Consider the following 262,279-nt stretch of genomic DNA (forward strand, 5'->3'; position numbering starts at 1 on the left):
TCCAGTTTTTTCCGTCGCTTGTTTCCAGTCGGTATGACAAGGGGCCGGTTATTTGCGTGATTGTTGCTGGTACCCAGAGTGGTTCCCCTGAAAGGTTTTTCGCGTATACTGTGTCCCCTATGTTGAATTTTCTGTTTTTGCTGAAAGAGCCCAGGGGTTTGTCAGGGTTGTATGTGGGATGCATTCTATCTAGCGTTGACCATAGTTTTCTGCCCATCATTAGTCTGCCGGGCTTCTATTTGTGGTTGCGCTAGGTGTAATATGTTGAATGAGGAGCATTTTATTGATTTTGTCTTGTATGTTGGTTGCTTCTATTTTCTGGATGGCTTTTTTTGTGTATTGGACCATGCGTTCCGCCCGCCCGTTCGCCGCCAGGTTTGCTGGCGTGGTTAACGCATGGCGTATGCCCTGGCCTGCCAGAAATTGTTCAAATGCTAGTGCGATGAACTGGGGCCCGTTGTCCGACACTAGTATATCTGGCAGGCCGTGTGTGGCAAAGAGTTTGCCCAGTTTCTTTATTACCGCCTCCGTTGTGGTTGACTTCATGGTGCTTACTTCCAGCCAGTTGGAGTAAGCATCTACTGTGATAAGGTACATGTGCCCCTTGGTTGGTCCCGTGAAGTCTATGTGGATCCGAGACCACGGTCCTCTTGGTGTTTCCCACTCATGGATTGGGGCGGCGGGAGGACTGGGTCTGGATTCTTGGCATTGTCTGCATTTGGCTACCCAGGTTTCGATCTGTTTATCCATGCCTGGCCACCATGCGTAGCTTCTGGCCAGGCTTTTCATCTTAACCATCCCTGGGTGCCCCTCATGCAGCATCCCCAATACCCTTTCTTGTAATGTTTCCGGGATTACCACTCTGTCCTCCCAAAGTATAAAGCCCTTCTCGGTAAAGAGTTCAGTTTGTCTGTTTCTGAAGGGTCTGAATAGTTCGTCCCTGTCCCCTTCCGGCCATCCTTTTCCAACCCAGCTTAGGACTCGCGCCAGCCGCTTGTCTTTATTTGTTTCTCTGGCAATGTCTGGCGCGGTCACTAGTGGGTTGGATATTGTCTCTATTTGAAGTACCTTTGTCGTGGGTGCCGGATCGTCTTCCAGGTCGGGCAGGGGTGAGCGGCTCAGGGCGTCTGCATGGGCGATGTCCTTTCCGGGTCGGTGAACCAGCTGGTAATTGTATGCTGCTAGGAATTCAGACCACCTTGTCATTCTTGGTGATAGAATGTTCAGTGTGGCCTTATTTCCTGCCAGGATCCCTAGCAGCGGCTTGTGATCCGTGATGATTGTAAAAGTCCTACCGTAGAGGTATTCGTGAAATTTCTTGACGCCAGCGACGACTGCTAGGGCCTCTTTGTCGAGCTGGCTTTAGTTCTGCTTCGGCTTTGAAAGTGTTCTTGATGAGAAGGCGATGGGTGCTTCCCTCCCGTCCGGTAGCTGGTGGCTGAGGATGGCGCCGATCCCAAATGGCGATGTGTTGCATGTTACCGTTAATGGCAGGGTCTCGCTGTACTGGATTAGTACCGCGTCAGATGTTAGCAGGTTCTTTGTGTTGTTGAAGGCGCTCTCCTCCCGTGCTCCCCAGGTCCAGGTGGCTGTTTTGTCTAACAGCCTATGCAACGGTTCCGCCACGGTCGCCTTTTGAGGTAGGAAGACATTGTAAAAGTTTAACAGTCCCAAGAAAGCCTGTAGTTCCGTTTTGTTTTTGGGTCGTGGTGCTTCCCTTATGGCTCTCAGTTTCTTTTCTGTGGGGTGGATCCCTTGTTTGTCTAGGAGGTACCCTAGAAATTCGACCCTCTCAGCCCGTAGCTGGCACTTCCCTTTCTTGACTTTGAGTCCTGCATCTCTGAATTTCTTCAGTACCTCCCTCAACCTGGCTTCTAGTTGTTTTTCATTTTTCGCGGCCACCAAGACGTCATCAAAATAGGGCACCACCCCCTCTATGCCCTGGAGGAGTCTTTCCATGAGGCTTTGGAAGACCCCGGGTGCCACGCTGACTCCAAATTGGAGCCGGTTGCAACGGAAGGCTCCCCGGTGTGTTACGATGGTCTGGGCTTCGGCGGTTGTGGTGTCGACCGGCAGTTGCTGGTAGTCTTGTGCCAGGTCGAGCTTTGCGAAAATCCGGCCTCCCCCCAGTGAGTGCAGAAGGTGCTGTACTACTGGGACGAGGTATGCGCTTTGTTGGAGCGCGTGGTTTAGGGTGGCCTTATAGTCCCCACAGATTCTCACGGACCCATCTGGCTTGATGGGGGTGACTATAGGGGTCTCCCACTGGGCGTGATCGATTGGTTCCAGTACCCCTTGCGCGATGAGCTTATCTAGCTGCTCATCGATCTTGGGCTTGAGTGCAAATGGCATTCGTCTGGGCTTAAGGCGGATTGGTGCGATGCTCGGGTCTATATTGAAGGAGATAGGGGACCCCCGGTACTAGGCTGTCGTCGAAAACTTTCCAGAAGTCCTCCACGAGCGCCGCTTCCCAGTCCGCCTCTTCGATGCGGTGAATGCCGGTTACTTCGATGCCTAGGGGTGTGAACCACTGAAGTCCCAACAGGCTCGGCCGATCCCGGTTGATGATCATCAGGGGTAGCACTTTGGTGTGGTCCTTGAAGGTGATTTTGAAATGGCCTCTGCTGACTACAGGGATGCGGTTTCCCTGGTAGTCTTTGAGAGTCAGTGTTTGGTCTTCTAATTCGTGGCGGCGGATGGAGGGTGTCAGGCGCTTCATGGTGCGCCATGAGACCATGGAGAGGAAGGACCCGGAGTCCACCTCCATGTCGCATGGCTGGTCTTCTATCCCCACCGTTACGTATACCTTTCTGGTGTCGCTTGTGGAGGAATGGCCGATAACGACGGTCTGGTGTGTTTCCTCCCTTTGTCTTGCCTCATTTAGCCGCCTGCTCCGACCCTCTTGGCTCCAGCGGCTCTCCGTCTGGCGATCTCGGTGCCTGGTGGGGGCTGCCATCTCGTCGCTGTGGGCTGTAGTGTCTTTTATTTCGGCACACCTTGGCGATGTGCCCCCGTTTCTCGCACTGCCGGCAGATGGCATCGAGGAAACGGCAGTCCGAACGGGGGTGATCGCCTCCGCAGCCGGTGCACTGGAACCTCGACTTACGACCTCAGGGTTCCTGACGCCCTTGTGCTGCGCAGGCGGTGGATCTCTTCTTCCTCATCCTCTGTTTCCGAGAATGAGTCGCCGTCGCCGTGGTGTGTGGTTGTGTCTCGATGGTCAGTCTCGGGTCGCTTCTCTGGGTTCGGAGCCATCTCGCCGGTCGCTGGTCGTGGCATGATGCTCGATTGTCGCATCCGAGCCACTGATTTCCTGGCTGCTTCAGCCGCGGTTGCCTCGGTGAGGGCATCGGCGAGGGAGATGTCGCCCTTTGCCATGATGCGGCTCTGGAGAACGGGGTCTCGGAGTCCCAGGATGACGCGGTCTCGCAGGGCCTCGTCTAGGTCGGTGAACTTGCACAGGCCGCCCAAGTCTCATAGCGCCACCATGAAATCGCCAAGCCCCTCGCCCTCGCGTTGATCCCGCCTGTAGAAGTCGTGCCGCCAGATGAGGATGGGCACGACGGGGGCATAGTGGTTTCGCAGCAAGGGCTCGAGATCGCCCCATTTCATGGTTTTGACGTCCTCTGGCTTGGCCAATGCCTTGGCCATCTTAAACACTGCGGGCCCGCAGTGCGTGAGAAACACGGCTCGTTTCTTGTGGCCGTTGGCATCCTTGAGGTTGCTACTCTCGAGGAACATCTGGAACCTATCGGTATAGGATTCCCAGTCCTCGGTAGCAGGGTTGAAGGGTGCGGGTGGTGAGTTGGTGCCGGCCATGCTGCCTGTTGCTGCGCGCCGTCTCGCCACGTGCTGGATGGTCTCCTTGTCTCATGATCCCACCCTCGTCGCCAGTGTTAGATCTGAGGTAGATCGGTTCAAATGAGACGCGAGACCATTCTAGTGAGTTCAGCTCTTTTATTTAGAATAAGAACAGTCTGAAGAATCCAAGCCGCGGCAGCCCTTCATATAGGCTGGCTTGCGGCTCGGCGGCCAATGGCAGTGCTTTGAATCTCCCGTGATCGGCGCGGCCAATTGCGGTAGATTCTTAGCGCTCCAATCACGGCTGGTGCTTCGACCAATCAGGTCGCTGTCCGTCCGGACCAATCAGTTGTGAGGGTTTGGAGTATGCTAATATAGTACAGTTTTTGGAAGTAGTTTACCACTGCCTGCTTTCTTGAGCTGACAGTGAGTGACTTGCCCAAGGACACACAGCTAGCTTCATACTTAAGATGGGACTACAACTCACAGCCTCTCAGTTTCTAGCTTGGTACCTTAACTATACACTAAACTGGCTTCTAACTTATTATGTGACTTAATAAAATAATCTTTAAAAGGCACAACTCAGATGTAGCTGATTTTCTATCCTCTTCCAGAATCAAATACTTTAATGTATTTTTTTTTTCATACTGGTCACTCAACTTTTATATTCAATCCACACTCCTCTTGAACTCATCTCTTCTTCTCCAAACACACAAAAAACTTAAGTACCCCATTTCCAGTGTAATCACATTACATTTACATTTGTCTCCAGATAATTTCACCAGGAGGATGTGTCATGCATGTCTTTATGAGCTCATCATGATCTAACTTAGGTGAATCATCTAATATGATTCATCTGTAGGTGAGATGTCTACATTGAAATCAGTGTTTGTCAATTTCAGCAGCTTTAAGATGTATGGACTTCAACTCCCAGAATTCCTGGACTTCAACTCCCAGAATTCCTGAGACAGCCATGTTGAAGTCGACATTTCTTAGAGTTGCTGAGGTTAAGAACACTTATTTAAATAGGACAGTTGCTCAGGGATGGGACAAATCATGCAAACCTTCTCTTATGATACCCTCTTTGTATGAACAGCACATAAAGGGAGCATTTAAACTGGAATGTTGCCCACCCATTGTTATTTGGCATGCTCCTCCTCAAAAAAATCCCCTATTGGCATTGTTACACATTTCTGAGAAGCTATTTGGAATCAGAACAAAAAAAAACAAAAAACCCTGATTACAATATATCCTTTAGCATAGGGATGATTCATCCTTGAAATCCAACCAGATAAAGGGAAAAATACTGAAACTCTTTGGAAAAATTATATCAAGATGTTGACATACTAATGTCTTCCACATAAAATATAGATTCCAGGCTTCAAGGGCTTTTACTTTCACTACTTCTCAACACAGAAAGAGCCATTGCCAGAACCCAACAGAATGAATGATGATGGAAGTCATCTGCAAGCCTCTGCTAAGAGCTGTTAGGGAAATTACAGCAGAGGTCCTTTGAGATTCACCCCGGGAATTAATTATTGGAAAGGGTTGACTATTTGACAACATTTAATACAGACTGAAATCATACACTGTATAAAGATTCCCTCTTTCTCTTAAATATACCTTCTACCCATTTTCTTGAATGAGTCAGTGTGTGGAGATTGAAAAACAAATGTATAATAATTTCCCATTTATTCTCTCCGGACTTATCCCTCCCTCACCCATTTCCAGGAAATCATCTTTTTTTCTCCACTTTTTTGACTAATGTTTCTATAAACCCAGCAAATGGTGTCTTGGCACTAAATTGAATAACTAAAGTGTTCAAAGCTCTGTGGTCTCATCTGAACCACAAATACCCAAATTAAATTCTTTCTTGAAATCTGGGGTTTTTAATAGACATGTGGGCCTTGGAAAATCATTCGGGAAAGCTTCTGAGACCAAACCATCCCTCAGGTAATGCAGAACAAGTAGTTTGCTAGTGACATTGATGGAATTAATATAAATGAAAGTTATGCATCACTGAGATTTCCGTAATGCCAAAAATGCCCCTCTTGGGAATGATTATGATTGAAGAATACTGACAGAAAATGCAATGTCATGGTTTTGTTCTCAGAAACAAAGCCATGTTAAATACAACTACACTAAAACTCATACAGAAGCCTTAGGAATAAATGATTCCCCAAAGATCTGAGCTTTTTAACATTGAGCAAATCTCTTTATGCATGTTACATTCAACTATATTTATCTATTTGTAATGGTCAAAATGTAAATATTCATTTTTGCATAACATTTAATCAAAGGTCATAGTGAGCTACTCTGATTATACTGTATGCATGTGTGTGTGTTTCCATGTTTGAATCAGCAAGTAGATTGCCAAATTTGAAATTATGCAGTCCAAGTATTAACTAAGTTCTAATAACTGTAGGAAATATGAATAAAGCTCCATCCATTCACCCTATCATCCTCTCAAATCTCCCCTGATATTCCCTAATTTGTAACTTCATGGTTCTCTTTATGTACCTTTCTGGTTTGACAAATATTTAACAATTGTTTGATCTTGCTTGCACAATAAGATCACAGACCATGGATCTGAATCACCTCATCATGTCATAATATGCTTCCTGCTGTCGTTTATTTATTCATTTTATATTTCATCCATTTCACAATCCAACGGCTCTGGACAGCTTGTAAGATGTAATATATTAAAACTTATTTAATAAATAAATAAGTAAATAAATAAATAAATGCATTAATATTGCATTTTAGAAGACATTTCATACCCAGTAAGTCATAACTGATTTTTCTAACTTTGATATTTTTCATGCGGTCATTCAAGGAGAAATTGAACCTTACCATAGGCAAAAAGGAGCATCTCAAGGTGTAGATAACTGAAAGTGCCCCTCCCACTGGTTATGGCATGTGACTGTCAGGATTTCAGCAGTTACTCCAATTAAATCATGAATGTCAACTCATAAAACATTTTGTATACACATTTTATAGTTGACAGTGACATCTGAGTAAACTATTGCTGATTATTGGAGAGCACAAACCATCACAACAAATAAAAGCAGCCAAATGTCAGCCCAGTCTCTGACAACCTTCAATGTTGTAGGTAAGTAGGCAAGCAACTTTTGCACATGTTCATGTTAAAGTGTGATCCACCCATCCTTGAGCTATGAAAAAAAGGATGCCAATGTAATACTTGCTGCCCTGAACAATGCAGTCCTTTTGACTCAGCAATCCACAGGTTAGAGGAGGCTATCAAAGCTGGGAAGAAGCAGAAATCAACCTTTTAATGCCTGTCATCGGGTCCATAAAACAGCCGATAGGTAGAGGGAAGGATGTTGCACAAGCCAGAAGCAAAGATTCCCACTTCACCACCTTACCTCTGCCAGTGATGGACAGTTGTTGTTCTTCTGTCTCTCCCACTATGATTCTCAGCTGTTTTTCAAGCTACTTTGAAAACAGTTTCCCCAATAAAGCTGAATTAAAACCATTTAGACAAGCTTAGTAGTAATCCAAAAAGTCATTTAGGAAGCCATCTCCTAAAGACTTCCAGCCATTGCTAGGATTCAAAAATAAGCCTTACATACATAGTAGAAACAATATTCAAATCTTCTTCTATCTTTGTATCCTATATCTTCCTATCCTATATAAAAAGCTACAGGGGCCCTTCTGGCCCGTTTCCATCTCTCCTTTGTTTTTGCAAAGGTCAGGTTTGCTCTTATCTTGTTTTTTTTTTACTGACTGCAAGAATTAACTCTCACAAATACCTTTAGAAACAACTATAATACCTTGGCAAACAGCAAACAAGTATGGGGGAGTACAGCTGCTACATACCATGGGCAAACTATTCTCACTTCAGTTCATACCTGCTTGTGTGAGCTGTTTTTCAAGCTATTTTGAAACATGGGTTTGGCTCTCTTCTGAGAAACCCCTGCTTAAAAGCAGTGGTGCGATTCAACCAGTGTAACAACTGGTTCGATGAGTGTGCACTTTGTGCGTGCAGGCGCACAGCATTTAGAAAAGACAATTTTTTGCTATAATACTTACCTTCTGCTACATTCCCAATGAGTAAAACAGCTGATGCGCAGCAAACTGCTCTGCTGCGTGAATCAGCTGTGCTCAAAAACAAGGAAATAAAGCATAGGAAAAGGGCCAAACTACTGGTTCGCCCAAACCATTCAGAACCAGTAGAATCCCACCCCTGCTTAAAAGTAGACCAAGGAATAGCTGAAAAGCACTGGGGTGGGCATATTGTGAAACTGTTTCTCTCCTACTTTAATTCGCTATCTCTCTTTCCCACTTATCAGCTGCTTGGGCTGTTAGTTCCCCAGAGAAAAATTGTATCATGCCCTCCTTCTATCCCTATTCACTGGTATCCCTATCCCTTCTATCCCTATTCACAGGCAGGCTGGTATAAGATGCTGGGTTGGCTTCTCACTTATCCTGCCCTGCTTCTGAACTAGAGGATGTCTGGGAAACACCGCAATCTACAGTGTGTTCAGAAACCCTTGACTTTTGTCAATTTTGTTATCCTGCAGCCTGATAGGTTATTGAACTTCATTTTTCAGTTATTGAAATTCATTTTTTCCCATTAATCTACCCTTAGCACCCCATAATGGCAAAGTGAAAAACAGAAGTTTAGAAATGTCTATAAATGTATTAAAAAGAAAAAAAAACCTGAAATATCACATTGGCATAAGACCCTTTGCAACAATGCTTGAAATTTAGCTCAGGTGTCTCCCATTTCTCTTGATCCTTGCTTACATGCTTTTACACCTTGATTGGCATTGACCTGTGGTAGATTAAATTGACTGGACATGATTTGGAAAGACACACACATCTCTCTATAGAAGGCCTCACAGCTGACATACTGGCACACTGTAGCAGAGCAAAAGCCATGAGGTCAAAGGAACTACTGCCTGCGGAGCTCAGAGATAGGATTATTGCAAGGCACAGATCTGGGAAGACTACAATAAAATTTCTGCTGCATTGAAGGTTCCTAAGAGCACAGTGACTTCCATAATTCTCAAAACAGAAGAAGTTTGGCACAATCAGGGCTCTTCCAAGAGATAATCACCTGGTCACACTGAGCAATCAGGGGAGAAGGGTCTTAGTAAAAGAGGTGGCCAAGAACCCAATGGTCACTCTGACTGAGCTCCAGAGATCCTGTCTGGAGATAGGACAGAGTTCCAGAAGGACAGCCATCACTGCAGCCCTCCATCAATCTGGGTTTTATGGCAAAGTGACTAGATGGAAGCCTTTCTTCAGTGCAAAACACATGAAAGCCCACTTGAAGTGTGGCGTTCACAATAGACTACGCCGAAGTCTTCACTCCAGTCCGTGTTTCCAGCGGGAACATGGACCGTTCCTATTGGCTGATGCCATTTGACAGCCGGCTATAAAAGGGAGCTGTCAAACAGCATCAGCTGTTGTCCGCCAGCTGGCTGCCTTGTTAGCGCGGCAGCCGCGGCAACCCTTTATTGTTTCAATAAAGTAACAGCTGAAGTTCGCTCTGAGTTTGCCTCAGGTTATTCCGCCGCTCTAAAACATGAAGTTTGTAAAAAATCATCTGAAGGACTCTCGGACTGTGAACAACAAGATTCTCTGGTCTGAGGAAACCAAGATTGACCTGTTTGGCCTCAATTCTAAATGTTTTGTCTGGAGAAATCCAGGCACCCCTCATCACCAATATCATCCGAACAGCAAAGCATTGTACTGAGGGTGTTTTTCAGCAGCAGGGACTGGGAGACTGGTCAGGGTTGAGGGAAAACTGAATAAAGCAAAGTTCAGGTATATCCTCAATGAAAACCTGTTCCACAGTGCTCAGGACCTCAGACTGGGCTGAAGATTCATTTTCCAACATGATAATGATACAGCCAAGACAACACAGGAGTTGCTTAGGGACAACTCTGTGAATGTCCTAGAGTGGCCCATTTAGGGCCTTGACTTAAATCCTATTGAACATCTCTGGAGGAATCTGAAAATGGCTGGCCACCAATGGTCACCATCCAACCTGACTGAGCTTGAAAGGGTTTGCAAGGCAGAAACCCCCCCAATCCAGGTGTGCAAAGCTTATTGTGTCATACCCCAAAGACTCGAGGCTGTAATTGCTGCCAAAGGTGCTTCAGCAAGGTACTAAGTGAAGGGTCTGAACACTTATGCCAGCGTGATAGTTCTTTTTTTTTCTTTTTAATAAATTTACAGGCATCTCTAAAATTCTGTTTTCACTTTGTCATTATGGGGTACTGAGCATAGATTAATGCAAAACAATGAATTGGGTCTGACTACTTTCTGAATGCACTTTACCTGCCAGGCCTTCAAACTGTGGCCATCCTGCTATTCTCACCAGGAAAGCAGGAGAGGCTCTTTCTTATTGTTTGGTAGACCGGTAAATTTGATTTCCTTCTCAATCTGCTTCTCCTGAAATCAGAGATTTGATAGAGAGTTGGGAAACTACATGATACCAACCTCTATATGCATCGTCTACCCTCCATAAAAGATTCTAGATCTTCCCCATGGCAAACAGTTGCAGTTAAATTGAGGAGCCGAAACTGCCTCAGATGCAGCTGGCAATAGACAAAGGCAATGTCAGAACATTGAAACATGGTTAATGGGACAGCTTTGTGTGGCAGTTAGAGAGCTTAAGGATGAGCCCAAAGGGAAAGCAGAAAGGGAGAGCTTTTAAATGGCTGGTTTTTACATGGTCAAGAAAAGGCATAGGAAAGTCAGAGAGTCACACAGGTAGCTTTGTTGATGTGCCTGAATGGTACAGAAGTTTTAAGAAAGGATCTGTGTTCTCCAAGAAGCAACAATAGCTCTTAGTTCTGAAAAGTAACAATTATATTAATCAAAGTGGCAAAGATTATGTTTACCATGTACATAGTGCTTGCATTCTGTCTCTAGAATTGGCAATGAGTCTCATCTAATTCTCATTAACATAGTATATACTTTAAAAGACTGTGTTCTATTCCCACACCTCCTTTTTTTTTTTAAAAAAATAATCACATTCCACTATTTTTTTTATCACAAAATCAGCTCAGTAGGTCATACCCAGTAGGTTCTGTCTATTCTGTTTCTATTTGATTTGTGTGAAGTCATATCAGCTTCTCTCTAACAACAATACAATTCCCAATACATGTCATTTTTCATGTCCTACTGATCTTAATTAGTTACTGTACAATTCCCACAATTGAAAATGGACAGGAGTGAAGCCCAGAATAGTGATGTTTTCAAATAATGTTCAACAAAATTGTAAAATTAGCTGAAAAGGTGAAGATTCAGCCATTTAACATTTGCAATATCACCTAATTTTGATGTTCTTTCTCAAATTCTGCAGTATCTCATGCAAAAATACAGAAATTGCACAGAATTTATTTAAGGAAAGATTTGGGAATCTTGACGCCTGACTGTGGACTCACTGGAATTATTTTCTTCTTCTCTGGATTAAGAATCCCTCTATACATTTCATGTATACAATCCATGCATTTTTGAGAATTTTAGTCACATGTGAAAAATATACTGTTTTGACCCCAGATTTAGTGTTTGAAGAAGGGATTAATTTAGTGTACTGATTTCTCAAGATTGTCCTGTCAGTAATGGTAGATCTCTGCCATATTGGCGTTCAGTCACCTGTACTGGGAATGATGGATCCATCCTCTGATGCTATTGAGGCCTTCATGATTAAATATGCATATAGAGAAGGAAAAAACAGTCCTTTGAGAAAGAAGTACACAATTCCAAAGAGTGCTTGTACTTTATAAATTGCAAATAATGCACATTATATTATGTTAGCTCAAGACTTTTCAAACTTTACGGTATCATAACCCTCTACCTGATAAATACATTTATACCTCTCCCCATTAATTAAACCAATGCTTTCATCAAAGTTAGGATTGGGCAAGAAATACGTAGCATTTCCTAAAAAAGATATTTTTCATAATATTTTTCTAAACGTAAACTTACATTATCAACACTACTAGTAAAGTAGTAGTAAATAATAAATAGTAGATGAATAAAATTCACGAACATGATCAATTATAGCAGTGCTATAACTATAAAAATGAAGACAAATGGCTTGACCCACAAGTTCAGCTATCCCTAAGCTTGGTTTGAACTTTGGTCTCTGCTTTATTCTCAGAAATCTGCTCTGGCAATATTGACACACATGAAAAACCATAGAGTTTCGGTAATTTCAATCACACTTCCATGATGGCCATTTTGCCTTTTTTTTTTTTTTAATCACCAGCAATCCTCCCATGGACACTACTGAGTAGGCTTGCCCCATGTTAAACAGAGGTGAGTGTCATCATTTCTCTTACTTTGCCTGCATGACTTTTGTTTAAGTTGATTTCCCTGGTGGCGACAACTCCTCAGTTTGAGAACTCTTCTATCAACTGATGAAAAGAAGTAGCTGATCAATAGTATAAAAGTAAAATGAGTTCCAAGCCAGGCCAGGACTATATATCTTTCCATATCCTCACTGCAAAGACAGAAATGCCATAACACTGGGAAAGATTCATGTTTGAAAAAGCTGAAGAGCTATAGCTAATGAGAGGAGATGAATTAATGGCTTGGTTCAGTATAAGGAAAATTTCTAGCTTTCTGCTCTGAAAGATGGAATGTGCTTCTTAATAAATCACTTTAATTTTTCAAATTCCTCAAGTAGATGACGTTGCCCCTCCATCCCTACAATATTCGGCGCATATTTAAAACTGTATTGTGATTTGATGTTGGAATGGGACATTGTGTAACAAAGTGCAGATGAAAGAATGGATAAGAATATTGCGTGACATGCACCGCATGTGTAGTTATGTAGTTACCTTTTCCTCTGCTATGTGTGCAGATCACAATCAAATCCTATATTAAATCTTTGCCATCTAGGTTAGAGGTCTTGCAAAGGGACCTGCCTCCATTTCTGTTGTCCTTCCACAAATATTTTTTTTTATGTAGGAAAGCACTTAAGCTGATTCGTTGAAGTCAATTTAGGCTGACTTAATGACGTTTCTTTCTTTCTAGAGATCCATTTTTAATGTATAATGTTTTGATTATAATTTTGTTTTGTTTGTATGTTGGTAATAAACGTTAACCACCTTGAATGGCCATCACAGTATTTTGTAGTCTTTGATTAGAGTTAGTGTAATTAAGATAACCTTTTCATACTAAATTCAGATTAGTAAAGCGAAAGTCCTATGCTATGCTTGAATAAACTACTGTATATTATATTATATTATATTATATTATATTATATTATATTATATTATATTATATTATATTATATTATATTAATTATATTATATTATATTATATTATATTATATTATATTATATTATATTATATTATATTATATTATATTATATTATATTATATTATATTATATTATATTATATTATATTATATTATTATATTATATTATAATTATATTATAATTATATTATATTATATTATATTATTATATTATATTATATTATTATATTATATTATATTATATTATATTATATTATATTATATTATATTATATTATATTATATTATATTATTATATTATATTATATTATATTATATTATATTATATTATATTATATTATATTATATTATATTATATTATATTATATTATATTATATTATATTATATTATATTATATTATATTATATTATATTATATTATTATTGTTAGGATGCTTCTTAATAAATCACTTTAATTTTTCAAATTCCTCAAGTAGATGACGTTGCCCCTCCATCCCTACAATATTCGGCGCATATTTAAAACTGTATTGTGATTTGATGTTGGAATGGGACATTGTGTAACAAAGTGCAGATGAAAGAATGGATAAGAATATTGCGTGACATGCACCGCATGTGTAGTTATGTAGTTACCTTTTCCTCTGCTATGTGTGCAGATCACAATCAAATCCTATATTAAATCTTTGCCATCTAGGTTAGAGGTCTTGCAAAGGGACCTGCCTCCATTTCTGTTGTCCTTCCACAAATATTTTTTTTATGTAGGAAAGCACTTAAGCTGATTCGTTGAAGTCAATTTAGGCTGACTTAATGACGTTTCTTTCTTTCTAGAGATCCATTTTTAATGTATAATGTTTTGATTATAATTTTGTTTTGTTTGTATGTTGGTAATAAACGTTAACCACCTTGAATGGCCATCACAGTATTTTGTAGTCTTTGATTAGAGTTAGTGTAATTAAGATAACCTTTTCATACTAAATTCAGATTAGTAAAGCGAAAGTCCTATGCTATGCTTGAATAAACTACTGTATATTATTATATTATATTATATTATATTATATTATATTATATTATATTATATTATATTATATATATATTATATTATATTATATTGTATTGTATTGTATTGTATTGTATTGTATTGTATTGTATTGTATTATATTATATTATATTATATTATATTATATTATATTATATTATATTATATTATATTATATTATATTATATTAATTATATTATATTATATTATTGTTAGGGATAACATTGGTTACCTAACTTAGTTTGGATAAAAATAATATATATAAACTATGTTAGTGAGTTTAAGTGTATGTATCACTTTAAACTGTAAACCAAGTTTTTGGGTGCGGTTGTAAAATCACCATAAGAGGGAGCAAGAAAGCTCACTGTTTACCTCGGCTTTTACTGGAATGCTGACAATGAAGGATTGATGGTGATAAACTGCGTGTTTGCTGAAAGAAAAAAAGGGGGTTGATTTTCTTCATATCTCTGACTGCAAAAGAGATATATCACTGGACTGATTGATTGTAAGTTTACTGACCTCTTTTTCAACACTGGACTTTGCAAACTGATTAACCCCCGGACTGACTGAACTTAGTGTATGACATATGGACTATTTGACTATGCTATAACTCTTGCTGGAATAAAAACTATTTAACTTGCACAGTGTATCTGTCTTACTGATTGTAAGCTACTACAACGTTATTATCTCACATATCTGCCTGCCTGCTAGACTGCCGTTGCACGTTCTGCTAGGGTGTATATCCCTAACAATTATATTATATTATATTATATTATATTATATTATATTATATTATATTATATTATATTATATTATATTATATTATATTATATTATATTATTATATTATATTATATTATATTATATTATATTATATTATATTATATTATATTATATTATATTATATTATATTATATTATATTATTATATTATATTATTATATTATTATATTATATTATATTATATTATATTATATTATATTATATTATATTATATTATATTATATTATATTATATTATATTAGTATATTATATTATATTATATTATATTATATTATACTATATTATATTATATTATATTATTATATTATATTATATTATATTATATTATATTATATTATATTATATTATATTATATTTATTATATTATATTAGTATTACATTACATTACATTACATTACATTACATTGCATTGCATTGCATTACATTACATTACATTACGGCCTAATAAAATTACATGGCTCAGCAACATGATAAAGCATGTGTGCTGGGTTCACATGACATGCTGGATCACAAATTAGCTAACCATATTGTAACTTAGCTTAGTGGTTGTGTGTACCTTGCTATCATTTACTACCATCACTATCAATCAAAAAGATATTTCTCCAAACTGGAGGCTTCCAAATAACTTGCCCATCTCCTCCAATTCCCAGCCCATTTACGACCACATACCACAATTAATCTTCATTTGCCTTATGTCAGGGACCACCAAACTCATAATTTTAAATCCCGTGGACCACTAATATGAATTTTGACTGACGGTGGCTTGCTGACGTTGGTGAGAAAGTCAGTCCCATATTCCAGAGCTGCAGTAGTCACAGGACTGGCCCTTTGGTCGTCCCAGAGCAGTTGCTCCTCCATCCATGTGCACTGGCCTGCCATGGACTGGAGGAGCTGCTCCGGGATGACCAAAGGGCCAGTCCTGTGACTACTGCAGCTCTGGAATATGGGACCAACTTACGCACCAATGTCAGCAAGCCACCCGGGATAGATTTTCCTTCCTCGCCATTGGTCTTACCTTCCAGGTCCAGCTCGCATGGCTCTACTCAAGGTAAGGTTTGCGCTCAGCCAAAGGATGGGGGCCAGTGGGTGGGTGGCCCATGTGGGTGGTGCAGCCTTGTGTTCCTGCTCAACCTCGATTCATTGATTTGGGGGGAGTGCTTTGGGGGGGGGACATTTCTCTGCAGCCCACCGAAATTTTCTTGCAAACCACCAGTGGTCCCCGGCTCATCAGGTAGTGACCACTATTCTAGTCCACCCCCCTGCTCAGGCAGGAAGCCCTACACCAGTGATGGCTAACCTTGCATGGCAAAAGTGCATGCATGTGTGTGCATGCGTGTGCATGTATGCCTGCACCCATAACGCAATGCATGCACAACCTCCCCCACGCCCCTGCGCATGCATGCACAACCGCCCCTGTCGGTGCCTCTGCGTATGCATGCGCAAGCCCCCCACATTCACCATGCACCTCTGTGCATGCGTGTGCAACCCCCTGCGCACGCTTCATGCCTCTGCATATGTGTGCCAGATATCCAACAATCAGCTGGCTGGTGGGAGGCACGCGTGCATGCACAGTGCACCTGATCTGGGGTGACGGCTCACGTGCCAGCAGAAATGCGTGCCACTTCCGGCACGCATGCCATAGGTTTGCCATCACGGCCTTGTACCATTTCAGTGTTGGAGCATTCATATCTTCCGGAAGCAAGATGATCCACTGATTAATTGTTCTAACTGTCAGAAAATGTCTTCTTAGTTCTAGGTTGCTTCTCTCCTAGATCTGAGTAGCAGTGAATCTGACAGCAAAGATCAATAACTGCCATTATTTTCCTCAGACTGACATTTCTATACAGGAAGTTCCAACATTCACCTGAGAGTGGATAACACTAATTATGGCAAAAGTCTAATCCAGAGCAATCATTTACTCCCGACAAAACTGGGAAAAGTACACCAAGGCGTCCTTTCCAATAGAATTTCTAAATCTCTGGACAATCTCATTTTCTAATAGCAGTAGTGCTCTTCTGGGCTTGGAAGCTATTCACTTGTTTTAAAGCCACAGTCTAGAGAGGAGGTCCCATGGCTGTGGGAATGGACTGAAACCCATGCTGATGTTGCACAGTTTGGTTTGAAGTATCCCTTAACTTCACCTTCTTTCTTTGATGAGTACTGATAATGAGACTTACCTGAAGAAGCTATGATATCTTTGTCTTGCAGAGATGTAAAGATGTTTTCCATGGCACTGATCAACATCAGTCTGGTAGAACTTAGATACCCCTTCATATTTCCTTCAAGATGAAGAATACTTAAAAGTGAGCAATAGTCATGTAACTTTGCCATGGGCTGTGGTGGCACTATGGTTAGAATGCAGTATTGCGGGCCAACTCATTATTTACTGCCAAAAGTTCGAATTTGACTGACTCAAGTTTGACTCGGCCTTCTATCCTTCCAAGGTCGGTAAAGTGAAGACCCAGATTCTTGGGGGCAATATGCTGACTCTGTAAACTACTTAAAGGGGCCTGTAAAGCACTTTGAAGTGGTACATAAGTCTAAGTGTTATTGCTATTGTTATAAGAGTAACTTTATATCTTACAAAAGACAAGCGTAGTGAAGGGATAGATTGGAAGCATAATACCCAATGTGTATAACTATCTCTCTCTCCATCTAGTTGAGTGAGAAAATCATGATTGCATATTCACAAAAGGAACAACAAAGCAAGGTGTGTGTCAAACCAGCTGCAAAATGTGCCTCTGAATTTAGCCTTCATTCTGCGCACTAGAGCGCTGTGTCCTAATATTATAAATACCAAGGCTGACAGGGCTTTATTAATAGTGTGAGAGGTGTTTATTGCTCAGCAACAGTTAGTAGCTCAGAGGTTATTGATAATACATGCCAAGGTCTGAAGACTTTGTTGTTATGTATGTTACTTCACTCACTCTATTACTTCGTTCATTTGTGAAGAGAAGTCAGCTTTCTCTTTTCTTTGGACTAAAGTGTGAAAAAAGGTGCCAGTCAGTGTTGCAAATCTATACAAGAAAGATCACCAGGTAGGTTCATAAACAAGGTGACTCTCTTCATGGTGAATTTTGGAATGCTTTATTTTTTAAAAAAACAATAATAAAGATGTTAGGATGGTTGCAACTAACTTTATAGGGCTGCATTGTATAACACACCGAACCATAAATTAGACAACCATGTTTTATTTGGGTTGTGCAAACTCAGCCAGGGTACCTAGGTAGTTTACAGCTGCTTGATGTAAGCTCATAAAATTAGATTAATTGAATAACCATTAGACATAATTTACAGTATAGAGAAGGATCAGAAGGGGGGGGGCATTTGACCTGTCCTCTTATGGGTACAAGTGCCAGTAGTTGCTAGTCCATAAAGGATACAGACTGTGAGCCATATTATCTCCTGCAGTAGGCAGTAAACAGGAAGCAAAATTGGGTGGAGTCAATATTAAAGTGGGTTGTCCACAGTCACCTCATACTCTTTCACACAAATCCTTACCCAGCCCATTCTATCCATTTCCTCATTTCTTCATTTCTCTCTCCTACTTTACCTTTGCTTTTTTTATGCCTCCTTTATTTAACCCACTGTTTTCTCCAGGCTATTATGAAAATTTTTAACAAGTCTCTACTGAGTGACGAAGAACCACCTTCGCAAATCCTTTGCCAGAAGAGTTTGAAGTTCCACAGACCTGGAATTGTACTTTCTTCATTAAGTACAGTAGCATTCATTGCACATGCTTCTTCAACGCACACCTCCCATTCAAGACACCCACTGTGTCTCAGTGAGGCACCATTCCTAAGTGGTGTTCTATAGGAAGCAACAGCAAAATCCTATAGGCAAGAGCTGTTAAAGTCAGGGCCCATGGGCCATATGTGTCACGCACTGACTATGCTCACACCCAGGTTAGCAAAAGGGGGAAAAGTTGTGATATGTCACATGACAACACCGTGACGACATGAGTTTGACACCCCTGCTATAGGCTCTAACTTGCCTTTCCTTTTGGACTGCCATGTTTTGGGCCAATGAGCAGCTATTACCAGACATGTATATCTTACTGAAGCACATGTCTATCATGTGCACACTGTCAACTAAAAAGATACTCCTTTAGTCTTTTTAGCTGTTAGAAAAAGGGAGCGGGGGAAAACAAGGCATTCCTTAAATGCCTAGATAATCACCCTGGTAGCCCAAAGTTGTCAGAGCATAAGAAGGTTATTGGAGAGCATGATGGATGACTCTTGGAGATGGATTGGAGAAATCACATCCAGGGGGTGGGGGGAAGACCAGGGTCGGGGGAAATGTATGATGTAATTTAGTATCGGCTGCATCCAGCTTACACCAACATGGCCACTCCTAATAAATCAATTTACTTTTCTCTGAGATGCAGCTAGAGACTTTTGATTTGAATGAGGGTGGATTTGTTGGAGTCCCGACACACACAAAGGGAAGAGGCACACAGACTGACAGTGTTCCTCTCCGGCAATAATGGGAGTTAGGAGATTTCTACATGGTAATTTCGTAATCTTTCTGTTTTGGCAGCTTACCCAGAAATCTAACTTTCATGGAAGCTAGGAAGAATACAGGTAACCCTCGACTTACAACAGTTCATTTAGTGGCTGTTCAAAGTTACAGCGGTACCGAAAAAAGTTACTTATGACCATTTTTCACAGTTACAACTGTTGCAGCATCCCCATGGTCACATGATCAAAATCCAGACAACTGACTCATATTTATGACAGTTTCAGTGTCCTGGGGTCATGTGTTCCCCTTTTGTGACCTTATGACAAGCGAAGTCAATGAGGAAGCAAGATTCACTTAACAATCAGGTTGCTAACTTATCAGCTGCAGCGATTCGCTTAACAAATGTGACAAGAAAGATCCTAAAATGGGGCAAAACTCACTTAACAAATGTCTCACTTAGCAACAGAAATTTTGGGGCTAAATTACCTCAACTTGCAAGAACAATTGTGAATTCAACCGAAGCAGTAAACATCTAAGTATCAGAAGTATGTTACTATTAATTTCTTTGTACCCATTATTAAATTTTAACCAAAATGTAGTCAAAAGTCAGTCAATGATTACAGTATACAGTATTTGTATTTCCTAAAAATACTGACAACCTGGAGCATATTTATTTCTTGCTGGACAATTGACTGGAGGCTGCTTATATATTCTTCTCTTATCTCCTTAACTGAAACAGGCAAAAATTTGACTGTTTCAAAAAAAATATTTATTTTTTAAAAAAATAAAAGCCAACAGTGGTGAGATTGGCTTCTATTGCAAATGTATAGCCCAAAATGTCCACACACCCTTCAAAGGAATCCCACTTACTTTCTTTCTCTACTGGCATTCAAAACTATAGTCCTTGTAGGGGCAAGAATTTATTTCTATTTAATTATCACATTTGTAAAGCCGCCCATGAAAATGACTCTGGGTGGCATACAGAATTTAGGGTAAGATGAAAAAAATTGCTTTATCCATCCAGCAATGAGTGTTTTCTTTGGGGCTGACTGTGGTCAGAGCTGGAAGGAATTCTAAGTGCATCTTAGTCATCTTTTCTGGAACCAAAAGGGTGGGGAATTCGTTTCAGTTACACCACAATCAGTAAATAAATTTCCCTTTCTGGAAGTGATAGCCTTTCATCACGTTTTCTGCTTTTGCTTCAGAGGAAGTTCTGCTTGCTCCACAGTGCCAGGTAGTATATCTTGCTCTGCAATCTGTTTTCTGGCATTGAAATGCCTTGCATCCATCCTGTCCTCACAGTGCAATTTGCTTAAAATGCTAAATCCCAAGTTATACATGCTCTAGTTTTGGTTCACAGGCAATTGCAAAAATAAAATAAAATTTAAAAATCATCGGCATCCCCAACAGAAGAAATTTAAAATGATGTCTCTGTGCTTAATTTTTTTCCCTTTCCTCTATCTTTTTGTCCAGTGTGTTGTCATTATCTGCAGTACTCCATTTTTGGGAAAAAAATTTAAAAAAAGGGGAGTTATTTAAGTGGTTTGTGGGGGGGGGGGGGGTTGAGAAAAAGGGAGTATTTTTGGGAAGGAAGGGGAAAAAAAAAAATTTAAAAAAAGAAAAAAAAAAAAAAAAAAAAGGTTTTTTTTAAGTTGAGAAGGAAAGAAAAGGGAGGGAAGGAGGGAAAAGAGAAAAAGGGGGGGGGAAAAAAAAAAGGGAGGGAAAATAAATAGGAAGGGGAAAAGCAGGGGGGGAGGGAAGGGGGGTTGGGGGGGGGGAGAAAGGAGTCATTTATAGGGGTAAAAAAAAACAAAAAAATTTTTATTTTTAGAGTTATGAGGTAAAATAAAAAAGGAGTTTAAGGGAAAAAACCAACCAAAAAAAACGAGTTAGCCATTGCTTTGCCCTGGCGAGTTGGTAGTCCAACATTCCAGTGTAAGAGTTGCAGATTACAGGATTTTTTTTCCACTTGTTTGTCAAAGGATAGGCATACGTACAGATTATGGTCTGAAATTTTCAACTAGGTTACTTACAGTAACTATAGGATGAGCAGAGGTGTCTCTGTTAAATTGCACAACAAATAATTATTAGGAAGGCTGCATCAGTGACTTGACCCCACAGCAAAAAGACTGTAGAACTTGAAAACTTCTGCATTCTTCCATGTTATAACTGATAATGTCCCAGTTTAGTTTTTAAAAAGGCAACAGAAAGGTTTTAATGTTATAAAAAAGCCAAGAATCCAAAGAGTTTTGCTTTACCTACTGCACTACCTTCTAAGACTAGTGCTTTTTGAACTTGGTAATTTTAAGATGTGTGGACTTTTAAGTTCCAAGATTTCCCAGCCAGCATTCTGGGAATTGAAGTCGCATTCTTAAACAAGCAGGCCTAAATGTTTTTGATTTGAGTGCAAAACAGGGAAAGACAAGAGCAGCCAAGAAGGGTTGCTTGGTTCCTGTTCTACTATAGGTCATCTATCAGGATAACCAAAGCATTTAAGGTATGAAAGGCTTAAAAAAATCTAATTGGAAACGATCACATCCAAGAGATACTGATTTTACCCAACTATCCCCCACTCAAGCACTTTGCCCAAGAAAATAATATTAGCAACCAGCCATAGTTGTTGCAATTTTCTGAGCCTAGGGAGGAGTTTTACAGGAATAGTCTTACAACCCCCTCCTTCAAGATGTCTAGGGACACCTCCCCTCTCTCTTATTTCTTGTAAAGAGGCTATTTGTCATCTTCTGAACCTAGTTATACTACCCTTAACTGTTCTTTGCTTGGTAGGCTATGTTGTTTGAGATATTTATGCATATGAATCACTGAGTACATCCACAGATTGAAGCACTCGCCATAGTGAATATGAATGTTTTCATTTGTAAAATGCTTAGTGACTGACTTCTACCAGATTTATACTGGATCTGTCTGTACATCACCTACTGGATCAAGTTGGAGATGTTTCGACTACATTGTCACCCAAGCTGGAAAATAATGTTGGGAAGAAAATGGGATGTGTGTACTGGAAATAGAAAGGGGGATATAAGACTGTGCCTAAACTAGATGAAGGAGTTTCACCCAGACTGGAACTATTCCAAAGTTGCAGAGGGAACTTTGGACTAGGAGTTCTGCAGGAATACTCCAACTCCAAGTAACATGGATAATGGAGCAAGATTTGCACTGTTTGCAGAATACACTAGCACAATGTTTGTCCTCCTATTTGAAGACAACCCAAAGCATACCTATTAGAACTGCAAGCTTGTATCCTTACTGCCCAAGTGCAGTCTGTCAAACTCTTGGATGCGTCATGGCTGGCCACGCCCATGCCCGGTTTAGCTAAGGAGAAAAAAGTCCTGATACATCACGTTACACTGCCATGACAATGTGAGTTTGACACCCCTGGTATAGTGGTGAAGGCATCAAGTCTTTCCTTAGGCACAAAGCCAGCTGGAGGGCCTTGGGACAATCGTTTTCTCTCAGCCCTAGGAAGGTGTCATTATTTGTAAGCCACTCAGAGTCATCTTATAGGGAAGAATGGGCAGCATAAAAAAATCAATCAATCAATAAAAATAAATGGCAAACCATTTATGATAGGTTACCTCACATGCAGACTTTGACAGGAACTTTCCCAATCTTATCAACTTTGTTAAACTTGAACGAAGGGGAGGGCAATAAAAGCCAACCATCAAATACACCATCAAGGACTGAAGCTGACAATGCAGAAGACAAAGACAAAAGCATGAGAATGGAAAGCAGCTTAGAGATTTGCAAGAAAGAACAATAGCAAAAACAAGCAGGGAGAAATTGAAATCTTAACAGTAGAAGGCAAATATAACCAGGAGTGGGCTGCTACCGGTTCGCACCAGTTCAGGCGAACCAGATGTTAATTTTACATCTGGTTCACCAAACTGGAAGTTGCAATGACTGGCTGGCTCCACCAACCCTGCTCCGTCCCTCCCAGGAGTCTCCATGTGGCCAGGTAAATGCAGGGTCCACACAGAGGCTTGGGGAAGGTGAAAAACGGGCCTCCTGGAGGCTCTGGAAGGCCAGAAATGGACCTGTTTCTGGCCTCCAGAGGAGCCTGAGGAGACCATTTTTGCCCTCCTGGAGGCTTGAGGAAAGCCTCTGGAGACTGGGGAGGGCAAAAAATGGGCCTCCTGGAAGTTCCAGAAGGCCAGAAACGGTCTCCACAGAGCCTCCGGAGCCCAGGGAGGCCATTTTTGCCCTCTTGGAGGCTCGAAAAAAGCCTCTGGAGCCTGAGGAGGGTGGAAACGGCCACCCACCTTGGTACAGGAGGGTAACTAGACCACACCCACATGACCACACCCACCCAGCAACCAGGCAGACAACTGGTTGCTAAATTGTTTGAAGCTCACCCCTGAATATAATGTTACAGGCATAAATGAAAGTTTATTACACATGAGTAGAACACAGTCCTAGAGTCTGTAACTTATTTAATAGGAGTAGGTTCAACATAAGGAAGGTTAGGACATACATTCATGAACTGAACATGGAAGTTCTGTTGAAATATAAGAACAAAAATAAAAACTGTCATCACCGTAAAAGTTATAGTAGGCTGTCTGGAAAGGTAGAAAATATAGAAATATAGAAAATATAGATAGAAAAATACATCTACATGAGATTACCAAGCTCTTAAAGGTATATGCAAATAATGACAATGACAGATTTCATCTATTCTAACACTATCTGGACTATCTAACTGCAGTCAGAGGTCTAACAAATTCCTATCCTAAGTTTATGACACTTTGTTTGTCAGAAGGTAGAAGAAATAACAATGGCACCTGCTATCTTGTATTTAATTCTTACCAATATGGTGGAATGTGTTGAAGAAGTAAACCTGGGGAAAAAAGTTACCATGTCATACTTGAGTTCATAATATCAACACAAAGAGAAATAAAGAAGAGTCAGACTTGTATTTTGGAATTTGGAAGATTGGGTTTGGATGAATTTGGATGGAAGTTACCAGATCCAATGGCTTGAAATCATATTTAGAATGATATAAAGAGAATAGAATAAGGTGAAAAAGTAGGACTGAGTCTAAATTTCAGGAAAACAAAGATAACAATAGCTGCAGAAGGACATGAGGTGTTCACAATCAACAAGGAAGAAATTGAATTAGTTCAAGAATTTATCTTCCTTGGACCAAAAATTGTTCATGGTGGTAGTTCTATACCTGAAATCAAATGCAGAATAATCTAGGGCCACAGTGCAATGGTTAATATAAATAAGATCTGGAAAATGCTCTGGATATACTATACTTAAATTTCGGTAAGGCATTTGACAAAATAGACCACAATCTACTTCTTGGACAAACTTGAACAATAGGCCCTATCCAACAAAATGATTTTGAGCTTTGGAGAAAAGCAAAGTTTTACATTTAGGCAGGAAAAATCAATGGTATAAGTACAGATTAGGCAAGACCTGGCTCAAAAACAATAACTGTGAGAGGGACCTTGGAGTCCTAGTGGATGATCACTTGAATATGAGCCAGCAGTCTGCAACAGCAGCCAAAAATGCTAATACAATCCTGGGTTGTATAAACAGAAGCATAGAATCAAGATCACATGAAATATTAGTGCCACTTTATAAAACCCTAGCTGGAATACTACAACCAATTTTGGTCACCATACTACTACTGTAGTAGTAGTAGTACTACTTTGGAAAAAGTTCAAAGAGCAACTAAGATGATCAAAGGCCCAGAGACTAAACCATAAGAAGAACGGCTACGAGTTTTGAATTTGTCTAGTTTAAAGAAAAGAAGAATTTGGGGTGACATGGTAGCAGTATTCCAGCATTTGAGGAATTGCCACAAAGAAGAGGGGATCAAATTATTCTCCAAAGCACTAGAGGGCAGGACAAGAAACTAATCAAAGAGAGAATTAATCAGGAATTAAGGAGAAACTTCCTAACAGTGAAGACAATTCACCAGTGGAACAGCTTGCTTTCAGAAATCATGGGTGCCCCATCACTGGAGGTTTTTAGGAAGAGACTAGGCAGTCACTTGTCTGAAATGGTATAGGGTCTCCTGCTTGAGCGAGGGGCTGGATTAGAAGACCTCTAAGGTCTTTCCCATTCTATTCTATTCTAAAAACAGAGATGTTGATATAAATACAAAAAGCAGGCTAGTTAGAGCAATAATCAGGGGTGGGATTCTACCAGTTCGCATCTATTCTCTAGAACCGGTTGCTAACATTCTAAGCAGTTTGGAGAACCGGTTGTTAGAAGCAATTACTGGCCTAATCCTGTAAGGAAGGCAGGAAGGAAACATTCTGGTGTTGCTTACAGAAACTGCCTCTCTGTTAACCCTTATTACATTTTTGGCAGGACTAGATTTCCTGTCTCTGGAACTTCTCTGGAGTTTTTTTCCCCTCCTTTGCTGGTACTTTGCTTGTGTGGAGTGATCATTCAAAGTTACAATGGCACTGAAAAAAGTGACTTATGACCATTTTTCACACTTACAACTATTGCAGCATCCCCACAGTCACAAGAGGCCAGGTGAGGAGATGTGTGCCTCAATGTGAGTGATATTGAGTTGGCCACGCCCAGCCAATAACATGACCAAGCCACGCCCACCAACTAAGCCACACCCACAGCACCAGTTGTTAAAAAATGTGAATCCCACCCTGGCAATAATCTTCCCTATAACAATGTACTGGTGTGAGTTAGGCACTAAGAAGGGCTGAGAAGGATTGATGCCTTTGAACTATGGGTTGGTGTAAATTATTGTGTATACCATGGACAACTAAAGCAACCAACAGAGAATCATATAAAATGAGAAACATCACTGGTCAGAATCACAAGACTCCATCTGATTTACTTTGGCCATGTCATGCATGCAAATTCATTGGAGAATCAGTGATGCTAAGAATGATTAGTGGATCAAGAAGAAAGGACAAGCAAAGAACTCACTGGCTTGATACTATACAGATGAACATCCAACAATTGAAACTGCTTAACAGGGTAGTATGGGTATATATATGAGATCTGGGTGTTTCAGTAGATAATTCTGAACATAAATCAACAATGTGATGACTGTCTTTTCATCTGCTATCTCTTAGAGTTTGTAATGTTGTTCTTCTTCCATCAATGTTACTAGAAGTCTGATTGCAACTGTGATGCTCACTTTCATCAACCATTTGTATCACAAGAAAACTTAGATTAATTTTTTTTGATTAACTGTATGATCAAATTGATGTCAACTCTTAGCAATCACAAAGATTTTCTCCCAATGGATTTGTTCTCAGCCTCATCCTTCAAGTCTTCCAATGGTTGCACCCATTGTCCTTGTAACTGAGTCCACTTATCTTCTGTTGACCTCTGAGTCTCTTTCTTGCCCTGTTTCCCAACAGTATTCAAATAACATCCAAATTATGAGTCTGACTGTGCTTCAAGTAATAACTCTGGCTCAATTTCTTTGATTGTTCGTTTGTTCTTTTTCTTGACAGTATTTACAGGAGTCTATTTCAATTTCAAAATTCAAAGCATCAATATTGTTTCTATTCTGCTTCTTCAAAGTCCAACTTTCACTTCCATAAACCATCAAAGGGAAAACCCTAGTGGCTCTCATCATTTCTGTTTCTGCTAGAAAAAGCTATTTCAAACTCTGATCATTAAATCTAACGTTTCAGAGTAACATGACAATTCGACAGGCACAGCAGCTTACCTGATTTGTGTCAGTGTTCACTTTAGTCATTGCAGGACTGATATTTCCAATACTTAGTCAGCCTCACCAATACTGAGAGATGCCAAGAACCATAATTCTGTAATACGGGGATGGCCATATTCCACCCCTAACTTTTTTTAACTCCATTTTTTTACCGGCTGCATTGTAGGTTCAGAGCTTTCAGGTGAATACAGTCCCTCCACTGGGTTCATTTCTAATTTTTAATTTGTTGAGGCAAAACAGCTGAATGGGAGAGTATGATTTGTGACTTGCTAAGTTACCCTTGGAAAAACAAATAATTTTCCCCACATGATCAAGAAGACATCTTGTGGTCAGATTCTAAGCATAAGTAACAAACATGTGCATCACTTGCCAGAAGACATCTGTCTGTCTGCCTGCCTGCCTATCTATCTCTATCTATCATCTATCTATTAAATTTTATACCACCCATCTTGCTATCCAAAGTGATGCTGGGAAGGTCTCAATATACAACCCTAAGACCAAGGGACTTCAAACTTGGCAAGTTTAAGACTTGTGGACTTCAACTCCCAGTATTCCTGCGCTAACATGACTGGACAAATACCAACACGGAGGTGAAGGAGGGGCACAAATGTTTTCATCTCCTTGAAAAGCCATAGAAAAAGGTTCTTGGCCATCATCCAGCTAAAGAAATCCTATCTAGCAAAATTATTTTGTCTATGACATGAAGCAATTGTCTTATGACAGGACATGCACTTTTAGCTTACACTGATGTCTGTTTTCCCCTGTGACTCAGCTTCCTTCCTGTCTGGAAAGAATTCTATTCCTTTTGTGAAGAATACTTTCTATCTGCAGCTTTGGTGTGTGGAAGGTCCAACATTGTACCAATGAATCTACTCCTGCCCTGAGAGAAGACTTTTGATTCCCTTGACATGCCAGCACCCCGCCCCTTCCTCCCAGCCAACTCTGTTTTACAGGCACCTCAAACCTCAAGTACGGATTAGAAGCACAAACACAGGTCTGGTACAGGGAGATGCATTTCCACAGGGTTAAACCAAAGACACCGTTTCATGAAAGTCATCCATTAATTTAGTTGTAGGGCTTTCTTTTGAGTGCCCAGTGGAGAAACTCTGTTGAAGCTGATACTGCTCACACAAATGAATGTACATGCTGCATAGAAGGCATGGTGTTATAGCAAGTTACAGCTATAACTGTTATAGCAAGTTACAGCAACAGTGCATTCTCTATAATATGATAAGAGAAGTTGGCTTTTTTTTTTTTTTTGAAAAGGGTTGCAGAGAACAACCTGTTTTCATCTTGCATTAAAAACATCCTCCTTTCTGGGAATATATTTGGATGGTTCCTGAGTATGTTTGGGGCCTTTTTTCCACCCTTACAGCCAATTAGCAAAACCAAAACCTCAAACAGAAAAATAATATGCAAAGCGGAGAAGGGAGAAGAAAAAGAAAAGAAAAGAAAGCAAGTGTGCATTAAATTCTTTATTACAAAAAAAAAGGAAAAAACAAAACAACCATAGATGGTTTTTTTTTAAAAGATATTTTTTGTCTAAAAATAAATATTTCTTATGGAATTTTGAGATTAACCAGTGTGGCTAGTGATTTTTTTTAGCCACAGTACACCAATAATAACAGTAGCACCAATAAATAAAATGATAGTAAAATTTTCTATAATCTGGGGCAGAAGAAAAGTTTACATATATAAAAAATGTAGTGTCTAATTAATTACACATATACATAAACATATATATATATATACACACATACACATGTACAGCCATATATATATATATATATATATATATATGCATATATATATATATAGATGTAGATGCATAAACTTTGCTTAAAAGGAATGTGTAGGGATGAGTGTTAAGATATTAATTAAATAACTGATCATGCTATTCACTTTCTCAACAATTGGGGAAGATTGGTTGAACAGAAGAGTTAAAACAGTACAAAAAAAAGGTACAACTTATAAATAGTAAAATTAAATATTAAACAAAGAATATTGAAAAATACCTAGTTTAAATTATTATTACGTTTTAATTTCTAAATTTAAAGGGACATTAAACAAGTATATAGAACATCACCGCACACAGCATGAACATATACATTTCAGTTGTACATGTGTGCACATGTGCACACATCCCCACGCAGACACAGACGCATACAAACTGAATGCATACCATATTTCTATCAGCTAGAGGGGGATTTTATAGTGGTTAATACACACTTGTCAAAGGCTGACTTAAGGCCAGTTTTTCTTGCTTTTCTGTAAACAAGCAAGCATTTGGCAGGATTCTGACAGAGACCAAGTATAGTACCAAAAAAAAAAAAAAACGAAAAAAAAAACAGTCAGACTGAGAAGCAGGCACACAGACCAGTCCAATGAAGGCAATGAGACATAACTTTCCAGGTACACAGAACTGTGCTCTACATTTGCAGACTCAGCTATGCAATCAGTTTCCAACAATGGATTGATAAATGTTCTGACAATGCCAAACAGATGGCCGGATCCAAGCACCATTTCATGTCCTAGAGAAAGATCTTAGGGAAAGAAAACAGGTAAGGAGAAGGGCAAGGAGGATCTCATACTACTTCGTGGTAGGGAAAGGAGTTGCTTGGATTCTGTCCCCCACGAACATATACAGACAGTCATCCTCTTCAGAGTTGATTCACTAACTTCACAGAAATCAGAAACGTATAGAAGCATCACATACACACCATACAGCAATAGCTTTCCCCATGACAGCAATACTGATCTGGACTTAAAATAGCTGGATGGCATGCTGCCTGGAGATAGTCCAACAAAGTTCCACGCAGTAAGAAAAATGGGAATTCTGTCCTTGCAGATTCAGTGGTGTCCAGCAGCCTCAATTCTCCTAACGTATTTGATCTGGGACTGCAGAACATTTAACAGAGAATGGTACCCAGTGGTGTCAACCAGTATCATTTTGCATTTCCCAGCAAAGCAAGCTGAAGCCATGCCTTCTATGCACGTCAAATTGCTTCAGACATTCATAGAGTGTAAAAAGTAGAATTAAAAATCTGCCTTATCATCTTCTGTCCAAATACCTATTAAATGCCTGGTGATTTGGGAGATACTTTGGTGTTTCAAGTGTTTATATGCAAGGCACTGAAAATTGTAGCTTGATTCCCCAAGAACAATTACTGATTGCTAAAACTGAATTTCAACGAATCAGATTGGCTGGTCCAAGTTCCATATTCTAAGGCAGTGTTTCTCAATCCTGACAACTTTAAAGAGGTATGAGTTCAACTGTAAGAACCCCCATGGCTGAGGAATTCTGGGAGTTAAAAGTCCACATATTTTAAAGTTGCCAATCTGAGTAACATTGTTCAAAGGACATCTTCAAACCAGAATTAAATGGAATCTTGCCAATTGCCTGGTACTAGAGCTTTGTTTACTGTCTCTGAAAGTTACATATATACTGGCTTGGTTACAAACAATTATCAAAAAAACCTCTGTTGTTTTGGACCTATATGCAAAAAAGAAAACCATCACTCCTCCCCCTTTCATCAGATTTACACTGGCTTAGATTTTGGTGATGAACCAAAATCCACACCTGTTAGAATGCTATTAACTCTGGGACTTAGATCAGACTCTGTGCGCACTTGAACTTAAATCTTTTTGCATAGAAGCACTTAAGGCTATTCAATTAAGTTCCAAAACTGTTATAGGAATAATACAACAATCAACCATTCAAGAAACTAACAGAAAAAGCTTGAGATAGCCTTCCCCAATCTGCTACCTTCCGGAACTAACCAACAGCAATTCCCACTTTCCTCCGCCTATTTGCCTTGCTGATTCAGAATATTGGCTCTGAACTCTTAACAGCTATGGAAGAGCTTGGATTGAGGGAGGCTAACCAAAAGCTTACATGGCTGGTCTGTATAGGTCAATGGGGAAACTGGATAAAACAATCACATTTTGTAATGACTACAGTGGGCACTTGAAAAGTAAAAGTAAATATCAAGGTGAATTGCCTAATTTGGAAATAGGTACAGCTTTAAGAATAGAGGGAAGCATGGTGGTTTTGTCTTCCTTCTTAAATCTGCTCTATAGCAGTGTTGTTTAATATTATTTCAGCTCATGCAGTGAATAACTGAACAGCACATTTAGAACCACCCCAAAATCATATGGCTCCTTTCATCCTCCATATTCTCTGTAACTTAACTGTAGAATATTCTTAATTAGGGAAGTCAAGGTTGTTTTAGAATGCCACACAAGGTCCCTCTTTAATTCAAAAGTTCTTCTGCCAACACTGGGCGCAGAGTAACTCTGGAATTCAATGTACAGTCCCACTGACTTTTCATGCAAGTCATATCTGGGTGGCTGGGCCTAATTATCAGATATTATTGATAATGGGGAGACTCTATGCTAATTTTTTTGTGGTGGTAATAAGATCTACAAGTCCAGCAAAGAACAATATGTCTTAATATATTCATAGGTCAAGACTGAGAGTAACAAATTTACAATGCTAAAGTATAAGCTCTCACCAGCTTTACCCTCGAAGGGCCAAAATGTAACAAGCCAATTTAAAACTTATTAGGCACAAAAAAAAAAACCTATACAGTTGTATGTATGTACCCCCTCACTCACACACACTCACACATCCTGTCTATTGCGCATATATACTTAAATTAATATCCCTTTCCAGAAAAGTTCCAGAAGTATCTTCAGTGGCAGCTCTGTGCATGATGGTTGACAGTGCTGGTTCAACTGCCCGGCTCTCTGTTAGTTCCCCTTCTTTCCTCCATCTCCTTCTGCCGATATGACATCCATTATTTAAGTAGCCAACAGGGATGGCAGGATTCCAGGGATGCCTCCTTGAGCTGTCCAAACGTCAGCCATTTCCCATCATTAAGGCCAAAACACATTATCTGTGGCAAAATGTTCCTGCAGCAAGTCAATACAAAAATATACACCAACAACCCAGTGAAGCTAACAGATAGTAAGCCAGACTCAGAAGAGATTTTTCGAGAAAGAAGGGGAAGGGAATTTGATTGAATGATCAGTTCCAGCATTTAAAAGTTATTTCCTTGACCTTTTGACCCACACAGTATTCCAAGGTGCCATTTTGGGAATCCCCTGCCATCTCTTCTCGTACAAATGTTTCACCACACGGGAGTGGGGCAGGAGAGTGGGGACAGGAAGTGAGACCAGCAGGCTTTAGAGGGTCAGGAAGAGTATGAAGAATATATTGAGCAGTATTGACTGGAGTCCAGTCGTAGTTTCTTTCTATGTCCCAAATAGCCCACTTGTGTCCACAGCAGTTGAGTATATCCAGTGAAGACACCAATAATGTTAGCAATGTTTTAGAAATTCAGTATATATATATACATACATATACATATACATATACTTCATGTGTTTTGGGAGTCCCAAGCATATACCACTCCACTCTCCCTGGCTCTATATCTTAGCAGCATGAGAAGGAAAGTTTTTTTTTTTTTGTAAAACTAGTTCAAAACCAATAGGTGAATCCTGCGCAGATCCTCAGGGAATGTTCCTTCCAGAGTCCATCGTTCATACTCAAAAGTGCTGTGCGCTGCTGATCCTTCATTTTTAGTGTTCATTTGGATTAGTGTTTGTTTTCTGTTTCTGACCAGGTGAGATGTCAGGCTCCAGAATCAAGGCTGCGCCCGCACTCCCTTTCTTCTCTGCTGCTCACCGCCTTGGTTTGTCACATCTGTGAAGGAGAAGAGAGAAGGGATGAGAGGTTATGTCACGATATGCAGGATTCCCCAGCATTAACACGGCATTAACAGGCGAGAAGGAGCCTCCTGGGTTAAAAGATTAGCAGAAGTGTTTTGCCACAGAATAAATCAAAATCCTATACAGGGACCAACAGGAAAGGACTTGCTCTTAAAGAAAAAGAAAAAGGCACTGCATTTCCTCTAGTTTTCTCCCCGCAGATATGAGTACTGTAAAGAATACTACTTCATCTCCAAAGTTGATTTTTACATCCTGGCATGCCTCTCACTCATACCTCCACAGAAACAATCTACCCTGTTTTGCCACACTAACCTCCTCTGCTATGTTTTGAAAGAGGTGCAGCCAAAGCAAGCCGGGGTGCCCTGCGCAAGCAAAAAGGGGAGAAAAGAAAGAGCTTAATGCCGCTGCTTGCAGAGGCGGAGATTAGTGCCTAAACACAGCAGCAACCATCGCAGCTGTGCAGAAGCCAGGAAATGAAGAATCAGCTGTGCCCTTTGAGGTCCAAATTTCCTCCCTGCAGTGAAGAGTTCATTTGAAGCAGCCGAGCAGCTGCCAAAGCCAAAACAATCCAATCTATCCTTTGGCACTACTCAAGGACAACCTGTATGCTGGCCTTGGTCCTAACACAGGGACAATTTTTTAATTAGCCATTTTCCCCCCCTTTCTTCCTCTGGGAATAGCATGGCACTCACTTCGAGGATTATTTCAAACTTCTCGTGGGTTAATTTGAGGGGGAACTATAAAGGTCAAGGTCAGACAACTGTCTGGTTTCTCTCCAGGGGCTACTTCTGAACGGTGAACTGTAACTCAAGAAGACCTGGCTCTCTTCTTGCTGCGGCACTAGGCATCCACACTCAGATTACAGACCTTCACATCTTTTCCCTACACACTCAGCCATGTCTCAAGTCGAGAGAGAGAGACAGAGAGACAGAGAGAGAGACAGAGAGGTGGGCGTGCAGGATTTGGTGGGGCCAGCCCCCTTTTCTCACTGTTCTGAGCTTCTTTACTCTTCCAGCAGAGCAGTGCCACCGCTGGCTATCACTGAAAAGCATCCTCCGGGCAGCAAAAGTTTTAAAGCCACGTCTGAGCAATGCAGGCCCGTCCCCCTTTCCATCGTCCCCTCCTCCTGGATCCCATTCCCACCCCACCAGCCCTTGTGTTATCAAGGCCAGGTTGGGCCAGCGTCTCGGGGCAGAGAGCAGAAAGGGGGCAGAGAGCAGGTTGCACATCTCCCCAAGCAACCGAGGCACACCCAGCACCAATAACAAGCCGGAAGAAGCTCCAGCAAGAGTGAGGCATCGGAGAATCAGCCCTGGCCACTTCTCCATCCCCCGCCATCACCCTTACCTTCTCAAGCCAGGCAAGGAGTGACTGGGAGGAGAGGGCAAGGGTTGGCACCAGCCAGTGGTGGGATCACCCAACAGGGAGCCACAGGCAGAGAGCCCAAAGAGCCGAATGCGGCTCTGGAGCCATGGGTTGCAGACACCCATTCTAGAGTAAAAGAGAAGTGCAGGAAAGAATGCATGTCTGGATTTATGACTCAGTCCCAGGTAGATTTAGAGCTTAAAAAGATGGATTGGGACAAGATCTTTGCTTTTGAGGCCCCCCCGCCAAAAAAAAAAAAAAGAGAACTGGCAATCTCATTAAACAGCCTGTTGCATTAAACAAGGACTTGCATAAAAGTCTTTGAGGACTTCTCCTGAGTGCTAGCAATGTGGAAGGAGCCACCTCGTTCCCTAAGAGATGTATTCTAGATTATTTATCATCACCCTCAGAGGTGGTATTCAGCAAGTTCTGACCGGTCCTGGCAGACCGGTAGGGAAAATTTTGAAAGGTTCAGAGAACCAGTAGGGAACATTTTGACTGGCCCCACCCACCCACCCACCCCTGCTCTTACTTCTCACCTCTCCTATATCTGGCTGTTTATTAGCTCAGCTGATTCGCATGGCAGAGTGGATTTCCGCACCTCAGCTGAGCTAAAAAAACAGCGTAGCTCACCAGGGAAGGGCCATCTCTGAGCCTTGCGCGCACACGATTCACACGTTTGGCGTGCGCATGTGATAGGCGCGCCTGCACAGCTCACCAGCTTTGGTCCAGATGGCGGAGTTTGAGCACTGCGCATGCAAGCTCGGAAGCAAACTCCGAACTGGTAGGAAATGTTTTTGAAACACATCACTGATCACCCTAGAGGCAGACAATACAGTTCAACTCTGCCAGAACAAGGGAAGTTTTAAACTTTAGGCAGATTACACCAAAAGCCAGCAAAAGCTCACTCCTTTATCTCTCTCTAGAGGTGTGAATGAATACGTCTGAGAGAGCTGTATGTGGGGTTTATTTTCTGTTTTTCATTCTTCAGGACACAAACCTGCAAGTGCGCTCGTTTAACTCAAGCTGCTTCGACTTGCAACGTGAGTCTGTGAATTTGCAGGAACATTTACAGGTCAAGGGATCTTGTTTGTACAAGTGCTTTCTCCTTTCTGAGCAAGGTTCACAGTGACTGCAAAAAGGCAAAAGGAAAGAGGTCTAAGCTACAGTGCTTTAGCGGGAAGAAATTTACACATGCAACACCCTACACATTGAAGCAACCCTTGCCCCCACCCCTTGCCCACCACTCCCAACACTGCATGCCTAGAGCACTGCTGGGAGGAGAGGTGGACACTCCCAAAGGCATTCCAACACTTACTTGCAGTAGCTTTTTAAAAGGCAGAAATGGGCTCTCTGCAATGGCCTAATCCACAAATCCTGCATGAGTCCAGTTTGCAGTGGAAACCGAGAGCCTCCTTATTGTTAACTGAGGTCTCTGAGCCAATAGCAACAAAATATTACTACTACTCAAGGGCAACTCTTTCTACAGAGAAACCCGTCTTTTTTAAAAAAAAAGAGAGAGAGAGAAAACAGACTTTGGAACCCAACTGCTCCCATTCAAGTTGTGTCTTTTTCCATACAGATTGAATCAAAACAGCAGCTCTTGAAATCCCTCGCCCGCAACACCCCGCCACCTAAGAATGACTGCAAATGCAGGATTTGGTGAATTGAGATGTAGAAAAGGCACAGAAAGAGAAAGGGCACCCAATTCCAGCAGAGAGAAAGAGAGAGCACTCCCCAAATTTTCCCAGAATCCTTTAGCTGCCTCTGGTAATGGTTAGTAGTTGCCATCAGCCTCCATACACAAACACACACACACACACAGGCAAACATGCATGAAAGACAAGTATGAAGCTCTTGCTGTCACACCAACAGGTTTGTAAGTGACCGCCAAGAGGAAATTTAAGGAAGTGGGTTGGGGGAAATCATGTAAGAGCATTTTAGGGGGAAAGCAAGAGTGAAAATATGAGAAATTTGCCTATCCATTTAGGTCACTGTGTCTTTCAAAGACCAGAATAATCCCAAGCAAGAAAAAAACAAACGGATCACAGCTTCTATGTGCTCCCCAATGTTCCCAAACTTATAGTGCCACCACAAGAACAAGTGATTTGGAGATGTGAGTGAAAATTGTTTGCTCCTTTGATTGTTTAATTAGATGTAATGCAAGCAGGAGTTTTGATTTTAGGGGTGAATAGAAAGAAATGGGTAAAGGGCAGAGTCTAAAAGCACATGATGCAAAAACGTACAAATTCTGTGGTTTATACCGGGCTCTCTTGCGCTTTCTTTTTTGACCCTTCCCCTTTCCTCGCTTTGATTTTCTGGAAGAAAAACAAAACAAGCAAGAGAGAGAGGGGGGGGAGAGAAGGAGGGAGGGAGGGAGGGAGGGAGGGAGGGAAAGTGCACAGAGGGAAGGAAAGAGGAAAAAGAGGGAGAAGCTACCATAGGCATTTAACTAAAGTATAAGCACCTATACTGTGGAAGTCCTTGGAGTTGAGGCATTTCTGTTTTCGTGCTGTGAGTTGTTGTGGTTTTTAAGATGCGTGGCCATATAAATCTTTTAAATAAATGTGTTTCTACACTTCACACAACTCTATCGATAAAGTTGAAACCTGAAAAGACTCTCAACTTCGCTCCAGTTACAGATAGGCATATCTCATGTCTCACTTCCTATATGACCCAACCTACAACTCTGGCTCCTTCCCCAAGAAATTGAAATGCCTTATTTTGGCTCCAATATGGGCCCCAAAAGTCACTTCACTGGTCCCCAGATAGAATGGGCTCTCCAGCCTCAGTAAGGAAGAAAGAAGGTGAGCAGCACTTAACAATGTGCAAACAGGCTCCGTTTGCACCGGCTTGTTTTATGGTTTTCATTTTGACATGTACAAGCTTTACCCTCAGCAAATTATTTCTTAGTATTCCCACTGGAACCATCAGAAGGCATCATTAGGCTGTTCACCTACAGGCAGGTAACAGTGAAAGATGGGGAGGTAATTCTGCATTCTATGAAAAAAGGAGGTAAACTATTAATATGCAGTTCAACCTCAATTGCTCTGGTCTTACTTGGAACATAAGGTAATTATGGCCTGTCTGAACCCATCACTATAGGAGTTATCACTAATAAGTGATCTCTATGAGCTATTACATACAGGCAAATGAACTCTGTTCTCTCCTGCTCTGAAGCCCTTGCTGGTACTAGAGATTTAAAAGAAAACCTCTACACTGTTAGGTAAGGCAATGAGGCTAATCTAACTATCATTCCTTGGAAGGTGACACAATATATTTTTTAACAGAGAATTTGAGCCCCCTTCCCTGCTGCAATTGCTAGAGAAAGTAATGTACAGGTTTGGTTTTATTAAAAATGGTGATCCTAAGAAACCAACTCTACTGCACAGTATACCAGTTCATCTGATTTAATATTGTCTACACTATACGCCAGAGTCTCTGGTAGGTTTTCAAGTGATTTTCTCAGCTCTGCCTGGGAAATCCTTGGGGCCTTCTGTGAAGCAAATTCCTACCCACACATGTTAAGGTCTTCCTATGTACTTTTGATCATATTTTGAGCAGCAATCCCAGCCAAGGAGAAAATCAGGTGAAACTTAGTAGGTTCCTACTGCTCCAGCAGTAAACTCTGGGAGAAATGCATGTGGAAAAAATGCAATAATCTTGGGACAATACCTAATGCAAAAAGTACTCCTTTTCTTCCTAGAAACAGTTTATTTAAACTTTGGAAGAAGGAGATGCTGCAATAAAGGAGGAAGTCCCTGAGGTTAATGGACAGGATGTGTCCTGGATCTTGTTAAAGTCTCTTGGTTGGCATCAGTTTTTCTCTCCTAACCACAAGCATAGTAACCACAAGAACACACTAGCAGGGCAGAGAAAGCATGTTTACTTCAGTAAACTTTCACAAAGTTGTACATCCATTAATGCCACACTCATCCAAAGGCACACCATGAAAAAAAAGACATCAAGCATAAGAGGAATTTCAGCTTAACCCAAACTAGAGGGAACCCGATACTGATCTGGAGATTTGCAAAGCAAAGCAAGCCACCTGAAGGAGTGGAAAACTATAGTCCCAGAGGGAAGACTATGGCCACAGTGCTCACTCAGTCACAACACTCTTACATCTCTGAGTCACTCTGCCATTCAGCTGAATAACATGTGCACCAGAAGAGTAAGCCAAGCTAGCAGTATTTCCCTGGGTAATCCACTGATGGCTCCACAATGTGAATTCATGAGAATTCCATTAAGCTAGGACATGTATGAGAACAGCACAACTAACTAAAAATATCCTCCCCAAGCCCCATTCTCTTTCTCTCTCTCTTTCTCCCCCAGCTTCCAAGCCAAATTGCAGACCATGAACCATCTTAATATCCCCTCACAGTGCACGCATGCGTTTATTTGTTAGCTAGAAATTGAAAAAGTATATCCACAGTTGATTCGGCTGGATAATGTATAGAAAAGTCTATTTTAACATTCAATAATACTATACAAATCTCAAGGTAGATGTCAGTGTCACATTACAAGATCAGCTACTTCCATTCCCATAACAAAACTCATCTACAGTCACCACAATGCAGTATTTCCAGATGCTTTGAACTACTATCTCATTGGTCCCAGACTGCAACACCAATAGCCTGGGATAAATATTCCAAAAGCACTATAGAAGGCACCATGCTGGGGAGTGCTGGCGAAAAAATGAATATAACTCTCTTTATTCCACCTTTCATGATTGATATGCCAAGTTAATTCACATCAGAACACTACCCAACCTTTGATTGGGCGTACGTAGCTTTTGGTTCATGAAAGGGCAACCCTTGTTCTAAGTGAGACAGCATAGCCTGCATGCACAGCCTTAATGTTAGACATTTATGAAAGTTGCTGTAAACATCAGCAAGTTTTTTATCAAAGCAGCAAAGAGAGAGGAGAGCAATGGTCTCCAAATAAATGTGTAAGGAAAGTTTCAGCGAGAATCCTTTTGAAAAGGGATAAAAGCTTTCGAGTTAATTCCATGCTGTTCCTGACATATTTTTTTACAAGTAAACAGTTTCAAAATGGCTTCAAGGCATAAGGGAACCACAGCTGTCAAAGCTACATGTGTGACTGTAGCTAAGAGGAATGGATTCAAGGTATAATTCTTTAGATTATTTCTTTTTTTAAAAAAAATCAGCAACAACCAGTTCTTATTTGTAGTGATCTGGGAAAGAAAGGAGGGAGATCACCAACACCAATTTAGGAGAGGGATATAATCTAGGTCACTTACTTTTCTTGTTTAATTCTTATTGGTTTCTTTTGTCTATAATTGAAGAAAAGAAGAGCAGGATTAGAAGAGAATTAGCAATAAATGCAAAGATCCCATCCTTGGATCACCCCCACTTTCAGCAGCAAACATAATAAAGGATGCTCTTTCCAGCACTGCCCATCTCAGTCTTCCAAATGTACCAATTCCATTATCCATGTCAACTAGCAATGTTATCTGGGGATAATGGCAGCACAAGCTTAAAATGCCATAGGACCATCAGGTTGGTGAAGGTTGGCCTTAATTATGCTAGCCAGGGGCAGAAAAAGAAGCACATTTCTTTCTGACCAAATTAAAACTTTGTTCAGATGTTATGCCCAAATATATGCATTAAAAAGTCATGCCTTTTGTCCTTGCCCTTAATATCCCCAGCTCTATTTCCCTTTGCCCAACACTGACTAACAGCAAAATCTGAAGGGAGATTTTTGTAAATGTTGACATGAAAATGAATATAACTTGCATTGACATCAGAGCTCTGCCTTATACGGATCTATTTATTATTAGATTTATATCCCACTGTTATTTTGTACAACTCAAGGCAAAATATACAATATTTCTGCCTTCTGTTTTTTCTACAATAAACCCGTACAGTGAGTTGGGCTAAAGAGGTGACTGCTCAAAGTCACTGAACTCACTTTCACACCTAAGGAGGATTAGAACTTGTGGTTCTCTGGGATTCTAGTCCAGCACTTTAGCCACTACACCAAAGTGGCTGTCTTGACTGTAATTATGTTTTCATGATCATATAAACTTGTATAACAAAGATTGGGGGTTAAGGGTTCAGAGCACATAGGAACATGGGCACAACCACCTGTTTACTCAGTTGGAGTATAATAGCAATACAATGTTTCTCAACCAGTTGCTGGTTCTCAATTGCACCTACCCAAAGAATGTACCAAGCGGCCAGTGAAATTTCCATGACAGAGATTGAGAGCATGTAAGCACACAGATACAAATACAATTTTGTGACCTAGATGCAGCCCCTTAAGGAATGCTTCTCCTGCTGAAGCAATGTTGATGCAACTGGAGTTTCTTAAGATGACAAGATAAAGCCCTCCTGTTACTGGACAGTGGACTTACATCATCTGTCAATCAAGATGGATGAAATCACCAAGTCAGTTGGCTAGCAAGGAAAAACTCTTCCCAATACAAAGCAAGACCTACACCACAAGATTTTGGATGGTAGATGGATACAGGTGGGCAGCTGGGTACAATTGGTACACAATAGCATAATTCTTCTCCAAACTCAATCAGAAAAACTCTCTGTCCTTACCTGCATTGACATTTACTGTGCTGCTGGAAGCTCATCAGTTGTATATGCTGGCTCTGTAAGTGTCTGAGTTTCATGATCTAGAAGGAAAAAATGTGGGCAGAAAGGAAAAAGAAAAAAGATGAACAGTGAGTCACATTTACAAATGGGTAATGTTCAACAGCCATCTCACAAAACAAGCAAGCAAAATAATGCTTAAACCAAGGGGGCAAAATGAGGCTACATTAGCTAGCTTCCTTAAGCCACCATCCTATCCCCTTTTTACCCCTCTAAGCCAGTATTTCTTAAACTTGGCAACTTTAGGATATGTGGATTTCAACTACCAAAATTCCCCAGCCATGCTGGGAGTTTAAATCCATACATCTTTAAAGTGTGAGAAACACTGCTCTAAACTCATGGGACGCAGTTTTGAGAAGGAATGTATAGGAACATACTCAAAAGCAATAAGCAATGCTAAATTCCTGATATGAATGGCCATGCCAAAAAAGTACAATTTAGTCTTCATTTAGCAATCACAATTGGGTTTAGCAAATCAGTCATTAGATTAAACCATGACTATATTTATGATCTTACTTCAGTTTTCCTTTGCTTTACAAACCTGCAAGCTGGATTGATTATAAAGTCACCTTTTCATCCCTATAATACCCGAAAACAATCACTAAATGAGGCAGTCACTCAACAAGGACTACTTCATAAATGGGCTCATATCCACAAAGTTAAAAGTTAAAAGAATTTTTTGCCCTGCTCTCCAAAACAGATTGCCTTACCCAAGTGGTCTTGGCTACCTCACACAGATCCTTTGATATACAGATTCTAAAATCTGGATGTTATTCAAAGAGAATTAAGCAAGGCATATAAAGAATAACAGATCTAGGGCAAGTAACATGGCTATTTCATTCATTAGGCTAAGTACCAAAATCTTCTAAAGCGTTTGGAAAGTGTAGCAAACACAGGAACCTGACACCTGAAATGTAGGTTGTTATTACACGGGTATGTGATCTATATGTCTCTCTGTGCGTTCCTATGTGTGTAGTAGTACAGTCAAATACCAGCCTCTGAATTTTCAGGGGGAATTATACTCAGGTTCAAAAGAATGTGTACAAAGCACACCACCTAACTTTACTAGTCTTCCCTTTGGAGAACATATGAGAGCATCACAGCAGTCGCAGCCATATTTATAGTTCTTGAAATAACAAAGAACACCAGGGCAATTTCTTTTCCGTTGTTTTGTTGGAGGGGGTGTTTTTGTTTTTAAGTGTTGGCTGCACTTTTTGTAATCTCAGAAGCACTTCTGACCTACTCATATTGCCCAGGGACAACCTGACCTAGTCAGATTGCTCTGGTCACATTAAAAATAGGTAAAAGCTAGGTTTGTCTAGCCTATTGAAAAGAAGGATGGGGGAAGGACATGATAACTGTATTTCGTATTCAAGGGGGTGTCACAAACAAGAGGGGATTGATTTATTCTCTAAGGGCAGGAAGTAATGGGTGTAAGCCTGTTAAAGAGAGATGCAACCTAGAAATAAGGAGAAATTTCCTGACAGTTAGAACAATTAATCAGTGGAATACCTTGCCTCCTGGTGCTGTGGATGCTCTATCACTGGAAGTTTTCAAAACTAGACTGGACAACTATTTGGTTGAGATGATATAAGGCTCTTGCCCTCAAGCTCAACTAGAGTTAGACTAGAAGACCTCTGATGTCCCTTCCAGTCCTATAAGTCTATGATTCATCTTTCTCTATTCTTTCCATATCCAACAGATACAAGTGGTTATATTAGGAACTGGGTATGGTCCCAGACCACCAGTTGATCCTTCCCAAAACTATAGAAACTATCCATAGGGGAATTTATTAAAGAAAACAAGAACAACTGCAGGTCAAAAGACTCGTCCTCATTGCTAAGTCACCTTGACTGTTAAACCATAGTCTCACCTCCATGCTGACATTGTACACCTCTGTGGGCACACATTCTAGCGCTTCGTCATTACAGAATCCTCCACATTTCATCAGGAGCACACAGGATGGTTTGAACATGTATTCCACCTCATCAGGATACTCCTGGTAAATATCTACCATGGTCTCAATGGGCCTGCAGGCACTCCGCTCAAAGACCGTCATAAATGGGATAACTAGGAAACAAAGGGGAGGGAGAAAGGAAAAGTAGGGATTAGTTACACTTATTCTGTGAAGTCCAACATTAACATTACAATATAGTGTAGACAGACTTAAGGCACAAGAATCACTGCCCCTTCTACTGGATTCTTACCTAACAGTCTTAACAAAATACAGTCTCTCAGTAAATGCATTAGCCTACTTAAAATGTACTTAAGGCCTAAGAAGGCAGACTATAGAGATTGTGGATGAGCAAGATATGATGAATCACTGACAAGTTTAGCATCTGTGTTGTCTGAATTTTAACCAGCTAGAAACAGAATGCATTTGCAAGATGGAAATAAAAGTGATTCATAAGTCTCATGGCATGGTGGCAGCTTGTTAGAGAAGCTTTACCTTGAAATGAATCGAAAGGGAACCTGGTCATTTCAGAAACCCAGAGGTTCCAACCCAGTGTCCCTTCACATATAAAATAACTATTTGATGTTAGCCTAAAAGCTTCTCTCAAAAGCACAGTTGTTGAGCAGGACCAGATTCAATTTCCTCAGATAATTTTCTGCAGTGGGAATATCACATTTTCCAGGACTCATCACACAGTGCCATGTAGTTGGAAAATATGCTTCTTCCTTTAACTTCTAGTCCTATGCTACTGGCAAGACTACATGGAAAGTAGCTGGAGAAGTAGAAACTCATTCTTAACTCTAGTGCATCACTCACGTAGTTTTCAGCACAAAAATCAAGGGACTTAATGGGAGGGAAGGTCCCCTCCCTTCCGTAAACCCATGCCATAACATTTGCTGACCCCTTCCAAAATGTTTTAATTTTAGTTTTACTCCACAGAAATGCCCCTCATTTATGTTTCTAAACAACAAGGAGCAAACTATCACCTCATTCCCTCCAAAAGCGTTGCCACCATTCTGTGCTGTGCACTCTGGTTGTCTGGCCAAACGTTTTCATAATTTCGTATTTACCCAAAGGGCCTCATCATTTGCTTCAATTGCTGTAGAATTTGATATGCAGTAATTCTGGACTGGATTGAGGCTACAATCGAATTGAAACTGAAGTTCAAAAGAACTTCAGTGTGCCCAATATTTAATCCGGATCTGCCCCCATTATGATAGTTACCATTAAGTTTTAATGTTTGAAAAGTTTTTAGATTACCTTCTTCAATGAAGCAGGGGAGGTTCTACCTGGGAAATTATGTATTTTATCCCAGCTCAGTCATCAACATTTAGCTCAGCCTTCATCAGTTACCAGCCAGCATGGCTAATGGCTAGAAATTCTAGCTGTCATATCCAAAGCATCTGGACAGCCTACAGTTAGGGTTGAGAAAGTCTGATCCAAATATACAGGAAAAGGCGCATGAAATTGGAATTCATGCCACTCCAATTTTTTTTTAATGCAACATAGGGAGAAAAAAAGAATGCAAGGTCTCCAGCCCTAACAAATTTATACATACACACAAAACACACAATTCTACCATGAGCAGGCTAAAGCTAATGGTTCATTGCAAAACAGAGGAGAGGAGATACGAGATGCATGGCTCAATGCAAGAGTACAAAAATCTATCTTCCCAACAGAATATGAGATCTTTTAAGCAAAACATGGGCTCGTGCCTGTTCCTCCAACAGGCACATTAGAAGCAGCTAATGGAGTCCTTGCAGAAGCAGGAGATACTGTTTGACCTAAGTGCTTTTTTTTCCCCCCCACCTTCCAAGGCCTGCAGTGTCTGCGTTGATAACCCAGTGTGATAACAAGCACAAATTGCTTGCATCATGGAAAAAACAGAAACCGTTAAGCGTTTTGAACAGTGCTGAACCTGTGACAAACCAGCAGAAAGGTTGCTCCACTGAAGCGCAGGCACGTGCTGGGGGTAGGGAGAGGAGGAGAGAGAGAGAGAATCAAGAGTGCTGCAGTTGTGAGCTCAGGGCTCTTGATAATTGCAGAAAGTTAATTCTTGGTCATGTGGGGCTGAGAGGGCCACCATCTGAGAAGGAGCCTGCCTGGGGTTTCTACTGGCTGCACAGCCTAAGTGCCTGTTTAAACAGTTGGCTCAGAGAGAAAAAGCGTGTAGTGACGGGCGGTCTCCAGCTCAAAAGCAGCACTTCCTTCCACAGCCCAAGCCCAAAATCTAGTATCAGCCTCTCAGGTATCCTGCGATTAGTGTGGGCCAATTCTTCCTTCTTCCCCTTCAGGTCGACCTTAACCTTAAAATGCAGCTATCTATAAACCAGAGAATTAAACAATTTAGTGTCTGGAAAACTTGTCGGCACATAGCCAGACATGTAACGCCTTGCTGATTATTCACTCCTTTCTAAGCATTAAGAGCGCAAGAAACTTTGTTATAATAACACTGAGTTGAAAACATTATTAGCTACCTCCTCATGCATCTGCATTCAGAAGAAAGCTAATGGACAGAGACAAGGACTCGAGCGTCTCAAACAACTTGCCCCTTGTGCCGTGAAACAAATTCAACAAGTTTTTCCATGTACAGGTACTTACGACCACATTCCTCTTGTTAAGTAAGACATTTGTTAAGTAAATTTTGCCCTGTTTTACAACCTTTCTTGCCTCAGTTGTTAAGTGAATCATTGCTTGTTAAGTGGTTGTTAAGTGAAACTGGCTTCCCCATTGACTTTGCTTGTCAGGTCACAACCAGTGGCCTTGGGACACAGCAACGGCCATAAATATGAACCAGTTGCCAAGCATCTGAATTTTGATCAGGGGGATGGTGCAAAGATTGTAAGTGTGAAAAACAGTCATAAGTCACCTTTTTCAGTGCCGCTGTAACTTTGAATAGTCACTAAATGAACTGTTGTTAAGTCAAAGATTTCCTGTAATGGAATCCCATGCCCCACATACACTGCAGGGGAGGTATCCCAAATAGGAGTAAGTATGAAAGTCATAGGGTACCTACTGTCTTTGCCCGAGCAGCTAATTCACCCTTTAAGTTCATCACAAATATTTATTAAATTTATATGCTGCCTATCTTACCATCAGGTGACTCTAAAATCTCTCTAAAAGTAACAAAATGGCTGTCCTAAATGATTTTTTTTAAAAAAAAAAAAATAGTAGTATATAACCTGTGGATCATCCAAAGAGATGCATCCTATGCCCACATATAGCTGGCAGACATATAGCACCTTCTAGAGTTTTTATTTTTGCTTTATCCCTTTCAAATGTATAAATATGGGAAACGGAGAAGGACAGTGGGGGAATTATCAATTTCCAAAAACTGATTATTATCAAAATGATATGAAAAGTGAATAAAGGTACTTTCTCATTTCTGAATTCTTTGCTTACTTCCTATATAGTTTCACGAATTACATGAAATTTAGGTTAGTAGCTCAGTGATATCAAATCTAGAATGCCCCCTAGAATATACCTAGAATACTAAACTCCACTGCTGGCCCACTCCATTAAGATAGTAATTCTAGAAAAAAGCATTATTCTTCTATGAGCGGCAGTGGCACAGTGGTTGGAGTGCAGTACGTGCGGGCTACTTCTGCTGACTGCCAGCTGACTGCAATTTGGCAGTTCTAATCTCAACAGGCTCAAGGTTGACTCAGCCTTCCATCCTTCAGGGATGGGTAAAATGAGGACCCAGATTGTTGGGGGGCAATATGCTGACTCTGTAAACCGCTTAGAGAGGGCTGTAAAACACCATAAAGTCTGTTGCTATTGCTTTTTCATATGGAAGTAACATTCCTAAATTAACCTGCCAATCTGTTAGCAAAAGACCCCTACAAAAGCAGATTCAATGCAGCCACATCAGCAAAAAAAGGTAAGAAATTGTTTTGTTGTTTTCCACCCTTTCATATGAATGATATTCAAACAAGAAAAATGGTGCAAAATAATAGAGATGTGAGTACTCTAGCTACTCTAACTTTTAATATACAAATGCAAGGGAAATTAAGAGATATTTGTCAGTTCTATTTAAGAGAGACTAGTCACTGATACACAAGCAGAAAGAGGCAATTACTTGGCTGCTGGCCTTCTCATTTCCAGTTTAACATATAATAATGTGAAGTCTTAAATAGTCCAAATTGATCATTTGAATCTTTAAAGCTTCACAATGAGTTCCCCCAATAAGCTGCTCTATGGCCCTGTAGAAACCCCAGATCTTTATTATCTAGTTGTGCAAAGTTACTGCAGCAACTGTTTTGCAGTGGCTTGCTAATCACATCTCTTGATATTCGATTATGTCAATCAGATCAGGACTTAGTTAAGAAAGCCTGGTTTTATCTGGCTACCGATTGACTAGGTGACATAACGTCTAACCTTTAAGCAGAAGGAAAAATGTAATGACTATAACCTGCAAAACCCTTGCTGGCCTTTTCTGAAATACAGCATTCTGCAGAGTTCCTATCAGTCTCCGAGCTCAAAGAAATCCAAATAACTCCTTTGTGACAGAGTAGCACCACAAAATACAAGCCAGTGCTTGAATGTCACTCATGCATTTGTAGCTCGAGACAAAGAGCCCAAGCAGCTTTAAATATCAACCTGCCATGCAGTTGTTTTCTCACATACACAGAAAAAGGAACAACCATGTATTCATTTTCAGGGTAAAAAAAAAAAAAAAGTTAAAACCAGAACAGCCATTAGATTACAATATAAGGGTGTGCTCTTACAAAGTTACGCTCCCTTAAGAGTCTGACAACACTCTTCCGAGTTCACCAGGCCAAAAACTTGATTGCAATTGAAACTAACCTTGGTAAGAGAAAAGGCTGCCCCCTGCTGCTGTCTAACTCTAAGAACAGCAGCAAGTGCCACTCCCTGAATGCCCCCAAACTAAAGGGATTCCACAGCAGACTTTCTTTCTACACTGTGGAAAGCCAGTTGTTTGCTACAAATCTCCAAGTTAGGTGAACATCTACTGCCTAAAACTTCAAAGGCTGTGAGGATTGATACTAAGTTTAAACCAGTGCTCCCTGCACTGTGAACCTCTTACCAGTAGTTTAGAAATTGCCATTATTCTCTGAATCCCTCTCAGTTTCTTTACTTGTAGTATGTCTGATTTCTACATCTTCTCCTTTCCTTCCTTCCTGCCACATATTTTGAAAAGTACAAAGGTTTGAAGGTTACTGAATATTGTCACAAATTATGTTTTTGCTGGGGAATTTATGAGAATTCTCTTGCAAGACCCAAATCTAAAAAGCAAACGACTAAAAGACAAATTGCATTTAGACCCACACTGCCAAAATCAGAGTATTCTGGCTCCAGATATAACAGAACTTTTTATAACAACCTGATAGCTTCCCAACTACAACTTCCATAATCCCCATCCAGTGTGAGCAAACATTTCCACAGATGCAGATCCAGGAGCCAGGCTGGAGATGACTGGTCTAAAATTTTAGAAGCACAATGGAGCTTCCGTTCTATTTCATTTTTGACGTATTCAAATACAATGTCCAACAAGAGACCAAATGCAGTTGGTTATAATGGCCTATTTGCAAAAATGCTCCCAGACTCAGCCTTAAGGTGCAGGTGATTCTTCTAAACACACCAACAGCGAATGCTGTGCATAATGATGCAGAAGAAATTACTATTCCTTAGAGTAGGGCATATTCCCATGTAGGCATGTAGCACTGTGGTCTTTAAAAAGATGGATCAAACTTCTCATTTGTTTCTGGAAAATTATCCGTTCAGTTGGACAATGCCGTGTTCCTTGCAAACTTAATTACTGATAGTTGGATAACTTTATTTTTTGTCTGACCAAAACAACATAGGTCAAAGGTCTGTCAGCAAAAAGATGAGAGACAGGAAATTTTCAAGGTGATTTCCCTTTAAAATCATGGTAAATTCCTCCAACTATTATTCCCAGAATTGCTGAGATGCCTGATCTTAGTTTTAAGTAAGCCTTAAAACAGACTAAAATGCCAACATTCCAGTCCAATATATTCTCCCTGACAACCTTCTTTTGCTGGATATTCTCCATGTAGGTTGAACTCCTGCCATTCACAGTCTGTGTGATCTGCAGCTGTACTCTAACACATCTGGGTTGATAAGATTGTTCTTTGAAGTTTAATAAAAACATGGTGTTATCTCATTTCTCCTTTAAAGCAAAATACTGTTGCGCATAACTGCAGCTGCTTGATTAAAAACAAAATCCTGGGAAATCTTGAAACCCAAGATGTCAAACCTGGCAACTAAGAATCCCCCATTGTCTTCATTTAAACGTTTTCAGTGTAGTCATGCTGGAAATCTTTATCCTACTTCACTCCAGTTACTGATGTTACTTCCATTGTTTTTGTCCACAGAATTACAGTCTAACACCACCTTCATCCCACACCCTCACATATATTCATTTTTCAAATGTTAGCAATGTGAATATTCCCTGCCCAACAGCCCAGCTAATGGACTGGTGCCAGTTCTCCTCCTCCTCAAACCATCAACAAATTCAGCTTCTTGAAGGTACCCTTATTATATACTCATCAAAGAAGAGGAAGGGAGAGGGAGGGAGGGAGCGAAGGAGGGAGGGGGCGCTTACCTTCTTCTGGTTGCTTCTCTCCATCCTCTTGGGCAGGAGCAGCCTGCAACACCTGCAAAACCAACAGAGAACTAATCAGAACACAAATCCGGTGCCCTCACCCTACAAACCCTGAAGCCCTTTTTCAAACCAAACTTTGCTGGTTTTCAGTAATAAAGATCAGAATCTGTTGCACTTTGCAGAATACAAAAGAAAACCAAAAATGGCACATGCCAATTATGTTCTAACGCCCATTTCTCTGCAGAAAATCCAGAAAGGAAATGCATCTGAATTGTGAACCAAAACATTTGTTGGAAACATGGAATACTTTTTGTATTAATGGATACTTTTTGCTTCTGTTTCTGTAGTGGTGGCCTACAAAATGTACTGTACATGGCCAGATTCCATGTCCATCTGCTTTTAAAAGTGTTGCATACCATGCCAGCATTCCCACTTTGATTCCATACACCTAGAAAGTGCCAAGTTGGCAAATTGTGGCTTACCTGTTGTCTAAAAGGTTAAATAGTCCTTGACTTTTGAAATTGCCTTTTAGCTGGCTTACTACATTTAAGTCGCTTTTATGATTCAGTGCTAATGAAACTATATTATAGGGGAAGATACTATAGAAAGATATCACATAACTTTCAGGGCCTGAAAGGGAGCTAAGAAATATACAGACATTGGGTAAATACAAGAAAATACATTAGCAAAACACTGAGTTGTCATTTTCTAAGTATGTAAGAAAAGTAGATTTAAGCTATTATCATACTCTAGACAAGGAAGATCCCCTGAGGTACAAATGTGAGAAAGCAAGATCTCTATTCAGTAAGAACCAATTCAGCTATATGTTTGCTTTCGGTATGTGGGACAAAAAGAATTCAAAAAGTTTTCTCAGACAGCACTCTCGTTTTTCTAGGCTTTAAGGCATTTATTATCATAATCAAGATCAAAATCTACAATGCAAACCTGAACAGGGGAGGTGACTGGCAAAAGAGAAAACAATATTGGTGACCTTCTAAAAATGGCATGACAAGGAATCTGAATGTCAGTGTTTCAGATCTCTGGGGTACCTAGCCAAGGTCATTAGCCCAGTTTTAGCAGAGAGGAAGAACCTAGGGCCCTCCTGATTCGCAAATTATGGAGTCAGAATCAGCCAGTGAATTTCAAGAGCAATCCAACTGGTTCACTAGGCTGTCAGCAAAAGGTAACAGAGGCTAAGAATGCAATGCTGCGCTCTAATTGTGGCACTTACACAGGTTATCCTTCTAAACTGATACCCCCTACACCTGACTTGGGACTACAATTCCAAGAACTCCCAGCCCATGTGGCCAATGACTAGGAACTCTAGGAGCTGCGGAGGATTGATCTATGCGATGGCCCAACAGATAGAATCACTTGGATCTGCAAAGAAGGGTGCCAGGCAGCACACACAGGTGACAATGTTCGTTTTTAAGCTGAACAAGATTTTTCTATCTCTGGGTGAAGGTCAGAGCAACTTTTACAAACAAGGTGGGGGAAGTCGAAGCTTAAACACCAAGGCCTTCATGGGCCAGCAAGCTGCCACAATCAGTTCTAAGCACAGCCTCCGTTGCTTCTCAAGACGCTTCAGACGGGCAGCTCTCTGGTGAGGTGGCAAGTTGCCACAGCTCCTTGTCAGGCAGGTGTCCGCCCATTTCTCTAGCATCGCGTTGAGCACGTACTCTTTTTGAGCCAGCAGGCTGTGGCAGGCTGTCCTGGGATTCCTCCTCCATCTGCAGGATGGTACTGTGGCAAACACGCTGCCCACAAGTGCCCTGACTGAGCAGCCAAGCATGCAGCCCTGCCATAACTTGGTCAGGGCTCTGGGGAAGGAGACACCCCTGGCTTTCATTCTTCAAAGGCCTGCTTGGGTCCTGCAGCATCAGCTAGAAACTGTTCTTCCCTTCTGGCCTAAAGTTGTCCCTTGCTGCTGCTTCACCTTCTCCAAAACAGCTTTCTCCTTCTCTCTCTCAAAGCAGAGAAAGTGGGGGGGGGGGTGAAGATCATTTAGGAAAGAGACCTGAAAAATCGCTAGAAGGGATTCCAGATAGCAAATAGGGACTTGGTATGGTCTGTGTCCATCTGCTTTTTTTCCCCCCCTCTTTCGAACTTCCTATCAAGGCTAGACTACTATTTCCTGATTAGCAGAAACTGGAAGCAGCATATTCACCAGTCAGACAAGGAAAAGGAACCCCATTAACCATCATGTACAATCTATTCACACCATTGCTCGTGCCATTTGCCTTTGAATCTAGGAGCTATTTATACAGCAGAGTCACCTTGAATGCATTTGAGAAATCTGAAGGTTCTTCTCTGCTCCTATGCTGATGAATTACATTCTCTCTGGCCAATGCTGACAGGCTCCGTTGACCCAAGTTTCAGGGCTTTAGATGAAGGCTGTAAATGTTCTCCGTTCCCATCAAAGGAAGGACAAACTTTTTTTTTTCTCAAGGGACAAGTGCCCTTTTGAAGGTCACATTGCCTGTACCCTTCTCTCTTCCCTGGCCGGAGGTTTTACTCATTGTTTCCCCATTAAGTACTTAATTGTCTTGTGTTAGATTTTTCAACACAGACAATAGGGGAAATATCTCCTTTAAGGCTTGAGCAACAGCACGTTGACAGGCAGCTGGCAATTCTACTCTTATACCTTACTCATTCCTGTATGAAGCAAGGAAAAGGTTAACTCAATAAATTGCTTCTACACACACTCACACACACACACACACACACACACACTTCCTATTCTTTCACATCAAAACCATTCTTTCTCTGGCTTTCTCCTTCTCCTAATCTCACAGCCTCATTAAAAGAGCTTTGTAACTATTTTGGACTGGAGCAAACAATCCAGCCACTTTGGGAGGGCCCCTGGGACTAGAGTTAAAAAACCATGCCATCTTAGGTGGGGGGGGGGAGCCCTCCTCTGGTATTTTCTGCCTAAAATGCTGCAGAGTTCCCCTCCTCCTCCCCCTGCTAGGCACTCAAAGGAGAAAGAAAGTGCAGTGGCCCAATAAGGGAGGCATTTCTGACATGGCACAAAGAAGAGGGAAAATGAGTTCAGGAAATGACTAGGATACATACACCAAAGAGGGCTCCAACACCCACTTTGTATTGGGAAGAGATATTAACTTGGAGAGTTTTCCACCTTTGGCTACACAGTTAAAAGGAGGAAGTCCCACTGCCTTCCCTTAGAAACAGCAGCTGGGTGGCAAGTAGGAGCCCCAATGTGGCCTGAGCAAAAGGCTGATGGCTGTGAGATCATTAGCAGTCCAGTCACACGCTCTTGTTTCCACCCTTACTGCTTGATCTTTGCTCAGACCAGAAAGATGTCTTGAGAAGGAGCCCCAGGACTTGCTCACTGCAACAAACTTAGCATCACCACCAATTACATCAGATAATAATAAAAGGGCCCTAAGTATTATCAATATAGCGGAACGAAAGGCAGGCAGATTTTGGTTTGGACTTCAGCCTTTTCATCCATGGGTCTTCTCACCATTAACCCATGCTTCACTCCAAGGGTAACACTTTCAAAAGTGATTAATCACTGGGAGGGGCTGCACCATTATTACACCCAACAGTTGAGCTGTAAGAGGAAACCAATGCCCTGCATTTCCTTCACCTGACTTATGCGCTCACAACTTACTAAGCTATACAACTAAGCTATACTGTGGTTTGTTTGGCTTTGGCTGATTGCTTTTTTGAATCCAACCATTACTGTGTGTCAACCATGGATTAAAACTTCACATAGTATATAAAACAAGTTAACTATGGCTTTATTCAACAAGTCAAAGCTAGATATTTTATTTATTTATCAAATTTATATAGCCCATTTCACCAAAAGCAACTCTCGGCAACGAACAGCCATCCAATTAAGCAGTAAACTAAATAAAACAATCAGTTCCTAATAGCATTACATAATAATTAATAAAAGAGCATTAAAGCTATGAAATCAGTTTATATTATATATTAATAAAGATTAATAGTTCCTAATAACTTATATTAATGCCATTTCACTTTCAGCAAAGGATTACACTTGTCTTCCACGCTCTCTTAAAGTGCCATACTGCATAGAATAACTTAATTCTCTTCTCACCAATAGTTTTTACCTTCCACGTTTCCAATATATGTTAAGCTGTTTCTGGGGTCAAAAAATGTAAATGCATTTATTGTCTGCTCCCCAGAGATTCCTACTTCATATACTGCATCTGATTTGGATTGGTAATATATAAGACTATGGCACCTAACAATTTACCTGAATGATTTGTGGGGTCCTAAGAGTTGAGGACCATCAATTGGAGGAGGGGAAGTCGTCTATATTTCCCATCATTCTACATATTCTCCCTCTGTGTACCTTTTTAATATATATTCTATTTATTACTTGTCTTCACAGTCGTTCATGCATAAATCAGTTTTCTCAATCTAGTGGCATCCAGACAAGCTGGATGAATTTATCACTGGGCAGATCGTTTAGGACAGGGGTGCCCAAACTTGGCAACTTTAAGACTTGTGGACTTCAACTCCCAGAATTCTCCAGCCAGCTATGCTATGCTGGCTGGAGAATTCTGGGAGTCGAAGTCCACAAGTCTAAAAGTTGCTAAGTTTGGAGACCCCTGGTTTAGGATGACAGAATCTGTAAAACCAGGCTTGGCAAAACTGTATAACCCAAGGATCATTTTAAAAAAAGCAAGCATGGCCATCTCAGACTAACCTATTCACAGGTTTCCCCTCAAAGAACATCTGTCCTGAACAGATGAATGTGCTGCTGTCACTTGCATGAAAGCTGGACTTGAACAGCTTGTGACATCGAACTAGACTGATCTGAAACGGCAGATATCTTACATCTGTGGCTGAAAAAAGGAAGTTATAACTATTTCTACACTCTTGTTTAACACGACACCACCAGGTGACTTATTGGCTAGAGATGACAGGCCTTTTGGTCCAAGATTTCTGAAAAGTGGCAAAGGACAGCATGGCTGCATTTGAAGTGGGGTTTTTTAAGACTTCACTTCTCTCCCCTAAAAACCACCAATAACCTGCATCCCCTTTCTTTCAAGCAGGAGCTAAACCCAAGCAAACGTTACCAACCCTCCAGCTTATTTAATTCCTTTAAGGAGCAAGTCAAAAGCTCCTGCTAGTGGGGTCTTTGGGTAATGGCCTTTATAATAAGGAAACGAATAAAGATGAGAGGGGTTTAGAAGCGGGGGAAACGGTATAGAGAAAGAACTCTTATTTATGGAAACTCAGCAGGGTCGTTCCGTCTGAAAATCAATCTGGAAGAGCCACAGAATTCATTTGGCGGTCTTTGATCTCTGTTTGCTTTTGCAAGGCAGGAATTTTGAACTCCGGTCAGTAAACCTGCCTAACTAACTAAAGCAAACAAGCCAAAAACACCGCTTTTGCAATGTCAGGAGAAGAGGGGGGGGGAAGGAGGGAGGGAGGCAGAGAGAGCAGCGTGCGCGCAGCTGGCTGCCACCGCCGCTGCTACAAGAAGTCAGCCTATATGCTCCGATCAATGACGATGCAGAGACGTGCCTCCTCCGTGGGGCGTCCTTCAAAAAAAAAAAAAATACTCAGGTTTCCAAACTACCCAAGCAGGAAGAGAAAGGAAACCTGCTCGGAATGGGCTAAGCTAAGGCAACGTGCAAGAAGGAAGGCAGACCTGCCGGGGTGGGCAACAGCTTCTGATCTACTTCTCCCTTTTTCCAGCAGGCCCCACGCGGGCGGTTGCAGTCACAGCTTAAAACGCCATAACGTTTTGCTCGCTCGCCTTCGGCTCAAAAAAAAAAAAAAAAAAAGTGGGGTGGGGGTCTGTGGCCGGTCTTTTGTCGGCAGTCCCGAAGAGCGCCGACTCCGAGCCGAGATAACCGCGTTGCCCCCTCACAAGGTCAACCAAGCACACGCGGGCTGAGCGCGGGACAACCCGGCTGGGGGTGGCGGGGGGGTCTGTCTGGCGCCTCGCGGAACCCGCTCTCCTCCGACGCGTGTGGGCTCCCTTTGGGCCCCGCGATCCCCTCGCGCTCGTCACGCACGTTCAGCGTAACATGCGGCGAACAGGCCACGAGAAGGAGGAAGAAGAGGAGGAGGAGGAGGAAGGCTTCCCCGCCGCCCCAGATCCGCCCGCCCGCCCCCTTTTTTTTTTCTTTTTCTTTTTTTACCTTGGCGTTGTGGAAATAAAGCAGCGCCGCCAACCCGCAATGGATCCAAGTGAGCAGAAAGTTCATGGTTCCAGGAGCGAGGGGTGGATCGGCTCGGTCGGGTTGTCTTTAAGTCCTTCTTCTTTGCTCGGCGGTCGCTCTGATCAAGCTGAGGAGTTGAGCTGGGGGAGGGGGGGAGAATTTAGACTCTGGTTTCACCAGTCCATAAGCTCGCCTCTCCCGAGGCCCCAGAGACGCAGTTTGCCCTCGGTTTGCTTGCGCGCTCGCTCAAGGTCTTCGGCTCAGCAAAGGTTCCGATCCGCCGGTTCCGCTTCTCCAGAACAATCCCCCCCCGGGCAGCACGGCGAATAGTAGCCGATTTCCCCTCTCCCCTCTCTTCCACGCACACTCCAGCCCTCGGTGGCAAGGCACCACCACGCGCGAGCGCGCTCGCTCTCACCACCAAGACAAGCACCGGCGGGGGGGAGAAAAGACAAAAAAGAAAGCAAGCAAGCAAGCGAGACGAAGAAGAAAAGTTTTCCAAAACTTTCAGTGCATTTTTTTTTCCCCTTTCCAAGGTCTCGGATCTTACAGCTGCTGTGACTCGCTGCTTCCCAGCTGAAGTTGGGTGGCTTTGGGTTTGTTTGAACAGCAAGCTGTTTAGAAAGAACTCCTCATTCAGCCCGGTTCGATTCGGGCCGCTTCTTCTTGCCTTTATAAAAAAAAACGGGGAAAATTCTTCCAAAAAAAAAAAAAACCCACTTTTTTTCCCCCACCAAAGAGGGCAAAAATCCAAGTTCTTTTAAGCGAAGAAATTTCTCAGCAGATCGAGGGAAGGGGAATAAATAAAGGGCGAATAAAAGAATGAATCGCAGATCCTTAGAGCGTAAGGAAGTCGGAAGGAAGAGAAGGAAGAACTCTGGATCTCGTTTCCCTGCCCGATCTCGCTTCCTTTTTTTATATATATATATATATATATATACCGAGAGCGTCTTCACTTTTATGTCAATGAACGCCTCCGATCTCGCTCCTCTCGCTCGCTCTGCCTCTCTCTCCCGAATGTTAGGCGGAGTATTAGCAGAAGCGCAGCCTGCTCCGGGTAGCGCTGTCTCTCGTTCTCTTAACTATATAGCACTCTCAGCTTTTCAGGGTACGTAGTCCCTCCTCCGCCTCCTCCCGCCCTCTCGTCACTCCTCCTACCTTAGTACCTCAATTAAAACATCTCTTGTATTCCACCACCCCATCCCCCCGCCCCCCCACGCCACACACAAAAGGTTTCGTGGGTTTATAATAATGAGAATAAGACCGGAATGTATTTTCTTCTCTGCTCTCTTTCTCTGGAGAAAGAATGGGCAGAAAATTGAGAAAACAAGGATCTTTGGGCCGTGTGTTCTTTTTGAACCGCCTTTAGCCTGATCCATAATTTCAATGCAGAAATCTGTAAAATAATAATAATTAATCGGATCAATCATAGATGGCTTCCTGACAGGACTAAAAGTCGCGCATTTTTTTCCCCTTCCCATTGAGGATACTTGGTCTAGAAAAACAAGCAATGGAGAAGGAAAGGGATTGGAAGTTAATTACTTTTGGATCCCTGGTTTTTTTCCTGAAAACTCTTTAAGTGGTATGAATGGCCGCCCTCCCCTAATTTTCATCCCCATAAAATATCCCCTATCCTATAGAAGAATCCTTAAGAGAATGGTGTGCATAAGCGCACCATCGTGCCTACCGTCCCTGTGCTATTGTTTCTCTTATTCTTTTATTTTTCTTATATGTACCCATTTCATGTATTCACAACTATGTATACACTTATACTTATTATCTTGTAAACAATTGGCAAATCAAATAAATAAATATATAGATATGTAGATATGTAAAATAGATAAAGACAGATATTAATAACAAGCATAAGTAAGGACAATAATCATTGGTGTATATGAATAGATGATAGAAAACATAAGACAATGTTGTATGTCGATGCTAAAATGCTGTTGAAAATGTAAATACGATTTGTACTGGTGGAAAAACAATAAAAATCATTTGGGAACAAAATAGCCCCTATCCTCAGACGGCTGAAATGAGATGATTGAGAGTGACTAGCACAAACTTACCCTGAGGTCAAATGCAAACTTGAACTTGGTTATCCCAGTCCAAGTCTAACATTTTGACAACTAGACCACACTGTCTGAATTCTGATGGGCCTCCTTCATATTTCTTTTTTTTTCTTTCTGATTTTACAACTGCAGGGGAGGGAAGTCACTCTGTCGAGCCCCCTCCCTCAATTTTGGCATCAGAAAAGACATAAAGGGCTCTAGGGAGCTGGGTGTGACTATGTGGTTGCACCACCTCAAGGAGCAGCTTTAGTCTGAGAAGGACACAAAACTCTTATTCTACTTATATGTTTGGGCCAAATATGACAGTCGCCATTCCCTTTCCTACCCCCATCCCCTCTTACTAGATTCTCCAAAGCCACCTTTGGTTTTGAAAAGCCATGAAGAATTTTTCACTCCTGGGGAAAACGATTTTATTCTATTTGCCAAAACAGTTATTTTTAAATAAATAAAAAATTCCCGGAAATAAATAACTTTCACATGTTCCAGCTTCAGCCAAAGAAAACTAGTACTTGAGGAAAATGGGGAAGGTTTGTTAAGGGGGCAGGGGGGCAAGATTGCTGGTGTATGTGAGGAAAATATCATTAGAAAGCAGTCTGCACTTAGGCTTTTGGAAGGAAAAAGGACAGAGCTCTCGCTATGGTTGTAGCACAGCCTGGCGGTAGCTATCTGAAATTTGAGGAAAATACCCTGTTCTTTCTCAGCAGGTAGGAGAAAGTGGAGGGAAGGGAACTCCACTATTTTTTTTTTCTCCATTGCTGCAGTCAAAAAGAATTTCCATGTAGCAAAAAGTGAAATTCATATGAAGCTGGCAATAGAAATGCCCACCTATGTCAATGCCGTTTCACAAGCCCCAGCATCTTGTAGAGTCACCCAATCATTCTCCCGCAAGAGTAGGAACAGGGTTATACTGCTAGTTGCTTGTAGTGAGTGAGGCTACAAAGTTACTGGGAATTGTTATAGGGGAAATGCACTGAGAGAAGCATTCCTGGTCTATATTAAGTTTGGAAAATAACAAATTAATTGATGACCTACAGTTACTATAATGCTCCATGTATATCATTTCCCCCCCTTCCTTGACATTAAGAATGTATAAATTGCTGGCAGTCTGGAAGGGAAGTCAAGCGTCTGCATCCAAGGTCTTTGGAAGCTATATGTGACTTCCAGTTAGGCATCTTAGCTAGGTATTTTATAGCCTTATTGGCTCCCCTGTGGATTTACCTGGTCATCTCCTGGCTCACTACCTTGGTAGTGTTTGTGATGCATGAAGAAAGGGAGGCTCTTCACCACCACAACTCTACTAAGGCCTGGTATAACAGCTGCAAAACAACAATGGTCACATGCCAAGTGGGAAGCTTGCATCATTCCTTGCATCTATGTCTATCTCTCCCTTAGCTCAGCTGGACTTGACTTATTCTCCAATGTAGTTTAGCATCTCAAGTAGGGAGGATTCCTGGTTCTGATGCAAGAGCGTTTGCCTTGTGTTTGAGACAAATATGGTGTAGTGCTAGGTGTCAAACAAGAGGTCGTGACTTGTTATGAGGACAATTAATAGGCACATTCTTTTGTTATGTAAATGGAAGCTAAAGGCAGCCTGAACTGCCTCAGGCACGGAGTGAAGAGAAATACTTTAAATGCAGGACATGTGCTATGGCACCTGTAACCTCTTTATTAAAAAATTAAAATAGCAGAGATTTCACAAAATAGCCCAGTCTTATAAGATCTCTTTTGTCGTATAAACTCTTGTGTCCTTTTAATTGTTTTTAAAGTGTTGTTGATATTATTCATTTCCTTTTTTGTTTAATCCTTTCAACAACAACAACAAAAACCAGTCGCCTATCCGTGACCTGAAAAAAGGACACTGGCACTTTCTACAACTATGAATCCCATTCTGTTGATTCTTCTGATGTTGCTGTTTACATTTCAGATAAACTTACAGTTGACATCAGCAGAAACTTCCCTTCAAATATAAAGCGCAACTTCAGAAGAAATGTCCACCTGAATTGCAGCAGAAAGTGGACAAATTTAATTTCTTCCTGCCACCCCCACTGTCAGCCCTGCTGTTAACACAGCCCTTCCATACTCTGGCTTCCAGATGTGCCGGCTTTCAGCTTCTATATTTCTAGCAAACCTTTTCCCTGCTACTGGCTTTGAAGTGCCGTCTTGAGATGAAACAAAACTATACCAGTATCACATTTGCTATAATCGCTGCTGGTCTGTATCCTGTCCCTACTGGCTTTAAGTAGTTTCTTGAGTTCCTTCCAAGGCAACCAACCTAGTAGATTTTGTACATTTTAAAGACGGCTTGCACAGTTTCAGAATAAAGAGTAAGGAGGGGATTCAACTTTTAACACCCGTACATCCAAGGATGACTTAAGCCAGTATCAATAATAAGTTTGAGGTGAGATGAAGGTAATGTTGTGGAGCTACAGCAGAAAGAAGGTTGTTGCCAGGGCATGTTGCTACGCTTAAGTACAAGCGATGAAAGGTCTTTGGTAACATTTCGTTTAACTTCCATGCATGTTGTAAACAGTGGCTGTTCTTTTTCAACATTGCTTTGCCAACACTCCCTCTGGTGTGATAGAAGTAGAAATACACTCAGCAATTGCTGCATTTACAGGCGGCACCAGTGAGAGGCTTTAGATGTAATCCTATGGAAAATTAGGAATGAAGCCCACTGAATTTGATGAGTTTGACTTCTGAATAAATATGCATAGGACTGAAGTCACAACACAAACATTAGAGGTGAAATTTACACGTCCTGTTGCCTGTCTTTGCACATCATCTTATGCATTGCTAAGATTACTATTCTGCCTAATATTTGTTTAGTAGCCATCCTGTTCAGGCATTCTAGAAATTAGCCAAGCTCATTTTTAAATGGAAGGTACACTCATGCTTTTAGCATTCGGTATGTAGGACAGAAATGAAATATTATTTAAATATTATATTTGGCCATAGCTTTTGGTTTGCTGCTTCTTACAGCAGAGGATGACAGGTACTTTCAGTTCCTTGAGGGCAGGGCTGAGGGGAGGATTAATCAGCATCAGTGCTTTGTGGAGGTCCTGAAATAGAAGGTACAAATCAGGGTGTCTGGGAAGGAGCTTGTGAAGTGACAAATGTAACATAAATGTTACATTTCCTCACCCAAGCACCCTCTCCATATTCTGGACTACAAGTCCCATCATCTCTATCCAAGCCTGGACCAGAAAATATGCTATGCCAGGCAAGGCAGCCTTGCTTTTCCCCAAATATACTTAAAATATTCCTACAGATTAACAGAATTGGAAGGAACCTTGTAGGTCATCTAGTCCAACCCCACACAGGAGACCCTACACCATTTCTGACAAATGTCAGTCCAGTATCTTCTTGAAAACCTCCAGTGATGAAGCTCCCACAGCTTCCAAGGGAAAGCTGTTCCTTTGGTTGATCGTTCTCACTGTCCTTATTTCTAGGTTGAATCTCTCCTTCATCAGTTTCCATCCTCTTCAATTTTCGACCACAGGTGTTGTTTTTTTTAATGGCTGAAAAAAAACATAGTGGGATTTTTTTTTCCAGCCATCAACTCATAAAAGCCCAGCTTCATCTTCTTTAAAATTCAGGAAGCACAAGGTAAAATAAGTTTTAAGGACGAATAAATCTTAGATAACTAAAAGGATTTAAAACTGAGAGTCTTTTGTTACTCCGTATAAATTGCAGCCCTTCCTCCTCCCAGTACTGACAGCTAATGAGCCAATAGTTGATAAGGTATGCATTAAATCTGAACTCCTAATCCTAAACTTAATCAGACAGATTTAGAATTGTCTATAGTGGGGGGGAATTCCTCTAAATCTCTCTGAAATAACTGGATATTCCTGGGCAAGTGACTCAGAGAGTCACACATATTTAAAAATGATTCCATTTCCCTTTATTTCTGTATTTAACTCTTATAAACAGAGTCACAGGAACCTCTCCAGACCATGTCTAGTAGCTCCAATAAAGTTCAAACCAGGAATTGAATTAGCTATTACCTTAAACCAGAAGTTCCCTTTTTCTGGACCGTCCTTTCGTATACAAAATCACGGGGCTATAAAGAGACCATGTGAAAGATACTGTATTTTATATTTTTACTGGGTTTTCTTTTTCAGGCCATCAGACCTGAGCTGCAAGAATCCAAACAAGGCCAGGGTTAGATTGTGCTATGTCCTTTTGACCTCAAAATTTTTGTAGCCCAAATCTATTAAATCTAGCAGTGTGAGGGCCTACAGGAATAGAAGTAGCAGCTGCAGTACTCAAACCTTCCTGGGAATAGCATCACTTGTGATATGCTTGAACCACCTCTCTCTGGTGGCATCTGCTGAACCCACTATCCCAGGCTCGAGTATGAAGCTCCACGAGGCTTCCATAACCTGATTCAAACCCTTCCTTTCTATCTCTTAACTAATAGCAGCATACAAAAGGGACAGCACACACACATTCCAGACACCTATAGGGAGTTTGCTAACACCACCACGCCTGGATTCTCTCTTACTGGTTGCCGAAAAACCCAAACATTTCTTGAAAAGCATAGTCTCTCTGCCTAAAGGATTGGACTGGGGGAAGGCTGGTCTGGTGAATTGTTATTTAGTGATTAGTTTTACAGTAGCTACTCTAATTGTGGGCCTATTAACAAAATGAGAAACGCAGCAAATTATTCACAAGAAAAATAGGTTAGTTCCTTTAAAAACTTTAATGCCTTCCCAATATCTTCCATCTTAAACCTCTTTTGCCTTCCCTTCCTCTCTCTCCCTTAGATCTCCTTAATCATGGGGAACCTGGAAATGCAAATCAACACAAGTATACCTTACCAGGGTTGTCAAAGTCGCAGTTCGTGGACCGGATGCGTCCCGCACAGGCCACACCCATCCCAGCTCTGTGAAAGGGAAAATGTCATGAAACATCACATGACAGCAAGATGACACACAAGTTTGACACCTGTGCTTAAAGCGTTTCATTAAAATCAAAAACTGTACTTTCCATTAAGTGACTGCTATTGCAATCCATTGGTTCCCTATTTTTAAAACAACGAAGCAGTTATTTCACACCTGATGGGTTTTTACTTGAATGAATGTAAGTAACCAATAGTCAGATTTACCTGAGATCTCATTCTGTCCTCTTATGTGGGGCCAGAATTCTGCTGTCCTCCTGTTCTGGACCTTCTTTATTTGGCTCCTACCTAGTATTCATGCAAAATACCAAAGGTGCTGATCCACTGTGCCTTGCATTTGGGCAAACCCAATTATTTGAAAGACCCAATGGTGGCTATAAAACCAGGTTCTCTCCCCCATACAGGAAGGGCCACATTGTAGCTGAGAAACTTTTCCCACTTGGCTCTGGTCCTGGGAATTCCTAAATTACACTTCAACCCAGTTTTCCAAAGGTTTAAATAAGCATTTTTAAAATCTTATTTTTCTTTCACAATATAACAAATGTGTGTGTGTGTGTGTGTGTGTGTCAGATTCCGCATTACATTTTCTCAATCACCTTATAAATCATCTATACATTACATATTACACACTACATCGCTAATATCAATTAATATATAATATTCTTATTATAAATTCCCAATTCCATATTTATTTCATTAAGTTCCATGTCTAATGTAGCAATAATCCTTTAATAGAAAGGAGAAGAAAGAGAAACTAAGAAAGAAAGAAAAAACCATATCAGTTACATAGTTATCTATTTTAAGTACTTATATATCACAACATATTACCTTGTGGAATCTCCTTCCCTATCCATTTTTTTCACCCATTATCTCTCGCTCTTTTAACAATGTAATTTCTTTTCATCCTTGTTTGCTTCCCGTTTCTCTTTATTTTCTGCTCCTTTCTCTTAATTCCCTTTTTCCCCATTCTTATTCCCCTCCATTTCTCATTCCAATTATTATGTTTTTCTCCCTCCCTCTTTCGATTTTTCTTTTATACTTCCCTTTTCTGCTTTTTCCCTCTCCTTTTTTTCATTTTCTGAACTATTCTCCCTTTTATTATCACATCAGACCACAAAATTTTAATTTTAATACCTTTTCCCCCCGTTTAAATAATTGTTCTTCCCTTTGTTCTTCAAAGCTGGCTTCTTCTTTGTTAAACTCCTCCCCCTCTGGTTTATTTTGTTGTTCTACAAGCTGAGTCACCATTTCTAATTTCTGTAACACATTTCAAGTTTGATTTTCATCATTTCCCTTATGTCTTGCAAGTCCAATCTTATTTCAATAAATGATTCCTCCATTGTATCTTCTCCTTTTTTCCTTTTCTTTCCTCTTCCTTAATAGATGTATTCCTCTTCCTTAACAGATATATTCAATCCCAGAGTCCAGTATATTATTTCAGCCAGTGTCTTTTAAGTTTATTTTCAACAATCAATGTCCTTAAGTCTTTGTTCTAGGTCTTCTAGTTGGCCCTTTCCCAACTGTTTCCCACAGTCATCAGGTGGCTCTTTGACAATATTTTCAAATATCTTCCCCTTTGTAATATTCTAATATCACTTTCCAGGGTTTTTAATTCAGTTTCTTTTATTCTTTTTTAAGTTCCAAAGTCCAATTTCTTAGAAAGACCAATCACTTTTAAAAAAAAAAGTCACGGAAATTTTTTCTGTACCATCAGGTGGCGCTCTTGAGTCTTTTACACCAGGGATCCCCAACCTTTTCGACGCCACGGCCCGGTTCCGGCATCAGCTGGGCGCCGCGGCCCGGTACCAGCGTCAACTGGGCGCCGCCGCCATCTTTTATGACGAAGCGCTTCCGGTGGCGTCACGAATCGCGTCAAAAAGATGGCGGCGCCAGCGCTCGGTGAGTTTTTCGGGTAGAAATGGCTTTCTACCCGGAAAAGCTCACCGAGCGCTGCCGCCATCTTTTATGACAAAAAGCGCTTCCGGTGAGCTTTCTACCCGGAAAAGCTCACTGAAGCGCTTTTTACCAAAAAGATGGCGGCGCCCAGCAACCAGCGGCCCGGTAAGGCTTGTTCCGCGGCCCGGTACCGGTCCGCGGCCCGGCAGTTGGGGACCCCTGTTTTACACAATCCACTCCTTCCTTAACTTTAGCTTTCTTTGTTAAATATAGTACTTTTATTAAGTTCGCTAATTTCAATCATTAGCTATGATTTCTTTTCTTTTCAACACACTCAATTTTAGCATTTAATTATGCCCTTTAAGTGCCAATAATCCAATAGTTGTCCCATTTAATTTCTAAACCTTCGTTGTGTTCAAATATTTTCCTTTAATTTTTCTCCTCCAAGTTAATCCAATACAATAATTCAAAGCCAATTTTATAAAATCCAATTTCGTTCTCACTTTCTCTGGTCGCTTTATTTTTTAATACCGGGGTACCTCAAAATCCATATATTTTGCTTGGTTCACACTCTGCTTGCTACTTCTCCGCTCCAGCACAGTCTTAGTTGTTTGGGCTGTTCTTCGTCTTCGTGGTGGCAATTTTAGGACCACTGCTACAGCTTGCCTTTGGAAAGGGTTTTTCCTGTCAGAGAGGGGAGTTGCAGCTCCCCTCAACCCTCCAGGTAATTCCCCCTTTCTTCACCACCCCTCCAGGGTGGTTCTGGTCCTGATTGGGACCCTCCAGCAAGATAGCTCAAATCGAAATTGCGCACGATCGCGGATTGCACTCCGACTCCAATGACAAGCAATCCGGAAGTCCAAGTCCACAAGCCTTAAAGTCACCAAGTTTGGAGACCCTTGGCTTAAGAGATTCTTAGTTGTTCCAAAATTTAAACAGTGGTTTTACGCCTTCAGCAACATTATCAAAAAAAAAAAAAAAAGCTGATGCACTTTTGCCAGCTCTTCTATTGGCAGTGCCATCCATAGATCTGGGGACAGCTGACACCTCTAGTCTAGACCACTTCAGACTATTGCAGGATTCTGAGCTCTGTGGTCTACCACCACATTTTCCCCCCGCCCGGAGTTTGACAAGCGGCAGATTTGTAGACTGGTGGAACTTCATGGTCAAGCAGGAGAGCCATCTCTATAAAAATTCAGACTTTGAGAGAATCAGCACTCCACATTTTACTGTGCAGCTCCTGCGGCCATTGTTTTGACTGTAGCTTTAGCAGATTTTAAAATGGTAAAAGCACTATCAAAACAAGCTCATTGAGCAGTCAATCAGCATCTTGGGGAAGTTGTGGGGGAGCCTCCTTTACTGTGAGTCTCTACTAGCTGCTGATCAGCTGTTGGGTGAACTTGTTTTGCATCTCAAACAGTTGATTGGCAGCTTGGGAGCTCTGTGGTAGTGCAGACAATGGCATTAAAACCACTTTTTCAATTAGCTACTGCTTAGAGTTTAATTGGAAGAAATGTCAGCAACACCAATTCATAGCTGCTTTATTGCTGTATAATATATTTAGAACATATGTGCTAATCATTTTGAATGGACATTTGGAGAGAGGGAGATGGGGGACGGATCATAAATAAATTTACATTTGGAATTAAATTTATGAGACCGGTTAGTGGAAAGATGCCAGGCTACTGCATCTTTTTTAGGGCAACAGTCTGATTCAGTCCACTTGGAAAAATGAATTACATTTCCATACTGCGGCCATACTGCCAGGTGTTTGTCTCCCACGTTCATTTATTAGTTAATACACTGCCTGCCCAATCTCTCTAATAGCCACTCTTGGTTGACTAACATTTGCTGCCTTTCAGAAAGGCACAACCTTCACAGACCATAATTTTTCTGTCTCTTCAACAGTTTGGCCACACTATTTAATCATACAATGCTTCCACCATATTATATGACTATATCAATGAACTGGAGTATACTGAACTTTGGAGTATATTTCTCGGAAAAGTATACAGACTTCAGAGGATACCGGCCGCCCGGACGTGGTTGGGACTGCAGAAAAAACAATTATTACCAACCTGCCTTCAATCAAGGACCTGTATACTGCACGAATCAAAAAGAGGGCTGTGAAAATATTTACAGACCCCTCACATCCCAGACATAAACTGTTTCAACTCCTTCCCTCAAAACAACGCTATAGAGCACTGTACACCAGAACAACTAGACACAAGGACAATTTTTTTCCTGAAATCCATCACTCTGCTAAACAAATCATTCCCTCAACACTGTTCAACTATGTACAAAGTCTGCACTACTATTACTGTTAATCTTCTCATCACTCCTTATCACCCCTCCTCTCCCACTTGTGACTGCATGACTGTAACTTTGTCGCTCATATCCTTACAATTTATATTGACTGTTTCCTAGTATGATTTGATTGCTTATTGTACCCTATGACTATCATTAAGTGTGATTCTTGACTCTTGACAAATGTATCTTTTCTTTTATGTATACTGAGAGCATTTACACCAAGACAAATTACTTGTGTGTCCAATCACACTTGGCCAATAAAGAATTCTATTCTATTCTGTTCTGTTCTGTTCTGTTCTATTTAGTCAATTTTGGATAAAAAAGTCCAATAATTTCATGCTTGTAATATAGACATCCTATACTGTAATTAATATTAAGAAAATACTTTTTTTCTTTTTTAACACCCTAAGTTATTTGAATGTCAATAATCTTCAGTTAATTTGTATAAACAATACAAGGTACAAAGATTTATAACAACATAATGAAAAGGGAGGAAAGGAATTAGAGAGCTATGTACAGGGCAGTGGTGGGATTCAAATTTTTTTACTACCAGTTCTGTGGGTGTGGCTTGGTGGGCGTGGCAAGGGAAGTATAGTGTAAAATCTCCAGTCAGAGGTGGTAATTGCCGGTTCTCCAAACTACTCAAAATTTCCACTACCAGTTCCCCAGAACTGGTCAGAGCTTGCTGAATACCACCTCTGGTACAGGGTTGTTGCTTAAAACAACTAGTATGGATGCTAATTTTTTCCCCAAAAAATCCTGTGCCTGGGAATTTAGACAGTAAAAGTTCTAAGCAAAAGGGGATTTTATAGAAAGGGTCAATTGCTTCTCTTGTCTTGTTTTGGGTAGTGTTTATTGCTATTCTCTTAAAAATGGGATACTTATCATTAGTAAAATCCCAGAAAAGGTTTTACTAATTGCACAGGTATAGGAGATCAGGGAGAAAGAAGAAATCTCAGTTTTGGATGGTTTTAGAATATTCAATGAAAAATCGTAGCTATAACAGGTTCAAGCACATCTGGGATTAATAACATAGGTTTTCATATTAGAAGGAATTGATCATTTAGTAGTAAGATTAGAACTTGTTTACTGTCAGTTGTGAACTTCCGAAGTATAATTCCCTGTAATTTATTTTATTAGTCTATATCCAGCTGATTATTCTAGAGACTAATTTAGCATTTTCTTAGCATCACCAGGACAGTGAAAATGAAAAATAAAGGCGGGTGCTATTTCATACTAAAGACACTTCCTTCCAAATTTCTAGTTGACTCTCCCAAGAGAGGTCAAATAGCATGGGAGATCAGCTAGAGTCTATAACAGTTTGTGACAAGTAATATACAACTGACTTTCCAACAAAGCTTCTTTCACTTTTTTCAACAGTGATGAAAAGGCAAGTTTTCAACTAATCCTCACTTTTACAACTTTCACATTACAAGTCTATAAAGGAAAGGACTGTCTGAAGATGAAGGCCTGGGCTCCATAAAGTAAGAGTTAAATATAACTTTTAAAAGGATTTTATAGCTTGTGAATGAAGCAAAAGGAGGTCTTTTTCCTAGGGTTTTTTGTTGTTGTTGTTGTTGCATGTGGAGGATCTACGCTTTTTAAAAAATCAACCAAGTGTTGATCCATTGGTTTTGACAGGAATAAACCAATCAGCTTGTCACCCCATGCCTGATGTTGTGGGCTGGGAGAGAGAGTGACAGGCCTAAAGTCATCCAGCCAGCTTTCATTCCTAAAGTGGGACTAGAACTAAGGGGGTTTCAAACCTAGAACCTTATCCACTAAATCAAATTGGGTCACATGTCTTCTATGTGTCTGATAAACAGAACTTTAAAATGGGAGCATATTTTCTTCCTTCAGATCTTAATTTATAAATACAGTTACTAACTCATTTAGGTTTCTGAATGGATTAAATTAGATTTTATGGTCATTAGAGGGCTGGGGGATTTGCAGATGATACTAAGCTGGCAGGAACAGCTAACACCCAAGAAGATAGGCTCAAGTTCCAGATGGATCTTGACAGACTAGCACACTGGGCCATGTCTAATAAAATGAAATTCAATGTAGAGAAAAGTAAAGTCCTACACTTAAGCAAGAAAAACCAAAAGTACACATATAGACTCGGTGAAACCAGGCTCAATAGCAGTAACTGTGAGAGGGATCTTGGAGTCTTAGTCGACAACCAGCTAAATATGAGCCAGCAGTGTGCAGCAGCAGCCAAAAAAGCTAATGCAATCCTAAATTGTATTAACAGAGGGATACAGTCAAGATCAAGGGAAGTACTAATACCACTCTATAAAGCCTTAGTAAGACCACACCTAGAGTACTACATCCAGTTTTGGTCGCCACATTATAAAAAGGCTGTTGAGACTCTAGAAAAAGTACAGAGAAGAGCAACCAGGATGTTAGGGGACTGGAGGCGAAAACATACAACGAACTGTTGCAGGAACTGGGCTTGGCTAGTCTAGTAAAGAGAAGAACCAGGGGAGACCTGATAGCGGTCTTCCAATATTTGAGGGGCTGCCACAGGGAGGAAGGGGTCAAACTATTTTCTAAACCCTTGTAGACCAGACAAGGAATAATGGATGGAAACTGAACAAGGAGAGATTTAACCTGGAAATAACGAGAAACTTTCTGACAGAACAATCAACCAATGGAACAGCTTGCCCTCGGAAGTTGTGGCAGCGCCATCACTTGAGACTTTCAAGAAGAGATTGGACTGCCATTTGTCAGAAATGGTGTAGGGTCTCCTGCTTGGGCAGGGGGTTGGACTAGATGACCTACAAGTTCACTTCCAACTCTGATTATCTGTTATCTGTCCCACCAGGAGAAGCTGTAACTCTTAAATTTATAGCTACTTTCATCAGGCTACTACCATTTCTCCACTAAGTTTGTTTCCCTTCAATCACCCTTCTCAATTGTAGTATCTTTCTCTTTTCCTCAAATAATTATTTTTGTTTTCAGTATTAACATTCTTGCTCACCAGTGACCCCCAATCCATCTGCTCCTTATTGTGGTGAGAATTTATAAATTGGTGGTGGTGTGTCCTCCAAGCTTGTTTAATTGCTGAATGTTTTATCACCAGGCAACATCAGGTAACATCGTCAGTAGAACTTCAGTTGAAGGGTCCTGTTTCGGTTCTCTCCTGCTTTTATAGATCTTTCGTGGTCAGTTGGTCACCTCACATGGTCATACCATGAGAGTCATGTGGTGAGATCACCCTAGTTGGTCACATGACTGAATTTATAAGACCTGATTTCTCCCCTGCCAAAAATGGGCCTGTGGATTTCTAGCATCCACCCACCAAATAAACATGAAGTGCTTCCAGCTCATTAAGCTCCAGCTTTCTGAATGGTGGCTAAGGGAAAGATCCTTGATCACCTCACTAGGATTTGCTGGTCACATCTACCTGACCCATTAGAACGGGGAGGCAGTAAATGTTGCGGGTCCCATCCTTGAGGGAAACCTGATGAGACCCAGAAGAAGGGCCTTCTCCGTGGTGGCTCCCTCTCTGGAATATCATTTCCCCAGAGATTAGAATGGCCCCCTCTCTAATACTCTTCCAAAAGGTACTGGAGATCTGGTTTTGCCAGCAGGCCTAGGAAACCCAGAGTGGGATGGAGCCCATCAAATGGCTCGTGTGATCTGCTGTCATTGGGGAGGGAGGTGGTTTTTTTATTTTCATTTTTTCCAGATTTTGTTCTATTGTACTTTATTTATTTGATTCTTTTTGTTAGTTTTTATTGTTTTTTATTTTTATTTTTTGTTTTAAATATGGTTTTACATTGTGTGAGCCACCTCAAGTCGCTATGGACGAATAGGCAGCAATATAAATACAATAAAATAAATAAATAAATTTATTAATCCAGCAGAAAAAGTTGGATTTAAAAGAAGGACAATCAGAGGGAAGAAACAAACAAGCCAAAATCATTTGAATGAACACACAAATTAAGCCATGGCTTTAAATAGCATGTAAGGGAAAGCCACATTGTCTTTAGAAATTTTACAAATGACATATAGGACGGAGGATGAAAATGAATATACTAGATCCATCCAAACTTTCTCCCTTTCCATCCTTTGTACTCAGGTACAAACAGGTTCAGGTAAGAATCCTGGATTTGGATGTTGTTAATGGGAGATTGCCCCTACATCTTTACACTACACAAACTGCCATCTTGCTGATGTTGGAAAGGGGATGGAATAATACTGCCCTAGTAATTCTGTTCTCTCATATATTGTGATAAATAATGAAGCTAATTTTTGCAAAAGCTACTGTGGATACAAAGAGACTGCAATGTATGGCAGATGCAATTTTTCCTTTGGCTCATATCTACTATTCGTTCAGGTAGCTTCCTTTAGTACTGCCTTGTTTAGCAGCCATCCATAGTTAAGACAATTATGAAAAAATAACTTGTTATATAATTATTATTATTATTATAGTTAGTTACACAGTCAGCTAGATGTTTAGACAGTTACTAGTATTACGATAACTATTACTACTAAATTTTTATCCTGCCTTTTTTTTATCTACAACCCAAGATAGAAAAGCTACAACTTCTTCTTCCTCTTCCTCTTTCCTTCACAACAAGAACTGCGTGAAATGGGATGGGCTCAGCGATGGGATTCAAAAAAAATTTACTACCAGTTCTGTGGGCGTGGCTTGGCTTGGTGGGCGTGGCAGGGGAAGGGTACTGTAAAATCTCCATTCCCTCCCCACCCCACTAGCTTGCTTTCCAGCTCCGTTGTCCTGTGCAAGGCAACAAAGGAAGACCCAGCTGATCAGATGGGACTTGGGAGGCAGAGAATAGATGGGGGCGGGGCCAGTCAGAGGTGGGATTTGCCGGTTCTTTGAACTACTCAAAATTTCCGCGACTAGTTCTCCAAAACTGGTCAGAACCTGCTGAATACCACTTCTAGGTGGGCTAAGAGAGAGAGTGACTGGCCCAAAGTCACTCAGACAGCTTTACCATCAGCTATTTCTACATTTTTAAAATACCCTCAATCACAAATCAAGAACATCACACTAAAAAGTATATATAAATAATAAATATAAACAATAGAAATATAATGCATTGCAGGCACCACTGAATTTAACTAAGGATCACTGGAACAAGCCAATTTTGACTGATTTTTGGAATGACTATGGAGTAGGAACTGTCTATATCTTCAGGGACCACCCTTGAAAAGGTTTAGGATTATTTATGTCCTATTTTATGATAAGGTCAGAAAAAGTTTCATATTATATTTTTATTCCAGAAATGACAGAATATAACAATATTTCAAAATAGTGCGTTCGTAATAGCTAGACATATCCACAACATTTAAATAGCCACAGAAATACTAATAGCTTAACCAAACTATTCCATATTAATAATATTTCCTGTAATTAAATAATCTACCTAATGCCTAAATAGGTATTGAAATAATGCAGAAATAATTACAGTATCCCACATTAAATGTAATCTCTGCAGGAAGTTACAAAACCCCCACTAGAACATTCTTTAGGCTTCTTAAATAGCAATAACTGCTCGCAGTTGGAGCAAACAATGTTCCACCATTCCAAGGAGCCAGAAGTGAAGCAAATAGAAAGTTGGGGTTTTATTTTATGTAAGCACATACACAGTCTCAACCCTACCACAACCCAACCTGAATGGTAGCATGGAAAGAAATCTTTGTAGCTGATTTCATAAGATTGTTTGATTTGTTTGGCTATTGACAATGTCATCATGTGAATTTGAATATTGTGGTTGTTGACTATAGTTTGTAACAAAGGCAAGCAATCTATTTGTGGCCAGGCAAGGTGTGCCTTTTACAGATTAACCTTTTTATCATCATTATCAGAGTGTATGAAACATGGTAGTGGACAATGGAGGAGACTGGGACAGAAATTTTATATCTTTTTTTTCTGATTTTTTGGAAATCTACATTTAAAAATAAAAGTCTTTCATGGAAGTGCTAAATCACTCAGACCTGGTTTTTGACTTACAATGCTTGAACTCCATTATTATGCTTTAAAATCATATCAGGGGTTCCGACATCATGGCAAGAACACAATATTATTTGATTAAATCTGTCAGATCTGAACTGCTAGACGGTGGAAGACACTAAAGTGTAATTAATCCAGAAGTTAAAGAGTGTTCAGGTCTTGCTTCTGCCATTTAGTGGTCTTCTGGAGTCTTGCAGGCAAGATCTGGGTAGATCTTACTTGACATGCTGTGTAAACCTTTCCACCGTGGTTTACAAGCCATGGTTTGTGTCAATAAAATCATAACATTTAAATCCATAACATTTAATACAATCACAAGGAACAAGATCTGTTTTAAGTATATTAAATTTGTATCTCAGAGCTCTGCTTCCATACTGTTTAATATTAATAAATCTATTTCCTGAGATACTCTAGAACAGGGGTGTCAAACTCACATCATCATTCATGCATCATTCATGCATCACATGACATATTGGGAGTTCTTTCCCCTTCACTAAACTGGGCATAGGTGTGGCCAATGCATGACGTATCTGGCCTGTGGGCCAGCAGTTTGACAGCCCTGCTCTCAAAGGTTTTACTATAAAATAACCACTTATTCATTAGTTGTAGTTAGAAACTTCACCACTGACAAGTGAATGAGCCTTTGAGACTAAGTCCCATTTAAACTTAGTATGGTGCAAATGAAGGGGACAGTTCATGCTAGGTTGTTTATTAGCTTAATGCTATTTTCTTTTAGTTGGTTGTTCCACTGCTAGAGATGAGCAGTAGTATGAGGTTAGAGTCAACTATAACTTTTGCTAATTAAGAAGAACCCAACTCAATACCAGCTAGAATACATACTGGCTAGGACACCAACAACTGAATATTTGAGAATCCTATTTAGGTTTCAGATATTGGATATTGTTTGTATATATCTGTAATTCATAGGAACTCTGTTCCAGGATAAAGCTGTGGATTACAAAACCATAAATAATGAAAACCTGAATCTATGGGTATGGGGATTTTAAGGCTAGAGCCTGTCATCATCCTCTTCCTCTCACAATCATGTCTATCTTTTTCTTCCCATTAAAGATTATCTACACAATATGCCTGTATTTTTGGCTCATTCTCCTTGCTCGTTTACCATGAATACCTCTAGATCAGTCCATGTACAAGCCTCCATGTGGCTTCCTTATAGCAGCTGGCTTTCTATAGCCAGAGCTATTAGACCCACTGGGTCTAATTAAGGCTCACTGGTGCCCTAAGCACTGACAAATCTTGGTGCTCCCCTCCTTTATACATACTGTACAAACAAAGCCATATTCTCAACTTTGTTGTGCCCCCTTTGGGCCTTGTGCCCTAAGCACGTGCTTAGTCTGCTTAATAGTTACCGTATTTCTCATATAATAAGGCCGGGTCTTATTTTTTTTAAGCCCCCAAAAAATGGCTAGGCCGTCTTTTTGGGGGTGACTTAATTCCCCCCCCCCTTGGATCTTTGGGCGGGTGGGCGGCGACAGCTTGGATGTTGACCTCGACATTGGTGGGACACTTCATATCAGGGTCAACGCAGGCAGCACCATATCCAGGTGTGCCACAAAAGTACTTCCTAACGGCAAGCCCCCACCACCACCATTCCCCCCCATTTCGCATGTTTTAATATAGGTCTTAATTTGGGGAGAGGGGCTTAATTTCATTTCATGCCTATAAAACATGCCAGGACTTCCTATTGGGGGAGGCCGTACTGTTGGAGAAACAGGGTAATATACCACTGATTGCTGCAAACATACAGTTTGTGGCCATCTCTGATCACTGGGAGTCGTCTTTGGGCAGCATTAGCATCCAATTGCATGATAGTGAGATCCCTCCACTGAGATCAAGGAAGAGCCATGCAAGTGGAGAACCCAGTGTGATCCATGTGGTTTAAATGAGGTGACTTTCTCCATCACCAGCTGAGGAACACTCTGAAAAGAAAGGTTAGCTGCCGTGAGAAAGTCAGATAAAGCCTCTTGACCAGGCTAGCCCAGTGAGATTGGCTGTGAATGAATTAGAAACAACAGCAAATTTAAGTACATTATATAGACAGACGAGGTCTTAGAAAGCCTGTCCACTTTTCAATTTATGAATCCTGCATGCTATCTCTCAGCTTCACATGAAGTTGAAGCTATGCTAAATGTATTTGACATCACTTGTTGAACACAGTTTAAATAATGTAGTATGTGTATCTTGGAAAAGAAAAACTGCATTCATAAAGAACAATTGCTGGTTGTCTGTTCTATCCTTCTGGCCCCCTGCCCATCTTTTTCTGGACTTTTATATAATTATTCCAAGCAATTGCTCATAGGCATAAAAGTAGCCTTAAAGCTTAAGTCTTGTCTTTATAGCTCTGTTTCCTCAGTCTTCCCTGCCATATAAAAAATAAGAAAGTAAATAGTCATTATAAAAACTAATCTTATCTGATTATTGTCCTGCACTTCAAAAAAAAGTCTCCACACACCACTGAGCATAACTGTATTCTCTTGTGTTTGCATTCTCTGTGCTTCAGGCTTTCATTCCCCAGAGGATCCAAGCATATCACACTAAATGCTAGATGAGATGGAAGACAAGATCAGCAGGATAGAAGTAAATTCTCTACTCAGGACAGCCAATCTGTGAAATCTACTCAAATTCCAGAAGATAAGGATCATTAATAATTTTCTCCTCAGAGTGGTTGGCCCTGGCCTCTTCAGCAACCCTTTGTTCCCAGGAAGATAGTTGCTGCAAGTTGTCAATTAAAATAAAATGTTTGTCATCCTCTAGAAGGGGGAGACCAGTCCTGTCCAAACCACACTATTTGAAGGAAAAACAGAAAATAAAAAAGCAATCCCTTGATACAATTAGTTTACTTTACTTTATTGTCATTGCACCTCGTACAATGAAATTAAATGCCATCTTCCGTGTACATTATAACTATAAAAACAAAACACAAACACACATCCTTCACATTCTATACAATTGAATTGAAAACCCGATATTGCATTAATATTGCACTATACAGTAGAATTCAATATAGCTACTGCTATGGGATAAAAACTGTTTTTCAGCCTATTTGTCCTTGTTTTTATTATCCTGTACCATCTGCCAGATGGTAATGATTCAAAAAAAGGGTGCCCAGGATGAGATGGATCTTTGAGAATGTTTTGAACTTTCTTAAGGCAGCGGGAGCTATAAAGTTCTTCCAAAGAGGGGAGAGGGCAACCAATGATCCTCTGGGCAATGATGTTAACCCTCTGGAGCGCAATTGGCAAACCATATACAGGTACAGTAAGTCAAAATGTTCTCTCTGGTGCAGCGGTAGAAGGTCACCAGCAGTTTTTCATTCAGTTGTTGCTTCCTGAGAAGTCTCAGGTAGTATAATCTCTGCTGGGCTCTTTTGACCTGTACTGCAATGTAAGTCCCCCAGGTCAGGTCCTCTTTTATGATAACACCCAGAAGCTTAAAACTGGCCACTTGCTCCACACGGTCTCCATTGATAAGCAAGGCTGGATGTCTGACCTATTCCTGACCTATTCCTTCTATAGTCCGCTATAGAAAAAGCACCTCCATGAAAGCACCTCCAATTCAGATAAATATGGGGGCGGGGGTCATTCATCTCATGAAAATGTCAATGCTACCCAAGGTCTGAAATTTCTGTTACAAGTGACATAGTTCTCACTACCTTCACTGGCCTTGCCCAACACAACTATAAAGACACTGAAGTTATGAAGACAGTTGCCCATGTCTCTAGTAGATACTTTGTAGTAGCTTTACGTAGCATGACAAAATAGTATGTCCTTCTTAAACTTCCGGTTTGTTGGCTTCGCGAGTGGCAGGGATTCGCGATACTGCGCGATCCCTGCTGCACTAGCCGTTTTTGGTGCTCCGATTCGGACGGGTTTGGAGCTAAGGCTGCCCTGCAGGGGTGGCTGAAGATAGGGGGGATCCGGAGAGGGGTTTGGGGGTGTTGCAGACCCCCTCCCCGGCCAGCAGAACCCCCTTTTCCCAAGACGGTGCAGCGGCGGTCCGTAATGGCCGCCACAAAGAAGCCGGCAGCTGGGCAAGAATGCAGGGAGGAAGAGGAGAAAGCCTTTGAAAGTGAAAGTTTTTCTTGGTTGACCCAGGACTCTAAGACATATTTAACATAATTCCTGGAAATTATGGCTTTTTGAATGATACTTTCCAGAAGAGAAAACAAGCGGCAATTTTGAGGTGCTGAAAGGAAAGTTTACTCTCCTTCCCTACGGAATCAACAAGTGGATACTGAGAAACCTGTCTTTTTCAGGTAAAATAGTATGTCCTTCTTCTTGTCTGAATTTCTTACTGACAATTCTCACTGAGGGTAAGTTTCTAATGAGGCTGAACCTTCCTTCATCCTGGGCTTTTTCCTAATCCATGTGTTCAGGCACACAAGAGACCCTACAGCAGGGAGAAGAAATTAACATTTTCCCCAAATATATGTGACAATGACCCATGGTATTCAGCATGGATTTAGATATCAGATAGGAGGAGTTGGCTACTTGAAAATCCAAAAGATTTATTCAGGCAGGAACAACTGAGGAAAGGAATAGAGAAGCAACTCACAATTTCTCTGGATTTCTACCAGCATCAATTCATGAGAATCCCCAGGCTAGTATACTGGTTGAACTTATTTCTTTTGTATACATCGCACAGCTAGCGCTACTGTGGGCCAGGTTTTAACTTTCCACTGCAAAAAGGATCCTTTATAGCTATTAAATAATCCTGGGGTCTGTGAACATATTCTGTTTTCTAGGCTTAAAAAAAAAAACTAAGAAAGCATCTGGATATACTCCAAAAGCTGTAACAACACCTCTGTACATGTTACATTATGTATATATGGGGGGGAGGGAGGAAATTTCATAAAAGTGTATAAAATGTTGCATGATGAGATGAAAAACTATCCCTCTAGAAAACAAACCATCTGCTAGTCCAATTGTGAGAGATTTGGGACAAATATTTATTCAGTGGCACCTAGTAAAATTGCAAGGGTTACATCATAAAATAAACTCTTATTACATATACAGTTGCACCCATGTTCTTCTATCACAATGTCACCATTGCTCTCTTCTACTGTGGAGAAAACTCTGATCTATATCTATCTGTCTCTATCTATCTGTCTCTATCTATCTATCTATTTATTCAATGGTCCCTTGTACTATCTATCTGGTACTAAGTCCTCCATCCTCTCAGTTGGATCTTATGGGCAGTTTTTCTTGTCCTAAAGCACAGAAGGCAAGAGTGAGAAAGCACATTATTTTAAACATTGATTTTTGCGTTCCCCTATTGGATAGGAGTCATGGAGGTATTTGTGCAGTGGTGCAAGGGCAATTCTATGGCTTGGAGGGCAAAAATGATGGAGAATTGGAAGTGTCCAAATTAAAAGGAAAAGAGAGAAATGCATAGAAAAGAAGACATCAGTGGTTGTTTAGGGCAAGGACTCTGGTGTTAGGAGTCATCTGCATCTCATTACAATTGTAGAGAAGCATAAATGGAATGGTAATACCATGCTTGTATCTGTATCTGCAGATTTTCCAAAGGAGCTTAATTAGCCACTGTTGGATAAAGATATGGAACTAGATAGATCATTGTTTTGGTCCATCAACATTTTTATTATGTTATTTTGTCAAGTTTTCAATGTTTCCAATCTCAGTATAGATTTTCAGATTTGTCCCTTTTAGTAATGGTTGAGCAAGGAAGGATGAAAATACTGTTGTTTTAGTAGTATGAGCTACACAGTCTTCAATTAACCCCTAAGCTGTTTCTGATAGACGTGACTGTGAACTTTGTGTCGTTTTGTCCCCTTTACAACTCTGAATATGTTAAGCACCTTCAATATTGTGAAATCGAATTTGGGTCAGTCACCAGGATCAGAAATTTATTCAACTGGGCTGTACTGTGAGTTGTGCTTATGTGGTGCCTTCCTACTGGCTGATTGGTGTGTTGATGCCTGGTGATTGGCTGTCATTTCCTTGTTCTGTCAAGCCCTCGGCTCCTAAGTATTTAATAAGCTGGTGATCTTCAGCACTTCTGTTAACTGACAAGCCTGGGCCCATTTCCCTGGCTATAATCATTTCCCTGGCTATAAACAGAATAGTCCTAAGCAGTGGTGGGATTCAAAAAAATTTACTACCGGTTCTGTGGGCATGGCTTGGTAGGCATGGCATGGCTTGCTGGGCATTGCATGGTGGGTGTGGCAGGGGAAGGATACTGCAAAATCCCCTTCCCTCAACACCCCACTAACCTACTTTCAAGCTCTGTTCTCCTGTGCAGGGCAACAAAAGAAGACCCAGCCAATCAGGTGGGACTCAGGAGGCAGAGTATAGATGGGGCAAGACTAGTCAGAGGTGGTGCTACTCAAAATTTCCACTACCAGTTCTCCAGAACTGGTCAGAACTTGCTGAATACCACCTCTGGTCCAATAAAAATAAAAAAAATAAAAGTTTCCTGAGGATGGGTTCCAGCATGAGTCCGAAAACTCAGAAGAGTAAATCTCTGGTCCTGGTGACCGACCCAAATTTGATCTCGCATCATTATCCTGGGACACATGTATTCACCTTCATTCATGACCTTCAATATTTTCTAGACAAAAACACCAGTTTAGAATTGCTCTTCATTGTCTACTTCTGAAGATGTAAGATTAGAAAGATAAATCAGACAAATAGATTTGCAGGAAAGCAAGACTGGGGTATTTTTTTTTTGTTCTGTTTTAATTTTAAAAGAGTTATTTGCTTCAGAAAGAAATCAGGAACAGGCAATTTGCCTGTGGGGGGAAAAGCCTCCTCCACAAATATGATCTTGCTATATTTCATTCACCCATGTTTTCCATCATTCACAGTGTACAAAATGCAATCAGAAGCCTGTTGCATTTTCATTAGGAACATATTACAGTTTTTCATTATTTTTCAGGGCATAAAAGTGTACCTAATATGGTGCTGGGCAGAGAATTCAGTTCCCAAGTCAGCCCCAAAAAATTTACTAGCTATATAGATGTCTATGTGTGATAAATTGCCAGGACAAAAGGGAATGGTCCATTTTAGTTTCCAGTAATAGTTATAGCTTTATTGTCGTGTTTTTATTTTTCCTCTTTCATATGGCCAGAAAACTTAGATTATGCAAAATCAGAATATATTATGAATAAATTATGCATATTTGCTTCAACTCAATAATGTATATGAGTAAAGAAATTCAGATTCCTTTGAACCACAGAATTCAAATTATGTAGATGAAGAGGTTTGTTGTTGTAGTTTAGGTCTGAACACATGAAGTTCAGGAAATCTAAACTATATTCATATAGGCTTCCCCCATCACCGCCACATTTCTATATCAAAGCAACTGCAAAACCTGAAATAAAGCTGTAGAGGAAGAAACAGAAAAAGAGGGGGAAAGGGGGAGGGAAATCCATGGTATCTCATTTTATTCTTATCACATTACCTGTCTCACTCCTGGTTAAGCATCCTATTTGAAAATAGCAAGAACATCTGGCCAGTCACGTTAGAGAAATATTTTATCTATCCCAGAGCATTTGGATACTGTTGTACAAGAGATCCTGCAAGCAACTAGGACATTTGAGGAGTTTTTACTTTCTTTTGTGCAGAAGTAACAATATATTTCTCATTATACAATTTGACAGAGCGCTCATTCTCTGTAAAGAGTATCATTGTTATATTATCAATTATATTGATAATTTGATCAATATATCAATATATCAATTATATTGATAGTTTATTATATTGATAAGTTGATTAATACAACCTATACAGCCACTATTCTGGATAGCACAGAGGATTAAAAACCAAAAAACCTAGAGACCAATTGGTCTACTGGTTAAGGCACCAGGCTAGAAAATAGGAGATGGTGAGTTTTAGTCCCACCTTAGGCATGAAAGCCGGCAGTCATTCTCTCTCAGAAGTGACCAGCAGAAGCATAGATAGTGAGGGTATTGTTAAGCCCCATGTAGCTGCTAACCCAACAAGAATGAGAACCATATGGAATTCACAAAGGTATATCTAAATTTGAAACTTGTAAAAGTGATTTCCCAGATGGACTTATAGCAAGCCAGTTAAGGCAGCATCTCCTTGAAACACTTACTTCCTGTAGCCTCACATCTGGGTTAGTCTACTCACACCCACTGATCCTATTTGCTTGCTTCTCATATTCTCTCATCAGTGAGCACCCTAGGCCTATTGCTGGAAATCATGGTCTCTCTAGTCAACCTGAGCATGGAGGTCACCTGTCTCTTCCTGAGAAAGACGATGGATTTTACACCACATTCAAATGAAATGGACCAAAACAGGTAACACCCTTGCTCTGTTCACACATTCTGCATATTTTGCGGATCTTATTCATGAAATAAAGGGGCGGGGAAAGGATGTATTTGGATGACTCACTGGTGAATATTAAGATGCCAAGATAAAGCCATGAACAGTTAATCCCCTTCCATTGATTAAAATGGGAAGGACAAAAAAAAAAAAAACCTGTTCCTTACCTCCCTGCCTAGAATTAGATGAGACAAATGGATTTGCCAACATTGCCTCAGCCTCCTCTGGCTGTAAATGAACTGTATGAATGCTCTGTATATGTTTAAAATACAGCTAAACAAGGGAATGTGCAAATTACAGCTTTCCTAGCAGTTCAAATGGCTCTGGCTCATTTATTTATGAGAAGGATCCTACTTTCCCGGAGACACTACATTGTAGAAGGAGAATATACAAATAGTTGTGTGCATGTATACTAACCATACAGGAAGGTCCTGACCAGACTGAGCTAGCGTGTCTCAGCTGGATCATAACTGTAGATAAGAGTATGAATTTTATGTGAGATTCAAAGAATGAAACCCTACTTGTAAAACCATGCTGGCAAGCCTTTTAGATGTCTAAGAGAAACTAAGTAGGAAGATATTTACTAAGCGGCTGTAGCCCCAAATAGCCAATCCTTGCACAAAACTTTCACTCCAGGGTGTCTCAATCTTAAATCGAGTTCATCTGTGGCTCAGAACAACTAGAATGGTTTTAAAAGTAGAACTTAAGCCAAAGAGCCACTGCTGATGGATTTAGCAAGAGTTCAAAGATATTAACTTCTATATAAAAATACAACAGAAGGTATGAATATTAAAATCTAATCAAGAAATTAATTAAAATATGTTTCTGTGCATAGATTGTAATTTCCAAATTTTCCAAATGTGGTATGACCACAAAATCGAGGAAGTTATTGAAAATAAGGATATTAACATTTATGGGATTTTTAATACAAAGAGATTGAAAAGAAAAAAAGGAATGCCTATAGGTATGGCAAAATCCGAAAATAGCAGCAATGGGGAAAAAGAATTTCCTCAGAAAAAGAAATATGTAAAATGTACAGCTAAAGTAAAAAATAATGCATTATGGAAAAGATCTTGCAAAGATATCCCCCATAGTTGTTGTCAAATTAGGTGAAATAGCAACAGATTAAACACATTTTTGCAAGATTTAATTATTTTGGCTATATCAGCTGAAGTTTATGAAGAAAAACACTTCATTGGGCACATGTTGTATCTTACGACATTACTTGGATCATTCCTAGGATTCTGGTGAAAACATGAATTTCTAACTAACACAATTCAAGATGTGATCTTTTTGTTTGTTCTTTCCACTGGGTTAGACCCATGACGTCATATAAAGCAGAGGTCTCCAAACTTGGCAACTTTAAGACTTGTGGACTTCAACTCTCAGAATTCTCCAGCCAGCTATTGCTGGAGAATTCTGGGAGTTGAAGTCCACAAGTCTTAAAGTTGCCAAGTTTGGGGACCCCTGATATAAAGGGTAACAAGTTGTTGCATAGAGGAAGGGCCTAGCCTGGCTTGATACCAGGACACCGAAGGACATCTGCATGTTTTCATATTTCTTTTGTCTTCCATTGAAACCAAATTGTGCTTTCAAATGAACAACACATTTAACTTGAAAGAAAATCATAAGAAGTTTGTTTTAGGGTGTGCCTTTTCATCCATACTGTGTATCTGTTTTGTGTATGAGTCTCTTTTTGTTTAAGAAATATAAGTTGCTTAATTTTATGATGTTCTAACATTTTATTCAAAGGATTAGATTACATGCACAAATCTCATTTAATTGCAGTGTTATCTCTGCGATCAACATTTAGGAAGATGTCCTGAACTAGTGAAGTTGGCTGTTCTTGACTGATATTCTATTCCTATAATGCATAATTTGAGAATCAAGAAATATCTGACACCTGAAATTTAAGCACATCTGAGAATATATCTTCTTTCTACGCAAAAACAATTGTAAGTGAAAGATAAATGTTGCTCAATAAAGCCATGAATCTGAAAAATGGGAAGAATCCCATTATGATGTTAACTTCACTGAGGAAGCAGACTATGTTTCAGAATAAAATTTAAAAAAATTGTCTCCTCTCTTAAAAACTACTAATAAGGCTTCACTTTTATTTTTGTTTGGTTTCTCCTCTGCAAGTTTTGAAATAAATTTTAATTAAGTCTTTTAAATAACTTTTGAAAATGCAGAGAATGCTAGGATTGTAAAAGCATTTACTTCTTGCTGCTTTCTGAAGTTGTAATCCATTGCATTCTCCCACCCAAAAGTAGGTGTACATACATGCACGCATACATATGAATCCATAAAAAAATCCTGAGAAACCCCTCATTCAAGAAACTCTCTCTCAATACCTGTCTTATTTGTATAACTTTCCCTAATATGTATATTTTGTGTGCCTTTTGTGTACAATTTTATTTATTTATTTATTTTATTTATTTGATTTGTCAATCGCTTACAAGATAATAGGTATAAGTATATACATAGTTATGAATACATAAAATGAGTACATATAAGAAAAATAAAAGAAACAATAGGACAGGGACGGTAGGCACGTTGGTGCGCTTATGCACACCCCCTACAGACCTGTTAGGAAAGGGGTGAGGTCAATAGTAGACAGTCTAAGATTAAAGTTTTTGGGGTTTGGGAAGAAACCACAGAGTCAGGTAGAGTATTCCGGACATTGACCACTCTGTTGCTGAAGTTGTATTTCCTACAATCAAGTTTGGTGCGGTTAACCTTGAGTTTGTATCTATTGTGTGCTCTTGTGTTGTTGAAGCTGAAGTATCCATTGACAGGTAAGCCACTGCAATGTATGATTTTATATACCATTTATATAGATCAGACCGAAGATGGCGTAATTCAAGGTTTTCTAGGTCTAGAATTTCAAGTCTGGTGGCATAAGGTATTCTACAACGAGTAGAGGAGTGGAGAACTCTTCTTGTGAAATATTTCTGGACTTTCTCAACTGTGCTAATATCAGATACATAATGTGGGTTCCAAACTGATGAGCTGTATTCGAGTATTGGTCTAGCAAATGTTTTGTATGCTCTAGTTAGTAGTGTGATATTACCAGAGAAAAAGCTATGTAAGATTAGGTTAACAACTCTTAATGCCTTTTGGCTATGTAGTTACAGTGGGCTCTAGCACTTAGATCATTAGAGATGAGTATTCCAAGGTCCTTTACAGAGCTTGGATCATCAACAAGGTCTTGACTATTCAGCTTGTATTTTATTTTCTGATTTTTTTTTGCCAATATGTAAGACAGAGCATTTATTTGTTGAGATTTGAAGTTGCCATTTGTTTGACCATTCTGATACATAGTCAAGAGCTTTTTGAAGGGTAGTAGTATTGTCTGTGGTATTGAACAGCTTTACATCATCAGCGAAGAGAACGCAGTTGCTCTTAATATGATCACAGAGGTCATTTATGTAGAGTATGAAGAGAGTTGGTCCTAGAACACTGCCTTGGGGGACACCACTATTGACAGGTACAGAATTTGATAGGACACTCCCAATTTTGACCATTTGTTGTCTGTTTGACAGGAATGCTTCTATCCAGTTATGCAGTTGTCCAGAGATACCATAAGATTTTAGTTTTAGGAGTAGTTTGTCGTGTACCACTGAATCAAAGGCTTTACAGAAGTCTATGTAGATTGCATCTATTTCTTTGCCCTGATCGAATTGTGTAGTCCATATGTTTTTGCAGTGTAAGAGTTGCAGATTACAGGATAGTTTTTTTCCTAAACCAAATTGTTTATTGGAGAGTAGTTGTTTGTCTCAAAGTGGAGGATAATGGATTGGTTAATAATTGCTTCCATGACTTTACAGGTGACGCAGCATAAGGAGATTGGACTGGGGTCTCCCTTTTTGAAGATGGAGATGACCGTGGCTTGTGACCATAGGTTAGGCAAGGAGCTGGACCTGAAAGAGTTTTCAAAGATTATGCTTAGAGGTTCTGCTATGGCAATGGATAGCTTTTTAAAGAAGTAGTCACATATTCCATCCGATAGTTTGAATTTAATTTACGGAATACAAACTAAAGAACCCTTTTCCAACAGTGACCGCAATATGATTGACTTTTGTCTCAACATACGGCCACACAAAAATCATCACAATGACGTAATCCCCAATTATAACTTCAAAAAAGGCAACTATGATTTTATAGACAACGATCTCTCATCCCTTGATTGGCAATCTCTATTCACTGGATGCAATACTGTTGAAGACCATTACAACATATTTTTACTTGAAGTCAAAAGAATCATCAAACTATATGTACCAACAACAACTCCCCCCAAAAAAAAAAAACAGATTACCCATAACAATAAGGAAACTTCAATCCAAAAAGAGATCACTCTGGCGGAAAAACAAATCTGGTCACGTTGCCAATTTCAAAAGCCGATACAAAAATTTATGCCACCAGATAAAGACTGAATGCACCAATTATCACATTAAACAAGAAGAAAACCTTCTACGCACCAATTCCACCCGCGCTTTTTACAATTTTGTAAACAACAAACTAAAAGACTCAAGATCCATCCCACCCCTGATAGGACCTAATGGTAAAGACTGCAACGATGACACCATTAAAGCCAACATCTTTAACGCATTCTTTGGCTCAGTATTTGTAAACAGCAATGGATCATGCCCAGTATTTCCTAGCCGAGCCACAGAAAACTACAATGATCTAATACATGTCGATTTTACAGAAGATTGTTGAAAAAGCACTACGCAATCTAAAACCATCTTTATCTATTGTTTTAATTTATGCATTAGCTATTTTTGTATGATTTTTCTTTGCTCACAAGGCTTTAGCAAAGAAACTACTTCGAGCATGTTAAAGAATGGTCCAAATGAATGATATAGTTACTGGTGTGAGGAGCGAAGCTGTGTCATGGATCACCCTTTGTTTGAAAAGAAACAGAGTTATTTAGTATTTCTATCTTCACTCATATGCATCCAAGAAAGTGCGTGCACAAATATACACGCAAAGAAACAAAAAAGGGTGTTCTGTTCTTTCAAATATTATTCCTGTTTGTGTAATTGTAGTGCAAAATCATTCCAAATTTTACAATGAAACAAAAGTCTGGCCCATTTTATTTCGTCATCATACAATCCTGGAGGAACACACCCTCCAAGAAGCTCTCCCTTGATACCAATGTTCCTGCTATGTTTTTATGAGTAATATTCCCTCCGCTCCTCCCCTTCCTCCTCCATGTATGATGTAAATACCAATTGTTCCTGTCAATCATTAAAAGGTACTTTGGTGTAGAGGTGAAGGCACCAGACTAGAAACCGGGAGAACGGGAGTTCTAGTCCCACCTCAGATACAAAGCCAGTTGGGTGACCTTGAGCCAGTCACTCTCTCTTGGCCCTAGGAAGAAAGCAATGGTAAACCACTTCCAAAAACCCTCACCAAAAAGCTACAGGGTTTAATCCAGGCCATAGATGTCAAACTCGATCGCGTCATGTGATATATCATGACGTATTGCGACTTTTTTGCCTTTGCGTAGCTGGGGTGGGCATGGCCTGTGCGTGACACACTCAAGGGCCAGTAGTTTGACAAGCCTGGTCCAGGCAGTCACTCGGAGTCATCACTGAGAGTCATCATTGACTTGGAGGCACACACACAACTCAACATATGTAAAATTTTGTACATACACTTATGCAAAAGTAACATACCAACCTGCTTAAAGAGGGAATTCTTTATTTTGTGTATATTACCTGCACTAATATATGACTGTAAAACTTGCACATTAATGCAGAAGCATGGAGCAGTTGATACTTAATATAGCATGATGGGAATAGAAAAGAAATGTATGGATCTGCCAAGAAACAGAACTATAGAATATGGCATAGTGAAGTGAGTATCTACACAGAAAAGGCAATGGGCAGACACAATAAATGAATGAATACTGGAAAAAAAACATATTTGATCAGATACCTATCAATCTTTCAAAAAAACCAGAAAATGCCCAAATAAATGTTGGGTAGAGGATATACTCAATTCAAAGGTGTGAACTGAAAAATGATTAGTGGTGTGTCAATTAGCTGAAGAGGTCTTCATCCTTAGGTACATGGAGTTCGGCTGAGACTGATTGATTAATTATGTGTGTCTGTGTTTTGTACACATGACAACATTTAAAAGAACTTTTAAAACTTGGTTCTTCTCCCAGGACCTGGATTAGACTTAGTGATGGATTCTGTGAATTTTATTATTTTTTAGAATTACAGGTAGTCCCCAACTTACAACAATTCATTTAGTGACTGTTCAAAGTTATGATGGCACTGGAAAAAGTGACTTATGACCGTTGTTCACAGTTACGACCTATGCAGCATGTGATCAAAATTCAGACGCTTGGCAATTGGTTCATATTTATGACCATTTCTGTGTCCTAAGGTCATGTGATCGACTTTTATAACCTTCTGACATGAAAAATCAATGGGGAAACCAGATTCACTTTATAACCAAATTACTAACATATCAACCGCAGGGATTCGCTTAACAACTGTGGCAAGAAAAGTCATAAAATGGGGCAAAATTCACTTAACAAATGTCTCACTTAACAACAGACAATTTGGGCTCCATTGTGGTCGTAAGTCAAGAGCTACCTGTAAAGTATTCATTTTTTTTCTGGATGCCTGTGGTTCTATTTATAACCCTTTGAGTAATGATTTCATTATTGTACATTGGACAGAGTTGGTTTGGAATTGGACGTCCTTATGTTGATAAAGTATGCTAGATTAGATCCACAATAAAATCTGTGTCTGTAGAAAAGAGAATGCTCTGCTTTAAGTAGTTAAAATAGCTCAAGATAATGTTCAGTTTCATCCTCTGTGAACTGGGAATGAAATGAAGCAACATCAGGAGGACATGATATTTAAAAATGGTTACCGAGTCCCAAGGAAAGTTTGAGCCACAGTTAGGGGACCATGAGGATGATCCCTGAGCTTTTGGTCAAATTAAGTCCTAAATTACCATTACGTCAAAAAAATGAATGGATATTAAACTCCCAGCTGACCAATGAGTCAGTACTGTTCCCAAGCTGTACAATTGGATGGCTCAGACAGACTACAAATTGTTACATTTGTTGTTTACAAAACTTGGCAAACTCTACCCTGGAAGGTTAAATTAAACTGCATGCTTAGTGCAAGCTAAGACTTGCCATAGGTCAACGTATTAAAAAAAATCAAATGAGCAAAAAACACATACTTTTCTACAAAAATTGGGATTTGGGTGAGAGATGAATAATCACCATATCTCATTTTCCTGTTTCAAAAAAAAAAAGATGCAAAAGATTGTTTCGTTTTGAAGGGTAAATGAAGATAACATGGGCTGTAGTAAATTGAAGATTTTGAACATTTGTTTTGAACATTTGTTTCCCAGTTTGTCTTGCTCTTCTGATTTGGCAAGATTGTGGGAAATAATAAGTTTTGCCTTCCTGGAGAATAGCACAGCAGCTTAGAGAGGGCAGATCTGATGCTCTGCCTGTCTCCCTTGGTTAGATTACCTCACTGACCACTTTTATCACTGCTGCATTCATCTTGGTGTCTGCTTCTTCAAAAGAATCTAGAGTTCACTGTCTATTCTAGGAAAGGTGGGGGAAGAGGAAGGGGATAGAGGTGGAGCAGGGGGTCAGACAGAATGATGGTTTCCATGGTTTCAGCCTTCACTCTTTCTTGGTGATCCTTTCTGCAGCTAATTCATCCAGCCTAGATCCCATTCATTGACATTCACTTTTCCTAAGAAGACAAAAGCCCACCTTATGACACGTTAAATCTTTCACTAGTCGAGGTCAATGGAGTTCAACCTACTTATACCAGAAGTAATTTTGGCCAGAGCGGGCATATCTCTCACCAGATTCAGTTTTCAGTGTATATGTTATTTGATTTTGGTTTTCTTGTCTCTTCATGCATTATACTGACTTGGCTTGGCACAAATGGCCTAACAGAGTGGTCAATGTCTGGAATACACTACCTGATTCTGTGGTTTCTTCCCCAAACACCAAAAACTTTAACCTTAGACTGTCTACTGTTGACTTCACTTGATTCCTAAGAGGTCTGTAAGGGGAGTGCATAAGCGCACCAATGTGCCTATCATCCGGGGGCGGGATTCAAATTTTTTAACAACCGGTTTTGTGGGCGTGGCTTAGGTGGTGGGCATGGCTTGGTGGGCATGTGACTGGGTGGGCGTGGCCAACTCAATATCACTCACATCGAGGCACGCATCTCTTCGCCTGGCCTCTCATGACTGTGGGGATGCTGCAACAGTCGTAAGTGTGAAAAATGGTCATGTCACTTTTTTCAGTGCCATTGTAACTTTGAATGGTCACTCCACACAAGCAAAGTACCAGCAAAGGAGGGGGAAAAAACTCCAGAGAAGTTCCTGAGACAGGAAGTCTAGTCCTGCCAAGAATGTAATAAGGGTTAACGGAGAGGCAGTTTCTGTAAGCAACACCAGAATGTTTCCTTCCTGCCTTCCTTACAGGATTAGGCCAGTAATTTCTTCTCACAACCGGTTCTCCGAACTGCTTAGAATGTTAACAACCGGTTCTAGTGAATAGGTGAGAACTGGTACAATCCCACCCCTGCTACCATCCCTGTCCTAAGGTTCCCTTTTATTCATATCCATTTCATGTATTCATAATCATGTTTATACTTATATCTGTTATCTAATACATGCTTGACAAAATAAATGAATAAAATAAAAATAAATAAATTAAAGAGAAATCAATCCACTTCTTCCTTCTATTTGACATATTTTTTGTCTCACACATTCCTCTTACCTCATGCCTCTTCAGCCAGAGCTGGACTAGGGCCAGCTCTTTCACTGAGCTGAGTAAACCCACCACATCAGGAAAGCAAGTTGCTAAAAGTTATGAAGGGGAGACCAATCCCAATAAGGCTTCCTTTCCTATTGTTTTGTATTAGAAAATAGTGGATGAAGAACTACCATAAATAGTCAACTTACTGGAGTTTAAAATTGATCATGCCCATTCCCTTTTCTAATGCAGTCCTACATATCACTGGAAAGCCAGGTGTGGCCTTTCACCTGAAAAAAAATCACACATTTCCCTAAAATAATGCCAATCTATTGACTTCTGTACATCAAAAACAGGTAGTCCTTGACTTAGGACCACAATTGAGCCCAACCTTTTTGTTGCTAAGTGAGATATTTGTTAAGTGAATTTTGCCCCATTTTACAACCTTTCTTGCCACAGTTGTTAAGTGAATCACTGTAGTTGTTAAGTTAGTGACATAGCTGTTAAGTGAATCTGGCTTCTCTCCTGACCTGGCTTATCAGAACATCGCAAAAGGTGATCACATGATCCCTGGACATTGCATCCATCATAAATATGCATCCATCATAAATATGTTGCCAAGTGTCTGAATTTTGATCACCTGTTCTGACCCAAGACTTGTTCAAATTAAACAAACACAAACTGTGTGTAAAAGCAAACCTTCTTTAATGTGGAGCTGGGAATTCTTTTCATTCCCAGCCAAGAGTCATTTAAACCTAATTGTCTGAGATAAAAGCAAGCCTTTCAAGGTTGTGAAAGGCTGCAAAGAACAGAATCTAATTACTGATAAATATCCACCGACAGAAGTTTCAAAAACAAACCGGAGTTAGCAGAGGCTTCAACAAGGACTCAGAGTCTAAAGAACTTCTTTGCTTCCTGCAAAGAGCACATCCCTGAGGGCTGGTTTTTATCCCTTATGGGAAGGGCCATCACCTTCCAGCCTTACTCCTGAGTTGTCCTTGCCGCTTCAGCTGCTCTCCTTCGAGCAGCCCTGGGCACATTTTGAACTGGGCACAGGCTCCCCGGGATCCTCTGCTTCACTGCTGCCAGACTCCAAAAGCTCCGAAAGCAGCACCCCACTCTCCGATAGTCCAGGCCCCATCCCTGCATCGGATGCAGGCCCCTCATCCAAGTGCTCAACAACCTCCCTGACTGGTACCCTTTCGTCCTTGCTGTCAGAGACTTCTGCCGTCCGCACCTGCTGCTGGTGAACCACAACATCACCTGACCAGGGAGACAATCTTGTCACTTTTTTCAGCATCTTGTAACTTTGAATGGTCACTGAACAAACTGCTGTAAGTCAAGCACTACCTATAGAACATCCATTTTCTCTTTTTGCTTTAAACAACCACATATTGGGACAATGCTACTTCAATCTATTTGAGGCAATTGATTTATCTTTCTATCTGTTTCCTAGACCAGACATCTTCTGCAAACTATTTCCTACATTTACATCCTTCCTATTTTGTAAGAAAACTGCATCTGCTGTATCATCAGTTAGTATGAGTATCCCCTAAAAGAACAGGTGTCAAACTTGCCACATCGTGTTGCCGTCACGTGATGTTTTATGATTTTCCCATTCGTGGAGCTGCCCTAAAAGAACAGGTGTCATCAAAAATACTGACTTCTAATCTAGGAAATTCCAAGGTAACATTTAGCGCTCAATATTATGATCTGGTAAATTTAGGATCAAACTCTTTCAAGAGTCCTTCACTATAATCTAAATATATATAATATGTCTTATTTTGAACTGAAGTCCCCAAAATTGAATGAACTTTGATATTTATCTGTTTTGATTTAGTCCCACTGGATATGATGCTGTGTTATTCCAGCTCTTCAACTGCTTTGCTTTCCCTCTGTAAAAACCTAAAAAGATCTCTATTTGGGAAAAAAAAAATTCTAGGCCAGCACTGATCACACTGTGACTGACTAAAAGATGAACACTGGAATCCAACAAGCAAGACATGAAAATTACCTTCTAATCGTGTTGGTGCCCTTTCCTGCAGCTTTTCCACTACTCAATGTCTTTTTTTTTAAGATTCAATAATCAGAATTTATGCATTTGTTCTATTTATTTAAAAGGTTTATATGCTGCTCTAGGCAAATCCAACTCTGAATGGTTTACCCAGCATATTTATACTCCTGAAGTTAAGTAGTCTAAAGTCTAAAACACAAATAATGATTTAATACAAAGTACAGCATCAAAAATGTGTATGGTGCTATTAAACTCCATATTGCAGGCAGAAGCACTCCAGAATGTTCTCACTTTCATGCCTTATTAGAAAGCCAGGTTTCATAAACAATATTCCTGATGTTAATATACCACTACATTGTAAGTACTTTATAAAATGCTTATTGAAGGGTATTTTTATTTTATTTCCCTTAAACAGTAATTCCTAACATTGATTTCCCTTTCTCAGAGAAGCTACAGTGAAATTTTCATGAAGCCATCTAATACGAATCCAATATTGTTTATATAAAATTGCAGAAGCAGAGATGTCTTTAAATGTACATCATGCTCTATTTGCTGATCTCAATCTTGACAATTGCTCCATTTGGAAAGATGTGTTGATGATATAACCTAGTTTGGGTAATGAAACGTCTGTAAGAAAACAACTAAACCTAGAGAACACTAGGATCTTCATTTCAACTCTGAGTTACAAATATTCTCCTCTATTGCAAAGATTCTTTTGGAGTATTCTGCAATCTGTTTCTCATTTTACCAAACTAAATAGTTTGATGCCATCAAGTTGTCTTGCCTTGCTCCCTCATTGTCCAACCCTAAGTCCAAGTTCAAGCCTTGGACTTAGCCTAGTAATTTTTGGTGTGTCTCACTTTGTTCTTCGCTTTACTGACATAACTTTGTCACAGGGTTGTTGAAACTGAATACATAGCATCTAGTTTGTCACTTCATCTAAATGTTTTTTGACACTGTCAGAAGGGACTAGAAATGTGGTGAGACAAGGTTTACCTTTGCAGATTCCATGAGGGTAATTCTTCAGCAAGACTTGTTCTTCTAGAATCTTCTTCATGGGTCACAGCTTTCAGCCACTTCTAAAAGACCAAGTATAGTATGGCTCTCAGTGTGGAAAAATTGCACATTACTATTCTAGATGTTTGATGGTTTTCTCTTTAGTAATACTTTCTACTAATCAATCCAGAACTGATGTTGAACTAACTGACCTATGATTCTTGGTTACCATCCTTTGATCCCTCTTTAAAAATGACCATTTCCAGACATCAAGGGTGGATGATAGTTTAAGGGAGAAGTTACATATTTTCCTTAGAAAGTCAGCAACCTCACATTTGAAGTGTTCAAGTAATTTTGAGTGTGTTATGTCTGGATTGGGTGATTCAGCACCCTAGGTTATGCAAATTAAATGATGGGGGATAACTCATTCACCAATTTCTGACTCCTACTAACCTAGGCAATACCCCAATTTCTTCCTCTTCTAACTATTTTCTTCTATTCTTTGGATCAGACTAATATTAGTGAATTAATCTGAATTACATCAGGAAAAGTATTCAAGTTCACTAAGGATCCATTTTTAAGTATTTAACTAATTACCCATTGCATTTTTAAATTATTCATTGAATATGAATAATTTCTGTTCCTTGGCTTTTTAAAAAGTCGAATGATTCTTGCATAGCTAGTATTCAATTACTTTTTACTTAAGCATGCAAAATTGATAGAATAATTGTGGGATATATATTGAATAGTACCTCATGAAATTATCTATCTATCATCTATCTATCTATCTATCTATCTATCTATCTATCTATCTATCTATCTATCTATCTATCTATCTATCTATCTATCTATCTACTGTACCTCCAGTTGGGGTAGTGAGTATGCTGGCTGGAGAATTCTGGGAGTTGAAGTCCACAAGTCTTAAAGTTGCCAAGTTTGGGGACCCCTGGGTTAGGGCATGAGGCTAGAAACTGGGAAACTGTGAGTTCTAGTCCCATCTTGGGCATGAAGCCAGCTGGATGACCTTGATCAGTAGTTTCTTCTACCTTTAAATATGAATGGGATATGAATGGGATTATTTAATCAGATGAAAATCTGGCGGTAGAAATATAGTAATGGTCTCAAAGCTAAATGAGCAGCATTAGTATAAAGTGCCTTTTTTATATCGGATTTGAGAACCTCAGCTATATTCACAAATATGCTGATACTGACCACAACTTTAGGGAAACCCCAAAACACCATGTCCCTGTGGCAACCCCCATGTCTAGATTCATTGCTTCCCAAAACTCCTAAATCAAAGCAACAATTCAAGATATGGCTTTAGAGCATATAGAACATTTTTGTGTGTATGTCTTGAGGTATATAGCTGGATTAGTAATTGTTCCTATCCCAACCAGGGGCTAATTGCTCCAGTTATGAAAATATTATTGTCTGCTATCCATGGCTCCAAGGCAATTCGTGGAAGAGATGACCACCTCTTGCCTCCCTCCACAGCATCTGATATGATTCACTCATGCTGCAGTAGATGACCGCCTTATTCATAATGCAGAGAGAGAGAGAGAGAGAGAGAAAAGCAGACTCTTCTAGACCTTGTATACGTGCTTTGACTCAGGCCATTTCCACACATATTCCAAGTCCTCAGAAACATTTTTGGCATGACCCAGCATGTGTTCTCACAACTAGCTTCCACACAACTGTCAAGGGCTGACCAGCACTTCCTATAGCTGACTTAAAACCTAAATTGCAGTATTAGTGCAAAAAGGTGGAAGCGGGGAGAATGGATAGATGGGGTCTGAAGTTTGGAGGACTTTTTTTTCCTTTTGCATGTTATCTTCCTTTATTTCTTCCTTTTTCTTTTTAGTTTGTATTAATGTTTACTTGGGTTTTTAAAACTTTCAAATACACAGGTAGTCCTCAACTTACAACAATTCATTTAGTCACTGTTCGAAGTTACAATGGTACTGACAAAAGTGTCCTTATGATTGTTTTTCACGCTTATGACTTTTGAAGCATCGCCATGGTCAGGTGATCAAAATTCAGATGCTTGGCAACTGACTCATATTTATGATGTGTCCCAGGGTCATGTCATCGCTTTTGTGCAACCTTCTGACAAGCAAAATCAATGGGGAAACAAGAGTCACTTATCAACTGTGTTCCTAACTTAACATCTGCCGTGATTCACTTAACAAAGGTCATAAAATGAAATAAAACTCATTTAACAAATGTTTCACTTAGCAACAGAAATTTCGGGCTCAATTGAGGCCGTAAGTTTAGGACTATCTGTATATCCCTAAACTTCAGTATCTACCAATGTTGTTCACCCATCCTTGATATTGTGTCATTGAGTTTGCCTCACCAGCTGCAGAAGGAGAGAGCCAGGGTAGCTAAGAGGTGGGGCAAGGCATCAGTTCTGACCAATGGGAAACCTGGCCTCTTGGAAGGTCTAACATTCATTCTGCAAACCACCTTCACAACTTTTCTGCTGAAAAGCACCAATGTCATAAGACACAAGGGCACAGTGCCAATCTCAGATTGGCACAAATTGAACATATGGAAAGGCCTTTTTTTCCTTCTTCTCTCAGGAACTGTATTACTCTATGGCATTACTGGAAAAATGCTGACAAACAATCACGCTTTCCGGTTTCTACCATTCTCTCTTCTTTAGCACAAGTTCTGACCTTCCTGCTGTGTTTTGCGTGTTGCAGTTAAAAAGTCACCAGGTTTCTTCCCATGCATCATGACATAATTTTCATGCTCAGAGGACAAGTAAGAATTACAGTATAAATGATTTGCACCAAGAAAATTGGCACCTTTGGGCAATTTTTCTTTTCTCATAGAAAGCCACCACAACGCTATAATCTTGTGTTGCTTTTATTTCATATCCATCTTGAATTAGCATAGAGCTATTCCGCTTTTCTATTTAAAATTGCTCTTAACAACACAGTAAAGCCCATTACTTTACCTTTAAAAAGGCACTCAGGAATGCCACTTACCTTCCCACAACCAGCTGTGCCCTAGGCTGGTGAATTATAAGCCACAGATTCTACAACAGAGAGGGAGTTAGGAAACTTGTAACATTTCTGAAGACCAGTTAAGTTATTTGCTTACCATTGATTACATTGGGTAATCAGCAAAGGGAGCAGCTCTGGATTGTGGAAATGGGATGCTTTCTGACCACAGGTTCATCTCCTCATGCTTTTCTTCCTTTCCCATTCAAGGAGATATGGAAAGATTAAAAAAAGGATCTGGGTAGCACAAGCTCCATGATTACAGGCAGCACAGATGTTCTTTGTAAACTTGTGGCCTTAGTGGTTCTTAAATAATTCCTAAAGCATAACCATTCCTAAAAGAATATCTGGTGATGATCCCAGTTTAGAGACTGGCCACAAAATTGAAAATGCAGGAAATAGGATCCATTCCACCCTCTATCAAAGGCATTTTTTTTCTGGTGCATTTGGTTTTCTGAATAAAAAAGGGTCTCTTTTTATGACATCTAATGGATTCCTTGTTTATTTATTTTTTTATTCAATAATATTTGTATGGTTGCCCATTTCACAGCAGTCTGACGCTGGGTAGCATGCAACAGTTTTGAAAAAGAAAACCAATAAATATATAAAAACAGTCATTATTAACAATTATTGAAAACGACACAAACTATTTAAAAAGCACAAAAGCAAGAGAGGATGATGTTTATTTCCATACAATTGGTGTGTAATAATAGCAGAACCTCTGGTTCAATTGATGATAAATCCCTAGGATTGGATGTGCTAGTCTAACACATGATTGCACTGAGAATCTCCAGCAAGATGTGAGCTAAAGCAGGGGTCCCCAACCACCGATCCGCGGACCGGTACCAGGTAGAAAGCTCACCGGAAGCACGTTTTCATCAAAAAAGATGGCGGCGCTAACGCTTCCGGTGAGCTTTTCCGGTAGAAAGCTCACCAGAAGCACGTTTTCATAAAAAAGATGGCGGCGCCCAGCTGATGCCGGTGCCGGGCCGCGGCACCCAGCTGATGCGGTGCCGGGCCGCGGCATAAAAAAGATTGGGGATCACTGAGCTAAAGGGCACTGGAGCTGTCACCAACAATGCAAGGGCTTGAGTGCTGAAAGGTTTAACTTTTGCAAAAAACAAAAAAACCTCACTAGAAAAAAATAAATCACTTTTTCCCTGCATTGGCCAAAGATGCACCTATTCAGTCTGATGGGTAACTCTTAAAAGCATAGAAAAATCTGTTGGAAAAGGAGAGAACACAGGATGAGCACCTCTATAGAGATCACAGATCACTGATGTAACCTTTTAACATAAATAGCTACCTAGCCAGGAAGAGCCCCAAGCAATTTCTTATCTCCTACTTCAAATCAGTGCCCAACAATGCAAATATTTTCTGAACAAATACATTTGCACAAGAAAGAGCTGCAAAGACCTTGTAGCATGGAAGAAAAATACCCCACAGAGGAAAAAGGCACAGTAGATGCAAGAACTACAGAACAGAGAGACTTTTTAAACTTGAAGCATTATTTCTTTGAGAGCAGAAAGCAATGGGAAAGGAAGAAAAGGTGCCTGAGAAGATAGCTGTAAAAATGTAAGCTTTCTTTGCAACTATTATGAAAGAATCTCAACTTTCATTAAAACAAAAATATAGTAATTCTTTTTCAATGCAGTGCAAGGCTATGCAAAACCAATGGTTAAATAACTGCAGTAATGACAGTTCATAACCCACATCTGTAATTGTCTGCTTAGGAAATGTTGTGATGGGGGAAAGGGGCGTTGCTGTGTTTAGTGACATTGGAAGGTCTCTCTTCTTTGTCTGATAATCTCTTATGTAAATGTATCAGCTGTAGTTTGGGGTTTTATCATGTGTATTATTACCATACTATATGTTTTAAATTGTCAGTGAGCAACTTGATGACAAAATCAATCAAATTTGCTACAAGCTAGGGTTAAAACAATAAAGATAGCTACAATGACCGCCTGCCTCCAGTTGTCATGTCATCTTAGCAAACACTTGTAACCTCTTTGGAGAAGTTTTAACCCAGGCTTTTTATCCAACATGCAGCTGGAAAGTCTCAATACGGCATACCCAATTTACATCATGGTTTGGAACCGAATGTGCAGGCTTAGGGTTTTGGATGTAAAGTCCTGTTTCTAAGAACCATTTGGCAGGGAGTTAACCTTGAATTGATTGAAGTAAAAGTGGCTTTAAAGCCTGAGAATAATTGAATTTATTTAAGAAGACTGGAATTTGTTTTAAGTCGTTTTAAAAAAGAACTTCTGCTCTTCATGTTTCCATACATGTGTGGTTTAATAGTTAGCATATTTGGACTGCAGCTGAAGGAAATCCATGTTCAAGGTTATATTCAAACATGGAAGCTCCCTTTTGGCAAGTCCTCCACTTCTCAAGCCAGCATCCCTTTCAAGATTATTATGCCAATGAAACTGAAGATAACTGGGTATCTGGAGAAAAAGTGAAATATAAATCTAATGAATGAATAAAATATGCCACTTAAAAGGGGAATATTTTGGAGGGGGGAAGAGATCCACAAGAGGGTAAAATTTGGTAGAGGGAGATGGAATTAAAAAGTCTAATGTTTATGATTTTTTAATGTTTTAATTTACAGGAAAAAATTACCAAGTAGCTATAAAAATTCGATTTTTTTTAATAATTTAGTTAGCTGATTTGATTGAGTTAATAAGTTTAGGATTAAAATTGTGAATGTTTGTATTTCCAGAAATCAATTACTGACATATTGTACTTGGAAGAAATCTTGGCAGCTTATTATGAAACTATCAGAATATACAGTGCCAAGAAAATGTCCAATTTATAATTTATAATTTATCTGAGATTAGTCCAAAAAGATGAGTCAAAGTATCTTGGGCAGCAACTGAACAGTTGGGGGAAGGGAGGCTGTGTGTGTGAGAGAGAGGGGGGAGGGAGGGAGGGAGGGAGGAAGAGTCTTTATGAACTTTGGAATATATCATTACACATTTCAAAAAGGAAGCATTTTGGAGATTTCTAGATGGCCTGGGCATGGCCCACAATTGCCCTCAGAAACAATTATACCAACCCTGGAATTGGCATGCTTCATTTCCCTCCCACTGTGTATCAACATAAGGAAAGAATTTAAGAAGAGAAAAAGGGTCTTCTATTGAACAAGAAGAAAAATGCTTATCTCTATTTCTCCCCAACCCTCCCTCCCAACAGTGCAAGTTTAGACAGTTCTGGATATTTGTAAGTCTCCTGGATGGGAATTTACCAATCCAAAAACAGAGCTGGTCTGTCTATTACCATGCTTTCAACTTTGTTTACCCAGCTCACCTTCTGTGTGATTTGGAGATAAAAGAGAACATATTGTATGAACATGTCTCACCTTGGATCAAGGTATCCAGGTTACCTTGAATGTAGACAAAACATAGGACTGCCTTGTATCTGTCATTGGGCTAATCTGCACATCCTTCTAATTGCAGTTTGAGGATGCTGCCTTATTAACCATTTTTAAAATTAATATCCTCATGACGCAGCCTTCCTCTCAGCTCCAGTCCATACAGGGGAGAATGATTTTTGGATAGTCTTCTCACCTGCTGGTGATGTTTGGGAGGGAAGCTAATTGCAGAGGAATCTACCAATTATTTCCCTGAACTGGTCCTGCATCAAAACCTTAAGGTCAACACCTTTCCCTGGGCTGATTACTGAGGCAGAATTGAAATTGGCAATGGGACAGTGCAAAATACGCCAATATACTTTTCTGCCTTCTCAATGAGTGGGGGGAAAGCACTTTAATGCAGCTGTCATGAAGAGGAATAATCAGTCCATTAACCCAGCATCTGTAATTAAGCTGTGTGAAAACTGGCAAGAGAGATTAATCATGCATCATGGCTTGGGTGCTAGATTATAAAAGACAAACCATTCTTGCCCCCACAGTTCCATATACTTACTTCTAAAGATTTTATGGATATCAGAATGTGGAGGGGGAGAGTTGGATTACTATTTCTAGAAATCTGAAAAGTTGACACTCTGGACAATTTTTGACCATAGACAGTGCTAACAGTGCCATTATTATGTCTGCAAGCACAATTTCTGAACACTTAAATCATTTTTCTCTTTCAAGAAATATACTTGGTTTTGCATTTGCTATACATTATACGCTGGTACCCACTTTTGTTTAATGTGTTTCATGCGACCAATGTATCATTTTCTGAAAGTTATTACGGGAACCAGACTGGATACTTAATAGAATGGTCTGATTGCAGTGGTGCTTATAATTAATATGCAATACACCAGAGTGGGATTGTTGTGTATGTATTGTAGATGCATTTTGTATTTGATAAAGCCTGGGAAAATCATGCTGGTTTCCTGCAACAAATCCCTCCGATAGTTAATTTTTAAATGGTTACAATTTTGTGATCACTGGGTCTCAAAAGCAGGAATTCCTGGAAAGTAATTGGCTTTGTCAGTCAGTGGAGTGTACTCAGCCTTGATCTCCTCAATTACTGCATGCATGCACCTTCTCCCATACTGACATCTCCCTAAAAGAGAAACTGTTTCGCTCAATGAGTTCAGTTCCAAAACCACAACTCTTCTGTGGTCTAATCGGCTGCCTGGGAGAATGGAGAATGCTTGCAAAATAACATCAGATGATCTTTGGCTATAAATTCAACATTCTTTGTGACCACACAAGCAGCAAGTGAAAGTTGTAATCCCAAACCTTCATACTAGGATCAACAGTCCTAGATAAGATAGTTCTCTCCTTCTTTCCTCAACATTTGTGCTTCGTCCTATTCCTGCATTCTTTAGTCAGGCTCAAGACACGCTGCTCAATACAATTTGTGATGAAAGTTTTCATTAAATTCTGTTCTGCTCCAGCCAGGCCTCACACACACACACACACACACACACACACACACACACACACACACACATATACATTTGAGACATTGATATATCCATTTACTTCTAACAATGTGGCAAGTTTTAAAAGGATTTCAAAGAAGCATTCTAGCTTGGAATTGCTGAATATCTGTTAGGAAATCGAATTGCAGCAACAGTGGCCTGAATCAGCGTAATATGTTTTTATTACTAATGTGACTTTTTATCAATTAATGACAGGTGTTTCATTATCCAAATAATAACATAATGATGACCTTACATAGTTGGGTAATGAAACATCTACAAACAAACAGCCAAACTCAGAGGCTACCAAGAATTCTACTGTTCAATGCTGAGCTATAGATGTTCTCTTCTAATGGTTTATCAATGTCAAGATGCTTTAATAAGTATTATTACTGGGCTTACTAAATGGAAATTACTAAGCAGAATATAGATTGCAAAGTACTAGTTCATCATACCCTTGGCTATCAGCCACCCATTTCAAGCAATTGTAAGAGCCAATTTAATTTTGGGACATCTTTGCATATGGAGCTTAGTAGAATTTGTATTAAATCGTTTTGCAAAATGAACACAGCCCTTGTATTGAACTTATTGCTTATTTGCAATTTAAATGGATCCTCCCCAGATGTAGGAATAGTAACATAAACGATAAGATTCAAATATAATCTAAGTGCCCTCCAACCACTCATTACATGTGGGATTTTTAATAGAGATCAAGAAATACTGGTTTCTGTGAATAAGCGCTATTTAGAGAACATACTGAGAAGTGTGTATTTTTGTCACAAAAATTCAAGAGAGATTAATTCATATTAGAACTGATACAGAGAAGAACACGGATTAAAAGGGTGCTTCATATGTAACTTATAGGGAAGGAAGAATATAATAGCAATTAACAAATACATTAAACTACATTAATGCAGAAGAAAAATTCAAGCCATTTAAGTTCAAGATTCCTTTGTAGATAAAAAAAAAATCTGTACCTACAAATACTATAGAAAGTTAATAAATGTAGAATTTTAGGGAACAATTCTTGTATTCAACAATTCGATAAAGTGTATGTGCTGCCTGTTTAAAATATGACCCACTGGGATCAACAAAAGTTAGCTTTCTATCCAGTGGTGGGATTCAAAAACTTTTACCACCGGTTCAGTGGGTGTGGCTTGGTGGGCGCACTTTGCGCATGTGCACACACTTTGCATGCATGCACGTGCCAAAGACACACTTTGCACAGGCACAGAGGCGTTTGCGCAGGCACAGAGGCATTCCAACTCACCTCCTGCAAGCCTGCACTCTCCCAGTCGCTTCAGCAGCTGCCGCACAGCACTCTTCCGTGCCGCGCAAAGCAGCTGCGCTTCAAATTCAGAGGATAAAGGTGAGTATGGGAGCCCAGGCGGGCAGGTGGGCCTAATAGTAGAGCAGCAGAGAGAACCAGTTCAATCTCTGCTGCTCATCGCCGCTATCGGCTTGGCAGAACCGGGCTGAACTGGTAGCATACCACCACTGCTTCTATCACTGTTCACCCTTCACATGTTATCATAATTTAGCCCATTCTTTAAGGCTACAGGAAAGGCTCTAATTTGTAATGAAATGTTCAGTTGTGCTCAAATAATTCAACAGAGTAGCTTCAGTATATTCTTAGATGGATGAGATTCATTCATGTTTGATGGAATTCTATCTCTTGCTTAGGTGAGTTTAGGAGTAGTTCTCCCAGGAAAGTCTTGTTTCATCTGCTTTGAGAAGTTACCTTCTCAAATTAGGGTAAATGGTTGGTGGAGGATGGCATATAAAAAGCTGGAACCAATTATTTCTAGTTTGCATGTTCATAATATTTCAGAAGCTAAGCAGGGACAGAAATTAATACTTGGAGTAGTACATGTAGTAATTTCAGGTTATCCAAAACAATACCCCAGAAGGAGATAATAATAATTTCCCTTTATATCATGCCCCCAAACCAGCATAAATGCTGTCACCATGCCTCAGGCTTGTCTTGAGAAAAACTTTACCTTTAGTAGACAGGTATATTTGTGAAATCAGATTAAACAGACTCTGGTGCCCTTCTACAGTAAAGTATGGTGTGTATAATTCCACAATTGCGATGACAGTGTAATATTCTTGCAAAACTGTCACAATGGTTCAATAATAGCACACCATGATTTGAAAAAGCTGTATGGAATCTAAACATTTAGTGAAGAGGCAGGTTTTAAAATTGAAAGTTGAAAGGCTTTGTCTGGATCATAGCCAATCTGAAATATTTGGATTTATGTTCATGAAATTCTGTTCCTACCGAACAAGTTTAAAAGAAAATTAGATTGGGCACTATGATGTTAACCGAAACCGACTTTGTCATATAATACTCAAGGGGTATGCCAGGTAGGTTTTTACCATATATTTCCAAAACACAACCTCATTCAAGCATGATTTTCAAGGCAGCCTGTTGTGTCATAGTTTATTGATAGTAAACAGTCACATTATTAGTTAGCCACATGCCGTGATCCAGTGAGTTATAAATACCTTGGAAGCAGAAAACTCAAAAATGAACAGAACAGGACAACTTTTTGTGGCCAAGTGTGATTCGACACACAACGAATCTATCTTCCGTGCATAAGCTCTCAGTGTATATGCAAAACAAGAGAGAAATAATAATCATGATACCAATAAGAGGAGGTAGTAGAAAAAAATGAGAAGGATTATTATACAGCCATACCACATGGGTAAATATACTCAGACATAAGACAGTATTGTGCAAATTAGATGTTCAGCCGAGTGATGGCACAAGGGAAAAAACTGTCCCTATATCTAGTTGTTTTGGCGTGGAGCAGTCTGTAGCAGGAATAGAATCCAGAGAAACTTTCCACAACCTTGTCTCCCCTTTGAATCCTATCCTCCTCAACAGGCATAGTTATTGTTGTCTGATTATTCTAAAAGGCATCAGCTAGCCTGCCTTATAGTGTCATATGCTGCAAGCTCATGTGTTCTGTGACTGAAGGATTGAAAAACGAATGTATGGTTATGCTTTCATCACTAATGTGCTTCAAGATCCTCTTTTCTGTTACCTTTTTGAATTCTGGTGCCTTACCTCTGGCTACTCTCCAGGCACATTTTGGCAAGAGAGGCTGGATTTCATACTCCCTCTAGTCATTTAATTGATTTGGCATCCCCCGGCAGGAAGGGATACGCAGGCCTTGTAAATTCTCTGCTGGCATTCCGAGGGAGGATCTCATCCAGTAATTGAGTCAGCCTGTCTATAAGCAGGTCCTTATAAGAAATTAAGAACTAATGTGTTCCTGATTCAGGGCATGGCCAACACCCCTCCTCCAAAGAACACAAACACAAACTTGCAAATGCCACCTCCAGGTACTGCACCATGTTCTGCAAACAAAAGAGGGAAAAAAGGATCACCTCAGCTCTTTTCAATCAGGAAATGGTGGCCATCTGCTCAGCATGGCTGTGTCCGAATATAAGAGGGTGCTCATTAATCTGTGGATCAGGCTTGTCCCTGACAATTAGCTCTGTTTTCTATATACTCTTTATTAGAACAATTTGACATTATTCGTGTTGAGAAAGAAGGGGAGATCAGGACATTCAGCAAAGAGATGCTAAGATAAAGGAAGGGCAAACCTAACCTGCTTCTCTAAGGGAGAATTGCCAGCCCAGAGATATCACTCCTGCTTTTTCTTGCAAACTCCATCTGTGTCATCTCCAGTGAAGAAACACCAGGGGTGGGATTCTACAGGTTCGAACCGGTTCTATAGAACTGGTTGTTATGATTCTGCATAGTTCGGAGACCTGGCAAATCATGCCCCAGGCTGGCCCTGCCCCTCTCCGCCTGCCCCTCCCCTCCCTGCCCAGTCAGTCCCTATTGTGCATGCATGATGTCACTGACTGCATTCTCCCCCACCCAGTCACTCCTTAAGGTTTTTTTTCCCCCTCTCAACAATCAGTTGTGCTGGGATCCCCCTCACTGTCTTACTGCTTCACCCAGGATGCTTCCCGAAGGCCCAGGAGGCAAAAAGGGGTGTGGGAGGGCAGGAGGGGGTTGGGGGATTATGGCCCAGAGGCAAAAAAAAACGGGGGGTTGCTGCAAAAAGAAGAAGCCACACCCACCCAGTCACATGGCCATGCCAGGGGCCATCTAGTGATGCCCACAGAACCAGTTGTTAAACAATTGAATCCCACCCCTGAGAAATACCAGGAAGCAGAAAACAACTTGTGAGTCCCCAAAAAGTACACAATTGGATTTCAATTGCCTGTTAACACATCTTATTTTAGGCTTTAAACTACAGCTTATGTTTTTTTAATGAGATTAAGAGAAACTGAATGAAATGAATTCTTCCCCGATTTTCCTAGATGATACAACTATCTAAGGCCGAGAAGGAACTCCATGAAAGATTAAAGCAGTCTTCATCCCATTTATTTTACAAGAGAGCACAGGATCTGGAGCATTTTTAGCTCGTTTTAAAAGCCATATTGTCCAATGAGTTGCTCTCACAATGGACCTCATAGAGAATGGTGTGGTATAGATTCTGCTCCTTATTTCTCAGCTTCTCATGAGATTTGAAATCACTAAGATCTCATTATGTGGGGTCCTTTCTCCTTTCAATCAACCTTTCAAAAGCCCTAGCGACCAAGTCTACAGAGGCTGCTCTTCTCTCTCTTTCTTTTTCTCTTTCTTCCTTGCCCTCATCACTTCTTTGTCCTCCAGTCCAACAGCTAAGAGGCCTAATGAAAAATAAACAAAGCAATGTACTTTATCCTCAGTAAAGGGAAAAGGGCAGGATTCCTAAATGGGATTGCAATTACTGATGTGTGACTCTTCAAAAAAGTGCTTTGTTTTTACTCTCTGCTTTACATATGGAATATTCCACTTCAGCATTCTTTTTTTAAAAAAAATTAAAATTAACCCAATCCCACCCCTCAAATTAAAAGAGAGGTAGCATACTCTTACTTGTTTAAAGTACATAAGATCCCGAAGCAAGGGTTCTTTTCCAATTTCTGAAAGGCTCGGTTGCTGATAATCATGCTGCATATTTGCATATAAAGTTCTTCCTTCTCGTTTGCTTCTTAGATCAACCTTTAATGCTTATTTAGACAATATTGCAAAAAACATATCAATTTTTGTTCAAGTACACCATTCCAGCCTTACTGTTGCTTAGTCAGAGTAAAAGATGAATATTAGCCAGGGTTTGTTCCATTTTGGATATTCTGGGAAAGAAGCACATCAGATCTTCTGCAAGAAGAATTTGTGTCAGAATTCTTTTATATATCCAGATGTTGAACTCTGGTGGAACAATTCTGTTACAAGGCCACAAAGATGTTGTTTAAGTTTCCAGATAATCCTGCAAAAACCTGCAGGAAGAGAAACTTGCATTGTTTCATAATCAAATGATCCAAACAGGCTTTTTGCTCTGGAAAACATTATGAATTCATCTTTAGAGATAGCCAGTGGTGGGATTCAGCCAGTTCGCACCACTTTGGGAGAACCAGTTGTTAATTTTCTGAGCAGTTTGGTGAACCGGTTGTTGGAAGAAATCATTAGGGCAGAGAACCGGTTGTTAAATTATTTGAATCCCACCGCTGGAGATAGCCATGCCAAATATATCTTATCCAGTATATTAGCACTACTTGTAGCCACACTAGATAGATCAGACTGGGAAATCAAACCCATAGGAAGACTAGAACTACTTGTATTGAGAATGGCTGTAATAATAGGATCTTGTCAGTCTAAATATGCTGTAGCTCCCCAGTCATGAGCTACAAAATTATTAATAATTTTAATAGAATAGGTAATTACATCTTACTTTTTGTTTTTGTTTTATGTGACCAAAGAGAGAAGACAAAGAAAGGAAAGTGAAGTGTTGTTTTTTTAAAAAGACCAATAAATCACAAAGAAGAAAAGTCTTAAATCCAGACACTAAATATATTTTAGACAGACACTGATTCCAAGCAGCTAAATTTACATAGAATCAGTGTTAAATTCTCATATTAAGCACCCTGTGGAGTATTACATTGTCCTCACAGTAATATTCACATAGCAGCAACCAGATTAAATATTCCCAATATTGTATATATTTCAAGAAGAAACATGACCATCATCCTAAACCAACAAAACAATTACCCATTGTTTTGCTATAATTGTATTGAAATAGCAAATGATAGTTGCTTTGAAGAGGTTGTTTTGAAGTGCAGGTACATTTCTCAAATTAGTTATTCAGAATAAAAAAATAATGGACACAGACTGGAGACAAAATGCTGAACACATTGGTCTTACACTAATCATCTAACTTTATTTCTTCTAATTGAGTAGACTTCAAAAAAGATGGATTTGCAGTCAAATCCAAGCTTCTTTTATCATCATCAGTGGGATTATTATCTTCCTACTTAACTGCCTAATGACTTCCCTTGTACCGTATTTGCTAAGTGATATATTGCTGCGTTATTTGAAAAAAATGATGGGTCAATAAATATAAGGAAATATCTTGATATAGAAGTACCAGGTATGGAAGTCTGGAGTATATGTCCCACAAATGCTCAAAATAATTACGGAACTATACGACAAGTTATCCTGTAGTCTTGTAGAAGACTGAAGTTAGAACATAGAATAATAGAATTGAAGGGACCTTGGAGGTTTTGTGCCAAGCAGGAAACTCTATACCATTCTGGACAAAACCTCTTCTTGAAAACTTCCAATGAAGAAGCACCCACAAATCCATGGAAGCCTCAGGAATATGCACAGTTATATAATCTCCTACTCATCAATAAATTACTGTTTACATTCTGAGTCTTATCCTATGTTCTTGAAAATGTTGTTATGTACCAGATCAGCCTTCATCTAAACTGGTTATATTTTTATGTTCTTAAGTAAATCCCAAGATTACCTAATATAAATAAGTTTAGCCATAGCTGAGACATAAAAACATCTTGAAGACAGACATACAGTTCAGAGAACCAGCAAATACCACCTATGACTGCAGATTTTACAGTATCCTTTCCCTGCCATGCCCACCAAGCCACACCCACAGAACCAGTAAAAATTTGAATCCCAACACACACACACACACACACACGTATGTATGTGTGTATGTGTATGTATATGTATATATGTATATGTATGTGTGTATGTGTATGTATATGTATATATGTATGTATGTGTGTGTGTGTGTGTGTGTGTGTGTGTGTATATACATATATATATATATGTTTCCTTAAGTTTTCGCGGGTACTGACATGTATGGCATTCAGCTTTGTTCGGGTATTTTCCCACGTCATTGTAGTTGTGCTTTTAAAGTTATAGCAACGTTTCGGCAGAATCTCATCTGCCATCATCAGGCTTCAAATACAGAAATATACAGAAGCCTGATGATGGCAGATGAGGATTAGTAAAAATTAAGGGCAGGGAATAGGAGGAAGAAAGCTACTGCTCTTAACAGTTACATGTGACTAGGGGGGGGGGGGGGATGTTGGAAGTTCTGGTTTAGCCATACTTGAAAAGCCACAGATTATTCAGTCCTGGGTTAATTTTTTTAAATATATTTTTTAATCAGGATTTTATTGTTTTTATAAATAACTCAAGGCAGCAAACATAATTAGTATACCTTCCTTCTCCTATTTTTCTCCCCAACAAAGGTGTGAAGTGGTTGGGCTGAGAGAGAGTGACTGGCCCAAGTTAACCAGCTAGTTTTCATGCTTAAAAACAGGATTAGAACTTGTTCTCTTTGTTTGTTTGTTTGTTTGTTTTGCCAGAGTAGGAATTCAAAATTTTACTCTGCTGCAGGATTTATTGATGATACTGGGCAATCCTGTGTTAGGAAAAAGCAGAGGCAGAGAACGGTGGAGGCTGGTCCAAGCTCTTTGTAGGGAAATTGGGAAGTAGATATGATGAATAATACATGAAATAAATCACAACTTGGCTGTGGATAGTTTCCTAGTGTCTCTTTACTCAACAGTGAATAATGGAGAAGATGTTGCATAGGTCAGGGTGGCGGGATCACAAGTATTGTACTTAGAAAGAGATAAGTGGCTAAAAGGTCCAGACCTGCTAATCTCATCTCCCTTCAATGGCTCTAAATCTATCACTAAAAAATTCAGCATTGATCTGTGAAGAGAAGTGGGTGGCCTGAGGCATGAATGAGGCACTACACTGTTAAGGCTGTTGTGTGTCTCTGGAGTACAGAGCAGGAAAGGTGTCAGCTAATGTCAGTGGTAATTTACACATGGAGTCCAGGCCCTCCAGCAAGCTATGTCATTCTCGTGTGGTGCCCCTGGACTAATTCCACAGTTCTATGAAAAATGTGCATTTAAATGTAATTTAAGAGAGATGGGATTATTAATACTGATATATTTATTATAACTGATAATATGCCTTCTTTTTTGTTTTCCCCCTGCAAAGCTGTAATATTATGGTTTGTTACATAGTAGCCAGATATTCAGATGGGATTTGGCATTTTTTATCAATGTATCATGTCCTTTCCAAGGATCTGAGATAGGCAGATGTTGTTATTTGATATGTTAAAGGTATTATTGTCACAGGATCTTTGATGTGTAAGATCCACAAGATGTAAACTGTTCTGACTAAAGTTGCCTTTTGCAATTGACTGATAGTGATTTTGTCAATGCCAATGGTGCTCCAGTTGTTTTGGGATTACACCCAAACCAAAGCCCCTATTATCATTAGTACTATCTTTGCTTTCTTTTTTTTAAAATTATTATTCTTATTATTACTGTAATAATTGTGCTGATATACTACGGGTAGAATGCTACTAAATAAATATTCAGATTTATTTATCTATCTATCTGCTTATTTATTTACAATACTATATGCACATGAGAAATCACAGATTTGTTGTTAGTGAAATTGCAAAACCCCAAATTTCCCAGTGAAGAATGTGATGAAAATGAATGCTATGTATAGTACATTAAAAAGCACTTTTTATCAAAATCCCCATTTCCAAGATTGAAGACTGCCTACTGAGAATTTGATTTGTTATTATTTCTGCAATTCTAGGGGAGTTCAGTGGATCGGTGCTCCCTCTCACACTGCAATACACATGGACACATAGAAATATGCCATGGACCAATTTTAGCCTAGGAAGTATGAGCACTGAAAGAGGCTTCAGAATGATGGAAAAGTAGACAGCATATTAGATTATTGGGTTATCACTAACTGTGGTACTGTTACTTCGTTATCCTGAGCTCATAAATACATTGTGACTCTTGCAGGCTCTACTTTTGGCAACATCACCGCAACGACAAAAAAAAAAAAAACCCAACTCCTGGCACTGTTTCTATGGTTTGTTTGGCAGAAGGACAGAATGGTGGCAGTGATGTGGGACCTTTTAAAAAAGAAACTGGAGGCAGCCAGTAAAACAAACTAGATCAGTTGTAAGCAGTAGAAACAGGGAGAAATGAGCAGTTGGCTAATTTTATTGAGAAAATTAATGTGTTTGATAACAGCACAGATGGATAGTATCCAGAGAGATGTGAACAATATTTTGTGACAATTGAGAGAGTTGCTGGACAAATCTGCTTGTTCTATTTAGTGTTCTGAGAAATAAATCATAATGTTTATTAGGAAGCTTAACTGTCCCACAAAAGCCTTCAGTTCAATTTTGCAGTAGAAGAACATTCGGTATCAAAGCTGGTTCAGTTCTCCTTATTCACAAACAACATCCTTCATAGCACATGCTGCAGAATTTTAAAAGCTACCTGAACCCAGCAAGTTTGGCTGAACCTGTAACGATTTTAAAATTACCGTTAATCCATTGCTGCAGACTAGCAATGCCCAGTGAATGCATTTTTACTACTTTTGCTGTGAGGCAACATTTCAGCAAGCAGATTTGGCAGAGGCTTATTCAAAGATAATGACCACAAGATGATTCTTATTATAAATGCACACAAAGGTTTATATTGCTTTCCCACCCTTTTTTCCCCCCTGTGTCTTCAAGTCAGTATTAAGTCCTGGCGAGTGCCAAGACAAGTCCCTGGGTTTTCTTGGGAAGATTTTCAGAAGTGGTTTGCCATTGCCTCTTTTCCAGGGCTGAGAGAGATGGACTGGCCCAAGGTCATCCAATTGGCTTTATGCCTAAAGTGGGAGCAGAACTCACAGTCTCCCAGTTTGTAGCCTGCTACCTTAACCTCTACATCAAACTGGCTCTCTTATGCGGATATAATAGACTTATTTGCAGAATTGTATCTATACCATCGGAGGCATGGATCCAATCCCACAAGGCTATCTAGGTAGGTATCCAGCACTGTTTCAATAATATCCTTGAGAAAATGAAGGTGTGCATTTGCAGAACATCAAGAAAGTGTTACCCTATTACTGGTAAACTATGACTTTTGAGTAAATGCAATAAATGTGAATTCTTTAAAACTGACTTTCCAAGATATACTACAGCTACAATTCTTTTGATTGTACAACAAATTACAGCTTCATTCCTTGTTGATTATTACAACAGATTGCTACCAAATTTAGCTATTGTGTTCTGTGTTGCAATGTACAAATGGAAAGCTTTCAAGTCTTTATTTATTGTGATATGTTATTCAGACATTCCTCAGGCTAGTATGGAGAGAGAGGGCATCCTTTCTTGTATATAATAGGTATTCATTCTGTGGAATGTATTGAATTTTAAATGTCATTGGGAATTTAGATACCTGTCTAGATGCAAAGGGGGAAAATGGCAAAGTCACAGGGAGGAGTTAAGGAAAAACTTCTAATAATAAATGGCAGGTCTACCTCTGTATTTTTACCAACCTCTGCATTAATACCTGCCCCGATGAAACCATCACAAACTCCAACAAAGCCCAACAATGACAGATTTGTGCGAAGTCAATATTTTCTTCCAGATCCCTCCCTTACTCCTCCCTTGAGCAGAAAAATTCTAATTTCCATCAGAAACTTTGTAGCTGACGCATTTTGTCCCAAGTAGGATAAAGGTGCAGCGTATGCAAGATTTGCTGTACTTGCTTCCACCTAGTATCTTCAGGGGACTCTGAAAAAAACCAGACATTTTGCTGACCTTCTACCTTTTTTATTCTTTGTCTTCAACAGGGGCTGCTAAAAATCCAGAGTCATGTTTACAGCATGGTCCCCAATTTTATACTAGCAATATATGGTATACATAGAAAATGAGCTCCAGTTCAGGGTTCTTGTATGATTTATATGAATATGAATGCTATAATATGATTATGACAGTGGCTGAGTTGGAAAAGATTGCTCCACAGATCTTTTTTTTTTTAAGCAAGTTTTATTAATTTCAAAAAACAAACAAATCATCATCAACCATTACATATTTGAACCTTTTTCCATTATAGATTTAACAAGTCAGATAAAACCTTATCTTATACAATACATTTCTATATTATTTCATCTATTTCTTTCTGACTTGATTATCGTCACTCTCTTTCTATGTTTCTACAAGGTTTCACCAATACTCTCAAAGACATAAACAAACACAAACATACATATAAAAAATCTTTTAATAAAGTAACTTGGCCCCAGGTACCTCTCTTTAAATGGGCTTTAATTATATTCATGCTCATCTTACAGATCATTACTTATTTTATTTACCATTCTGTATCTTCTATATAAACTTCTCCACACATTTCACTCTTCATAATTCTATCTTATTCAATCCATCTTAGTTTAAATCATTATATTTGTATCTTTTGCCCATCCTTTATTATCCCTCTATCTCATTCCTTATATTGAGAAAAAAAAAAGAATTTCTTCTGAAATCACTAATCAGAGTATGATGCCTTTCTATCCTCTCCCTAAATTAATTAGACTAACATTTAAAATAACACCTAATACCCAATTTGATTCTGCTTGGTACATTCTATCTACTAATTTTTACTTTTAGTAACAATAAAAACAGAGTAAAAAATCAAAAATGTTTAAATACATAATATCCTCCTAAATACATAGTTAAATAATAAATCTAAATAATAAATCTTATAGCTTTCTCATTGCCTTTCCCTTCAATATTTTATTACATTTTAAAAATCAATCATTATTAAACATTTCAACATTTTAATTTCTTATTAACTCTTAAGCCATTCTAATTTTCTATTTCTAATACAAATGTTACAATACCATCTTGTGTACCTTGCAGAATCTTTTTTTTAAAAAATTATGCTTTACCCATTATCCCTAAAAGGATTCCTCTTTTCCCATCTAATTTTAAAACTTTGTGGCTTTTCTCCGCCTTTCCCCTTTCTTTCTTCCCCACCAAATCTTCCTACCCCCTTCTTCTAACCTCTATCTTGCCGGCATCCCTTCTCTGTTGTATTCCCTTTTTCTCTTGTTTGCTATCATTGTATTTATTTTGCATCATATTTTTCTCTTTCTTAAATGTTTTTTAGATCTTAAATCCTTCATTTTCCTCGCTTTCTTCCTTCCTTCTTTCTTAGATGAATTTTGGGATTCATTGAAGATGGCGTCTTCATCTTCTTCTTGTTGTTCTTCAGCTTCCATCTGTATTGTCTGTTCGTAGTTAACCAACGCCATTTCTAAAAAAAGAAAAGCTTTTTCCATACCATCTTTACAGGCTGCTTTTGTTTGCTCATATTCATCCCTCAGTTCCTCAAAAGAAAAAGCCATTATAGATCTTTTCTTTTCTTTTCCCTCTTTCTTCTCACACCAACCAAAATATTCCAAAAGAAAAATAAGACAATCCCAAAGTCCACAATCCTCAATCAGTCCAAGCCAAGCCAAAATTCCCCCTTTCTCTTCCAGGGGTAGTATCAGACAAAGGAAAAAGAAAATTCAAATCTGTGTTTTGAAGCCTTATTAAGATTTTATTTCTGTTTTCAAATCCTTAAGGCATCTCCTCCAACAAAATCCAACCAGATAAATATATTTTTTGTCCTCTCCTTCCGACTTATCCCAAAAGCTAGTTTTACCTGAAAAAAAAAAACAGGTTTCTCAATATCCATTTATTAATTCCATCGGGGGGAGAGTAAACTTTCCTTTCAGCACCTCAGAATTGCCGCTTATTTTCTCTTGTGGAAAGAATCCTCCAAAAAGCCATAATTTTCAGGAATTAAATTAAATATATCTTAGAGTCCTGGGTCGACCAAGAAGACTTTCACTTTTAAAAACTTTCTCCTCTTCCTCCAGCGCATACTTGCCCAGCTGCCGGCTTCTTTGTGGCGGCCATTACGGACCGCCGCTGCACCGTCTTGGTAAAAGGAGGTTCTGCCGGCTAGGGAGGGGTCTGCAGCACCCCCAAACCCTTTCCGGAAGATCTTATAACTATAAACTCTGTTTTTACAAAATAATATTTCTCAAGATTGCTCATGGACTAAATAACTTTCCTAGAAGCCTTGGACCCACCTTCAAAAAATTCCTAACTGAAGATGGCACTTGTTTAGAATTGGCAAGAACTCCATAAATATTTGCAAATACCTTTTGCAAGAAAAAGATGTTCCACACTTACAATATAAAGCAAAGTTCTACAAATCAATATGTTGGAGAGTTTGAAAAAATCTAGTTCATGAGCAAAGTACAACAAAACATTGGTAGAAATACCTACAGAGAAACAAGATTTCAAAATTTTACTAGAATAATTTAAAAGGAATCCCACCCTTCCCCAAGGTGATTTGCTTTAGGTTCAGAGAATTTGGGTCATGTACATTTGGGCACAACGCATCCTGTATACAAAGGGAAGATCTATTTTCCATGGTTCTATCATGTTCTTAATGAAACTGAGATTTTTAGTGCCCAAAAACCTAAGAAGGCTCAATCTTAAGTGTCAATTGCATGGCCCCAAAATTTAATCAGTAATCTTCTCTTCCCAATCACTCTAGTAACTGTTTATAGTATAAGCAAGATAAACTTTATTCTATTCTCTCAATCACCATAAGAGTCAAAGAACATTCAACATTCAACTATGCATTGAGTTTTGACAATCTTCTCCAACTGGAATTCATAATACTCTTTCCCATTGTCCATTTTTGCATAGATGACATGTTTTTGTTATTTGTGGGAAGCTTTGGAGATGTCCTGGAGAAACTTTCAGCAACTCATCACACCGTATGAGTTAGGCAGCACTATACATCTATTACATCAATGAAACTCCTCCCACTTACTCCTCACCTCTTGAAGCACCCAGCTATCATAAATTATGTATTCAATTTATAGATCAGTCACAATTTGGGGTGGATGGAGAAAGCCTTACAATAGACTGGGTTCACACATCACACTAAATGATAAACCTTGGTTTGCAAACCAGAGTGGTTGCTTTACATGTTAGGCAAAGAAATACTCTTATGGCCTAATATGATATGGGATCTTTTAGTAATTCTTCTTTCACTAAATTTTGATCATGAAAGAGTCTGTAATCTTGATACCAGTGCACACAGGGAGAAATGTATCCTCCTTACTCACCTGATGAAGCTGAATGGTGAGAAATTCAGGAGAGAGGGGGGAAAATTCTTCAGAAATTAGAAAATTAAGCCCGAAAGAGGACATTTTTAAATACTCTTACTTTTTGCTTTAGTAACTAGAGAGGCCCTGACATACCTGCCATCACTAAAGTACAGTAAAAACAAGATTGTTGGAGAAAGAGGTATACCAGGACCTCTTTGAAAAGCAGATTTACTTACTTACTTACTTACTTATTTACTTACTTACTTACTTACTTACAGTACACAAGCGATCTGAATCATACTGAGTCGTATTAACCCAGCAGCACAACCCAAAATGGAAATTTGCAGTAACCAGAGAGAAGGTTTGTGACTATAGCAGCGAAGATCAGCCAATAAGACCTGGACACTCCCGTTTCTGCCAAGGTTACTACCAATGAAGCAACACAAACTCTGCATACAGCATGGCCTCAGTTAGGAGAGGATGGAAAACACAACTTTCACACTCCATTTGAGAAAACCAAAGTTGGGCAGCCTTGGGGATGAAAGAAAGGTTGAGACATGAGGACATATCCTTAAAGAAAACTTAGCAAGATATATTCACATCAAACTTAGGACAATATGTTAGGATGCCAGTTGTGCATACTTCTTAAAGAAATATAACTAGTGAGCTGGGAAGCGTGACTCTGTGTGTGCCATGTTTGAATGACTTTCCTCATTTAAGCAGTCTTGTTTGTAGAGCTGTTTTGCCATGAAATCCGAGACCTGTGGGGATTAGGAAAAAGGGATTTTTCTTCTTTAGTGTCACACCAAGTTTTATATTACTGATTATCCAGAGAACTGGGAGAGGGGGTTGGGAAACAAAAGTGAAAAAGAATATAAGGAGTGGCCTCAACATTATAGGAAGACATGGCTGAAAGCATGAAAATAAGAGAGAAAATAAGAGATGGAAAATAAAATGAATCCTCAATCTGGAAGGGGAAAGAGAAATTAGCAAAAATCTAATTTTCTTAATTCTAATCTTAAATTTGGTGCATTCCTCATCTGACTGAGTTTGAGATATTTTAAAAAGTGCATATTACCTAAAGTTACATTTCAACAAGCAATTCCTTTGTTTCTATTTTCATTAATGGTTGGAGGTTTGTTTTTAAATGTCCATATTTAAACTTATACATTTTGTCTCATGCAATGCATGTTCTGTACATATCTTTTCCTAATACGAAACATCTTTTGTGATTTATTTTCACAACCATGCATATTTGGAAGTATATGTCCCCATAAACAGATTTTGTTTTATAGCTGGAAGACAATACAGTAACATTTCAAGAAGTGCAAATTTCAAAGGAATGTTGTTATTATTTTTTGTTGCAAATCTGTTCACATTAAAATGCAAAGTGAATACATTTTCCCCATTTCCTGGTTTGAAGAGGTTTATCCAGTCAAAGCTCAAAAGTATATTGTTGGTGAAGAAAAGGGTCTCATTTCATATTTAATTTGGAGCAGAGGGGACATGCAGCCCCTGAATCCTGTTTTTCCAACCCTTGAGGTTTGACCTGGTTGCAATTCCTGAAAAATAATAATACTGTTTGCTGTTATGAGGAGTAAATCCTAAAATAAGCATAACATGATCAAAAAGCAATACACACATACACAGATAATTCTACTGGTCCTGTCTACATAAATGGCATTGACCCAACCATTTTGTATTATTGCTTTACTATTACATACTACAGAGAAGAACTAGACATTATAAACTTTGGCCAACAGTTCTCAATGGAAAGTGATATGAATGGAAAATGTTAAATGTGGTTGATAGGCATTTACAGGCATTTGGCAAGCTAAGCATAATTTTCAAGAACAACCACCCCCTATGCCCAAAGAAAAAAGTTTTCAATTAGTGTGTGCACCTTGTTCTAACATATGCTAACGAAACATGGACACTAACCTCACAATTGATACAAAAGCTACAACTGGTGCAAAGAGGCATGGAAAGATACATGTTTGGCATCAAAAGACAAGATAGAAAGACCTGCACATGGATTAGAAAACAAATGAAAGTATACAATATCATCAAAAGAGTAAAAGAATTGAAATTGAAATGGGCTGGTCACATAGTGAGAAGAACTGATGGCAGGTGGACCAAAGCAGTCATAGAATGAATCCCACTTGATAAAAAGTATCCACAAATCAGACATAAAATAAGACGGAGCGACAACATCAGCAAATATGGTGGGCCCAATTGGCAAAAGGAAGCTCAGGACCATATTGGTTGGAAACATGTGGAAGATCCCTTCATCCTGCAGTGGATAGACAATGGCTAGAATGAGGAGGAGGATGAAGATGAGGATGGAGGAGGAGGATGAATGTTTACAGACCTTACTCCTTCAATGTTAAGTGTATCCCCCTCCCCAAATTGTGAAGTGTATCCCTTAGCCATAAAAAGTCTTTCAGAGCTTCAGACCCCAACATATTTTGTCCAATACATTAACTTTGCATAAAGTTTTAATAATTCTATCTGAGGTCTAATTGTTTTCATTGACTGCTTATTACCAGATAGATATTCCACATTCTTTACAACTGAGCGAATCGATGACCTGAAGCTACCGCTACCCCATTTCTTATTCTACTTGAAGATTTCTCAAAGCCTATAAACAAAGTAAGGAAGCCCTACCTCAAGTCTCTTTCTGAACTCTATCCTCGGTATTTGATTGCCGGACTAATCAGAGTGGAAAGCGTTTTGCAGGGTGAAGGGTCTGCTTTCCTTCAGAAACAAACTTTTTAAAAAATCCAGTCAATTAGAGTTGGAGGCTTAGGCTACCATTTATCTCATGAAAAAGGGGATTAAAGCCTTCTGATAATTTATAAAGTGCCTATAAAGGGGAGGCTGAGCTTTTATCGGTGCTTTCAGGCAGCATAAAGCACGCAAAGCCCATGTCTAAAACCGCCCAGGACTGCACTGCAGAAGATGACTGCTAATAAGCTGGAACTCCAAAACTGATCCAGGGAATTCACTTGCAGAAATCCTTTGGATCTTTATCAAGTTTGTTAGAAGACATGGTCTCTGGTAGGCTGCCATTTCCCATTGGGAGCATTTGAGCTCTGACCATAAGCTGTATCGTGGAAACATTAGCAAATACTCTCATGAGAAAAATAAATAAAGTACCATGGATTTAAATCTGTCAAAAATGAATTTAGACACAAATAGACAAGGATCATGTGCAGTACATGGCCTAATTTCATTTAAGGTTGAGGCTAGCTTCAACAAGCCCCTGGCAGTGCGCAACTCAGTCCTCCCATAGTCGTTGTGAAATGTTTTGAATAGTTCCAAAAAGCTGCTTTGGAGCACATGTGAAGCCAAATGGGATCATGATTCAGCCCCATGTTTCCAAGAAAAAACATAGCTACCTTAAAGCATTATAACAAGCGGAAAATTTGCTCTCCTGTGTGCTCCAAATCACATTTTTTATTTATTTCCAAAATACTGTATAGCCCTGGTAGCTATCTTCCCCTAACAGAATACAGTATAACAGAGTTGGAAGGAACCCTGGAGATTCTCTTGTCCAAGCCCCCTCAAACAGGAGACCCTATATCATGTCAGTTAAATGGTTATCCAATCCTTCTTTACAACTTCCAGTGATGATCATCCACAACTTCTGAAGGCAAGCCATTTCATTGATTGATTGTTTTATATCTGGAGAAGAACTAGATAGTGGTAGACTACTACATATACCTTGGCCAACAGATCTCAGTGGAAGGTGATACAGTAAAGGAAATTGAATGGTGCATTAAATGTAGTTGGCAGGCATTCAGCAAGCTAATCATAGTTTTCAAGAACAACCTCCCCCTGTGCCTGAAGAGAAAAGTTTTTGATCGGTGTGTGCTACCTGCTCTAACATATACCAGTGAAACATGAACATTAACCTCACAATTGATACAAAAACTTTTAAGAGTGGTGCAAAGAGCCATGGAAAAATACATGCTCAGCATTACAAGACAAGATAGAAAGACCTGCACATGGATTAGAGAACAAACAAAACTCTCTACTCAAGAGAGTTTAAAAAATAGAAATGGAAATGGGCTGGTCACATAGCAAGAAGAACTGAGGGTAGGTGGATCAAGGCAGTCATAGAATGGATCCCACTTGATAAAAAAAAAGTGTTCACAAAACAGACCTAAAATAAGATGGAGCAACAACATCAGTAAGTACGGTGGGCCCAATTGGCAAAAGGAAGCTCAGGACCATATTGATTGGAAACATGTGAAAGAGGCCTTCATCCTGCAGTGGGTAGACAATGGATAGAATGAGGATGAGGATGGAGGAGGAGGAAGAGGAGGAGGAGGATTGTGTAAACTTATTTTTCCCTAAAAAAAAAAAAAATCAGTCTTCCATTTTACGATGGCTGTAATGTCTATCATCATCTTATGGATCAATATCCTTGTAGAAGAATACAATTCTTTCCAGTTCTCTGCACAATCACATTTCACTGAAAACACTCAGATTACTAAGTCAGGGATAGAAGTGGAGGAAAGGCGCTATCTAGATGGCAGGCCCTCAAATTTTATATACACAAGTTACTCTTTAAAAACTGACCCATAGGGAAGAATAATTATTGAGCATCCAATTATCTGGAAGTTATATATGATGCATATGTGACCGCCAATACAGTAGCATGTGATGATATGTGGAGTGAGTTGTGAAATACAATGAGCTTTGTGGCATAGTTTCTAGGATTATTTGGATTCCAAGCATCCTTAGCTTTTGCATTGTGTGGCTTAAAGCTTATGGTTCTGCCAGAGCTGTTTAAAAATCATTCAGCAGCACAAATTTCTGTTTCACATGACCTTCATGCAAACATCCTCATTCTTGTCTTTCTTGCTTGTGGAAGGCAGACAAAAACGATCTAGTTATCACGGCTGTTGGAATGTCAGTATATCCTACTAAGTGATTGAACTAATTGAGTCGCAGTGAAAGAACATGCAATATGTTAAATTGCCTTGCAGGAAGGTAACTTGTAAGACATCACCTGAAAAAAAAGATAAGATAAAACACTGGATTCCCGTTAAAACATTATTTTGCACTGTAGCTAGTTACTGTCCTTGGTCTAAGAGTTTCTTATCTATAGTTAAGCTTCCCTAACCAATGGTGAGCAATTTCTCTATGTGCTGACAACACAGGCAACAAATCTTAGAAATCCTCTCAACGTGGCCCTTCCATTCTCACAACAGTACAATAGAACTAGATTTTCACTAAATGGATCCAAAATATAATAATTTAAGTCAGGTCATTTGTGCCCAAGTTAAACTCGGGATTTTGCTCTATGATCCATTTGCTTAGTTTTGTAGGTAACTGTGATACTCTCAGGATTCTTCTCCAACATCAAATTTCCAAAGTATTAACACTCTCCTGCTTCCTCCAAGTCCAGGGTCACAGGGAAAACCATTGCCTGTACAATTCTCATATCTGTAGGTACAGACGTATGTAGGCAAGGAGAGAAGCAACTTAGAACTAAGAAGAAATTTCCTGACATTTAGAATAATTAATCAGTGCAACAATTGCCTTCAGAAGTTGTGAATGCTCCAACATTGGAAGTTTTTAAGAGATTGGACAACCATTTGTCTGAAATGGTATAGGATGTGATGGCGAACCGTTTCGGCACCGAATGACCAAACCAAAATGTGTGTTCATGTGCATGCAAGTGCGTGCACCAGAGCACCGGACACCTGAAGACCAGCTGGCCGATGTGTGCATGCCTATTTTTTTGGCCATTTTTGATCCATTTTCAAGCTGTTTTTCAGACCATTTTCAACAGCTTGGAAACTGTGACTATCCTCAGCCAACCCAAGTCCAAAAACGCTGGGGAATTTCTGGAAGCCTGGCACAAATTAGCCATCAATAGACACATAGACAAAAACAATATCTACATGCCATGTAAAAGAGACAATCAACAAGCCAAAAAGGAAAGAATGATATTGAGTCTCCTGCTTGATCATGCAGATGGACAAGAAGATCTCCAAAAGTCCCATCCAACTTTCTTATTCTATTAGGGGCAGATAACCACCAGGGCTAGGCAGCATTTTGGAAAATATCAATAAACACATAGACATAAACAGTATCTACATGCCATATAAAAGAGACAATCAACAAGCCAAAAAGGAAAGAATGATATTGAGTCTCCTGCTTGATCAGGCGGATGGACAAGAAAATCTCCAAAAGTCCCATCCAACTCTCTTATTCTATTAGGGGCAGATAACCACCAGGGCTAGGCAGTATTTTGGAAAATATTTAGATATTCTTATCTAAGGTTGCATTGCTATTTTGCAGTGGGATATAAATGTAATATAAATAAACAGCTTGGTGGGGAAGGGAGTGCAGGATGGAAAGGAAATAAGACCTTTTCTCTTATTCAGAGTAGTGAATTAACATTATATTCTTTCCTGCCTAGGAGCCTGGAATATTGCAAGAATTACTAAGATAATGGACGCCTAGGCTCATTAGCTTTGACAAGCTAGTGTTTATGAAGCACTCAGAACACTTGAAACATCCTGCAATAAATGCTGAGAATTTTATTATTTTTCACTAGAACTCCCATCTCCTGGTGATTGGCTCAAAGTCACCCAGCCACTTTCACGGCTAAGGAAAGACTAGTCTTTTTCTACCCAGCTTAGTGGCATTATAGGAATGCAATGTCTCCAAATCTCTTTCTTCCCTAATTAATAAACAAGTTCAGACTTGAAAAATAGTGGCTCCAAAAGCTTTGAAATATCTTTTTCCAAAAGAAGCCCATCAACCAGGAATTTACATCTACTGTTTTGTGAATCAGAACAGCATATATAGGTAAGATAGTCACCATTGATTTCCTATCACATTTCTGTGAGTAGGGCTACCTAAGGGGGTGCCAAAAGGTAGCAAAAGGGATTGGAACAGAAAGTATTGATAATCCATGAAGTTTTGTGCCATGTTCCACAGAAGCAGAAAAACTAGATGATCACCAGGACAAATTATTCGTTCACATCCTATGTGCTACCATCTCAATTTATATGGATGAAAAGAGTAATAGACTGAAATCTTCAAAAGAAATCCAGTGTTACAGAAGTGAATGTCAATTTATATATGTAGCTAGAACTCATCATTTCCCAGTGTTTAGTCTGTGTTTAGGTTTATACTTCTAGCAATCTTCATCTTTTGTCTCTTCAAATAATGTCGCAGAATTTAATTTATTTTCATTTTTGTCCCTCAGAAAATTTTTCAAACCTTTAACAAGCCCGTTTAGTAATTCCAACACAGAAAATTACAAAAAGTAAATATCCTCTAAATTAGCAATAGCACTTAGACTTATATACCGCTTTACAGTGCTTCACAGCCCTCTCTAAGCAATTTACAGAGTCAGCCTCTTGCCCCCACCAATCTGGATCCGACCTCAGAAGGATGGAAGGCTGAGTCAGCCTTGGGCCTGTTGAGATTTGAACTGCCAAATAGCAGGTAGCCAGTAGTCAGCAGAAGTAGCCTGCATTACCACACTCTAACCACTGCGCCACCATGGCTCATTGTAAAGTTTAGCTCCTTTTAGTTCTTTCTAGTCCAATTTTTCATTTTTTCATCTTACTATTCTTTTTTTAAATCAAAAGCATTTTCCCACAGGAAGATATTTTTATAATTAATTCCAAAATTGTATTTAAAATGTATCCCCGACATCTCTAAAACTCCCCCACCCTTACATATATGCTGGTTCCTCCCCACTCTACCTTCACCTTATAGGTCCAGTGAGCAGTCTCATCTCCCAAGGAGGCATCAGAGACTGCAGTGGGAAGATGTCCAGATCTGTGGGGAGCAAGATGGGAGATCTCATACAGGTGTAGTGGGGTTCTGGACCTCTTCCTCCTGGGCCACTTCACAACTCCCAGTTGCAGTCTGGCCAGTCACTAGATAGGGCCCTCCCCGCCCCCAACAGGCATAACGCTTGGTGCTGCCCATTTTGAGATTCAGATTCATTCTCCTCATCAGAACAATCCTGATTCTAGTGTCCAAATTCAGTTGGCGGTAGAATTGTCTTCTCCCAGGCAAGATGGAAGAGTTTAGTTTTGAGTTTGGTCAACTGTAGAGTTCCCATCAAGGTCACCCAGTGCCCCATTTATGAGCAGATCCAGTCCACTAATTTTATTAAGCACACCATGGCAACTGAGCTCGAACACATCAGAATTTGTACAATTGCTGGTAATTAGACATGGTACCTACAACAAGCATACCGAGGTCAACTGCTCAAAAGATCTGGGATACTGTCAGCCTTCAAGATTTTCTCTTTTTTTCCCCCTTTGCTTTGCATCTTTCGGCTGTCATAAGTAATGGGGGAGGAGGGGGGATATGGTTATGGGAAGTGAGCTCTTTATCAAAATATGTCAAGGTCAACGGACAGAGCCCTCATCACCACCTGGAGATGCCCACATGATGATATACGCAACTTTTAATTGGATGAGCCAATTGAACTATTGGGGGTGGGAATGTTGCCATCACTTTGTATATGTGATTTACGTGCCCATTTTCTCAGATTCAGAATTCTTTTGTTGCTACCACTTGATTTCCAGTAAAAGATATCTTTTCTCTAATTAATGGAGTCTAAGTATTTCTTTCTTGGATTTTGAATGGAGCACGAGCTGACATTATTCTGAATCTGAGAAAATTAATCTGGAGGCATTTCTTAGAAGGGGCAAAACACCCATTTGAGGTGTGGACGGATCATAAAAATTTGGAGGCTTTGAAAACACCTCGGAAGCTGTCTCCCAAGCAAGTTCGCTGGGCGCAGTACTTTAAGTGCTTTAATTTTTCATTGAAGTACATTCCAGGGGGAAGAACTTCATGGTGAATGCTTTATCTAGATTACCTCAATATAATAGTTCTCACCAAGAAGTGGTTCAGATTCCCAAGAGCTCTACATGTATACAAGTGTTAGCACATAGAATAATAGAGTTCGAAGGGACCTTGGAGGTCTTCTAGTCCAACCGCCTGCTCGAGCAGGAGACCCACCAGGGTGTCTGACTTTAGAACTTTAAGGCTCCTGGACCTCAGTTCCCGGAATTCCCCAGCAACCCTTGCTGCCTGGTGAATTCTGGGAGTTGAAGTCCACACGTCTTAAGTCCACTCCTCCCTATACTATTCCAGACAAATGACTGCCCAATGTCTTCTTAAAATCCTCCAGTGATGGAGCACGCACAACTTCTGGAGGCAAGTTGTTCCACTGATTAATTGCTCTCACTCTCAGGGAGTTTCTCCTTAGTTCTAAGTTGCTTCTCTCCCTGCTCAGTTTCCATCCATTGCTTCTCGTCCTGCCTTCAGGTACTTTGTAGAATAGGGGTCCATCATTGCTTAGACATCATCAGGCTGAAAAAAAAAAATCCCTGTGACATGGCTGCCCTTGAGGATGTCCCATAGACAGACATTCATGTTCACGGAATTGCAAAAATTACAATAGACTATACAAACAGCATGCCATGTCTAAGTACCAGCAATTGTACAAATTCTGTTGCATTCAAGCTCAGTTGCTGTGGTGTGCTTAATAAAATTAGTGGGCTAGATCTGCTCATAAATGGGGCACTGGATGATCTTGACTGGAACAGTGGAATTGACCAAGGTTTTTTTTTATGTATACTAGCAGATAACCTGGTGTTGGCCAGGTATTTATTTATCCCAATCCTGTATTAAACAGGCCTCCCTCCTTCCATTAACGTCTCCGCAATTCCTGAAGAGACGATGGCACGCCCCCTTGTGAAGTACTGTGAAGCAACTGTGATGGCAACTTCACTGTGCTATAGGTTGTATCATCACAGAACACACACCAGAACACACACCCCGAGGGGTGCTAGGGGTGTCTTACCCCCACAGTATTTGTTTCCTGAGAGTAAGTCGTCTGTGTACCAAGTTTGGTTGAAATTTCTCGAGGCGTTCCAGAGTTATGCTGGAAAATATATATATACACATATACAGCCATTTTTATAGAGAGAGATTTTCTCCTCTTTCCAATCCCATTCACCTATTCCAGTAGCAATTAACATGAGTTTAATACAGGTAGTCCTTGACTTACAACAGTTCATTTAATGACCATTCAAAGTTACAACAGCACTAAAAAAAGTGACTTAGCAACAGAAATGTTGGACAAAACTGTGGCCGTAAGTTGAGGAGCACCTACATTCATTGTATTGTATTTGTGCAGGAGTAAGATACTGAGACTGATCGTTGGAATGCTCTCACTTCTCCATGTAAACTTATTCTACTTTTCCCATTCTTACTAGCTATATTATGAGGGAGGTTGTCTGTTATTGTGTGCTGATGTACACAGATGCTTGTTCACATTTTCAGCATTGTATTTATTGATTTATATTTCTTATTTCTTAACATACATAAGAAAAAAAGCTAACCCTGAAGGTATGCGCGGGGTGTAGGTGAGCAAGAGAGTAAGAGAAGAAAAATCTGCCAACAAATAAGGAATTGGAAAGTGCTCTCCAGAAACCGTTAAACAGGAACAGGGTGGAAAACAAGAGTTTTAGCATTTAGTTAAGCAGTTAAAAATCTGTCTGATCTCTGCTTTGAGTTTGCCTTGAGAGCTCAGTCTGACATTCGGCAGCCCCTACTCAGAGCTCAGCTTGGCGCTCAGCCTAGACCTTGGCAGCCATTCTGCCCAATGGCTTGCAATAACTTAAGGAGCAACCAAATTGCACAAAATCCCCAACATGGGCCAAAACCTTTGAAGGAAAGCAAGGAATATAAAGAGTCTGAATAAGTCAAAGCCTAGGGAACTTGATTGCATGGCTAAGTCAGAACACAACGACTGGTAACTAATCTCATCCAACTGGGCCAAAAGCATTGCCCTGTTTGGAGAAAGTATCAGGCACAATAAAGTATTAGGTGGAGTTTTTTGTCCAACCTGTTGTGGGTCCGCTTATCATAATGTCCGCTTATCATACCCTTAAAGTCATGGAATCAATTATTAACCAATCCATCATCCTTCACTTAGAGACAAATAACCTACTCTCCAATAAACAATTTGGTTTCAGGGAAAAACTATCCTGTAATCTGCAACTCTTACACTGCAAAAACATATGGACGACACAACTCGACCAGGGCAAAACAATAGACGCAATCTACATAGACTTCTGTAAAGCCTTTGATTCAGTGGTACACGACAAACTACTCTAAAAATAAAATCCTATGGTATCTCTGGACAACTGAATAACTGGATAGAAGCATTCCTGTCAAACAGACAACAAATGGTCAAAATCGGGAGCGTCCTATCAAATCCAGTACCTGTCAATAGTGGTGTTCCCCAAGGCAGTGTTCTAGGACCAACTCTCTTCATACTCTACATAAACGACCTCTGTGATCATATTAAGAGCAATTGCGTTCTCTTCGCTGATGATGTAAAGCTGTTCAATACCACAGAACAATACTGCTACCCTACAAAAAGATCTTGACTATGTATCCGAATGGTCAAACAAATGGCAACTTCAAATCTCAACAAATAAATGCTCTGTCTTACATATTGGCAAAAAAATCAGAAAATAAAATACAAGCTGAATAGTCAAGATCTTGTTGATGACCCAAAAGCTCTGTAAAGGACCTTGGAATGCTCACCTCTAATGATCTAAGTGCTAGAGCACACTGCAACTACATAGCCAAAAGGCATTAAGAGTTGTTAACCTAATCCTACGTAGCTTTTTCTCTGGTAATATCACACTACTAACCAGAGCATACAAAACATTTGCTAGACCAATACTCGAATACAGTTCATCAGTCTGGAATCCACACTACATTATCTGATATTAGCACAATTGAGAAAGTCCAGAAATATTTCACAAGAAGAGTTCTCCACTCCTCTACTCGCTGTAGAATTCCTTATGCCACCAGACTTGAAATTCTAGAACTAGAAAACCTTGAATTACGCCGTCTTCGGTCTGACTTAAGCATGGTATACAAAATCATACATTGCAATGTCCTACCTGTCAATGAATACTTCAGCTTCAACCATAACAACACAAGAGCACACAATAGATACAAACTCAAAGTAAACCGCACCAAACTTGATTGCAGGAAATACGACTTCAGCAATAGAGTGGTCAATGTCTGGAATACTCTACCCGACTCTGTAGTTTCTTCCCCAAACCCCAAAAACTTTAACCTTAGATTGTCTACTATTGACCTCACCCCTTTCCTAAGAGGTCTGTAGGGGGCGTGCATAAGCGCACCAAGCGTGCCTACCGTCCCTGTCCTATTGTTTCTCTTATTCTTTTATTTTTCTTATATGTAACCATTTCATGTATCCACAACTATGTATACATTTATACTTATTATCTTGTAAACAATTGGCAAATCAAATAAATAAATAAAATAAATAAAAATAAATAAATAAATAAATCATCTAAATAACCTCTATGCTTCCTTCCTTCTCCTGATATTACATGGCATAACTTGATTGCAGTCACTGACCAGTATAAACTAACCAATGCAAAAATTGCAATTATCTAACATCTATCCATCTATCTATCTATCTATCTATCTATCTATCTATCTATCTATCATCATCTATCTATCATCTGTCTGTCTGTCTGTCTGTCTGTCTTAAAACTAAGACTTATTCTGAAAGGTAAATTGGTGTGGTTGGTGTGGGAAGCTTAACCATCAATTGCAGTTTGAGCTGATTATATTGATTCTTTATATTTGTCCCTAAATTAGTCAAGAACAGGCCTGTATTCTCAAGTCTATAGCATCTTTTAGTCCTAGCATTCCTCCCACCCCCCAAAGCATTTCAATCTCCTTTTGCCATTCTTCCATTTCACTCTCCTTGTGACACCAGGTTGTAAATGAAAGCCAGTCACTGGTTTAACATTTTTGGGAGGGTAGGGTGGGGGGTATAGACCAGTTGTTTAGTTGCCAGCTCCAATATTAGGTGGAATGTTAGGAATGTTAATGCAGGTTTTTATCTTTGGAAGATAGTTTGTGATAGGAAGAGGAAAATTTTAGTAATTTTTTTTTTAACTAGTAGTAAAAAAAAAACAGGAAAAAGAAAATACAACTGAATAAAAGGATGCAAATTATGGATGGTTCTTGATGGAGATGACTATTTTTGATTTGATTTGTTTTGCTTTCTGTAGCTCATTCTCGTAATAGATGTTATCAGACAGTGAAGTCAGATGGTGTTGGATAAATTAGTGAGAATTGGGTAAGGTTGAGGGGGTCTGCTCTTGGATTCATCCCTAGACTTGCCTGTGAGCCACTGGGGACAGAATGGCTTTTCCTGAAAGCTCAAGATTGATTGATTGATTGATTGATTAGATATGAGCCACTTTGGCAGGGCAGCCAGGAAAACTGAGGAACCAGATTTGGTAGCATGAAAGGAAGTACTCAAAATGCATGATAATGGAACAAAAAGAATTTGGTGTCTTGGCAGGGACACCAATCAATGACTACTTCAGCTTCAACTGCAACAATACAAGAGCACACAACAGATATAACTCAATGTTAACTGCTCCAAACTTGATTGCAGAAAGTACGACCTCAGCAACAGAGTGGTCAATGCCTGGAATGCACTACCTGACTCTGTTGTTACATCCTCAAACCCCCACTCCTTTAACCTCAAAACTATCCACTATTGAGCTCACCCCATTCCTAAGAGGTCTGTAAGGGTGTGCATAAGTGCACCATCGTGCCTCCCGTCCCTGTCCTATTGTCCCCATTTAATCGTATCTATTTTCTGTATTCTTACTCATGTTTATACTTATACCTATTATTTTGTAAGCGATTGACAAATCAAATAAATCAAAGAAAAAATAAAATAAATATCAGGGAAGGTATCAATCGTTGATCCTTGGCGCTAGCTACTCCAGAAGACTTTTTGGAGCTGATCTGCAAAATTAGATGAGCTGGAAAAGATCTAATCAGACTGAGTGCAACACATTTTCCAAGTGACCACCAATAAGGATTGGGGAGAGTATTTCTCCTGCAGGGACAGGACATCACTATTGGGAGAACCTTGTAATTTAATGCATACTAGTGTTATGGTATGTATGAAAGGGCACAGAAAAACATCAGGAAAAATTGGAGTATGTTAATAGGGACATAAATGAATTGCTTCAGATGATTAGTTAGACTAAGTAGTTAATATTAGATGAAAAAGTGATTGGGTGGATAATACCAAGCTAGATTGTTAGAAGTATACTGCACGTGGCAATTAATGTTGTTAAGGTGTGTGGTGATGTGAGGAAGGACATGGGAGAGGGCCAATTTGACTCTTGGGGGGGGGTGGTATTTGACAGGTGCTCAAATTGGGATCATGATTTGTAGTCATGCATCCTGAATACGCCATGTTTATCCCTGTCCCCTATTTTTCATTTATACATTAATTTTTATTACATAATCACAAGTATATTTTGTGTTTATTACAGTTGTTTGGTTCATCCATTCTTGAAGAAGCCCTCCCTGGAACTAGACAACTACCAACTGTCCATTTTTCTATTTTTCCAACTCTGACTTTTCTTTTTTGTAGAGGTTGTGGAAATGATGGCTCAGGACCCTAAATGAAGTGGATTACTTCGACCCTTATTAGTCAGAGTTCAGGTCTGGATATGAAAGAGAGGGAGAGCATTTGATCTCTGTGGCTGAAGACTTGTGTCAAAATCAAGATGGGGGTTTTTAGACCACTCTGTGGCTTTTGATATCATTGACCTTTGAATCCTGATACAACGAGCTACAGGGCTGGAAACTGGGAGTCCTGTTTTACAGTGGTTCCGTTCCTACTTTAGTGGCCAGTTCCAATAATTGGTAACTGGGGAGGAGTGATTGGCCCCTTGGTTGCTCTTTATGGGGTGCCATAGGGGTCAGTGTTCTCTTTCCTCTTATTTCACAGTTATAGCCACAAGGAAAAATTATCCAGTTGTTCAGGGTTCCCTATCATCAGCATGTATAGTGTGAGCCTGGGGTCTACTGAAGATGCTGTAGACATTTTGTCCTAGTACCTGGAACTGATACAAACTAGATGGAAGAGAACTTAAAGTGAACCCTAGACTACTGTTTGCATATCAGAGTTCTTCTATGCCCCCTGTATTGTCTCTTGATGAGGTAGTGTTCCCCATAAACGAGTTTGTCCATGACTTAGGTGTCCTTCTTGGGTGACACCAGATGCCTTTTGAAGTTTAGGTTAGTTTATTTTGGCAGTTGGTGTAATTTTATAAAATTGCTGTCTTGGTTTATGTTGTGAGACACTGAGAATCAGTATATGGTTGCTTTGGTCTATAAATATTATATATGCATACACAGAGTTGGGCGGGATATAGGTTTTATATACTTATAAATACTGTATATAAATTTTGTATCCCACATGATTCTCAAAGATGGCTCACAACAAATTACAATTAATCATTAAAACAAAATAAAGAAAAAAGATGGCAAGCACAATGAAATAAGAGGCCTCACTCTCTCTAACTGAAGGCCTGGATGAAGAGCTAGATCTTCATGGTTCTTCTAAACAACAGTAGATTGGGATTCATCCAAATACACAAACATACACACATACAACACACACACACACACACGTCTGCATGTATTCATGTCCACATGGATGGTTCTAGCTGATGACCTCATTGAGGCCTACTCAGGGAAAAGCACTCCTCTTTGCCTTCTTAGACTTCTTGGTGGTCTTTGCTACCTTCTGGATTGCCTGCAAGAACCATAACTCAGGCCAGGATTTTCATGGAATCCATTCCTACCTGTGGGGGCAGCACTCAAGTCCTTGGTGCTCCAGTATAGGGTTCCATATAGCCAGTACAGGCTTGGCATTTAGTATTATACATATAAGCAGCTTCATAACAAAGCATAACATTCATCTTTTTAACCCTGATCAAGCAGAACAATAGAAATGTGACACCTTTGCTGAGCAGAGTGAGAAAAGTTGTTTGCTATTTAAAACAAATTAGCTATGGATATTTGTATTCCATGACTGGATTAGAACGTGGGCATAAAGCAAATAAATCTGAGCATACCTGCAGACAAGAAGAAGTCATTTTCAGGCATTTTTTCCAAGACATTAGATAACTAAACATACTCTTTCTCACTCTGGTACATTCTAGCTTTGTTGGACTATAAGAACTACAATTTCTACAGCTATTTACTTGGGTGTGTACAAGTTACTTGAAGGCTGTTTTTCCTCTTTTCAATTATTCCATTGAAATTTCACGGGGTGGATTAGCCATGACGTTGTTGTTTGTGTCCAGCTGTCATCTATGAGAGTGGTGCTAATGTCTTTCCTCAGAATGACGGAAGCTCCAATAGAGCCCTCACAAATCATTTTTTAAAAATAAACTTTATTAGTCTTTTGTGTATTTTAAAAATAAAATATAAAATAAATATGACATTAACAGTTTTGTGACATTCATACATTTCTCTTTTGTGCATATTTACAAATATATACAATTTTGTGCGAATATATACTGTACATTTAATCTATTAGTTGCTTATCTTTAATTCCTTCTTTTTCTATCTGTCTTAGTTCGGTCCAATTATACCATTTTCCCCAAATTCTATAGTATTCAGACTCCTCTTTCTCTTGTACCATTAAGGTCAATTTGTCCATTTCAGCACATGCCATTATTTTTTTGAATAATCAGTTCATTTGAGGATATACAGTTGTGCTTCCAGAATTGAGTATAAGCTATTCTAGCAGCCATTAAGATGTGTAATACAATATATTTTATATTTTCCCACATTTCTTTTTAAATATCCCTAACAGAAATTGTTATATATTTGCATACTTACTTATGATGGGTTGGTCTGTGGCAGTGGGAGATTTGAAGACCCGGCATTGGCCACGAGCCGGGAGCAGCCGGCTATAAGAAAGGCTGCTGCAGTTTCGCCAGGCGCTCAATCCTAGAAGAAAATAAAGAGTAGAAAAAGTCAACTGGGTCCCGAGTCTCTTTCCCGCGATGCAACACTGGCGACGAAGCTGGGATACTGAGACAAAGGAACCCAGTTGAGTACGTGGCAATGAAGACCGAGTGAGACGAAATGGCTGGAAACAACTCGCCACTCGCACCGTTCAACCCAACAACCGAAGACTGGGAATCGTACATCGACCAATTCCTCATGTTCCTAGAAGGGAGTGACCTCCACGAAATATCCGAAAATAGAAAGAGAGACATTTTCCTCACGCATTGCGGTCCCGCAGTATTCAAAATGGCAAAGGCATTAGCGGCACCCACCGATGTAAAAACAATGGCGTGGACGGACCTAGAGAAATTACTGTGAGCTCACTACACACCAATCGTTTCATGACTCATCAAAAGACACAAATTTTATCAGCACAATCAAAAAAATGATGAGAGTATTGGAGAATTTGTTGCAGCACTGAGACATTGGCAGAGCATGCGAATTTCTAAATATGGATGAAGCCATGAGGGACCGAGTGGTCCTGGGATGAAAGGATCTTACACTACGGGGCCGATTACTAACAAGACCTAAGATAACAATAAAGGAGGTGATAGAAGAAGCCACCGCAGCTGAAGCCGCACAGAAATCGGCAGCTACCATGCAACAAATGAATAAAATTCCAACGGAAACCCAAAAAGCCACCAATCAAATGCACAATAAGACACCAACGGAAACTCAAAAAGCCACCACCACCACATACCATGAGGACATCGAATCCCCATCAGAAGACGAAAAGCAAGAAGAAGAGATAAATCAACTCCTTTCGGAAAAGGGTAGATGGGAGCAGAATGAAAAAAGGTCAGAATTTCGTTGTGTCGGGTGTGGAGGAAACCATCCACATTCTGAATGCCATTTCTTCGATGCTATTTGCAGATATTGTGAACGGCGAGGACATATAGCTAGGGCATGCCGAACAAGAAATAACTATGGCCCTAGGCAAAGATAGAACACCACCACCCCAGAGAGAGGGAAAGGCAAACAGGGAGCAATTGGAGTCAAGAGAACAGAAACAGGTGAGGAAAAGAAATAAACAACAGAAAAGAGGAAATACACCAAACAGTGACTATTGGGCACTCAAATACAACCAATGCAAAAAAGGTACATGTACAAGTCACCATAGAAGGCCAGCCATGCAAGATGGAAGTGGACTCAGGCTCGTATTTATCAATGGTATCGTGGAATACCATAAAAGGACTAATACCTGATATAAACAAGGGAGAACTCGAAATACAAAAGCTCACACTAAAGGACTACCACGGAAACAGAATTCCTGTAGTAGGTACCAGACATTTCAAAGTTAAATTCAAAAAACACACTAAAGTCCTCCCACTAACAATAGTCGATCGGGATCGACCCAGCCTATTGGGACTCGAATGGTTTGCACCATTAGGAATCGAAGTAACCGGAATAAACAACATTACCGAGACAGACTGGGAAGAGGACCTGATAAAAAAATTCCAGGATACTGTCACCAGGAATGACGAGGTGATCCGAATTCCTAGCTGCCTATAACTATAACTTAATCTACTGACCAGGAAAGAACATAACACATGCTGACGCTCTGAGCCGTTGCCCCCTACCCGACTTAGACGATGATTCTGCACCAACCATATCAACCCTTCAAATCGAGACGTTGGCTAAACCTACCCATAACAGCAACAGACATTGCTATGGAAACCGCAAGAGACAGAAACCTGGCGCGAATTTTAAATTGGGTAGGTAAAGGGTGGCCAGAGACTGCAAGCAACGAGACTGTCAAGCCATTTCAAAATAGGCAAACAGAACTATCGATTTTAAAGGGATGTATACTATGGGAGGATAGGGTAGTCATACCGAACAAATTAAGGAAACAAATACTTGAATTATTACATACCCGGTCACCTGGGTATTGTCAGAATGAAATCCCTGGCTAGGAGTTATGTATGGTGGCCAGGGATGGATAAAGACATAGGGGACTGGGTAGCAATGTGCAAACGCTGCCAGGAATCTAGACCTACACCCTCCTCTGCACCTATACATGAATGGGAAACACCTAGGGGGCCATGGTCTAGAATACACATTGTTTTTGCAGGACCAACTAAAGGACACACATTCTTAATAGTCGTAGATGCTTACTCAAATTGGCTAGAGGTAAGCATCATGCACTCAACCACAACAGAAGCTGTAATTAGACAACTAAGGAAACTTTTTGCAACACATGGAACTGGAGGAGACACATAGACCAACTCAGATCAAGAACCACACTGAGAAACACAAACAATCACGAAGAAGAAGGGGGAGACCCCTCAAACACAAGCGGAATGGGAGGGGGAGACCCTCCACAAACCTCAAGCAAAAACAACCCAACCAAAGAGGGGGGAGACCCCCTCAAACACAAACAGAAGGTGAGGGGGAGACTCTCTGTAAATAAAAGAATTTACAAAACAAACCCTAACAACTACACAACAACCAATACTAACATTAGCCCCAATCAGAATTCGCAAACACGTACCTGAGACCATAGAAGAAAACAACTTGGGGAGACTGGAACAGGCTTTGAAGAACCATCAGGAAGCCACTCCTGGCAGGAGCAGCTGAGCCGACTCAACCAGCCAGGAAAGGCCTGGTGGGAGCGGCATGGCTGACTCTACCTTCCAGGAGGATCCACAAAAAAGGATGGGGGAAACAGCAACCCTGTCCGAACAGGCCAGAGGCGAACTCATGACTGAGTTGCGCAGGTCCAGTAGGAACCATAAGATCCCCGCCTACCTATGTGACTATGTAACGTAGGCAGGGCATGGATTGGTTAGACTGGACCACATGGGGAGGGGTGTTATATATTTGCATACTTACTTATGATGGGTTGGTCCATGGCAGTGGGAGATTTGAAGAGCCATCATTGGCCGCAAGCTGTGAGCAGCCGGCTATAAGAAAGGCTGCTGCAGTTTCTCCAGGCACTCAATCCTAGAAGAAAATAAAGAGTAGAAAAAGTCAACTGGGTCCCGAGTCTCTTTCCCGCGATGCAACAGAAATAGCTCTGGTTCCAATTCTACTTGTTCCTTAAGAATTTCTTGCCATTGTTTAATTTTTAGCCAATATTTCTGAGTTACTAAACAGGACCACCACATGTGGTAGAAGGTACCCTCTTTCTTTCTACATTTCCAACATGCCGGCTTCATGTTGGGATATATCTTCACCAATCTCACGGGGGGGTAAATACCATCTGTAAAACATCTTATAAATATTCTCTTGGTATGATGCCGATTTTGTCAGTTTATAATTTAGGTTGCAAATGCTTTCCCACTCTGTCAAATTTATATTATGTCTTATGTTTTGAACCCAAGCTATCATACATCCCTTAACAACTTCTTCTAATTCTACCTCTAACAAATATTTATACATTTTGTGACATTTTTTCATCTGGGCCTGTTAAAATTTTATCCAATTGTTGTAGTTCCGAGTATATTGCAAAATCTTCTATATCCTTTTTGCATCTATTTTGTAGTTGGGGATATGCCCACCAATCATTACGTATCCCATGTTTTTAGAGGTAGATCCCTCACAAATCACATTATGGTGGCAGTTAACCTCAGCCTTTTGAGAATCAGAAATGCCATTTCCCATCCATAGAATTTGATGCTACCATGGGAAATATTTGCAACTTCTTGCACCCAGGAGTAACTGGGGGAGGGGGATAAACAAGCTGTAGCTTTAAGACACCACCAATCTCTGACTGCAAGAAAGCTGGTCAGCAGCTACCCAAGCTTCAGACTTTGTCATCCTGCAGATGCTATACCCAGCATGATGGAAGCCTTGCATATGGAAAAACACCCTAGGCCTCAGTTAGATCAATCAGAGAAGCAGAAATTCTTTGCAGGATTTGTGCATCTGGAATTTATAAACATCAGTCTGCAACCACCATTATCGGATCAGGTGAGGCTGTTTATTGAAACTGGAGGTGTCGTCTCATTTGCAGCACAGAATGCAGGTGGAAATGAAACTCATCCATTAATTCCTTAGGGACAAACTTCCTGTGAAGCACATGCAATTTAAAAAACAGACAAATCTTTAATTGCATCATTGTGGCCATCATCTGGACTTGATTGACCATACCCTGTTCAGTTCTCTTGTTTTTGTAGACCTCAGATCAGACACAAGCTGCCAGATGCAGGATGGAAGAGAATCTTAACTCTCCCCACATGTGACACTGGTTCCCCTGAATTAAATCACTCACTCCAGTTGCTGTTTTCCTGAAGTATGTGAAGTATCTGTGTTTACTGATAGGAGAGCCTGTCAGAAACACCCAGCATCAATTCACCTAACTGGGTGAGTTTGCATTTGGATTCCTTTCATTTGCTCACATGCATAACTGTTATTAAAAACTATTTTTATTTGCAAGGAACTGACTCTATTGAACAAACCAAAGAAAAAAGAAAAGCAGGGATTGGCAAAGTGAAGGTCTGGATACAGCTTTTTTCACTTCCAGAGAGAACTTCAAGAGTTGACTCAAACTAAGAAGAAACTTATTGTCTGTTTCTGAAAAGAAAAAAGCAATTTCTCCTCAGTTTTCACACTTTCCCACATTTTCTTAAATTAAAAATGGGAACTTTAGAAGCTTTGGTATAAATGGGAGCTTTCTTTCTGGAAATAAGATCATCTGAGATGTTATTGTAGGAATCTCAAATGAAATAATATCAAGTCACTCACACCTATTGTTATTTTTCTAAAGGAAAGGGAGGAAGAAGAGGGGGAGGAGCAATCCTAATGGTGTTGTTCATGTCTTATCTTGTTTATAATAGCCAGAACTGACCCAGTCTAGAAAACTAAGGGGAAGATTCTACTGCAAGGGTCTTCAAACTTGGCAAGTTTAAGACTTGTGGACTTCAACTCCCAGAATTCTTGAGCTAACATGACTGGAGTAGGAATTCTGGGAGTTGAAGTCTATAAGTCTTAAAGTTGTCAAATTTGAAGACCCCTGTTTTACTGCATCAGATGCCTTGCTTGTCACTGAACAAAGGGAGCAGGAGAGTCATGTCAGGCATGTTTCTATCACATGGTTAGTATCAACAATAGCTACTAAGAGAGGTACTAAGAGAGCTGTGGAATTTCAAGAAGGTTGGGGTTTTTTTTAAAGAAAAATACTTGCACGGGGAAAAGAGATGTTAATGGCTGGCATGATAGAAATGGTATATTCCAGAGGTTGATCACCTATAACTTCTAGCTCATATAATTTCTATTAGATCATGACACAAATCATGCTGAAGCAGAGATTGCAGGGATTTGAAGTTTAGTAATATTCCCATTCCTCAGAGACAATAACAAGGAAAGTTTTACTTGAATAAAATATCTTCTTCTAGCTCTTAGTAGCTCCTAGTAAACACAGGACAAAAAGAAAGAGAATGAGAGAGATGTGTACATAATACAATTAAAGTTGATTAATTGTCTTGTACCAGGTCAGGACTTTTTCTATGAAGCCTTTTAATGTTTATCTTCACAATTAATCTCTCACAGGCAGATTTCATATATATAATTTGTTAGAAGACTATTTTACTTGGGGAGCCTGGTTCTTCAGCCTAGATTGTACATGCAAACCCAGAGTTTTATACAATAATGACATTCCTAAAGAATAACTGTCCTGCACCAGTCCATGAACTTAACTGATACAGTATCTTAGAACCTTCATCTTCAACCTGGGAATTCTGAAAATTTTAATATCAATGCATTTGTAGAACATGAAGTTGGGGAAGCTTTCTAAAGCATGGTTCTCTCTCCTTAATTCTGATCTAATCTGTCCCATCTAATATGATTCCAGACAACTTATACAATTTTATTTAAGCATTCATGATTGTTCATGTGCATGTAAGAGAGTAAAAAAGGAAGATCTAAAATTATTAGCTTGCTTTGATCCATAAAATATTATGACCTTTCTTTTAATAGCACTTCTTTTGGTTTTAAGATTCTGGCCCCTGGATCCATATAGTATGACTGTAAATTTCTGGTTATAGATGATTCTGATATCCCCATAGAGTATCACTATTGATGAGTAGAATGAGATCAAGACATTTTGGGTCCCTACGTAACTTTTTAGACCAAGAGTGGGTAAGCCAAGAATACACAGCCTGGCAGCACTCGATTTATGGTCCCCCAAATCCACCAAACTGGACAAGGCTGAAAATTATGGACCTTTACTCATTTGGAAATCTGTTTAGGGGGACACAATGGATGCCCCAAGACTTGCAGAAATCTGCAGCGTCAAAAGCACTTCTTAAAAACCCAGAAAACCCACAGGATCCACTTTTCACATCTGAGGAGGTTTAAGTGACAAAACTTGACCAATTTCATCAAATAAAAAAACCTGCCATGGTTCCAAAATAAAAAATAAATAAATAAATCATTCAACTCTGCCCACTCTTGGATCTTCATATCTTCTCTGACTTCATTTCTTGGGGCTCAAGGCAGAACACAGATCTGAAGTGTGACCAACAGGAAAAAGATTACCCTCTTCCATTTAGGGAATGGGATCATCTCCCAAGAATTAAGTTGGCAATCTCTTATCTAAGCTAGATGTCACATTGCTTGCTCTGTCATAAGCACTAAGCTTATATAATGATATTGATTATGGTGGCTTGAGAAGCAGGCATGGGGATCATCCAGCTGATGCAGATTTTGTTTACTAATGTAATAGCAACAAGAAGTCCAGCCACACCAAAGCAGTTTTCATGATGCCCTGGTGAGGTGTGAGTTTACATCCTCCTACCCACACTGAACATGTACGTGCAAACAATCACACACAGAGGAGGAGATATGGGGAGAGAGAGAGAGAGAAAGAGAGAGATCATCAGTTAGTGGCCTCCTTATCATTCTTCATGTTTCAAAACAGCGCCATCACATCTGGCCACTTTGACCTATGGAATAATATCATAGAATTATTTCCATATACGTGATTTCCATCAAACAATTGCTTGGATTTTTTTTCACACCGTCTGCTTTTGTTCTTGCCATTTAAGTTTGGACTTAACGTGCCCTTTAAATAACATGTTGAGCAGTATTCCACTATGTTCCTATTAACATCCAAGTAGAAATGTCAGAGGGGATGTGGAGCATTGTATGAGTCACTTTATACTTCCTTATTCTTGATAAGGAAAATGGAGAGCACGGTGGGTTTTTTTGGTGGCTAGAAAGAACCTCAGAAACATCATGAGGCAAGCACCATTCCTTGCAATGTTTATCTTCAGAAACATCGGGTTGGCTGTTTTTTTTGGTTTTTTTTACAGTAGCTGCATTTTGCATCAGCTGGGCATGTTTGTCAGCAGCTGCATAGAAAAGGAAGATAAAAAGTGGAGTCAGACAGTTTGGCAAGAAGAAAGGCCATGACTTCTGGAAGAGTGGTGGTGTGGGAAGAAGCTCCACTCACTGGCGGGCCTAGCCAGTCAAGGCCTGCCAGGCCACAGCAGGTTTCTGCAACCTGGTGGGCCTAACCAGTGAGCACACAACAGATACAAACTCAATGTAAAGCACTCCAAACTTGATTGCAGAAAGTACAACTTCAGCAACAGAGTGGTCAATGCCTGGAACATACTACCTAACTCTGTTGTTACTTCCTCAAACCCACACTTCTTTTCCCTCAAACTAACCACTATTGACCTCACCCCATTCCTAAGAGGTATCTATGGGGCATGCATAAGCACACAATCGTGCCTACCATCCGTGTTCTATTGTCCCCAATTATTTGTACCTATTTCCTGTACTTATACATTCTTATTCTTTATCTCTATTATCTAAAGCGATTGACAAATCAAGTAAATAAATAAATAAAATTCCCATACTGGTGGGCATTAGGCCTCTCAGGGGCTCCCCCACAGTGAGGAAGCTGGGATTGCAGTCATTGAGCGAGGCCATCACAAGGGCACTTGCTTAACAACTCTAATGATATAAGACACAAATTGTGGGCCCAATTGTGGTGATAAGTCAAGAACTACCTGAAATCATACTAAACCAGTCTAAAAAAGCGAGAGGAAGTTTCTGTTGCATCAGGTATCTTGCTTATCACTGAGCAAAGGGCACAGGAGAGCCATATCAGGCATGTTAGCATCACATGGCAGGAAACCATAAAGTCCTTCTCAGGCCAAAAACAACAGTCAGAGAAGGATTTCATTGAAGAAGGGAGCGCAAAATTTGGGTTGTTTGTCTAAGATCACAGCTTGCAGCAGACTCATTTAAGGAAAGCAATTCCATAGGAACTGGAGCTTGATCTGTTCCCTTTCCTTTGCTTCTTTGCTCAGGTGAACAGATTCCCAAGACAAAAAAAGTAGAACATATAAATCTGCATAAATGTATATTAATGTTAATCCATAGTTCTATCTCCCAAGAGGCACAGCAAAAAATATAAAAAGAACAGGGAAGAAAAAGAGAAAACTGTTGTTTGGAAAAGTTCCTTTGTAATGAAGCAGTTTGCAGTCCAATAATGTCAAATACTTCCCATTCTCAGTAATGCCTTTATGTTACAAACTGTAACCTCTACTTATCAGTCATAAAATGGAGCACAAAATAGATTTCGTTTTCCATGGCACCCAAATTTGATGAATGGAAGAAAACCCAGGCCCTCTGGAAACAACAACCCTATCAGGAGTACAAAATACAGAAGACCATTAGCTGGTAGCCAAGAGTTAAGGTTTCTCTTTCTCTTTGCTTACAATCTAGCAGTTGTCTCTATATTTGCAGTCTAGATACAATAGCCCTACTCCAGGGCATTTTCTTGATTTGGGAGGGTATACCCAGTGCCAGAAATAAGAACCAGGATGACTGGTCATTCTATCCTTTGCTCTATCTGTCCTTTTTAATTAGGTTTTCAGATTCATCTATACCGGTATGTAAGTACTGATGTCTTCTGTCTTACTGAAGAAATACCGAGACAGAACTTGGGTCTAAAGCAAAACATCTCAAGGTCAGCCTCTGACTATATACAATAATAAGGATGGGAGGTCCAAGGATTTGTGTAAAATTAGGAGGATCAAAGAACAAGCTTCAGTTGTAGGATCTCTCAAATGGGCCATGTGCAGCTTTTTATACATTAGGAAAAAGTGTAGGCAGCAGGCAGCAGTCCATCTTCAATAGGTAATCATTCAATAGGTAACATTCAACAGGTAACACATTCACAGACAGATCCTAAATGCCAGCAAAATTCAGGAGCAATACTCAGACTTCCAGCCCAGTTATTATTTTTCTGTTTTTTACAAACCCAATTTGCCCTTTAAAAATCAGTAAATTCCTACCTCAAAGAACCCTGGAAATATTTGCCTCCCCCCCCAACCCGTGTCTTCATGGCACTTCACCATGACTTCAACTCTAATAGTAAATAACAGAAGCAAGCTTCCAGTCTGCTACCTTATTAACACCACTTTAACCCAAAGTGTAGCAACAATAAGCAAAGAATTAACTATATTCTCCAGACCCCAAAACCCTCCTATTCCCACATTTTACATTATCGCTCAGTGGCCAAGAGATGCTGTTTGATTCTGACCACTGGATACAATTATCTTACCCCATATATTGCCCTCCTGGTGCAATGAATATAACCCCCATAATTCCCAGATCCCCTGCTTCATAGAATTATGGGAGTTAGTCCAACGTATCTGAAGTTCTGATCTTCCCTATTCGGACTCTTTTAAATATCTCCTTCTAGTCTTCATCTACAGTCATTGGCCAAATACTTTCTTCTTGAGACCCACCAACCAACAAAACAGACTTCAAGGGAGGAAACTCTAGCCCCGAATTGCACACATGCTTTGGGTCTCATCGCCAAGGGGATAAGTAGATGCCAAATGATGAGTAAAAGTGAGAACAGAGAAAGGGCAGCTTGTACAAGCATAGTTTCTGTTCAACTACCCTCCTAGTCGAAGCATCTTATTTTGTATGTACTGACTATTATGTCCACATGGACAGGTAAAACTCGAAAAATTAGAATATCGTGCAAAAGTTCATTTATTTCGGTAATGCAACTTAAAAGGTGAAACTAATGTATGAGATGGACTCATTACATGCAAAGCAAGATAGTTCAAGCCGTGATGTGTCATAATTGAGATGATTATGGTTTACAGCTCATGAAAACCCCAAATCCACAATCTCAGAAAATTAGAATATTACATGCAATCAATAAAACAAGGATTGTACCTCGAACAATATCAGACCTCTCAAAAGTATAAGTATGCATATGTACTCAGTACTTGGTTTGGGCCCCTTTTGCAGCAATTACTGCCTCAATGTGGTGTGGCATGGAAGCTATCAGCCTGTGGCACTGCTGAGGTGATATGGAAGACCATCTTTCTCTTGGCAATGCCCCATAGATTCTCTATGGGGTACAGGTCAGGTGAGTTTGCTGGCCAATCAAGCACAGTAATCCCACAGTCATTGAACCAGGGTTTGGTGCTTTTGGCAGTGTGGGCAGGTGCCAAGTCCTGCTGGAAAATGAAGTCAGCATCCTCATAAAGCTCGTCTGCGGAAGGAAGCATGAAGTGCTCCAAAATCTCCTGGTAGACGGCTGTATTGACCCTGGATTTAATGAAGCACAGTGGACCAACACCAGCAGATGACATGGCTCCCCAAATCAACACAGACTGTGGAAACTTCACACTGGACTTCAAACATCTTGCAGTGTGTGCTTCTCCATTCTTCCTCCAGACTCTGGGTCCTTGGTTTCCAAATGAGATGCAAAAGTTGCTCTCATCAGAAAAGCGGACTTTGGACCACTGAGCAACAGACCAGTTCTGTTTTTCTTTAGCCCAGGTAAGACGCTTCTGATGTTGTTTGTTGTTCAGGAGCAGCTTGACAAGAGGAATACGACATTTGAAGTCCATGTCCAGGATCTGTCTGTGTGTGGTGACTCTTGATGCACTGACTCCAATCTCAGTCCACTCCTTTTGAAAGTCCCTAACACTTTTGAATGGTCTTTTCCTGACAATCCTCTCCAGGCTGCGGTCATCCCTGCTGCTTGTGCACCTTTTTCTTCCACACTTTTCCCTTCCACATAACGTTCTATTAATGAGCTTTGATACAGCACTTTGGGAACATCCTATTTCTTTTGCAATTACCTTTTGAGGCTTTCCCTCCTTATGGAGGGTGTCAATGATGGTTTTCTGAACAACTGTCAGGTCAGCAGTCTTTCCCATGATTGTGCTTCCTACTGAACCAGGCTGAGAGACCATTTAAAGGCTCAGAAATCCTTTGCAGGTGTTATGGCTTAATTAGCTGATTAGAGTAGGACACTTTGAGCCCAGAATATTGAACCTTTTCACAATATTCTAATTTTCTGAGATTGTGGATTTGGGGTTTTCATGAGCTGTAAGCCATAATCATCGCAATTATGACAAATCATGGCTTGAACGATCTTGCTTTGCATGTAATGAGTCTATCTCATATATTAATTTCACCTTTTAAGTTGCATTACTGAAATAAATGAACTTTTGCACGATATTCTAATTTTTCGAGTTTCACCTGTATGTAGTTTTCTCCAGATGAATACAAAAGTAGTTTGCAACTGCCTCCTTCCACATGCTGATAAAACTTCCACAGACCCTGTGTTTTTCTAACGGTCTTCCAACTAAATACTTCTCAGATCCATCCCTCCTTGGCCTTTTCAAGATTGGCCAGATTGAGTAAATACTGCCTCCTACTCTAACCCATTAAAAGAAGTTGTCTTATCAGCTTTATTCTGTAAATTCTGGCTTTAACTTTGACATTGGTTAGGTGTTTATGTGTTCATAGTAAGTTCATTTTTTTTCTAGTGAACAATAGTGCACTTTACTCGGACCTCTACTGACAATGATAATCATATTCATTTCTTTATTCCTTCAGCTGTAATGAGCCAGGCTTGCCTTTGCCCTGTAAGGTTGCTCCAATGATACTATTGTTAGTGACGTTATCATATCCCACATCTGATGTCCTTCAGTAGCCCTGTTGTCAATCAATCTGCCTACGCACTTACCTACCATGTTACATATCTGGATATCTGGATATTTATTTACCATGCTATATACCTGGATGGTCTAGAGAATGTCAGCCAATAGCAACACACTGGTGACCCTGTACGAACATCCTGGACAAAAACAACATCAAGCCATCTCTGTATTGTTACTAGGCAAATTACATGGAAGTGCCTATGTAGTCTGTAAAAGTTGAGTTCAACACAAGTTGAGAACCTCATTATTTTTACAAATAAATCTCATCAATAAATATTAAAGTGTACAAAAGGAGCATCCTGCTCTCTCATTGAATAATAAGTCTGTATGGCTTCTTCCTCTTCCTTCTGCCTCCATTTTTGTTTACATGTCATGTCTTTTAGGCTGTGTGCCTAAGATCAGGGCTATAATGCCAATAGGCTTCATAAATCAACCTGGATGCGTTATTATCATTATTATTATTTGACTAAAGAACAGGATAAAATGTTCTCCGTATATAATATATAACAGTGGTCACCAACCAGTGGAATGGGGACCACTGGTGGTCCATGGGAAAATTTTGATGGTCCGCAGAGAAATGTCACCCCCAAAGCATCCCCCTCCCAAAGCAATTAATCCAGGCTGTGTGGGAACACAAGGCTGTGCCGCCCACATGGCCCATGGGAGCACAAGGCTTGCGTTGCTTGCATTGTAAACAACACATAATGAAGGGAGGGGGAAGGGTGGGGGGACTTGCCCCGCTCACCCCACACGCCTGGCCTGGCCACTGGGCTACTTCTTTCCACTTCTTTCTTATTTTGGCTGCACGCAAGGAAAGCAACAAAAGTCTTTCTTTCTCTCCCCCAAACTCTGCCAGAAATGAATCTTTGGGACCCTGTAATGTATCCTGCTCCAACAGGCTGCACTGGTGCAATAAGTTGAGACTCATTTCTGGTGGAGTTTGGGGGAGAGAATGAAAGACTTCTGCTGCTTCTGCTGCTTTCCTTGCATGAAAACAAAAGTCTCTCTCTCTCTCTCTCTCTCTCTCTCTCTCTCCCTCCCTCCCTCCCTCCCTCCCTCCCTGAGAATGGAGCTGGAGACAGTATCCTGCGATCCCAAGTAAAGAATGATCAATCGGTAGGAAAATGGAGTGGGGAATTTTTCTGCAGACTTTTTTTGGGCGATTTTCCCAGGGTCTCTGGTCCACGGGATTTAAAATTATGAGTTTGGTGGTCCCTGAGGTCCAAAATGTTGGTGACCCTGATATATAATATATTTTTAAAAAAACCAATGTGTTAGGAAATTCAACAAGTTTACAACCAAGGTAGTTAATTTATTTGTTTCTCCTTCAGGCAATATTCTAAAAAGGGAACCTGGAATTTGTTTATGGAGATCTTTGGAATATGTCAGATTTGTACTCTATTGCTGATTATGCTTTGATGTTATTGATTGGACCTGTTCCCTTTTGGAATACTGTAATGGGAGGGGGGATGTAGACTCAGATCAGAAGGGACAGCTAGGAGGTGCCATCTCCAGCAGAACAGTCAGTGATTCATGTGACTTAAGGATTTAGACTAGAGCCAAAAACACATTTTCAGATGGAGCAGAGAAATTCTCTAACACGGCAACTGTCCCTGCGTCAACGTTTGTGTTTTTCTTAATCCCCACCATCAAGCAACATCTTTGTTGTGGCAGCTATACATGATTAAGATGAGGAAAGGTTGCTGTCACAAGCATGTAATTACAGGTTTCCTGTGTCACTCCCTGTTGGGAGGTCAGTGACTCTCCCTTCTCTGTCAGCAGAAGGGGAATGGCAGGCCAAGGGAAAGGAATCTGCCAGGCTAACTTCTTGCTAACTTTGGAAGGGGGAGGGGGGAGCTTAGGTCTTCAGTGCCATAGTCAGAAGACAGAATGGCTACCCAAGCAGAATGACAACGTCACCGAAGTCAAAAGCCAAGCAGAACAAGCAGCAGAGGGAAGCAGTTGCACAAAAGGGAAACAGAGAGTCAAATGAGGCAGGGAAGGAGAGGAGTGGGGGAAAGAATGCAGCACCCTGGGGGCCACCAACAACTGGACAGCAAAAGCCAAGTTGGGAGCAGCAACTTAAAAGCTATCTGATGTAATGCAACATGGACTGAACATAGAACATAGCCTAACAGAATTGGAAGGGACCTTGGAGGTCATCTAGTCCAACCCCCATGCTCAAGCAACAGACCCTATACCATTTCAGACAAATGGCTATCCAGTCTCTTCGTGAAAGCTTCCAGTGATAGGGCAATCACAGCACCTGAATGCAAGCCATTCCACTCTCACCAATAGGAAATTTGTCCTTAGTTTTAGATTGCTATCTCTCCTTAATGAGTTTCCATTCATTGTTCCTTGTCTTGCCTTCTGGTGCTTTGGAAAATAGGATAAACCCCCCCCCCCCCATCTTTGTGGCAGCCCCTCAAATAATGGAACACTGCTATCATGTCTCCCCTAGTCCTTTGTTTCACTAGATTAGACATACCCAGTTCCTAGAATTGTTCTGCATATGTTTTAGCCTCCAACCCCTTTGTCATGCTTGTTGCTCTTCTCTGCAGTCTTCCAGAGTCTCAACATCTTTTCTATGTTCTGGTGACCAGAACGGGATGCAATATTCCAAGTGTGTTGGCGCCCAATATTAAGGCTTTGTAAAGCACTCAGAGTTGCCTTGATCTTGATTCTATCCCTCTATTAATATAGTTTAGGATTGAATTGGCTTTTTTGGCGGCGGCTGCACACTGTTGGCTCATATTTGTTACTGAAATGTATGGACATGACAGAAGCAAAGATAATTTCATTAAATGTAAAGATATGGATAAGCACAATGGCAGATGACCAGAAGTGCTTCACTTTCAACTGCAGTGTTTGTTAGAGTTTAAATATAAGGAAATTAAGAACAATTTAAAAACAACAACTTTCTGCAAAGACCAAGATAGCTGCATATTTATCAGTCCTGTTGTTTTAATGCCCTCTACACTTATTTTACATGTATGTCAAAACTTTTACATAATTGTCACAGTCTTCATTTTCCCTTCCCATGCTATAAATGCTTAGTAATTTTTTTTTAATTTCTCATTTAATGTACCCATGTGCATACATATCCTTGCCTTCAGTGCATCACATCTGATAAAGTGAATTGTGGGGCATGACAGCTTTTGCCACAATAAGCTTTGAGTGGTTTTTAAGCATTTATTTGTTTACTGAGGTATATACAAATTAAGTGCATGCAAACATCTCAAAGTGGCGCCCCCAAGCCTGTACAGGTGCTGCCAAGCATACTTTTTCTGAGAGTGCATTCCATAACTAAATTGTCAATATTGAGTTTCTTCTCCTTTGCAGTTATTGAGGGCGCTTCCAATAAGAAAAGTATTTGGAGCAGAACGTTGGCAGATCTTCGGATATGGACAAGCTGGTACGGAAACTGGTTCTCCTTCAGCTATTTGGGTCCCAAAGCATTTTAGAGCTCTAAAGGTAAGTGTTATGGGTAGCCTCTGCCTGTCTAAACCGTGTTAGCCCCAGATTCAAATGAAGATTTTGATCACTTTAACTTTTTAGTGTTAAAACTTACCAACAAATAAACAGTTAAATGCCTGAGGTCTAAAGTCATACCTACTGTAAAGTCTTTCTTGGCAAGCAGAGATATGTTGATTTTGCTCACCTTTATGCCAGCCAATCCAAACATTTTTTTTATTATCTGCCAAGATGCAAACAATTCTGCTCCAAGTAAAGAGTAATAAAAGGAATTGCTGGATTAGAATATGAAATGGTAGCTTTACAAATGACAGTGCAAATGTAAACCAGTTCCAGGGATACGGAATCTGATTTCTCTCGCAATTTAGATATGTACATCTGTCTGGTTCATTTATCAAGCATTTCAGGAAGATAACCACAATACCTTTGCCTTTATCTGGAAATAAATAAGGCCCAGTTGTAAGAACACCTGGAATGATATGAAAAACCTAGCTGTGCTGATTAAAAATTCCAGCCAATAAAATTCTGCTTTAAAGCGCAGTTCAAATTGTCATTTTATCTTTTGTTATAAGAATTGCCAGTTTTGGTACATTAAAGCATAACTGCTATCCCAAAAATCCCTGAAAACCAAAATATTAGGTAAAAACGGGGTTAGAACCTTCTTTAGCTTGGGGTCATTGTTTTTCCTGTTGTCATCTGCAATAATTCTTTTTGTCTGTTCTTTAACTGAAGGAAGCATTCAAAAGTAAAATGTTCCACTGTTTCTGGCCCTTTACTGTAATAAAGATTTATTTGTAATAAAATCCACTTGTTCATAGCTCTACCGCCAATTTATAGTAGTGTAATACAATCTACAATCTCTTTTGCTGCCGATTAGGGATCTTCACGTTTGAAAGTTAATTTGGACCTTGTGTGATTGCCACCAGCCCTCAATCCACCCAGATATTTTGGACAACTACCAACCAGGGAATAAGAGGAGCAGCAATTATAAGCAACTTTTGTTGAAAGAGATTATCTGGACCCCTTCAGTCTGCATTTAATTGCTGGAATGAGATGGAAACCATTGGTTGGTCTTGCAGATAATCTATAGTGGGATTTAGATGGAGATTATATTGATCTGTTTGAAGTCTAAGTGGTGTTCATTACCATCAACAATGGTATCCTTTTGTACCACCTGTGAGGGTTAGGAGTTGGGGATACTCCTTCATGGTAACTCTGCACCTTCCTAAGTGAGTGGTTCCATTTGGTGTTAGAGAAGGAATAGATCTTGGGCCCTTCAGTGTGAAATACATCAGGGCTCAAACCTCACCTCCAACTTTGTTTAATATCTGCTTGAAGCAGCTGGGAAACTTCATCCCAGTGGCATCTACCATAATAATCACTGGCTTCAAAATGGTGGGCATGATTGATTGATCAAAATTCCACCTCTTCTGAAGTGCAAAACTTTGATTTTCTGGCCTCTCCCACCATTTTGAAGCCAGTGACCATCAGTGATCCCCGGGATCATCTGTTAATTTGAGACAAAGAGGAAGGCTTGAATAACCTCAGAGAAAGAATGTAGGAATGGTTAAGGCAAAGTAAGAGAGAACTCAGTCCTGGGAAAGGAGAAGGCGTAAGAAAGAAACTCAAAATAACTCCGCCCTGAGTCTCTTTGGTATAGGAACTCTGGCAGGCTTTCAAGATTCTATTATTATATCCATCAACAATTAATCAACATGCCTGTAATTTCCCAATCTGGCCTACCTCAAAGGGCACACAAGTATCATCAATATTCTGATAATGCCCAGTTTCACTTCTACACCACAGGCTGAGCAGGAGATGTATTTCCTGGAGGCTGAGAGGTTGATCAGAACAGAGCATACCTTAGGATGACTCCCAGAAAAATGGAAGTGCTATTTGTCAAGAAGCATTCTGGTTTCAGAACACTCTATCTTTAATTGGGTGGCACTATCCCTGAAAGAGAAAAACCTGTATCTGGGTACACATACATAAGGTGGAGACCATAGCATGGAGAGACATAGCCCAATTTTGGTCGAGGTGCCAGTGACAGTCTTTTCGGTATCAAAAAACATTGGCAACTTGTTGATACTTGCCTGGATTACTGCAATTCATTCTCCATGAGGTTTCCCTACTAGGCAATTCAGAAGGTTCCGTTAGCCCTGAATATAGTTGCTTACTTGCTAACTGGCAATGTTAGCACAATAAATGAATTCCAATTTCGCTGAAGAAAGACTGACTACTAATATTCTTCAGCGTCCAATTCAAAGTGGTGGGTATTTACTACAAAGCCCTATTTGGCTTAGATCCTCGTTAGCTCCTGGACCATCTAACCCAGACAGTGTCTGAAAGATCACATAGGCTGGCTGAGAACCTCTCTCCCGGGAGCAATCAAACAGAGGAGGGGTCACGAATCAAGTCTTCCTTGGTGGCCTCCTTGATGTTGCCTCCTGAGAGGAGCATAGTCACATTGTCACATTGCCCTTCCAAAAATATTCAAGGCCAGCCTATTTGTCATGCCCCTGGTAGAGACTGACTCTGAGGGAGAGGAGGAACAGCCAACAGGGAGTAGAAGTGTGGCTCCAGAGGTTGTGCAGGAAGCTGGGGAAGGGCAGAGGCCAGTTGGGCAGTCAGAGGAGGACCCAGGCCCATCCCCTCTCCATCCTAGGGCACGCAGGGAGGAGAGGATAAGGGAGAGATGTGGTCTACTGGAGAGGAGAGGGCCTTGATCCTTTTCATGGGCTGCAGCTGTGACAACTGGATAAGAGGACGGACATGCGTACGGATGAGTGCTGGAAACAAAGCGTGGAAAGATCTCTAGTTTATTGTGCCTCTCTGAGTTTGGCGTCCTTCCCAGTGTGTGTTCTGATATCTGTGGATGTCTTCAAGCCCTTATCTTGCCTGGTTTGTGTGATTTTTTTACTCTTTATAATTTAAACGGCATTTCCTCCTTCTTGTAACTGCTTGTCTCCAGTCAAGGATATTTGGAGCTTGGAAGCAAAGTGAAGGAATAAAAGGGGCTTCACCTGTTTTTTGTGACTGTGTTTATTTTGTATCCCACACTGGGTCATCACACTATTTCAGTGGGCCTTCAGAGCTAGGGGTACTCTTTAGTGGAAACTGCTGAATTAGTGTATAAATAGAGCAGTGACAGCTAACCTTTTCATCATCGCGTGCCGAAAATGCGCATGTGCACGCACGTGCCTGCACCCATAATGCAATGCATGCACAATCCTCCTGGGCTCCCCACCCCCTGCGTATGCATGTGAAACCCCCGCACTCTCCCCACCCCCTCTGCACATGCACATACAACTCCTGTGCTCCCCCTCCTTCCCTGCGCATGTGCGCATGACCCCCCCATGCTCCCCCTGCCCCCCTGCACATGCGCATGTGTTTCTTGCATGCCCCCCACATCTGCGCGACAGGTACCCAACAATCAGCTGGCTGGCAGGAGGTGCACAGGCATGCGCAGTGGAACTGAGCTGGGGCAATGGCTCACCTGATGGCAGAGATGTCTCTGTGTGCCACTTCTGGCACATATGCCATAGGTTCGCCATCACGGGACTAGAGGAAAATATTTGAAGACTGGGGCCATGCAACGTGTCTATGTTTCACTTTATGGATCTTGTAGCATCAGCATCCACAGAAATGTTCTGCCTTTGTCAAAATGCTGAAAGCCACATCATACCACTTGCTTAACTTATTCTGTACATGTCTGAGACATGACAATGCATGTACGAAAGGGGTAAGGCTGAATTTATCATTCTCAACATCACCCACCCACCCCTTCAGCTACCACTGCTTATATGGGTTGTGATGTTGTTCTAATATTATATTACGATAGTTTGGGTTCCTTTTTCTTGGAGTCCCTTACAGCCCCAGGAGAAGGTGGCAAAAAATATATATAAATATAATAAACAAACAAAATCAGGCTTCTATGTAAACCTGGAAAAAATATGCCGTTGTTTTGAGGAATCTATTCATTAATGATTGTGCAACTCTTAAAGCAGCCACACCTTTCTTTGAAACATGTATCCCCGCCTGAACCCTTCCTTCTTGGCTCAGAAATTCCATCCCTGATCCACTCCAAGGACACAGAGTGAAACATTAGCAAACCTAAGATCCATAAAAGCATTTTGAGGTATCAATAGGCTTTTGCAATATGTGCCCACTGTATGAAAATGAACTGGAGATACAAAGGCTTCAAATGATCTTGCAGATTTTTGCAACTTTCAGCAATGTTTGCAAATATATATATATATTTTCTTTTGTAGTTCTGGTTGACAGATTAAGGCAATTAATGCAACATTAATGCAATATTCATTTTCATTCATTACTTCTTCCCCACAATTTAGGCATGTTTTCATCCATCACATGTGGTTCCTTTTAATCTGATTAATACTGTACAGTTTAAAATATTTACATCCAGTGAACAGGTCACTTCCCTAGGAATTGTAATCTCCAGGATTCTATTGTAGACAATAAACAAACCATAAAGCTTTAGGTCCCAAATGTGCTTTTTCAGGAGGCAATTGGACTTTTTTTTTTTCTTTGAAGATGTTTCACTTCTCATCCAAGAAACTTTTTCAGCTCTGATGTAAAGTACGTACATAAAGGCCATCCAAATTTATTGACCTGGTGTAAGGTAAGTGAAACCTCAGAATGAGTCACAGTTAGCAAGAAATGCTAAAAGAAAAACCATTCAAAGGTTTTTTTCCATGTATGTCAAAATAAAAAGAAGAGAAAAAAATTCATAACTATGCGATCCGTAAAGAAAACAAAGGATAGCCAAAAAAAACACCCTGCAGTCATTCTTTGTCCAGTCTTCTCTGAGAAGAAAATTTCACCCAATGAAGAACTGACAGCACGACAGTGAAATCTTAAGGAATACCTACTGACTTTGAATGAATTTATACCTCAAGGACAAGGTGACTTATGTTCTAAGAAACTGGAAGAATTGCTGAATACCTGTTACCTGTGGAGAATGGGTGAAGTACTAGATCAGGGGTCCCCAACCGCCGGTCCGCGGACCGGTACCGAACATGGAACAAGCCTTACCGAGCCGCTAGTTGCTGGCGCCGCCATCTTTTTGGTAAAAAAGCAATTTTTCGTCAAAAAAGATGGCGGCGCCAAGCGCTCAGTGAGCTTTTCCGAGGTAAGCCATTTCTACCCGAAAAAGCTCACCAGCGCTGGCGCCATTTTTTTGAAAAAATCGCTTCCGGTGACATCACCGAAAGTGATTTTCGTAAAAAAATGGCGGCGCCCAGCTGACGCGGAACCGAACGCGACACCCAGCTGACGCCGGAACCGGGCGCGGCGTCGAAAAGGTTGGGGATCCTGTACTAGATGATTGAAGTAAAGCAATTGTGTTCTTATCATTCATTGATTCATTCATGCTTTCAAGCCCTGATATATTTATCACAGGCACTTAATGGCTATTACCCTTGATGGCAATGTGATTATCTCCCAAGGAAATTTGCTGGGAAACTGGTGGGCTTCCTTGTGCAGTTGGTTGGCTATGGAAGAACAAACTGAAAGACTAGATGGGCCAACAATCCAATCCAGCAGGCCACCGGATTAAATTAAATGATAGGATCTGATATCCAAGATTTCACCAGGAAATATTCTCATCAGTCAAGAGAAAAACAGAGGGATATTGAGACGCTAGACAGCATCCACAAGGGGTTAGAAAACAAAGTGTAATGTGATTAGTTTGTGTTGATAAGTACATATTTTGTGCTCAGCCAACCGTCTCACAATAGCACTATGTAAATGAATTCATAATATGTTTTCAGAACCTCAAAACATGTCTTGTGTATCCAAAAAATTGGTAATCCCTGTTTTACCCATTCAAGGTTAATGTTCTTCTGCAATCTCTGTTCATTCTTATATAAAATTTTAGTTATAGTAATCTATTCCATTCAATACTCCAATAACGTAAATCAAAAGAGATATCTTACTCATAGAAAGGAGCAAGACCACTCCATGAACTTTGATGTCCTTCCAAAGCAATGATTTCACCTTGTACTACAAAGCTGGGGGCCCCCGGGGAAATTACATGCTCCTCTCAACACTGCCCATTTTTTTCGCACTATTTGTACCTGGAACCTCAGCTTGTACAACACTTACATAATAACTATGTTTGTTAACATAATAACAAACAACTCTGTTCATCTTTTGATTCCGTTCCCAGAAAAGGCAGGAGAAATGAGGTACTGCTGGAAAACCATAAGAAAAGGGGAAGAAATGGATCGCGTAGGGATATATTCAATCTTCCAAAGCCACGTGTCAAAATGAGAGTTGTAAAGGAAATTCACCACAGACTTCATTTTAAGTGAAATAGTGTGATGGAGCAATGTGGCATCCATTGTGGCACAAAGAAGAAATTTACACCATTTGCTATAGTCTGGAAATATTCATTAGCTCACAACTGCATACAAAAATGCGAGCATCTGGGAAAATTCAATGCTGGGAAGCATCAACTCAAAAGTCGTATGATAATAACACAATTCAGAGGTGGTATTCAGCAGGTTCCGACCAGTTCTGGAGAACTGGTAGCGGAAATTTTGAGTAGTTTGGAGAACTGCCAAATACGACCTCTGGCTGGCCCTGCCCCATCTCTTTTCTGCCTCCTCAGTCCCACCTGATTGGTTGGCTCTTCTTTGGTTGCCCTGCACAGGAGAACAGAGCTGGAAAACAGGGTAGTGAGGTGGGAAGGGAATCGGGATTTTGCAGTATCCTTCCCCTGCCATGCCCAGCAAGCCATGCCCACAGAACTGGTGGTAAAAAAAATTGAATCCCACCACTGACACAATTTCTTCCCCACTTCATGCATCAGCTGATTTTAGTTTAACCACTGCCATCATCTCAGAACTATTAGCATGTCTAGACTCCGATATATTTATATTAAGGTGAAGTAAAATTATTCAGAAGTTCACATGCAAATGATCTGGAATAGATGTAGCAATCAATGCTGTACACAGACAGGGACATCTGACTACTTCCACAGTAAAAACCAAGTATCACACACACTCATATATGTATCACTGCATTATGCAAAATTAATCACTTTCCCTGAAGCACAGTGTAGGTTTTTGCATTTGTTTTTCCTAGTTTTTATTGTCTCACCAAAAAGCAATGCAGGTAGTCCTCGACTTACGACCGCAATAGAGTCCAAAATTTCTATTGTTAAGTGAGACATTTGTTCAGTGAGTTTTGTCCCATTTTACAACTTTTCTTGCTATCGTTGTTAAGTGAATCACCGCAGTTGATAAATCAGTAACTGGATTGTTAAGTGAATCTGGTTTCCTCATTGTCTTTGCTTGACAGAGGATGCAAAATTTGATCATGTGACCCTGGGATATAGCAAAGGGCATAAATATGAACCAGTCGCCAAGCACCTGAATTTTGATCACGTGATCGTGGGGATGCTGCAAAGGTCGTAACTATGAAAAATGGTCATAAGTCACGGTCACTGAATGAACTGTTGTAAGTACTGACATGGCCCAAAGGTGCTTTGTTTTCAAAAGGCAACCGGACTTTCTGGTTTTTCTTTGTTTTTCTCTGAAGATGTTTCGCTTCTCATCCAAGAAGCTTCTTCAGCGAAACATCTTCAAAGAAAAGTCCAGTTGCCTCTTGAAAAAAAAAGCACCTTTGAGACAACCATGGCCTGGATGACTGAGAATCTCCATAAACACCTGTACTGACATTTCTTAACCTCTTATTTTATGATAAGCTTTGCATTTTGGTGGCACAGTGGTTAGGATGCAGTACTGCAGGCTACTTCTGCTGACTGCCGGCTGGCTGCAATTTGGCAGATTGAATCTCACCAGGCTCAAGGTTGACTCAGTGTCCATCCTTCCGAGGTCAGTAAAATGAGGACCCAGATTGTTGGGGGCAATAGGCTGACCCTGTAAACCACTTAGAGAGGGCTGTAAAGCCCTGTGAAGCGGTATATAAGTCTAAGTGCTATTGCTATTCTTCATATCATACTCTTAGATGGGTTGAGGCTTCTTCCCGAAACTATTTTTCTTCTCCCAAAGTGTTTTAGTTGAGTTTATTTGTGGATGTGGGTTTTTTTAAACAACAAAAGCTCATGGCTGCAAGGAAACTTAAAAAAAAAATAGAGAAGGTCCTAGAAGCAAAGTGAGCAAGTCCACATAGCAGTAAATACAGTATATTTAGCGTATTGCAATGGCAGTGTATAAATGATGCAAATAAATAAATAAGCAAGCAAATTGTAATATAAAAGAAATTGTAATATAAAAGCAGTCCTAGGCAGTCTTAACATGAGCAGTCTTAACATGAGCGAATTCGCATTTAAGATGAGTTTGCAGTGCAGTGCAACTGATTAGAAAGATAGAGAAAATGGGATTCAAATCTATTATCGTCGTGGTAGAAGGAATTTTAAATTCTCATTTCTCCTCGGGAGAAAACAAAAAGAGTAAGACAGGACATTGTGATATATTATAGGATATCATCTCTCAGTCTAGCATTATCCCAAGTTCTGTGAGCATAACTCCCATAATTCTGTTTGGCATCTATTTATTTATTTGCATCACACCTTTATTATTTGTACAAATAAGTCAAGGGAACAAACATATCCAACATGCCCACCTCCTCTTATTTTTTTCCACAACAACCACCCTATGATAAGCTGGAGTAAGAAAGAGTGACTGACCCAAGGTCACCCAGCTGACTTTCATGTCTCCTGCTTTCTAGCCTGGTGCCTTAACATTTATAAATGGTCAGAATTGCACCCAGATTGGGAAATACTATTGTAAAGTTTGCAATTCTGAGGAATCTCCTTAAACAAGGGTGTGGTTAATGTATTAAGTGGCAGTCCTTCCTTATTTGTTTTGTCAGGAATTGCTCATGCAACTTGCCTCCTGGCCTTGCATCTTCCTGGCTGCATTTCTATAGGTGTATAGAAATCCACTTGGACTTGACATTTGAAATTAGAGAACAAGATGATAAACAATTTTATAAAACTTGGGATCTCTTCTATCAATGGTTAGACAATAAAATATAGTAATGAAATATGTAGACTTTTAGAAAACACTAAATATATAAAGATGTATTCTTTTCTTATTATATCTACAAAATGATTCTAGGATAGATTTGGGATGATAATATGAACTGTCATAAAACAAATTAAGTAAAATATGATTATTTCGTAAAACATGAATGAATAAAAGTATAGTCAAATGATTGATTAATAATGATATTAATGTATTTAATATTTGATTGAAAATACAAGATTATATACAATGTAATTGTAATTGAAGACTACGAAATAGAAGCACAAAACAATTTGTAAACTAACCGGCACACTGTATGTATATATATGGAAGATGATTTGATATTTTTATGTTTTGTTTGTTCATGTTTGTTTTAAAAACCAATCAAAAAATTTTTTTTTAAAAAAAGAAAGAAATTCACTTGGACTGTTGCATCATGTTTCAAAGAAAATATATTCACGCTTCTGGCTATACACCCAGGATAGTCAGGTTACACTTCTCTTTGTAAACTGCTCTAAAATGTGTGTCATCAGCTCCTTTATGTCTTTTTCTTTAGAAGATACAGATATTTGGTTCCTTGTTAAAGCATTCTGCATTCAGACTTCAGTTGTCCAGTCTATGCCAAGACCAAAACAAACCCCAGAAAAAAGGAAAAGATTATACAACATAACGCAAACATTTGCACCTGAGTGCACAAAGAAATGATGGGGTTGGTGGTAGTAATTTTGGTAGTCTGACCTGTTCTTTAATGTTCTTTTCCAAAAGTTTGCAAAGCTAGTTCATGCAGTGACAAGGGATGCCAAGGTCATATATAAAATTCTAGAAAAGGTAATTTTTGCATTTATATAGAATATACACCAGACTAGAAACTGGAAGACTGTGAGTTCTAGCCCCACCTCAGCCATGAAACCCAGTCACTCTCTCTCAGCCCAATTCACCTCACAGGGTTGTTGTGAGGAAAATGGGAGGAAGAAGGAGTATTAGATACATTTGCCACCTTGGATTGTTTATAAAAACATAATAAAAGCAGAATATAAATATCAAACAAACCAGCATATTTTTAACTATGGTTCACTGAGTAGGCCGTATTGGCTTAATACATATCACTAAGCATAATGGGTGACTTCATGCAACCCCCAAACCAAAACCAGGCAAATCATCACATCATGATTTAGCCTTAGGTGTGAACCAGGTCAGTCTCTACTTTTGCCTGATTCTGATAAGCCGCTCAAGTGGAATAGCTGCCAAATACTGAATTTACTTCTGGACACACTTAAGCCAAGGTCAAGCCCATTGCTGACACATGCTAAATATTAAATGCTTCATATCGCCGTGACTTCACCTACCCCTTGTGAAAGGCCCCTGGCCAACTTTCTCTATTAAAATCTTTGCTCCAGGCTTTCCTTCAGCGGGCTGGGTGTGTGAGTGAACTCAACCTGATCTTGCTTTAAATAGCCTATCGCCCCTGATACTGGTGTATTCCAAGAATTTCTCCTTGGCCTCTGCCATTGGTTTTAGAAAGGTCATACCCAAGAGATATGTACTGAGTCATTGTGAAGCCTCCTTCCCGCTTCAACCTCATCAGGTATCAAGAATCTGAGAACTAACTAGAAATAACAAGATGCCCTGCAACATGAGCTGTCTTTCCATCAAGAGACTCCACCCCACTTTGCCCTTGTGGACAGGTTACATGTAATAAATAAATTATGGCTAAAGTGGAGTGGGTTTGAGTAGTGCAAAAAGATAGATGTTTACATTCAGAAAGAGTGACAGAAATAACAGCCAGCTCCAGGGGAATGCTGCTAAGTCCTCACAACCTCTGGGTTTGCTTGTATGCACATGTTTAAAATTCTAGTGCTACTGCACTAAAAAAAACAACCCCATTTTGGAGAGATTCTAAGTATGGTGCTTAGATGTTGGGTGAAGAGAAGGGTTGACCCATCGTTCGCTATACAAACCTTTCTTGATCAGCCTCTCTGGCCTCTCACCCTTCTATTAAATTCCCAAGTAAGATGTCAAGAAGGAATTCTTGCCATGACAGTTTACTTAACAATGATGCAGTTAACACTATCAAGGGAAGCACCTACTTTTGAGAAAATGTTGGAAAACATCTTCTTTCTCTTCACAGATAAGTCTTTCTAGTTTTTCAAAGTTTGATGGAGCATTATAGTGAAGAAATAGCTCCCTTTGGTCATTTCACAGCTGGACTTGACAAACTACACTATTCTTGTCCCCAGTGGAAATAAGTCAATTTATTCTGAGTGCCAAATTTGCATCTCATGCCCTCCCTAACATGTGTCTAGGTCCTGTCTTATCCTCCTGCTCTTCAACAATGATAACAGAGAAGCCTTTTTAAAGGTCTGTTAGAAGTTGTCCATTTTTGTCTGGCTGGGTGAAAGCTCTGTTGGAAGGCTTTCATTCCATCTACTCTGAACACTTCTGAACCACCGTCCTTTCCATTCCCCAATTGTCAAAAGCAGTTTGAATTAAAAAGATTAAAAATTTTTAAAAAAAATCACTGATACAAGTTCCACACTAAGAAAAATCTTTCAGCCCTCCATGTCCAAAAAGAAGAGAAAAATATTAACAACCAAAACAGATTCTTGGTATTTTGTAGCTGTTTAGTCTCCTGCCCAGAAAAATGTGAAATTAACAGGATCTTGTTGATTTCATCCATACCTGCTTCTGTTATTAAGTGGAAGTTCTCAAGCCAAATTTTCACTTACAAGACAGATACAGATACAGATAATCAAAGTTGGAAGGGACCTTGTAGGTCATCTAGTCCAACACCCCCTCCCCCTGCCCAAGCAGGAGACCCTACACCAGTGATCCCCAACCTTTTTTATGCCGCGGCCCGGTTCCGGCATCAGCTGGGCGCCGCGGCCCAGTACCGGCATCAGCTGGGCGCCGCCATCTTTTTTTGATGAAAAAGTGCTTCCGGTGAGCTTTCTACCCGGAAAAGCTCACCGGAAGCACTTTTTCATCAAAAAAAGATGCCGGCGCCCAGCAACCAGCGGCCCGGTAGGACTTGTTCCGCGGACCGGTACCGGTCCGCGGACCGGTGGTTGGGGACCCCTGCCCTACACCATTTCTGACAAATGGCAGTCCAATCTCTTCTTGAAAGTCTCAACTGATGGCACTCCCACAACTTCTGAGGGCAAGCTGTTCCATTGGTTGATTGTTCTCACTGTCAGAAAGTTTCTCCTTATTTCCAGGTTAAATCTCTCCTTGTTCGGTTTCCATCCATTATTCCTTGTCTGGCTTTAGAAAATAGCTTGACCCATTGCTCTCTGTGGAAGCCCCTCAAATATTGGAAGACTGCCATTGGTTTTAGTCATGCTATCATGACTCCCCTGGTCCTTCTCTTTACTAGACTAGCCAAGCCCAGTTCCTGCAACGTTCATTGTATGTTTTAGCTTCCAGCCCCCTAATCATCCTGGTTTCTCTTCTCTGGTAGTAGACCTGGTAGTAGACTTTATAGGAGGACAGCTGAATTAGTTTATGGTAGCAAATGTTATTAATTTTAATCTATTATTACATGTTATAAGTTATAACCTATACTGGACAGCGACACTATACTTTCTAAGTACTGAGTGTCAGGCCAATAGTTACATACAAACTACCACCCAACCCAAGCTCAAATAGATTCTAACAAGCAACAGGAAACAACAGGATAATGATACTATTTATTTATTTTATTTATATGCCCTCCCCCACATCTCACTGTACAAAATGGCTCTTGGTGACCCAAAATGACTAAGGGGAGCCAACTCCCTGCAACAAGGTTATTTTGCCCTACACCTATACCAACAGCATATGATAAACACATACATAATGTATGCACTTTCTTTGCTCTTCTTCTAATATGATCTATCCATCATTTGCCAGCAATGCATCTCGGGATTCTATGGAGGACAAATAGGACATACTTTGCTCAAAAGAATTAATGGACACAAATTTGACATCAGCACTCAAAACAAGGACAAAGGAATGGGGTGGGGCTCAAGTGCAGGAAATCAATCCCACAAAATGGACACATTATTCAAGTTGGCACTAAGTGAAATTATATTTCTATGGAAAATGTTATTTATTTGTTATATTTATTTTTCGCATTTCTGAACCACCCATCTCCTTCAAAGGGTAATTGACTGCAGCTCAGCAAACATAAATTTTGGCATATATATTAGTAAAATATTACAATATAGGATAAAGAGAATACACTTATTTAAATCTATGCTTAACAACGTCACTGTGGAGTTACAAAACACAAAATAAAAACACAAAAACTCTACCTTAGATTCAGGCTTTCCAACATTTCATCCTATTTTAGAGTTGCTATGACCATGTTTGATGTTGCTCAATTACCCAAAACTTTGCTCTAAATTAATTATTGAGCCTCATTTTTTTTTAAAAAAAATATTTTCCTCTGATGAAATCTTCCTTTTCTTCATTTTGCATACATGAAAATTTAGCAGCATCTAAAAGCACAACCACAACTGTGTGTGTATTAACCTCAATGATGCATTCATTATCCTCACATGAAGCGAATTTTGGGTGGCATGAAATGTGACCTTGTATCATTTTACAACTCACATTTGATTTACTTATTATTTGAACTCACATTAGTTGCATCCCGTATCAGACAATTTCAGACTTCCAAGATACTTCATTGCAGTTCTCAAAGTGACCATTCAGGAAAATTAGACTTCGACCCTAACATTGAGTGAGAGGTTGCTGAACTCATACAGAGATCAGGTGTCCCCAACCTCCAGGCTGTGGCCTACTGCCAGGCCATGGCCTGTTTGGAACTGGGCCACACCAGTAGCGGGCTAGAATGGTCTCCACATGTGTGAGTGGTGGGTGCTCACACTGAACCATCCCCTCCTCCACTCACCGGACCATCATGACCCACTCGGAACCAGGCCACATGAACAGTGGGTGAGTGTGTGCACGCACACCGCATTACTTGCACGAGTGGCAGGTGCTCACACCAAAATGCCCCCCCACCCCACTATTGTGGACCCGCTGTTTTAGACTATTTCTTTCTTTGTTGTTTTTTTTTGGGAAAAATACTTTATTAGTTTTACCTTTAAAAGAACAACACAGCTACAAGTTATGTACAACAAAAAGACAAACAGGCCTTAGCATAGGCCAAGAGGGAAAGAGAGGAAAGCCTAAGAGAGGAAAAAGGGAAGAGTAAGGGAGGGAAAAGGTAGAGTAGGGAAAACAGTTAAAATAAAACCATATTTTGTGACTGTCTGTAAGATCTTTTCTTCTTCACAAATATCATCGGCGGTGCTTTTCATTATCTCTGCTTCGAAGGCCCTCAGCCATAATTTTCCTAGAGGTGATCTATCTTTGGTTTAGCCAATTATACAAAGGATTCCAATTGTTGTAATAGGATGAGGATTCTTTATTTTTTAATGCTTGGGTTAGTTTGTCCATTTCGGCACATTGTAAAATTTTCTGAATAACCATCTATATAACCACTATCCTTATCTTGGGGTTGCGCTACTGTTCAATGAACGTCTAGTGAGGACAGTACTGCTAACACCTACACAACACTTTAGACTATTTCAAATGGTCTCGCAGTACACAATTTTTTGCCCATTACCACTGTTAATTGATAAGGTGCTTTTGATCTATCTCACAGGTAATGTGCTTGGTCTTCCCTACCTCCCATTGCCTAATACCAATTTCAGTCTTACATCAGTAAATCCACTCTATGCATCTAATGACATGAGCTACAGCTCAACACAAGCTCATGCCTTTTACTGGCATGAGCTTGTGCCACTGGACTCTTTTTTCTGATCTGGGGACGACCAGACAGAGTGTCTGAAATGTAACACACCATGGGTGTGGCCAAAATTCTCTCCCATGGAGCAATGGCCTGCCTCCAAGGTCTGCAGAGCTCCTGAATTTCCCCAGCCGTAAATCAGCCCCTGAGCAGTTCCTCATACACCAGAACTGAACTAACATTAATTGTTTCTTGGCTGCCAAAAGACATCATAGGGGTGCAGAACTGGCCCTGGAGCAGCATTATCCTCCAATATAATGTTTGATAGTCATCATGAGAAAGACTGTGTGAAGAGCATAATGTGCAATATTAGTTAATGGGATTTCCACTCATCTTTACGATTCTTTTAAAAATTCCTCACATGCTACCAGTTCCAAGACACAAAAGTGTCATCTTTGCATACAGTCAGGGGTGGGATTCAACCGGTGTTACTACGGGTTCAGTGACTACGTTTTGCTGCGTGCACATGTAATAAGCTGTGCCACCCAGAGAGCTGAAAAGCACAGCACGCAGGTGCACAGCGTTTGCAGCGCAAAGCAGCTGAGGTTGAAAAAGCAGGAAATAAAGGTCAGGTAAGAGCCCGGGCAGGTGGGTGGGCCAAACAGCAGCAAACACAGAACTGGTTCAGTGTTTGCTACTCTTCAGAGCTACCAGTTCTATAGAGCTGGGCAGAACCAGTAGCATCCCACCCCTGCATACAGTTAAGATTCTAAGCAAGGCTCAGTGAAATCAGTTTAAGAGTCAACCCTTAATGCCTATGGTGTTTGCATAATGACCATGGCAGCCATTTTACAAAAGCTGCATTTGTTTAATGACCACCACAAGAAAGGTCATAAATTGGGTCATTCATGTGACCCACCCACTTTATGGCCATCATAACTTACAACTGTGATGGGCTGGCTCTATTATGGTTGTACGTTGAATATAAGTCTATACACATTCTATGAACATATTTTTATGTCCTGTTATCGGTAAGTTAAGTTATATTTTTAATCTTTCATATTCTTTCTGTGATTCTGGCATCTTTACGTTCATGATCCAATGTAAAAATACGGTTTACTTCCAGAGTTCTTGTTATGGGAAAAATTGGAAGAGACAGTTCTACCTAAGGCTCCTGGAAGAAAGGCAGAACAAGATAACACCTTAAAATGGCGAACAGATTATAACGCAGACAAAGTAGCAGATAGACGCGCGCGCGCGCGCACACACACACACACACACACACACACACACACACTGGAGGGAAAGGAGGGAAGAGATTGCACATTGATTCTCCTTTGGGAAAACAGTGCTAACCAGAATTCCATTTTGCCTCCACAGAAATGTGATTGGCAGCAGTGTTTGAAACTTACTTTCCGTTCCCTTCTCCTCTCTTCCCTATTTTCAATATAGTCATGAGCCAATATTTAAGTGACACATAGTTCCTCTGGATAGGAAATTGCCTATCAGGATTTATCTATTTTTATCCCATTTTTATTATTGTTATAAATAGCTCAAAACAGCAAACATACTTAATACTTTCTCCTCCTATTGTTTCCACAACAACAACCCTGTGAGGTGAGGTGAGCTGAACAAATAGTGACTGTCCCAAAGTTACCCAGCCGGCTTTCATTCCTAAAGTGGGACTAGAACTCACAATCTCCTAGTTTCTAACTCGGTGCCTTAACCATTAGTTAAAAGCTCCAGAATTACCAGGGTTTCCCCTGATGCTGTCTCTATTTTGCTAACCTTCTTGCCAGTGAACCTCAAGTTTTACCATAAGTAACAGACCCATTCAACACTTTAAGAATTGAGAATAATTATAAGGAAGCTAGAGCACCTGGGGCAATTCTATAAATTAATCAGCCTGGCTTCCCTTATGTGTATACATATGCTGTATGAATGAAGGATCCAGTTTGCAATTTTATGGGCATGTTGCATCAGGTTATGCAAAGTTCAGTTGCATCAGCTACTTTGTAACAATTGCACAATTGTGTCCCAGACCCTATCCAATGCCAAAATATACATCTGGCCATAAAATCTACTTACAGTGCTAAAAGTCTCACCAGTTCAGAGGGTACTCAATAATTCTCAAGGATTGTGATTTTGTTGGGCATTAACTCCTAGGGAGAGCAATCTATTAGGGAATGCCTATGAATCTCTAGTGCATATCAGCATTTATCAACATCATTTGTGTAGAAAGTAAACATTATTCATTTGGCTCCAATTCATTATTACTGGGTGATTGATGAATGAAATACTCCTGGACTCATGCACTTATGACAAAAGATATGAGAGCAGATGCTGTCTGAATTATCAGAATTTGTGTAAACTATTGCGTCCTTATGGAAATAGTTTCCAAGCTGGAAAATTCAGTACAAGCTTGACTGATATTTTTTATTTAGAAATTCTTCACAACAGTTTTGTCAGCAGATTTTATCTTATTAGGAACAGACCTTGCTGATCCTTTTTCATTTCCTTTTACTTATTAGACTAAAATCACATCAATCAACAGTTCCTTTTAATATGCTTGCAACTATATGCTCCAAAACCATGTTTGAGTACATTTTTCAGGACTTAAAATTATCATCTCAAATTCTGATAAAGATGCTCCTATCTAATTGAGGTTTGGTTCAGGACACCACTTTGTCACAAATATGAAGTCCCTCTACATCATATCTAGCTATCACCTAGGTAGCTAGCTATCACAGTGGTGGGATTCAAAAATTTTTACTACCAGTTCTGTGGGCATGGCTTGGTGGACCTGGCAGGAAAAAGATACTGCAAAATCTCCATTCTCTCCCCACCCCACTAACCTGCTTTCCAGCTCCGTTCTCCAGTGCAGGGCAACAAAAGAAGACCCAGCCAATCAGCTGGGACTCGGGAGGCAGAGAATAGATGGGGGCGGGGCCAGTCAGAGGTGGCATTTGCCGGTTCTCCGAACTACTCAAAATTTCCACTACCGGTTCTCCAGTTCTGGTCAGAAGCTGTTAAATACCACCTCTGATCGATCTATCTATCTATCTATCTATCTATCTATCTATCTATCTATCTATCTATCTATCTATCTATCTATCATCTATCTATCTATCTATCATCTATCTATCTATCTATCTATCTATCTGTCTGTCTGTCTGTCTGTCTGTCTGTCTGTCTGTCACTTTTCTAAGCCACCTATCTCCCTCAAAGAGGGACTCTGGGCAGTCTACAGTTAAACATCAACATATAGAACAGTATATAAAAATTAAAATGTTACATTTTTAGAATTAGACAGACAGATTAACAGAGTTGGAAGGGACCTTGTAAGTCATCTAGTCCAACACCCCCCACCCCCCGACCAAGCAGGAGCCCCTATACCTGTGGTGGTAAACCTATGGCATGTATGCCATAGGTGGCATGCAGAGCCCTCTCTGTGGGCACGGGCACTGTTGCCCCAGTTAGGCTCTACCGCACATGCATGCGTGCCTCCCACCAGCCAGCTGGTCTTCGGGTCTCTGCTGCGCATGTGCAGGGGGTGGGGTGCATGCATCTATGCAGTGCGCACATGAATGCAGGGCACATACATTTGTAGGGGGCCTGTGCATTGCATTTTGGGTATGCGCATGCGCTTTGGGTTTGCATGTGTGCGTTTCACTGCCCTACACCATTTCTGACAAATGGCGGTCCAGTCTCTTCTTGAAAGCTTCCAGTGATGAAGCTCCTACAACTTCCAAAGGTAAAGCTGTTCCATTGGTTGATTGTTCTCACTGTCAGAAATTTTTTCCTTATTTCCAGGTAGAATCTCTCCTTGTTCAGTTTCCATCCATTATTCCTTGTCTGGCCTTCAGGCACTTTTAGCTTGACACCCTCCTCAATTGTAAAAAAAAAAATTAAAAATAAGATGGCAAGAATAATTAAACCCTGATAAAAATCAGTTGACAAAAGCAACGTGACAGCTGCCATGGAACCAACCAACCCCACAACTGCATCTTCCTTTGGACTCCCCACACAAGACCACAGAGCCATGTTTTAACTTCCTTTCAGAAGACCAGGAGAGTCCATCTCATCTGTGTGGGGAAGAATATTCCATGGGGTGGGGGCAACAGCAGAGAAGGCTCTTTTTCTAAACCCTGTCAGTCACAGTTCCTTAGCTGAAGGGACCTGCAATCATATTAATCTGTTCTGACCCAACCGGGTTCCCAAAGAGCAAACACTGAGAAAGGCAGCAGCCCCCACCTTTTAAGGTTTAATAATTAATTCTGTTCCTTTACAGATAAAAGGCTGCTTTCCACTAATTAGCTCCAACAAGAAAGAGCCTTGCCAAGTTGTTTGTCAATGCTGCCAAAAACCCAGAGATAAGAACTAATTTACAAGATTCTCCAAACACAAACTAAGATGTCCACTAGTTGAGCTTCAGAGCTTCTTTGCTGTCTGCAAAGAACGCTTTTCCAAACCTGGCTTTTATCCTCTTGAGGGAGGGGCCATTACCTTGCAGCCTTACTCCTGAGTCACCTGTGCTGCTGTAATTGTTCTTTCCTCCGAGCAATCCTTCATGCACATGCACTTGGCATAGGCTCCTCAGGAACCTCCTCATCACTGCTGCCAGCCACCACAATCTCTGAAGGCAGCAGTCCACTTCCTGATGGTCCTGGCCCCTCATCAGAGTGCTTGCTCTCCTCAGCCATCTGCATCTGCTGCCGGCTAACCACAACATAATCAAGTTTCTAAACATTTTCAATATGATTTCTACCTCTACTGTTTTATTTGGTCTTCCCTAATTTCTCCTCCCTGTACATTACCGGAAGCATCTTCTCAGTCTTCAGAAGCCATTAAAAATGGGTTACTGAAGTAAATAGAGTTTCAGTTAATCTATCCAGCAAAGCACTTAGGAACCATTTTATGTCTCAATGGTTTTGGTTTTTTTTTGCTTCATGCCAATCCCATCTTAACTGCTTAAAAAGCTTAATTAGGGAAGGCATTTTTGAAAGATGGTTTCAGAATATCATTCTAATGACAAAGATGATGTCTCTATCCACTAATTCAAATATAGAGAGAGTCAGGTCATATAGAGCAGGGGTCCCCAACCACCGGGCCGCGGACCGGTACCGGTCCGTGGATCACTTTGCACCAGCCGCAAAGAAAATAAAAATAAAAATAAAATAAAAATGGCGGCTTTCTTCACCTTCGGTGAATGCTGCTGGGATCAGGGATCAAGGACACAAATGAAAGAAGGGGAGGGAGGAAGCAACCAAAGCCTGTCCTACTCTCTGGCTCAGTGGCTTCGGTTTCTTCCGCCTCGTTCCTCTCTCAGTCGCTCTCTCGCTCCTCCACCAGCCCAGGAAGAAACTGCTTCAAAGAAGCCGGCAGGGTGGCTTTTCCTGTCGGCGCAGCTCCCCAAGCGCCCGTTCACCCCCACCCGCCGCCAATCAATCCAGGTTCAATCCAGTGCTCCGTTCTGCCTGCCTGCCTTCGTTTCTGGTTGTTTGGAGCAGCTTCGGCTGAGAATAATAACTATTCACCTCTTTTACTCAACCGAAGCTGCTCTGAAACAACCAGAAACGAAGGCAGGCAGGCAGGCAGGCAGAACGGAGCACTGGATTGAACAGCGGGCGGCAGGGTGGGGGTGAACGGGCGCTTCGGAGGAGCTGCGCCGACAGGAAAAGCCACCCTGCCAGCTTCTTTGAAGCAGTTTCTTCCTGGGCTGGTGGAGGAGCGAGAGAGCGACTGAGAGAGGAACGAGGCAGACACCTGAGGGATGAGGCTGAGGGAGGGAGGGAGACACCTGAGGGATGAGGCTGAGGGAGGCAGGGCCGAGAGGCGGGGCTTCTCAGCCATCCTGCAGGGACTTGTCCTGAGCCGCAGAGACAGCCGTGGGCCGCCGCCGCCCAGCGCTCAGTTTTGAAGGCGCTCCTCAGCCCGGCGCAGTTCCTGAATCTGCAGCTGAAACCCTCCGTTTTAAATGTCCCAATAGAAGAGAATATCTGTCGCTCAGGGTTGCAATGAGGAGGCATTGGCGCTCCCTGAACTTGGTGGTTTGCTGGCAGACGTTTTATTACCCGACTAGGTAACAACATCAGATATTACCTAGTCAGGTAATGAAACGTCTGCAAGCAAACCACCAAACTCGGACTCCTCCCCCCCCCCCCCGGTCCTTGAAAAAGTGTTTCTGCGTGAAACTGGTCCCTGGTACAAAAAAGGTTGGGGACCACTGATATAGAGGAATAGCCATTTTGCTCCTCAAAATCAACTTCCTGTATAGTATAGAAGTGGTTTAAAAAGCATCAGTGTGAATATAAGTGCTACCCATATCAATTTAGTAAAATTATCTGTATCATTGGAAACCAGTTGGTTGGGTAGCTAAAGTGATGGGACATATGGGAAAGGAAACAAGATGGAAACCCCGGTTTGACTATTAGTCTTGGATAAATAATTGCTTGGGTCTCAATTATGCGGGTTGAAATCCAAAGAATATGAGGCATGGGAGGTCTATGAGCATTCATTCTCTTCTTTATTATAAGCATAGTAGCTCCAAATTTGATCACAGCAGCACTTTTGTCATCCAGGCAAATTTCTTTTTCCTACCACTATAGTAGCTCTCATAAGAAAAAAAAAAATGCAACAACTTTGCCTTCCTTCCTATCAGCTTTGTTCCAATCAAGTTGTAGCTCTCTTTGTTTGCTTAATTTTATTTAGTTATTTTATTCTAAATAGCCTTAGCTATTGGAAACATGGTGGTGCGGTGGTTACAATGCAATATTGCAGGCTACTTCTGCCCACAGCCAGGAGTTCGATCCTGACCAAATCAAGGTTGGCTCAGCCTTCCAGCCTTCTGAGGTGAATAAAATGAGGACCCAAATTGTTGGGGGCAATATGCTGACATTGTAAACCACTTAGAAAGGGCTGTAAAGCACTATGTGCAGTACATAAGTCTAAGTGCTATTGCTATTACTATTTGCTGATTCAGCTACAGATCTTCCATGTCCCATGTGATTTCCCTGGAGTGTTTACATTCAGGGAGTTTGTTTTACTCAATCTAAGTCTGTACATTTGCCCCATGACAAAATTTGGTAAACATCTCTCAGTGGAAATTAAAAGATATTCTTCTAAACCACCTAAAACCATCTTTTCAATTAGCTGACAGCAACTATTTCAAATCTCCTTAAGGAAAGCCCCAATTTCCTTCTAAATTTCTTAAGAAAATTTATGCAGCTTTCACATTGATGACAGAAGTGCAAAATATTATATTTGCAAAGTATTATAGGAATGAATGAATCAATCAATCAAACAAACAAACAAACGGTCTTTTAAAAACTTCAGGTTCCCAGTTTAGCTTTGATGATGATGATGATGCAATTTTTGTGATACTTTCATAACTGTAGAAGAAGGGAAGTGTCACTTCCTTGCCAAAAGTATGATAATATTTATGGGAAGAACCCATATGGAAAATGCTTTGAGCCAATCTAGCTAGGTACAAAGCCAACAACCACTCTGTATACTTGTGACATAGATTACCAGTAATTTCTCATTTTTTCCTCATTTTTCTGTTTGTTTTTCCATGTTTCCATGATCTTTTGAGAAAAGCTTATTTTAAATATTTGATTCTGACATTATATCCAATATATTACACTTCATGAATATGTTAGATTCTTCTGGAAAAGTTTTAGTAATATTCACATTTTTATAGGGAACTTGGAAAAATTCATAGTAGTGAGTACTAAAGAATAGGCAATTTTTATTTTTCAATTTTTAAAAAATGCAAGATTTTTAAAGTTTGTATTAAAATGTGAACTGAATAAAATTTGTCTACAATTAAGACTTAATTTCTCTGACAAGACCATGACTTTGTTATTATGATTTGTTTTGTTTGCATCATAGATATATTGGATTAATTCAAAATAGTATGATGGATCTGTGCTGTTATAGATCACCCAATTTGAAATGTGACAACTATCATCATATTTGATATCTCATTAGTTACTGAGACTTCTTTTTCTAATTCCCTTTAACTTCTCTGAGTAGTCTGCATTCCTTAATACCTCTGACATTTTTTCAGCTATTTCCTGTAGCACCTGGGGCTGTATGTCATCAGCCACCATGGACTCCAGCTTTATTTATATTAACAAAATACTCTATACATTCCTTTTGTTCTCCCAAGTTATACCACACCCTTTTTGTGTTTCTGCCGATTAGGATAATTATATGATCATCATTTATTTCCAAAAGAATGAGGCACTGTGAGCACAGACAGACTGCCTTCACTAAGCTTAATGCAAACCCACAAAAATCATGAGAGCAGGCAATGCCTGGCCACATCTCTCATGCAATTAGCCAGTTTCAACCAGGAAACCCTTCTTCCATCTGGGATGGAATCTGGATTCCCCACTCAGTCAGCTGACAAGTCTACGCCACACCAACAGGTTCTCCCTCATCTCATTCTCAGTTCATGACGGGAGTGTGATTGTGTAATTCACATAAAATTGAGAGTGCATTTCCACCGCTTCCCTCAATTGATAATCATTGAATAAGGAGGACTAGAAGGACACTCCAAGAGCGCCATTTTTGAAGGGGGAGGTCAGCCCGATTTGATTTTGTTGCTGCTGCTGCTGCTGCTGTTTAGCCTTCAATTGCTTCTGACTCTCCGTGGCCTGATGGACCTCATTTCATCAAAATTGCCTGTCAGTAACTGCTTCGTTGAATTCTTAGTGGCTAGTGCATGTGTCATCAGTGACAGTGACCAGTCCCTTCATGTTAACGTTTTGCCTAGATCTATCATATTTTCTCCCAAGTAATTTGTTAGTCAGAGGAGATGCTACCAGGTTCTTCCTGATTTTTTATTCGCAAGTAGCAGATGTCTCTTCACTTCATTATTATAATTGGCATCCCTGTTAATTTTTGAGTACAGGAAACTTTTTTATCTGCCCCTTGTCATTGGTTTTTGCATATCCTATTGACACAACCTTGTGTTTTTTTTTAATACTGAGCAGCAAGCCAGCTTTTGTGCTGTCTTCTTTAACCTTCAACAAATGATTCCTAGTCTTCTTGCTTCTAGCCACCAAAGTGGAATCATCAGCCCATCAGAAGCTGTTTCTCCCTGAAAATTTAATTCCAGTTTCCTATGTCTTCCAGTTCCAAATATTTGTGTTCAGTATACAGTACAAGAAACAGATTCCACTTTATTCTGGCAGTTAGGATGATAGCATGATTGAAATGGGTTTATGATGTAAAATTGCACATGCCCAAAGCTTGGTTGGTTGGATTATTGTATCATTTTCGTTTTAGTATGTCAGGAGGTTGAAACAGTTAAATGGGACACGGCAGGAAGGGGAACGTTACTTGTATGCTTCATAACAAACATCATATATGACTATCTTCCATCCTCAAGTAGGACTTTATGCTACCCATTTAGCATAGAATCTATACAATAGTTCTTCTGCTATGAGCATTTTTCTCACAATGTTTGATATAGTTGACTCTTTCTTTAAAAACTCCAACAAAGAAATTGGCTTTCTCCCTCCCTTTTAATACTAAGCCCTTACTTACTCTTCCTTAGCCCCTAAATGTGCCTAATGTTCAAAGCATAAATGCGTGCAATCAGTAATTCCTAGAAATGCACGTGATGAAGTAAATACATTGTACAGTAAATTGATTTGTTGATGCTGAATACCACTACATTTCTTATCAGTAGCATTCTTGCCATTCATATCCCACTTTGAGCACCTGAATATGCTGGCCTGCTTTCATATCTTGCTTCCACCTAGTCCAGGATCAGCTCCTAGGATTTCAGACAGAGGTCTTTTCCTTTCAAATACTTTCTCCATCTGAGCATAAGGTTGTGAAACCTTTTGGATCCCAAGGACTGCACTGCAACCAATTTTGCTTTCATGTTAACTCCAACATGTGCACACTTATTCTATGATGGAAGATAATTTCACATCTCTTTGTTAGAAGAAAATATAAAAATAAGAGAATTTTGTAGCTGGGAAAAGTTTGAAATTCATTGCCTATGCAATGAACCTTATCAGTGGGAGGAAAGGTGATTCCTTTCATTTTGTGACTGGGACAGCATTTGCAGAGATTATCCACTTGCATTGTGGGGAACAAATTTGCTTGGCAATATGGCAGCCTCTTTCACTGGAAATGATCCTCTCTTTTTCTTCTTCTTCTTCTTTGTTTAGGACAGAGAGACTTCTAGACATAGGAAGGAGGGTCAAATAGTTTCAAAGCTTCCTTCCTCCTTCTCATCTAGAAATCCTGTCAGTCACACATTATACTGTGGTACATGCAATTTATATTTATAAACATGGGGTCTCAATATTTCCTAAATTATATGCCTCCTTTGTATGTATTCATTGCAGAATCTCAATGTATCAAACTTCCTGCAAAAAAAGGGTAATGAATACAAATAATAAAAACGTAGTATTGTGTGTGCATGTGTTTGTGGGCGCACTTGCACACAGCTTGCAGAATTTATTTTCTGTCTGTACAAGATGGGCTTCTGGCTTCAAATAGTATGTTTTTGTGGAGCCCTACTGTCTAGCTGCAGAGCAAAATCCGTTGCTATAACCTGCCTTTAAATCAGTTCCTCTAAAACATTAATAACTCTCTCCTTGCTCTCCCCTGGCTTTTTCAAAAAGGAAAGTAAGTAATTCAAAGCCAGTGAAAAGACCAGCGTTGATTGACTTATGGAAGTTTTGTTAACCATTTCTAGGAAGTTATTTGGAAGGCAGTCAAACAGTGGCAACATACTTAGCATAAGGCTTCAGCCAAAATTACAAAGATGGCACTGGGTTTTGTCAGAGATACAATGACCTCTGCTGGCTGCCTGGAAAGCAGAATGTGCACCAGCATCTGTCATTTGTCTCTTGATCCCAGCAATGAAAAGAGGGTCTTGCTGTCAAACATCCAAAAGAATGACATATCTGCCAGACTGCAGATTTGTGAAGGGATTCTTCTTAAAGGCTGGTCATCCCATTCATTCATAAAAACAAGCTCATCCATTCTATCTTGGTTCTCTCATTCATTAGAAATGACAAAGGCAACTTCTCAACTCCCAAGATTTTTTTTTATGGGCTTGTTAATGATTGTGGTTTAAACCAACATTTTAAAGAGTTGTGACACTGAGAGGGTGGTATTTGGATAGAGGCCTTCAGAGTTGGCTGACAGTCTGTGGGAAATGATTTGGGATCAATAGTTCTACCTGCTGTGGTGGCAGATTAATTAAGGGCTCTTATAAACACAAACAGTGTTTCCATGAAATTTCATACGGTATCAACTTTGTGACAAAATACTGAAGGTAATTTTATGAACTGGAAGTTGATGATTCTCTCTGTTTTGAATTTTCTAATGTTTGATTTTTTTCCAAATATAAATTTATTCCAGCCCATGACAACATATGTTTACAACGTTTTTAAAAAGTCCATATGAAAATTCATATTTGTTTTGTAGCACATTTAGTTATGTATGAAATTCATAAGCACTTTCCTTTAATATGCACATTATTTCCAAACATTTTCCTAATATATTCCTCTTAATGTGCCTGTTTTTACTCATGTGCACATTTCTATATGAGCTTTATATCAAAGAACAGCATTGCAAAATTCAGAGAAGTACAATGGAAAGATAATTATATCAAGACGTTAGATCAGTTCTTATTACTTAGACGTCAAGCAAATTCATTTCGACCTGTTTCAGTTCTGCAAATTCAAGCTGTAGTGTTTCTTGTAACAATATTGATGGCACTCGATGAAATTGCTGTGGTAGTTTACAGGTAAAGTAGATTAGATCAATTACACAGAATTGGTGAAATCAACTATCAGGAACATTCTCAGCACTATAATACAGACAATGCCAGAAGGAGACAGAGATTGTAGAAACAACTAAAATAAATCATTTGTGTATAGACTCTTGCCTGATTTTTAAACAGTTTCTATTTGCAAATACCACTTTGAACATTTCCCAGTGATTTGAAGAGGAAGATGTTACAAATAAAAGATTTAAAACTGTCCTACAGCTCTCTATATTCTTCATATAACCTAGCATCTAAAATATCTGACATACTGGGATTTTGCCCAGGACATATATGGTGCCTAAGCAGGTCCCATCAAAGCTGATTCCTTGTCCTCTAGCATAATACTAATAGCACAGGACAATCATCCAAACTCAGTTTATGGTGCTCTTGAAAAACTAAGCCTGCTTACCTGAGGCAGAAACCAGACTGTGGTGCCAGATCCCAATGAGGCATCAGTGGAAGACTACAACGTACTTTTAAACCCTGGAGATGGATCAACCCTGGGGTTAATGTGATATCCTCTTTGTAACATTTAAATGTATGGAAAAATAGATAGAAGGGCAGCCTTTACACAAGAAATGTAAAATAAGCAAACAGAATAATAAGCCACAATCACCTTTTCTCTACAGATGTACTACAAGATGAGAACCCCCTAAAATATTTAGGAGAACCATTTTTGCTTTAAAGTTCAACCAAAGAAGGACACAATCTATAAACTATAACAGCTTGGAGGGAGAAGGGAAGGTAACATTCCTTTAGGTCACACTTGCTTTGTATTTCATAGAACCGTAGGAGGGAAGCAAACTATCTGCAGAAGCTTCTTTTGGGGTCTGCTTGCTATGGTGGTCCACCTAAGTGGCATCCCCATTTACTGGGGTGTCCACAAGATTTGGTCAAAAAAAAAAGTAAGATAGTGGACGCCACTGTGCAATCAAAGCTCCATCCATCCTGTGTTTTACAGAATGGGCAGAGCTTCAATTGCATCATTACAGCTGCCATCATGCCTTTTTTGACTGTACCCTAAGGACATCTCTGTCCAGTTGCCTGGAACAGAAACTGCCATCCTTCAGTTCTGGGGCCTGATGTTCTTTCGTAAAACATTTACATTGAAATAAAAACCTAGAGGAAAAAGCTCCTAATGTCTGAAGGGAGGGAAAGATAATAACAATGATAGATTAAATGTAAAGAGCCACGGATAGTTGGAGCCAGAAGCCTCAAGGAAAAATTGCCAAAAGTCAAAAGAAGGGGAGAACTGATGCTTTTAGAGATTCTTGCACAACAGATTTCTCAGGGCCTCTGATTATGGCTGGGAAGTAGTCTTTGGTGTCCAGGAAATATTTTGGAAACTTATTTTAAGTCCATGATTTTCTGTTTGGAATATATTTAGCCTAACTGATAAAAATGCAGTAAATTCAAACTAAGGCAGCAGACATTTCCCATACAAAGATACTCTGCTTTGTTGTTCTTCAAGGGCAATTGAAAGACTATTTTCTTCCAGAAGAACCTGCCCACTGGCTGCATAGAGGGCAGGGATCTTAGTTGCAATATTGGAGAATTCAAGACATGATGCTCAGGTCTGAGCCTCCTGGTCAAAGAATAGATGAGAGAAACCACATAGAAAATTCACATTTGCCACTCTGAATTCTATATTAGAAGTAAAATGAATGTATTCTTTAATATGAATGTATTGGCCATTGTAATACATAAGGCCCTTCTGGGATAGGGCCTTCTTATGAAACTTCCTAATTGAAGTAACTTCCAAACTGGTTGTGGGTATTCCATAGTATCGGACTTGGACTGCAACACAGATGAAGCAACTGAAACATCAGGGACAGGAGAGTAAAGCCATTGAAAGAATGGAATCCCTGCTCAATTCTTAAGAATGACAAGGAAGAGGAATGGCACCAAGGTGAGCTTTCTTGAAGCTGTTCCTAGCTTCTGGAAAAGGGAAATGTTTTACCCACATGTCACAATCTCCATCTTCTTTTACTTCTTATATATTTGCAAGGTTTTGTTAACAAGGGATGATTTATATGCATCAATAAAAAAAACAGATATTTCAGATAACAGATAATCAGAGTTGGAGGAACATCTATGATTTCTTATCATATTTCCCAATATACAGTGGTTCAAAAACATGGGTTGAGTGCCACCACATTTAATATCACTCTAGCCACGGTCAGCCCAATATTTTTCCCACCTTTCTCTTCGTAATATTTTCCTTGAGGATAAAGCAGAATAGAAAATGGACACTGATACTGTCCTCTCATTCTGAATAGAGTTCCTGGAACCTATGCTATACAGCAGTAATAGCAACAGTTCATAAATCTTGGATCGTAATGCCAGAAGGAATGGCTTCACATCATCTTATCTCTCACACAACATGAGCCAAGGGCCTTCAGTTAATATTATTTATTAAGAAGTCCTTGAAGTAAAGTTCTGTCTTGCCCAATACACTATAGCTTTTTGGCGAGAGTCAGGGAGACATTTTGAAGTCTTTCCATTACTGGCTGAGACACTGAATTGATAATATGCTGTTCTAAGGGGGGAAAAATTTGTGTCTAAATGTCTTCATTGATTGCTGAAATAATTTGCCTGTTCCCACTTTTGCCTGGCTTTCAAAGTGCTTTTCCAGATTGAGGTGGAGATCTCTTTCAGTAGTGAGGAAAACTATCCCTATCACTCACATTCCCATGAAAATACCATGGACTATCTACTATTGTGCTGGATCGCAATTTTCTCTTGCTACAATCACATTTTAAGGGAGCTAATGTATGGGAAATCACATGTGCCCTGTGACAGGGACATGGCAACATTGACAAGGGTCTCTCTTGATGGATCTATAGCAGACAGAGGTTGAAACCAAAGGTTTCAGCTAGATCCAAAGAACTGTATCTAGCAGATAAATAAAAAAATCAAACCTAATTTCCTTGGCCAATAGTTGTTTCTAAAGGAGGTGTAAGTTCCATCAATCAACAGGGCGTTAAACATGGACTTTAGGAACGTACTTTAATAAAAGGAAGGAAAAACCTAATGCCTTTCCATCAAATGGAAAGATATGAAAAAACATGTAGCATTAACATGCAGTTTGACTTTCTCAGGCAAACTGAATGGGAGCTGTGTCCCCTATGACCCTGCCTGTACCATCGTCCAGAGCTTCCCAAGAGAATAGTGTGGGGGAAAGGGTCTTTCTATTTATACAGTGAGATGGTAGATGCAAAAAGCGTTTCCAAACTCTGGTGAAATTATCTATGAATTAGCTGCATTATGCAACCCGGCTATCAACCACATTTCTCATCATCCTTAATCCCTCAAAAGGAGGATAATTAGAATGCTCTTTTCTGTGTAAACATTGCTTAAGTGGTTATTCTCATTTCTCCTATGTGATGCATACACAACACTAGTAAAGATACTACATCAGAAAAAAAGCACTGAAGTATGAAGAATCTAATCAGTGCTATTTCCTCACCTACTAGTTGCCCTAGGAATCACCAAGTATGCTGCTCTGCTGGATAAATCTATAACTAAGGCATAATTTCTCTAACAAGAAAGGAAAAATTGGGCAATGAAGGTAGAAGAGAAGGATTATCTCCACACACCCAAAACTTTAACCTGATTTAGGTCAGGCCCTCCTGGGGTTGGGTCCTAATTCTTTATATTGTCCCCAAATTAAAGAATTAGGAGATTTGAGCCCATATACCTCTTTTCTCCTCTCATTTAGCCTTTGAGGGGAATATTTATCTTAGTCAGAAGGTAGTATAATTGTGTTTCATGAAAAGCCCAATTTCTTGGACTGTTCTGAAAATATGAGGCTGGGGAATTGGAGGTCCACTAGAGCCTACTGAATTACACTTCCCAGCAGTCTATATGAAAGGATGTTGAGGGTGGTTGTTCTTTAACTGCGGCTGTACAAAGCCAGGAATGATATAAATGACTTGGTGCTATCTTCATTTCATAAGGACCCCTGGAGTTAATAGCTATTGGGTTCCCATCTCTAAATCAAAAACTCAAAGTGTATCTCAAAACTAAAAGCTTACTGAGTTTTCAGGAAGTGCTTCTCTAAGGTGAATGGGCTTTCTTCGTTAACGTTCATATCTTCAAGAGACAGAATAGTTGGGAGCCAAATGTACCAGATAACTGCTCCCTCCCACTGAATTGCTGCCATAGGTCTGCAGAAGGAAGGCCTCCATGTTATACTTGCACAACCCCCGGATTTGTCTCTGTAAACAGCCCCAGTGGTCCTACAAGTACTTCCAAAGACTTGGGATAATTTGACTGATAATGGTGAGGGTCAGAGCTTAACTAGAGTGATTAGTTAATGAGCTCTTGCTGTTTGAATGTCTCAGTGGGGTTATTATATGCTAAGACGATAACAGGTTCCAAGCCTTTCCCATCATGTAGTCCTGAATTCCAAGATGCGTTGGATTCAAGCATATATCATAGCACTGTGCTGAAGGACAATCTAAGCTGACTATTTACTTATTTTTTTTCCTCAGAAATCCCCCTGTATCCAGATTACAACTTCTGCCAAGAAACGAAATATAAATTTGCAAATAAGTGATTTCAATTACCAACAGCTGTACTAGTCTGGTCTGTCAAGATTTAACAGAAAAAGATCTTGTTAAAGCTGAACCCAAAGTACATAGGAATCTATTTGGCGCTAGCCCTACGGAAACAGAAATGATTCCTTTACAGCCTCACTGTAGCAGCAAAAGCTGAGTCAGGTACAGATGGTCCTCAATGTATGACCACAATTGAGCCCAGAATTTATGTTGCTAAGTGAGAAATTTGTTAAGCGGGTTTTGCCCCATTTTACGACTTTTCTTGCCACATCTGTTAAGTGAATCACTGCAGTTGTTAAATTAGTAACATGGCTATGAAGTGAACCTGGCTTTCCCCATTGACTTTGCTTCTCAGAAGATTGTAAAAGGTAGTCACATGGCTCCTGGACATTGCAACCATCACAAATATGAACCAGTTGTCAAGCATTTGAAATTAAATCACATGGCCCTGGGGATGCTGCAACAGCCATGAGTGTGAAAATTGTCATAAGGCACTTTTTTCAGTGCCATTGTAACTTAGAACGATCACTAAATGAACTGCTACAAGTCGAGGGCTATCTGTACTATATGCAGCACGGTTTCTTAGTGCATTAGGTTTAATGCATAATCACTGTCCCAAAATTCAGGTGACTCCTGGAATTATAATATACACTCACAGCATCCTCTCACTCATAATTTCAGACAGATTCATCTGTCTTGCCTTTTTGGACATTGTCTTGTCTGAGAACAGGAGCAGGATAAGTTACAGAAATCGCTTGCTTGATTTGTCTCCTCTTCCTCTTTGACAGCAAAGGTGAAAGCTACATTCTAGCCCTCAGCTGCAATGAATAGAAGTGGGTGATTTTTCCACGCAGCCTCATCTTGTCTCTCTTTCAAACAGTTGCCTTTGTCCTCCCCATCTCTTAAAGTCACCCCCCACCCATTCAAAGCAAATATTTCTCTAATCCCTTGTGAGATCCTCCCCAACCCCCACTCAAACATTACCTTTGAATTAGGGCTGGGGTGTGAATAGGCCCTCTGCATTCCCCCCAGCTTCTGCCCTTTCCTATAGCAACCCTATTGGGAGCAAATGTGCCACACAGACCCTCCGTTGTATGACGGACCTTGTCACCTATCATTGTGGAAGCGAGGGGGGGAGGTGTCCGGCACTGCATTGCTGTTCCTAGAAAGACCATGGCTGAACTCCTTAGGGCAAGCCGAACCAAGGAATAAAAGCTAACATCTTCGAATTGAGCTTGACTCCAGCCAGTCTGCTCCCCAGTTCCACAAGCAGTGCGGTTGATGTAGTGCGTATACCTGGATTTGATTTCCTTTGAGGGGGTTATTGGAGATTTCCAGCATTTCTAAATATCCCAGCTTTGTTGCATTTTATAATAACTGAGCTTGGGAAGAGGTCTCACCTTGAGAAAGAGACTTTTACCTCCCTAGTTGCTCTCAAAACTAATCATGGCTCGGCCCTCTCTTGATATTCCCTTGGCTCTTGCTCAAACAACAGTTTTCCTTTGTCCATTCTCACAGCCAAACCTAAATGACATCATAGTTGGGGGGGAGGATTCAGAAAAGAAATGTGTCTCTAGTTCTTTTCAGAGGGGCAGCTGTGCTTCAGGAACAGAACAAAAAGACTTGTGGCACCTTAAAAACGCACACATTAATTTATGGCAGGCATTGATCACACTCTAAATCCACTACTTGATATGCAGGAAATATTATCCCTGGCTGTAGGTACATGGGGCTGGGACAGGGGAGGGAGGGAAATGAAATACAGGCAATGACAATTCAGTGAGGGTCTGAATTTATGCCCCAAAGAGTTGCTTAGTTCACTTGCGACTGTCATATCAGAATAAAATGATATTTCATCAGTGTTTTATCAAGGAAGGATGAAAGGAACACCACATTAAAACTTATTGATTAGCAATAACGTATGAGATCTGAGTTGCAAGGTGGCAGCATAAAGATACAGAAAGCTCATTATTAAATTGTCTGGATTTCTATAGCTCAGCCCTGGTAACCTTACAAATGATGGGAGTTGATTTTGTGGCCAATATATTTTAACAATGTGTAGGACTTTAAGATGGAGACAGTTAAAGACACGGCCTTTTTCCGCCTAGCTAACTGCTTTAAAGCACACTTCTTGGCATTGTCATGAATGAGCCCTCTCAATTTTTTTCCATGTCAGCAACCGCAATAAAAGAAACATTGTGCATTATTAAACCATAGAATGGGTTACCCCAACATGTAACCACAAGCACTTTGAATGGCTTTAGAAAAACAATGGACCTGCATCAATGGCTATTAGCAGAGGTGGTATTCAGCAGGTTCTGACCAGTTCTGGAGAACCGGTAGCGGAAATTTTGTGTAGTTCAGAGAACCGGCAAATACCACCTCTGACTGGAGATTTTACAGTATCTTTCCCCTGCTACGCCCACCAAGCCACGTCCACAGAACCGGTAATAAAAAAAAATTGAATCCCACCACTGGCTATTAGTCTTGAAGGCAAAATACATTACCTTTAGCATCAGAGACTTTACCAATTAGTGAGGAACATGAGTAGAAAGATATTCTTGTGATTCAGATCATTCTGCTTCCAAATTTCTAGACAGGCTGACCGGGAATGAGCTTTTGGCCTGATCCAGTTCTTGAAAAAGGAAGAACCAAATATTAAATTAAGTTATGCCACTTTGTCAAGGGTAATTGGGGAACAGGATAAGCAAAGGGATTGTTGGTGCTCAGAATTGGCGCTCAAGGTGCCAGTTCATCTACAAGTAGCCTTTTTGGAAACACCTTTATGTACAATTCCATAAGTCATACAAATCATTATGTAACAGTAGGCACAAGAAAAGGGTATGTATTTTCTATTTATTTATTTTTTTCTTCTGTTCTCAGAGCTACTGCAACCATCTCAAAAACTACTGAGGAAGGGAATTGTGTGTGAGAAAAAAAATGTTACACTGGATTTAAACTTTGCTGTCTCTCTTCATTCATCCCAAGGGAATTTCTGACTGCTAGACTATTTAAAACTTGTTGCTTTTTTGTCTTTTACAAGACATAGATTTTATAGTCAAAAGAGATTATCTGGCTGTTTTCAGACTGAGGACTGCATGAATTTTAGAAAAAAAATATTTCTCAGCAGTGCTTGGTACTAAAATCCACATGTATACATTATTCCAAGACAGACATAACAATATTCTTATTTAAATCAGTACATTATAAGTGCTGACATCCAAAGCAATGGGCCTAACTCTATTTTGTTTTATAGAAGCACTGTTGGTATCTATGTTAAAGGGCAGATGGTACACTATTTTGATTAATCATGAAGACAGTATTCTGCATGTCCATGTGTCCATATTATGTACACATGGACATGCAAGTGGAGAGAGAGAGAGGGAGAGAGAGAGAGAGGGAGAGACTATACCATAAACCAATATTTTTAGTATTGATTTGTGGGCACTCATAATTCTAAATTGCTAGTTAGCATTCTATGCAAAGCCAACTAATAAATCAAAAACAGGTCCTGTATCATGTCCAAATTCTCACAATTAAGTATTTTTATTCTCTTTCTTAAAAAAAAAAGTTTTTTGTAAGACAACTAAATCTACAGTGTTAGTGATTTTATGAGATTTTAGGCAAGAATGTTGAAATCTCACTAGTTCTTTCACAATATAATATGCAAGTGTATCAAATCATGTACTGTATAATATGTTTTTTTTTTAAACAAATTTTATTAATTTTAAAGACAAACAAAGCATCATTAGACATTAAAGACATTAAACCTCTTTCCATTATAAATTTTTACAAGGCCGATAAAACATTATTTTATACAATATAATTCTAATATATCCCATTTCCACTTAAATATTTTTTAGCAAATTTCTCATTATTTCTCTTTGCTCTTATTCAATTACATTTCTTCTATATTTATCCATTTTATACTCATCATATTCATATTTCCCTCTGCCTTGTTTACAAATATTCTTCTCGCTTTCTCCCAAGGTTTTATTAAATCTCAATCAAACATACACACAAAACACAAAAACATAAAACTTCTTTTTAAAAAGTAGCTTGGCCCCGGATTACCTCTCTTTGTATGGACTTCAATTAAATTCATGTTCAACTTATATGCCATTACCTATCTTATTACCCTTCTATATCTTCATTATAACTTCTCCCCGCTTTCCACTCTTCTTAATTCTATTTTATTTATTTCATCTTAATTTAAATCATTATATTTGTATCTTTTGTCCATTCTTTTCCAATTATCCATTTATCTCATTCATATTAGAAAAAAAAATTCTCCTGAAATCACTAATCGAAGTATGATGCCTTTCCATCGCTCCCTAAATTAACATTTAAGGTAACACCTAGTTCCCTATCTAATTCTGCTTAGTACATTCTACTTACTAAAATAGTAAATCCATAAAATAATTAAATATATAATTAAACATTAAATCTCATAGCATTCCAATTATCTATCTCAAAAACAAATACCATAATAATAAGTTCATACACACATCCACACAATAGTAAACTCTATACTTAAACTAAGTATTTTAAACATTCCTTTTAATATTTTATTAAATCTTAAAATCTATCATTATTAAACCTTTAATGTTTTAATCTTTACTTAAATCTTATAAAATTCTAATTTTCTATTTCTAATACAAATACTACAATACTATCATGTACCTTGCAGAAACATTTTGGAACAAAATTATGCATTACCCATTATCCCTAAAAAGATTTCTTTTCCACATCTTGTTTCATACCTTTGTGGCTTTTTCCCCTTCTTCCTTCCTATCTTATCCCATCTCGTCTTTTTACCCCCTTAGCTTCCCTCTCTGTTGTATTTCTCTTTTCTTTTGCTTTCTAACATTGTATTGATTTTGCATCTTATTTTTCTCTTTCTTGGATATTTTTTTAAATCTTATGTCTTTTTAATCAACTTTGTAAACTCGTTAAAGATGGCTTCTTCTTCTTCTTCTTCTTCCTCTTCTTCTTCTGCTTCTGCTTCCTCCATTAATTGCTGTGTTTGTTGATAGGTGGCAAGCGCCATTTCTAAAAAGCGAAAAATTTCTCTCACACTGTCTTTACCTTCTTTTTTTATTTTACCATATTCCTCTCTCAGTTCATCAACAGATAAAGCCATTATAAACCTTTTCTTCTTCTTTTTCTCTTCTTCTTCTTCTTAAAACAACCAAGATAATTCAAAGCTTGAAACAATTCCCCAAAATCCCAAAGTCATCAAACAATCCAAACAGAGCACAAAGTTCTTCACACTTTTTCTTCCTGGGGTAATATCAATTGGCAAGGGAAAAAAAAAACCCAATCTGTATTTTAAAGTCTTATTGCAATTAACTTCCAATCTCAAAATCTTCCAGGCATCTCCTCCAACAAAATCTTAATAAAATTTTCCTTTTGTCCTCTCCCTTCCCACTTATAACAGAAAGCTTTAAATTTTTACCTTCTGTAAAATAGCAGGATTTTCAGTATCCATTTGTTAAATCCATGTGGAAGGAGAGTAAACTTTCTCTTTAAGCACTTTCACTCGCCGCTTGTAAATCTCTTCTGGAAACAAAGTATCTTTCAAAAAATCAGGATTTTCAGGATAATACTTGTATCTTATAGTCCCAGTTCAGCCAAAAAACTTTCGCTTCAAAACTTTCTCCTTCTTCCTCCAGCACAATCTTGTCCAGCTGTCAGCTTCTTTGTGGCGGCCATTGCTGACCGCCGCTCCACCGCCTTGAGAAAAGAGGGTTAAGCCGGGTGGGGAAGGGGTCTCTGCGAAACCCCAACCCCTGTCCGGATCCTCCTATCTTCGGCTGCCTCTACGGGCAACCTTAGCCTCCAAACCCGTCCGGATCGGAGGCACCAAGACAGCTAGCACAACAGGGATCGCGCAGGATCGCGAATCCCTGCCGCTGCCGAAGCCGACAAACCGGAAGTCCTGTATAATATGTTTTAATGCACTCACAAGATTTCAGGCAATTTATTGAAAATTAATAGGACCCCCTATGCCAATGCATGAGATCACATAAGGATGTCTAGAGTTTGAAAAAGATATCAATGAATCAGTGTAAATATAGTGAAGGCAGGGGAAGCAGACAACCTGTGATCTATAGGCACAGTGCCATTCCTTGACTCTAATACTCAAGAAACCTCACTGTGTAGAATAGAGCTAGAAAATTGGGATGATCATTATAGGAAGGGACGAAGAAACAGAAAACTCAAAATCTTTGCTGTTTTGTAAGGGTTCTTGGGATTTTTGCAGCACAAAGAACTGTCCCAAGCATGGAGTGTGACACCAGTCATAGTGGAAGAGTAGTGAAGGAAACTGGAGGGGGAAAGAATTGCCAGCACTGCTGTCGCTACTACTGTTATTTCAACTTCATTCCTGAGTCAGCCTTTGCCTCAGCTAGCAGTAACAAGAATGGAAACAGAGCTTTGAAGATGAGGGTGATTTCCTCAGGTGATTGCTATTGGCTGCTCTTTTCCTCTCCTCCTCCATCCCAACAGTGAAGGAAAAACAGGAGAGAGGACAGCATCCTATAAGGTGCCCGGTGGTAAAGTGCTTAGAATGTTGTAATGCAAGCAAACTCTGCCCACAGCCTGGCGTTTGATCCTGACAAGGCTCAAGGTTGACTCCGTCTTCCATCCTTCCAAGGCTGATAAAATGAGGACCCAGATTGTTGAGCATGCTCAAGAAATAAATATTTTCCCATTCAAACCAAATTCTAGATTTAGTTTAATTAATTTAGTCATTTCTGCAAATATGCTGTGGAAACACAACCTGGTTATTATGATGTTCCAGTCTGATAATTTCAATTAATGTACTTTTAATACGCATAGCTGCTGGGATAAAACTGTTTCCATCTGAAATGCTGCAGTCTTGATAACAGTTTCTTTTGTCTGACTGTAGCACCAGCCTTGGATTCAGTTTGTTTGTTTGCTCCAAGACTACTGCATACCTTTTTTCATGTTTTTTTTTCATTCAAGTGAAATAAAGGACAACAACCAAAGTCATTTTTAGCCTTCCTAATTAAACTTTCTCACAGCCATCATTAGATTTATGCATCTACTCTCTCACTTAGGACTTCTATTGGGAAGGAAATTCAGAAGTGTTAAGCAGTGAAATGGTGTCTTGGGAAATTCCAGTGTTTAAAGCACCCATTTCACATGTTAAAAGCCATCGACTCCCAAGTTCTTGCCTTTAGAAAAGCTATGAAGACATGAATGTTTCCACAGGCATCTGATTTCCTTTGGTCACCTTTTTATCTCAGGGGTTGTCACAAAGAAGAGGGAATCAAGCTATTCTCCAAAGCATTGAGTGTCAACTAAAAAGACACTGAGGGCAAGACAAGAAACAATGGATGGAAACACTGCTGCTTCTCCTTTACCTATCAGTTCTCCATTATTAAGATTTTTTTTCTAGCGCTAGGAAATACAGGTCTGGTGAGAGAAGGGATGAATGGGTAAAAAAAAAAAATTAGGGTTTTGTAAAACAAAAAAGCATTTCACGGAATGTTAGGAAAACAATCCAGTGGATTCCTCCTTCCTCCAAAACTGGACCTGGCCTTGAGAGCCATCAGAACTGTGGAGGGAAAAGAAACTAGCAGCTGTTCTTCCATTCGCAAAGCATATCATACTCTAGTCATAGATCTGTGGGTCCATCCTTCAAATACTAACAAGTAGTCTGCCAATTTGTCTTGATACTATGGCTCATTCAATACCAGGAGTGCTTTTTTCCATCCTTTTGTCAGCATTATCTGGGAATTAGATTGCGAAGATCCCTGCAATATATCATCCTATGTTTTTAATGAATACTATTTAACATTATTTTTTTCTCCCTTGCGACTGAAGAAAAGAGAAGAATATATTGTGTCATTTAATTAAGTCAAAATCTATGAACGAGAACGATAAGGGCACCATTGTTAAGGATGACTTTCCTTGTGGCTTCCCGTGCCAAGGCTGAGTTCCAAGCAACACACCTCTTGAAAAAGACAGTCTCTTATTGTCTAGTGGCTTGAAACCCAGTCATTTCAGATGACACTCTGCCCTTGGTACCACGATTACCCTACCTGGGAAGCAAAATAACCCCATAGTTCCTTTCACCTCTCTGTATACTTTGGATCCAAAGGCTTCTGTTTTTGCTGCTTAATAGGACAGAAGTATCCTGAAAAGGAACACATCATAGCATCCCTGTCCTGCTCCTGGGATTTTAGAACTCGGCATGTGTCCTCATTTCACTTCTCGACTGGCAAAATTGAAGAATTTCCCAACTTCTTCCATCCCCAAATCATGAAAATTGTGGTTTGCCTGTCAAGTCTTGTTTTAAGCTTCTTGGACTTGGCGAGATGTAGACCTTTTATCTTTAAAAAAAAAAAAGTGGTTTCTGTTTAGTAACTCAGCTATAGTGCATATTTCAACTACGTTTCCCCTCCCCCCTTAGCGGTTGGTGGGTTCGAAAGCATGCCTGGTAATTTTCTGCTCAGGGCAGTGTGGCTTCTCCTTCAGGTTATTGTAAATGACGTATCGTCTTGGTTTCTCTTATTGGAAATCAACAAAATGATTTGGGAAGAAGCCCAAACAGCCTAGTAGTAGTCAAAATAGTACATTATGACCTTTTGGTGTCACAATGAAGCTTCAATCCTCTTTGAGTGACTCTTTCACTTGTTGGTTGTCTAAATTTGGAAGAGAAGAAGCAAAGTGACATGTATAATGTACAGTAGCTTTTGGGGAACTACAACTTTCAAACTGTATTATAAACCCAAATAAAATGGGAAATACTTTGAAGTTTCTGTACAAAAATAGCAGCAGCGACATTAGAATGCACTTAAATGTAGAACTGTGATAGTTTTTATATTGAATTGTGTTTTAGGTAATATAACAAAGAAATATCATGCATGCATGAATGACACAGGTAATTTTAAGTCACTTACTGTGTCACCTACAAAAGAGCAATTACAAGAGATGAGTGCCATAATTTAGATGAGATGAGAATCTGCTTCTTGGTGTGCTTTTGATACATGTGGCTTCTTTCTCCAGGTAGCTCTCTTATAAGACTATAGAAAGTCTAATTTACTTTTTAAAAGACGTGGTTGAACATTCAACTTGTGTCCAGCCAAACCAAAATCACTAGGTGACTTTCAATGTAGTATTGAAGCTAGCCAGATATCCTGTATTCATGCAAATAATACAAACCTAACAATTATAAGATGAAATCCAAATCAACATTTTTAATTTATATTGAATTTAAATTTTGAATTTGACATTCTTTTTTAAAAAAAAAAAATCAGATATGTTCACTTTTCATCCTGCCATTTACTGGCTATTTCCGAAATCAAACCCTTGTATAGATCTTCCAGATCAGTTAAAATTGGTAGCTTCAACTATTATTTCAACCACAGCCACACATGGAGTACATTTCAATAATCAAGATGGGGAAGTTACCAAATTTTGAATCATTTCATGAGGAAAAATAACCAATCTCCCACAACAGGAAAGAATTTATAATACTGGCTGGAAAACTCTCCCTTTGTAAGACAATGAAGGATTCAGCTCTTCATGTGACAGCTAGCATAAGAGTTTCCTTAAGACTGTTATTATATCTTTTTCAGAGAAATGTAAGGCTCTAGAGTCTGCCAGAGCAGAAAGCCCCTCTCCCATTGCTTAATCCACTCCTGACTGGTGTCCTGACCCCAGCCTCCACTATTGTGATGCGCCTTTAAGTTCCCCCTGTCCCACTGGAAAACTGACTTGGCTTGGAATTTGCTCAGAATAGACAGAGAAAAGGAAATGAATTCCCAGACCCCTCAACCTACACAAAGCCTTAGAAATGAATGAGAGAATGTTATTAAAGAATAATAACCTTGATAAAATGGAAAGACTTGGATCCTGTTCAAACCCTGTGTAGGATAGCCACGGGAGATCTTTTTGAAAGGGAATGAGAATCAGCCTCATCTGAGGTCCTGTTCACAGTGCCTCGGGCAGCCAGTCATATTAATGGTTGGGGCTTTTGCTGAGAGCCAGATCCATGATTCCTGACCAAGTCAAGCCGACTTCAAGTTTCTCCTGACCTTCCTTCTCCCTCCAAAGATTGCTGTTCCTTTCCATGTACAGAATGGCTTTTTCCTGGAAAAAAGGAACATTTTTGCAGCAATACATCTTTCAGCAAAGGGGATTTCCTCAAGCTACGGTCAGGGCTTCCCCTTTAAACTCTTGCACCACCCCGCATGAATGGGCAAAGAATCAAGGACACCCATTGGTTCAGGCACACTTAGCCAAAAATAAATACTTGAGCTGGGTCACATCAGAAAAGTTCATCATCAGAAAAGTACATTTGGTCCCGATGGTTATTGTTACGAACTAAGCAAACTCATTCATCAATAACCATACTAGCTTTACTTCAGCAGCAGGCTTGTAATCCTGCACTTCTGATTGGCCCGTGTATAAGCGAATCGTGATTGGCCGCCTCTGGCTGACCTGATTGGCTGACAGCGGGCCGTCTCTGATTGGACGCTTTTAGAGCAGTTAATTCAAGTTCATTGGTTGTTGTGACAGCAGCCAGCTCTATAAAAGAGCTGCTGCTGCCCTAGTTGTTGTTCTGTTCTGAAGTCACTATTAAAGAGTTGACTTGAGTCACTATAGATGCCTCGTCTCCGTTATTGCGCCCACTCCTCCAGATTTAACACTGGCGACGAGGGTGGGATTCGGAGACGATAGAGCTGATTGAGCACTCGCTGAGTACCGAACAGAGCACGTGGCTAAGAGCGCGCCAACAACGGCAAGATGACCAGCGGCGCCATACCACCCGCTCCATTTGACCCGGCTAACGAAGACTGGGACTCGTATATAGACAGGTTCCAGATGTTCCTGGAGACAAACAATCTGAAGGACGCTGCGCCTGGCAAGAAACGAGCGGTCTTCCTGACCTATTGCGGGCCTGCCGTTTTTAAAATGGCTAAGGCACTTGCTAAACCAGCGGAAGTTAAGACAGTGGATTGGGATACCCTTGCACCGATCCTCTGGGCCCATTATGCACCCGCGGTGCCAACACTTATCCGAAGACATGAATTTTACCAGAGGGACCAATGGAAAAACGAGAGCGTTGGAGACTTCATCGTGGACCTCCGGAACCTGCGAGGCCTCTGTGGTTTTGCAAACCTCGAGGAAGCCATGAGAGACCGAATAGTTCTGGGATTAGATGACCACGCGGCGCAGAGCAAGATCATGGCTAAAGGGGACATCGACCTCGCAGATGTCATCGCCGATGCTACTGCAGCAGAAGCAACCAGGAAGTCGGCCGCTCGAATGCGCCGCACCAACGCACCGCTCCGCCAACTCGCCAGTGATACTACGCCTTTTTCCGAGATGCACTCAACAACGACTCACCATGAAGACCTCGAATCCTCGTCTGATAGTGAGGAAGAGGAGGTCAACCGACTCAGGTCAGAGCGCGACCAGTGAGACCAGAAGAGCCAGAAACCTGCGTGTCAATGCGCCGGTTGCGGGGCCAATCACCCGCGATCTGACTGCAAATTCCTCGACGCACTCTGCCGTTCCTGTGGAAAGAGGGGCCACATCGCAAAGGTCTGCAGAAGCAAGCGAGCGTCAAGTCCAATCCGAAGAACAACGGGCAGCCCACCTGTAAATCGGGACCGTCTGAATCACCAATGGAACCACTATCACTACAGAAATCGAGCGCCTGCTGCGTCAGCTAGGCGGGAAGAGGTGCATCAAACCATTACCATTGGTCACGCATCATCCTTGGATGCAAGAAAGATCCGAGTGAAGGTCGCCATTGAGAATCGTCCATGCGTAATGGAAGTAGACTCGGGATCGTCCCTATAAATGGTCTCATGGAAAACCTTCTGATCCCTGACATCCGTCGCCAGGACCTCAGCACCCAAAAAATCATATTAAGGGACTACCAGGGAAACAGGATTCCCGTTGCCGGTTCCCGCCACGTCCAGGTGTCCTTCAAGGACCACACCGCAACTCTGCCTATTACCATCATCGATTGAGACCGGCCCAGCTTGTTGGGGTTACAGTGGTTCGCTCCACTGGGAATTGAACTAGCTGGCATTCACCAGACCGGAAGCAGCGACTGGGAAGGAGTTCCAGGACGTGTTCACCGAGAAGCTAGGCAAGTACAAGGGATCCCCCATATCATTTAGCCTCAGCCCCGATGTTGCGCCCATCCGCCTTAAGCCTCATCGAGTGCCTTTCGCACTCAAGCCAAAGATTGATGAACAATTGGACAAATTAATAGCTCAGGGGGTGTTGGAACCGATCGATCATGCCCGTTGGGAAACCCCGATTGTAACACCCATAAAGCCTGATGGATCGATAAGAATTTGTGGGGATTACCGGGCCACCCTAAATCACGCGCTTCAGCAGAGCGCTTACCCGGTACCTGTGGTCCAACATCGTCTTCACTCCCTGGGCGGCGGAAAAATATTTGCAAAATTGGACCTCGCCCAGGCATACCAGCAACTACCCGTAGATGCAGAAACTGCTGAGGCCCAGACTATAGTCACGCACAGAGGTGCGTTTAAATGTAATAGACTCCAGTTCGGAGTGAATGTAGCACCAGGCATTTTCCAAAGCCTGATGGAGAGACTGCTACAAGGCATAAAAGGAGTCGTGCCTTATTTCGATGACGTATTGATAGCTGCCCGCAGTAGAGACGTATTAGAGAAACAACTCAGAACAGTTCTCCAGAAATTCAAAAATGCCCGGTTGAAAGTAAAAAAAGACAAGTGTCAACTTTGTACTGAGAGGGTTGAATTCCTGGGGTACCTTCTTGACAAAAAGGGAATCCATCCTACTGAAAAAAAAGTAACTGCAATAAAAAACGCCCCAAGACCCAGGAATAAAACAGACCTCCAAGCCTTCCTGGGACTCATTAACTTTTATAACATCTTCTTGCCCCAGAAGGCGACTGTAGCTGAGCCCCTACATAGACTACTCGACAAGAAGGCTTCCTGGGTCTGGGGACATCGGGAAGAACGAGCATTCCAGCAAGTAAAAGATCTCTTAACCTCAGATGCTGTATTAATGCAGTATAACGAGACTTTGCCGTTAACTGTCACCTGCGACGCTTCACCGTTTGGGGTGGGAGCCATCTTAAGCCATGTCCTACCAAACGGAAATGAGGCACCTATTGCTTTCTTTTCACGAACTTTATCAAAGACTGAAAGAAACTATAGCCAACTTGATAAAGAGGCTCTCGCTATTGTATCCGCTATTAAACGTTTCCATGAATATGTATATGGCAGACCGTTTACCATAATAACCGATCACAAGCCATTGCTTGGCATTTTAGCGGGAGACAAACCAACTCCCCACATCTTATCACCCAGAATGACCCGTTGGTCAGAGTTTCTAGCCGCATACGATTATCAACTGCAACACCACCCGGGGAAAGCCATTCCCCACGCTGATGCCTTGAGTCGTTCTCCGCTACCGGAAGCCATAGACGATCCAGCTCCAACTTTAACTGCACTCCAAATCGAAACTCTCCCTGTACCACCCCTGACTGCACGAGACATCGCCGCGGAAACAAAAAAGGATCCTTTATTCGCTCAAGTCCTCAGCTGGGTAGAACGAGGTTGGCCTGACAACGAACCCAACGACACCTTCGCGCCTTTCAAACACCGACAGACAGAACTGTTCTCCCAGAAGGGCTGCATCTTGTGGGGAGACAGAGTCGTCATCCCAGAAAAATTACAACATACAGTTCTAAAACTGTTGCACGATGGTCATCCAGGCATCGTGCGAATGAAGGCATTGGCAAGAAGTTACGCGTAGTGGCCAGGTATCGATAAACAGATAGAAGCCTGGGTGGCCACATGCAACAAGTGCCAGGAAATCCGCGCTGCCCCACCGAAGGCACCTCCAACTGAATGGGACGCACCTCGTGGTCCCTGGTCCCGCATCCACATTGACTTTGCGGGACCCACCAAGGGACACACTTTTCTCATAACTGTGGATGCCTATTCCAACTGGCTCGAGGTCCACAAAATGAAGAGCACCACCACAGAAGCCGTCGTTAAAAAATTAAATAGACTATTCGCTACGCACAGATTGCCTGACGTTTTAGTCTCGGATAATGGTCCCCAATTCACTGCCCTAGCATTTGAACAGTACCTAGCCGACCGGGGCATCCGCCATGCCTTAACTTCGCCGGCTCACCCTGCGGCCAATGGCAGGGCTGAGCGAATGGTCCAATTCATAAAAAAGACCTTGCACAAGATGGAACATGGAGACATTGACGACAAAGTAACCAGAATGCTTCTCCTCCAACACATCACCCCGCACAGCATCACAAACAGAACCCCGGCCGAACTTCTGATGGCCCGGAAACTTCGCTCACACCTCGATCGCCTACACCCAACCTACACGCCAGAAAAACCTTGCGGTTCCAGCAGCAAGTGTCGTGCGTTCAAGGTAGGCGACTTAGTCTTTGCGAAAAACTTCTTGGGTGATCCATTGTGGGTCCCCGCTACTATAACTCAACTTACGGGCCCTAGATCTTACCGTCTACAAACTAGCGATGGGAAATTATGGAAGCGCCATATAGACCAACTTCGTTCCCGATTGGCACCTAACCCTGTCTCAACCCCCGAATCTCAAACTGGGGGGGAAGGGAAATCGAGGGGGCCGAAATAGAAATAGCAGATGACCCAATAATTGAAGCCCAGCGGTCTGCACAACCAACCATGGGATACTCACCTTCCGGAGGAGGACCGAGCCAGGTGATTGCTTCGCCACAAAGCAGTCCAGCCATAGAAGCAAGTCCAGGGAAACCGGATGACAGCAGAGAGGACAGCCCTGAGTCCCCGAGCGGAGTAGTGGAACCGTCTTCGCCACCAGGTCCTACAAACAGCCCACCGGAGCCAGCGCCAGAGCAGAAACCGGTGGAACAGCGAAAATCGAATAGACAGGTGAAACGGCCTGCCTACTTGCGAGAATACATCACCCCACCCCTCAGACGGAACCTAGGGGGGAGGTTTGTTACGAACTAAGCAAACTCATTCATCAATAACCATACTAGCTGTACTTCAGCAGCAGGCTTGTAATCCTGCACTTCTGATTGGCCCGCGGATAAGCGAATCGTGATTGGCCGCCTCTGGCTGACCTGATTGGCTGACAGCGGGCCGTCTCTGATTGGACGCTTTTAGAGCGGTTAATTCAAGTTCATTGGTTGTTGTGACACCAGCCAGCTCTATAAAAGAGCTGCTGCTGCCCTAGTTGTTGTTCTGTTCTGAAGTCACTATTAAAGAGTTGACTTGAGTCACTATAGATGCCTCATCTCCGTTATTGCGCCCACTCCTCCAGATTTAACAGTTATAGATTGTCCCACTCCCAAATGGAGTGAACTCAGACCATCAGGCCTGCTATCTGAGCTTTCTTCCCCACAACTGAAACACTGTAGGAGAACAGATTAGAACAAAAACATTATCTAAAGTTGCTTCTCCCAAGCTATTGCTCTACACCTTGGCAATATTAACATCCATGGGTATCAACTCCCAGAATTCCCTGGCCAGCAGGCAGCTTTCATTAACATGGCCTGTTATAGGCAGTGGTGGGATTCAAAAATTTTTACTAACAGTTCTGTGGGCGTAGCTTGGTGGGCGTGGCAGCGGAAGAATACTGTAAAATCTCCATTCCCTCCCCACTCCTGGGGGGAAGGTTCCTGCAAAGTCACATTCTCTCCCCACCCCACTAACCTGCTTTCCAGCTCCTGTGCAGGGCAACAAAAGAAGACCCAGCCAATCAACTGGGACTCAGGAGGAAGAGAATAGATGGGGGCAGGGCCAGTCAGAGGTAGTATTTGCCAGTTCTCTGAACTACTCAAAATGGTCACTACTGGTTCTCCAGAACTGGTCAGAATCTGCTGAATACTACGTCTGGTTATAAGGGTATGTTAAAACACCATCTCTAGCATTTCCAGGATATGTTAGGTCTTAGCCCACCTGAAAGCTCATTGGTTCGAAAACACTGCTTTATACTCTTTCAACCCACCAATTAATTTTACAAATCTAACTTTTAAACTTTCCTTTTGGTACATTGCTCCAGAGGCTCCAGACCTTCTCTAGTTCAGGAGTTTCCAATTTAGTTAGTTAAAAATAACCACTCCCAGAACTCCAGATCTAGAAGAGAATGTTTGTACCTCACGACTGAACTATGGAGTCCTTGGTTATTGGTTAGCTAAATCCAAAAATGCTAGAGAATTCCTGAAAGCTTGGCACTCAGACAATCAACAGGCAATTAGAGATAAACAATGAAAGCTTGGCACTCAGACAATCAACAGCATAGCAATAGCACTTAGACTTATATACCACTTCACAGTGCTTTACAGCCCTCTCTAAGCGGTTTACAGAGTCAGCATATTGCCCCCAACAATCTGGGTCCTCATTTTACCAACCTCAGAAGATGGAAGGCTGAATCAACCTTGAGCCTGGTGAGATTTGAACTGCAAAATGGCAGGCAGGCAGCAGAAGTAGCTTTCAGTGCTGCATTCTAACCACTGTGCCGCCACGGCTCTTTTAACATTATGGTTTATATACCGTTCAAAAGAAACAATCAAAAAAGCTAAAAAGGAAACAAAGAACCCCAAACACCTCGCCAACAATCAACATCCAGTTAAGTAGAGAATAACACCAGGATTAATCAGACCAACAATCAAGCAGTAAACAATACTCCTATTAACTACCAATTCAGACAAACAAGCAGTAGACAACAGCCTAATCAAGGAACTGCGAAAAACAAAACAATACCCATAGGGCAAATCATTGTTTATAAACAGAGAGTATACCCCACTCCTTTCTAGCACTGAAGATGTTACCTAGTTAGGTAACAAAATGTCTGCAAGAAAACTGTCAAGCTCAGAGAGCACCAAGGACTCCCCAGGCAAAACTCTAGTGATAGAAAACTGACAATAAAAATGAAAAGTGGGTTAATTGTCACTACTTATTGCCTGTGCACACTAAAAGTGTTGATTTGCAGAGGGAAGAATTGGGGGGGAAGTTCCTGCCTGATTCAACCCAAACTATCTGTTGCCTTGCTCAGGTGAAGGGAAGGAGGGAAGGATGGTACAAGAGGACTTCCGTCCTCCCAAGGTCAGTAAAATGAGGACCTGGATTGTTGAGGGGCAATATGCTGACACTGTCAATCACTTAGAGACAGTTCTAAAGTACTATGAAGTAGTATTTAAGTTTAAGTGCTATTGCTATCTTAGCCAGCATTTTTGCTCTTTCCATTCTATCTCAGAAAAAGTGCCACGGACCCCCTAATTGTACTCAGGTAATTGTGGGGGGTTTTAAAAACATTTAGCCTTTTACAGACCCCCATCAAGTTCTTGTGAGACCCTAGGCTTCAACAGAACTGCTGTAGTCCAGTATTTCTCAAACTCAGCAATTGTAATATCTGTAGATTTCAACTCCCAGAATTCCTCCTATAGGTGTGCTACCTGGGGAAGTCCTGGGAATTAATGTTCACATATCTTAAAGTCAGTGAAGTTGAGATACACTGCTCTATTGCAGCAGAAAATGTTGGCTAGCATTTTTCTGTAACATGATATAATCTTGTAATGAAAGCTAAATTGCATGCCTCCCTACAACAGAAATGATGCAAAAACCCCTAAAATAATACATCTGTTGCTACTTTTGTCCAATGTAGATATCCAGCTGTGAGACTTTACTCATCCCCTAGTTAAATGTCCAACAGAGGAAGGGAGGATGGGAAGATCTATACATTGGAGACCCCCCACCTTCCAGCACAGGCAATGCATCCCAATGTACTTTACATGAGAAATGTGTCACAGCAACCATACCCTGGGGTTTTGTCAACAAAAACTGGATCTGAATTATCCTGAGCATTGCCTTTTACCTTATATCCTGTGTAAGTGTGTGGCTCCTGTTATTGTCTGGTTTCTCTAAGACGATCCAGAGCTACAGTGTCTGGCTTTTCTGTCTGGCAGCTGCTTTGTTTACCACGTCTAGTCACAATATGAATGTTACTTAATGAGGCCACATCTCCATTTTCCTTCCACAGGATGTATTGCTTCTACCCCGGTGCTATCATTGTGGTATGTTGCCATAGCTTTTATTTGTCAACTGCTCAGAGTCACTTAGATAGTGAGGTGGGTGATGTATAGAGTTGACCAGTAGATAAATACTTAAAATAGCTCACTACACAGCCTTAAAACCGCTACAGGAATCTATCCCTCATTCCTCATACCTGGCTTTCTACTTGTTTTTTATGCTTGTAATGTGTCCGAGGGAGTCCCTTGTGATTGTGCTGAAACAAATCCATTTTTTAATCCAACAGAATTTCTCAATATTTCCACAGAACAGGGATTATTTTGAAATACAAATGAAAACTTTCAAGAACTAAGGGAATGGTAAACTAAGCAGGGTCAGAGTGCAGAGCAGGACTGCTGTATTATCAGAAACCAAGTGTGGAATGAACCAGAATCAGCCTTGCCTCCTTCCTTCCAGTATGATCAAATCCTACAACTGATGCTTCATAGCTAACTCCAAAGAGTCAATCTAAATCAGCATGTTTCAACTCTCCATGTTTCCTGGGAAATTCCGGGCGGTAAAGTCCACACATCTTAAAGTTGCCAAGTTTGAAAAACATTGATCTAAAAAAAAAAAAAAAATCCTTGATATTCTCTGTCTAAATTGCATATTGAATGCTTTCTGCCTCTGTCAGTAAAAGGAATTTCTAAGGAACATGCAGGCAAAACTGGGCACGCACGCCCCCAACTACCTCAATCCCAACTGCTGCCGGACTTAAATGCAAACTACTCAATGCAAGAAGCCTCGTGAATAAAATACCTGAATTTCATCCTCTTAAATATGGCTAACTTTGACATTATATTTGTCTGTGAAACATGGCTCAATGCATCTCTCCCCGACTCCATTACCACAGTAAGAGACTATCATGTTTACCGATCAGATCGTGAAAATCGTCGAGGAGGTGGTGTTGCTATATTCTACAAAAAATCCTTACATCTAAAAAATATCCAAGTTACCCAGGAGCTTGCCCTTCCTGAAACCATCATCTGTGAACTATCCTTAAATATCACAATTCGATTCTTACTATGTTACAGAGCACCTGATTATGACATCGAACATATAAACAAGCTAAATACACTACTAACATGGGCTACATCCTGCCCATACCCTTTTATCTTTCTTGGAGATTTCAATCTACCTCATATTGACTGGACCCTAAATAATTGTACAACTGAAATCATACACACAACCTTCTTCAATGCTATTACAAATCTAGGTCTTGAACAACTAGTAACCAACAACACTAGACTGAACAACTGCCTCGATCTCATCTTCTGCAATAGTTTGAATTTAATTTACCGAATACAAACCAAAGAACCCTTTTCCAGTAGTGATCACAATATGATTGACTTTTGCCTCAACATACGTCCACGCAAAAATCACCACAACGATGTCATCCCTAGTTGTAACTTCAAAAAGGCAATTATGATCTTATAGATAACGATCTCTCATCCTCGATTGGCAATCTCTATTCACTGGATGCAATACTGTTGAAGATCATTACAACATATTTTTACTTGAAGTCAAAAGAGTCATCAAACTATATGTTCCAACAACAACTCCAAAAACAAAACAAAAAGCAGATTACCCATATCAATAAGGAAACTTCAATCCAAAAAGAGATCACTCTGGCGGAAAAACAAATCTGGTCACGTTGCTAATTTCAAAAACCGATATAAAAATTTATGCCACCAGATAAAGACCGAATGCACCAATTACCACATTAAACAAGAGGAAAACCTTCTAAGCACCAATTCCACCCGTGCTTTTTACAATTTTGTAAACAACAAACTAAAGACTCAAGGTCCATCCCTCCCTTGATAGGACCTGATGGTAAAGACTGCAGCGACGACACCATTAAAGCCAACATCTTTAACACATTCTTCGGCTCAGTGTTTGTAAACAGTAATGGATCATGCCCAATGTTTCCTAGCCGTACCACAGACAACAATAATGATCTAATACATATCGATTTTACAGTAGACAACGTTGAAAAAGCACTACGCAACCTAAAACCATCTCTATCTATTGGACCGGATGGAATATGTGCCTACTTCTTAAGAAAACTATCCGCTGCCATAGCCAAACCTCTAAGCATAATCTTTGAAAGATCTTTCAGAACCAGCTCCTTGCCCAACCTATGGTTACAAGCCACAGTCATTCCCATCTTCAAAAAGGGAGACCCAAGCCTAGTTGAAAATTACAGACCAATCTCCTTATGCTGCGTCACCTGTAAAGTCATGGAATCAATTATTAACCAATCCATCATCCTCCATTTAGAGACAAACAACCTATTCTCCAATAAACAATTTGGTTTCAGAAAAAAACTATCCTGTAATCTGCAACTCTTACACTGCAAAAACATATGGACTACTCAACTCGACCAGGGCAAAGCAATAGACGCAATCTACATAGACTTCTGCAAAGCCTTTGATTCAGTGGTACACGACAAACTACTCCTAAAAATAAAATCTTATGGTATCTCTGGACAACTGAATAACTGGATAGAAGCATTCCTGTCAAACAGACAACAAATGGTCAAAATTGGGAACGCCCTATCAAATCCAGTACCAGTCAATAGTGGTGTTCCCCAAGGCAGTGTTCTAGGACCAACTCTCTTCATAATCTACATAAACGACCTTTGTGATCATATCAAGAGCAATTGCGTTCTCTTCGCTGATGATGTAAAGCTGTTCAATACCACAGACAATACTACTACCCTTCAAAAAGATCTAGACTATGTATCTGAATGGTCTAACATATGGCAACTCCAAATCTCAACAAATAAATGCTCTGTCTTACATATTGGTAAAAAAATCAGAAAATAAAATACAAGCTGAATAGTCAAGATCTTGTTGATGACCCAAGCTCTGTAAAGGACCTGGGAATACTCACCTCTAATGATCTAAGTGCTAGAGCTCACTGCAACTACATAGCCAAAAAGGCATTAAGAGTTGTTAACCTAATCCTACGTTGCTTTTTCTCTGGTAATATCTCACTACTAACCAGAGCATACAAAACATTTGCTAGACCAATACTCGAATACAGTTCATCAGTCTGGAATCCTTATCACGTATGTGATATTAACACAATTGAGGAAGTCCAGAAGTATTTCACAAGAAGAGTTCTCCACTCTTCTACCCGTTATAGAATACCTTACGCCACCAGACTCGAAATTCTAAAACTAGAAAACCTCGAATTACGCCGTCTTCGGTCCGACTTAAGCATGGTATATAAAATCATACATTGCAATGTCCTACCTGTCAATGAATACTTCAGCTTTAACCATAACAACACAAGAGCACACAACAGATACAAACTCAAAGTAAACCGCACCAAACTTGATTGCAGGAAATACGACTTCAGCAATAGAGTGGTCAATGTCTGGAATACTCTACCCGACTCTGTAGTCTCTTCCCCAAACCCCAAAAACTTTAACCTTAGACTGTCTACTATTGACCTCACCCCTTTCCTAAGAGGTCTGTAGGGGGCGTGCATAAGCGCACCAACGTGCCTACCGTCCCTGTCCTATTGTTTCTCTTATTCTTTTATTTTTCTTATATGTACCCATTTCATATATTCACAACTATGTATACACTTGTACTTATTATCTTGTAAACAATTGACAAATCAAAATAAATAAAATAAATAAATAAACAAAACATATAATTGCCCTTCATTTTTACTATTATTTGAATCCAGGGCTGGGTGGTAGAAAAAAGTGAGACCCCTTTGAAATCTTGCTCCCTTAATGAGGAGGCACTTAGCTTCTTAAGGTATCCACCTTGTTAAAAGCCTTGAAACTCACACACAGAGTGGCCATTTTTCTGGTGTCCTGTTAATCTCTCATCAAGAACCTGTCCCAGCATAAAAGGGTCCAGTCCTCCTGTTTGTCATGCACAGCAGGCTATTACTGTACTAAATTTCCACCCAGCAAGGAGCTTGTCTACTGATCCTGTATCATGCAAATGAGGACATTGCCACTTTGTTTTCAATTGATATTCCTATTCAGATGGAATGAGGAGCTTTCCCCTTAAAGACCTACGCAACTAGCTTAGCAAGGAAGACTTATAATAAAGCATGTTTCCCCAACCTGGTGCCCTCCAAATAATTGAACTTATAAAAATATAAAGTCAGATGAGCTCAATTATTGGTTACTTCATGAAAATGTCCACATAATTGTCCTGGAAACCAAAAGGAAGTGATTTCACATTGCTTTTTTGTAGAATTTTTCTCTCCAGTGACCCAATCTAGCCATATTGGGAGTTTGCCTGGCAATCTTTCATCCCAAGAGGCAACTAGACCTGAAGCAGCTTCCCTTTTACAATTATCCAAGTCACCATATGCTGCCAACTATTTGGCAAACAGATAATAATTGTTAACATCCTAGAAACTGCAGATTTAGTAAGTATGGTGGGTGCCAAGAGTAGAAAGGTTGCCATCATGGTTGAATTCCTTCTGGCCAAGATACAAACTATATTCTGAAATCTGGGTAGTATCTCAGACTTCTTAATAGGATGGGAGGGACTGCTCTGTCAATCATACTGAAATTAACTAAGTGAATTTCAATCATATATTTAGGTTTTTCACCACCAACATCTCTCTCTCATACACACACTGAGAAATAATTCATTCATTTGCACACTTATTAGAAAAATAATATACAAAGAACTGGAAAAATGTAGCTAACCATACAAGAAAAGTTAGAAGCCTATACCATTTTAATCATATAGCATATTAAACTATTGTACTTCTAGTGACAGTTAATTTCATTCCTGATGTAGTGCGACATTGCTTGGTTGCATTGGGAAGCCCCAGTACAATACAGTACAATACAATTTCTCTTGAAGTGGAGTTGCTCTGTCTTCCTTTTTATGACGAGAGGTCTTTCACACCTTCCAGTTCCCATAAATCCATTTTATAATCCATTTGAGATTGATCCAGATTGATATGACTTTTTGTAGGTTTATCCAACGATCAAGACTTTGAATGTGGCCTTGTTTTTATGTTGGCAGTGTAGAGAAGGTCCATTCACCCTTGAAATAATTTTCACATTTCAGGGAAATGCTGTATTAAAAAAAATCACAAAACATGAAAACTTCACAATACATTTTGCTTTTAACCTACACAATCCACATATTATAACATTATGAGCCCTGGTGGTGCAGTGGTTAGAATGAAGTACTGCAGGCTATTTCTATTGACTGCCGACTGCCTACAATTTCGCAGTTCAAATCTCACCAGATTCAAGGTTGATTCAGCCTTCCATCTTCTGAGGTTAGTAAAATGAGGACTCAGATTGTTGGGGGCAATATGCTAACTCTGTAAACCACTTAGAGAGGGCTGTGAAAACACTGTGAAGCGGTATATAAGTCTAAGTGCTTTTGCTATTATACCAGCAGACTAGCAGCTGACCCTTGAAACTTAAAAATTCCCACCACTGCAGGTGCTGACATTACACAGCATACTATATCAAAAAAATGAAGTTTATTTTCTTTTCATTCACAATCTCTGATGGTACCCAGAGATGGTATTCAGCAGGTTCTGACCAGTTCTGGAGAACCAGTAACAGAAATTTTGAGTAGTTCGGAGAACCAGCAAATACCACCTCTGATTGGCCATGCCCCCATATATTCGCTGCCTCCCAAGTCCCAGTTGATCAGCCGAGCCTTCTTTAGTTGCCCTGCACAGGAGAATGGAGCTGGAAAGCAGGTTAGTGGGGTGGGGAGGGAATGAGAATTTGCAGTAACCTTCCCCCCAGGAGTGAGGCTGGAATGGAGATTTTACAGTATCCTTCCCCTGCCCACCAAGCAATGCCCACCAAGCCACACCACACCCACCAAGCCACACCCACAGAACTGGTAGTAAAAAAAATTGAATCCCACTACTGATGGTACCCTTAGTAACTTCTCACAGAAACCATTTGATGAAGGCTGATCTAGAAGTTGGAGAGAACCATCAGCCAATCAAGTGCTCAAATTTTCTGTTTATAAAAATGCACACAAACATTGAAAGCATCCCACTTGCCATGGGTGTCTGGTCCCAGGCTTTGCTAATCTGAAGAAGAAATGAGTGCAAACAGCACTGGCATAAAATAACTGATCTGTTATTTTCTTGTGCCTTCTCCAAAATATCACAACTGGGCAGAACTTCTAAAAAAGCCATCTTGGGTTGGAACTTACAGTTGCAAAAGCTACAGCAATTCTCCATGGAATTATAATTGACAAAATCTGACTGCCTGTTGAGGATGACTGAATATCATCAACATATTCAATTTCTGCTCATTGTTTGGGTTTGCAAAGTGACTCCAGTTCCGTGGTATTTTAACCTTATTAAACAGCCTTTGAAGTGTTCAGATAAAACATTGATATAAAAATTTCTTTTTAACATTCTCCATTTTAACATGAAGATTTTGAATGCAAAATTTCAGATCATTTAAGGCAAAAATTCTGAATGTAAAATGCTACTTTAAAATTCAGAATGTGAACAGTTTGGCCTGGCTGGTGCATTGGTTTTGGCAGGCATCTCAAAAAATATCAATTTATCAATTGTATGTAGCTAGCAGATGTTGCAAATATAGCAATATTGAAATCAAATATCCAAATCAAATACGGAAGTTACAAATCTGTAATTATTATATGTTTAGCATAGTGTACATTTATTTTAGATAATAACTAGTAAATATTTAACATGAATTGTGGAAGTTATTTTTTTGGGGGGAATCTTTCACATTATATTATACTAACATATAATTACAACTCAACTATTGCCAGGGATTTAAATAGCTCCAGCTCCAGCACATTGTATGTTATAGCAACCTAGCGCTTTTCAACATTCATAGAGCAGTATTTTAGTATTACAAATTTAGATCTGTTTGTCCTGCTAGAGCACAAATTCCAATGTGTGTTTATTAATTTATTTATAAAATTTCTATACCACCTATCAACCTTATGTACCTTCAGGTGATTTATAACTATGAATGAAAACTAACTAACTTAATTTGCTATGCTTTCTCTGTTTGAGATCTTTATCATTTTTTAAAATTGTAATATATTTTTCTCACTGTTCTAAAAACTGAGACATTATACAGCAATAGCACTTAGATTTATATACCACTTTATAGTGCTTTACAGCCCTCTCAAAGCATTTTAGAGAGTCAGCATATTGCACCCAACAATCTGGATCCTCATTTTACCAACCTCAGAAGGATGGAAGGCTGAGTCAACTTTGAGCCGGTCAGGAAGGAACTCCTGGCACTTGGCAGAATTAGCCTGCAATATTGCATTCTAACCACTGTGCCACTCTGTCAGAATTCTTGTAATCTTTTTATATTCCTTTCATAATTATATTATTTTGTAATTGCTTTTATATAATCTTTTTACATCATCCAGCAAGTTTGAGCAAGGCAACCTCTTCCTCATAGATTGTTACATGAACTGTGTTGTTGTTGTTTTTTGGTAGATCTTCTCTAGAGTCGATAAGGCTGAATACTTTCATTCTCCATCCCTATCTTCTTTCTTGATTTCACTTCTTTTTTAGGCATTAAGGTCATCGAGTTTTGTCAGTGTGTTTGGATCCTGCTGTGGAAGAGATCTCCCATTCACCTTCCACATCCTTTATATGGAGCCAGAAAAGCCCAAATTTGAGCTTTACTGTAGTATTACAAAACTAGTAGTACCATTTTGTCTCACTATCTGGAGTGGGCTTGGCCTGATGAAAAATGAGCTGAGGCAGTTGCTGCTGCAGATCACAGATTAAGATATGATTCATCCATAAAATGGTTCACCATTTGGTTTAGACAATGGTGTGCTGATAACTAGACCTTGATGAAATTTGTTTGTGATATATCAGTCTGAGTCACATCCTGGATTTATTCATCATTATTTTGTCATCCTCTGTCATCTAGTCAGGGCATCAAGAGTCACAGAGTCAATTAACCTGTAAAAAATTAAGTTGATCCTATCTTCGTTACACACATATTTGAGAAGGGTTGGGAGGATATCCGGTTAAAGCAATGATGCAAGCAGCATTCCTATTTACACCATGCTCTTCATTCTACCTTGATCTCTGTCTGAATATTGGTACTCAATAACTACAATGACATCATCCCACTCCACCCCTTTAATGCCTATTTGCTCTCCTACTTCCACAAGCTGCAGTTTTTCACACACAAATGAACCCAGCTGCCAACTCCGGCTTGGGCATTTTCCGTGGCCTTTGTCTGACTGGAGCAGGCGATGAGCTTGTTCTCTTCTTAGTTGTAAAAGGCATAAAAATGTCAGGCAGGGTTCAACTCTCACTTTCCTGACTAGTATGCAGTTGACAAAATCCATGACATGATGTTTTCTGAACAATGAGCCAGAAGGAGCCTTCCTGAAATCAGAAAAATCTTATAGCATTTTTCAGGTAGAGGTGTCATAGTTTCCTCTGATAATTGCGAGATGACAAATGCTATAATTTATCATTTTTAAAATAATTCTTTTTAATGTGTTTTTAATCACTACAGTTAAGAACAAGAAAGAACGCTGGCATAAGTTCATCCAGGCTACTAATAAAAAAATTATACTCTGGGGGAAGGGGAGTATACAGTATGTGTATTTCATTTTCCATTGGCCATTACTAGTTGGGAGGATAAGAGCTTAGTTTAATTTAATTAATGAATCTGGAGAGTAGCAGATTGGCAAAAGATAATTTAGGAGATCATTGGCAAGAAAAGAACAAGGTCCATGATATTCCTATGTGAAATTAGATTCCTTCCTTTTTCTTTCTATCAAATGCGGGCTTTCAGATCAATCTAGACTTCCTGGAATTTTTATTCCAAAAAAAAGAGAGAGGCAGAAAGAGACAGCTTGTTATTTATAGTAGTACATTCTGCTGAGATAATTTTTCAGCAAAGAGAGGCCAAATGCCATTCAGTAAAAATGTCTTATTAATGTTGATACTTTGAATATCTAGGACCTCTTCTAAACAAACACCCCAAGATCTTGCTTTGTCAGGGGTTCCCTGCCCTCATTTCCTTCCTATTTGGGCATGCATTCCAATAGCCTTTTGGAGTCCTTTCATTTATATTCATCTGTTCTCCTCTCCAGCAGAAACATGTCACCATTTTTTTCCACACCCCTAGTTATTACACAGCTGGTCATTTCTGTGGTGAAATGTTTCCTGAAGTTAAATTGCACATAGCTTCATTAAGCCTGGAAACATACTCTCGTATAAACAGAGAGAGGGAGATTCCTGCCTCCAAAATATATTGTCCAATTGTAATTCTCAATGTAAAAATGAGCAACTAAATGTATGATGGGAGAATGTTTACTATACTATATTCTATTTACATTTCAGATGTCAAAGAAATGAAATCATATTTAAGTGTTCTCCTGGCCCCATTATTTGAGAAATGGAATTTATTTGTTTTTAATTGCTTCTATTTACATTTATGTGGCCTCCAGCCTAGTAACAGTTTTTTATTTCTGCAAATTATATGCTGCTCAATCTCAAACAAGACTCTAAGAACAGATTGGATTAATATCCCCATTTTCTTTACTTCTAAGCAATCAAAGCAGTACCTGAATGGCAAATAGAGTGGTTAAAAACATGAGCCATAAAACAAGAATTCTCCCACTTATTATTTACTTGGGTGACTTTAGTCAAGTTCCTGTTTCCAATGTGCAGTATAGGTTTTCATATTATGGATAAAATACCCCTGACTTAAAAGCACTGCTTGTGTCATTTAAAAAAAATAAAATCACACAAGACTACTATTACAACATTTTCCCATAATGATACATTTTGAATTTTAAAAGTCCATCCCTTTGGCCACTGGAGAATGAAATACTGAATAGAAAATTTGATCAGATATATTGTAGTCAGGGGTGGGATTGTACCAGTTCGCACCTATTCACTACAGCTGGTTGTTAACATTCTAAGCAGTTCGGAGAACCGGTTGTTAGTAGAAATTACTGGCCTAATCCTGTAAGGAAGGCAGGAAGGAAACATTCTGGTGTTGCTTACAGAAACTGCCTCTCCGTTAACCCTTATTACATTCTTGGCAGGACTAGACTTCCTGTCTCAGGAATGTCTCTGGAGTTTTGTTCCCCTCCTTTGCTCATACTTTGCTTGTATGGAGTGACCATTCAAAGTTACAATGGCACTGAAAAAAGTGACTTATGACCATTTTTCACACTTACGACTTTTGCAGCATCCCCACAGTCATGAGAGGCCAGGCGAGGAGATGCATGCCTCGATGTGAGTGATGTTGAGTTGGCCACGCCCAGCCAATAACATGACCACCAAGCCATGCCCACCAACTAAGCCACGCCCACAAAACCAGTTGTTAAAAATTTGAATCCCACCCCTGATTGTAGTGTATTCAAGTTCCCTGGCTGGCACATTGTGTTAAAGTGTAAAAAACAGCCTGCTGACTGGGAATTGTGGGAACTATGCTCTTACCACATCTACAGAGAGGAGAAGATACTGTACTCTATTAGTCTTCTGAAATGCACTGCCGAAAATAATGTCCATGACCACATTTCTTGTAATGTGCTATTCTATTACATTGCAGGACACTCAAATTACATTGTAAGCCACTCAGAGGGGCTTCACATGGTGAGATGGGCAGCATATAAATTTAATAAGTAAGCCAAATGATTATCAACATGCTGATTTTCCTGGTTGTAGTTGAAGTGTCAGATAAGAGCATTCTTGGGCACTAGCCGTTGAGTTCTCAAGCAGCAAAGAATTAGTGAAAAAAATACAACAAAGAGAAAATAGTATATCATTTTAACATTAAATAGTTACAATCCTATATATACTTATTTAATACAATTATTGTTCAAGTACATATTTAATTCTAATACATTTATATAACCATCTAGATGGCCATCCACAGGCAAACAAGGGTATGGATTGGTTTTTATACCAGCTTTCCCTCTGTATTAGGAAAATGCAGGAATCGCAACTTGTGGTCTTCCAAATGTTGATTCACTACAAATCCCAGGATCCTCAGTCAGCATGACTAATAATAAAATTATCTGGGAATGGCATTGAGCAAAATTTGGAAGGGCATAGTTTCCTCATCCAGGACATTTGAAGGCTGTAGGATATCTTGAAAATCCTATGGATACTTCTTCCTCTCATTTTTTTCTAGGCTTCCAAAAATTTAGAAATAATCCATCTCTGTGTGAAGTGATCTATTCTATTTACTTGTCACTGACTGACTACATGAGAAGAAGGCCTGGCCTCAATCAGAGGGAAAGGGCATATTCCCACCTGGCTTCTTTTTCTTCTGCAGCTAATATGCACAACCTGCTTGCAGTGCCATGACTGGTGTACTGATTCCAAGAAGCCAATAATTCCATTGGAACTGAAAACCAAAAGCTCTGCAGAACTTGTATACCACCCTTCCTCCCTTATTATGCTCAATAGCCGAGTTTCGTGAAGGCCCTTCTCTTCTATTGGAAGCTAAGAATCTTATACTGATTTTATCCAATGGGACATTAAGACGTGATGTGTCTATGGTCTGAACTTAAAAAAAAACAACACTGTATGAGACTCATTTGCACAGCTCCAGCAAAGCCCAAGGTAAACCAAAACACACATTTGTGTTTTGCAATAGGTGGTAAATTTTCCTATCAATTGATGATACTAAGATCTTATTCACAGGCAAACTATTCTTTGGGAGGAGGCCTCCCTCAGACCGAGAAAAGCTGGTCAACTACAGGAGCAGTATGTCTGCTTCTCTCATGACTTTTTCTTCATATTCCCATCATCATCCACACAGAAACTACTTTTGTACATCGACTCTGGTGAAGCAAGTTGTCCCTATTTCCTGTATCAGATACAAAATATAATCAACAAAACAAGTTTTAAAACGCATGTTTCAAACTTGGGAGAGAAGATATAACTGTTTCATAGGCATCTTTCTTATCAATATACTTTCCTGCCCCTATCAACCCTACATTGAGACTCCTCTTATGACCATCCCATAGCAAACCTCACAAATACACAATAACAAAGTGTCCTCAGAAATCCAATATGGCAGTACAGTTGCAGACGCAACACTTCTTGTTATATATCCAGGGAAGAAAGCTATCTTGGTAACAGTCCCCTCATTTTGAGACTCTGATGTCCTTCTGCTTGTTAACCAGAAGGCATCCTTCCTCAGTCTGATTTCCTTGAAATATTCTGGTTTACAATCATGCCACAGATTCATTTATTTGCTAGTATGTCCCAGTGAATACAGTTAAATGTATTTCAGTAAAACTATGCACTTAGAATTATACCCTAGAGCTCAAGCTGATCTACTTAAGGAATAATTATGATCAATCCAAGTTTTATTAATATCTGAAAGTTATTCTTTTTAACAAACTTTTGGATTTCCTGCTTGCTGGATCATTCTTTGTGTGTGTGCTTGTGTGCATTGTGTTGCCTTTTTAGCATAGTTTGTTCTTTTGCAGTCCTGCTATATTTTAATTGTTTGCAGGAACATTGGTCTGTTTTTGTTAGCTGTTTTCAATGTATTCATTGGGGTTAGATGAAGGAAAGGAAATTATGGCATAGATCTTTTATTATTAACAAACAAACAATTCAGGATGGCAGTCAAAAAGGCCTCTCCCAAAATTTCATTGGTTAATCATCATAGCTGAAGCTGACAAAAGTTCCAAGATGATAAATGACAGCACCCGTCTTTGAGTCCATCCAAAGGGAGTACTGCAGAAACACACATGTGGAACTGTAGGATTCAATTCTATATCTGGATTGCATTAGGTGAGGGGAATGTTTCCAACTGGATGAACTTTATTCTCCTTTTGAAGTGTCAAATCAAATGGATAATATACAAAGTTCCACAGACTGATATGCCACAGAGATTTCCTCCATGTTTCTTCAAACAAAATGCTACTTGGGAAAACTGGTCCCCTGAGCAAGCTTTCCTTCAACCTGGAGGTTTCCCTCCAGAAGTTTTTGGGGTATTAATTTCCATACATTCTAGAAAGAATTATCTTAAAATTAAGAAGTTGAAGTTGAACGTGTCCAGAAATCACCAGATCAGTGAAGACTATAGTAGGGTATGAAGTGTGTATGATTACAAGAAGAAGACCCAATTTAGCAGACATAATTTTCTTCACTTGGGTATATGAAAGAATACAATTGATATGAAAGAGTTACATGATATTGAATGAAGGAGCAAAAATCTGAGCCTGCAGTAAATCAATTTTGTGACTTTGAATAATTTTAAAATTCAGCACTATAATAATATTCAGGAAAACCCCATTCTGTCCATAAAATAAGAATCATTTCGAGCATTATAGTTTTCAAGTGGAGCAAAGAAATTGCAAAGGCGGTCACTGAGAGCATTTTTTCTCCTTTCCTTTCCAAATAAAATTGTGCCAAGGACTCAAAATTTTCAAGTCACAAGATAATATTCAACAAGTAATACAAAAATGATGATATTACTGCTTATGTAACCATTCCTTCTCCAGTGATTTACACTAACAAAAATATGTATATTAAATAAATTCCAAAACATTCAACCGGGTTTTTAAGTTTCAGTGCTTTTATATCAGGCTTGGAATGGTATAACTTTTTTTTTGACAAGGGCATTGGTTTAAATATTGGTTTAATTTAATTTTTAATTAAAATGGACAGTTACAAACTGCCCATTTTTAAGAATCACCTCTGGGTAGAAAATGCTGTTTATTTTTGAACATACGCATACAGATTTTTTTTAAAGGCCTAATAAAGAACAGTTATTGCTACTAGAATAAGTGATAGGGCTATGCCAGAATTGAACTGTGAGCTGCAATTCCCCAGAGAATAATAAGCAACTAATAAGGTATCAACATCATTTTTAAAATTATGATCAGGCTTACCAGGCAAAACAAGAACATGTCAAAACTTATTCCTACTTTGTCTGGACAAGCTCATAAAAGTCTTACCCAGAAAAAGTATGGGAAAAAACCCACAATGAGTTTTCAGAGATGGCTAAATTTGTGGCTCTATCCATCTTTCAGGACAATCGACCAATTCCAGCAGCATAATGGTTTCCTGTGTGAAGTAGAAAGCCTTAGTTTCTGGAGTTTCTAGAAGTATCTAAGAAGAATTTGGAAAATAATGGAGTTTTATTGCCAATGTGAAGAAAGTCTAGCTGTTTGGTCTCTTTTACTTTTGTGAAGAGGAAGGCATTTAGTTACTGGCCACCAACTAAGCCCTGGTTGACTGACAGTCTTCTAAATTCAGCTCCTGACAAATTATTGGTTCTGTGTGAGCTCTAAACTGATCACATCCTTGTGTTTATAGTATTCTGTTGAATCAACCTCATGTGAGATTTAAACTGGATTTACTAGGATTGGGAGGAAAGAAAGGATGGTATTCTGAAAGATCCCATCCTTAACCAGAACATTTAGAAAACATGGAATTAAGTACAAATTACATCTGTTTCTCTCTCTATCTCTCTATCTTATGATCAGATGGAAGGCAATTGGAATATGGGAACAACAGAGCAAAGTCCCAAAGGTGCTTTTTTCAAGAGGCAACTGGACTTTCTGGTTTTTCTTTGAAGATGTTTCGCTTCTCATCGAAGAAGCTGGATGAGAAGTGAAATGTCTTCAAAGAAAAAACAGAAAGTCCAGTTGCCTCTTGAAAAAGCACCTTTGGGACAACCATGACCTGAATGATTGAGAAACTCCATAAACAAAGCAAAAGGTGTCCTTAATGCTTTCATTATATATTATTTCTCCAAACTGCTTCCTGGAAATTTACTACACTGCAAAGCTGCTAAGGGAAAGACATTTTGGCAGCCCCAGGTGTATAATGTCGATCACTCCCTAGTCACATAATTCACAAAATGGTCACTTGAGACCATTTAGAGCAGGGGTGTCAAACTCAATTTCATTGAGGGCCGCATCAGGCTTGTGTTTGACCTCAGGAGGCGGGGGGCGTGGCCAGGGTGGGCATGGCCAGCTCGATGTCATTTGTGTTGAGGATGCCTGTGGTGGCCTAAGAGCTCTGCCAGCAAAAACAGACTCCCAAGCTCCATTTTTGGCTGCAACGGCCTCCTGCAACACTTTGCCAGCGAAAACAAAGCTCAGGAGGGCCACCTGTGGCCCTCCCGTGCTCCATTTTCACTGGCAGAGACACCATGGGCCAGTCCTTCTCTGTTTCCAGGGCAGCCCTGCAGGCAAAATCTAAGCACCCCCTGGGCCGGATCTGGCCCCCAGGCCTTGAGTTTGACACCCCTGGTTTAAAGGAACTGCATGATTCAAATAAAAAGGAATCTTTTATCTGTGTTGAAGATTGAAGGACTAAAGCGCAACCTGGGAATAAAACACACTGAGTTCAGAAGATGTGCTACATCAGAAAACCCCACACAGAACTATGCATATTTACTTTGACATGTCTACTTAATACCATTTCACATATGAATAGATACACTTAATGTTGTGCCATAAGGCTATACTGTGGAATTATTGGATACCATAGGAGTTGGTTCTGAAGGAAGGGATTGCATTGCATGCGGATGACTGAAATCTCTTAAGTACTCTTGATAAAAACAGACCTAAGTTATAATACACAAGAATGGGCAAAGTTCATGCACTTTTTCAAGGAACACCAGAACTATCACTTTTTTTCCCGCAGAATGTGTCAGAGCATGACCAGAACATTATAAACCACTTCCTGTTCTTGAAGTTTTACTTTTGGAAAGCAACTAAATAAATGTCTGGTTGGACACATATTGGAAGGAAAATTGATTATTTCAATATCCCCCAAAAAGTTCCATTCCCACAAGTATGAATTTTGCAGCAAGCTATAAGCAAGATTCAATGCAGTGAAAACAGAAAGAACAAATGGTATTTGTTACTCTGAAGACATTTTTATAGAATAGCAAAGACTGATAGAATCTTCAGCAAATATTTCATTGGCTTTGAAAATTCATTGTAACTGGTAATGAAAAAGTAGTAACTTTTGTTCCTCCTCATACCTACCCCACTATCCTGTCTTTTATAAATTTACTTTTTTTCCCCCTAATGTTTAGGCATTACTGGCTATTTTACCCCAGGCATGAGAAAAATATCTGTTCAGAAGCTACCTTCATTCACACATTCCATAGCTATGAAGTGTCTATGCTCTCTGCTAGGCTAAATGGATCTATTGTAAGCAGGGGTGGGATTCAAAAATTTTAACAACCGGTTCTGTGGGCATGGCTTAGGTGGTGGGCATGGCTTGGTGGTCATGTGACTGGGTGGACATGGCTTGGTGATCATGTTATTGGCTGGGTGTGGCCAACTCAATATCACTCCCATCGAGGCACGCATCTCCTCGCCTGGCCTCTCGTGACTGTGGGGATGCTGCAACAGTCGTAAGTGTGAAAAATGGTCATAAGTCACTTTTTTCAGTGCCATTGTAACTTTGAATGGTCACTCCACACAAGCAAAGTAGCAGCAAAGGAGGGGGAAAAAACTCCAGAGACGTTCCTGAGACAGGAAATCTAGTTTTCTGTAAGCAACACCAGAATGTTTCCTTCCTGCCTTCCTTACAGGATTAGGCCAGTAATTTCTACTAACAACCGGTTCTCCAAACTGCTTCGAATGTTAACAATCAGTTCTAGCGAATAGGTACGAACTGGCAGAATCTCACCCCTGATTGTAAGGTTTTGTTTTGTATTGCTATGGGTGTAAGAGGGGGCTATTTTTGTTTTTGTTTGTTTTGTGGAGAGGAGTTTGATTTTTCCCCACTCCCCCAAAACCTCCAAACATTTCATGATATATCTTGAAATTCCCCAAAACTTTTAAATATCTCCCCATCCTAAATCAGCACTTTTTCTGCTAATTCCATAGCTGTGTGTGGAAATAGGATATTTCATACATATCCTATTAAGTTTTGTTTATAGTTCTACAGACAGCAGGAACCAGATCACTTTCATTTTCCAACTTCCAGAGTCAGTCTCTCAGTTTTTTCTTTAGCCTGGCTTATTTCCCACAACTTTTTTCTACCTCTCACTGATTACCCAAACTTATAGTCTGTAATCCACAGCTCACTCGTGGAAAACCCCAGCAAATCCTTTTCATCATGCACTGACATTCAACTTTCTCATCTGTCTCAGAAACAAAGGAAGTTCCAACTTCTGCTTCCGAGAACTCTCTCTGCCATACAAAATGCAGGGTGTGTGTGGCCTGGAAGCACGTTTACATGCAGCTTGTTCCGAGTTGGAGCAAGGCTATTTTTCACGTATGTTTCCAGACATGAGTCAACCATTTACCCGGTTTGGAGTTATTACGGCTGCAGACGTAAGATTTCATGTGTGTCATGACAGCTTTTGGAAATAGCAGGGTGTCTAGCCAAGCCACACAGGAGAGTAGAATGAACCTAAAGGAACCAAACCATCCGCATTTGGGAAGATCGCCTTTATTTATTCGTCATGTTCATTTTATAAATATATATAAAAGTATGACTAGTATCAAATTGATGCCTCCACCCTCCGCTTTCTTACCACATCTCCCGGTAGTAAAATGTTTCAGGGCATAGTAATTCCTTATTCAGGCTTCATCACTATTGGGACAGTGATTACTGAGCAACCAAAGAGATTTGAACAGATCTCTCCCCCAACTTCCCTGTAGCTGCAGTCAGTTTCTTTCACAATTGAGCTTTTTCTCACTTGCATCTAACCATAGGTCAAACATGCCCCAGGCAACATATTGGGTCTCCATGATGTTGACTTCACTTGAACCACAACCTACCCCTGTGGTACTGTTAAGTTGTCCTCAGATTTACCAGTATTAAATCAGGTAATATTAATTTTAAACTTAATAATACTTAATAATTAGTTTTCCCCCTAATCATTATCTGGTGATGCCCCCTCCCCATTTCTCTAAATATGAAGTATGAAGATAAGTGTATTACATTCACTTGAAACTAAGTACCATGATCCAAAGGACCTTACATACTAATATAAGTCCTAAATTATGAATTGTATTACGTTCAAGTGAATATGAGCATAGTTTTTCTTTAGACCTTCCCTTTTGAATGAGTGGACATGAGCCAAGGGCAGGACCAAGAACAGTTTGCATGCCATATTCATTGTCTCTTTTCAAGCCCCATGCATTGAGATGAATACCGGAATTTGGTTACTATCCAGCCAGATTCCCAGGGCTTACATAAGGATGGGGAAGACTTTCAAGGAACTCTACTGTTAAGCAACACAAGTCATAAGGCAGGATGGCCATCATCATGCCAATTACGATTGTAGTTCCAGTTGTCTGTTACCATTGTTAGGCAAATCTCACCTGGTCGCAGCATCGCATGATCGCCTGAGTGCCACTTGTGACATCCTACCAACTTCCACATTGACTTGGCATGTCAGAAGCCATCAGTGAAGGTTGCAAATGGTGATCACATGACCATGGGATTTTGCAATCTCATAACTGCAGGCTGGACACCAAGCTCCTGAATCACAATCATGATACCGTGGGATCACTGCGATGGCTGCAACTATGATGGTCCATCACAAGTACCCAGCACCCTCATAATTTCAAATGAGTACTATCTTATATGCCACGCATTCACTGTCTCTTTGGTTCATGAATACACTGAAATTGTTATGTCATGATAGAGGCAAATCGTTTGGTTCTGCCTTACAATTCTTAGAAATGGCGATTTTGGAGTATGAAGAACAACAAGGAGTGCCAGAAGAGAAGGAGCTGATTAAAGAAGAGTCCATCTTCAACAAACAGTTGGAGCAACAAATATTAAAGTGAAGGGGGGAAAGAATGGGAATTAAAACCTGGAGATTTGAGGAGGCATTTAAAAAGGGGAATGTTTTGAAAATCAAACAAAGTACAAGGAAACAGCAGAAAAGGGAATTGCAGAAGGAAGTTTTAAAGAGGGAGTGGGATAAAAACTGGAGTAAGAAAAGGAGGGAAAAATGAAGGAAAAAAGTAATAAGAAAAAGAACCAGGAAATAAAGAAATATGGAAATCAAAAAAAATGAAAAGAAATTGTCTGTTTAAAAGACATAGAGATAATGGTTAGATAAGGATTAAGAAAGGGGATTCTGCAAGGTGATGTGGTGTAGTATAAATGTATTCGAAGTAATAAACTATTTAGAAAATAGGAAAACATAGATTTTAAAATGGACAGGTTGGAACTGATACCTTCTTATTATTAGAATACTTGTTTTTTACTAAACTATATAGAGATAAATGGAATAAATGTGGAAAAGAGAAACTATGATAAGTTTATTAACTATGTTTAATGAATGTAAGAATATAGTTGAAATGAATTATGAGGATTTCTGTAATGAGATTAATATCAGTTTTTATGATTAATTGAATAGACTAATTTTTCTTTTTGAAATTATAAATGATTTGATGTAATTGAAGGGGAAAGTGCCATGCAGAATCTGACTTAAAAGATATATGTGTTATGTAGTTGTTAGGAAATTATTGTTATTAATTCTTAAGGTGATAATTAAAAAGTTAAATGATTATTAGGAATTAAAGAGGAACTAACCAAATGATATACAAGGTATAGGGGTGGCATACTCTAATTGGTAATTGTGGGGAAAACTTTTGAAATGTTTGAATTGAGATGGAGTTTTTGAAATGATGAAATAAGAATATGCAATGAAATTGCAAACCTAACAGATAAAAGTATAAAGTACAATGAATATGAAGATATGAGAATTATTTAAAGTTAAAAGAAATAGGTTAAGAAATGAATTGAAAATATATAAAATAAGTTTGAGGAAAGCATTTGAGAAAATTAATAGAAAATATGTGAAGTAATGATAAGATATGAAACTAAATGTGAAATATGAATATGTAATCAAGGTGATGTTTGTATGGAAATGTGAAAACCTGGAATCATGCTTTTCACTAAGAAAAGATGTTTTTGAAATGTGAATAAAATAAAAAACTTTTTTTTAAAAAAAAGAAAATTGTTATGTCATCACATTACTTTGACCCTAGGGGCATGAGTGGTTTCATTTTATTTATTTATTAAATTTATAAGCATTGGAATCAAAGTTTGATTCCAAACAGAGCCTTTAAGTAGTAATACTGATACAGTCATTCCATCACCATATGTTTTTGACGGTTTCATCCCATTGTTGTTGCTGCAAATCCAATGAAGAAGGTAGAATACTGTCAATGTTTTCCCCAGGTTCTTTAGACTAGGAGTCGCCAACCTTTTGGACCTCAGGGACCACCAAACTCATAATTTTAGATCTCAGGGACCACTAACCGGTTCTGTGGGCATGGCCTAATTTGTGGGTGTGGGTTGGTGCTCATGTGACTGGCTGGGTATGGCTTGTATGTAAATATTATAAATATTTATATAAATATTGAATTTTTTACAAAAAAAGAGCAACTTTTACCCAAAATCAGGCAAAGCAGGCAGGCTGGGTTGCTCACAGAATCACAGATTCATTCAGAGATCTATTTATCTGCCATTGGCTAGTTCAGACTGTCACATAAAATTTGCTTGCAAGGACACTCATAAAATTTGCTTGCAAGCAAACTTACAAAAGTAACTCACAACAGACCATGCACGTAAATATTGAATTTTGTATAAAAAAGAGCAACTTTTACCCAAAATCAGGCAAAGCAGGCAGATTGAGTTGCTCACAGAATCTTTCAGTGATCTATCTATCTGCCATCGGCTAGATCAGTCTCTCAAATTTGCTTGCCATGAGTCTGCACTGAATTTGCTTGCAAGCAAACCTTCAGTCCTAGGGGAGGTTAGGCTGTGCTGAGCCGAAGATCTAAAGACTAGCTAGAAAGCAAGAAATCCAACCATTTCCTGCTTCCTAGCTAATCTAAATCTCCTGGCACAGCAGAACAGATGATGGTCGGAAAAAGGAAAAATAGCAATTTAGCAGGCAAGTTTACCGGGTAAGGAGTGAGTGGGCAGGGAGGGTTCCTGCGGGCCATGTGGGCGGCGCAGCCTTGTGTTTCTGCGCAGCTGGGATTAATTGCTTTATGGCGGTGCTCTGGGGGTGAGATTTCTCTGTGGCCCACCAAAATTTTCTCACGGCCTACCAGTGGGTCGCGGCCCACCGGTTGGCGACCACTGCTTTAGACCTTTTTCTCCTCTTCTCTCAAAAGCTTCATAAACCCAATTAGGCCACTTCGTGCATCATAATATTGATTTTTTTAAATTCACTAATGGAAATAATATTGAGCTTATAGAAATGTCCCATGCTTTTTATTGGTCCAGTTTGTACTCAGCCACTGGAGTCTACTTGTCCTATAAGATAGACATCTGGCAATACTATACAGGCAAATTTACCAAGTTGGCTTAGATCTGCATCCAATCAAGCAAATGAAATTTATAAGGCACTAACTAGGAGGAGATTAAATTACAAATCTTGCTCTACTGTATTTGTTTCATAAGAACATCATGTTGAGGCAAAGATCCAAATACAAGTGAAAATACAAAATCCGCATTAATGTATGAGGAAATGGATGGCACATACATTTAATAAAATAAAATAATAAATAAATAAAATAAAATAAGGCTAAACTTGGCAAAGATAAGTTGGACTTCCATCCCCAATGTAGCACAAGTAGCCCAGTATATGATATCTTGATTTCTAACTTTCAAAATATTTTCCCATTTTTTCTAAAAAGCACTGAATAAAACTGGAAATAATGTTAGTAATGTGTTTATATGCATCACAGTTCGCCAGAAAGGCTTACACATCAGTCACATCTGTAATATACAGTAATCATCCTGTGTATTGTTGTATTTGGCAAAACATAATAGAAGTCAGCTGTCAAGGAACATACGGCACTTGAACTTTATCATTGCAATTGCACCCTCTTTCTATCAAAGCTGCATGACAAAGCTTGACATAAAAGGTCATAAATGAGTTTTCCATAGCTCTCCCAATCTCTCTAGATTATGAATTAGCTTGATATTCACCACTGAAACAATGTACAAGTAAAATATTAAATAGGAAGTCAGATATTGTTTTAAAAGGAATTACTTAAAAATAATCAATTCTTTTTAAAATTAAATTTAAAATTTAATTCAGCTCTATGAGGGTCCAAGCTAGCTATTCATAAACTAGAGCAGTGGTCAGCAACCAGTGGGCTGTGGACCACTGGTGGTCCATGAGAAAATTTTGGTGGTCTGCAGAGAAATGTCACCCCCCAAAACAATTAATCCAGGCTGCGTGGGAACACAAGGATGTGCCGCCCACATGGTCTGCGGGAACACAAGCCTTGTGTCGCTTGCATTGCGAACAACATGAGGTAGTGAGGGGAGGGGGGAAAGGGCGGAGGGGAGCAACTTGCCCCAATCACCCCACGTGCCTCACCTGGCCACTGGGCTGCTTCTTTCCACTTCTTTCTTCTTCTGCTTTTGGCTGCAGATAAGGAAAGCAGCAAAAGTCTTTCTTTCCCTTCCCCAAATTCTACCAGAAATGAGTTCTTGGACCCTACAAGGCATCCTGCTCCAAAACGCTGTGCCGGTGTGACAAGTCTCACAAAGACTCATTTGTTGTGGAATTTGGGGGAGAGAATTAAAGACTTCTGCTGATTCTGCTGCTTTCCTTGTATGAAGCCAAAAGTCTCTCTCTCTCTCTCTCTCTCTCCCCTCCCCGAGAATGGAGCTGGAGACGGTATCCTGTAATTCCAAATAAAGAATGATCAATCAGTAAGAAAACAGAGTGGGGAATTTTCCTGCAGACTTTTTTGGGATTTTCCCAGGGTATCTGGCCTGCAAGATTTAAAATTATGAGTTTGGTCGTCCCTGAGGTCCAAAAGGTTGGTGACCCCTGAACTAGAGGTTAATGTAATATATCCAAATTTCTTCCTCTCAGTAACAGATAACAGATAATCGGAGTTGGAAGGGACCTTATAGGTCATCTAGTCCAACCCCCCGCCCAAGCGGGAGACCCTACACCATTTCTGACAAATGGCAGTCCAATCTCTTCTTGAAAGTCTCAAGTGAGGTTCTCCCACAACTTCCAAGGGCAAGCTGTTCCATTGGTTGATTGTTCTCACTGTCAGAAAGTTTCTCCTTATTTTTCCAGGTTAAATCTCTCCTTGTTCAGTTTCCATCCATTGTTCCTTGTCTGGCCTACAGGCGCTTTAGTAGTATGAAACAAATGTCAAAATAAGCAAAAGGAGTTCTGGAACCACTGGATTCGAAGTTCTTCAGATTCCTTGTGAATTTTTACCTGACACAGATTTATTTTTAGCCTTAACAAAAGACACGAGAGAATTTTTGTTTAAAAAAATAACAATCAGAGAAAAAGGGGGAAAAGTACATCTCCTCCTTGTTCAGAGGCTCTGGCCAGAAGAAACTGGCAAAGTGGTAGTGAAGTTATGACAGTTCTCTTCCCCACCCATTTTAGGATTGCACAGCTAATCTCTTAAAATTTAATACGTGACTGATTATCAAACTCCATGAGGTGAAGCCTGTTTTTCCTGCATAAAAATTAATTAAATAGAGAAAAACACCCTGACTTTTGCAATCAAATTAGAGCTGTGTTTCTGTAGTTTCCAAACTTGTGATATTTCCAAATAGATTGTCTTGTGCCCAAGGTGGAGCAGAAAAAGCTAATATATCAGACTTTATTCAACACGTCCCACGAAATTCTATTCCAATTTGTTGTTTGAGAGTTCCAGCATGGTGTAAACAACAGCACCACCGTGACTACACCTAAAAGAAGGAAAACTTTTGGCACTTCTATTGAAGCATCTGGTGGAGAAGGGAAGAAAACAGAGGATTTGATTTAGTCCTCGATTCAGAGCAATCCTTCAGATCAGACCCCTATTGGTTTCCTTAGACAAGTTTCTTAGATAGATGGTGAAAACATGAGCAAGGCATTCTGATAGTGATTGGGCAGACAGAGATGGCAGACAAACTGTGAATGCTCTTTGACTATACTAGCTATTTTGGAAGGAGGACAGTTGTAGGTGTGATCTTTGTCCCAAAGGTGCTTTTTGACCTGGATGACTGAGAATCTCCATAGTGTCAGCGTTCCGATTAACACACCCATTGAAAGCAGAACTCTGCGGCAAGTAGATTCCTCAAAGAACGTGTTTATTGGATACATCATATTGGCACAGCCAGTGAAAACCAACTCTAAAAGTTCCCATTGTTTTCACCTAATTAAAAGAGCAAAATTTCCCCCTCCCAGTTGTCACCAGTCACATTGTCCAATGGAAGTAGCTGGCAGGCTGCTTGATCACTCCTCTCCTCCTCTCACAGCACCTGTTAAGATGGCCTTGGTTCCCACAGGAAAACTTTTTGTTTTGATGGTTAAACAGTCCCTCTACTTCCCTCCTCTCAGGGTTCGTGGCAACTATGAGGTAGCAAAAGATGGCATCAGCCAGGTTCACTTCAGAGTTGACACATAGATGTGATCTTTGCAAACCACTGCTAAGATCTGGAGTTCTAAAATATACTTTTACTAACTGAATACCCGTGCTTCGCAATGACACTATGTGATTGGGCTAGGCAGAAGAAATCCAGTTCACAATCAGTTGGCTCAGTGGTGGTCAGTGACTGAAACACATAAGGGAATATTGCTCCTGCCACCTTGAGTCTGGAAGCAGTTCCCTAGGTGGAAGGCATAGACATTTTGGCGAGGTACCGACATTTAGTACTGTAAGGAGCCCCAGACCCTCTGATGTTCTGCTGTAAAGAAGATGGCTATTATATCAATATACCTCAGTATGACACAAAGACCAAGGGTCCTCTCAAGAAGATTGTGTCTTCTGCTGACTTTTACAGCTACAGGATAATGGAGCGTGATGGTGAAGAATGCTATCTACTGCTGTTCTGCAACCTTGTGAGGCAACTGGCAGTTAGAACAGAGTTCTTTTCAGGTGGGGAGGGGGAATAGAATGTCTATCTCCTTAGCATCAGAGCATGTTAATAAAAGGCAACTGGCAGTTGGAACCGAGTTCTTTTCAAGTGGGGAGGGAAATAGAACTCCTTAGCATCAGAGCATGTTAATTACTGTATTAAGAAATAGTAATGATCTGATGGTTATTTCTAAAAATCCTTTCTTAGTGAGCATCTAGAAGCCAAGAGGAACATACATGCCAAATTTCAAGTTTGTAGGCTTTACGGTTCTAGAGATTTTGTGATGAGTGAGTGGTACTTGGCTTTTATATGTATATAGATGATGAATTATACTGGATTTCAAAGGTTGCAGCCAAGCCTGAAAGATACAGGGACTGCTACTGTGAGACTGACAGGATCAATATAGAACTTTGGGCAAGGAAAATGACCTTCTTCTCCCTTCTCTCCTGATACACTATTCCTTTCCCATTTTCTCAGTTACTTGGATTGCTGAGATTGAAAGACCTTGGAATGAACCATTCCTCTATGGGGAGCTCATCTAAAGGATTTTCTGAAAGAACACTGTCTGCAGAATCCTTTTATGAAGCACCCTTAGTCACAGAGTTGTATTGATTCTTGATTGATACTACAGCATTATTTTACATAGCAACTACATAGTATATTTTCAGGTATCTGCATCTTAAAACATTTGCATATATGTAACCAAGCAACTTAACTGGGCTCGAGTTGGAAAAAGCATGTACATCGGAAACCCCTTGTATTAAGTAGGAAAAAGGAGGTTTCTTTCTATATATTTGGAAAACTAGGTATCTAGAAAAACAAGTAGCATATAAGACTTCTCAGAAACAGAAAATAAAGAAGTTTTCTTTGCAAGGAAAATGAAATAAAATTGGCAACTATAAAGGGAAAATTTTTGTCTGTGCAGTTTTCTTGCAATGGCCAATTTTTTTTGGTACTATATACCATAATTCTGCTCCGAACTAATGCAATCTTTCCAATGCTATCCTCCTCCAGATTCACTGGAAATGCAACTTCCTACCTAGGATTTCCAACATCTAGAGAGCATCAAGTTAGGAAAAGCTATTTTGGTGAAGGACTAGTTAAATTTTGTTTCATTCCTGGATGCCTAAAAGCAATTATGGTTAGACTGGCTGCGGAAAATTAGTTTTTAAAAACTTCTAGGAATCATTTGGATGGATCATTGTTGCTAATGAACTCTTTCCTATTATTCAATGCAAGTATCTTGATGGTAGGGCTTCCCCCCACCTCCGCATCTACTCATGTATTTAAAAGTAATTTGTTAATTATATTCTATGACGTTTTCTGGAAAGCTAATACTACTATAATGTCATCCTTTGGTTCACCAGAGCCTTATTTGAAACAGAAGCTTAACAACCACAAGGCAACTAGTACTTGTGACTGGAGTGACAAATGAGTCCAGACTCCAGTAGTTTTTGAACATCTTCCAAGAATTGCTGTTCCTGGAATCTTTGACCACAAACATCAGTAGTCACCAATTAAATTCTTTTAGTTTTACTTGCTATATTCCAAAACTCCAAGCACTTAGAAACCTTTAGCAATCTATAACAAGTAATCTTTATATATGGGGAAAATAATCTTCAAAAGGATGGTATTGTGTTTAAGTACTGAAATATTCATTCACCTACAACTGGAGAGAAAGCATAGACTACCAGATGTCACTGAGTTACAGCTTCCATCTTGTTTTCATTAATCATTATAATTTGGGGGTCATAAATCTGAAAAAATGTATAGCTATGGACAAGATAAACAAGAATAAAATAGAACATAAAGATTAGAAATCTGAACAGTTTGGCACAATATTTATCAACTTCTGTACTGTATTCCTCAAATTAATGTTGATCTTGTTTTTTTTTAATTTAATTTTATTATTTTGCCTTTGAGTCAATCTTGACTCCTGCAGATAAAGGAACAATGTAAAAATTTGGACACAGAAAAGCACCTTGAAATGGGGCTGAACGGAATAACCCTGTATTATAATTGTATGGAACTCCTTCATGACTTGTCTCAAAGGTGCATTTTTCTTCAAAAGGCAACTGGACTGGATTTTTTTTCCTTGAGGAAGAAGAAGAAAACATTTCACTTCTCATCCAAGAAGCTTCGTCAGTTCTGATAGCAGGAAGATGAAAGGATAGGTACTGGCCAGTGGTGGGATTCAATTTTTTTTTACTACCGGTTCTGTGGGTGTGGCTTGGGGAGCCTGGCAAGGAAAGGATACTGCAAAATCTCCAGTCAGAGGTGGTATTTTCTGGTTCTCTGAACTACTCAAAATTTCCGCTACCGGTTCTCCAGAACTGGTCAGAACCTGCAGAATACCACCTCTGGTACTGACAGTTATTGTAATCCTTCCGTTCCCCCCATCATCACCATCCTATCAGAAACTATCCTTCCATCCCCCTGCCATCAGAACTGATGAAGCTTCTTAGATGAGAAGCGAAATGTTATCTTCTTCTTCCTCAAGAAAAAAAAATCAGTCCAGTTGGCTTTGAAGAAAAAAGCACCTCTGACACAACTATAATCTGGGTGACTGAGAATCTCCACTGACGTTCCTTCCTGAGTTGAGCTTTGGAAATTTAGTTCTGGAAATACTGAAACCAGATTTCCCTTCACTCATGAGAAATGTGTTTGACAGTATTAATCTCCACATAGGTGTCAATTCCACATTTTCTTCAGCACAGTGCCAGCAATATAGCTGCCTCCTCCCTAAAGATGTGTGCATTTAAAACTTTTTTCCTCCATTTATCCTGCTAAGTTCTGTGTACAGTTGATCTAACTGTTAAGATGCTAAAGATGATGGATAAGAAAGGAGTTTGCCTCCCTACTCTATATAGTCTTAAAACCTTGTTCTTTTTCCTGTTTACTTTCTGTGTTTAGCTTGGCTCTAGGCACCTTCAGAACTAAAATGATTCATCATTATCTTGTATTACCATGCATGAGAAAAGATCACATCTGTCAAGATTTTGTAAAATAATCTCTGCACTTCCATTTGCACTGAAAAACAGACTGCAAACAGTAGACAACATAATCAAAGAGACCACATGAGCAACACATTCAAGATGATCAGGATAGAACTTGTCTCCTTTGGTGAATTTGCAATAATGTAAACAGATTACTTTTTTGAATTATCACTGTTTTTGACACTTTTATTTAAAAGGCTTTTTAACATTGTTCAATAGTCAAAAACCCTATAGTAGTACAATAATTACTATGAACTACAACTGTACCTGTTGTTTTGTGTAAAGTTTGCATCCTCCAAATGGTGCCACTTCCTGCCCTGCCTGGTTCAATTTTTGCTTAAAAACTATTTTAACTATTAAAACATTAAGCAGAAAACTAGCACATCAAAAGTACATCACCAGGACAGCAGTGAAATGATTTGTGGAGAATGCATGGAAGAAGTGATAAACATGATACATATTGTATCAAAAACAATGTCTCCTGATCTGATAAATAAATGATAATGTTGTCAATAACATCTTCCTCTTCCTTGGACTTTATTTTTAACAATGATCACAGGGAACAGAAAGAAGAGATCCAAAATAAAAAAAATGAGTAGGATTTGTAGAATGGATAATTGAGGTTATGTAAATAAGTATAATAGAATATGACGGATAAGACAATGGATATAAGTTAACTGTATAAATGTATAAATGTATATAAGATATGTATCATATGCTATAGTATGTATGGCAAAAATGCCAGGACGATCACACCGTGTCCAATGTTTTAATAATTCAATCAATAAATGTATTTTTTTAAAAAGAATTATCACAAACAAAAATGAAAATTATCACAAACAAAATGAAATAAGAAGATTGAAACAAACCATTAACCTGCAGCAGCATTTTTATTTCTGAGAATGCATTCTCATTCTCATATGGGCTTCAGTAATTATGAAAATAAAAAGAGACGGGTGATTAATGTCCAATGTTTGGCTTTGACCTATACCCACCCCACCACTCCCCCCCAAAAGATAAATTTACATAGTACTGGAAATAGTCCTGAACTCTATACTCTTTCAGCTCTTTTTAAATTTGGATGGACAGGTGGATGGAGGCAATGATGAAACATGGGTGACAAAAGTGCAAGATCCACAATTTAATGTACCTTCCTCATGTGGCTGAATGCAAACATTTAAGCATAGTACACGCATGATGACAGCATGTAGATTGACATTGTAACATCATCATGGTTTGCTGCAGATACTTTTGAGCAGAGATAATACTGTTTGAGGAGATTTCCAGGAAGATGGCAAGTTGGCAATGAACAATCAACCCCAAACCATTTTCTAAAAAATGGTCTGTTTTCATGTCTATGGAGATTCTCAGTTATCCAGGTCATGGTAGTCCCAAAGATGCTCCTTCAAAAGACAACTGTGCTTGTTTTTTTCTTGAAGATGTTTCACTTCTCTTCCAAGAAGCTTCTTCAGTTCTGATTGAAGAAGCTTCTTGGATGACAAGCGAAATGTCAATCAGTTCAATCAGAAAATTGCACCTCTGTTACTTGACTGCCCTCTGTCTTGTTCCACCATTCTGGGTGGATTTGCAGGAAAACAAACATAAAGTATTGAATCATTGAAATGAATCAGCAGAAATGCCCATGGAAACCACTACATAACATTCTTGCAACATCCTGGCTGCCTTTGAACATTTTAATTAATTCAACCCAATTATTTACTTTATAGGGTTTTACAAGTTTTGTAGCATTATGAGCAATAAAAAATGTTTTTTATCGTGACATATGAGTAATTATTATATACTGTACATCAAAAAGTCATTCATCTGAATTAATATGTAAATTAACTAGCTGGAAACAGTATATAGTGATTTCATATTGCTAAGTATCTTTCATGCCATCTAATCTCATAACATCATCTGTATCCAGGAACCAAGTAGATTTATTGCGGGTTCAGTTGTAATGTAATAGAATTGTAGCAAAGGAAAATATTGGTGCCAGATCCAAGTCGATGGTATAAAGAAAAGGTTTGCATTTCAAATTCCCAGAGATTGTGGGAGGAGCTGCTGGCTGCTTGTGAAGGAAGCCAAGGGTGAGTAGAAAGGAGAGAGGCAGTTTGAATTGCTTCCATTGCATTTCAAATTCCCAGAGGTTGTGGGAGGAGCTGCTGACTGCTTGTGAAGGAAGCAGAGGGTAAGTAGAAAGGAGAAAGATAGAGGCCCATATGCCTAACAGCACGCGAATCATATAACTATAAACCAAGAATAGCAATAATACATTTAGGGTAAGTGCACTTGAGATCGTGATTTTATTTTATTTCAAAATGACCAGCTTAGTTCAGTATAATACTTGTTTTACAGCTGTCTTTTGCAGTACTCTTTTCAAACTTGGATACTGTCCTCTTTGTAAAAAAAATTACCAGTCTACATTGACTGATTACCTATCTAGAATCTCTAATCTGTGCTCTCCAAGCAGAAATTAGGTGCCCAATCCAGCCATCTATTGAGCTGCTGTGCTACCAGCCCCCACTACCACAAAGATCCTACAAGAAAAGGGTAGTATGGACAACCGTGGGATCTGGCAGGGTGAGAGCTGTGGACCATAAACGTAAAGCTTTTGCTGTGTCCCAGCATAACAGATACAGTGCCCTTGCTGACCTTAATAAGGACACTAAAGTGACAAGTCAAGGTAGTTGTGATAATAATGATAACTCAAGTAAGCTGGGGATCATGGTCCTAGAAGAAGAACTTACTTTGGAAAGGAGAAAGTGTGAATCAGGTATTACGCACCAGTCACACGAGAAGAGCAAGGCATCCAAAAAGAGAAGCCACCTTCTGGTTGGGAACTCAATTATAAGGGATGTAAATTTAGGAAAGGATACTGAGGTTTTGAAAGAGGTCAGGTGTCTACCAGGTGCTACTGCCAGCAGAGACAAGAAGCGTATTCTTAAGATAGCCAAGAATGCCAGCAAGGGCTGTGATGTTGATGCTATTATACATCTTGGTACAAATGACCTGTCCCAGAAGGATGTACTCTCTGTTCAGAAAGACTTCCATAGCTTGGGGTATGAACTTAGTAATATGGGCTGTAGGCTTATCTTTTCAGAGGTTCTACCAGTATACAAGGAACAAAAAGGGAAAGGGCAGCGTGTAGCAGAGTTTAATGTGTGGCTAAAGGAGTGGTGTAAAAGGGAAGGCTTTGGTTTTATTAGTCATGGTGTCTGCAGCTGGTCCAATGAAAAACTGTACAAAAGAGTTGGTTTGCATCCATCAAAGAAAGGGACTGAGTTACTTGGCATTAAATTCACAGATTTCCCTGATAAACATTTAAACTGAACAGCGGGGACGGAGAATTAATGGATTCAGAACATTTCTATCCCCAGCAACCTAAAACTAATAAGGATACCAGTGCATGCAAAATAGATGTTTGTGCAGGTAAGATTATCAACCTTGATGCCAACCAAAATCAAGCATTTAATAGTGAGTGCCCAGGGGTGAGTTTCTACCAGTTCTGTCCACCTCTGTCGAACCGGTAGCTCTGAAGAGCAGCAGACATAGAACCGGTTCTATGTCTGCTGATGTTTTTGCCCACCCACCCACCCGGGCTCTTACCTGATTTTTATTCCCTGATTTTTCAACTTCAGCTGCCAAACAAGGCACAGCTGCAGTTAAAAAAGCAGGAAAAGAGGGCTGTTTCAAAGGCTGCTTCTCTGCACGCAGCGTGCTGATGACGATTTACAGGCACAAGGCATGCAGGGAAGCACATCATAAATCACCGAAACTTGTAAATCCCGAACTTGTAGTTAACCTTGTCGTATCCCACCCCTGTGAGTGCCATACCATGTGCATTAATCAAACAGGTGGCAAGAAAGTAGGGGCAGGCAGGCACAACACAGGTTATGTAAAAAAATAAACACAGTGTCAGATATAAAGATCTCAAGTGCCTATATACAAATGCACAAAGTCTGGGGGAACAAACAGGGTGAACTCAAACTATGAATACATGAAGGTAAATATGATATAGTTGGAGTGAGAAATCAAATAAGTTCCTAACCAACCTAGCTGACAACTTTGTTGTCCAAAAGGTAGAGGGTGAAACTAAAGGGACAGTCATACTGGACTTAATTCTTACAGAGAAGAAGTGATTGAAGGAGTTAAAACTGCAGGAACTTTGGGTGAGAGTGACCATGTCATGCTAGAATTCAACATAACACAAACACAAGCAACAGAACATAATGACACCAGAGTCTTGGATTTTAAAAGAGCTGATTTCAATAAACTCAGAGAGAACTTGGGAAAGATTCCATGGATGAAAATCCTAAAGGGGAAAACAACTCAAGAGTCTTGGGAAACTCTAAAAAATATGATCATAGAAGACCAGACCAGCACAATACCACTGAGAAGGAAAAACAAGAAATCCAAGAAGAAACCAGCATGGCTGTACAAAGATCTCTCTGGCAAATTGAAATAAAAAAGGACAAGTACAAAAAATGGAAAGAAAGACATACAACTAAGGCAGAATATCAGCAGATAGCCAGAATCTGCAAAGACGAAGTCAGGATAGCAAAAGCTCAGAACGAACAAAGACTTGCAACAAAAGTCAAAGATAATTTTAAAAGTTTCTTCCAACATATAAATAACAAGAAAAAAATCAAGGAAGCAGTCAGTCCACTAAAGAGAGAAGACGGCAAGGAAGTAACAAGCAACAGAGAGAAAGCAGAACTGCTTAACTCATTCTTTGCATCGGTCTTCACGCAAAAATAAACTATAGCTCAACCCACCAAAAACATAACTGTAAAAGACAGACCAGAAATAAAAGTTAAAATAAGCAAAAAAATAGTAAGAGAACACCTGTCTGATCTTGATGAAAACAAATTGCCGGGGCCTAATGGATTACATCCCAGAGTTTTAAAGGAGCTGGCAGAGGTCACCTCAAAACCACTGCACCGTATCTTTCAAAAATCCTGGAGCACCGGGGAACTACCAGAGGACTGGAAAAGAGCTGATGTGGTTCCTATCTTCAAAAAAGGAAAAAAACAGACCCAGGAAACTATAAACCAATCAACCTAACATCAATACCCGGGAAGATACTGGAAAAGATAATAAAAAAAAAGATCTGCCAACAACTAGAAACAAGTAAAGTAATAACTAGCAGTCAGCACAGGTTTGTTAAAAACAAATCATGCCAAACCAATCTTATTTCATTCTTCAACACAGTGACTATATTAGTAGACCAGCAAAATACTGTGGACATAATATATTTAGATTTCAGCAAGGCATTCGACAAAGTAGACCACAACCCTACTTCTTAGTAGCTGGAAAAAAGTGGAATAGATAGCACCACCACTAGATGGACTCACAACTGGCTGGCAAACCGTACTCAACAAGTAGTCCTTAATGGGTCTAAGTCTACATGGAGGGAAGTAAGCAGTGGGGTGCCACAAGGTTCCGTCTTAGGCCCAGTACTCTTCAATATCTTCATTAACGACTTAGATGAGGAAATAGAAGGTGAACTTACCAAATTTGCAGATGATACTAAGCTGGCAGGAATAGCTAACACCCAAGAAGATAGGCTCAAGATCCAGATGGATATTGACAGACACTGGGCCATATCTAACAAAATGAAATTCAATGTAGAGAAAAGCAAAGTCCTACACTTAGGCAAGAAAAACCAAAAGTACACATATAGTCTTGGTGAAACCAGGCTCAATAGCAGTTACTGTGAGAGGGATCTTGGAGTCTTAATATGAGCCAGCAGTGTGCAGCAGCAGCCACAAAAGCTAATGCAATCCTAAGTTGTATTAACAGAGGGATACAATCAAGATCAAGGGAAGTACTAATACTTTCTCTATCAAGCCTTAGTAAGACCACACCTAGAGTACTGCATCCAGTTTTGTTCACCACATTACAAAAAAGATGTTGAGACTCTACAAAAAGTACAGAGAAGAGCAACCAGGATAATTAGGGGACTGGAGGATAAATCATACAATGAACAGTTCCAGGAACTGGCTAGTCTAGTCAAGAGAAGGACCAGGGGAGACATGATAATGGTCTTCCAGTATTTGAGGGGCTGCCACAGGGAGGAAAGGGTCAAGCTATTTTCTAAAGCGCCTGTAGGCCAGACAAGGAATAATGGATGGAAACTGAACAAGAAGAGATTTAACCTGGAAATAAGGAGAAACTTTCTGATAGTAAGAACAATCAACCAATGGAACAACTTGCCCTCAGAAGTTGTGGGAGCACCATCACTTGAGACTTTCAAGAAGAGATTGGACTGCCATTTGTCAGAAATGGGGTAGGGTCTCCCGCTTGGGCAGGGAGTTGGACTAGATCAGGGGTCGCCAATCTTTTGGACCTCAGGGACCACCAAACTCATAATTTTAGATCCCAGGGACCACTAACCGGTTCTATGGGCATGGCCTAATTTGTGGGTGTGGCTTGGTGGTCATGTGACTGGCTGGGTATGGCTTGTATGTAAATATTATAAATATTTATATAAATATTGATTTTTTTTTGTAAAAAAAGAGAGCAACTTTTACCCAAAAGCAGGCAAAGCAGGCAGGCTGAGTTGCTCACAGAATCACAGATTCATTCAGAGATCTATCTATCTGCCATTGGCTAGTTCAGACTGTCACATAAAATTTGCTTGCAAGCACACTCATAAAATTTGCTAGCAAGCAAACTCACAAAATTAACTCACAACACACCATGCATGTAAATATTGAATTTTTTTATAAAAAAGAGCAACTTTTACCCAAAATCAGATTGAGTTGCAGATTGAGTTGCTCACAGAATCATTCAGTGATCTATCTATCTGCCATCAGCTCAGTCTCTCAAATTTGCTTGCCGTGAGTCTGCACTGAATTTGCTTGCAAAATCCTGTGGGCCTTGTGGGCAGCGCAGCCTTGTGTTTCTGCGCAGCCTGGATTGATTGCTTTGTGGGGGTGCTCTCGGGGTGAGATTTCTCTGCAGCCCACCAAAATTTTCTCGTGGCCCACCGGTTAGCGACCGCTGTACTAGATGACCTACAAGGTCCCTTCCAACTCTGATTATCTGTTATCTGTTTAATTTTAAATGAAGAAACTCTGGTAAGATTCAACCAATGGTAAATATAACGCAGAACACATCTTGAAATATATATGTTCAATGAGTATCAAAGCAAAAACTTTATTAAAATATTTGCTGGATTTAAGATAAGATGATCAAACAATAGCCTTCTCTTTATCTGTACTCTGGTCTGAATTTTGAGATTGTTATTAAAGGCTTTTTTCTCCTTACCTCACATCAATGTCACTAAGGATAGGTTATGAGGCAGAAGTCCTGGCCAATGGTGGCATCTTGTCTTTCTAGTATGAAACAAAGATCTTTTAATTTTCTCAGGTTGTTCCTTAATGTTAGTACAGCATCACCAATGGCAGCATCACCGCTGGCAGAAAATAAAAGTTGACAATGGTTTCCTGAGTCTTCTTGGATAAAAATACTGTGACTTGATTTCATTGGTACATTTTGCTGTCGCTCACCACACCCATACCAAAGTTACCAAGTTTCTTCCAATTTACATAGCATGGTATTGATAAATGATCAGTTGGTTGTGAATGCATTAAAAAAAATCCGTATCCTGACTTGTTGCTTGCAAAGATTTTCCTTTCCCTGCAGCCAGTTCTGTAAAAGAAGAAAATCACCACTTCCCAGCATGTTTTTTTTTTTTTAATTAAACTCCCCTAGTTCATAATTTTTATATAATTGCACCCCTTTATACAGATGTGTATGTGTGCATGTGTAGTGTCTTAAAACCATTTTTTTCCCAAACCAAGAAATTAGATATTATAAATCCAACTTCTTTTCACCACGCAGGAAAGAAAAAAAGAAAAAGTAGGGTCACAGCACAACTGACTGCTGCTTATCCTGGGAAGGAATCTGCCTTTCCTAGTCTTGACAGGATCTAGAATCAGGATAGATCCAAGCAACAAACAGATAATGACAAGCCAGCAAGCATTTTATTTCTTTAACATAGTTATTACATTAAATCATGTGACACAGTATATGCATCTTGAAGTGGTTTACAAAATATCATACAAATAATAAAATAAATTAAAGCCACATGAAACCCGGACTCATTAAAAAAAACTGGGGAAGGAGGCCAAAGACCCATTCATCCAGCAGCCACGCAGACAAGGCCTGGCTGAAGATAGGGTTCTTCCTGAGACAAAGAAAGAATGTAAAGTTGGCCCTTCCTAAACTTCAAGGATAAGTGCCTTTGACTGTATAGGGACCACAAAGAAGGCCAACCCACAACAAAACCTGTTGGCCCTCCTGGGTTCTCAGTGCATCTTTTAACATAGAATCGGTAGCACCAAAAAAAAAAAAAAAGTCACTCATCTGGAATTGTTCAGTCTGAGAGAAGAACCCAGAAAAATAGCAAGTTGTTGATGATGTGACTGTTTGAAGTTCAGTCAAATGAGCAATAGTGGGCGTGAAATGTTTTGTGCATGCTGGAAAGTGAGGGGACACTCCTTCCTGTGTGGTTTCTAACCAGCCTCCAACTCAGCCACTTCTGTCCCTTTATATATTTGTCACCTCCCCTCTCTTTTGTTTTTGAGACCAACTTCCTCTGGGCTTTAGTCAAGCTGGAGAGAAAGAGGAGGTGGCTTCTGCCATTTAACTTCAGGAAGAAGAGGAGGAATGTTTGGACTCATTTGGTACTTACTCTGATGAGGATAGAGAGTGGGTGCTCAGCAACTAGTCTCCCACCTCAAGGCTTAGTTCATTGTAGACCCAGGGCAAGGTCTCCCTCCCTCTGTGCTATTTCTGTCCTATCACCTCCTTCCCTATGACTCTGTATTTCACCTTATTTTAAACTTGGGAGATATCAAATGGGCTTGAGAGGAGAAAGCTTAAAGAAGGCAAACAGAGTCCTGAAGTCAGATCTTCCTCATTCCAGTCACAGTACTCCAACTGATGGTTTCCTCGCTCCATAATGAGTGTCTTGTGAGTGTAAAAAATGTTTTGTTTTTTTCATTTTCCACAAGCTCATTACAGACACAGTGCTAAACTAGCACATCTGTTTTTGGTATGTATTAAGCTGGGGTGGATTTAAAAAGAGAAAATATTTTGCTTACAAAAATAATAGAATTAGCCATTAATTTAAAAAAGATGTGACAGATTACTGTAATACCTAATTAACATTTAACTAAAACAATTACTGTATACACATAATCTAAGCCCAAAAAAATCATGTGATCCACTTTAAAAGTTTAGTGGTCACTAGTAAATATGTCTAAATAATGTAACCCTACTGGAGTCTTGGATTTCCAGGTAAACTTACCAACACAATTCTTCAACATGCTGAAATAATTTCTTGAGAATTAACTAACTACTCGTTTAGCTAAACTGACTTGTGACTAGCTTTCAACTCTCCTTATCCCTTAAAAGCTGTGAGATACTGGAATTAATGACAAGGAAAATGATCACACTAGAGTAGGCCGCCCTTTATCAGAAAAATTCATGATATAGTCCACCCACAAGCCACATTGCTGCACTTTAGCTTTAGTAGCATGTATACTTGTGTAATCACAGACAACTACAGTATAAATACAGATGTAGAGGAAAAGCAATACAACTCTGACATCAGGATTCAGATCATTAGAAGAACTCTGCTGGAGCAAATCAAAAGCCTATCTGTTCCAGTATGCTTTTTCTCCATGAGTAAATGCCTCCAGGAAGCTCACAATCCAAAAAAAAACCATAGAAAACTCAGCTAATCATATTCTCAGCAAAAAGCATTAGTGAGAGACTGGGAGCAGGTTGTCTCTCAGCCTTTTCTAGCAATATATGTTTGGCATACAGCAGAGGACTACGAAGATAGCACTGAAGAAGGTACTCAAGAGATTTTATATAAACATCAGCTTAGCCTGGAAAGAGAGACTGGAATAAATAAGAAACTAAAAATTGCTCAGCCTTGAATCTCTTTACTATTTATTTATTTATTTATTTATTTATTTGATTTGCCAATTGTTTACAAGATAATAAGTATAAATGTATACATAGTTGTGAATACATGAAATGGGTACATATAAGAAAAATAAAAGAATAAGAGAAACAATAGGACAGGGACGGTAGGCACGTTGGTGCGCTTATGCACGCCCCCTACAGACCTCTTAGGAAAGGGGTGAGGTCAATAGTAGACAGTCTAAGGTTAAAGTTTTTGGGGTTTGGGGAAGAAACTACAGAGTCGGGTAGAGTATTCCAGACATTGACCACTCTATTGCTGAAGTCGTATTTCCTGCAATCAAGTTTGGTGCGGTTTACTTTGAGTTTGTATCTATTGTGTGCTCTTGTGTTGTTATGGTTGAAGCTGAAGTATTCATTGACAGGTAGGACATTGCAATGTATGATTTTATATACCATGCTTAAGTCAGACCGAAGCGGCGTAATTCAAGGTTTTCAAGTTCTAGAATTTCAAGTCTGGTGGCATAAGGTATTCTACAACAGTAGAGGAGTGGAGAACTCTTCTTGTGAAATATTTCTGGACTTTCTCAATTGTGCTAATATCAGATACGTAGTGTGGGTTCCAGACTGATGAACTGTATTCGAGTATTGGTCTAGCAAATGTTTTGTATGCTCTAGTTAGTAGTGTGATATTACCAGAGAAAAAGCTACGTAGGATTAGGTTAACAACTCTTAATGCCTTTTTGACTATGTAGTTACAGTGGGCTCTAGCACTTAGATCATTAGAGGTGAGTATTCCAAGGTCCTTGACAGAGCTTGGATCATCAACAAGATCTTGACTATTCAGCTTGTATTTTATTTTCTGATTTTTTTGCCAATATGTAAGACAGAGCATTTATTTGTTGAGATTTGAAGTTGCCATTTGTTTGACCACTCTGATACATAGTCAAGATCTTTTTGTAGGGTAGCAGTATTGTCTGTGGTATTGAACAGCTTTACATCATCAGCGAAGAGAACGCAATTGCTCTTAATATGATCACAGAGGTCGTTTATGTAGAGTATGAAGAGAGTTGGTCCTAGAACACTGCCTTGGGGAACACCACTATTGACAGGTACTGGATTTGATAGTACGCTCCCGATTTTGACCATTTGTTGTCTGTTTGACAGGAATGCTTCTATCCAGTTATTCAGTTGTCCAGAGATACCATAGGATTTTATTTTTAGGAGTAGTTTGTCGTGTACCACTGAATCAAAGGCTTTACAGAAGTCTATGTAGATTGCGTCTATTGCTTTGCCCTGGTCGAGTTGTGTCGTCCATATGTTTTTGCAGTGTAAGAGTTGCAGATTACAGGATAGTTTTTTTTCTGAAACCAAATTGTTTATTGGAGAGTAGGTTATTTGTCTCTAAGTGAAGGATGATGGATTGGTTAATAATTGATTCCATGACTTTACAGGTGACGCAGCATAAGGAGATTGGCCTGTAATTTTCAACTAGGCTTGGGTCTCCCTTTTTGAAGATGGGGATGACTGTGGCTTGTGACCATAGGTTAGGCAAGGAGCTGGTTCTGAAAGATTTTTCAAAGATTATGCTTAGAGGTTTGGCTATGGCAGTGGATAGCTTTCTTAAGAAGTAGAGACAGGATCTCCATCAGGCTTTCAAAATTCTGTTATCATCCTCCAACAATAAGGAGAGTTCTAGTCATTCTTGTAGTTTCTACTTACTGAGCTTAAATCAGTTTTGAAGGCCTCTTTATTTTCTATACAAATAGGCATTGAACCTTGCCTTTGAATGCACATCAGATCTATGAGGCACTCCACCATCCTAAGAACAACTTATGGAAGCTCCAAGGAGCAAAAGGATATACAAATAACAATGCCGTGGTAAAATTCACACACCATTTGGGACAAAGCTTACTTTGTTCAACAACCAATAGCCCAACCTATATTTCTGCACACTTGTAAAAGCTCATCAGAGAAGTTCAGGAGAGCACAAGGTCAACTTCTGACTTTCACAACTCAGTGCAAATTATTTATGGCAATTCAGCCAGCAGGATTTTCTCCAGATTGCTTCAAAGTGATATTTTGTTCTGAGTCTGCTGACTGAAGGACAGCCAAATAAGCTGTACCTCTCACTGAAGGCAATGATCCCTTACTTGACAATTATCAGAATTTCCTGTGAAGATTTAAAGCTGCATTTTAATAGCAAATCAAGATATCTGAAAGCAGAAGAAAAGTAAGAACAGAGTTTGTGGAAACATACTAGATTTTCAATTATTGGTCAGTAATCCAGAACAGAATGATCCTACTTTGATTGGCCAAACTCAAGTAAGATTTGACAGGAGCGCACAGAACGCTGTTACCTTCCCACCAAAGTGGTGCCTGCATTGTCATGCTTTTGAACTGCTAGGTGGACAAGAGGAGCTTACCCGATCGAGTGGCATTCGCATCTCAAACCCAGGCTGTCAGCTTTCCAGCTGACAAACTCAGTGTCTTTAATTGTTGAGCCACCATGCTCCTCTTTCATTTTATAGATGGATATTAAATATGGCTAGCTGTAGAAAATGTACTAACTGCAAATATTCTTTTTACACGTTTTAAGAATAATCAAATGAGAGAGAGAGAGAGAGAGAGAGAGAGAGAGAGAGAGGTGTCCCTGCTTTCTACTTGTTAAGATAGAGAAGAATTTCAGCCACCATTTTCTCTCAATCAATCTGATCTTATCAACCAAGCAGCACAGCACAATCATCATTCAGTATCCAGTAATACTTCTGTCTTCTAGTTGAAAATTGAAAAGTTGTTGGATATGGAGAATCAATATCAAAACTGATATTCAGCATCCACAGATTGGAGAGAACAGTTGTGGGAAAGAAAAATCTGGATCTTGTAGACAACCAAACGTAGCCAGCTCCACATTTTTCCCAGGAAAACAACCTCATCCTCTTCCAGTGGGGCCAAACCATCTTTTCACCATGAGGCAAACTCACAGGGACAAAACTGGCAAGAACTGATTAGGGTTCCTGGTTAACCAGAATGTGTCAAAAGCACTGAGTGAACTCTGAATTCCAAGCAGCAATGTCAATTTGTTTTAAGACCACACAGAAAAACATTGTCACAGTCATGTTGCTTCTCTGCTTTTTTTAAGGAATCCAGCATTCAACTGGTTACTTCTTTTTTCATCTCTGTGATCATGCCATTGCTCTGAGCCAAGCAAACCAAGATGCTGCCCTCCTGCCATTTTGTCCTCCATAGTGAGCAGGTTTCTAAGGGGTTCTGTGATTATTTACAATCTAACAAAGCTCTGTGTTAAGTAACAATAGAAACAGGGTGGGAATCTACTAACCATAAAGCTCAGTGGTCAGAAGAAGAGAAAGACAAACTTTTCAGTTACTGGAGGCTCTCAGCCAAATGCACTCTGCCAGCACATCTGGAATGAAGTTATAACCACTTTTTCTTTAAGAAACAAGTATATCACAATGTGCCCAGAACGATAATCTTCAACATTTTCATACCTGTCTGCATTCCTACACCATTATGAATATTTTCATGGTTCCATAGTTACCTACTTCTTTTGCCTGTGAATGTAGTACCCCTTTGAGTCTATGTGTTTGTTTCTGTTTCTAACAGGAACTTTGCTTAACCAGGGGGAGAAAGAGGAAATCCGTATGTAATGAATCTGTTTATTTTACAGAGCTCCCTACGGAGGGACAAAGGAGCAAGAGTTATGCAAAGCTTTGGCAGTGGCAGCTGCTGCTGGGAAAGCTGGATCTGGTTTTCATTTCTGCCAGTAAGTAGAAGTGACCATATCAGGCAAGACCTGGTAAACTCCCAACTGGAAAAGCAACACACTTGTGTGGACCTGTCAGACTTCATCTTGGCTATTAGCCCTTCACAAGGCAGTCCTCCTCCCTCCCTCTCTCCCTTCTTTTTATTGCGGCTCAGGCTACCACCTATCCTAAGTCAATAGGCAGTTAAGAAGTGCTTAAAATCAATATTAATCAGCAATTATACTGTAGGAAACAAATATAACTCTTTTAGATCCCTTGCCTTATTTTGAGTTTGACAAAGCTTTATCATTCCTAGTAGTTTTCCGCAAAACTTTCTCTCTCCCTCCCTCCCTCTCTCTCTCCCCTCCCCTGGCATGCGTGCATGTGTGTGTGTGTCTTCAAATTAGTGTTGACTTCTGGTGACTGCCAGGACTAATCCCTGTAGTTTCCTTGGAAAGATATTTGGGATTGCCACTACCTACTTCCTCAGGCTGACTGGCCCAAGGTCACCATCTGACTTCATGCCTAAGAAAGGACTAGAATTCATGGTCTCTAGCCTGGTTCCTTAACTATTAACCAAGCTGGCTCTCTTCTCAAAATGCAGAGATCCAAATGTCTAGATAATGAAAACATGCCAACATTATATTTGCTGCATGGAAAATGAGAGTGCAGGGTATAATTTAAAATACAAAGAAGACAGATGTGCTTATCCACTCTTAGTAAAATGACTTTTCTCTCCACAGAGAGGTAAGTCAGTTGTTTCGACCCATCTAATCCAGTAAGGCAGGGCGGGCAAACTTCAGGCCCTGTTGACTAAAGAATACTGGTTGGGTGGAGCCTAGAAGATATGCGTTTTCTGCCATAGCACCTGCCTTATAGAACATTCTCCCTCCCGAAATCAGGACAGCCTTGACTCTGCTGGCTTTTCATAAGTGGTTAAAGATCTGTTTTTGAAAAAAAAATTGTAATAATAATAATTTTGTTCACTATCCAGTGTCACAAAATTGAACGAATGAAGCTATTTCATGCTAACAAAATACATATTGTGTTTTTGTGTGTCTATGCAAAGTTCTTTAAATTCTACTGACAAGGATTCACTTCCTTCCATGTACACCATTTCAAGTAACACTGGAACACAGGACAGAATTAAAGCTATCTTTGTTAGGATACTTAACGGGATATTTATCTCTTTTCATTCCCACTTTCTAAAGTTCTAGCAGCAAGATCATAGCAACATAACTGCTTTTATTCTTAGCCAAGAATATTTTGGAAACTTGTCTAGTTTTAAATAAGATGCTGACTTTAAAAAAAATCTGAGATTTCTATGCATGCAAGACAACAACCAACAACAGTAGTGATAGAAAACATTTTTTTAAAAGTGGAAATGAAGAGGACACACTTCTTACAATTTGTGAAAGCTGTCTGAAAGAACTTTCCTGTAATTTTGTTGCTTTGGAACATATTGTAATAATTTTTTCAGTGGTAATAGTAAATAAAATAAGGAATGTAGAACCAGTCATATCACAGCTAGGAGAGATTAATTGAGGAAGAATTATGTTACACAAATACATCTGGGAAGCATGGGGATCTCCTTCTCAAAGCTGAATAACAGGTGGAAGTATAAGCAATTAATTCACTGATCATTACTAATTGTATAAAAGTTAAAATCTGGAACTACATATACTAGCTGGATAGGTCACAAAACACCTTGACAAATTAGTTGAGCAGAAATGATGCAAGTAATAAAACGAAAGATCTCTCTATCCCAAAATCGTTCTATCCCTTTTGTGGTTTAGAGTAACTTCCCTTAAGATTTTGGCCTCTGTTAAATCCAGTGGATACCCATTAAGAATTCAAAAACTGAACTTGAGGAAGTCATTCTTCTATATGTCTATGGAGGCTCTCAATCATGCAAGTCATAGTTGCCCCAAAGCTGCTTTTTCAAGAGGCAACTAGACTTTCTGTTTTTTCTTTGAAGACATTTTGCTTCTCATCCAAGAAGCTTCTTCAGCTCTGACTGGATCCATTCCCCACCATCCTTTGTTGGGAACAACTGGGTGTCTCAGACAAACAAAACTAATTCTAGATTTTCTAATATTAGTAAAAAAACAAAAAAAAAACCAAGAATTTCAGTTACGAAAGTCTATTAACTTAGAAGAGATCGATACTTCTTTAATGAAGAACATCATAAATTGTGTTAATAAATATATAAATAATCTAAAATATTAATCATACATTTAATGTAGTAAGCATTCAGATATTCGTTTTTCTGGGTAGCTGCAAAATGGGTTATAATTCTTTTTATTATGAACAGAGAGTTAAGACAGAGAAAAAGTGATTTTGAGATCTATAAAAATATGCAAAAATATCAAATATCAAAAATATCATTCTTTATTAAGATGGATGCTGTTAATAATACAGACACTAGAGGGAAACTCAAGATTGTCCTATACTTTGGAGAAATGCCCATTTATGAAAGCCCCACTTTTAAACTCATCCAGCATTTCTCTGCAACCACTTTAATTATGGCTTTGTTTAGATTTTCACTAAAATGAATACAAAATCCAACACCAAAAAAAAAGCCCAACTCCAGGGAGTGGACAAGAGTCTAAACTTTGGACATACTTTCCTGCTTCTACTTCTCAAGTTGTACACAGATACAACCCAAGCTCAAACTACTAATGAACTACAGTTGCAATGAACTGGCCCAATTACGTAAGCATCCATGTCATGCTACAGATCAGCACTGATATTGTTGTTCTAATCTGCCCTTTTTAAAGAAAACTTTCTCAAGCATTTTTTTCTTTGCTATGATCAGTGAGCTTAGGGGTAAAACAACAAAGGAACAATTTTCAGATTACTGCATGTAAGAAAGCACTCTCCACTGACTTATAGCAATGCTACACCAGGTGCTACCAGTGCTTTATACATCTACACACTGTCATTGTAATAATAGGCAGCCATGAAAATGACTCGTTTGTTATTACTGTTTATTTAGTCATTTATTTAACAACATGTATAACCCACCCCAATCCCAAGGGACCATTGGATGGCTCGCTTCACTCAAGTTTTGAAAGCTCCACAATTAAGCATTTTATTTGCAGGATCTACTGAGATTTTAGTTTTGGAATACTCTGTATGAAGCTTTTTCCTCTGGACACTGTTGTGCTAATAAAAGGTCAGCTTAGATAAGAGACTGAGATTGAAACCATAAGTGATATAAGATGTCAGGGTGGGGGAATTGCACAATGTGCTATGATGTCACATCATACATGGCTTGAATTATATATTAAAAGAGAGCGGAGAGAAAGATATTGAGCAGCTGTTCTAAGCATTGCCCATCAACAATACTGTTCCACACAGCTATTACCTACTCTGGGGACCAGAGAACTTCCTGAAATGATATGCTATTGTACCAAGCTAAGAAGGGCAAAGGAACTGAATGGCTAAAATTATATAGCACCCAGCAGTACCAAAGGCAGATCAAGGATACCTCTAGACCACAACTCTGAATCTCTGAGTTCTATCCAACTAAGACAAACTGGTTTCATCTTTCCACACCAGCAGTTCTACCTCTATCCAATGTAGATTAAAATTCAAACTAATCAGTGGCAGATGCTGATTCAGAGCATTTATGTAAACCAAATAGCAAATGCCAGAGCTAAAAAGGAAAATAGAGATGAGAATTAAGCAGGTAGACAGTTAAATAAATTGTGGTGGAACAACCTCCTGAGAATGACTAGGTCTAAGCAATCACATGCCTTTTCTTCTCTTGTTACAGCAACAATTTCTCAAATATCTTCCCAGGGTACCGTACTTTTGGGAGAAATTAAATCCACCTGATGAAAAGGTCTGTAGTCTCTCAAAAAGCAGAAAATCAAGGGGTTCTATAGATCACAGCAGATTTCACTTTTAAATCACTTTTCTGATCTAAACCAGTTTTCTGAATTATGAAAATAAATCTCAGTATCAACAAACGTTAGTTGAGAAATAAATAATTCAGAGTAAAGGGTACACACATTGATTACAAATGAGGTAAACTGGCCTGGATGATATAACTGTCAACATGAACCTTCATCTAACATTTCTAACTCAACCAGTTTGAATTTTATTGAAATCTCATATACACCCATTAAGATTTTGTAAGATCAAAAACATCATTTCCCTTCCAATCTTCTTTTTACTCAGTGCTTTACCCTCTGAGAGGTCACCAAAAAGTCACCTGCTCTGTCCAATTTACAAGAATCCAAAAGATATTGAGGAATTAACACTGGATCTCTTCCAAGCTAACAAGTCAGGCTGGGAACCCGAAGTCAAACTATTTAGAGCTGACAGACAGGAAACTTAGAGGATAATATAGAATTGGGAAAGGCAGCAATTATTAATGCAACTCATAATATTCAATGATTTCAGATAATTGGAAGAAAAAAAACAAATGGTCCAGAATTAACTGTTACATTATTTTTTATGGCACCAACTTGTTTGCCTCAAAAGTGCTGGCCCCGTTATTAAACATGGCAAATAAAAAAATGGATCTTTCAAAATAGACCGAAAACATTTTTTTCCCCTCTGCAGATTAAAAAATGGGGAGTTAATTCACACATCTATTCAGAATGGGAAAAGGAAAGAAGAGAAAAAAGTTGGCTGTACTGGAGATGAACAAAGACCTCCTACACAGCACAAAGGACTGAACAGAAGATTAAAACCATCTGGCTAGAAATGTCATAGGACAGCCCTGCAGAAAATCCATATTGTGGTCCTTTGCTGTTAGAATATGTGTTGAGCTTCTCACACTGGTGCTGGAAGTAAATGAAAGGACGAGAAAGCACAGAGCATTTCCTCTAGAGTTTTATCTATTTGACCAAATCCCCAATAACTGCAAAATATATCAAACAAAATATAAGAAAAAAAACAAAATTTATTCTGTACTTCATATGCATGTCCTGAAACTCATTTCAAATATTACCTAGATTCTGAAACTGAGGATAGATCTGCACTTTTTGCTTGGCTGTCACAAACATGGCCACTTCCTCCTTGCCAAGTGCAGAAACAGATGACGTTGACTCCGCTCACTCCCATCCCATTGGAAATGCATTTCATATCCACTCTTCTAGGTTCAATTCAAAAACTTCTCCAGCACATCCCGGTAGCTGCCCTGTCTGCAATTGTATCTGCCCTTTAAGGTAGGCCAAATCAGAAAAACCTTGGTTCTCTATAGCAGGGATGCCTAACCACCTTAGACCACAGACCACTACTGGGCCATGAGCCATTCGAAACCAGACCATGGAAGGGCAGGTAGGCAAGCGCGTGCATGCACATTCCATTTGTGTGAGTGGCAGGCGTGTGTGACCTCTGCTCATGCAAATGGAACTGTGCGCATGCATGCAACTTGCCAGCCACTAGTGTAGAACCATCCCTTTTCACACCACCCCTTGCTGGTCCACAAAGCCAGAACAGTTGGGGAATTCTACTCCTTTATTGTTTTAACTACTGTAGCATTGGAGCTACCAATGATACCGAAAAAGGAAAAAAGAAAGTTTTGTGTTAATATCAAAGAATATAGTATAGAAAGAGGGGTAAGTAGCAGAGGTGGTATTCTGACCAGTTCTAGAGAACTGGTAGCCAAAATTTTGAATAGTTCGGAGAACCGGCAAATACCACCTCTGACAGGCCCCACCCCCATCTATTCTCTGCCTCCCGAGTCCCAGCTGATCGGCTGGGTCTTTTTTTGTTGCCCTGCACAGGAGAACGGAGCTGGAAAGCAGGTTAGTGGAGTGGGTAGGGAATGGAGATTTTTCAGTATCCCTCCCCTGTCATGCCCACCAAGCCACGCCCACAGGACCATTCGTAAATAATTTTGAATCCCACCACTGGTTAGTAGGCTGAAGACATCCATCCATACAAACTTTCTTTTTGTTTGGGGAAAACAAAAGAAATACATGGGGATTAGTGAGGAGGCAACAATCCCTGAAAGAAAAAGACAGTAGTAGTAGACCACTGCACACAGGACTCAAGGCTTGTCTTTTCTACATGGACGGGAAGGGCAAGAAGCAATGGAATTACCAATCAGATCTAGTTTTAGCTGGAGCCTGGTGTTACCACAAGCCTAGTTCCCTTCCTATCCACTGCAACATACACTGAGATTCTCAAGTTTGGCTTAAGAAGTAGCCTGAGCAGCATGGAAAGCAAGCAGCTTAAACTGCAGGACAATTTTGCCCCGAGTTCAAAATGGAGACAATGATACTAGCACCACAGAGTACCATCTGAACTTGCAATGTCCATGCCAAATGTGGGTCCCTAGTCACAAAATGGAAAATACTACATATCCTAAAATGATCAAACAACTAGCTAATAAATGAAGAGTCTATCAAGTGACTCTGGACAATTTACAATATATACTGTAAGGAGACATACATACATACATATTATGTGGTGTAATTCCGGGTTGTGTCAGATCCAGAATTACAACAGACTTTGCCAATTTGATGCTTTCCTAAATAGAAGAAACTGTTTTGGAAGACGGACTTTGCTCATTTCTTTTTAAATGGATTTCATCACTTGGAAGCCTGACATATACATACATACATACATACATACATACATACATACATACATACATACATACACATACATACATACATACACTGTTACATATATGTATGTATGTATCTGCAAAATATATCAAACAAATACATGTATATACACACTGAGATATGTATGTATGTATGTATGTATGTATGTATGTATGTATGTATGTATGTATGTAACAGTACAACAGAGTTGGAAGGGATTTGGAGGCCTACTAGTCCACCTTCCTGCTGAAGCAGGAGATTCTATACCATTCGTACAAATACCTGTCCAAAACCTCCAGTAATGGAGCATTCACAACTTCTGAAGCCAAGGCATTCCACTAATTAATTGTTCTTACTATCAGGAAATTTCTCCTTAGTTCTAGATTGGGTCTCTTTTTGATATGTTTCCAACCATTATTTTTTGTTTGGCCCTCATGTGCTTTGGAGAATAGGTCAACTTCTCCTCACTGTAGCAGCCCCTCAAATATTGGAAGACTGCTATCAAGTCTTTCTCTTTGTTAGACTAGATAAATCCAGTTCCCGCTACCATTCATTGTATGCTTCATCTTCCAGTTTCCTAATCATCTTTGTTGCTCTTCTCTGCACCTTTTCTAGAACCTCAGCTTCTTTTTTGCATCTTGGTGACCAAACCCAGATGTAGTTTTCCAAGCATGGTCTTATACCAAGGCATTATAAAGTGGTACCAACACTTCACGTGATAAAAATAATTTTAACTTAAAGACCTCTTGCTTTTCATGTGGCAGCTCATAGCCCACTGAGCATACTTCATTCCCAAATCTTATTTATGGCTACTGGAGCGCCTAGAATATTTTATTAAATGTTGGCAGTCTCCCCACCCCCTGCATACACATCCAATAAGAAACAAATGGTACATTATGTCCACAAAAAATTAGATTATGCAACAAAATGTTTGGTCCTGCCCCTTCCAATTTACATCATTGTGTCATCATTGCACTCACAGAGGTTGCTTTTTAAAAAACAGAAGCAAACATCACTGGTCACAATTATTGTTGCTTCCTGTCTCTCCTGTTACAATTAGGATTCGGTGAAGAAAAAGGAAATTTCATGATTTTTAGGTTTTAAATCTTCACTACCATTTTTTTTCCTTTCTGAATGTACACTTGAGAAGAAATCAGTCATTTCAGACTCGAACTTGGTTGCAACCTTCAATTATTTTTCCCACTGGAGCTGACTTGTTTAGTCTGAAAGAACCCTGATAAAATTATGATAACTAATTTACTAAGAAAAATTATCAGATCCAATGGGAAAAACAGGGAACCCTGAAAATATATGTTTTCAAGTGTCTTCTCCACTTTGTCATCCTGGAACCTATCCTCCTGTTTCTTTATCTTATCATCATTCACTGTTATTTGTATTTTTCCACTATTAATATTCATTGTGTGCTCTTTAGCTACTCTTCTAAATCAAACTGGCAGCAAACATTTTCTGTTACACATTCTAAAAATATAATCAGGGTCACTCTTCTAACATTCTTTCTGTGTGAAACTACACACACTAAATCGGTCTGAAAACACTTCCCATCCCTTTCTTTTTCTTAGCAGAGAGAGAAGGGCATATTATCTAGAAGGAAAATTGCAAGGTACCTCTGGCTTTTGTGAAGTGCATTCCTTAGGTGGAAAGGGAACTTCACAAAGACAGTAGTGTCACTCAAACAGGAAAAGCCCAAGGGGAACATCAGGCCAGCCATAAAACAAACTTACATAGGAAAAGGAATCAAATAAAAGGTATTAAAGAATCCCTATAGACAAAAGCCTAAGTAATTAAGAAAACTAGACAAATAAGAAAAGGAAACCCTTACAAACACAGGACATACCAAATAAGCAAAACAAACAGACAAAAGACACAAAAAAATATATAAATTACAAAAGAGACAGACAGGAGATTGCCACAAAACAAATATGAAAAAAACCATTATAAAGCTAAAAGAGATTAGGAAAATCCGATAATACAATCTAACCACCCCGCGGAGTTTGCCTTCCGCAGCCCGCGGAGTTTGCCCTCTGGCGGGAATAAAGACAAACTCAAACAGGATTTGAAACATTAAGCACAAATACAAACATTCACACAAAATCAACTCACAAAGGGAGAAAAGGGTATAAAAACCAGGGACTTACCATAAGAAGCCAGCTAGCCCAGGAACGCAGACTTCTCGCTGTCCACCGCCTTCCTGAAAAATAAAAAGATCCAGCTTTCAAGCAGTTGTCTGTATCCTTGCGCTGGAGCTCTCCCAGCAGGAAAATCGAATCCTCGGAAGAAAGGCATTTTGACACCTTTCTACAATTGGCGACCACAAAGGTTTTCCAGCCAACCCTGCCACCGGACTGGGCCCGCGGATCCAAACCCAGCTGGCATTGACCTTCTTTGTCCAGGGACAACATCCACAGACCCAGCCTGGAAGGTATAGGGTAGTAAAGGGAGTCCTTGGGCTTTTCTGCTCAACAACTGCTTGAAAGCAGGTGAGTACCGCTTCAAATTTATAATCTTACTAGTGAGGGGAGTGGAAGCGTGAGTGGACCAGGTGTGTGATTGTGGGTTTTCTCTGCGGAAACAGCTGGACTTCACCTCCTCCATGATTGCCAGCCGCACCCCAGCCAGCTGCTAGCTCAAACACAAGCCGTGACCAGCTGGATTTGGGAACGCAAGAGGTGATCACGGAGTGTGACTCCTTCTGAAGGACATAAGAAAAACCGAGCGGGCTGCAAAAGGAACTGGTGTTAGGAAATAAATAAAAAGCAGAGGAAAAATAGTCCTGTTGCATCCCGCAAGCAAAGCCCTGTGCATTTAGAAGGGGCCCGTACCGGCTGCTGGCAAACAAAATTGGAAATCGTTTGTCTCAAAAGCAGAAAAGGTCCTTCCAGATCCCCACCTATAAGGAAGATCTGAAAACTGATGGCTGAATGTAGGGAGGGGCCCATACCAGAGCTGCTAGGGGGCAGATGGTCCTCCGAGATCCCTGTTTTTTAGGGGGGGTCTTAAAACTGACGGCTGAGTTTCCCTAAAAGAAAGGGGCCCATATTCCGTGCGTAGGGAAACCGGAGTCCTTTCCATACCATTTTTGTCTGAAAACTGACAGCTGTAGCCCGGCTAAACCAAAGTAATCCCCACATCAGGTAGGGAATATGGGAAGTTGTAGCTCGAGGGCAATGGAAGAGACCCCCTTGGATAAATTACTTGAGGCTTGGGACGAAAGGCAAGTGCCTGTCCTGACTGGAATGCATAAAAAAAGAAGCAAAAAGAATTTGCAAAAAGTGGGCTTTATTGCGAGATGACACGGGTAGACAAATTTGGCCTGATAGAGGTACTTTAGATTATAAAACCCTGAAAGCACTTAGAACACGCATTAAACCCAGCCAAATACCCTATTGGTACCACTGGGCTGAAATGGCTAGGACCAAAGACCTGACCGAGGGAAAAGATCAGGAAAAACCTGAAACACATTCCCTGGAAGGAAAGACTGAGGCACGGATTATGGCTCCCCTTTTAAGCAAACTAGTGCCAGGCAGAAATAGGGGACAATTAGAATACATTTTTACCCACACTCCCTTCTCTGCCTCTGACTTGGTCATCTGGAAAAAGGATACCCCAGCTTTCAGAGCTGATCCTCAAACAGTAATTCAAACCCTGAAATCTATCATAGACAGCCATAATCCATCCTGGGGTGATATGACCCAGCTGCTACAAGTCTTTCTAACTAAAGATGAACTATTAAAACTATTTGAAAAAACAGACCAAATAGCTAAACTACCGACTATCCCTGGACAGGCAGCCCCAGCCCGCATCGCATGGCCAGTACATCGCCCTGACTGGGACTACAATGATACCAATCACTGGGATGAATACACAAGAGCAAAAAATAACTTACTAGAAGCTTTAGAGGAAATAGGTAAAAAGCTTTTAAACTGGTCAGAATTCCAACAAACAACACAAAGAGAAAAGGAAAACCCTGATGCCTCTTGGGTCCGCCTGTCAGAAGCAGCTATTGCATATGCCCATCTAGACCTTAGCTGCCAGAAGGACCAAAGGATTTTAGCTTCAGCCTTCGTGGACCAGTCCACCATGGATATTAAAGAGCATTTCCACCGCTTCGTCTCTAACTGGCCAACCCTAGAAATAGCAGAGTTGCGCAGGATCGCTAACTTTGTCTATGATCAAAGAGTCAAACTGAAAGAGTAAAACTTCCGGTTTGTCGGCTTCGCCAGCGGCAGGGATTCGCGATCCTGCGCGATCCCTGCGGCGCTAGCCGTCTTGGTGCCTCTGATCCTGACGGATCTGGAGGCTAAGGCTGCCCGCAGAGGCAGCCGAAGATAGGGGAGCTGGTGAGGGGTTTGGGGTGTTGCAGACCCCCTCTCCAGCCGGCAAAACCCCTTTTCTCAAGGCGGTCGAGCGGCGGTCTGTAATGGCCGCCACAAAGAAGCCGGCAGCTGGGTAAGACTGAGCAGGAGGAAGAGAGGAGAAAGTTTCAGAGAAAGTTTTTTGGCTGACCCAGGATTTTAAGAGACGTCTAATCCTGAAAAATATGACTTCTTGAACGATACTTTGTTTCCAGAGGAGAATTTCAAGCGGCAAAATTGAGGTGCTGAAATGGAAAGTTTACTCTCCTTCCCTATGGAATCAACAAATGGCCATTGAGAAACCTGTTGTTTTTTTATAAAAGGTAAAAACTTGGCTTCTTGTTATAAGTGGGAAGGGAGAGGACAAAAAAATATTAAGATCTTGCTGGAGGAGATGCCTTGAAGATTTTGAGACTAGAAATTAATTGCAACAAGGCTTTAAAATACAGACTGGGCTTTTTTTCTTTTCCTTTTTACTGATACCACCCCAGGAAGAGAAAGTGAGAACTTTGTGCTTTGTCTGGACTGATTGATGTCTCTGGGACTTTGGGGAATTGTTTTAACTTTTGAAACATCTTGGTTGCTTTAAGAAGAAGAACAAAGCAAAGATTCACAATGGCTTTACCTGTTGATGAACTTAGAAAGGAATATGGAGAAAGAAAGAAAGAAAGCAAGGACGCTGTGAAAGAAGCCTTCCTTTTTTTAGAAATGGCGCTTGCTATTTATCAGCAAACACAACAACAGATGGAAGAAATAGAAGAAGAAGAAGAAGAAGAAGAAGAAGAAGAAGAAGAAGAAGAAGAAGAAGAAGAAGAAGAAGAAGAAGAAGAAGAAGACGCCATCTTCAATGAATCTAAAAATTTAATTAAGAGAGAAAAGAAAAAGGAAGGAAGGAAAATGAAGGACTTAAGACTTAAAAAAACACTTAAGAAAGAGAAAAATAAGATGCAAAATCAACTCAATGTTACTAAGCAAAAGGAAAAAGGAATACAACAGAGAGGGAAGCTAAAAAGGCGGAGGTTAGTAGAGGGGAGGGTAAAAGGCCAGGTGGGATAAGAAAGGAAGGGAAAAGGGAGGAAAAAGCCACAAAGGTATGAAACAAGATGGGAAAAAAGGAATTTTTTTAGGGATAAAGGGTAATGTATAATTTCCTTAAAAAGAAGATTCTGCAAGGTACATAAGATGGTATTGTAGTACTTGTTTTAGAAATAGAAAACTAGAATGTTATAAGAATTAATAAAAGACCAAAATATTGAAATGTTTAGTAATGACAGATTTTAAAATTTAACAAAATATTAAAAGGAATGTTTAAAATACTGAGTTTAATTAAAAGTTTAATTAACTATTGTTTTGATTTTACTATAAACTCATTATTGTAGCACTTGTCCTTTGAAATAGACAATTGGAATGTTATAAGATTTAACATTTAGATTTATTATTTAATTATATTAATTATTATGGACTTATTATTTTTTTTCCTCTTTTTAAAGGTTAGCAGGTAGAATGTACTAAGCAGAATCAGATTGGGTACTAGGCGTTATTTTAAATATTAATTTAGGGGAGGATAGAAAGGCATCATACTCTGATCAGTGATTTCAGGAGAAATCCTTTCTTTTTCTTACTGTAGGGAATGAGATAAATGGATAATTTGGAAAGAATGGACAAAAAATACAAATACAATGATTTAAATTAAAATGAATTAAATAAAATAGAAATAAGAAGCGTGAAAAGCGGGAGAAGTTATATAGAAGATATAGAATGGTAAATAAGATAGGTAATGGTATATAAGATGAGCACGAATTTAATTGAAGTCCATACAAAGAGAGGTAATCTGGGGCCAAACTACTTTCTTAAAAGAAGTTTTATATTTTTGTGTTTTGTGTGTTCATGTTTTTGTTTGAGAATTAATAAAACCTCGGAGGAATGTTGGATGAGAAAAATGGTAATCAAGTCAGAGAGAAATGTAGATGATGATTATAAATTGGATAAATATAGAAAATAATAATAATAATAATGAAATTGAATACGAAAAGAGAAATAATGAGAAATTTGTTAAGAGATATCTATATGTCTATATTGAAATGGTGTAAAACAGAATTATGTTGTACAAAATAATATTTTACTTGACTTGTAAAATTAATAATGGAAAGAGGTTTTATGTATTCAATGGTTAATGATGGTTTGTTTGTCTTTAAAATCAATAAAATTTGTTTCAAAAAAAAAAAAGAGAGTCAAACTGAAAGAGGAGAAGAAAAATAGAAAGAGGAGGATAGAAAGACAGGAGGACTTAAAAATGTTTGCTGTAATGCAACATGATGCCAGACAAACGCCAGGTAAAACCCCCTATAATTCAAGGAAATGCTGGCATTTTGATAAAGCAGGCTGGTCACAAGGCAAATGCCAGCATTGCTATAGGTGCGGACAGGAAGGGCATTTCAGCAGGCAATGTAGGCAACACCTTTCCCGCAACCAGTATCACCCACCACCTAGAAACATGAAGCCAGGCAATAATCCAATCCATTACACCGAACAACAAAGCTTTAATCATCATGCACCACCCAGCGCTCCTTTTCCTCAAATAAATCATAACAATGGACCTCAATGGGAGCAAAGAAGGGAAAATGACCTGCCCCTTTCCTGACTAGAACATGAGAATGAAAACACTGAATTCATGGCTACCTTTAATGGGCTGGCTATCCCCCTAAAAAATGGCCCTGAAGGGGAACCCATTGTCACCATTCTTATAGGAGGAAAAAATACAATTGCTTAGTTCATACTGGAGCCACCTCCTCATATAAAGCTTCAGTGGCTGAAGGGGCTCGGGATAGCATAATGGGAGTGGGGGGGGGGGAATAATCCCTGTAGAATTTACCCACAATGTAACAGTAGAACAAGGACCTTTCACAGTAGACCATTCATTCACTATTTGCCCCCAGTCGCCACTATCCCTACTAGGAAGGGATCTCCTATGTAAAATGGGAGCTACCATAACATGTGGCAAACAGGGGCTACAATTGGAGATCCCAGGAAAAGGCACACACAAGACAATCATGCTGATAACCAGCAACACAGGGCTTCATGAAGATTTTAAAAGCCTGCCACTCTCCTTATGGGGCTGGGATGCATCAGAAGTGGGACTACTTAAAGGAGCAACACCTGTTACTATCCAAGTGAAACATGGACCACCTCCAAGCGTGCCCCAATATAAAATCCCTGCAGAGGCAATTCACCCCATAAAGAAATTAATACAAGCATACCTAAAGCAAGGAGTTCTCATTAAATGTACCTCTCCCTGCAACACCACCATTTTTCCTGTGAAGAAATCTACAGTAGACAAAGATGGAGACCCTATCTTTAGATTTGTGCACGATTTACGGCTCATAAATAACCACGTGATACCAAGAGCCCCCATAGTGCCTAACCCATCAACTATAATCACCGAGGTGCCAGCCTCAGCCACCTATTTTTCTGTCATAGATTTGTGCTCTGCTTTTTTTAGCATTCCGGTGGACCCAGCATCCCAATATCTATTTGCCTTTACTTGGCAAGACCAACAATATACCTGGACTCGATTGCCACAAGGCTACACTGAGTCCCCTACCCTACTCTCACAAATATTAAGGGCAGACCTCTCCCCCATTTCCCTACCACAGCAGTCCACTTTGATCTAATATGTTGATGATTTACTGCTGGCATCTCAGACCAAGCTAGCATGTAAAACAGACACCCTATACTTACTTGAAGCCCTGGTAGAAAGAGGGCATAAAGCCTCCCCTTCCAAATTACAATATTTAAAACAAGAAATAACATATCTGGGCTACATTATTGCACCAGGAATTAGAAAATTGGCCCCTAAGCGGGTAGAGACCATTTTAGCCATGAAACCACCCCAGACAAAACGACAAGTAAAAGCCTTACTGGGAGTACTGGGCTTCTGCCGCCCATGGATCCCCTCGTTTGGGGAATTAGCCTGAGTATTCATTCAACTAACAGGCAAAAACATGCCTGACCCCATTGAATGATCCAAACCTTTGGACAAAACACTTCAGACCATGAAACAAACCCTGGCATCAGCCCCAGCACTCGGACTACCTGACTATAGGAAACCTTTCACCTTATTCATCCATGAAAAATTAGGTGTTGCTTCTGGCGTTCTGACACAGCCTTTTGGACACACACATTGACCAGTCGCTTACTATTCTGTAACCCTAGATCCAGTAGCTCAAGGGGCTGTCCCCTGCTTAAGAGCCGTGGCGGCTACAGTCGAACTTGTGAAACGATCTAAGGATTTAGTACGAGGACATCCACTATTGCTGAAAGTCCCCCATGAAGTTTTTGCGATTCTCTTAAAGAGCCAGACACAAGCCTTCACTCAGCAGTGTTTGGCTCAATATGAAGCTGAACTTTTTACCTCTGATCACATTATGTTTGAGAGATGTAATACTCTAAACCCAGCTACCCTGCTCCCCACAGAACAGGAGGAAGGTAATCTCCATGATTGCCTCCATTTAGTGCATGACGCTGAACTACCCCGCTCTGATTTAACAGATACCCCGCTACAAAACCCCGACATTGAACTCTTCACAGATGGTTCCTCCTACATGCAGGAGAACAAAAGAGTAACAGGAGCAGCTGTAGTCTCCCTACAAGAAATCATCTGGGCTTCCCCGCTTCCCCCCTCCCACAGCGCCCAAGCAGCTGAGCTTATAGCTTTAACTAAAGCTTGCGAAGCTGCAAGGAACCAATCTACTAAATACGCTTTTGGAGTCTGCCATGCAACAGGAGCTCTATGGAAACAACGGGGTTTTTTAACTTCAGCGGGACAACAGATAGTACATGCACCATTAGAAGCCAAACTATTAGAAGCTATCCAATTACCACAAGCGCTAGCAGTCATCCATTGTAAAGCCCATCAAACAGATGACTCTACAATAACAAAAGGAAACCAATATGCAGATGCAACAGCCAAATGGGTGGCAATCAAACCTCTACCTCACACCATCATGACACCAGACTTAACAACTAAACCAGAACTACCATACAAACAATTTCTAGATAAAGGGGAATCTGAACAATGGAAAAAAAATGTTCAGCAGTTTTTGAGCAAGGATTTTGGAAGAGTCCCAGATGGCAGACCTATAGCCCCATGATGTCTCCTTAGGTTAATTTGCCAAAGACTACATACAAAGGGACATTGTGGCACACAAGCTATGGTAGATGCCATCAGGAGGGTATGGTATGCACCTGGAGCCTATAGTGAGGCTACAAGAATAGCCACGACACGCCAAACCTGCCAAGCAAATAATACCACCTCCAGAAAAACAATTCATGAAGAAGGAAGACCCTGGGCACAGAAACCATTTGAAAAGATCCAAATGAATTATATATAGCTACCTAAGGCAAATGGGTATCAATATGCTCTTGTCTGCAAGGACCAACTAACCCAGTGGGTAGAGGCCTTCCCATGCCGCCATGCAACTGCCCTAGAAACAGCCAGACATCTCCTCAAGGACATTGTGCCTAGGTTCGGAGTCCCCACCATTCTGGACATGGATAGGGGAAAACACTTCATAGCACAAGTCCTCACACATATATTCTCTGGGCATTACCCAAAACCTCCATGTGCCCTATTCTCCGACATCATCAGGAGCCGTGGAGAGAGTAAACAAAGAGGTGAAGACCCTACTGGGCAAACTCTGTCAGGAGACACACCTCTCCTGGCCACAAGTGCTCCCAATTGCTCTCTTTTATATCAGAACTAGACCAAGACAAGACATAGGTATTTCCCCCTTTGAGATCCTTTTTGGTTGGCCCCCCGATACCCTACAAGGCCTAGATCCTCATTCCCTTTGCTTGGATAGGGGGGATAGGGTTCTCTCTTCTTATCTTACAGCCCTGCAAAAGAGACTACAGACCCTCTGGACCCAGAGTGCGCTGACACAGACCTTACCCCTGGAAGAAGTCCTGCATCCATATGAGCCAGGAGATTGGGTGTGGATCAAGTTCTTCACCAGAACCTCACCTTTACAACCCAGGTGGAAAGGACCCTACCAAGTCTTACTAACTACACACACCGCCATAAAGGTTGCAGAACAAGACTCTTGGATACATTGGACACATGCAAAGCCAGCAGTCATAGACCATAGCCAAACTCCGCCACAATCAATCCCACCCATCAAACTCAGAAAAATATGGACACAGATCAATGGATGCTTGCAGCATTCTTCAACACCACTGAACCACACAACTGTGAGGAACCAAGTGCAAACGTTGAATTACACAAAACTGGACTCCCAGGTGCTGAGTTATAAAACTCTATTTTTATTTTTTAATTTAAAAAAAAAAATTCTCACCTTCTACATTTTTTTTCTCTTCTTTTTCCCTTTTGTAACAAGGAAGAGACTTTAGCCATACCTTTTAATAATTTTTGATACTTGATCTATACCTTTTTTACATTGTTACCCTTTTTTTTACATTGTACAAAAAAAGGGGGGGAGGGAAGAAAAGGAATCTAGCAATGGGAAACATGAAATGCAATATATACTATGTATTATTATCTGTAACAATTGTAACACTTGTAACACAAGCAACTGCATTCCTGGAACCAAAGCTTATCCCAGAGAAAGGAAACGTATGGGAATATTTAGCAAGAGAAATACTCAACACCACTAACTTTTGTTTGCAGGAGGGAAATCAGTCAAGGACATCTTAACCACATATGTGCCTAATGGAAGTGGCAACTAGGCCACATAACATCATTAACTACACCACATTTAGAAACCTTCCTGACTCCTACAAAAGCATTTTTAGCTGGGGTCACTCTACAAAAACCAAGGACCACACCATGTACACCCTACACATTGCTGCAGTAACCACCTCTGAGAGATGCTTTAATGTCACTGGGTGCAGCACACCTAGGGTCACAGAATGCACCAGTCTTAACAACACAGAACTAAAATGCAACTACACAGAGACCATATCATTCTCATATAGTTACCTGAAGCTCCCACCAGGGTGGTTTTTCCTTTGTGGCTTAAAAGCCTACTCATACCTTCCTGCAAATGCCACCAATGGCCCCTGCACCTTGGGAAGCATTTGAAACATTAAGCACAAATACAAACACTCACACGAAATCAACTCACAAAGGGAGAAAAGGGTATAAAAACCAGGGACTTACCATAAGAAGCCAGCTAGCCCAGGAACTCAGACTTCTTGCTGTACACCACCTTCCTGAAAAATAAAAAGATCCAGCTTTCAAGCAGTTGTCCATATCCTTGTACCGGAGCTCTCCCAGCGGGAAAATCAAATCCTCGGAAGAAAGGCATTTTGACACCTTTCAACACTTAATTAGCACCCTCTTGGAGTTCCAAGGGCTGGTGAGAAATAACAGAATAGCACATTATCAACAAGGTTGAACTTTCAAAACTTCTTAGACCAGTGAATTTCCGATTCAAACCATGGAGTCTTTGCAATCATTGTTTCTGAATTTTTGTAACATATCAACGTGCTAAAAACATACAATTGCAGGAGTTCCAGAAGCTTCATCAAAGAACTTGGGACTTCACTGGCTCTATCAAATAGGCTTCCATTCCAACTAGCATGTCCTGTGCTGTCAAAAGCCAAGACACATTGTTGTCCAGTAGGAACAGGGTGAGCACAAGCATTTTAAGTGCACATCTATTATTTCCATGGCCAAAGACCAACAGGAAGAGGAATGTTTTGTTCTCCTTTCTTTCCATTGGTGCCTTCAATATATTCCAGACATCTTCTCTCCCTTCTGATTTTCAAACACATCTCCTGCAATTTCTTGCCACATCTTAACTTCAGTTTCCATCCCATTTGCTTTTTTCACCCTTTTCCCTTCTCTAGAAGAGTCAGATTGTTTGAATTGGTCAGCCTTATAAATCCAGTAAATAAATATATGTTCCATACTATACAGAACCAGAAGGGGTAAATTTCCAGCTGTAATGGTTATGAGCTGAATGCCGAGCCTTAAGTCTCTCTCATGTTATGCTTTTATTTTCCCTTATCTTAAACTTCATTGTTAAAATTATCTTTCTCTATCTAAATTATTGGTTTGTGGTACTTTTCATTTTATTTATTAATGAACTAAAATCAAGGAAACAGAGAAAACAAGGATCCTCTTCTGCCTCTAAACAGGAATATTTGCTGGTGTGGCAGCCTCTTTTCCTGTTTAAAAAAGATTAAAGGGAAAAAAAAGGAATAGAAAAAAAGTCAAACAATTGTTTAACACAAAAGCACTTTCTCATAATATACAAGTGTTTAGAATGGCAAGATAAAAACCTTGGGTGTATTATATCAATTAAAAATTTCTGGATTTTAAAGTATTAAAGTCATGCACAAGCCATGTCCACCCCAGCTCTGCAAAGTTTGACGCCACGAGTTTGACACCCATACCTTACAGTAAAAAGTAGGATATTTTAGAACTTTAGCTAGTTTAGTTTAACTGCTGATTACATGATTCTTCAGCTTGAATAATGATAATAAGCTGCAGAGCAGTGTTTAAATAATGATTTGCAAGTTGAAGTGACTTGACTACAGGATATCTATCACCAAAATAGTTTTAAAATTATAATGCTTAACTAAATTAACCTATAGAAGCTCTTATGGAAAACATATAGTATGTGAATATTTTTTTCACTGCAACCAGTATACAAGCTTGATACAGAAGTTGCTCATCCTTTGAGTTTCTATTTTTCCTAGTCCAAAAAGCACATGTTTCTGTTGAAAGAAATATCCTTCTGGGTTCAGTTCCAAGTGGGGAAAAAGACACTGGAAACATGGAGGCTCCTTGGAAGGTTTAATGGTGGACAGGACCACATGGTCTGGAGCTCCAGAGAAGGGTGATCACATGCTTCAAGGTGAGAAGAGATCAAGAAAAAAGGGCTGAGGTGCTGAAAGTGCCTGGGTTTTATACCCTCTGTTGGGATTTGAATTGGAGCTTGTATTCTAATTGGTTGTCAGACTCCCAGGGGCAACTCTGTAGGCTGTCCTGAGTTCCAGGCTTGGTCTAGCCTTGCTGGGTGATTATGCCCTTAAAAGGGCTTTTGGCAATTGCTATAGCTTTACCTGGAGTTCCTTGTTATGTAAAGTATTCTGGTCCAGGCCTTAATGGCCCACCCATTAACAAAGGTGGGGGTGAGATTCTGCTTCTGGGGTGAGTTTCTGCTTCTGAATTTCTACTCTTTTTAGAGGAAATATTCTGCCTTTTTAATATTTCCAAAGCTATTTTAATTTTCTAGGAGAGGGGTGGGTGCTAACTTCCTACATTTCTTTGAGATTCCCGAAGTCCACATTTATTACAGGATCATTTTCTGCATTTATCATAGCTAACAAAATGTATCAAAAGTAGTTTTTATTTGAAAAAGCAACTGGACTGATTTTGAGGAAAACCAAAACATTTTATTTTTCTTCAAAATCAGTCCAAATGATTGCAAAATAAAAATCACTTTTGATACAGCTATGGCCTGGATAACTGAGAATCTTCATAGCTGACAAGAATTTTGGAAAGGGAAACAAAGAGTATTGTGTTTTTTCCTCAATTGGTTCAAAATCATTATGTTAGTTTATAACATGTATTAAACTATTTGAAAGAGAGATAACCCAATAATGCAATTCAAATCAATGGTTGCAAAGACAAGGAGATTTTGAGTTGATGTTTTGCAAAGTTATGAAATCTCAGACCATTAAAAACATTACGTAGGTATTTTCATAGAATCATAAAAACACAGACTGCAAATGTTTGAATTGACTTTGAAAATCATTGCTTATTAATCATTTAGATAGTGAGATGGGTGGTGAATAAATTTGATTAATAAAATAAAAATAAATAATAATCTAGTCCAAACCTGTACCTAGTAAAAGGATATCTCGCATAGCCTACCCAACAGATAGTCATCCAGTTTTAGTTTAAACACGTCTAGTAAAAGAAGCTCCACTATTTCCCATTAGTTCTTAATTAATGGACAGTTTTAATCATTAGGACTTGTTTTTCTCTGGTTCCAACTTTTCTGGTATCCAATTAAAATAATTCTACCCTGTTTTTCTATGACATATTTTAGATATTTTATAATTAATTGATTTTATTTTTATTTCTCTTGTTAAATACCAATAGATTTCCATAATCTAGATCAAAATAAGGAAATCTGTGATCTTTCAAGTATTAGATTTCCATCAAACCTAGTTAATGCATCACTGTTTTCACACACAAAAAAAGCTTCAAGCTATAGATGACTGTAATTGTAATTGTCATTGTTCCCATTCCAAAGCTCCTTAACAAAAATAAAAACTGGTTTCCTGAACATTCATATTACAAAAACAATTTTTCTCAGCAAAACAAGATTAGAGAAAAGTGAACTCTCCTGGAAAGCCTTGTAAAAAATATTAGGATATGGCATGTTCTGTATCCCCTGTTTCCAAAATGTTGAGTCATGGAATTTCTCCAGGATTCATCTTAAGGTTCCTATTAAAAAAACAAGAGTTTTACTGGCTCAATACCCTCAAGTCACGATTGATGGAGATAACTGTAGAAAACTGTACACCTTTTTTCTTCCTTTCAATGTACAAGGAATAGCTCAAGGATTCTCTTTCTTTTCTTCTTCAGGGGAAGATTAAAGATATAATCTTTCCAAATTCAGAACTGGGAGAGGGGGATCTGAATACGATAAGTTTATATTTTAAAGGGCTTTCTGCTCAAGTTGGCATAGAGTTTTTAGCCCGAGGACTAAATTACTTATACTTAACAATCCCAATAGAAAATCCACTCCAATCAGATAAGGAAAAGTAAATAAAGTTTCAGGCTCTCTCCTGGTTCCAATTTGCTACAAGAACAGTTAATTTGCATTAAATTAGGTGACGTTCTATGCACAATCACTCTTAATTATATCACTACTAAGAGGAAACAACAACCATGAAAAATATATTAAACTAGGCTCGTAAGTAGCTACTTGCCTTGTCAACAGTGGTGAAAATGAATTGCTGTCATAGTGCAATGCAAGCTAATCTGTGCCATGAGTCAACTGCAAGATGATACTTCTGACTTCAAGCAACTGTGGTTTTACATAAGAGAAAACAAACTTTCTAAGTATAAAGGAAAAGGATAGGCCTAAGGGAAATTTTCAAATGGAGCATTCAACTATGCTGGGCAGAACATGTTTAACACTTGAAGAATAACATCTTTTACCTCAGCTAGAATGAAAAAAGGCAGGCCTATGCACTTACCTGCAGAAATAAACAAGAGAGACATTGAGACAAACCTGTTAGTCCCCTAGATTGATAAGGAGGGTAGAATTGTGGACTCTTGAAAATGTGAAGGCAATCTGAGGTATCCAACATGGAGCAATGTTAATAGCTGATCAATGGAGCATGAGACTATGTTCTCCCAGAGCTTCATCTAGAGGTCTGCAGGAAAACTAAATTTACTGGAAGCACAAGATACTAACCCAGCTCTCCAATAGGAACTAAAACGAGATGAGAGTTGCTTCCTTCCTATTCCCCACCTTGATTCAAATAATGGACACATCTTGCTTCATAATCCAAATAATCCAAAAACAGTATCATCACTGCTGTTCTATTGGTGATGGTGAGAGCTGCTCATAAGCAAAGGCAACCATATTTCTGTTAACACTTGCCATTTTATGATTTTCTGTGTGACATTTTTAAATTTCTTTCCATTACTCTAGTAGGAGTTATCTCTCTCTTCTTTCCTGAATTACACATGAAGCTAAGGACAATTGTTTGCTCAGCTTGAATATTTATCATAAGGTACTGCATATAGACATTCTCCCATGTAGAAATCTAATAGTGTGCTTGTTTCCAAAAACTCCAACTATTCCAGTTTACTAGGAAAAGAGGTATATTTTGATATCAATTTCTAAAACAATGACTTTGTCATTTGGGCAGATAAAATTTTAAGCTGTTTATATGAAGAGTTATTATTCTTTGGTTCAAACTCTATACAAGAATCTTCAAAAATTACATTTACTAGGTTACAGGTGCATCTATCCTGATTTTAGTATACAGTTGGAAAACTAAGGCCAAAAGTCAAAATTATTGTTAAAGGATTGTAGAAAGATGGAGTAAGATCCATCCTCTGTATATATATTTCCAAATTGTCCTAATTGTTTCAGATCAAATATATTTTTAAAACATTACAAAATGTGGTTTTTCAAAAGCAAACAGGGATAGATGTCGAGGTATTCAACTTTTTATCTAAATTTTAACCCTATCAGAATTGCAAAAATCCAGATGACTATTAAGACTACTTTCCATTTATTTCCTAAATTATACAAGAAAATTAAATGGAGAACGAAGTGGGAAAGCAAAGTGCACTGTCATCCACAATTTTGCTGATTCCACTGTTGCAGTTATTTTGTAACTTTTTTTAGAATTGTTAATTGTTAATTTTTTAGAATTGTTAATTGTTAATTTTTTAGAATTGTTAATTGTCAGCTAGCCAGTCATCACAAAGGGAACTGAAATATTAGCTAAGACAGTTGCTGTCTTGCAATCTACAGAAGCACTTCTTAATCTTGGCAACTTTAAGATTTAAGTTTAATATGCTGCCTAAAGAATTCTGGGACCTGCTTCACACACTTAAAGTTGCTGAGGCTGAATATACTGATCTAAAGCATCCTTAGGTTTCAAATCACCTGACAGTGAAACACCTAGTAGTTCTATATGCCAGTCTTGCCCCCACACATCATGCTAACATCCCTTAACATACTCTGCAAGCATTTCACAGTTGGGCTACTCCTGAAGCTGTGCCTTGCGTTATTCGTGAATGGCAGACATGTGTCCAACCATTTCCCCCTACCTGGGCTGGAAGGCTATGCAACCAAGTAGGAAGGTCTCAGAGGGAGCATCAACTGAGATCCCTCTTACTTAAATATGTACTCTTTTCATAGACTGCTATGGAGATTAATGACAAGAGCAAGATAATTACAGTGAAGCAGCTTCTGCCACAAGGCTGGAGAGAGATCTCAAGGACCTGCCCTGAAGCAATTGTTAGCAAGGCATCCTCAAACTGCTTTTTGGGGGATGTGTGAATGAATCCTTATGTAGGATTTTCCGCCTTTCCTAGGACTACCAAATGTCCAACAAAGGAAAATGTGTCTTCCTTTTTTTACCTTGTGTCCAGTAGGCATAGCATTGAAATCAAGTATTGTCTGGCTTTTGGAGTATTTTTTTAAGGGGGTGTTACTGTTTTCTAACAATAGTTATTCAAACTTTGTGACCTTGTAAATTGTTTTCTTTCCCTCATGC

The 262,279-nt window shown here is 39.9% G+C and overlaps 1 protein-coding gene, 3 long non-coding RNA genes and 1 other non-coding gene across 8 annotated transcripts in view; 3 read left to right on the top strand and 2 right to left on the bottom strand.

Annotated features, from left to right (window-relative positions):
* LOC148132828 (uncharacterized) overlaps nucleotides 1–6,905 on the top strand; it is a 19,758-nt gene extending 12,853 nt beyond the window's left edge. Inside the window, exons 2-3 of the long non-coding RNA XR_015749678.1 lie at nucleotides 6,638–6,726; nucleotides 6,809–6,905. This is a non-coding gene — a long non-coding RNA (uncharacterized LOC148132828). The remainder of the gene's footprint in view (nucleotides 1–6,637; nucleotides 6,727–6,808) is intronic.
* A 21,560-nt stretch (nucleotides 6,906–28,465) lies between these two features.
* Nucleotides 28,466–56,517, bottom strand: VEGFA (vascular endothelial growth factor A). 4 transcript variants are annotated; one of them, XM_087965898.1, is made up of 9 exons: nucleotides 56,381–56,517; nucleotides 55,419–55,579; nucleotides 49,270–49,321; nucleotides 42,600–42,796; nucleotides 40,673–40,749; nucleotides 39,364–39,396; nucleotides 36,368–36,421; nucleotides 35,104–35,235; nucleotides 28,466–32,712 (listed from the first exon to the last, which is right to left on the bottom strand). In XM_087965898.1, the coding sequence occupies exons 2-9, from the start codon at nucleotides 55,482–55,484 to the stop codon at nucleotides 32,691–32,693; spliced, it is 633 nt and encodes a 210-aa protein (XP_087822024.1). In that variant the 5' UTR covers nucleotides 55,485–55,579; nucleotides 56,381–56,517; the 3' UTR covers nucleotides 28,466–32,690. The 4 variants fall into 4 exon arrangements, with proteins under 4 accessions (XP_087822024.1, XP_026536898.1, XP_026536905.1 ...); XM_026681113.2 differs by having other exon boundaries at nucleotides 36,350–36,421; XM_026681120.2 differs by lacking the exon at nucleotides 36,368–36,421.
* A 59,787-nt stretch (nucleotides 56,518–116,304) lies between these two features.
* Nucleotides 116,305–237,894, bottom strand: LOC148132829 (uncharacterized). The gene is made up of 4 exons (XR_015746926.1): nucleotides 237,796–237,894; nucleotides 134,753–134,863; nucleotides 131,750–131,860; nucleotides 116,305–116,523 (listed from the first exon to the last, which is right to left on the bottom strand). It is a non-coding gene; the product is annotated as an uncharacterized LOC148132829 (long non-coding RNA).
* On the top strand, nucleotides 161,833–161,954 carry LOC113423521 (U4atac minor spliceosomal RNA). The gene has a single exon (XR_003372393.1). It is a non-coding gene; the product is annotated as a U4atac minor spliceosomal RNA (small nuclear RNA).
* On the top strand, nucleotides 233,204–239,034 carry LOC148132830 (uncharacterized). Its single transcript, XR_015746930.1, has 3 exons — nucleotides 233,204–233,326; nucleotides 237,975–238,070; nucleotides 238,794–239,034. It is a non-coding gene; the product is annotated as an uncharacterized LOC148132830 (long non-coding RNA).
* The last annotated feature ends 23,245 nt before the right edge of the window (nucleotides 239,035–262,279 follow it).

Source organism: Notechis scutatus, chromosome 1 (genome assembly GCF_049901735.1).
Source record: "Notechis scutatus isolate UNSWTSFEM ecotype Mainland chromosome 1, rNotScu1.2, whole genome shotgun sequence".
Classification (NCBI taxonomy): domain Eukaryota; kingdom Metazoa; phylum Chordata; class Lepidosauria; order Squamata; family Elapidae; genus Notechis; species Notechis scutatus.

Coding starts and splice junctions, on each gene's coding strand:
- VEGFA (XM_026681113.2), bottom strand. CDS start 55,484: ATGAACTTTCTGCTCACTTGGATCCATTGCGGGTTGGCGGCGCTGCTT. Junction 36,422..39,363: donor ATAAGAATTAAACAAGAAAA/GTAAGTGACCTA, acceptor TTTTTCTTCCAG/AAAATCAAAGCGAGGAAAGG. Junction 35,236..36,349: donor CGGTATAAACCACAGAATTT/GTACGTTTTTGC, acceptor GCCTTTTTGCAG/TCACTGTGAACCTTGCTCAG.